This window comes from Trematomus bernacchii, unplaced genomic scaffold, assembly GCF_902827165.1.
Source record: "Trematomus bernacchii unplaced genomic scaffold, fTreBer1.1, whole genome shotgun sequence".
In the NCBI taxonomy this organism is placed as follows: Eukaryota; Metazoa; Chordata; class Actinopteri; order Perciformes; family Nototheniidae; genus Trematomus; species Trematomus bernacchii.
The window spans coordinates 16,988,774-17,277,131 of record NW_022987973.1 but is presented as its reverse complement, the minus strand read 5'-3'; the positions used below and the strand labels follow the sequence as shown (position 1 = coordinate 17,277,131).

The following is a 288,358-nucleotide window of genomic DNA, read 5'->3' as shown; positions in this document are numbered from 1 at the left end:
TTATGTTTGGGGATAAATGCAAATGATAGCTAAATACTTCAAGGCTAACATGCTCATTTTTTGCAGGTAAATGTAACATGCTCGCCATATTATTTTGGCGCATTAGCATTATAATATTTTTTACAATTAGCACTGAACACAGCTCGGTCTGATAGATATGCTATATTTGGTAAAAAAACAAATGATTGGACACATTTAAATGTATACCTGATGTTAGAAATACGAGAGAAAGTTAAAGGATCACCAGAATTGACTGTAATGGTGATATCCATAAATGTCAACTAATAGTGTCAAAGAAAATGTCAGGGGACCGGCAAAGGCTAGAATTATCACATAGGAACCATTACATTTGTAAATTATTTTAATGAATGTCAATCCATTCAATCTTTGTTGAGATATTTCAGTCTGAACTATAAGACACTGAGTGACTGACAGAGATCGGCACTGCTAGCATCAGGGTTTGGATGATGATAAGATAATTGATTTTCTTTTCTTTTTTTCAGCAGCATTTGAGAAGCAGAAGCATGTTGGGCTGTCATTGCAGTGCTCTGAACGATCAGTCCACATAAAAATCGATATAAAAGAGATACAATCACAAGAATGAATGTATTCGTGGTGGACATCGGTATTGTAGTTGTTAAGCCATGTTTGCATTTTATTAATCTGTTTCCAAAATGTAGGGGCTCAATAAGATTTAATAGCTCATTTCACAACTAATCTTCAAATTAGCTATTTTTACTCTCTGAAGAAAGTGTGTCTGTTTTTGTTCAAATCACTATGAGGTGTCATCAAAAGTTTGTAAAGCTGTGAATTTTTCGAAAAGAAAAAAGAACAGAAAGGAAAAAAACCTAATGAGAAAAAAAAGAAGATGAACCGAGTCCAGTGGCTGCAGTCTGCGGTAAGACACCCATCATCTTCATCCAAACATAATAAACACACATCTGTGTGAGCTGAACACAACTAGCACAAATACACACACTGCTAAACTGTAAAGTGCCAGTGGTTCATTACAAAAAAAATCACCTTGAAAATAATAACCAGCAGCAACAGTGATTGTTATCGTTGAGTTCAAATCATGTAAAGTTCAATTAAATGTATTAGTCATGTGATGATGTTGAACTGTACATGTGAACATTTCACTGTATGTCATTAGTTGTTATGAAGTCTGTGTATATGAGTGGGTAGTAGTGAGTTTACATTCCTGAGACGCTGCCCAAAACAAGAACACAAGCGCGTATCGCAGCTGAGCTAAAAGTGTCCAAACAACATTTGAATTTGTGGCGTATCGTCTGCTGTGTGTGAGTGCTGCAGAACGTGCCTGCAGGCGGAGGGCGTCACAGGCCCTGGTGGATCTGATAGTTATCAAAAGGCCTTCCTGTCTTTGAAATCTCCGCGCTGGTTGAATATCTACACACTGCTACAAAGTACTCTTATAATGGGCTTGAATATTACAGTTAAATGCAAACATAATAACATCGAGCGGTCACATTAAAGAGTCTGGAGAGAAATCAGAGAGTTTTTCCCCTTTTCTTTCAACTTTTTAAGATTTCAGTTTTATCAAGTTCATCTGCTTTATTTACAGGATCAGGGATCTCTGATTGAGGAAGCAACAAAGTGGTTTAGTTAGACATGTATTTCCTCTGACTGCAGGTCTACTTTACACATCCTTTAATGTCTCACTGAGGAGGATTGGGTTCGGTTCCATTTGTTTATCCGTTTGTTATGATCAAAATACCTTGTTTTCCAGATTTCAGTAAATTATGGAGACCAATCACATGTTTGTGTCTTTTAAAACATAAATGTTGTTTATCAATCGTTTAATCTGTTATAGCAACCAAAAATTTGAAAATGGGACACTATTAGAGTACACCGGTACACTTCAAACCAGGAAACCTCACATTTTCTCACCTGTTTTCAGTCTTTATGCTAAGTTGCAAAGATCTAATTTCATTCAGATTCTTCTCACTCCTGAGTCTGTTTTATGTTTTTATAGTGTCCCCATATCAAGGAAGTGCAAGCCAAAAGTAATGTCATCACATATTTTGTGTAAAGTAGAATAACTGCCACAAATAGCCTTCTGATAAAAGCAAATAACATATATTAAAGGTGACCTATCATGCAAAATGCACTTTTGTACGTCTTTTATACATGAATATGTGTCCCCGGTGTTCCAGGGAACTCACCAAGTGTCAGAAAACACAACCCTCTCTATTTTCCTCCATACCCAAATCTCTAAAAAAGGGGCTGCAACGGATCTGATAAAAACTGATCCAGATTTGAACACTGTCCTGACGTCAGGACGGTGGCGCTACGGCTATTGGGCCAACTCCACCAATCAGGAGGAGACAGTCACGGCCATTGCCGTTCGAAAGCGCTGGAGACGCTGTAGTACATATGCCAGGCCTGTAGGTGGTGCTGTTCTCACAGAATCTGCCCTTGCAAAAACAGAGCTAAAAAATGTCAATTTGAGCGAAATGAGGCATGGCTAAAATGCATGATCTGTTTGGTATTTTGAAAAAAAAAAAGTATAAATATGCCTTATATAGGTATGGTCCTACACTATATTATTCAAATATAGCATGATAGGCCCACTTTAAGAAAACGTTTTTTTAATTTGATAACATGTCTCAGAATTTGAAAAAGAGGTTTTAAATATATTTTAATTTGAGTCAATAATGTGCCAGCTAAATCAAATTGTTTACATGATATTCAACCTTTCAACTTTTGTTTCATTAGGATCGATTTGATGTTACAATGATTCTGTTCTTCACTAGGTTGGTATAAAAGCAATATAATATATCCATTAATATTAGATTCCAACTCTGCATAAAACAGTTTGTTGGTCTGCATTTTTTTCCAGTAACACTCTTTGACTTCTTGCCGCTTTACCAATAGTTTTGCCTCCTATCTTGTTGTTTTCGAAGAATACTGCAGCAAACAGCTTGTTTATCACAAAAGTATTTTTTCCTGTTTGTTGATGTTGCGCCATCTATGAAGGGCCTGATCGTGCACGAGTATAAACAAGGCTTCGCAGTTGCACGACTATCCACCATCCCCCCCGTTTAATTATCCTCTTTTCGATTCTCATTTGCATCATTATCTTGTTTCCCTTCTTTTCCAGCTTTCTGCCTTTTCCCACCCACTTCACTTCACGTCCCCCTGAGAAGCTGGCAGCAGTCCTCAAGATCCCACCAGCCTCTGCTAGCTGGGAATCTGCTGCCCTTTGGTTTAAATAGCATAACCCTCTGTGTCCCTTATTCCATACACAAACAGGAAGTGAAGACCTTATTGCTGAGGGAGGATGTTGCGAAAGTGTTTATTTTCATCAAGTTCACAGTTGCTTTGCGTTTCATACGACACCCCCTCTAAAATATGAAGAGATCAGCTGGTTTGGTGTGTTCGTTTAGTTCCTAGCCACTTAAAATGTCTCTAAGTAATTACTTTTGTATTTCTATTTCTCATGAATAGGGCTTTAGGAATGTTGTTGAGTAAAGTTTTTTTTGCATGTTTTTCCCATGTTGAGGAAAATCTCAGTGAAGTTTCTTTTTTATCTGCCAGTTTCACTTCATGAGAAAATGACTTAAATGGTCCCAGTGGGTCGTTTCTTCAGCATTTCCGCTATTTAGGAATGCTCAGAGTGGGAGTGTAATAGGAAACACTTTGATATTACGTTTGTTTCAACCAGTTCTAAGATCAGGAACAAGATCATCTGCTGCCTGTCGTTTCTCCAAGACTCAAAAATGATGTGTGAGAAAGAAGTAGAGATGCACAGACTGCCAGAAAAAAGTATTTGTTTTCTTATCTGAGATGCAAACAATATGTTAAACACAATATCACAGTAGTAGATCTGGCAAATCCTTTTGGAACATTTTTGAGCTCAGTTTTGTTTTCTGCTTTGTATGAAACAATAAACACAGTCACTGCTGGCACTGACTTTGTTGTCATTGCAGAAAACATAACAGCCCTGAGATCCAGGAGAGGTGGAGGCAATGAACTGGGGTTACTGTGCTCAACAAATAAAGGCAAACTACATCATGAATATATTATTGTTGTAATTCTTTAAGTTCTGACACAGCCAAGATCTTTTTATATTTGTATTCTATTATATGATTAATGTTGATGTCCAAAACACAAACACAGCTTGCTTCTACGGTTTACATTACAAGTGTCAGTGAGAAGCCTTCAGCCAGAGGCCTTTGCAGTAAAGCTGTGAACTATTTAGTCTTTTTTTTTTCAAAGTGTGGCCTGATAGATGTGATCAGTGGTGAACATCTGGACAAGGAGGTGATACAGAAAGAAAATGGTTTGCTCCTGCTGCTGTTCAGAGGTTATGACTCCTCCTCCAGCTGATAAAGGATGGGATAGTTGGGGTTTTTTGGTATCCAAAGCTCAAAAGCAGTTCATGAACGTTTTGTGATGTTTTCTTCTTCCATCACAAAGCAAAACCCAAATGGAACCAGCTGTCATTAAGATACAAAGCAGTTTTTGCCATCGTTTGCAGTCTTTAAGCTAAGCTAACCTAAGCTAATCACCTGCTAGCTTAAGCTAACAAACATGAGTGGTGTCGCTTTTCTTACCTAACTTTAGGCAAGAAAGTAAACAAACGTAGTTCCCAAAATGCCTATAAACAACAACCTTAACATTTGTCAACATATAAATAAAAAAATATCCCTTAAATGTTTTTAGCTAATTAGTTGGTTCTGAATGTCTCATTGCTCACATTAATAACATTTGTTGTGTTTCAGTAAACCAGCTCAGATAAACTCTAAGTAGCCTCCATGTTTAGCATCGAACAGCAGACAAAGCACCTGACCCACAAAGTTAGCTGTTGGTGAGGAAAACCAAACATTTTACAGCCGAGGAGCCAGATACCCTTCAGGAGTGAACAGAGACTGAGACCAAGCTAAAAGGTGAGTGAATATTGGACTTTTCGACAGGAGGCTAGAAACCTCCAGGTGAATGCTAATGTTGCCCCTAGCTGGATAGCTTACAGGAGTATATCATTTTCTAATGTATACTAGATGGATTATGTCTGTTTTTTCCCAGTCGCCAAAATACTACTTAAATGCCCAATTAGCCAATAAACAGGTAGAAAGCTATTGGTCATGGTTAAGGCTAGTTTGGCTATTGGTAATGTACGCGTTGAAACAATAGCTTAAATAAGGCTCAAAGGCTTGTGTTGTGAATCGAACAACCGTCTGTTTATGAAACAAGTTATTTTCAAATTTCTCCTTTTTGTTCACAATCAACCATTAAATATGTGAAAGTTCCTCCTTAATAACTGTGTCTACTACAACGAGCTGATGGAAAACGGCAGCTGTGAACTCCTTTTGGGTGCAGCTGCAACATGAAATAAAAGCCAAGCATTAAATTGTTATTAATGTCATCTGCTGGAACAACTGTCTCCAATCTGAAATTCCTCTAAACTCACTTAAGTGGAAATTCTCTTACATCTGTGACACAGATGGCGTTAAGATTTAAATATATATTTTTTACCAACAAAACAAAGAGGGCTGTGTTTGATGCATGTATCATCAGTGCAGTGTTCGATTGATTTCCAGCAGACGTTTCTCCGGCCTCCTTCTGTCCTTGTTGGCTCTCACAGCAGGTGTGACAATGTCTGACAAGTGTTAGAAAAAAAGGGCAACAGATAAAATGTCGCAACCAAATGGATAACTGGTGCTATCGCTTGCTAATAGGGTATTACAGATATTATTGGTTAAGACTATCTCAATAAAACCCTTCAGTTGACAGAACCAAATGTCATTCCCATCATGCTGTTTGGGCTGCAACTACATGTCCGTGATTATAATGTATTCGTGAAGAGGGCTATTTATTGGACAAAGTATTCACGAAACGTCACAAATGCCCCGCGCCTCCCTCGCTCAGTGTGTGGGTGGAAAAGCTACAAAGTTTCCTAGGACCTCCAAATGGATGTTTGGCTGTACCACAGAGGACACGCAGAACACAGGCTAAGTGCTTTAGCAGCGGGTGATGCTAACGCAGTAGGACAGGCTCAGTGTGGCGTGAAGCAGAAGAGTGCTGTGCGAGGTGACTTATGGGACAATGGGGCCGCTTTTCGCAAATAAAACATGAGGGCTTATCCAGAGCCTCTGAGCGCTACAGTCGCGGTTTCTGTCAGGTGTTTGCGGGAGGAAAGAGAGTGGGGGAAATCTGATTTAATGCTTCTGAACTGTTTGGATTATCTCGCGAATACAAAGAAGGCTAATTCAGTGAAACATATAGTTTTTTTGGTAATGCTCACAATCCTATTAACTCCTTAACATCCGGTTTTATTTTCTCTTAAGTAGCTTTAATGCTGTTAAAATCGTATTATATTATGCTTAAGCTTCTGATTGAAGCTAAAAACCTTTTTTCAAGGCCAAGACCAGAGCCACTTTCTAGCAGGTGACAGTGAGATATGAATGAAGGATTAAAAAGAACAAATCAATGGATTGGACATTGCTTTTGCACAGTAATATGTATTATTCTCAAAATGTAAATGCAAAACAACATAAGCAGATTGGTAGTTAGGAAAGCTTAAAACAAAAACAAAGTGAATTTAAAACATCTTGTTTTTGTTTTAAGATTTCCTCTGATCTTTGTCTTCTACTATTTATATTTTTTAAACACTAGAAAGTTTCACTTCATCCTGCCTCTAAACAATTTAAAATCAAGCAATCTCAGAAGGGGAAATCATTATTTGCCCATGGAAAGATTCAACCTTTGAAATGGGGTCACAAGGGACATTTTGTTTGCGTTAAGGGGTCGTAATCCAAAAATGCTGGGAGCCACTGACAAAGACTGTTATCTAATTTGGTTTAAAAAGTGCCTACAAAAGAAAATACATCTTCCTGGAATGACAATGTTCAGTCCTACCAACATCTTCAGTATTTTCATACTGGCAACGTAACCTTTTGAGACGTTGGAATAGTTGTGATGTAAAAGCAGAAGTACGTTTCTTCAATTAATAAGAAGCAGCAGCCATTTGAATCATATAAGTCCAGTGAGGTTCTGAAGAAATCCATTCAGTTTAAAAAAGAAACATCTCTTGATAATTTAAACTATAAAATTCTCAGCATTCAATTATGTAAAGGCTCTATGCCAACACTTAGGGAATAGGTCTGTGAATTTAGCTCCCAACTACGTCAAGCATTCCTTTAAATCCAACCGAAGAGACGTATGAATAAGATATTGTGTGCGCACCACATCTTCACAAAGCTATCTTTGGCTGTGAGGTGGCAGTGACATCTTTGGGCTTAAAAGGCTCAGAGCAACATTGACTTGTTTTTTGCTTTTTAACCCTTTGTGTAGCAATGGTCAAAGTTTTCCAACCACAGCATCTGAATTAAAGATTTGTGGGAAAAAGTAAAGAAAGAGGAAGGGAGAGAAAACACAAAGCACAACCTAGACATCAAAAACACGTTTTCTAAGGCTGCCAAGGATGGAAAAAGTGCTTTAAATTATAAATGTATTGATTTTATAAATAATAATTGCTATATTTATTAAATGCTTGAAAGAAAACCTACAATCTGCTTTACATTCAATTAAAAAACAATAAGCACATGGTTAATATAATATTGTGAAAAATTCAACAAGGATAAGCAAACAGCACTGAAATAATGAAATAGTGACCTGCAGGTCATTGCACAACTGGGGCCTTAGTTGGAATATATAAGAGATATCATTTTTCAAAATATGAATGTTAATTTCTAACATTCATATTTTGTTTTGGCATAAATAATCTGCTGATGTTTCAAGGAAGTCTTTCCTTAGGATCTCATGATATAAAAAAAACAAAAACATGTAGCAATCAGCCCGGACAATCTGTGTCTTCTTTAAGTGAATGTAAGACAAGTGAATGAATTTTACTGTAATAAGACCTGAATCGTGAGGCTCCTATGCATTAAAACCTCAGAGTACAGACTGTACAGACTAGTGATGAATACATTAATGAACACTCAGCAGCACAGTCAATATTTCATAGGCAGCAAGTGTTGCTACAATGACAAACAGAGCGTAATATATGTTGTTCCATAAAACAAATTCTCTAAAGTCAAGTGTACTGCAGCTGCTGACTGAAGCAGAAGCCAGATCTCTACAGACCTTTGTTCTGGATTACGAGATGTCGATCTGTATTTTACTTTTAATTTCATATTGTACCCTAAGGAGAAATGTGTCTTGCAGTCAGGTGAAATATAACACACAAAGACTTTAACATAACACATAACAACATACCAGAATCATACAAGAAAAATATTCACATAAAACAATGTTAATGATGACATGAAGCCTGGAGTGCATCCAGTCAACGGTTAAAACAACATCATCATCGTCACGGTCACACCCACATACCGGCCCTTACAGAGGCCTGTAGCGTCCCCTTATCCTTCAACATACACACAAATCAGTCATACAGAGCTCATTTTTTATTTAAATCTATTGATGATTTCCTACATTGAATGAGCGTCTGTCTCCTTAAATCATTTGGAGTTGTGTGTTATTTTAAAATGGTGAAAAAATCAATAATGGAAAGCCATTTGCCCATCATTTTATGTTGGGATGCAACTAATATTGATAAACATGCTGATTATTTCTCAAATTAATGAACTCACTAATCTATGAAATCGTTTTGTAAAGATTTGCTTTTTTGTCTGGATAACAGGCCATATTTAAAAGATATTACATTTTTAAAAGAAACAGAGAAGCAGTAAATATATTATTTTGAGAAGCCAGTAGATATTTGGCTTTTTAGTTATTTATTTAGCTTTTAAAATAAATACTTAAATTATTAATAAATTATCAAAGGAACAAGTAAGATTAATTCCCTGTAGTTAATGGATTAATTCAATTTGTTTTAGATCAACTGTTTATACACGTAGCCAATGCTTTGTCCTAATGTACATCTTATGCTGGTTCATTGAAATACTATGAGCTTAAAACTGTTTATTGTCTTCTATGTCCGCATTGCCTTTTTCTTTACATCTGTTTATATCTCCTCTCATGAAGTGATGAAATATCTATAGACAGCACATTCACCACCTGAGTTCAATACAGAAACACACTGGAAACACAGCACGGTTCCCCTATTTTTAGATCACAAGAAATACAGTGAGAAAACGTCGGTCCACAGGGCCCCCCCTCCTCGCCCTGCAGGCCTGATTGTGTTCCTATACAAAGTCAGGAAACTCTGTGGCCTCTGTAGCTGTTTTGTTGTGAGGAAACGCAATGCATGCTGGGCTCACGTCCAGGGCCGAGCCTTAATACACAACACGGACTCTTGTCCACCCACGCCACTCTTATCAGCCACATCATTAAAACATAAAGGCATGATTTATTATTATCATTTTTATCATTATTATTTAATTTAGGATTTTGCACAAATAAAGAGGTAATTATGTAAACAAGGCTCATCAGTTTATGTATTAATTGGCAAAAAAAAAACATCAAAACACAGTGTGTGTTTGTGATTAAATATTTTCTTCAGCATAAAAAAGGGTTAAATTACGACTCTCCTAAGATAGCTGTTTTACATTATAAAGCAAAAAACGAAATGTAAATAAAAAATGTTTTATCTCTGATATACTGGAACAGTGCAGTACTAGTGCACGATGTTAGACATAACTACACAACAACAATAAATCATAATCCTATATGTAAATGCATGTTTATTTATGAAGGCCAAAGGCCTTTAACCTGTAGTGAAATGTGTCACGTAAAAAAATAGATTTGAGTTGACTTAAAATACTCTTAAAATAGCCCTTACATTTGTGTTTATTAAGTGGGTTTTACCACAGATGTAAACAATAAAATACATTGAAATAAATTAAAGTTTTTGTCAGTGTGGTGCCATACTGTCACAGAAACAGTAGAAGATCCAGTAATATGAAACATTGTTTCTATATATTTAATTCTGGGGTAGACACCTATTATCAGTTTGTTTTTTTATTTTTTGGGGGGTGTTAAGTAAGTTGAAGGCGACAGATTCAAACAGAAAATGAAACAAAAAAAAGTTCCATTAATTAATAATAATGATAATATTGTATTACTTTAGGCCAATATAAATGTGATAAACTACCATTGGCTGCCCGGGTCCCATAGTAACGGTGATGCGGCGCGGAGGGGCCGGGTCTCCTGCAGCAGCTGAGGCGGATCTGCAGCCTGATTACGGCTCACAGCAGACTCCAACATAATTGATGACCTAATTGAAAAGCAGGAGGAGGAGGTGGATGATAGAGAGAGGGAGACAGGAGGAGAGAGAGACGCGCTCCAATGAGAAAAGTTTAGCCTACTTGTTCTTCCTCCGCACAATCCCACTGTTGAGGGCATTGATGTGAGCGCAGAGGCTTTCTGTTTTTTACGCGCACTTCTTTCCCACTATCTTTCACCCTCACACACGGAGCACAAAACCACCTTCTCACCTTTAGTTTAGCGCGTGTCTGTATTTCTTTTCTTTCCTTTTCCTACCTTTTATGAATGATTCTCTCTCGCAATACTTCTAAGATATCCTCGGATACTTCTCCGTCCTCGTCTGCACGACTTCACCTCGGCACATCTTCTCTCCCTAAGTTCAAAAGCCACCAGGACTTTCACTGCAGCTTCAGCCGCACTTGGGGGAAATATCACTCGACGAGGAAAGACTTGATACTGAGTGCAGCAGCAGTTGAAGCCTCCGCCGACATGAGTATCAAGGCTGACGCAGAGCCCAACAACAATGTTTCCATCGAAGAGGAGGTGAGTTTACACAAAGTTTAATATCTCCGCAGCTCCGGACTTTGGGGACCCTTTAGGGCACAGCTGTTACTTTTTCTTAGTTGTGTGTTGGCTGAAATTACAACTTTATCGTGGCTTTTCGCTCTTCTGTGTCATTTTGGAAGGAAGTAAGGCAGGCGCGATTTAAAGGGGCGAAACCACTTCCAGTGGAAGTTACCGCATTGTTTAATAATATCTGTTTTATAAATAATACAAACGTTATTTAAACTTGCCAATTCCTGTAACTTTTTGTGACGCATCTTCTTTTTTTACTGATTTATTTCACCAGGTGCGTAATGATTCGCCTATACAGCAAATGAATCAATTGGGCTCTTAACCCTTTATTTGTTTTCCTTTCTTTTATTGTTTTATTCAATACCCAATTTCACTTAAAAGTGTTTCTTTGTGTCAAAAAAGGTAGAGGATTTATGTTGCCTTAAAACGTGGGTTAATATTAAGGCCTATATTGTATTTTTTAAAACGCGCTTTAAATGGTTGACATCAGTCCGTCTGCATTTACAAAATATATACCTATGGACTCTCCTAATTTCCCAATGATGGCACTTTTTTTCTTTACTTTTCCTGAGCATCAGGTTTTTTTTTCAAGGGACATTTTTGTTTGCAAATAGAAGATGGTCACACCAATGCTGCAGGTTTCAATATATTTGAGAAGAGGTCATCATGAAACTGTAACCTTAAATAAATGTCACAACTGTTGCATTACATCTTTTTGGTAGGTCTAAATTAATACAAATGTCCTTTTTATTTTATTTTTATCTGAGTAATAATTGTTGAGATTGATCTAATTAATTGAACTCAAATGTTTTGTTTAACCGCTGCCACTCTTGAAGTCTGTGTGGCCATCTATGTTTCCTCTTTAATGACTCCTTATGGAGACACACTGAGGGGAGTGGAGGGCCTTTTGTTGGTCCTCCTTTGTTCCCATTATCTTACAACAAAGCCACATGTGGCCTCTTGACTGTTATTAGCCTAATGTCCTTTTGTATTTTGTCTCCTTGTAGTTAAGAGCAAAGATTAAACAAACGGGCCAGAAATGTATTTGGGACCCTAAAATGTTTGTTTAGAGACGTGGTAAATCAAGATAAAGAATCTTGTCAGTCATCAGTCGTCCTTTATTATTCCTAAATAAACCCCCTTGTAACTGATGCATTTCAGATGTTGTGAACAATACAGTACGTTTCAGGTTCATACACTCAGTCAATGAGAAGCTGATGGATGAATTAAAACATCTCCATTGAGTTTGTGTCCCGCTGAGCCGGCCTTCAGTCGCTGTGTGTGCTGAGCTGTAGAGGGCTGAGAATTGCTGCTGTGCGGCACCTGAAAAATGCCGGAGGGCGGGGGCCGCAGGTCAGAGGAAGGAAATGGTGTCACGCTGTGCACTGTTGTCCAGTGCTGTTCGTCTGGCAGCCCCATTGTAGTGAGGGCCTCCCCACCGGCTGGGAACTAATGGGCCCCGCACTACACTGTTTATTTCCCCGGCCACTCCGCACTGTACACTACATCAGTTCTCAATGTCTGTTCAGTGCCATTCCAGGGTTTCCTATCAGGATGAAGACCCTCTTAGGTTTATCCTTTTAGCTCGTAACATGCTTGAGGATCACAGGTTGGATTTAAAGACAATTGATAAGATCTGAGACATACTTAAAATCCTCTTAAAGGAGTGGTTCCCAATCTGTGGGTCAGAATCCAGCCAAGGGGTCACTTGATAAATCTAAGGGTCGAGAGATGGTTAAAAGAATAGTAAAAGGACAGGCTATGGAGCTGCTCGTCGCACATCTTGGAGGGAATTTTCCATCTTTTTTGAGGCTCAAACTTAAAGCATATCTATGATTGAGATTCTCGGCTGGGATTGCCTCCACACCGCTCTCGACTTGAAGAAGGCTGAACTGGTGGCTAGCAGCTAACAGTGCTAACGGCACAAACAAAGTCTCTGATAAGGCTAACTGTGTTGACCTGGGAGGGAACAGGAGGCCGTTCAAGTTTATGCCACAACTCCGCTTGTTTTATGTGCAGTGAAGAGCCGCGGCCATTAGCTAGACAGTTGGGCACACAAGGTGACATGCACAACATGCAAGCATAGTTGGCCAAGCTAAACAGGAAGTCTTAGTGGGAATATAGAGCAAGGTAAATGTATACGGGATTACAAAACATTAAAGAAATGTTGCATTGTTTTACTTTTCTTTTTTCATGTTCAGGCATTTAAAACGGTTTTATACTCAAACTGGTGTTGCAAAGCAAAATAAACCCATTGTTCTAAAAAAATATATATAAAAAACGAATTGTTAAAATACCTAGTTTTTATCAGGTCTTATGTATACAAAATAAAATATGCAGCCAACAAAAGCATAAGTCTAAGTAGGTTCTTGTTTTGAATGCAGTTACTTTCTAAAAAGTCAGTCTTAAAACATGTTTGGTTTATCCTTTTCCCAGAAATCATGCCATTAACATAGACTGCAAATTCATTTCCATTAACACATATCCATCCATAAGTGTTGGTTATTAATGGAGCTTTTTAATATATAAATTGCAGCTCACAGTTTAAAGTCTTTAGAGAATAAAGACACCAATAAAAGATACACAGAATATTAAGATGTTTTGCTTCCAGCTGACAAATGTACATTTTGCTTTTCTTTTTGCAGGTGCGAACACTGTTTGTCAGTGGCCTTCCAGTGGACATTAAACCACGGGAGCTTTACCTTCTCTTCAGACCCTTTAAGGTAAGTAACAACATGAGTTTTGTTCTGGGTGTTATACAGGTTGTGTAAGGGACATCTCAAGTACCTTACCCTTACAAGTAAAGCAAGGCTGATGTTTTTGAAGGGCTGGAGAGGATTTAGGAACGTTTTTTTTTTAAAAGGATTATCTGCACACGGAGAAGGAAAAGTTTAAACATTTGTTATTATTGAGGAGGCAACTGTTTTCCGTTGTGCAGGATATTCTTTTAAGACCACTTTTAATGATGCAGTTATATTACTGCCTGTTGCGCACACTGTAAAAAAAGTTAATCAGAGCTCCTTTTGAAATCAAACAAACCCCTCTGTTTATGGACGTCCAGATATTTGCATATATGGAAATGAGGCCACATCATTGTTTGTCCATTGCTCTGTTGTTGACTGGACTCCAGTTCCATAAACTCCCCTCCCACCCGTGTCCTAACTAACCAAATTGGAAGTGGTATCCCTCGCACATGGATGATCTTGTGGAATGTGTAAATGAGTAGCCCTTGCGATTGGCCAACAAACCCTCTCCGTGACCCAGCTTGCCCACCGTGTAGTGAAACTTTATTTATTTCCTCACGTAACATTCAGACATTGTGAAACCACTTAAATGTTTTGTTTACACAAGTTGTTGTAACACTCATTTACTTTTTGTCCTTTGCGTCTGTAGATGGCTAACATTGTGTGCAAATAGGGATACAGATTATACAAATTAAAACGCTTTAGTTTATTTTAGAGAGAAACCTTTCAATATTGCTTGTATTCTACCTCTTGTTTGTGTCTGGATAACTGAAGCTAAATCTGGTTTGGATTGTTTCTAAAGATTTATGACAGCCAGTGAAAGTTGTTTATCCATGGCTGTAAATCAGGATCAGGAGAGATCCCATTTATCAATACTCTGCTTACGCAACATTCCCCTTCATTTCTCAGGAATCTGTTCCTGTTTTGACCAACACTTGTGCTGTTTTTAACCTGGTTTAAAACCAGTGGATTTCTTTTACAATTCATGTCTAATCTATGGCTAAACTCCTTCATAAGAGAGAATCTCCCCTTAAAAAAAATGTTCTTAATTTCTTTTTTAGTTTTCATGATATTAAAATGGTATTTGCAGTCAAATAAATTAGTTTTGTATGAAATGTACTTGTTTCCATCCATTTGATCACATCAAATGTAAGTACAACACTATCACAAAAGGACCCGTGATGGTCTTCTGTTGAGCTCAAACTGACGGTGAATACAAGCAGGTTCCTCTTGATGTAGCGAGAAGTGTTCATGCCTGACTTCCTGCATGTGACTCCAGGGTGGATAATTGGCTATCTTTCTTCCCCGCAGGGTTATGAAGGGTCACTGATTAAGTTAACATCAAAACAGGTGAGAGGCCTTCCATCAGTAGAAGGAATTGCTTTAATGCTGTACTAAAATACTAAACAAATGTCCAGTCATGCTCTTTAACTTTAACATTACCTCAGGACTGTTTAGCTGATTTGTTTGATGCATGATTTATTTTCTATTATGTATATTAATATCTAATGTGACATTTGAAAAATGCAGGTTCTTGCATGTTAAGGTGCTCTTCTAATGATGTCAGCTCTCAGTGTGTTTCTTCCCTTTTTGCCTTCCAGCCTGTCGGGTTTGTTACCTTCGACAGTCGTTCTGGAGCTGAAGCTGCGAAAAATGCTCTGAATGTAAGCATAGCCCTGTTTTTATCCAATTCCTCTCTTGGTCTGTTGTATTTCACCCCTGTTTTTACATGTGTTGCTTTTGTCTTCGAGTTGTTTTCTAACCTTTGCTTGATTCTAGACAAAAACATTGGGAGCTTTAACAACTCCTTCCTACAAAAGATTTTCAAAAGTCAACCCATTTTGTCTTTTATAATTCAATGGCAGGGCCATTTTTGGAAAGAGGCCAGAATCCCGTAGACTTACGGTAGTTTACTTTGACCTTGATACACATCCCTTCTTAGTCTGGTATAGCTTTCCTCATTTTGCACATCACTGCTTTACTGTAATACTTGTTCCATAGACACATGTGTAGTGTTATTTGGACACATCTTCAGTAGTGTAACCTCTTATTTTGTCACTCAGTAGCCCACGTATCTGGCAATATCTAACACTTCTCTCTCATAGTTTCTTATGAGCATCACCAGCATCTTAGACACACCAGCAGTCTCACACACACAAACACAAACACCGAAAAAACTACTCACCTGCATGTGGGCACAACGCTTAGGGCACAAGAACACAAGCAGGGTTCAACCCCCTAAAAGGATTTACTCTCAAAAGTCCCGGCCCGTTTCCTCCTCTCCCTCTCCTCCTGGCTCCTCTTCAGACGCATGGGCTCTTGATTTTGTCAGGAGGAAAAAGAGATGCACTCATGTTGAAATACTTCAAGAGAGTATCCTTCAGCCTGCCCTTTTGTTCTCCTCTTTTATGACAAAACCTTTTAATGAACAGTTTAAGTTCAGAGAAAGCAGTCAGTTATTTTGACTATGCCACCGGAGGATAGAACAATGTGTAGCTCAAGGGAAGCTTGAAGGATACATCCCGAGTATTGAAACACGGCTTTAGGAAAGGAGGCCATGTGAGACTACAGAGTTTCAGCCCCTCAAACTCAGCCCACCTCCCTTACGATACTATGTCCCCCTCCTCCGTCTCTCCCCCAGGGTATCCGTTTTGACCCCGAAAGTCCCCAGACCCTGCGCTTAGAGTTTGCTAAAGCCAACACGAAGATGGCAAAGAGTAAGCTGATGGCCACACCGAACCCCACAAATATCCACCCTGCTCTAGGAGCACACTTCATTGCACGGGACCCATGTAAGTTGTACGGCTGCACCACTCTAGGCTCTCTCATCCACTCTCACCTTGGCAATGCCAGTATACTCAATTACCCTTTTTTAAAATCTGTCTCAGAATATTGTGGTATTAAAGACAAATGGGCAGAAATTAAAACAGTATCTTACTAATTAAGGACTAACTCACCACCACATGCATGTGTCATCTCGACTCTTAAGACGCCCGCTTTGCTTCTGTAACTTTTGAAAAACTCTCACAGGGACCCTTACCTAAAACAACGGTTCATTTTTTAGTATTGGACAGGTGATGGTTCATTAAAGTCTCAAGCTACATTCAGACCAGATTTCATAGTGGCAAAAAGCAGAACGCTTTATTACACTGTGCAAAGGGAGATCGGCAGGTCTATTAACTATTATCAAATTGATGTTGGCGTGCTCCACATAGAAACAATTTGGAAGCTAAAGAGTGCACCTCTTCAGGGTTGTTATCCTAGTGACAGGTCAAGTTATTACTACTAGATTTGTCGGTAATAAAGCTTAAAGTCCTATTTTGACAAAGTAACCAAACTTTTGCAGCAATGACACACTTTCATTCTTGTTTACATTTTTAGCTTCTGTTTTTATTGCTCACAAGATGCAAGCCTGTATGTTCAAGAGTAGGTCAGTCAGCTTTTGTTTGCTCCCGCCCTGTACTTCCTCAGATGATCTGACGGGAGCAGCACTGATCCCAGCATCTCCAGATGCCTGGACTCCTTACCCCCTGTACACCACGGAGATGGCCCCAGGTCTCCCTCATGCAGCCTTTAGTTACCCAGCGGCCGCTGCCGCTGCTGCAGCCCTCCACGCCCAGGTGAGGGACCAACCAGTGTGTGTTTCTCTTCTTCCTTCTTCCTCTAGTAGACGTTCAGGTCTCACAATACATCTCGTGTAGAACTGGGTACAACCCAAATCCTTCAACTTAAAATGAGATGTTTAAAGATGCACCCCTGCAAATTAAAACTTGACAGCATGGTGCTGTTAAAAGCAGATCTTCAGATTCTTGAAACCATACAGTTATCCTCTCAAGTATTACAGCACCAAGGATGGTCCTGCTGAATACAACCCAGATAGCAAGTCTTCAGATCACTGCTTTCTGCAAAACATGTGCACAGTCTAAATATCACAAAACCCTGAGTTATATAGTAATAAAAAGATTTGTCATTTAGAAATGGAAAACATCTTGACTGCCGTCCTGCTATCAGTGATGTGTTGTGTTGTGTATATTCTTTGATGTATGATAACCTTAGAATACCACACATTTGCTTTAAACCCCTCTTTGTGTTTAGTCATCTGGTTGTGTTTGGCCCAAACCTCAGACTTGGCGGGATGAATGTAGCCTTTAATGGAGCTTTGTTCATCACTGTCCCATCTGTGTGCGTCAGGATAAAACTGATGCTCACTTGTAAAATACCAATGTTTTGGTCTGCACTACAGTGTGGACCACTAAAGTAGGATTGTTTAAGAGAGGTACACATTTTACCTTAATGGAGATGGAGTTTAATACCTGATTTGCATTTAGAAAATCAATTCAAAACATTTGAAATTCATGATTTGGATCTGGTTTGCAAAATAAATGTTAAACATTGTATTAAAGGGTCATGCTGCTGAAAGTTAGAACATACAACATAGGTGTACAAAGTGTTTACTTTCCAAGATAATCGCAGTCTAAATGCAGCAAACTACAAAGCAGTGGGCAGGGCTTTTGGTAACAATAGCAATGGAAAATATTTCCCTTGTTGGGTCATTTAAAGTTCATTGTGATCTAACTTCCTGCAGCAATGTAAGAGCACAGGGGGAGTGCAACACTGCAAAGTAGGCAGCTATTACATGGACCATTTTGTCGGGCATAAGAGGCGGAGGAATGCGAGGTATTTGCTTAGAGAAATTGTCGGACCTGATGGCCTTCTCTGGAGGTGCCAACTTACTGTCCACGTTTCTTTTGGAACGCAAGCTGACTGTAGCCACACAAAGGGGAAAAGCCTTTTTAATTGCAATCTGGTGAAGGATCCCTGAATGCCCTGTTCTCTTTCCACTGACTCTTGGCTTTATTAGTTTGACTGTATGACACGGCAGTAAGTGTTTAGTAAATCTTAGTTTAGGAAATCTATTGTGGCCTGCGTCTTTTTTTAATTCAGTTTGTATAAATGTGAGGCCTCATTCTGCCACAGGTTTATTCATAGGTATGGAAAGGTACCAGCTCTTACCCCGTCGAAATGTTTAACACATGGAGAGGTTTGACGCTCCACATTTCCGTGCCTGTTAATTACTCAAGGACTATTGTCCTCAATGAGCAGCTACATGACCCCCATTCCCATGGCTTCTCTGACCAGGGCTTAAAGGGACAGTCTTTCTAAACCTACTGTTCAAAAGTAAAATTCAAAGTGTGTTTAATCTGCTGAATTGTAACACTGAAGCTTGGTTTGGTCTGCTGTACATAAATACGTTTGCGTTTTTTTTTCAGATGCGCTGGTACCCTACTCCCTCTGAGACTTCCCAGCCTGGATGGAAGTCCCGGCAGTTTTGTTAGATATTTAGTGAGTAACCTTTGAAACAATAGTGTTTTTTTAGTTTTCCCAACCCCCACCCACCATCTACCAACTGCTAACCCGATGTCGTTCAAACTGAAACCTGCATAATGAGACTTACACAATGTTTGACTGAAAACTACAGAATGAGTAAACATAAATTAAAATGACTAACAACTTTGGTGTTGGAGGGTATTGCCTTGTCAACAAATCCAACCCCGTCTTTTGGTGTGCAGCCCCTCAAGATGTAAAATGAATACGTATTTTAATTTGTAGTTATTGCGTATCTTATCAAACTTTACCCAAACGGGATTAAATTGTGCCTTTTTTTTATTGGGTAATATTATCAGTTATCCGAATTTGCAGAATAAACTACAGTGTTCATTCTAATGAAAGCACTTGTCACCCAATGCAACACTGACTCATTTTAACTGTTTTGGACAAGAGTTGAGCTCTGTCAGAGGAATAAGATTGCGCTTTAGATACATTGTTGATCCCCACTATCCTTTTTCTTCCAGGCCAATATTCCATAATTTTGTAATGCAGCTTTTTTTATTTGTATAACGTATTCCTCTATTAGATAGACCTCTGTTCAAAACCTGTTTGAGTTTCACTTGTTAATGTACATTCATTACCATAAAGCTTTAGTCAGCTTAGATTTTGAGTTAATTAAACATTTACCATCTTGTAGCCATGAAACACTTACCAGCACACTAAACATTTTAATAGCAATAGTATCAATCTGCTGCTTAAATGGATTCCCCCCAAAAAACACTATACTCCTGAGTAATCTTGGTTAATTCAATGGAAACAAATTGGCTTTAAGTAGAGTATCAAACAAACTAGCATTGTTGGTCTTTAAGTGTTTTTGTTTATGATGGATTTATTGATGTGGTTAGACTAAATCTTGTTTTCTGTTTCCTTCAGGCCTCTGGAAACCACACCTTTGTCCAGCTGAAGTGAGGTTTGCCGAGCTCTTCATTAATTTAATCAGGTTTATTTAATGGACAAGTGTGCATTACTATAAACAAACAGTATTTATATCTCCTCCCGATTATCTCTGGGGGGGGTTTGAGTTGAAACCATCTTGCTGTCGACAATCTGAGCTTATCCTTGGCAACTATGGCGGTACCATCTTAGCACTTCAAAAAAACAAAAACTCATGCAAAGCCTAGTCAAACTCGATGGATCATAATTGCTGAGGAAAATTAACTAATTGAAGTAATTGTTGTTAAGCTAGTCCTTCCACGGGTTACCGCTGCTCCTGGGAGGCTTAAAGCATTAAGAGTCATTGCATGTTAGTCCTTTTGGCATGAATTTAGAACGCAGAGTTCTGTGTAGCCTAATTTTCTTAGTGTTTGTGTTGCCGCTTTACCTTTTGGCCTAGACAGCTAAATGTTTTGTTTTCCTGTAGAACCTTGGTCTTACCTCTGTGAAAGCTAGGCTGTTGTGTAAATGGCTTGCATCGCATTGTGAATGCTTCCCTACGTTCTGACAACCCCAGTCCTTATGATCATATCAATGTCTCATTATTTGAGCAAAGGAAAGTACAAATGTTTCTGTACTTTTTTGCGTAATGTATATTTATGCATTTTTGTGCAACTAAAATAATGAACCTGTATAAGTTGGATGTTTAGTCGTCTCTTGTGTTTTTGGTGTTACTTTTTGATCCTATAATCCTGTTGACGTAGTTTTAAAGAGAAAAAAGTGCAATTTGTTTAAATGGGAATCTGTCAAAAATGGAAGTATTCTGAACGTGGCTTGTGCCATTCTGCTAAAGAGATTGCTGCAAAACGATCTTTCAGAATGTGAAACTGGACTACAAACGTAAAAGGTTGATTTTTCTTGGGGGCCATTTTGAAATGGAGAGCAGGAATAGTGATGAAGGAATTTAGTTTGTGGTTTAAAAAAAAACATGTTTGTCTTTGTATCTGCTGTGCATAAGATGTAAAAAATATTCCCATCTTATGAATAATAAAATAAGTGAATGCATTTCTCTCTGGACATCTGTCATTCATCAATGTGGCGAGTCAGCCAGCGGCCAATTGAAGTTAACTAACGCTCTGACACTGGACGCTATCTCCAAGAAGTGAATTCTGTGCACATCAGATGTTGACATCAATAATTCATGCCAACTTTTCATTTGTAATGCACCATTGCATTAGTGTCATTTTGCATCATGCTGACCTCCACACTCTGCCCTCATAAGCTGGTAAGGCGCTCTGCTCAACCAACCATGACGGCTCCTCTGGGACTCCTAAGTGACTGTCGTGTCCCCGGTACGACCAGCTGCCTAATCATAGTGGTGACAGTGCTGGTGGTTAACTGTAAACATTTGTCCATATTGTGCCAATTGAGTAACGGTATACACAGGACATAATACATGGTGACGGCTGCACTGAGTTGAAAGACATACTGTGAGTATAGACTGGAACTTTGGCATTGTACAATCTTTAATATAACTTAGATTTTGGAGGCACTTGATTTCTGTTATTAGATTTACTGACCATTTAATCAAGATTAAAAAACATTTCCTCATATCAATTTAATAATTTTGACCAAAACCTAAACTGTCAAACATTTGCCGTCAACTTAAATGTGATTATTTGCTGGTTTTGATTTATAAAACTGGACTGTATATATTTGTGTTTTGAATTAAGTAACAGACAAAAGTTTAAAGATCTCTTTCTAAACTCTGAGAAACTGGTCTTTTGGTCTATTTTAGAACATTTCCTCAAATAAATCAAATCTGTAAAAGAAATACAAATAAACGGGAACTTTAATGCATTAATGGAGATGAATTGATACATAAATTGTAGGCTGTTAAATCCCAAACTAACAGATGATTCTGGAGAAGCATACAATTCTCTCAAGAATCAGCCATTTGCCCTTTTGTAGAAAAACAGGTCAGTTAACTTTCACACAGAATATTTGGATTGACATTAAATCAATACTGAGTGCAAAGATGGTGATGCGAGCAAACCTTTCCTTTTCCTCTACGGCTTCCTCTGCAGACACAAGCTGTATGTTGGAATCTGATATTAATATATTATATTTACAATTCCTGTGATGTCTCTCTCTGGAAAATGCTAATGATCTACAAGAATGTTGCATGGTATTCAAAGCACAATATCAATGAATTTGATCTCTTCCTTACACAAAGGCGTTGCCAATAAACCAACAATTTAAGGGACAACATAAGTGTTAATGTTCTATGTAGAGACTCTTGCAATTCATTTTATCCTGTCATTTATGTAAGAAATTATTAAAATGGCTAAATCCCCCAGTCTATTAAAAACAGGAGACAAATATCAAAGAGGGACCATAAAATGTAATAACATTTTAAGCATTCATATTTTGTAGACTAAAAATACAGTAAACATTTGGTGCCCTTACTGTAGGTTTAATAGAAAATGTATGGGAGAGCATATTCTTTACACATCAATGTTCATAACCTCTTTTGTAAACCATATATTGGAGACACTCACAATTGTGCTTTGTCATTGTTGAAATAAAAAAACACTTTTGTGCCACAAGTGTATTTAGATTATGACAAATTGTGTTTGAAAACGGTTGAAAGGAACAGAAACATTTGGACCAGCAATAAAACAGCAACAAGCTCTATCAAAGAGGCCTAGAGATCTTTAAACGCGGGTCTTTATCGCCCTCTACTGGCCCAGAGTCCACATGACCAACATGAACTCTGCAGAGAGCAAGCTGGACCAACATGAACTCTGCAGAGAGCAAGCTGGCCCAACATGGGCCCTTTCTCATGTCATCAAATGTCCCATCCTCGACTCCTCGACTCCTCGGTCCTCCGGTAGTGACCCGGAAATGAATTTTAGCGCGCCATGTTGAAGGACATCTCATTTCTCGAAATGCACATCGAGGACCGAGCATCGAGCGTCGAGGAGGCTCTCTGGAGGAGCTATAACCGAGGATACACTGATGGGTCCTCCACGGTCCTCCACGGCTCCTTCGTGGATGCATTTCCGGCAACAGTGATGTTTCAAAGAGTCGAGACGCACGGCCGGACTTATCTCAGCCAATGACAGCTCTGCATGCATCCCCTGGATATTATTTTATTAACTGCTTTCATCGCGACGCGATGTTTACAGTGAGAACAGCTGTGAGGTCCGTGCAGAAAGCAGAGCAGTGTGTATAATATATATCATATCACTCAGTATAACAGGCCTACTCTCTTTATTTGCTTTAGTTTAGTAGATATCTACAAACAAAGTCGATATTTTTCTAAAACCATTTAGTGCTTCACATAATAAAATACACAACGGCTGTAGCCTGATTATATGCTTTAGGAGCTGTAGGTGCGTGTGTGTGGTGTGTAGGTGTGTGTGGTACAGTGTGTGCGTAGATGCAGCGGACAGACAGGTCTCAGTTGGTTTGGTGTCCTCTGCTTACTTGTAATACTTGTAAATAAAACTTTTGGCCCGTCATTTATTTCCCTCATTGTAGCGACCAGAGAGGGGGGGGGGGGGATATATCCAGTCTCTGATAGTGTTACGTTATTATGAGAGTGCTCTGTTTGATTCTGAAATTGTATATATTTATATAAATATATACGTGTGTGTGTCTGTGTGTCTGTGTGTATGTCCGCATCTGTAGCCTGTTATTGTCTCATTATACCGCACTGTGAATGAATTAAAAGTAAATATATAAGTCGTCATGAACACATCTGTCCATCAGACAGAGGGCTGCTGTGCCTCCTGTCATCATTAATGGACGTCTCTTTAAAATGACCGCTCAGAGGAGAGGAGTTCTCATTTCTCTAACCGCCTGCTGCTTCCCCTCCTCTCCTCGGTTCCCCTCCTCGGCTCCTCCGCTCGCATCTCCTGTGGGCGGGACTAAGTCTCGAGGATAGGAGTCGAGGAGGGGAGTCGAGGAGGAACATTTGAAGACATGTGAAAGGGCCATGGACTGGGTTAGTGAGTTGAGGAATAAATATAGAAGATATAGAGGAATCAGCTCTATGACGAGTGTACGGTCAGAAACAAAGTGGAACCACACTGTTAAACACTCTGGTTCAACTTTAAGTCATGGCATTGATGGAGTTGTACTCGAGTGAAGGTATGTAGTAAATTGCAGCTAAAAAATGTCAAGTAACTAAAGCTACAATAATCGATGAACAGTTCCTCGTACATTTGTGCGCATATGGGGAGTTGGTAGGACACCAGGAGACACTGAGGTGACCGTTGGGAACCGGCCGCTTGTGGGAACATTAGTTCTGGCAAGTTGTTCGCTGGAAATGACATGTTGCTAATCTTGCACCACTTCCTGTGTCCATTGTGTGTCGCTATAGGACACAAGTTTAAAAAACATCATGTTGCTCTCTATAGGATTTATAAAGACCATGGGTAAGAGGAGTAGGATTTGAGCAGAGATGGAAGAAGTACTCTTAAATATATATTAAAGGTCCCATGTCATGCTTTTCCAGTTATTACCCATCCCCTTGTGTGTTATGTAGCTTTTTATGCATGTAAACGGTTTGCAAAGTCACACACCCTCAAAGTACACCCTGTAGCGAGTAAAACTCTAACAAGTGAAAAGACCTGTCTATGCTGCCCCAGAACGCCTCGTTGGAGATTGGGGGTGCGGGTGCTAGTGGAGCCTTGCAGATGGGGGTGCTACAGCCCCCTCAGCAGCCCCCCCTTTCCGCGTCCATTCACGATGTCTCGCTGTCTCGCAGACCCCACGCAGCAACCAGGAAATGACACCAGCAGTAACCCAGCTCACGCTGTCCGCTCCTCGCAGCAGCGAGCCGTGCTACGTCCCGCCAACACGGCACCCAGACCCCACGCAGCATTCTCATCTGTTTGTCATTACTGGTGTCATTTTCTGGTTTCTAACGCCATTGTAACACATAATCACTGACGTTCAGCTGTAACGGTGGTGGACTCATCAGAACAGAGTGGGCGAGCTGACCAATCGAGCACAGTGGGCTCACAGGGAGGGGGTGGGCAGGAGCTCCAACAAGCCGTTTAGGACAGAGAGTGAATACTATACAGAGATGCTGTATAAGAAACCAATGTGAGTTTGGAAAATTGCACAATATAAATCTATTCTAGTATACCTCAACAATGGAATTATGATCAGTAGAAATGGCCATGTCATGGGACCTTTAAGTACAAGTAGAACTACCAGAGTGCAGGAATGCTCTGTTAGAAGTAACATTACTGCATTCAAAATCTTACTTAACCTACTTGGTAAAAATACAAGTATTGGCATTAAGACATACTTAAAGTACTAAAAGGGAAAGTATTAGAAATACATATTGGCCCATTTCAGAAATATACACTGAAATGGTATATTATTATGTGATGATTATAATTATTGATGTTTATCAAAGCTAGTTAAGGTGCAGCTATTTTTACTAAAGTTAAAATAGATTACAGTAAATGTAATTACTGACCCTAACCCTTTACTCCAGGTGTGACTAAAGTCTTATTTAAGTGTCAATTATATTTCATATCATTAATCCACATCTGCAAAGTAACTAAAGGTATAAAATAAATGTAGTTGAGTAAAAGTACACTATTGCCTCTGAATTGTAGTGGGGTAGAAGCAGGGCTGGCCCTAGACTTTTGGGGGCCCTAAGCGAGCTTTGGCTTGGGGGCCCCCCTCACTCTAGCGCGTTCTCACTACACGGAACCAACTTATGTCTTATGATGTTAGCATAAGCACATATTGTATAAATAAGCATGTAAACACCGTGGACCTAACATCCTCTAGGGGAGTCCTCACCTCCTCTAGGGGGGTCCGGGGGCATGCTCCCCCGCGAAGATTTTTTTTTAAATATTGAAGTTAAAAGCATCAATCTGGTGCACTTTGAGAGCAAAATTAAGAGATCTATGGATACATCCCTCAACATCCATTTGAAACAGAACTATAAACAGATTTTTCTTTATGGATATTTTACTAATCACTCCCCTTTCAAACTGTATTCTTGTTTTGTCATATAGTATTTCATAACTGTTTTTAATTTATTCTCTCTGGCTGTCCATCTCATAATGTTCACTTAGAAACTAGCTGTCAATAGGAATATCATTCAGAAGAATTATAATTTCATGCAAAAATCTGTCACAAAAAGAGGTTGCACATTTAAATTCAGGTGTTGTTATGGCAACGTCAGTGGCCAAACAGCCACATTTACTGCTGCAAATACGTTCAAACATGCTGTTGACACGTAAAGCAGTGGCAACTATGCCACCATTTCAGCTGACTTTTTTCTCAGAAATACTGTCACATAACATCCATATATTTCAGTGCTAGGTTGATGCTTAGCTAAGCTAACTATGAAACACTTTAACTGACAGGACTCAGGATCAACTGTGTACTGTAAGGTAGCTTCTAGCTTCATGTCGAACAGTAAGTCAACATTTCCCAGAGAGCTTTCTTTGAAATCACCAGGTAACGCTAAAAAACATTACATTTAGATTGTATGACAAAGTGTTTATTTAATATATCTGGCTAGCTATAGCTACTTGCTAACGGTTTAGCTTACCCCCGTCAACGTAGCTGTAATTTATGCTTTGCTTACATGTTCGCATAACTTGGAAGTTTACTGACATTTACATACCTTGTTTACCTGGCTCAAGTGGTGGCTCTGGGGTTGTTGTGTGAGCCACCTGTAACCCCCGGTTACTAAGACACTGAGAAATAACATTGACTAAAATGTCAACTTTATTTTAATGCTTAGCACTACATACACAAATAATATAAATTATTTGAAACTAAAATAGAAACAATATAGATACACAATATGCAATTTAGGACAACATGATTTAGACAATTCTTCATGAAAACATTTAAATGAGTGTGATTAGATAAATCCCCTGTCCATCTAAAGTGGTTGTAAAGCAAGGCTAAGCCAATCAAAGTTTAGACCCGCCCCGTGTCTGCTGTCTAACAGGAAGTGAGATGGCTGTTTATCCTTTTGGGATAATGACTCAGCAGCATTAGCTCTATAGATTTTAATTGTAGTTATTTTAACAACTTTTCACTTAGATTGACCGACTTTTCTACTTTTCCCCAAGAGCATTGCCTCTTATATGATACCCTTGGTGAGTTGCATGAGAAAATACGGATGTTAAATATGTATTTTAATGAAATTATCGATGCTAAATTAGCCGCGGCTAACCGTTGCTAACGCGTTAGCCTAGCGTGTATCCGTGTTGCTTTAATGTGTGCGGGGCGGAGGGATGTGAAGTCACTGCACCGCTCTATTGTCTGTGGTTTTGGCGGTGGTCTTCACGTTGCTTTGCCGCCAGTTGTGGCACATTGAAGGGGCATTGACCACAGCTTAGTCTGTTAATTGTTGTGGAATATGAGCAAAGTTGAGCTAACTGTGGCTGGTTATAGGTTGGCCGAAAATGAGTTTAGTACACTTTGTTAAAATAATAACATGTGTGACAGATGTGTTAAATAAGCTGACTGATAATTGTTGTATTTAGAATTGTTTGTTTAATAGGATTTTAGGAACATGTGCAGTGTATTTTGTTGATTTGATTAATATACAGAGAAGTGCTGTTTCAATTTGCATTTAAACCATTGTATAAGCATTCATTTGACTCTTGGCCTTGTTGTCAGGTCGGGTCTTTTTTTTGTGTGATGTGAAGGAGATTTTCTGGATTCTTTGACTGGAACGCTGCCCTCATCTCTGCTGGTGTACTGTGGCGAATTTCAGTCTGGCGAGCTACCCATCGACCTATCTAAAAGAAGAGAACTATTACAGTTACCCACCACGATAGTAGGACAAGAACTTGTGTATCTTTTCCTCTTCACAAGTTGAGAGCCAAGAACTGATTTGATTATTGATTGTGTGATACTATGTTGAATATGTTATAACTATATGTGTATAGAAGTAATGTGATAAGTTTTCTTTCATTTTATTTAAGAATCTGAAATAACATTTCAAATACAGAGTCCTGGTTCCCAAAATTAGAATATATAGCTTAGCTACTAAATTTAAATAAAACCATTAGTTTATATTAAATAGGGATAATTAAAACAGAAGTAACAACACTAAATGATACCAAAATAGTTATAAAATAAATAGGTACAAATAATTAAAACCAGGATACTCTCAAATTCAAGGTAACTGAATATATATATGTCTTTAAAATGTTTATCTGAAAGAAAGGGAATAAATATTATAGCTTTCTGTACCTTTTCCAAACAACGTCTGCTTTGTGTCTTTTCACCTTTGTTGCACAGTATCCATTTTCTCCTGAGCAACCTAGACTTCTGATGTGCTGGTCCACACACTGACATTTCTACATTTATATTAGAGAGGTTTGATCGAAACTGATTCGTATAAATAATTCTGTGCTCAGCATTCATATTTGGTGCATGTGTTACAGAAAAGTGGCGAGCTAGCCAGGATATATTTGGTTTATTGAGTGGTATTGGTGAGGACACAAACATATAAAAACTACCATGGAGTTTATTAAGGCGGCTAATATCAACATTCAGAACTCTATTATCATTAATGGGTCCCCTAATGTACAATCTGACAAAGAATTAGATAAACACCTTAAACAATATGGCTCTATTGCTAAAATGGTTAGCATTGATGCTCCTAATACAAAGTTTCATGAACATGTAATAGTAGTGTTAGCAGAGTAAGCATAACTTCATTGCTGTTTAGCATCCAAATAAGCGGAGGAGTAACGAAACATCAGAGACAGTGGCATTTCATTCAACGGGCCCTCCCATTGGAGGCGTGGCTTTATTTATACCCATCATTGACCTTTAACCTGTTACGCTATTGGCTTCCAGTCATGCACAACAAATAACACAAATTGGTATCATATTTACCTGAATGTTAACACCCCCACTTGATAACACATTTGTGGTCTTTTAACAAATAAAAACATTATAAGGTTCTCTACCTTACAGAAATTGTTACTCACCAAACATAAACTTTGCAAACTTAATCAACTTAAACTTTGGTGCAGGTTTTGTCATAACATCTGCCACCATCTGGTCTGTTGGACAATAAATCCTGCATGTTAAACCTTTCAAGTATTTTGTTCACATATTTCTTCTGTGACATCTTTACACATGAATCAGTTTGATCAAAATCAATGCCAAGGAAATGTTTTAGTTTCCCCAAGTCCTTCATCCTGAATTTAGCTGTGAGCATCTCTTTAACAACTTTCAATGCATTGTTATCACTAGCTGCAATGATTATATCATCAACCCATATTATCATTATCACTTTCCAGTTTTCAGTTTCTTTTGTGTAAACACAATGGTCAGCAGGGTTCTGTAGGAACTCATTTTCACTCAGATACTCATGTAGCATTTTGTTCCAATTTCTGCCTGACTGTTTAAGCCCATATAATGACTTTTCTAGCTTGTACACCAACTTTTCACCTTTACTAGATTTGACCTCAAAACCCTCTGGCTGGTCCATGTATATCTCACAGTCTATTGGTGCATGTAGGTAAGCAGTTTTAACATCCATTTGGTGTAAAATCAGATTTTCCTGTGCTGCTTTTTGCATTAACACTCTGATACTGGTGAGGTTAGCGGTAGGTGAAAATGTCTCATCATAGTTTTCACCCCTCTTCTGACTGTATCCCTTGGCTACATATCGTGCCTTGTATCTTTCGGATCCATCAACATTGGTTTTGATATCGTACACCCATTTACCCCCCACTGCTTTCTCATCTTGAGGTAAGTTGGTCAGGATAAATGTGTCATTCTCTTTTAGTGATTGCATTTCTTCATCCATTGCAATAACCCATTGTTTTGACTCAGATGAAGTTACAGCCTCCCTAAATGTTAAAGGGATATTGCACATTAATCTGTAACAATAGTCAATATTTGTCAGTAGCTGATCCTCACTTTCCTTACCACATACACTGTCACATAAGTAAGCTGGCTTCTTCCTCACTCTTGAAGGATAACGCCTAAGCTCACTCTTGTCTTCTGTCTCTGTTACAACAGGTATAGATACTGGACTTACGTTAGTATCACGTTTGTTTTTGCCAGATTTGTTCTGTACCTCAAAATCATCATCAGAGACGGTTTCTGTTTGTGTTTCTCTTTCTGAATTGGTCTTGGTCACAAACTTCACAAGTCTAGATTTTTGCACTTTTCCACTGTGAGGGAAATATACCATGTAGGCTGGACTATTTTTGTCATATCCAACAAAAATTCCCTCTTCACACCTTGAGTCCAGTTTCTTTTTGTCTTGCTTATAAGCATAGCACACTGACCCAAACTTGTGCATTCTGGAAAGGTTAGGCCGTCTACCTGTCAGCATAAAGTAAGGTGTCTGTTTTGTGCGGTTGTTAAAGCATCTATTCCTTACTACAGCTGCTGTCTGTACTGCATAGGTCCACATACTTTTTGGCATCTCATTTTCTATAAGCATGCACCTGGCCATGTCAAAAAGTGTGCGCCAATTCCTTTCAGCAGTGCCATTTTGATGTGGGGAATACGGTGCTGACTTTTCATGTCTAATCCTATTACTGCATAGTAATGCTTGGTAATGTTTCCCTGTGAACTCTGTGCCATTGTCTGACCTGATACATTTTACTTTCCCGTATGGGGCAGTATCGGCCAGAAATCTCTCTGTTGCTTGCACTGTGTCACTTTTGTTTTTAAGGAAATACACAAACACTGCACTGGAGTAATCATCTGTGAATGATAAAGCATACTTAAAGCCTTCTCTGGATTGCGGATCTATTGGTCCTGCTATATCTGTGTGCACCAACTCTAGAGCTGCTTTGGCTCTTACATCAGGCTCCCTGTTCCTGGTTTGGGTAAACTTCCCTTTAGTGCATACATCACAATGTGGAGGTTTGTTTACCTTACCCTTAACTGACATGCCATTAACAACATTCTGTAACTTCTGAATATCATCATAATTACAGTGTCCCAGGATCTCATGCCATGTCTGTAAATCATAACACCTGTTGCATTGGTCATCACATTCATCATTTACTGTGTTCAAGAAATAAAGTCTGTTCAATTCATAAATGTGAAATGTTGTACCGTCTTTGTGTTGCAGGACGTCTTTGCCCTGCTTGAAGGTTACCGTTGCTCCTTTGGTTGTAGCTGCTTTCACAGAAAAAATGTCTTGGGGGTACGATGGGATGTACAACGCCTTCTTCAGAGTTGTTTTGTGTCTTTTCCCCATGCTGTCCACCATAATAATAACAGCGTCCCCTCTTCCTTCTGCTACACCATTGCACTTGGTACCATCAGCTAATTCCACACAGTGGGACTCAGCCTGGAAGTCGTCATCAAACCTCTTGAACTTTGTTACATCCGTGACGATATGTGAAGTCGCCCCTGTGTCCACCATCAGTCCTCTCTCGGTGATGCTGCGTCCTGGCTGGACCTTGTTGTCCACGTCGTTGACTCGGAAAGCATACTCCTCGCCAGTCGTTTCATCCGAAGCTTTCCGCGCGTCGTCCTCCCGTCGCTGCTTCCGCCTGCAGGCTGCATCCCGATGCGTGTTGCTCTTACAATGACTGCACCACAGCTTACGTTGGCACGTTCCGGCCTTGTGTCCACTCAGGCCGCATCTATAACAAACAATGTCTGCACACTTGGTTCCTTTATCCCATGCTCTTGGTACAGAGGGTCGTCTCGCTCTCAACTGTTCCCGCGCCCTCATGACGTTGTCCTCTGGTGGCGGTGTGCGCATTCGCTCAGTATCCTCATAGCTGCGGAGCTTAGTCTTAAATTCAGCAAAACTTATTATCCTGTCAATTTGCGTGATGTGTATGGCGAATGGTTTAAATGATTCTGGCAGTCCCTTCAAAACCATTGCTACAAGAAGCCCATCACTTAATTTCTCCTCCGCGTTTCTCAAAGCGGTGATGGCGGTCTCTGCACGTATTATATACTCCGTCACACTTTCACTGCTTGACTTTAGGAGTGATGTCAGTTCAGTATATAGGCTGATAATACGTGGTTTACCTGTGCCTGCATAATAGTCTCTTAAAATCTTCAATGCCTGCCGACCATTATCCGCCGCCTCCCTCATTACAAGGGACAAACTTTTGTCATCAAGAAATTGGATAAGCTCTGCATAAGCCTCTTCATTTTTCCTTTCATCGTCCGCCTCTTCATCTTCCTCAATTATGTCCGTAGGACTCCTTAAAATAGTATTCTTCAGTCCCTGTAAGCGAAGATGGCCCAAGAATTTCGTCTCCCACAGTTCATAGTTCTTTTCATCCCCGTCAAACACTAACCGAGACCAGCGGGTACTGGAACCTGCGCCCAACCTGCTCATGGCGTTAGCTTAGCTTGCTAATCCACCACACGTGCTACGTTGCGACTTTCCATCGGTGGACAAACGCCGGAAATACTTATTTGGGTGTCTCTGGGCCCATAACCTGTTAGCAGAGTAAGCATAACTTCATTGCTGTTTAGCATCCAAATAAGCGGAGGAGTAACGAAACATCAGAGACAGTGGCATTTCATTCAACGGGCCCTCCCATTGGAGGCGTGGCTTTATTTATACCCATCATTGACCTTTAACCTGTTACGCTATTGGCTTCCAGTCATGCACAACAAATAACACAAATTGGTATCATATTTACCTGAATGTTAACAAGTAGAATACACTGATGACACAGCGATGCAGATACTTAAACCCCTGTTGCCAAGCACATTCCAGCCTGATGTTGAGACTTTGTACCACCCAAGAGCACTAGCGGATGTGTATGCTCCTGAAATAAGCAGCACCACTACTGAAACCTACCTGGAGCAGTTGCAGGCAGTTGCACAAGTAACTGGCAAGACACTTGAGGAACTCCTTGTAAAAGAACTTGCTAAACTCAAGGCAGCCAGCGGTGATGCTCCCACACTACAGAGAACTGATGAAGCTCTTGAGACGGATTCCACACAAAATGTTATCAGGCAAGTACATTCCTCGCCCGACAGTCATGACCGTCGCTGTGAGCACAAGCTTACTGCAACGCCCTTGGCCTTTGATGGTGAGGCAGCACGTCCTGCTATTGGAGTAAAGAACCCTTCCAGCCTCAGGATTGATGATGTTAACCCACCTGAAATACAGAGAGTTGTGGTGGAGCACATTGTAAGGAATGCAGAAGCATCTTATCCTGCTCACACGTCTAACAGACTCAGATCCTTCTCTGGGAAGTGTCCTTATCCCAGCAGTGAAGTGGATTACGACACTTGGAGAGCGAACCTTGAGCTCATTCTTAAAGACCCGGCCATATCTGATCTACACAGAGCAAGAAAGATACTTGAAAGCCTTCTATCTCCTGCAGCTGATATAGTGAAGCAGCTAGGCCCTCACGCTTCTCCAGCTGACTACTTGCAGCTGTTGGATTCTGCTTTCGGCACTGTTGATGACGGCGAGGAGCTTTTTGCAAAGTTCATGAATATGCTACAGGATGCCGGGGAGAATCCCTCCCACTACCTGAATAGGCTGCAGGTGATTCTAAGCCAGGCTGTGAAAAGAGGGGGTGTAGCACCTGCAGAACAGAATGAACACTTACTGAGGCAATTTTGCAGAGGTTGCTGGGACAGTGCTATGCTAACTGCTCTTCAGTTGGATCAGAGAAGACATAACCCACCATCTTTTCCAGAAGTTCTGTTGCTCCTGCGTACAGAAGAAGAGAGGCAGGCTGCAAAAGCAGTTCGGATGAGACAACATCTTGGAGCCCCAAGGCAACGAGTTGCAGCACATCTTCAATGTGCCTGCGCCTGTGAAGGAGATAATAACATGCCATCGCAGCAGCAGAATTCCACAGTGGACACGCTGTGTGACACCCAGAACTTGAAAAAACAAGTGGCAGGCCTTCAAAGTCAAGTAGCAAGCCTTAAACCACAGAACCGCCACAACCCCAGATCCCAGAGTAGTCCCTCCCAGCTTGATTCTCTTGTCCAAGATTTAAAGAAACACGTAGCAGAGCTACAGAGTCAGATATCAGCCCTACAAGCACAGACCCCTCCTTTCCCTACTGTTGTTGGAGCAAATTCACATCAGAGGGCAAATAACTCTTCGACCGCTACAGCCAGAATACAGCACGGAAGGCCACGTCCCTGGTATTGCTTCCGCTGTGGTGAGGATGGGCACATTGCACCAAATTGCAGTGAGGCGCCTAATCAAGCATTAGTTTCCGCCAAGAAGAATCAGTTGCAGGAAAGACAAGTTCTATGGGAAACCCAAGGCAGCTCTTCCAACATCCAGTTAAACTAGAATCAGCTTCGGTCACGGGACTGATGGGAGCTGGAGAACATCGACAACGTCCCCAGGGCAAGCAAAGAGCTAGCCTGAGGCAATCCTCTACTTATAACTGGGGTTACCTACCAAAAAGGTTAGTGGGAACCAGATGTACTGCTCAAGTTCTTATTGCAGGAGAGGAGTGCAGCTCTTTGTTGGACACAGGATCACAGGTCACTACCGTCACCCAGTCCTTCTATGAACAGAAGTTGGCCTCAAAGACTATTCACCCCTTAGACCAGGGGTTCCCAACCTTTATTGTGCCAAGGACCGGTAGATACATTAAAAAAAAATCGCGGACCGGTTGTCAATTTTAACTGATTTTAATATTTACTCACCACCAGCAGGTAGCAACAGAGGCTAATTGTATGTAACAGCCTGAACAAATACTAGAACAATATGCATCCAAAACATATTAACAAAGTTTAAAAAAGAACCGGTGTTGTTTTTTGGTTTTTCGGAAAACCAAAAACCGACGTTATTCAGTTTTTAAACCAAAACGGGAAAACAGATAAATCAACGTTTTGGTTTTGTTTGTATGATTTACGGATAATCCAGTGAATGCTGGGAAAATGTCGTTCATTCCGGTGCACTCCCGACAGCATTTAGCATCGAGATTAAGATTAAACTAATTTATTTTGGGAACAGCCGCATATATGCCGGTGTCGGACAGACACAAACACACCGAACACACAGAGCTGAGCTGAGCAGAGCACATACACACACACATCATGCGCCTTGGTGACTGACTGGACATCTCCTTCATAAAACTAATAAAAGGGGGAGTAATCGGGCAGTTCGATGTGTGTAGATGTGTGTGTGGTTAACACGTAGCAGCCTGCAGTCACTCTTAAACTGTTCTGATTAAGTTAAACACAGCGAAGGCGGTGCGTAAAAAGGCACAGCTCTTTACCGAGTATAGGCCTACGTCCCGCTGCCTCCTGATGCTGCAGCCATTTCATGAAGGAGGGTTTCCTTCTATAAAACAGCTGCGGGCAGCAGATCGTGAGAGTCCCGGACATTAATTCATAGATCAAGGCATACTGGTTTACTCTCCTGTTTTGCCAATCCAGTGCTTAAACAAATAGCTCTACACCCCTGGCCGACATGTCCTTAAAATGAAGTCCGAGTTTGAAATATATCTCAAATAATGTATGCACCACCATTTCCCCACATAAACATAACAGTCTGCAATCAAACGGTTGTCTCCTGTGCGCTCCTCTTCCTACTTGGCGCACCGGTAACATGCTCGTGCGCACAAGAGGCTGAGACCTTAGGCTGAGCCGCCGAATCCCTCGGAACATCATAAAAGCCATTTTCAACGGTTTTCTGGTGAAAGATTAACTAGCTACTGGATGAAATAATATGACTGGTGGCATAGGTGCGAAAATTAAACACTTTTTGAAAAAAATATTATGATAAAATATTTTTATATATTTATAATTCTGCAAATATTACGATAAACTCACAGCTATTTCGCGGCCCGGCAGTAACACCTCCGCGGCCCGGTACCGGTCCGCGGACCGGGGGTTGGGAACCCCTGCCTTAGACGACCTACTGGAAATTGAAGGCGCTAATGGCCAGACAGTCCCGTATAAAGGTTACATAGAGCTCAGTATAACCTTTCCAAAGAGCTTCCTTGGTTCAGATATTGAAGTACCTACCTTAGCCCTTGTGGTTCCAGATTGCCGTGCCATGACCTCATCACCAGTGTTGATTGGCACCAACACATTGGACGTAATGTACGAACAATACATTGAGACAAACCCTGCTCACCACCAACCATCTCCTTATGGCTATCGAGCAGTGCTGAAAACACTTGAACTAAGACAGAAGCAAGTACAAGACGGCAACCTGGGATCAGTGAGACTGGAAGGGAAATCGCCAGAAGTCATCCCCGCAGGACAAAGAGTTGTACTGGAAGGAGTGGTAAATATCCACAGTGCGCACACAGAGAAGTGGGCCTTAATGGAGCCTCCATCCTCAAGCTTCCTTCCAGGGGGCATAATGGTTACTTGTGGTTTACTCACCCTGCCAACCAGGGCGCCTTATAGAGTACCAGTAGTGCTAACCAATGAGACACAGCATGACATTCAGCTGCCACCAAGAAGTGTCTTGGCTGAGCTCAACGGCATACAGCAAGTGCTCCCTGAAATAGGAAAAACAAAGACTGGAGATCCTACAGCTCATCAGCTTGACCCATCCAAAGCTTCTCCAAAGACATTCAACTTCGCAGACTCCCCAATTCCTGCAGAATGGAGGGAGAGAATAGAGCAGAAGTTACAAGCTATGCCAGATGTGTTCTCACAGCATGACTTGGACTTGGGAAGGACAGACAAAGTGAAACACCACATCAACCTTCATGATGAGACCCCTGTCAAGCAAAGAGCTCGTCCCATTCATCCCAATGACATACAAGCTGTCCGCAGACACCTCCAAGAGCTGCTGGACGCAGGAATCATTTGAGAGTCTGAGTCTTCTTTTTCCTCTCCTATTGTAGTAGTCCGGAAAAAGAATGGTGACGTGCGGCTCTGCATCGATTACCGCCGATTAAACCTACAGACAGTAAAGGATGCCTATGCCTTGCCAAACTTGGAGGAGACCTTCAAAGCACTGCATGGATCTAAATGGTTCTCTGTGTTGGATCTCAAGTCGGGATATTACCAAATCAAAATGGATGAAAGAGACAAGGCAAAGACTGCTTTTGTGTGTCCGTTGGGATTCTGGGAATTCCAGCGAATGCCCCAAGGAATCACCAACGCACCAAGTACTTTCCAGAGATTAATGGAGAAATGTATGGGCGACATGAACCTCAAGGAGGCTATTGTCTTTCTAGATGACATCATTATATTTTCTGAGACTCTAGAGGAACACGAGATAAGATTACTGCGAGTCCTCAACCGTCTCAAAGAGTATGGCTTAAAGCTATCAGTGGAAAAGTGCAAGTTCTTTCAGTCATCAGTGAGGTACTTGGGGCACATCGTTTCCAGGGACGGTGTCAAAACAGATCCTGAAAAGATCAACGCCTTAAAGACCTGGCCAAGCCCGAAGAACCTGAAAGAACTGAGGTCATTCTTGGGGTTTTCAGGATACTATCGGCGATTTATCGAAGGTTATTCCAAGATAGTCAAACCATTAACAGATTTAACAGTTGGCTACCCACCTCTGCGAAAGACCAAGAGCCCAAAAGAGAAGAGCGTGGTTTATCGCAACCCGAAAGAACCTTTCAACGATCGTTGGACTCCTTCATGCAAGTTTGCTTTTGAGACAGTCATTGACAAGCTTACCACTGCCCCAGTATTGGGTTTCGCAAACCCCGTATTGCCTTACACCTTGCACACCGACGCCAGCACCACTGGCTTGGGAGCTGCACTTTACCAGGAACAGAATGGACAGATGCGACCAATTGCATTCGCCAGCAGAGGACTATCTCACAGCGAAGCTCGCTATCCTGCCCATAAGCTGGAGTTTTTAGCCCTTAAGTGGAGCGTGACAGAAAAATTCAGCGACTTTCTGTATGGAAATCAGTTCACCGTCGTCACTGACAGCAATCCACTAACCTACATACTCACTTTAGCGAAACTGGATGCTACCAGTTATCGATGGCTGTCTGCCCTGTCCACATTCTCATTCACACTTCAGTACCGTGCAGGGAAACAAAATCTGGATGCTGATGGTCTGTCAAGACGTCCTCATGGAGACCTGATTAATGATCTTGAATCTCAAAAGGAGCGTGAACGAATCCATCAGTTCACCTTACGTCATTCTCCTGATAGTGAAAATGTCACTGAAGTGGATCCAGAAGTAGTCCAAGCAATCTGTGAATGTCATCTACTTCGCCAAGATCCAGAAAACCAATCACTTGACCCTTGCATCACACTCGTCGAATCCCTTGCTATGTATGCAGACGTCATTCCTTCTATCTTTGAGCAAGAAGAACAGGCAGAGGGAACTCTAACTATCCAGCATTTGTCCAGGGAAGAGATAGAAGAAAAGCAGAGAGCTGACCCCAGTATCCGAGAAGTCATATTCCAATTAGAGACAGGGCTAACACCCCCACCTACTGCACGACAAGAGCTCCCTGAACTTCCGTTGCTGTTGAGAGAATTGCCTCGATTGGAGATAAAAGACGGAATCCTCTATCGAAGGAGGAAAGAAGAACAACACACCACATTCCAACTGGTCTTACCCAAAGAGCTCAGGACATCTGTCATGAAGAGTCTGCATGACGACATGGGTCACTTAGGAATAGAGCGAACTACAGATCTCCTGCGATCCCGGTTTTACTGGCCTAAAATGGCTGCTGAGGTGGAAGCAAAAGTGAAGACGTGTGACCGCTGCATTCGGAGAAAGACCCCACCTCAAAAGGCTGCGCAGCTGGTCAACATAAAAGTAACTCGTCCGTTGGAGTTGGTCTGTATGGACTTCCTCTCGATCGAACCTGACAGAAGCAACACAACCAATGTCCTGGTGATCACAGACCATTTCACAAAATATGCAGTTGCTATGCCCACACCCAACCAGAAAGCTGGTACCGTGGCCAAATGCCTCTGGGAGAACTTCATCATCCATTATGGTTTTCCAGAGCGCTTACACAGTGACCAAGGACCTGACTTTGAATCAAAGACAATTAAAGAGCTTTGTGAAGTGGCAGGGATTCAGAAAGTTCGGACAACTCCATACCATCCAAGAGGAAACCCAGTGGAAAGGTTCAATCGTACGCTTTTAAGCATGTTGGGAACCTTACAAGACAGAGACAAAGCACATTGGCGAGACTTCGTACGCCCATTGGTGCATGCCTACAATTGCACTAAGAACGATGTCACTGGGTTCAGCCCTTACGAGTTGATGTTCGGGAGGCAACCTAGGTTACCTATTGACTTGGCATTTGGTATCCCACTCTTTGAACGCAACCAAACATCTCACTCAGACTATGTACGGAACTTGAAGTCTCATCTGAAGGAGAGTTACCAACTCGCATCCAGCAATGCTGCTAAAAATGCTGCAAGGAACAAAGCCAGATTTGATCGACGCATCACAGAGTCTACACTTGAAGTTGGTGACCGTGTGCTGGTAAGAAGTGTTCGTCTTCGAGGGAAGCATAAACTTGCTGACAAGTGGGAACCTGCAATTCATGTGGTGACAAAGCGGGCCGGTGATCTTCCAGTGTACACAGTGAGACCCGAGAAACAAGATGGACCGCTGAGGACGTTACACAGAGATCTCTTATTGCCTTGCGGATTTCTCCCTGCAACAGAAGACAATGTAACCTCGCCGGAGCCAGTCTCGCGGAAAAGGACCCGGCAGAACACTTGCTTGAATCCTGCTGCACAAGATGCAGATGAAAACGTGAATCAAAATCAGTCAGATGAAGAAGTTCCTGTGAACTGGAATGTAAACTCTAAGTGTGTGGAAAGTGCTTGGCACTCATACCAAATCGAGCTGAAAGAGAATACCCATATGGAAGATGAAGGACTAGGCAGTCCTATTGGGATTATTCCAATTGAGTCCTCAGCTGAGCAAAACCCTCAAGCAACAGTAGCTGTCCCCCATCCTGGAGTCCTGATGGAGCAAGAGCAATCAGCCGAATCTGAGGTCGTCAAACCTGATTGTTCACTGAAAAGAGGCATCAGTCAAGTTGGAGAAAACACCATTGTGAATGACATAACTGAAGAAGAACCTGAAAGAGAAAACGTACCTGACGACGGAACAATGTCTGGAACTGCATCAGAAGGAACACAACCACCAGAGAATATTCAAAATGTCGTGGAGGATGCCATCCCAGTGCTCTCCAACATGTCTGCCAGCAATGACGACTCTCAGAAGCCAAAGACAAAAGCAACTATGCCTGAAATTGCTGAAGATAAAGATGAACAAGATGCTCTTCACAGACGTTCCAACAGACCCAGAACCATTCCAGATAGATTACACTACCCCCAATTAGGAAATCCACTAGTCTCCATTGTGCAGTCCCTTTTCCAAGGCTTAAGTGTAGCCTTCACAGACACACTACAAGGTCATGCTTATGAGGAAGTTCAAGCAGAAAATCCTCATTCGGCTGTGACCAGACAACCTGATAGGTGTTGCGGGACGTACACACCTTTAAGAGGGGAGTGTGTAACCCCCGGTTACTAAGACACTGAGAAATAACATTGACTAAAATGTCAACTTTATTTTAATGCTTAGCACTACATACACAAATAATATAAATTATTTGAAACTAAAATAGAAACAATATAGATACACAATATGCAATTTAGGACAACATGATTTAGACAATTCTTCATGAAAACATTTAAATGAGTGTGATTAGATAAATCCCCTGTCCATCTAAAGTGGTTGTAAAGCAAGGCTAAGCCAATCAAAGTTTAGACCCGCCCCGTGTCTGCTGTCTAACAGGAAGTGAGATGGCTGTTTATCCTTTTGGGATAATGACTCAGCAGCATTAGCTCTATAGATTTTAATTGTAGTTATTTTAACAACTTTTCACTTAGATTGACCGACTTTTCTACTTTTCCCCAAGAGCATTGCCTCTTATGATACCCTTGGTGAGTTGCATGAGAAAATACGGATGTTAAATATGTATTTTAATGAAATTATCGATGCTAAATTAGCCGCGGCTAACCGTTGCTAACGCGTTATGCTGTGTTCACACCGGACGCGATGCGACGTTTGGGGGCGGCGCGATTACATGTAAAGTCAATGCAGAGACGTGGACAGACGCGAATTCGCTCCGACGGTGCGCATGAAGCGGTGGACGCGGCGCGAATCACACGATTGAGGCGATTGAACGGTGCCGCGTTAAACGCGAGAGTTCAATTTTTTCAACTCGAGCGTCAAATTCACATGACGCGTTCTCGCGGAAGCCAATCAGCGGTGAGGATCTCAGCCGCCGTCACTGACGTTCAACCACACAACATCAGCCGTTAGCTGTTAGCAGTTAGCACACAGAGCTCACAGCTCCTCATATCCGTTCAGAAACTGGACAAAAGTTAAACAAGTACAAACCACAGACTGTCTGTGTCATGGTGAATACAGTCGCTGCTTTATTTATGTCTGTAGGCCGTTGTTATGAGTGTGGAATGAGCATATACAACGTTAGCTTAGCCTGGTTGACCCGATCTTCATTCAGAAAACAAGCATTTTAAAAGGTGTTTTGCCTGCCGTCTTGTCTGCAGACTTGTCAAAGCATTAATTCATGGTTGTTACTAACCGGTATCAGTATGTTGTTACTTCGGCATCATTTAGAAACGTGTATTACAATTTAATCACGGTAAAATATGTTCATTTGTTGTAGTTGTAGCTCCCGAGCCAGCGCGTCTTGTTTGAATGATGCGAGTAAACACAGCTGGCAGCCGCGGTGAACCTCCAGCGTTTAGAGCGATGCGATAGGAGCGATTAGAGCGAAGCGAATAGTCGCATCGCGTCCGGTGTGAACGCAGCATTAGCCTAGCGTGTATCCGTGTTGCTTTAATGTGTGCGGGGCGGAGGGATGTGAAGTCACTGCACCGCTCTATTGTCTGTGGTTTTGGCGGTGGTCTTCACGTTGCTTTGCCGACCTATCTAAAAGAAGAGAACTATTAGTTACCCACCACGATAGTAGGACAAGAACTTGTGTATCTTTTCCTCTTCACAAGTTGAGAGCCAAGAACTGATTTGATTATTGATTGTGTGATACTATGTTGAATATGTTATAACTATATGTGTATAGAAGTAATGTGATAAGTTTTCTTTCATTTTATTTAAGAATCTGAAATAACATTTCAAATACAGAGTCCTGGTTCCCAAAATTAGAATATATAGCTTAGCTACTAAATTTAAATAAAACCATTAGTTTATATTAAATAGGGATAATTAAAACAGAAGTAACAACACTAAATGATACCAAAATAGTTATAAAATAAATAGGTACAAATAATTAAAACCAGGATACTCTCAAATTCAAGGTAACTGAATATATATATGTCTTTAAAATGTTTATCTGAAAGAAAGGGAATAAATATTATAGCTTTCTGTACCTTTTCCAAACAACGTCTGCTTTGTGTCTTTTCACCTTTGTTGCACAGTATCCATTTTCTCCTGAGCAACCTAGACTTCTGATGTGCTGGTCCACACACTGAAATTTCTACATTTATATTAGAGAGGTTTGATCGAAACTGATTCGTATAAATAATTCTGTGCTCAGCATTCATATTTGGTGCATGTGTTACACACCACTTGAGAATTGTCGTCTTTTTTAAGAAAAAATGTGCTTATGTCCATCTTCAAAAACTCTGAGTCCGACTGACAGTTTATTTTAAACATTGTCACAGCTCACAGGATAGGTACCTGTCAGCCAATAAGACGGATGTTTATTTCCATTCAACTCTCTGGTTGGTCTGGTGTCTCGCCTCTGTTGCATTCACTGAACACGGGAAATGACAATCCTGCCGTCCTCTAGTGTCATGATGAGGTTCAGGTAAAACACGGTTAATGTATTATATTGACTCAATAATATAATACATGACTTTGAGTAGGCAATCTAGGCATATTAACACAATTAATTAAACATACTTATCACGGCGACGGTGGCTGCGGGGCCCTAAGCGGCCGCTTATGTCGCTTAATGGGTCGGGCCGGCTCTAGAAGTACAATTGCCATTGAGTACACTTTGATGAAATTACTTTGACTTAAAGGTGGGGTAGGTAATTCACTTCAGAAACACTTTTTGTTATATTCCATGGAATGCTCTTAACCTCTTAAAGCTCCCATGTCATGCTTTTCCGGTTATTACCCGTCCCCTTGTGTGTTATGAAGGTTTTTATGCATGTAAACGGTGTGCAGAGTCAAAACCCTCAAAGTACACCCTGTAGCGAGTAAAACTCTAACACAGAAAATACCTCCCCAAAACGCCTCGTTGGAGATACGTCACTGCCCATTTGATTCTTCCGGGTACCGCCTGATGTCATGCGGTACCCGGAACGAAATGGACCAATCCCGAAGAGCTATGGCCACACCAGCAGCGGCGTGTTCCTCCTCCAGAGGTTCGAAGAACCGGCATTTCACAGACGAAAGCTTCCAAAACATTGCCCAGTTTGAGGCCGGATATGCACAGCTTGTTTGGACCATTTGGAGCAGGGGAAGATCTGGGTATACAACCTGTAAGTTTGCATTGTTATTTGTGTATTTATCAAACAAGACTGTTTAAATGTGTAAACTGTGTTGGACTGCTAAGCCATTGACACAGTGCTAACTGTGCTAACTAAGTTGCTAGAGTTTCCATATATCAACTCTAATATCAGCAGATGGCCTTGCATACATGTATCTCATAGCAGGAGAATGTCTGCATTCACACACAAAATACCTATTGACAGTATACTCCGGGTGATTTGCCGTGCGGTCAGTCGCGAAACGTAATTACATTATAGCTGGCGTAGCGTGTATGCAACCGATCTAACACACGGAGCTAGAGCTAGATTTGGTCGGAAAAACATTTTTGTGATGCTACGTTGCTAGCGTTTAAATATATCAACTACAATGTCAGCAGATGGCCTTACATGTTTGTCATGGCAGGAGAATGTCTGCAGTCACACACACGGAATACTCATACAGTATAGTCCGGGTGATTTACCGTACATTGTGACAGTACATATACTGCATGTAGCTAACGAGGCTAGCTGTATGCTAGCGCAAAACAATGTATTCATGCAAGTTACATTGTATGGTAGCAGAATACCCGTATACGATTGCAATTATAAACACGTTATTGCTAGCCTAATATGAACCACTAGCTTTTGTTCATAGTAGTTTTATTACACTGCATTATAGTTGCCTTTCCTCCAAGCTAACGTTCATATCGTGTTCGCTACCAAGGTAAACAAAGCTAGGTTAGCATATTAGCAGGCAAGCTGTTCATTACACAACTACTACTAACGAATCTAAAACAACTAAGTTTCTCTAATATTTTGTGATTTGCATTTGATTTCGTCCAGCCAGATCCTGGCGGACAATCCATGACGGGGACGGGACTTCTACTACTGAGGCCTCGTGCTAAAAGGCACCGCACCGCACCGGCTGTGCGCAGGCAAGAGGAGGAGGAATGGATGATATACCGTGTGTATATATGTATATTTATGTTCATTTTGTACATTTCTAAAAATAAAGTTTAATGGAAATACTTAGTAGGCCTATCCTTTCTTCCCTGAATTCATATATTAGCAAACCATGATTTGATTTCTCATCAAACAGTAGTAGTTTATTACAGGTAAAAATAACTTACTCTTTGTTATGTCGGCTCGTAGGCCACAACGGAAAGGCAAGGAGACATACACGAGTTTACAAAACCACGGCACATTTATTGTGGTAAATGCAGAGATAGGTGGTCGAGGGGAGAGGGTCGCTCAGTTCGTCCTTCTGCAGCCGCTTTGGAGAGAGACTCCGGGCCGCTGGGATTAATAGCACCGGCTACGGAGGTGTCCGTGATCACGCTGATTACCCTCTTCAGCTCCACCCCACCGTAAGCCCTGCAACACACCTGCACAAAGGCCCTGGGGCCGTCACACTCTTCTATAACAACAGTTGTAGGTTCAGTTCGGTTAGTTAGTATAAAATATCAGCTGTACCATTACACTGATGTTCCCCGAAAAAAGCGGGCGGAGCCTCTCTGGTGATTGACTAATCAGAACAGAGTGGCCGAGCTGACCAATCGGAGCACACTAGGCTCACAGGGAGGGGGGGGCAAGAGCTCCAACGAGTCGTTTAGTGGAGAAAGTGAATACTGCTGAATACACATGCTTGACAGAGATGCTGTATGCGAAACCAATGTGAGTTTGGAAAATTGCACAGTATAAATCTATTTTAGTATACCTCAACAATGTAATTATGATCAGTGGAAATGGCCATGACATGGGCCCTTTAAGGACGACGGTCCCCCCAGTGGACCCCCCCCCCACCGTTTTTTTTTCGAGACTGTGTCTCAGGGCTTCTTAACATTTATGAAACTATTAATGTGTAGCACCAGATTAACGGGAAGAATCTCAGCTAACTGAAGATATGAAGCATTTTTACCAAAACAAAACACAAGGGTAATACCAAGCCTCTGAATTAGCACTAAGCGAAAAAATGCTAACGCACTTTAGCACAGAACTCAAGATAAAGATACCCTTATTACTCATCGTAGCTGCACATACAATATAGCCGATTAAAGCTGAGACTCCACAGATTATATAGGTCTAGTATCACTGAGCGATCCGAACTCGCCACAGGGGAAGCAAACACAGACATCACAACACGTACCTTTACGGAGCTTTTACGGGAGATCGTCTCACCGTAGCTGTCAATCTGATCAAAAGACGTGTTCAATGGCATTAAAACGAGAAAAAACGCGGCTGAATCGGTTGATCCATAGGTTAATAATGTATCTGTGGCTTTGAAAAAATTATTTATAATCCATAATTCCATTTTTATGTAAAAATCGGAGCAGAAAGGTTAGCTGCTAATGGTAGCCAACAGAGTGTATGCAGCTTCCGGTTTTGGCCACGTGTCACTCTCACTCCTTATTTGTTAATGTGTTGGTGTGTGTAGAACTTCCCCTCGATTCCATTGGCTCTAGCTGTTATAAAGACATTTCATTCATCAAAATCGACCAAGGGGGGCCAGAGATATGGAAAATCCACCCAAATGACCCCAGAAGTGGGTTTTTTTTTGCCAAATCTCTCTAAAAAGGTCAAATTTCACTTGTTTTGCATCAATCTTGATACAGGGTACTTATTATATGTTGTACTTTGGATTCCTAAAGCTTTTAGTCTACTAACCCATCATCCAAGGGCAGTTTTCACTATAAGTAAAAAAGAATTTTTGGACGGACACTATAATTTACAGTTTTTTACTATGTTCAATCTGAATTTTCTTTAAAATAAAAAACATCTATATTGATTGTGACTTTTCTACATCCAACTCACAGGTTTATCATTACTTTGAGAACAAAGATTATTAATTTAACCCTTTTAGAAGGGAAGATATGGTAATTTGTTCTGGGAATGTCATTTTCGAGCCTGAGACCTGAAAAACAGGCTCAGGGCTTAAGAGGTTAACATCCCGATAGCAATGAATATATTAAATGCTTTGACAATAAATACATTAAAAAAATGTCATCTGTGGAAGCCGTGGCGCTGTAAAAAGCACGACCAATTATTTTATTTGGCACGGCTAAAATAACTGGATGCTACCTGCCTGTCAGCCTTCCATCTCGTGCACAAACTTATCTCGTGCCCTCATTGGTCATGTGCGCGTCCGTGTGTGTTGGAGGAGGGGCTCTGTAAGGAAGTCTGATGGAAGGGGAAGATTTTTTTCGGCTGCGTACTTTCAAATTCTAGCGCACTCGAGCTGGTTTCTCCATTCTTACCTACCCTACCTTTAAGTAACATTTTGAATTCAGGGCTTTTACTTGTAAAGTAGTGTTAAAGAACATAGTATGGTACTTTTACTAAAGTAAATAATCTGAGTCCTTCCTCCAACACGGCTGTATTCCTAGCATAAGGCTGCATGCATTTCCACCACTAAATTGGTTTGATTTGTTTTCAATTGAGTGGATAAAAATAGTTAATGTTGGCTTGTGAAAATTCAGGCTACTGGTTCCTTACATATTCTCATCAGAGCTCGTCCTAAAACCTAAACCCAAAGGTCATCACTGATATGAAGTACAAATAGGTACTGTGAACGAATTTGAGCCTTATTGTGTTTATTCATTCATTTTTAATTGTTTTGTTTCCAAAAGCTCTTTTTGTGTTAATTTGATGAAAGTCATATTCCAGTTATATATATATATATATATAGGTCTTAATACTGCTACTCTTTTGCCAATAGTAAATGTTGCATTTCTATCTTCCATTGATCTATATACAAAGTGGCAATTGATTACAGCGGAAAGACCAAATGAAGAAGCCACACTCATTTAAAAATGTAACATTCGTTCATTGAAAAGCTGTAGGTGTTTTTTTACTGAGTTTACAGTGGTGATAAATCCTGTGCTGGTGCCGCTGACAAACATTGTCTTAAACATGTAAAATAATCAGATTTGATTACATTACTGACTTTGAGTAATAGGGCAGGCTGTTTTGAATAACCGAACAACTGAATGACTCTTATAACCAAATTTAAAAAAGGCTGTTATCTTGTGGTATGTTGAAGGACTGGGCCCATGCACCTCCACCATTATACCCCAGGCTCCATGTCATCAATCCTGCCTATAACACTAAATCCTGGCCAGGATCTATGAACCCCTATTGGTATTGGATTCCAGGACAGCCATTAAACCAGGTAAAAGCTTTAAAACATCATCTTCAACCAATTCAAAAATGTAACACAGACAATGTATACAGACAAAGTACAAGAAAACAAAATCAGTTTAAAAATTATTTCATATACACTCTTAAGCAGCTGGTGGTGGATTTCCGACGGCGCCAACACTCCCCCACACCAGTGAACATGCAGGGAGCGAGATTATGAAATCCTACAAGTACCTGGGGGTTCATCTGAACAATAAAATGGACTTGTCTAATCACTTTGCTGCTCTGTACAAGAAGGGACAGAGCAGACTCTATCTGCTGAGGAGACTGAGGTCTTTTGGGATGCAGGGGGCACTCCTTCAGACCTTCTATGACTCTGTGGTGGCATCAGCCATCTTCTTTGATGTGGCCTGCTGGGGCAGCAGCATCTCGGCTGCTGACAGGAAGAGACTGAACAGACTGGTTAAGAAGGCCAGCTCTGTCCTATACTCTGTCCTATTCTATAAACCATGGACTACATTTCTCTGTGTTGGAATTCGACAGACACTGCTATATTTTCAAAACTGTTACTGGTACTAGATGTGTATTTTGTAAATTGTATAATGTCTACTTCCAACCTCTCCACCATGGGCAAGACTAAAGAGCTGTCTAAGGACCTCAGGGACAAGATTGTAGACCTGCACAAATTGTTTACAAGACCATCAGAAAGCAGCTTGGTGAAAAGAAAATGGAGGTTGAAACATTATGCTTTGGGGGTGTTTCTCTGCTAAGGGGACAGGACCACTTCCTGCATCGAGAAGAGGATGTACGGGGACATGTACCGTGAAGATCTTGGCCTATAACCTCCTTCTCTCAGCCAGGACACTGAAAATGGATCATGGATGGGTCTTCCAGCACCACAATAAACCTTAACATATGGCCAAGGCAACACATGAGTGGCTAAAGAAGAAGCACATTTAGGTGATGGAGGGGCCTAGCCAGTCTCCGGACCTTAATCCAATAGGAAATCTGTGGAGGGAGCTGAAGCTTCGAGATGCCAAGCATTAGCCTCAAAACCTTCAGGATTTGGAGAGGGTCTTTAGAGAGGAGTGGACCAAAATCCTTCCTGAGATGTGCACAAACCTGGTGACCAAATACAAGAAGCATCTGACCTCTGCTGTCCAACAAGGGTTTCTCCAAGTACTAAGACATGTTTTGCAAGGGGATCAAATACTTATTTCCCACAGTTAAATACATTTTTATCTTTTATATAATGTCAATTTCTGGATTTTCTTTTTGATATTCTTACTCTCACTGTTAAAATAAACCAGTAATTTATTTGTAAGTGGGTACACTTACAAAATCTGCAAGGGATCAAATACTTATTTCCTCCACTATATTTGACTCTTCACTTGCTGTAACAAATGTGCATTTCCTCTCTGTGGGACGAATAAATGTATTCTGATAATTCCTCATACATACTCCTTTAAACCATTTTTTTTAAAGTTAAGACATTCAATGGTAACCTTGTTAACAGAAGTGGCAATAACAGAGTGATATTGACTTTTAGTCATTTATTTATTTATTATGCACTTTTTCCTGCAGGTGTGGCTTGATCTCGCATAGCATTTTGGGCAGAGGGTTTTAGAGGCATTCAGGTTGTCCATCATCTCCAATGCCCTGACGCTCCGTGGCATGGGAGACGTGATGGCGGCTTATAGCAGCACTGGTTGATTATACTGTTGGACAACATATACACAAGTTTCAATTCAACATACCAAGTTTTATTGACATATGCACAACAGCGTTGTTTAGGCAATGAAAATCCTAACCCTAAACCTGGGTCCTAGGCTTCTCCAATAATGCAACATACAATATACTCAAGACATAAAAAGATAAGTGAAAACACTTCACAGAGCTCAGGAGTTTTACAGCCTTATTGCCTGTGCGATAAACTTAAGCTGCACTCAATAAAGACATAATTAATAAAGTGTTGCTGTCAGAGAACATACCTGGGCACCAACACTGCACCTCGTCTGGGCTTTGGCTTACTAGCCTTCACCATCCTCTTGCTCACAGTCTTTCCTCTCCTGCTGAGCTCAGGCTCTTCCTGTTCAATAGGCCTTTTGCTCTGAAACCAAAAATGTTGATTACATTTCTTGAGTTTTAGAAAAACTAATCTATAATTGGCACAAAAGAGGATTAATTAAACACTTACTCTACAAACTTATCAGACAAATCCTTGTCCTGTTTTATTTTCTCCTGCATTACATGGGCATCAGATGTCCCAGGGAGCATAGAGTGACTCCTGTGGGTTTTCTATCATCCTTGCTGCAGGCTTCACCTATAGGTGCAGGCTGCTGTGCATTTATGGACAGTCCAGCCGTGGCAGCCGATAATTTGTCCAACGTGTCACTAGCAACCAGGGGACAATACTACAAAAAGTTTATATATAAGGTCATTTAACCTTAAAGAACTAAGCACAAAGTGAAAAGTCATCAAGTATTTGAAATGAATAAACACCGAAATGATCACTGTCATATTATATAATCACTTGTAGGTAAGTAAAACTAACAGAATGAAATATTAAACAGAAACTCACAAATCCACTTTGTAAACTTAGAAAACTAAACTAACATTAAAATCGACATGCTAACCTCCTGTTCAATTGATATTGTACATTTTGTTTTCTCAGTACACTAAATAAATAAGAATACATTTGAATAAAAACAAACTAGAAAAAAGAGACTTTGCATCTTTATTTCAACTTACTGGGTTGCCACTTGAAAGGTTGTGGTTACTGTGATTCATGTTTGTCAAAGAACCTGATCATTCAGATGAATAAAGGTTTTGAATGTTTATCCTGTCTCTCTCTCTCTCTGGTGTGGAAACTCAGATCGAATGACTGTAAATTCAGTTGGGTCTCCTACTGAACAACTGACACTTTGATTCTAGAACTGGTATGGTAAGACATGGATTGGAATACTGATGGGAACATTCCAAAACAGAACATGTTATTAAGCCTAAATTAGTGAAAACAATATAATAACAAATTAACACGTCAATAAACCAAAAAATAAAACTGCTTTGCCCTTTAGAGTTATCTGGCCAACATATTTATCATCACCTAGCTTTTTTTCATTAGCAATATCACTAACCATCTTCCAGTGGTGGAAAGTAACTATGGTACATTAACTCAAAAACTACATTGTTTCAACATAATTGTACTTTTCTTGAGTATATCAATTTTTTTCTAGTTTATACTTTTACGCTACTACATTTCTGAGGAAAATATGGTACTTTTTACTCTACTACATTTATATAACGCCGACAGTTACTATTTACTTTTTTTACATATAAAGAATACATGACATGATCCAGTACTGTAATACAAATGTTCCCAGTATTTTCTGAAGTCTCTAAAATAACTCCACACTGAGAAACTACAACATTATAAAGATATGACATGTATTTGTTGGCAGTACAAATATAAAATAATATTATATAGTAATAAAATATTCTAAGATGGGTCATACAGAAACATATAGGCTACTGTGGTTTAAAAACATTATCCAAATCAACTCAAATGTAAGTGGGTGACATAGAAAGCCACAGTAACCTAACAATTGTAACATAGGACATTTTTTAAGACCAACACTGATGGCCTTATTATTTTTGAGTTGTATCATGAATTTTATTGCATGCCTTTTTTTACCTGCTATGCCACTTTTGCTGTAACAATGTACATTTCCCTGCTGAGGGACTAATAAATAATTTCTGATTCTGATATCGCATAACCCTCTATCCTTTATGTAGTATTGATATTTCTTTATTTGTGTGCCCATGTTCTTTTATTCTTTGTCCTCACTGAACTGATACTGCTGCTGCATAGACTTTATTTCCCATGTGGATCAATAACTTTCCATCTCTCCGGGTTAAAATTACATAAGCTCTTGACTGATTGCATTCTCACAAAGCCTTTCTTATTAAGTTATACTTAGAAATCACAAATTGTTTAAATATTGTCAAATTTCTTTCGTGGTTAACACGTGATTATTATTTTGTGCGGTGTTCTTTTGATGTGGGTCACGTGAGCAGGCCACGAGACATTCATTCGCTGAGCACACGTTCAACAAATTGAGACTAATTAGCTGGCTAGCTGACTTCTTAAATATGACCTTTTATTGATGCTAGCGGTTATAATTTGGACATTTCTCACAGGCTGTTAGTCCACATCATGGCTTTTTCCCTGGTGAGTAAAACACTAAATATATTGGTGTATTGAGTTAGTCTAACGTTGACATTTGACCTTATGTGTGACATGAAACTACCACCGACGTATCTCTCTTCTAAACTCTTAATTCCTACCCAAAAGAACTCCCCAGAGCAGTCTAATAATAGTTGAAAAACCAGCCTCATATGTGCTAACCTTGAGCTAGACTTCTAGCTTTAATTAAGAAATAATTTCCCCTGTCTTTTGGTTTCTTTCCCTGCAGAGAAACGATCCCCGCAGGCCAGACAGCCCGGACTCGGAGTCTGCGGCCCTTTCGACCTGCAGCAACGCGGACATCTTTCGCAGGATGAACACCTTGCTGGGTAACGCTCTGGATTTCAGCGGTGTGTGCACCACACCTAACAACACCAGGGGAAAGCCAGACCTGCTGTGTGGTAAAGTCTGTTTAGTATTTTCCCACTCTGCAGCAGGTCGTCTTGGCTGCAAGAAGCAAGAAAACTATAAATGGTTAAACACAAGGTTTCAGAAAAAACTAAATCCAAGTTAAGTCCCTCCACTGAACATTACCCATTTGAATTCGAGCTCACATGGAAAGATGTCGTTTTATTAAAGTGTTTTCATGAATTTAAAGTGAGTGTTTTTGGTTAATGTTACACTTTTAAGGACCAAATGCGTTTTTAACACATTGCCATCAATACCATTTTGAGTAGAACATTTGTTTATTGTAGGTCCAAAGATAATCAACCAACTGCTCTTTTTGTTGTTGAAATATCACAATTTCCCAGAAGCCCCCCATGTGACATCTTGACGTTTCTGGTTCTGTCTTTACCAAACAGTCCATAAACCAGATGTCTGTATTTAAATTCTCAAACAATAAACACAAGCATTTGACCAGCTGAAAATTAAGATTTTTTTTTGACATTTCTTATAGACAAAGATCTTTCCGGAATTACATTTTCTGTTGAGACTTATTGGCAAAATGTTTTTGCTCTAGTAACCAGCATCCTATGTGTATATGTATGCATACTGAAATTAAAGATACGCAACCTATGTGATAGCTACTGAATTCCCCTGCTGCTGTTATGTGATATGCATTTTTGTTGTGGAGCCACATTTGGGCTAGAAACCATAAAATAAGATGGATATTTTTTTCATGTTAAAAGTTTCATCCTCACAGGAGTCCCCATCTTATCCAGAATGCCATCTGTTAGACCTCGTTCACCTTGTCATTATCATTCAGATGCCAGCAGCTGATTCGTGCTGCATCGCAGATCTGCAGCATTGCAGCACTTTGAAGTGTTTTAACCCCAGAAGTGAGATTGGCCAAGATTTTAGCTCGGCACAGTGTCTGCGTACTTTTTCTTGAAGTGGTCATTTGCTCAGGGCATTTCTGTAGTCTTGGTCCAGATAATGTAAAGATGTATATGCGGCTCGACATAAGATGCAGTATGACACTTGTGTGTGATAAGTTACAATTGATACAGAAGGGAATTGTTTGTTGCTGCAAATAGAGTTAAAATTATGTTGTGGCCTCTCTTCCCCCTCCACCCTTGCTCAGTGTTGCTGAATCAGGGCTGCAGCTGGATGCTATCCAGGCCTGGAGGGAGGAGCTGGCATTGCAAATTGCTCCGTCCTCATCATCTGATCAGTCAGCTGATTTTTGCCACAGCAAGGCTCTACATGCACAGTTCCTTTTAAAAATCAGGAAAATAAACTAGTGTGTGATTTTTAACAAGCTATCTATCTATTTTCTAATAACCAATTGAGCAGCATTAAGTGTGGCTTTTTTTATTTTAAACAAAGTCTGCTGAGTCATTTGCTCCCCTGCTGCCTTCCACCATGCTGCTGTAGCTCTGCCCCTCGCCTCGCCCTCCCTCCTCCTGCCTCTGTCCGCTCGCTCAGGAAGCGAGGCTAGACGGAGTTAGCTGTAACTGGTAGCAGTGGAGGCTCTCTTCCCACTCACTCAGAGATGTGCTGTGCGTACCAGAGAGCGGAGTACTTCTATCAACAAACCAATAGCTCCAGCAGGAATTTTTCATTACACAGTTGTTAGGCAAGGAAGCAGTGAGGTGGGGGGGACAGCTGATGTCATTAGCAGGGGTGTGTGAGTGCATCAGCAGCCATGTCACATGCTGCTAGGTGGGTCAGTGATGCGGACAGAGATGCATGGCAGTTGCACCGGGCACAGAGGCAGCAGGTTAGCTCCCCCGTCAGCCAGGGTAGGGGGAGATGTGGTCGTGTTCAGGGAAGTTTATTTTTAAACTAGATTTATTTTCACAGAAACTGTTTTGTGTGACTAGTTACTCCCTGCCCATTTATATGCATAGACTGAAACAGTTCTTTCAGCTGCCTAACAAATTCTCTCCTCTCTTCTCTAAATCTCTGACCTGGATCTTTGATCGAAAAGAGTCGGAGCTGGCTGCGGTGGGCAGCAGGAGGATGCTCTTCCCAAACTGTGGTGGAATTCCCGGCTCCCAGGACACGCCGACGTCCCGGGGCCCTCCGGGTGTCGCAGACCTGGGCCTGGGCCTCCAGTCCCTCCGGCTGTCTGGCTGGGACAGACCCTGGAGCAGCCAGGATACGGACGCACACAGTTCCCCCTCCCCGGTTCAGACCAGCTCACCCTCCAGTAAGTACCACTGTTCTTGTTTACCTCGATGGATAAAAGGAATGATGGCAAAACCAGCAAATATTTTTTTAAACAATCAATGTCAGAGGGAGGTTGGTGGTTTTCTGAAGAGTTTATAAGCTCTTTCCCTGACCCCATTTATCTTAGCATTACAGTAGATATTGTAACATCTGTGAGGTAGTGTGTCTTGACTTGTGTAGCCCTCATGTTTAGAAATATGTCGTGCATCATCATTACAGCAGTCTGTGTGTGGGAACAGACTGTAGCGTCAATAGGGAGGATGATGTGGCAGTTTTGCTTTGCTGCATCTCTAGCAATCCAGCAGGCAAACAAATACTCCAGTGGAGTTACTTTTTCTTTTCCTAAAACGTATTGGAAGAGATGTGTCTTGTAACAACAAGGTTGACTAATTTCTAAAATACGAAGTACCTGTTGATGACACTGATGATGGCAGGATGTTGTTTTTCATACACGATATACCAACCCCCCCAAGTTAGCTGCTTATCATTTGTACATGGGTGATGTAAATACTTATATCGGATGTTCACAGTTCTTAAATGAGTCGTCTTTGTGGAGATATTGCAGACTGTAAAGGTGCCCCACCTGCCCTGACCCATTTGTAGTGCTATAGTTTGATCGCTGCATGTCCATACCCACCCAGCATAACTTCATTTAGAGCTTTCTGAAAGTCTGACCGAGCTTTGACTGCGGCCTAAAGCTGAATAATACCCCTCAGTGCTGCCACATGTTTACTGATAAAGGCAATACACCTGACTCTCTGTGTTATGGGAGGAATAAAGCTGCTGGTTATAGTTCAGGAGCTAGCCTTTCTTTTTGAAAGGTGATGGATTAGTTGGCCTCCAGTTTGTAAAATGTGTAACTTCTGTGACAAGGTTGTGTTCCAGGTTTTAGTCAGCCAAGTTGCCAAATATCAAAAGTAAAACCGCTGTAAGCTTCGCCTCAACTGTGTTGCTGTTGGCAGCCAGCTTGTGCACCGGCACATTTTGGGAAATTAGAAACCTACATTATGTGACTTTGCCCCTGATTAGAAACCTGTTTTGCAACTTGATGAACAAAGATGCAAATGTTAGAAACTTGAATTTGCAATTTCTGCATGCCTCCTCACAAATCGATATTGCTCTGTAGATTCAGCACACACTTCAGTTTGCTCATCCTCTTGCAAAACAAACGACATCAAACAAGCTAAGCAGTAACCATGGCTACATGTACACAAATGGCTGAATCATCTTAAGAAGACTATTAATGGTGTTGTCCTTTTCCTCCAGTGCTGGGTATGCTGAACAGCCCCTTCAGCAGCCTCCTTGGGAAGCCCCCAGGCTACCTGCCCCCAGAGTCCATGAGCATGGCTGCTGACTTCCTGGAGAAGTTTCCCAGCATGGCTCGCATAGCAAACCGTCTGGACTCCAGCTCCTTTTTAGACTCTCGCTCCAACAGTCCTGAAGACTCTGAGACCAGCGGCTTCAGCTCTGGCTCAGACCACCTCTCTGAAATGCTGGTAATGATACTGGTTCTGTGATTCCTGTTTATTATTGGATTGTCCGGGGAGCTCAGTCATGGGGACATTTTGTTTTAAACATAGATTAACCCGCTGGTTTGACCTTAAGCCATAAATTATCAAACAGTTGGGTGGGCCTTTACTTAAAATGCGCTCCTTTCCTACCTCCCTGTAAAACCCTTTCTGGTTTTTATTAGCTTTTTGTTGTTTATTCAATTGCTACACTTGGTTTATCTATGATTAATTCATTCAAATGTACATTTCCAAAGCACTAAATCGTTTTTACAAGAGTTTCATTTACAGAACTATTTTATATACTTCCTCAGATAACTTTTTTTTTCTTCCATTGAGCTACACAATTAATCTCAACACTTTCTACAATGATGTTCCATATTGAAATCCAGTGGCTCTAAGGGCGCCTCATACAGTGGTATATATGGCCGTTGTCATTGGCCAGTCTTTAACTTTTTGTGCTAACTTTTTCTGAGAACATATGGTAATCATTCAAACTCTAAACACTGATCATATTTTAAGTATTTTGTCTTCAGTATAATAATCTGTACATGTCTTTTCTCCAGTCGACTCTGCGGATTTCCCCTCCTCTGCCTTATATGACATCAAGCATGCAGAAGGACCTGCTGCGGCTGGGCGGGCGTCTGGACCCCCAGGACTCCGGCTCCCCTCTGACTCCACCGCCCAGCGTCAGCCCCGCCTCCGGCATTTCCCGCCGCTGGCGTAGCAGCTCTCCCTGGCCTGGTACAGACATGCTGGACCACCAGCCTGATGATACGTTCAGCATTGAGAGGGAGGCCCGCCTGCACAGACAAGCTGCAGGTGAATCTGACTTCAGTCAAATGTTGTGGTCTCTAAAGCTCACTCATAATGCATAATGAATGTTATAAGAATAATTTAAAAAAATGTACCCCAGAATTTTTGCTTACCTTCTTTTCTTCTGGACGTTTCAGCTGTGAATGAGGCCACGTTCACCTGGAGCGGCCAGCTGCCTCCCAGGAACAACAAGGATCCTCTGTACTCCTGCAAGGTCTTCCTTGGTGGTGTGCCGTGGGACATCACAGAAGGTAACTGCTGCTTTATTGTAATTTGACTTATAATAGTGATGATTTTAAGTCTTACAGTGCAGTTCTAAAGGGGTTATGTATGTATATACTTGCATAATCCTGGTAGGGTAGGCTAAATATGCTAGATAAAACATAACCAGTAGAGTAAAAAAATCGCTTTTTGCTAACTTTGTGGCTCCTGGTGTGAGTCTTGAGTCTGAGTTGTTTTCTTTCTTTTACCTGTACTTCTGAGCACATCTGTGAGTGTACTTTCAGGTTTTGGCCTTCATCACTGATAGTCAATAAAAAAACCTAAAAAGTGTAACTTTTACATTCCAAAAGTGATGAACATTTTGGTTGGTAAAACTATCAAGGGAGTAAGGAATTTCTAATAAGAAAAAGATACATGTTGTAAAAATCATTTTCTTGTATTGAGGCTAGACCACATGACTTCTGTTAACTAAACATCCTTTTAACTTTGTTCACCAGTATTTTGGTGACACACTTAGAAAAATATCTAGTCATTCAACCATTGAAAAGTTGGAATCAAAAAGCGGAGAATGATGCAAATATACAGTTTTTGGTGCCCACCCTCCAATATGAATGAACTCGCACATTGAGCAGCTATCTTCTTACAGCCGGCCTGATCAACACCTTCAGCGGTTACGGCCCTCTGAGTGTGGAGTGGCCTGGTAAGGATGGAAAGCACCCTCGCTGTCCTCCCAAAGGTAATGTTGCTAAAGGTAACGACAGGCTGGTAGGCTATTTTTATTCCTTCATGGTGTCAGGGTGGCACAGTGGTGAGCACAAAGCATGTTGGTGAGTTTGGCTGGAGGTCTCTGCAGCTACACTGTATTAGTGATAATGGGAATTTAAATGTAGCATAGATGGATGAAGGTGACTAAACATGAGTATGCTTCATAATAAATTAGACCTGTAGTAACTGACAGCTTTTGAAAGCTTTTATTAGATTCTGTGATTGTTCACTAATCACCTATTCCTCTGTTGGTCAAACAAAATAATGTTTGAGGGTCTTTTTTAGGATTGATCTATTTATTTTTTCTGATGCAGGGTTCAAAACCAATGTCTTCATAATTTGAGATGTCTACCTGCTACATACATTTTCTTTTTGTATGGCTTATAGACAATTTAAGGAGAAATTACCTGCCTAGGCCGCAGCTCATGATTATTTTAACTATGGATCATTTGTTGAATACTTTTTGCTTAATAAAGGTTAAACTGAACTGAAAATGGATAGATGTATATTTAAACATACTCTATATCCTAAAGTTTTGTTTGTTATTTAGGGTATGTTTACTTGGTGTTTGAGAACGAGAAGTCTGTGCGGGCGCTGCTCCACGCCTGCTCCCAGGACCCCTTCCACCCCGAGGACAGCAGGGAGTACTACTTCAAGATGTCCAGCCGCAGGATGAGGTGCAAGGATGTGAGTAGTACAGTTCTCAGGAAATGTTCTTCCCCCCTAAAGTATATACTTCAGTCTTTTCATGGTACTTTTTACTTCCACTTAAACAGTGTATATAAGAGTATATCTGAAATTAGTTGATTAAAATATATATGTTTTTAAACACAAAGACAAACGTTTAATTGTTCCACCTTATCAATAATGACAAAATGATGAAGTTTGAACTACTGCTTCAGTATTGTTTACTTAGCACATTAATCGAGGAGGAAAATGAGTTCCAGTCAAACAATTAAACATGACCACCTACTACATGAATGCATAATTACAAAAGAAATGTAATGTAGTTACAGGGTGCATGTTCCTACACTAAAAGTAAATTTTCTTGATTAAAGTTACATTCTTTAACTTAAGCAATATGCAGGACTTAAACCTGTACCAGAGTGTTTTTGACACTGTGACGATGGTACCTTTCCTTTAGTCAATGTAGTAAATGTGGATCCTTCTTCCTCCAATGACTGCAACATGGAGTTGCCAATGTTCTTACGATATCCACACCCCGATCTCTTCTGCAAACTGCTGCTCAGCCATGCAATTAAATACTTACCCACTCCAAAATATTACAAATACAATTCCCCTTTTTATTGCCGAAGCACAATAAAGCTGATCAAATTAAACGATCCAACAGAAAACAAAATGGCATAATTTATAATCCATTAATTGTTCATAATAAACAAATAAAAAATAAAAAGCAAAACATTCCAGCAACTGACGAGGGAGCATTTGCTGCTTTTCTGATTTTAGACTTGGCTATAACAACAATTATACTTTGAATAATTGACGGTTTTGTCGTCCAGCTACACGGTAATGAGTATTTTCAGGTTATTTTTGTATGTATTTATATAGGATTGAATTTTCCATGAACAAAGTTGCAATGTTTGCAAGAACATTTGAATTGACAGTGTAGAATAAAAACATTAATTGGTATACAAACAGTCCAAAAGGTAAATAATTAATTAAACTCATCATTAGGAGAATTAGTTAGAGTGACTCGTGGGACTCATGTTCTGGTTTCAGGTGCAGGTGATCCCCTGGGTGATCTCTGACAGTAACTACGTGCGCTGCCCCGCCCAGCGTCTGGACCCCAGTAAGACGGTGTTTGTTGGGGCGCTGCACGGCATGCTGAACGCTGAGGCGCTGGCCAGCATCATGAACGACCTGTTCGGAGGAGTCATGTACGCTGGCATCGACACGGACAAGCACAAGTACCCCATAGGTGAGACTCCTGTGTGCCTGCAGTCTGAAGATCTCTGGTTAGCTTTTAATGACATACTAACTGGAATAACTTCAGTCCTTTGCACTGATTATAATGAAATAACTTCAGAAACAATTGGGAGCACTTACTGAGTCACATTCATAACCCTACATAGACAGGAAGCCAATTTAATGTTTTAATGGGTCGGGTCCTCAAGAGTTATGATTTTACATTTTTGGATCATTTACAGTTCTGACTATTGAGAAATCAGAGAAGGCCATGAAATGATTGTTTTTATAAATATGGTCTCTTTCAGGCTCTGGACGCGTCACTTTTAACAATCAGCGCAGTTACCTGAAGGCTGTGTGCGCAGCATTTGTAGAAATCAAAACCCCCAAGTTTACAAAGAAGGTAAGATACTTTCCAGCATGGTTTATAACTAATTTACGTGATATATCAAACTACCTGTCAGCATATAAAGACGTTTTAAATTAGCAACACTTTTACTGAGCTCATATTAAGGCATGTCTTACTGTAGTAAGAGATGTAAACTATGATTCGTTCCCCGCTGGTTATAATCCTTAATGTCCCTGCTGCTGTTGGGGAGAGTGACAGCCTTTGACTCGCTTGTAAAAAATAAGTACAAATACCTTATCAGTTGATTATCACTGCGTTGTCTCCCCCCCCCCCCCCCCCCATCAGGTCCAGATTGACCCGTACCTGGAGGACTCAATGTGTCAAGTTTGCCTTCGCCAACCCGGGCCTTTCTTCTGCAGAGACCAGGTCAGTGAAACTTATGAAAAGTAAAACATTTAACCCAATTCTGATAAACGTATTGATAAATTAAATGACTGTTCATTATAGGCTAGATTTTATTGTCATGGCAGTTGTAATTATTACAAATTTAAAAAATATTTGTAAGTTTACAATATCTGCAAAGAGGGATTGTTATTGCAATAGTGCTCTCCTTTTGGGTTTTACCTCAGATTAGAATGGACAGCATTTGTATTGATTGTGCATACTGTCTGACTTCAGTACAGCCATATTGCTGTTAGACGGGCGCCACGGGTTAACCTGTGAAATGTGATTTCTTCCCACAGGCCTGCTTCAAGTACTACTGCCGCTCTTGCTGGCACTGGCAGCACTCCATGGACATCCTGAGCAACCACCGGCCCCTGATGCGCAACCAGAAGAACCGGGACTCCAGCTAGAGCAGAGGAGCACACTCTGAAGGGGCCCCTCTGGAGGGGGGCGGCTGCCCGCCAAGGAGAGCACGTGTGCCAGGTGTCCCTCTGCACGAGGGCATCGCGGCACTCCACCAGGCACTGGGGATATCACTGTAGAAAATGTTCACTTTTGCACTTGCTACTTTTTTGCTGTTCAGTGGCACTATGCACAGTGTTGGGATGACAAGGGGCCCTTCACACATTTTCTCAGACCGGTGGCCAGACAGAAAGTTGGGAGTCAGCCTATGGTTAAGAAGTGGATGAAAATGCCCTTTTTTTTGGTTTTTTGTTTACTTGTGTTGCATAGTGAAGAGCATCACGCAAGTCTCATGCCGTTCATTGGCAAATGCCATACAGTGCCTTTAAATTTTTATTTTTCTTCCATGCTCGCTCCCACTCTCTCCTACCCCCAGTTGGCATCTGTTTTTCCTGTGCAAGCCAACTGGTGTTTCTTACTTTTGGGAGTTAAACGTTGGACTTCATTTAACCAGTCGCATTTCAGACATTTTTACGCAGTTTTTTACTAATTTGTACACACGGTTTTAAGTCATGACATGAACATTTTGAATAGAATTCTACCAGGCGGCCGTTTTGGGAAAATCCCCCTTTTTTGTTTTTCTCCTTTTTTTTTCTCATCAATTTTTCTTTTTAATTTGCCCTCCTAAACTTCAACTGAATGGGCACAAAATGTTGGAAGTAGAACTTTAACTTGCTTTGTTGGTCCCGTTATATTTAATGTATTTACCGATAGTACCTGATATGCTTCAACTGGGCAATCTATCATTTCTCAAGCACCTGATGGATCCTGTTGAGAGCAGAGTGAATGAACATTTGACTGTATGTAGTTTAATTTTTGCACTTTTTAATTTGCACGTGTGGAGAGGTGGCAGTGGTTTTTAATCACTTTTGTACATCAGCAGGGGGACTCGCCTATTTTAAAACAGCTGCTTGTTTCCTGTTGAATGTAAGAACTTCCACTTAGCTGATTGATAATACATTAAATCTATCCAGAGCTTGAGTAGACCAAGTAAATGATTCCACGCTTTCTTATCCCATTTTGCCTTCCTGTTCCAGTTGGACATAAATGCATAATAAGCTGTGTGCCAAAGACAAAGTGTCTTTTCTTTATCCATTAAGTTTGTCATGCTGAGCTTGTTGTCCCTTAGCCCAGCTGCTTTTTAGATTTTTGAAAGTCTACCTCATTGTGGTCTGCCAAGTTTGCTGCTACTAAGTTGTGGAGTATGTTCAGATTGGGCACAATAAAGGTGTTTAAGCATTACCTGCTGTGTCAGACTCTTCTCTTCTGGGTCATCTCTCTGGTCAAGTCATCACTGTCGGTTCTGTGAAATCTTAAAAAAAACAAGGTCCATGCATACAAATGAATCTCAAAAAGACAAGACTATATGCTAGATTATTTCTAAATGCTAATTTCAGTCACTGGGCAGGTGCCCATGACAACGTTGCAAGCATTGTACCTACAAAGCTTGTGACGCTGTCACATCAGCAACACGTCAACAGTCAGACGAGTTGTGCAAACTCATTTTATAGGAAACATTTGACACTTATGCTTACCACTCATTACGAATACTACAGTTCTTTTTCTTTCAGTCCGTGGCGTGTTTACTAAGCATTGGGTTTTAAATAAATTGCATTTTATCGTCTCTGTAGCTTTAACATTTTGATAAACCACTTATCTCATTTTACATACTGGGCTGAAATGGGCTAAACGCTAGATAACTCCGCCTGACTAAGTCTGGCTGCGAAATCACTGCATTCAACTTTTCTCACAATGCAACTTGTCTTGACCTTTAGACTTTCCCCGGCTGTCTCTACAAACTCCAGGCTTTCTTATTTGTTTTTGTCTTCAAAATGAGATTAAATGCTCATGGTATTCTCATAATATATATTGTGTGTGTGTGTATATATATATATATATATATATATATATAGCTTTTTTTTTTAAATTATATTTTCAACATATACTGACTACTTTTTAACACTATCACTCTTGAGCAAACAATGATTCTCCATGAATTTTCAACATACTGTGCAAATACTTTTCATATTTTTGACATGCTATGACTTATATTTTTTAATACAGTATACTTTGATTTTACGACCTACTTTAATATGACTGAATTTATATTTTGGACATACTATACTAATTACTCCTGAAATACTATGACTTGTCATATTTCCAACATAGAGATATTTTGGACATACTATGACTTTTTTTCATGACATTTTCAACAATTACTTTTTTCATGTCTTTCAACTATGACTTAATTTTCAAGATAACTGGACATTACATGCACTTTATTCATATTTTTCAACTCACTATGCTATGACCTTTTCACAATATTTTCGACATACTATACTATGAGGTTTTTTCATATAAGTATACAATAAATTATCTCATTGTCAAGATACTTTACAACACTTTTTTAATGACTATTTCCGCATACTATACCATGTTTCCTTTCATATTTTTCTAAAGACTATACTATGACTAATCTCTTTAACATAGTAAACTATGAGTTTTTGTTGATATTTCGCATAGACTATGACTTTTGTCATGTTTTTGACATACTGTAGTATACTTTGAATTATATATTTTTCAATTGACTATACTATGACTTTTTCGTGATATTTTTGAGATCCTGTAATATGAATTCATGAAATTTGACAAACTGACTTTTTTCATATTTTTTTAACATAGTAAACTATTACTTTTCACAATATTTTCGACTTACTATATATGTATTTTTTCCATGAGATTTCAGAGATACTATATATCATGTATTTTTTCATATTTTTCCAGTTACACTCACTGGCCATTTTATTAGGAACACCTGTTTAACCGCTCGTTAAGGCAAATATCTAATTAGCCAATCACATGGCAGCAACTCAATGCATTTAGGCATGTCGACATTGTCAAGACGACCTGGTGAAGTTCAAACGGAGCATCAGAATGGGGAAGAAAGGAGATTTAAGTGACTTTGAACGTGGCATGGTTGTTGGTGCCAGACGGGCTGATCTGAGTGTTTCACTAACTGCTGATCTACTGGGATTCTCACCCACAACCATCTCTAGGGTTTACAGAGAATGGTCCGAAAAAGGGAAAATATCCAGTGGGGGATATTTTCTTTGCACACTTTGGGCCCCTTAGTACCAATTGAGCATTATCTAAACGCCACAGCCTACCTGAGTATTGTTGCTGACCATGTCCATCCCTTTACAAATGGTTTCAGTGATGGCTACTTCCAGCAGGACAACGTGCCATGTCACAGAGCTCAGATGATCTCCAACTGGTTTCTTGAACATGACGATGAGTTCACTGAACTCACATGGCCACAGTCACCAGATCTAAATCCTATAGATCAGGGGTTCCCAACCTTTTTTCCCGAGAGCCCCCCCAAATTACTCCTGTTGGAAGTTGCGCCCCCCCCTCCACACAAGGGGGGGGGGGGGGGGGGGGGTGCAACAGACAAGGCAACAGCGGTAATTAGAGTTTATGAGTCTCAAAATGCTACAACTGCTGTCACAAACTGGATGAATGTGACATATTTTGTTAAAGGAGGATGAAAGCGTATTTAAGGAGCACTATTGGAGTGACTTTGATGGTTATTGGACTCAGGATGAATTCATTTGGATTCCCGCTGTATGAAGAAATTAATATTATGACTGCGCAAGTGTAAAAAATTCGCAAAGGGATTAAATTGTTTAAAACACATGCTCAAAGTAAGCCGGATTTTGCCGATGTGTTTATGTGGATTCAAAAGTCGTAAATAATCTACAAAATGGAGGAGACCGATCTGATCGGAGCAACTGTGACAAATAATCCAACTGAAACCGGCATGGACAATGACTATGTTTTAAAAATGCGCTTATCCAGACAAGCCCGGTTTGGACACCTTACGCGCAGAAGAAACATTTCTATTATATTATATTATTATTATTTATTATAGGCAAGGCAAGGCAAGTTTATTTATATAGCACCTTTCAACACAAGGCAATTCAAAGTGCTTTACAAAAATGGAAGACATTAAGAAAATGGCATTTAAAATCAGTCATTAAAAATAAAAGATAATAAAATAAACATTAAAAGAAAAAATACATGGATAAAAGTTACAGTGCAGTTTATAGAAAAAAGTATGCCTTTATTAGCTACTAACTAAAATTAATTAATCAATTATTTTGTATACGTTTATTGTAATGTATACAATCATGTATTGTGTAACAATTATATGTTAAAAAAAAAAAAAAAAAAAGGTAAAAAAAAGAGAAAAGAAAAGTCTAAATATGATATTAGGCCTCAAATCATCTGAGGCCTGGTGCACCCCCTGCGATTGTTGGCGCCCCCCAGGTTGGGAACCACTGCTATCGATCACCTTTGGGATGTGGAGGAACGGGAGATTCTCATCATGGATGTGAAGCCAACCAATCTGCAGCAACTGCGTGATGCTCTCATGTCAATCTGGACCATCTCTGATGAATGTTTCAGCATCTTGTTGAGTCTATGCCACGAAGAATGAAGGCAGCTCTGAAGGCAAAGGGGGTCCCTAATAAAATGGCCGGTGAGCAGTGTGCCGAATACGGGGGGGATCTGGGGGAGCTCGACCCCCCCCGATTAACACCTGAGCCCCCCTGAAAGCCTCTACAGCTAAATTTGAGGGGGGTCACAAATTATAATATTTATTCGTCACTTGCAATGGTCACTAAAATGTTTTTAAGCTTACTATGTCCAGTATTCATAATTCAAAACATTTACTCACCAATATCTACTATTTTGGCTGGCAAAAGCGGAGCCAGCCCTAAGCCCCCAGGAAGTGCGCCGGACTCTGAGGAAAATATTAGATGTGGCCAAACGGCGGTACTACACTTCCGTATCAGTCGCTGGGCCCGGAAATACTTTTTCCCATTGACTAACATTGGGAAAGAGACGTCTGTAAATCGTTTGATAATTTTTTTTAAACTAAATAAACTACCCAGTATGAACATTTGTTCAAGGGTCAGGACGATCGGTCCTCAGGTTGTAAAATGTGCTAATAACGTTATTCTGAGAGTTATTTTCCTCGGCATTATGAACGCGGATCTAACCCATGGGACCGCGCTGCCCGGCACGTTCATGTGACGTGTTCAGTACTTAATGCGTTTTACCTTTACCCATGGATGCACAATAAGAACGGATTATATGCTTATATGAATACTTTCTTATTATACATCCATGGCTGCGTGACGCAAACACAAATTCAACTCAACTGGTCAGGCCTCGGGACCCACTTTTTCCTTTGTCAATAAATCGCGACCCGAAATTTTGAAACACTCAAACGGACATTTTGACCGGAGAGATTTAGATTTGCCGGTCTTCAGCATATTTTACCGGTCATAGTCCGGTAATTACCGGCTAACGGGAACTCTGGATGCATCACTGCAGGCCTTTGCCCTAATGGCTAGGGAATTAGGACGAGTTGTGTCCTTATTGGTGCAGGCCGGTCGCCGGCTTTCTAGGCAGCCTCGTGCCTCAAGCCCAAGGGGCTCCGGAGGCCGGGGGGCTAGGCCCTGAAGTCCCGGGGCTGGTCGTCGGCTGATTTTCCCAGCAGCAGCTCAGCTACTAGGCTGCCTGTACTTCCAACCCTTGGGTGGTTTCCACCCTAACCCAGGGTTACGAATTGCAGTTCCGACGCCGGCCACTAGCCTTCGGCCGGGTCAAAATGACAGTTATCAGCGATTCGGCGAAGGCCTTAGCTCTGGCCCAAGAGTTGTCCGACCTCTTGGCCAAGGGCGCAATCGAGCCAGTAGACCCTCTGCTTCAGTCCGGGGGGTTCTACTCGGCGTACTTTCTTGTGAGTAAGAAAGTCGGCGGATTCCATCCAGTCTTGGACCTCAGAGGAATCAACAGATTCCTGAAGGTGCTGCCCTTCCATATGCTAACCACAGCAGACACCCTTCGTGTTGTCGCACAGGGGGAGTGGTTTGCAACCGTGGACTTGAGGGACGCCTACTTCCACGTGCCAATTGCATCCCACCACCGGAAGTTCTTGAGGTTTGCCTTTCAGTGCCGACACTATCAGTTCAGGGTGCTTCCCTTTGGTCTCTCCCTCTCTCCAAGGGTGTTCACCAGGGTCGTGGCGGGAGCTCTCGCACCCGTGCAGGTGCAGGGCGTGAAGGTCCTGCCGTATCTAGACGACTGGCTGGTCTGCGCGCCGCCCCGCCTCAAGTGGCCCAGGATACGGCGCGCCTCTTATCTCACGTAGCCCGGTTGGGCCTAACAGTAAACACCAGGAAGAGTTGCCTGGACCCTTCCCAACAGGTCACTTACCAGGGGATGGTCCTAGATTCAGTCGCCATGAGGGCCTACCTGACACCTCGTCGTGCCTCAGCCGTTGTGCCCTTAGGCCTGCTGTCGCTGCGCCCCATGCAGATGTGGCTGAACAGCCTTCACTTGGACGCCAAGTGGCACAGGCACAGGAGAGTCAGGGTGTCTCAGCGGTGCCTCCACTCTCTGTCCCGCTGGAGGGACAGGGCCTATCTTCTGATGGGCGTGCCCATGGGCTCCATCCCATCCCGCCGGGAGACTGTCACTGTGGATGCATGTCTCTCAGGGTGGGATGCAGTGTGGCGGGGCAGAACTGCTCAGGGTCAGTGGTCTGCCCAGGAAGGTGCACGCCATATCAACGTGCTAGAGCTTCGGGCTGTGCTGCTTGCACTCATGCACTTTTTACCCCAACTGGCGGGCAAGCATGTGCTCGTTCGTTCGACCATCAGGGAGGCACCAGGTCCGCACAGCTGCTCCGGGTTTCACAGAGCCTCTTGTCTTGGGCGTTCCCCCGCCTGGCCAGTCTGCGGGCAGTCTTTCTACCAGGAGACCAGAATCAGGTCACAGATTTCCTCTCTCGGCACAAGCCTCCCCCGGGGGAGTGGAGGCGTCGTCCGGAGGTGGTGGAGACAATTTGGAGCCTTTTCGGCAGGGCCGAGGTGGACCTCTTTGCCTCGGAAGAGTCGAGGCACTGCCCCCTCTGGTTCTCCTGGACAGAGGTGACCAGCCCGATGGGTCAGGACCATGGGCGTCACAGCCATTATATGAGGGTGGGACAAGTCCCTCCCACTTTTTTAAATGATTAGTTTAGACCCCCCCACTTTTACTATGCGGAAAGTCTGTGCATTTGTCTATCCACTCGCCACTCTCTGTAGAGCGCTGTGTCAGTGCTTCATTATCAAATCCATTCCACTTGCTTATTGTGAGAATGCCCAAATCAATGAAATTCCGTACCATGTTTTCACTGCTACTTTGTACCAAGGCAGATTCTCAGAGCCGTACACATGCTGCGTTTTTTGTGTAGCTGTGTCTTTAGTTGTAAAGTTATGCGCGCCAGTTTCCACGCTGCGAGGCTCCGGCGCTAACAGTTCACTAGCGTGCTCCACTAACACCCGGATATAAGGCGCTGTTATTAAAGAGTTGGAGGGAGAGTCCTCTCCTGTCAGACTGAGAGGCTGATAACTACAGCTCAGTGAGGTAAAGGACTCTCTGAGTGTTTAGATAGTTAACTTTAGTCTAAGTAGTGGGTCTCAAACGGTTTGGTAATCATTTATGTAAATAAGTATTTCCAAGGCACACCTTTATATGATCATTATAGTTATAAAAAACAAGAGAATAACAGGTATGAAATAATTCCAACTCATACCATAGGACAGTAACACAAAAATACAGTTTAAAAGGAGAGTGATTTGTAAAATATGAATAAAGAAAAAGTAAATCTGTTTACAATTCTGTTTCACATGGGTGTTGTTGAGAGATGTATCCATAGATTTGGTCCCTAATTTTGCTCTCAAAGTGCAGCAGATTGATGCATTTAACTTCAACATTTAACTTCCCGGGGGAGCATGCCCCCGGACCCCCCTAGAGGAGGTGAGTTCCACCACCCGCCCACACCCCCTGTCAAATTGTCCCACCCACATTGAGGATGCTTCCTACGCCGATGGTCAGGACACTCTGGTGCACGACTGGCCAGACAGTCTCCTGTATGCCTTCCCGCCACTGCCTCTGATACTACAGACGCTTCAGAGGGTCCTTTCTCAGGGGCACAGGCTCCTTCTGGTCGCCCCCCGCTGGCCGGGGAGAGTTTGGTTCCCACTGCTGCGCAGTCTCTGCTGCAGCCCACCATGGCGTCTCACCGACAGGAAGGACCTTCTGTCACAGCTCAGGGGTCAGATCTGGCATCCGGACCCTCACCGCCTTCAGCTCTGGGCTTGGCCTCTGCGGGGCCCAACTCGCTGTTGAGCGTTTTCACGGCATCTGTCAGGGAAACTATCCTGAATGCCAGAGCACCATCCACTCGAGCGCAGTATGAGTGCAAATGGAAGCTCTTCTCCCACTGGTGTTTGGGTAAGGCTGAAAATCCGGGGCATTGCTCTGTGGCCACCATTCTAGAGTTCCTGCAGTCCCTTCTGGATAGTGGATGTTCTCAGTCCACTTTGAAGGTCTATATGGCTGCTATCTTTTTATTTTTATTTTATATGTTTGTGTTATGTGTTATGTGTTATGTGTAACGTTGCTGCCTTCTTGGCCAGGTCAGCATTGAAAATGAGATTTTATCTCAATGTTTTTATCTGGTTAAATAAAGGTTAAATAAAAAAATAAAATCTCTGCCCGACATGTTAGAGTCGACGGCGCCACGTGGGGCTCCGGCTTGGGACCTGCCCCTAGTACTGGATGCCCTATCATCTCCTCCCTTCGAGCCCCTGGCCCAGGTGGGGCTTAAGTGGCTGTCCTTGAAGGCAGCATTTCTGCTTGCCATAACCTCAGGGAAGCGAGTTGGAGAGCTACATGCCCTCTCCGTGAGCGATACATGCCTGAGGTGGAACTCCGATGGCTCGGGTGTTGCCCTCTGGCCGAATGTGGCGTTCCTGCCCAAGGTGCTTCCACTACCCCACTCCAATCGGCCTATGCAGCTGGCACGCTTTAACATTCCACAGGAGAGCGGCACGCCTGAGTTGCTGTGCCCTGTGCGTGCCCTAAGGGCGTATATTGACGCTACGGCCTGTATACGGCGGTCAGAGCAGCTCTTCGTTTGCCATGGCGGCACTAGGAAGGGTCGTGCTCTCTCTAAATAGCGGTTGTCCCACTGGGTTGCCGATGCCATCTCGCATGCCTATGGGGCCAGTGGCCGCCCCCCGCCATCAGGGGTGAGATGCCACTCTACGAGGAGCATCTCAACATCCTGGGCTACCCTGAGAGGGGTGCCCCCTGGAGACCATCTGCGCCGCTGCTTTCGACTGCGTGCGCATAGCTCTCACTTCAATGGTAACGTGTGTGTGTATGTGGAACTTCCCCTTCGATTATATTGGCTCTAACGGTTAAAAAGAGGTGTCAACATACTTGCCAACCTTGAGACCTCAGAAAACGGGAGAAATTAAAAACCACCGCGCCGGAGCCTCGCAGCGGGGAAACTGACTTTTAAAGATGAAAAGAACATCTACACATGCTTGTAGTTGTAAGTGCAATGCCTTGCTGCCTGTAGCACCATCCTTGATGAGGACCAGGAAAGGAGTGAGCAGAGGGTAGAGTTGTCCATTCTTGTTCTGTGACTATCTTCCTCACCATGTTGAACACCCTCTCAGACTTTCAGTTGCGCGCGCTACTAAAGAGATGCACTACCATGGAAACCAAACAATAGTGTAGCTGTATTAAAGTCCTCAGTGGAAACAGTCGTGAGTAAATCTGATTTTGTCAGAAATCGGGAGAAATGCGGGAGAAATATGACCCCGGGAGGAAACCGGGAGAGGGCAGTGAAATCGGGAGTCTCCCGCGAAAATCGGGAGGGTTGGCAAGTATGGGTGTCAATCACCAAAATCGACCAATGGGTTCCAGAGAAATGGTAAATCCACCCAATGGCCCCAAAGGTGTTTTTTTGTTGTTGCTAAACCTCTCTAAAAAGGTAAAATGTCACTTGTTTTGCATCAATCTTGATACAGGGTACTTATTATATGTTATAGTTTGGATTCCTAAAGCTTTTAGTCTACTATCCCATCATTCAAGGGTGGTTTTCACTATAAGTAATGTTTCTTTTTTGGACGGACACAATCATTTACATGTTTTCACTATGTTCAATCTGAATTTACTTTACAATAAAACAATTATATATTGATTCAGACTTTTCTACATCCAACTCACAGGTTTATCATTACTTTGAGAAAAAAGATTATTAATGTCATTTTCGAGCCTGAGGCTTCTTTGGCGGAAAATGGCTGAATCCAGGCAGTAGGCCTACACATTTAAATGTAAGTATGTTCAGTGGCGTAGTAAATGTGCACATGACTTGTGTTTAAAGTTTATAGTCCGTTTGAGTTTTCCCCGTGTGAACGCAAACCGAACCTTCTGAACAATGAAACAATGTAACAAACTATCATCTGATGCGCACCAGAGAAGCAGACTATTAGGTTTGAATGAGACCTTAGAGCGTTTTGCACCTAAATAAATAATTAAAATGAGCCTTGTTTTGACTTTGCCTCTTTTGTTGATATTTGTGGTTTATGCTACAATGTGCACCAATATGTGTAAAAAAGGTTTGCAGACATCAAGTATGATATCTGAAAATAAATTGTATTATTGATTGGTGAGGGTGATTTTATGATTTTCTTATGGCTGCTTATCTTCCAGGACTTTTTCAAGGCTGCAAACAGGAGAACGTTTTATGTTAATTTAGTGGTTCTGTCCTGGAGAGATGATCATTTTACAAATGTACAGTTACTCAAGTACATCTTCAATCTTCGCAAATCAGTTATGAGTCTAACAAATCGCACTCAATTTAAGGCGGGGCCTCATATGACGCACACCTGCACACTTGCTAGCCTGTTCCATTATTCGTTCTCCGAATGCCAGGAAGGATTCTTGCCTAGCCTGAGCCTCTGAAGGACCTGACTCGGAAGACATGTCCTACCAAGGAAGCGTCCTCGACATTGAGAAACACCCAGGGTCTCATTCTCAAGAGAGACCTGTTTATACCCAGAATCAGCACTTTTGGAACAGGAAGAGAAATAGAGGGATATGAGGCATGGCTAGAATGGGTGATCCGTTTGGGTTAGGGTTTGACCAAAACACTTCAGACATGTTTTTTATATATCTGAGACCTATGCTATTGCCTAAAAATAGCATGATAGGTGATATTTTTAAAATAGAATACTATGACTTTTTAGTGAAATATTTGGCATAGGATGCTATGAATTCTGTCATGTTTTTGACATCGTATGAATTATCTTATATTTTTCAACTAGTATGACTTCTTCGACATCCTGTAATATGACTTTTCATGCCATTTTAAACATACACTGATTTTTTTCAACTTACTTATGCTATTACTTTTTTTATATTTTCAACATACTATACCATGACTTTATACACATTTTAAGATGCTATACCATATTTTCTTTCATATATTTCGACACTATCCTAGGACTCTACTATACTTACTTTTTGAAAGATATTTTTATGTCTGCAAACTACAACATTTTATGAAACTTGTAAACATAACATTTTACTTTTATGGCGAATCAAATTACTTGGATTAATGTTTACACACTCTATACATGCTAACTTAAGTACTAAAACCTTGGTTAAGCTAATATAGGGAAATAACCAATTGTATCTCAACATTACATTTGACTTCCCACAAAAGATATTCCAGCAAGACAGTTCATCCACACCGTCTCTTCCCAAATATAATATCCCTGTGTCGATCCAATTACTTTAATCATTTTGACACTGTTTTGCTGTAAGCATACTATCTGGCTCATGAAAAACATTTTCATTTTGCAGTTCATGCATCGTTTAGGAGATATTAATCACTCATTGCTTTAAAACAAAAAAAAGGACACATTTTAACAATTAAGTCTATTTATCACGAGGTTTATTCAACATGATTACATTCCTCGTGGAGTTTTGAAGTTCATTCCAATAGTTGGCTGAGTGACTTGAAGGTTGGAGAGGCCACCGAAATCCTGTAAGAGGATGAAAAAGAAATTCATGATTTGGGAATATGTATACATCACAACAGGGTTATTTATATGAGAAACACTTTATAATAAGGGAACACAACATATACTTAATTAATGCACGACTCATGTGGATTTGAATGGCTCACACTTAATAAATTGCCTATAAAAAGGTTATATTAATGTGCAGTTACTTCTTCAGTAACTGCTATTTATATAATATTTAAAAATTAAAAATCCTGTTGATAAAGAAACCTTGAGACAGTTGATCTAAAAGCTGTCTGCAGCATCCACAGAGTGAAGACATGTGTGCAGATTTAATTTTGCAATCTTGTTAAAAAGATTCTTAGCACAGTGATGTTCTCAGTTGGCAGGGAAAGCTTCAATTCTTTAAACACAGGTGCAGCTTTTAGCGATTCATTTCTTTGTTTATGTGTAGTATTTATGGCGGCTTAATGCCCAACCTTAAACACCTATCAGTAACGTAATAAGTTACACCTGTTCTAGTCGCCTATTCTTTCATGAGGGTTTTGCCCCTTTTTTTTTTATTTCTACAAATGTGTATGTGTTTTTATCTGAATGTAGTCATCTTTCTTTATTTACAAGCTCAGTACATAACTTGATTTGGTTTTAAAAGTCAAAATCTCTCTGGAATTTTAACAACATTGAGAAGCTGCAGAACAAAAAGCTTCTACCCGTCACGAAGAAAGCAGAACGATATGTTTCACACTTACCAGCATCTTGAGCATGTCCTTTGTGTCAGGATCCACCTCGATGAGCTCGTGGTCCAGAGCAGAAATCTAAAGGGCCGAATTAAAAAACAAATTAGCCACCAAATTGTGTCTTGTTTAACATGTTCAATTCAAGTTTTTGCAACTTACATGAAGTTAAAAAAGTGTTTAGACCAGCGGCCGGCAACCTTTTTGATATGAAGTGCCATTACAAAAAAATAGTTATCAGCGTGCCGACGATCGTGAATGATGAATGAACTGTCAACAGGAGGGCGGGGGAGCCTCGCTGCGGGGAAGCAGTGTGTTTCTGTCAGCGCAACTTACATGATGCCGAATTTAACAAACAAATTTAAATAATTGGTTTAAACGGCATAATAATAAGGACAATCGTCCGTTCTGTGATTCTCCAGAACACACATGTTATGATATTAGGGTCATGCCTAATATGGCGATGAGATCGCTGTCCCTTTAAGAGAGAGAGAGGGGTGTGGCGTGTGCATGTGTGGATGGTAGAGCGAGAGTGAGCGAGCGTGTGTCTGTTTCTGGAAGTGAAACGAGGCAGCAGAAAAACAGAGGTCTGTGATGTATTTTGTGAAAAAGAAGAACAGCTAAATAAATGCAACGGCCTCTCAAGAAGAGCTCGCCTCTCTCCAGTCATTTAAGCTAAAGTGGGTTATTGAACCTGAAGCTTGTTGCTTCTGCCCTGGGAGACGACAGAGAGTGGAGGCTGTGGCTCAGTGGATAGTGTGATGACTTCGAATCAGGGGATAGCAAGTTCGAGTCCCACTGCAGTCAGCATGTCGTTGTGTCTCTGGGCAAGACACTTCACCCCAAATTGCTCCTGTGGGGATTGTCCACAGTACTCAATGTATGCAAGTCGCTTTGGATAAAAGCGTCTAACAAATTACATGTCATCCCCCCTGTTTCCTCGACTACGGTCTGGGAGCCAACAGGAAAGTTCAACACACAGATAGCCAGTCCGCCCCTTTGTAGCATATTATTTAGATGAGAGATGAGCAGATCGCCACTGGGCTTTCAACTAAAGACACAGCCACGCAAAAACTGCGGCATTTGTACAGCTCCTTATGGGTACTGCAATTTGTGAAGTGCTTTCCTCTGTGGTGAAACGATCAGCACTGCATTACGGAGGAAAGCGGCAGAAAGTCGCCTGGAGTATAATGGCGCGTTTCCACTACAGCCCGCAGCCCGGTTTAAGAGGGCTGTGACGTCAGCGGCCCGTCTTTGGTTGCGTTTCCACTTGGCCTAGTACCGGCCGGCGGGTCCTAATTCACAGTTTTTCTGGCCTCATAAAATCGTGGGGCCAGGGCCAGAGACAACGAGGCTGAGTCGGGCTGAGTATGCTAAACTAGAGAGAGCGTCGCTGGCAAGGGGGCAACAACTACAACAAGATGGACATATTTGACCGTGATTTAATTGTAATACACGTTTCAAAATGATGCCGAAGTAACAACATACTGATACCGGTTAGTAAAAACCGTGAATTAATGCTTTGTCAAGTCTGCAGACAGACGGCAGGCGAAAAACCTTTTAAAATGCGTGTTTTCTAAATGGAGATTGGCTAAGCTAACGCAGTATATGCCCCGACCGTCCACACTCACAACAACGGCCTATACAGACATAAATAAAGTAGCGACTGTATTCACCATGACACAGGCAGTCTGTGGTTTGTACTTGTTTAACTTTTGTCTAGTTTCTGAACATATATGAGGAGCTGTGAGCTCTGAGTGCTAACAGCTAACGGCTGTGTTGTTTTTCTGGGGTCCTCTGAAGATCACGTCACGGCTCCGCCTACACTGCGTTACTATAGATACTGCCCCAGTTCCTAAACTGTAATGGAAATGCGCCATAAAGTGAGCCAGTCCCAACGAGGCCCAGCCATACCGAGCGGGGCCGAGCGAGGCCGTGTAGTGGAAACGCGACATAAGAGAGCTGGGCTGCGTTACGTGCATGGCTTCCTTCTGCAGGTAACGGGGAGACGCGCCCTGGCGGCGGTCTCGTTCAGGATCCGAAAATACAATTTAAATATTTTGCACACTTATTCCACTTATTCCTAGTGTGCCACTGGTTTACGGTGCCCCATGCCAATGGTGGCACGCGTGCCAGGGGTTGCCGACCCCTGGTTTAGACTGTCAGTAATACCAATCATTATCAATCTAACTACTTACAAAACCTGTACGATTTTTGCGAGTTTTCAAACCAAAACATTTTTATGTCCTATGAGCCTAGGGGTGGGCGTTAACTGAATGCACTTGATGTGGTACAGCTTGTTTACAGGGGATCACCCACCCCTGCAGGAAACACTCAGAAACCAAAAGAAACGGGGTCACAGACCTCTGGGACGTAGTTGTCTCTCCTCTCTCTCTCCTCCTCCTGCAGCTTGATGGAGATTCCTCTGACTGGACCGCGCTGGATGCGTTTCATCAGGTGAGTCACATACCTGAGAGACAGACAGGGGGTTATTATTATACTGATGGGAGAAACAACAGAAGACATTCATATTTAATGTCATACAATTCACCCTATCAAGTTAAAATATTAAATATAAGTTGGCTATAGATTACAACATGCCATTCTTTCCACTGTTTCATGTAAGTGTTACTTGATTAATTGCTTAGTTACAAAATATGGAAGAGAAAACAATCTGGCAATAATCAGGTTATCAATTAAACATATTTAAAAATGACCCTGCAATTTAAAAAAACTGATGAAGGTATTATGTTTGTTAACCTAAGAGATAGTGGTTAATTGGGCAACTGCTCTCAAATTCACAATAAAAGATTGTGAGTCACATTCCCCAAGACAAATAATATAATGGGAAAATGTTCCATGAGACACCACAATGGCCAACCCAGCATTCTGTAGCATCAATATAAATCATAGAAAATCAATCAACTCGGCAACAACAATCACATTGTGGCGTACCACAGTTTGAGTAGAGCAAAATCCCCAAATTGGATTAATTTAACTAAAGTGCTTTGCATTAAAAACCTAATAAGCATGAGCACAACTGACATCCAGCTGTCTCCAAAAAGTAAACGAAATGAAGGGTACTACAGTCTGCTCGATACAAAGGTGGGAGCTACATCAACATTTTTAATCAAAACACATAAACAACTGCAATACAATAATCCGATAGGGCAAAACCAGAGCCCAACTCTTCATTTTCTTCAGCACAAACACCAATTAAATATGGTTTCACATTGAAGACTCACAATTCCAAGAATAACTCTATTAAAGTGGGCGTGAAATGTTTAATTCAGATGAACCGCTGCAGGAAAGTACAGCAGTGAAATCCTCTGGAGGATCACACTGCCTGCTGACTCACTGAGAAATGTCTCTGCACTCACTTCTACCGACGACATATTAACAACAGCTCTGTGGGCCACAGCAAACACAACTTTGTCTAATTCTGACATACAAGGAGAGGCGTCTGCAAAGTGAGAGTATCCTCTGCAGAACACCCAGACTGCCATCAGTCAGTTTTTACATACTCACTGATCATATAAGAAACAAATCTGAACATGGAAAATGTGATATTTTAAAACGAGGTAATTTACAGGGCAGTTTACACAATTAGTTATCTACTAATTTAACCAGTAAATAAACACTAGACATCGAGCAGCTTTTAAAAACCATGAGCACAAGCATCAGTAGGAAGGATGTTGTAGACCAGGGTTGCGGTCAAAGAGTCCATTTAGCTTAGGAACCTTCCTAACGGAGTGAAATGACCCGGAAGTCCCTCAGTGGCAGCCATGATAAGTGCCGTTCGAATTCTCTAGATAATAGTAGGAGGTTTCAAACTTCGTTTATAACCTCCTTTAGCTTAGGAACCACTGGACCTTCCTTTAGGAAAGGAGAGGAGAAAATGCTGCCCCACAATGCCTTGCGGCCGCAGCATTTGCGTCACACAAAAGTCGGCCGTTCACGGAAACAACCGATTATGACCGAGAAATGATATCATGAAAGTTACGGTGCTTGTTAAGCATTTTAAAACGTATGTGGTAAGTAGCCAAAGTGCTTTGTTTTGAACGTTCATCAGTATTATAATCAAAAAGAGAAATATGAACGTTAGTTTTTACTGAAATGATCAAATAAAGTCAACATTTCACAGTCTTTACTGAACTGTGTGGGGTTTGTTCAACTTTTAAAAGATGTTTGAATGGTGATATACACAGTGATAGATGTTAAGGACTAACGTTTATAATAAATACATTTGTATTTATTTTAAGATCTTTTCATACAATCATACGTATTGGGATCATTTGTATTAATGTGGACCGGAGGGAGCGGGTGACGAGCATAAGTTTCACTTTCCTTTTTTATTTCAATTCCATACGTTCATAAAGCATAAAACAACAGCATCAGAGCACGGTGCAGAGTCTCTAGATGAGTTTACAGTACTCCCTCGTTCTTATTATACATCCATGTTGTAGTCCGCTGTATAGAAAACTGTAGTTTCCATAGTTTCCCCACAGCAGCAGACGCACATTTGTGACGTCCGCTGGCGCATCATAAACACGTCGGATAGTGAAAGTGCAGTCGGATTCTCTAGAGCCCTCTTCTCCGAAGTCCTTTTGAATTCTCCTATCCACTATTCCTTAACCCCGTGACGTTTCACACAGAGGTCAAGGGATAGACGTTAGGAGCTGATTTTTGGACTATTCGACCGCAACCCAGGGGTTTTCAAAGTGTGGGAAGGTGAGCCTCCCCTCAGAGAACATAACAGCCGTGCCCCCCCTCCCAATTATTATTGCTATTATTATTATTATTATTGTTGTTGTTGCTATAATGCAGGGGTATTCAATTACATTTCAAAGAGGTCCAGCAAGAGAACACGTTTCTCTCGTCTCTGTTTGAATCTATCGTGCTGACTCACTGACTGCACCGATTTGATTGGCTGAGTAGCGTCACCTCCTCAAAACATTAAACAACTTTTTTTTAAACTTTTTATCTTTTAAACATATTTAACATTTTCAACATCGTGGATAAATCCTTATATGCTCCCGGCAACACACTGAACGTCAACTTTGCCTCCTTATTACACTCACCCCTACTTTAGTGGGAACAATGAGTCTGCTTCTTTGATGCGCACAGGCGGATGATGCGGAGATGCAATGTAGACAGGAATAAACACATTTATCCGGTCAAAGATATCGGACAGATAGTCCAACATTGCAACCCAGTTCATGTCATCCATGTGCTTGACCAGTGGGGAGTTGATTTCTGCGAGGAAGTTCAAATCACACAAGCGAGTGAGGACCTTGCCCCGGGACAGCCACCGGACCTCAGAGTGCAGCAGCAGCTGTGGTGGAAGTGAGCGCTCATCTCATTGCAGAGGATGGAGAAGAGACGGGCATTCATGGCGCATACAGTTAGCTGACGTTAACTAGCTAGGTTTCACCGTTTCTCGTTATTTTTTTCTCACGCTGCGCCTCCCCTGAAGCTCTCTTGTTCCCCCCCGGGGAGGCACGCCTCACACTTTGAAAACTCCTGTTGTAGACAATCTAAAAAGGGACCAGCAGCTAGCAGGAGTGCATGTGTTTGTAGTATAAACTCATAAATAGCAGCACATTTAACTCACCCTGCTATCTTGTTGCGCAGAGGTTTGCTGGGGATGATGGCGATCTCCTCACACACCCTCTTGTTTGTGTGGAAGTCATTGCCCAGGCGTGTGTAGTATTTCTCGATGATGACCCTGGAAGCCTTCTTGACTGTCTTTGTCCTGACTCGCCCCTGAAGAGAAAACAGACGTTTAGAGTTCATACATCTGAGAAATACAGTAATAAAACATAGCAGATGGATGTATACAGTGCAGGGATACAACTTGTTGCATTGGAATGCATGGTAGTGATCACACTGGGAATATTTTTCAGCTATTTTAGAAATCAAAAAGCTCAACTCATGTCATGTCCCAACAAAGCAAAACTATTCCCAAAACACCTTTGGCAGGGATATATTGACTCATATTAGGCATATAGTTTCCTCACATTAAATCCCTTCAGAGGCACTGACACTCAGGGTGCTCTTTTTAATAAACTCACAATGTAAGTTTAAATCCGTTAAAAGCATATTATTAGTACTGAATATGAAGAAATTGCAACGCTTTGTTGACTTTGACAATATAAAAATAAATCTACATCACTGCTTTCTGACCAGAAAACCATGACTCCAACAAACCAAGATAAATGGTATATGGAAAGAGAGTTAAGAGCAGGAACATTTCCATCATACATATTAAATTATTGTAATAATTGTCCTGGATTTTGAATCCACTCCCGTTTTTATAGCAATAATTACATATATTTCTCTAACGAAACGGCTTTCCTCCGTTACTAGTTACAACAACGTCAAGTGGTATTTAAAGCCCAGAGAATAACATCATCTGAACAAAGGCGGAACTTTTACTAACACTAAATACTTCAGCACCAGTGATAGTAACCATAATATAAATAGTTGAGCATCGCTAATATTCTGGTCATGTTTATGACCGCTTGTCTGCCTGTCAGCTAGTAACTTGCGAACATTTAGCCCGTGTTTTCATATTTAATGCCAAAGAAGTGCATCCAAATCCAGCTTTTAGAAATAATAGTGCAGTTTGTGTGCAAAGTGATGCTTGTAACAGCTCTAAGAGCGGACAAATGGTGAGGATTGAAGAGGATTGTGAGGGCTGCTGAGGTGAAATGCTCTCTGTGTTACCCACCATGTTGACGGACCGGTGGAAGAGAGGCTCTGGATGTTCATACAGGAAGTTTATAGTTTCAGCCCGCCGCTCAGCACCACCGCGCGGCCAACAGCGACCACTAGCGGCGGGGGGTCAGCAGCGAACATACAACAAATACATATATATTAACCATATTAACACGTTTCCTTGTTACTTTGTCAATAACAGATATGAAGAAATGTCAGAATGAAAAGAAAATCTTTTGCCATAATTCTTATTTTACTTAAATAAATGAACACATGCAATGCAATATATGTAATCATATCATATTTATGGTGGTGGATGCTGTTATAATAGTGTGTATCCTATGACTTTTTCACAAGCTCAACTTTGGCTCTATTAACGTCACCTCTATGTCACATCACTTGAGAAAGTGCTGCTATCAGTTTCAGTACATCCTGGTCATGGTTACTGGATGTGCACAGCCTTGTCATTTTGAGTTTGATTGCTTTTGAGAAAATAAAGTGACATTTTAGTTTGCATATTTTATCTAATTATGTATGTTCCTTTGCCGCTGCGATCCCAGCATTCCTCTTAAGATCATCTTGGCTTTGAAAGAAAAATCTCGAATTTACTGAATGCAACTTGTCATAGTGACTTTTAATTTAGAGCCGTACAACATCTTACCATTGACACTGACAACTTATTTAGCTAACCTGTCCTGTTTCTTGTACACCTAACTATTAAGCAATTGTCTTCATTTACAGTCTAAACATAAGCATCTGAGCATTTGTTGTACACTTCAAGTTATTAACTGTCATATGTTATGTTGTTAAATTCCTGAAAATATGGAAGAGAAAACAATCTGGCAATAATCAGGTTATCAAATCAACATATTTAAAAATGACCCTGCAAATCACCTCCCCTCCCAAATGTATATTTCTGCACCCACCCACTGAATTCATTATGTGTATATTTGCAATTTCATTAAAGTCAGATTACCATATTTGGAGCAATTTAATACAAAATCATTTGACAAAAGACGTTCCCACAAGGTGGAGAGATCTTTTATTTGTACATAAAAAAGGGTGCAAACTGGAGTTTCCCTTTAGGTATGGAGGGAATAAAAAGTGATTTTATAGGATTCACGTGTGACACACATTCTTTTATATGAATCCAAGGAGAAAACTAAAAAACAAAAGGCATCTTAGTTAAAAAAGGACCTTTACCTTTCTGCAAATTAAAAGTATGAAACAATAAAAAGAAGAAATGTGGGTCCTTCATTCTTGAAGCCCTTAACAAACTCATTCAAATACATTTTGAAGTGACATTCATATTTCAACACAATAATATTTATTTACAGTTTTAAGATTTCTCTTAATCATAGCTCTGCAAGAAAAATGCTGAGGGGAGGATAAACTCTTGAAGCTGTACAATTTGATTTTCCACAGTCTGAGAGAAAAAAATAATCAAAGAATACGTGAATCCCAACAAAAAGAACAAAGAGTATAATTGTGAACTCTGTACAATTTACAATTTTCAAATAATCATCACAATATTGCAATAAATGTTACCCTAAACCTCTCCCTCAAAGAAAAATAATACAGTAAATCCAAGACAATCCTAAAGTACAGCAACAAGGAAAAAGTGCCAGAGAACCCATAAAGACCGAAGCCATTCATTCACACGTTGTCTGTCCATTGCGTTGATTTACACAGCAGAGCCATCAACACAAGTCCGATTGAAGTGAATACCAGAAATAATGAGAAATGAAATGGAATGTGCTGTGAGAAGACATAAATGTTATTTATATTACATGAGGACTGGAAGCCATAACGTCTCACTGACCCAACAGTATACGAGCCCGACAGGTGAGAAACTCAAGACAGTACGCTCGCTGTCGTCTCCAGGTAAGCCATGCAGATACAAAACACACAGTGTACTCCTATATCGCTCTGTACGAGGCCCAGAGAGAGAAAAGTAAATACATCAGAGTAATATTTCTATATCTACCATTTCAGCCAGGACCCACAGTTTAAGGAAGAAGCAGACGCTGCGAAGACGACCGGTCACAAATCCAACTCTGAAATAATAAACTTGGTCGACAAAATGCTGTTGGTTTCAACATTAAGAGAGAGAAACCAACAGAAGCTAATCATAAAACACGTTTTCCAACACTCTTTAACAACCGTTAAAACACTTCCTGGTACTGAATTGAGCCACGTTGCTCTGGGATTTTTCCAAATGACAGTGAACACGTCAAGGACACAAGGTGGAGTGCGATGGTCAAAAAAACATTTTCCTGGCACGGGCAAAATTGGCATGGGCCAGTAGTAGTCTCAGAATGGCACTCGGGGAATTCAGGGGGAACGTCGAAGGCTATTATAGTCTTGATATCCATCTCACTACACAGAAATACTTCCAACTTTTCACAGGTAGCTGGAGTGAAACAGTCCGGGTGTGCTGATGCCTTGTGGGGAGAGTCACAGGCAGCAGATGTTACATGTGTTGGAACAAATAAAGGATTTTAATGGATCGGAATACATTATGGTTAATATTTCACAGAAACAAAAGTGTGATTTTAACCTCCATCCAACTCCTCTGGGTAAAACATGAACCCAACACTGGCACAGGACTCCACAGTCTGACACCTGTCCAACACACTCACGAGGCACTAAAGACATCTCAAGGAGATGAATACCTGTCATTCAAATAGCCCATTTTCCCATCATTCCCCTCAAATCCCCTAAAAATGTATGGATTTACTATGAAAATGACCAAGAAAATGCAAAAAACAAACATAAAAGGTCCCGTAGATTTTCATATTCAAGTACTTTCAATAACACAATAACTTAGACCCCGGAGTAACTGACATATCAGGGCTGAGAATAAACCAAAAGCTATACAGTGTAAATACACGCAACAAGCAGGTTTACATACTGATTCATTGAGTCTGCAACATCTACAACATTGTATTTCCAAAGATGATGGAGCAGGTCCACAAAACACCAAATCTAGCACTCCGCTAGGATCAGACTCATATAGGACGTGTGTGAGAGAGTGTGTGTGTGTGTGTGTGCATGCGTGTGTGCAGAGAGGAAGTAGGAAGGTGTCATGGCACAACAAAGGAGTGGGTGGGGATAAAAGTCCATTGAAAGTGTATTCCCTGCACCCTATAAAGGAAAGCCTAGCACGCATAGGCAGCTACAATTAAAGTAATAAGCACGTTAAAGTTCAGTATTAAGAAGGCAGGGTCTCGTCAGGGAAAGCCGAGTCAACAAATGTAGTGCAGTCATGGTCTCAAGCTTTTTTTTTTAACCCTCTCTTTCCCCATGGCTATTTGGAATGAAAAAAAAATAATTGCATTCAACAAATTCACATTAGCAAGATATCAAATACAAAAATAAAACACCTATGTACGGTAATTCACTCTCTGTTAGGAGGATAGGCAAGGTGACATATCGAGGATATTGTTTCAAGGCAGTCCTCCATGACACTAAATAAAAAATAAAAATGGTATGGACATGTTATTTTATCGCCCCCGCTGACAGTGGAGAGGAACCGGGGGTTCAGCAGAGTCGCCCAAACTTAAAACATGGCTTTGCAGCACAGGGGTCTTCAGACTGGGGGCAGGGACGACTTAATACAGATTATTACACCAAACCTTCCATTTGGCATTGCTCTCCCTTGGGAATACATCCTACGTGTTGCAAGGGAATTAATTAACTACTCCGATACTAGTTGGCGAACTTTGGGCTTTACTATACAAGAGACCCCAAAAAGATGCACTCCAGGTCACACAACCATCATGCTGTACTCTTTCTCCACCTGGTGATGTGATGTGGACAGGTTGGTGGGGGGGGGGGGGGGGTTAAGGCATTGGACAGTAGCGTGGAGCGGCTGTGAATCGATCTCCAATGCACATCACGCCAGTTTCTCTTGTCACTCCAAAGCAACATCCCCCAGTGTCTTCCGGTGAGGAGTCAATTTTGACCATCACATTATTAAGATTAACAACATTTAAGACCCTCCCCCTCTAATCCACTTAGTTTTGGTCAAACTTTTTTCCTTTTTTTTTTTTAAAACATTGGTCTTAACTTCTAAATTGCAATTTCCTTCCCATGCGCATGACAGATTGTATAAATGCTCCAAAGTCATTTGCATTTCTGTCCATACATTCAGTGTGTATGTTTTTAGATTTAGTAAGAAAACAGGTGGCAACCAAGAGTTAAATAGCGTAAATAGCACATTGTTTTTATGCCCCGTGAACAAGTGTCAGGTCGCTGCTCGTTATCACAAAGCCGACAGGAGCAAGACGGCATGCGAGTCGAAAGAGACTGTAGTGTGTTTTTAGCGGCGTGGTTAAGGAGAGTGCTTTAACCAAGCAAGGTGAGCAGAAGTCCTTCTCAGAGACCACAGTGCAGGAGGCGTCTCTGGGCTTCTGTCCTCTCAGGCCCCGGGTCCCAGTGCCAAGGTTGACCTCTTTGGAGGAAAAAAAGTGCAGGGGCCAAATGGCTGACTGGTGCTCTTTCTGCCTGAAGATAGGCAGTTACACTCTTGGCTCCTTGTGTGTTCAGGTTTACATTCAGTCCCACGTCAGGAATGACCAAAAAGGGCATCGAGTCAAAAATGAGTTGGCAAACTAATGAGGAGCAAACCACTTTGAACTGGGACTTGACAGATGGAAAATGAAGACATGATTTTGTGGGACAAGCAAAGAAATGATAATATGCAACAGGCTGAAGGTGGCAACAGTCCACGGGAAGATCTGTCTCTGTCTTTGCAATACCATGGAAGAGAAACAGGAGCAAAAATCATCCAAAAATTAAATAAAAAGTAAAAAAGCTGGGTTTCTTTTAGGATGGGAGAAAAAATTATAATTTCTTCTGCAAAAAAAATAAAAAAAGGTTCCCCGTTTGGACGACTGGCCGGCAAAACATTCCAACAAATGTAGGAGGAAAAAAATAAAATAAGACTCCCATCAAAAGACACAAGCCCCTTGTCCATCTCAACAAACCATTTTTACCGGGCCCCTCCAGAGGACAATTCAATCAAGACCTTTCGGTTGTCTCCCCTTATTATTCTGAATGGGACCTTATTGATTTCTGAGATCACAATCAACTGAGCGGGACACAGAGCGTTTCAGGTCGGTGGTGGAGGATCATTTCTGCCTCGGCGTGTTCTTCTTCCGTTTTCGCTTGAAGAAGCAGCAGCACCTGCGGACAGAGACACATTAAACCCATATGGAGATGAGAGGGGCTTCAGATGAAGCACAAAGAAAGAACAAACACGAGCGGGCTGCTTAAATTACAGCGTTGAATATCACAAGAACTGAAATAGAGTCTTTCAAATCTGGACAGATGTGTTTTTGGGATCATAATAGTGAGAACTGCAGCTGGCAAAGAGTTTGATTAGAACAAATCAAAGACTGCAGCAGTGAAGAAAATATTTCTCCTATGTAAAATAAAATGGAGCAGTGCACACAAAGAGCACAAGGTGAGCCTCAACGGCCAATTAGAACATACAAAGACAAAAACAGCTGTTGATCAAGACATAGGACAGTGACTGGGAACTCTTCCATTAATTCATTAACAATAAATAATGGTGCACCATGCACAAGAGTTTAAAGACCTTAAATCTGGAGCCAAATGTTCTGTGAAAGAGCGATATCTGATCCCCTATAAATATAGCAGGGGCTCATGAAAAAGGTGATTTAGTAAACCTATATCAAAGTCACTTGTTGATTCCTTCTGCACTGAGGGGAGGTCACGTTGTAATATTCCTGCTCACTTGACAGCACTGTTTACAGTATTCTTCACTTATCTGTCACTTTACAGCACTGGGCAGAAAAGAGCACAGACTTGATAATAGAGTAGAGAGTGGCACTATTATTGTACCAGTGAGAGTCTGGTTACAATAGTTAAAATAACAACTCCACTGGACCCCAGCCTACACTGTCCACTCCCTGTCCCATGAGTCTGATGTGGCCGAGCAGAGAGGGACTCACCACAGGTTGAGCATTTTCACGCAGCTACAGAAGAAGAAAGAGGAAAGGGTGTAAAGAGAAAAGAAAGATAGATTAATACAGCAAGACCAAGATGATGGGACTGGGCACATGCCACACAAACATGCACACACACAGACACAGACCAACGGGACTCCAGTGGACACAGAGAGGGGACGTTGGAGAGGTTAAAGGAGAAAAGATCTCAGAAAAAGTGACAGAACGTCTGCTCTGCAGATTTCCTGCCTATGAGGATGTTAGAGGATAAAGATAAGTGGTGTAGTGTGTATGCTACATTTGCTAAATAATGTGTATTTACCAACCTTTTAAAAACGACTTTGTCTGCATCCTGAATACAAAAAAATCAATTGCCCTTATGATTTAATTATCTATTTATTTCCAGTGTCTTTTTTCTTGTGTTTCTCAATGTCAAATATCAAATGCCTCTTTCTGTCTCCAAAATGGTTGGTGGACATCAATGAAAGTAAGTGCTTTCAACCATTCATAATCAATCCATCAGTAATATAGTTTGATAACTATTGATGATGTTTATTTGGAAGCACAATTAAAAGTCTTAGCTGGTCTTTAGTCCATGACTTTAGTCACTGTATTGTCAATCTGCTGTCCAATCAACAGCAATCAACTATGTAAACAGGAAGTCACTGTGTCACCACAAGCTGTAAAACCTGTCAAAAATAACAGTTTTGGGAAGAGCCAATTTATATTAAACATAATTGCCATACATTTGTAAATATAGGAATAACTTTGCTTTATTTAGATATACTTATATGGAGAAAAGCGAGTTTTCAGAGTTACTACTTTAAACAAATGCTATTTTTTGTAGATTATAGAATCACCAAAACCCAAAGTATATCCAACCTGATCCAGCACTAATCCCAAGACAGCTACGCCATTGGCATTAATTCACTCTACAAACATTATAATAACTCAAAATGCAAATCCTTAATTAAACTGTATCAGATGCATGATTTGCATTAATAACTTCATGTTTTTGTATCGGACACTGTCAACAAACACGCTGTTAATAATATCAAACAACCGCATGAATGGAGACAACAGGAGGAAGGCCTGTCATCTGGGCAGAAACAGAACGAGTGCAGATTTAAGTGAATGAACCTGTGGGAAATTCATGAGAACACTTTTTTTTTTAAAACAGTGGCTTCGATGGACTCAGATGGCAAAGATCTTTACTATGTATTATAGTAACTCCAACAAAGCTTGACATTTTCCTTTTCATTTGAAATACATTTCTCTCATTTTAAATGGTTAACTGGCTCACTGATAATATATTATAAAGCACCATTTTCAGCATGTGTAATTGTGACTATTTCCATAGTTTTAATAGCCAAATCTCTGTATGGTAGATTTTCTCTCTTGCACGGTTTGTTTGTACTTTTAACAAACACAAATCTGCCTTACTGTATTATCAAACAGCCTCTAATACAAACGGTGCCTTTTCACCTTTATTATAAATATATTTTTGTCTCAGAGATGACTTTCTTGGATCAGCTCTTCACAGTTGTACCCCGTGCACAGTTGGCAGCCAGCCATGCTGAAGACTAGGAACCATAGCAGTTTAGCTTCCAGCTCTGAGTTTCTTTCCCTCCATGTTTGCCTCAAAAGTGACTGATACGATGGCATCATTAGCATAATCTTTGTACATGTGACTAAGTTGCCACATGGACAATCTGGTGTGACATCAACTGGCTGCTTCCACAATACGCTCACAGAATCAGCTTGCATGGATCATCACTGACACTGTTAGACATGATGATCAACAGTGGAGTGTTTCTTTGAGAAGGTCATGCTGCTAAAAAGGGAGTGGCTGCCAGTGTAGTCTGTGTTGGGCTGCTCAGGCGACGGGTATGAGAGGTTAAACATAATCAACATAGTCTGTCTTAATATCTAATTAAGGAAACAGCGAAGAAACAGGCAGCAGTCAAGATCAGAAACTCGCACAAGCAGACAGAAGATGAGAGGAGAAGGATAACAGCTGAGGGGTGGGGGCTGTCACAATTCAACAGCTTAGCAGAGAGTGGTGAGAGACAGAGAGGAAGAGCGGGAGAGAAAGGAAGAGGCAGATGGACATATTGGAGAGATGTGGCGAGCGTATGACACATACTTGGCCTCGTCGACCACTTCCACCTCTGCCTGAGCTGTGATGGGAGCGTTGGAATGAACCGTCAGGGGTTCGTCTGCATTCAGCTCCCCGTTGGTCGAGCTGACCACCTGTGGCACAGACGCGTGTTACTTCAAAAACTCTAAAGGATGTTCAGGCCAGAACCAACGAAGAACTCGTCCTGCTGTGATGGAGACTTCCTCTGGATAAACACTACATTTAATGTTACTTTACCAAATCACTTTTATTGTTTATTATTTTGTTTTTGAAATCCACTTTCCAGTCTGTATGCCAGTATAGAGGAAAACTGTAAAAGTATAAACCCTTTGCAAAATCAAAAATACATGGATGAAAGATATGACACCAAACTGCCACCAGCGGACAAACTACAGTATGCAAAGCTATTGGTGGTTTCACCTGTAGAAGAAATGCATAATAATTATTTCAAAAATGTGTGTCTTTTGTGCATAGGTGTGCTCAGTGTACGCCTTTGTGATTCTCAGCTATTTGAAACCATTCAATTCCATTCATGATGCAAAAAATGTACAAAAATCTTCTGCTGAAGGAAGGACATTAAATTAGAGTGAATTTCATTTAGCAGAAAAGCCAGACATCTACTGTAGCCTGCACTGTACACACCTATGCAGACAGAACTTGTTGAAGACAGTCTTTGGTAATGGCTATAAGGCAAAAATAACACCAGAATGTTCCTTAATGTTCAATGACCCTCTTCAACTAAAGAGCATGCACTAAGTGGGTTGAGCCGGGTCGCCCTGCCATGCAAAAGAGGGCTTCTTGATCTGCAAGGAATGTCCAAGCGCAATGACCTGAGATCAAAATGCCACTACCAGGCCTGCTGTTCAAAAAGCTTCATCACATTTTCACCATCTGGGGTGGGTGGCACCAGATGACATGCATATGGTGGAGCAGAAAAAAATAACATTTCCCAGCCAGGGCTAAAGGGGGAGAGGAGGGGGGAGTTTATGGTTGGAGATCTGTCTCACATGCCAGGCTAAAATACAAAATAAACATTGTGTCCTGTTATTAACTGTTGTACATCCGCTTGTTAATCAGATATGGTCAAAGTAATTAGAAATACCTCATTTCAATCGCTCTTATGGAATCGAGTCGACAGGGCAAGTTTATGTATTCTGTATGACCTGGAGAGTATGTCTGAATGTCAGTCATTAACTGCAATCTGCCATAATAATGCAGAATCACTTTTTGTAAATGTTTCGGTAAACTTAAAAATAACTTTTTCATATTTTCTCAAACTGTCACTATATCCTGACAGTATGGCGCTAGAGAGATAATGTGTGAAAATATTTTATATTTCTCTCTTTCCCCCCATTAATACTAACGGCATTTGCCATTCCACAGCTCCAAAGTCTCTGACAAAAGTAGCACACAACTATGAACCTAAACAGCGCTGATCAAATACAGAACCAGATACTACATTTCTTGTCTGAAGTGCTTTCATATTTTAACAAAAGATTAAACTTTTTTAATGAACTTTTTGAGCTGGCTGCCATGATATAAACAATTGAGCCGAAACCAATCACCGTCCACTGGAGCTTTGTTTAATCAAATGAGGTTCAATATGATTGACACAGCGTAACAGACTCCTCGGCTCGGATTGGTTACCAGATCATTGTTCTCATATACTACAACCAGGATAAAGTAACAGTTTCAGGATATAGTAAAATATTCATTTTTTTTTTTTAAACAAGTCACCATCTTCAGCGTTGAAAAGGTTCAACACATATATAAGTGATGCAGCAAAGTGTTGCTAGGACTTTGACTTATTTATTTTAGATTAGATTCTATGAGACAGATCTGACTCCACAGAGATCGGGTGGGGGGTGTGGTTGATCAGGTGAGGGGTGTATACCTGCACTGAGCCCCCGTGCCTGTCCGCTGCCAGGTGGGAGGTCAGGTAGGAGGAGTTTGCTTGGCGTGTGGGCTGCACCTCCCATGCTCCTCGTCGGTCTGAGGCTGCTGTCTGCTCAGGGGCGTCGGTGATGTGAGGGGAAGTGGCATTGGGGGTGCGATGGTAGAGGGTGGGGGTGGTGATGGAATAATTGCGTTAGGAAAGATGAATATTTGGGTGTGCGAGGCCAGGTACCATGCAAAGCAGCATGAGAAATGGAGAACAAAAAATGTAACAAAATAAAAGTGAATAAAACTCAAAGCAACGCTTCAGCCAAAGAATTGAACCAGAAACTAATGAGCTCAAAGCCAAACGAGGGTAAGCTCTTAAACTTAAGCCTATATCCTTTTATTTTGAATACAAACTAAACCTATATTATCATTTCTTTTATGAGAAAAGTTGTTTGACGAGTTGTAATCAAATACACACATTCGTGTTTACACATGTGCAAAGGGGAACTGCAGTCCCTTAGAAATGCTGTAATTATTGCAATGATATATATTTAAAAAAAGAAATGCTTTACACTCATAGAGTATTACATTCTTTACAACTCATATACTTTAATTGTATTTAGTGATAACGATAACTTCCTGATAACGGCGGAATCCTGAGTATATAAGCTTATGCTTTACAGTTCCCCTAATCGCAGGTTAGATTAAAGGTCACCCTGAAACTAACACTTTATGGACATCTTTTCAATAGGGGGATATGTATGGTTGTCATTCATACATGTATACAAGATGTGATTGAACCCTTGATTTCACTCCAAAAAAAGGCAAAAAGGCGGGTGTACCTGGTTTCTAATGGGTGGGTGCGGTGTGGGCCGGTCTCTGTGAGGATGGGTCTCTCTCGTCACAGCAGAGGCTCCCGAGTCTATGTGGGTAGACCCCACTGGTGTGGGCTGAGGGGAAATATCACCAGTTAAATCCTGTTCATTCATTCATAGTTTGTCCAAATTAAAACGTGTCAGTTGTTTATGTGCGTTACTTACTATCGGCCTGCCAACCCAGTCGTAGGTGTAATCAAAGGTGTATCCCTTCCTCTCAAACAGTTCGGTGAACAGAGTCCGCAGATATTCATAGTCCGGCTTTTCAAAGAAGTCCAACCGTCTCACATATCGCAGGTAGGTGGCCATCTCCTCTGAATTAAAAAATAGAAGAATGGTTTAACCTTTTATATGGATATTACAATCCTAATAGTGAGATGACATTTAAAAACATTTTATCTGGAAACGTCCAGTAGTAAAAGGTTAAATCAGAGGCTATGCGATCATTTTCAAGCTTTTCAGCATGATCCATAAGTAAATCACATCCATCGTCAGTGTACCTGGGAAGTTCTCACAGAGGACCTCGATGGGAGTGTTTCGTTTGGTGTCTCCAATCTTCTGGTATCGCTCTTTCAATGTGTCTGCCTGCAGCGCAATCAAAACAAGAAGAAATTTGAACAAATTCTGATGTCTGACGAGCATTAATCAGAATTATATGACAATTCCTAATATAGACTGCTTAAAATACATCTTAAATCATTACTGTACAGATTAGTGGATTACACAAAAGGGACAATTTGTTTATTTCCAATTCATACTATCACTTCTTATTTCTCTTTTGTTGCAGCAAAAACACTAATTTTATTTTTATATTTACATTGTCTCATTTACTCGATTTGGACTAAGACAAACTGCCTGAAAGCTGATTCTAAAATTGTTCATAACCAACTTCAATTAAAACAACATTGGTGCTCTGACGGTTGCAGACCAGATCACTTCAGCTCTCAGATGTGTAAATGCTTTTCTAAAAAGGATAATACTGATTTTGAAACACTTCCATGTACTTGGCATACCTTCAGTCCTTGCCATGGTAGGCTCCCACGAAGGAAATACATGAACATGTGGCCTAAGGCCTCCAGGTCATCTCGCCGGCTTTGCTCTATATCAATAGATTTGATAACATTTCACTGAGAAACTTCAAGAAATAACCACAAACCACATTGCATAATAAACATGTTAGACAACTACAGAATTAAAACTAAAACAAAGCTAGTCTTACCTTTGCCTAAATGTGTATTGATGGACATATATCGGGCAGTGCCAGTCAGGCTCTTATGCTCCCTGTATGGAATGTGTTTTTTGGTCTCGGGGTCGATGTACTCTTTGGCCAGACCAAAGTCAATGATGTGGATGATGTTTTCCTTTTTATTCCCTTGCCGTCCGATGAGAAAGTTTTCAGGTTTTACATCTCTATAGATGAGGTTTTTAGAGTGCACATACTCCATTCGAGAAATCTGATGGGAGAGAATACAGCAGTCAGCAAAATCAACATTTACAAAAATCAGATATAATCACAATCCAGGACACAAAGTCAGCAGAGCGGGAGGCAACAGGTCACAATCACTCAAAACTGACATTTCAATGAAAGTCCACTGCTGCGGTGTGTCAGTCTTATCAAGAACATAGTATTTCTTATCGAATCCATGTCTGCATTATTACACATTAATGGTGCATACCACCAATTCACTCATGAAGATCAGTTTATTAGTCATTGTTTTATACGCAGCCTGTAGTAAATGCCTCTGTGGTTTTGTCAGGGAGACTTGGAGACTAACAATGTATGACAGAAACATCAACTTTTAAAAAAGGCATGAGGGTATTCTCATTAGGCAATGTTTAATGAAAAATGCAATTGAGTTGCATTATGGGAAATCCAGAATTCAGTGTTTTACCCATACCCATAAAAACAAAAGACATACATTCTTGGTCTGTGCGACATCAATTTTTACTGTTAGTTTTTCTGTCTCTAAATAGTGTCTTTCTTTATGAAAGGTATATGGCAGGGCTATTCAATTGGCGGCCCGCGGGCCAAATCCGGCCCCGGGGCGATATTTACTGGCCCTTTGAGTATAATGTTAAAAAGTCATGAATTTTTTTTTTTTAAGATTTTTTTTTTTTTTTTGTGTCATAGTGCCTTTATTCCAGAGAGGGTGTTACATTGAGAGATAGAGGGGTAGACAATGCCTGAAAACTTCGACGGGCTCGGGTTTCGAACCCACCTACTATACTGTAGTGACAACTCCTGTCATTGATTGCATCTCTGCGTGAATGATTAGATAATTTCACCTAAATGAAATCAAATGAAACATGTAGGCCTACTGAGTTCTGAACTTGCCATTTAGATCTATAAAGGCCTTGGGGCTATGTTGTTTGATTGAATTAAACACAATATATGCACTCCACTATGCTGTTGTAGTATTTACTGTATCTGAAGCTCTTAAATATGATTGCTCATATTTCAAGCCATCTTTTTCCCGGCCCCTTGCTTTGGATCATTTTCATCAACCGGCCCCCATTCCAAACTAATTGAATAGCCCTGGTATATGGTAATGCCAGAGCAGCCCTTGGAAGACATAAAGACATGCTGAAAGACACGAACCTTATAACCAAAAACAAAACGGCCACAGAACAAATTATTTTTATGAAATCCCTGACGTTACAAAATTGTGAGCTGGGTCGAAAAATGATAATTTATCATGAATGTTTTACAATTAATCAATGAACGCTTTAGTCCATTAAATGTCTCAAAGGTGACAAATCATCTACAAAGTAGTCAATTAATTTATGCTGATTCACCAATGATTCATTTACTCACTGCTTGAGCACTTTGCTGCACAGCTCCAGCAGTGAGCCATTAAAGACCATTATGCAATAGGATCTTATGAGCCGGGCCAGGGCAGTACATCCTTCACCACCCTTCGTCAGATCAAGGTCATCTTCGAACTCGGCATACATTTTGATCTCAACTACAGTTCTGTAAAGTTTCATGACTGCATCTTGCAGGGTTGAGACGCCATGACAACATCTTCCTACAGACAGATTTATAAAACACATTACGAAGTACTAAAAGCTTATGTGGTAGTTCCCACAACAGAAGGTGTCTCCGGGAGCACATTTTGCCCTGGTGATACACACACAGACTCCCAAGATGAAAACAATACCAGCCTCACTGCCGTGGCTGGTAATTACTATCCCACAACAAAAGCCTCTCTTGATGTGGAGCCAGAATTTCAAGCCACTAGCTGAGATGTGAAACCTTCCTGCTAGGACTTCTAAAGCACAAGGCATCAAGATCAAAACAACGTGTTTGTAGATTTAAATCTTAACAAAGCGCTCAGAGCAGTTACCATCCATAAAAAAAGGAAATTGTGTAGGAGAACGGGCTCACAGCACTTAGGCCACGTTTACACAGAGACGAAAACGAAAACGAACCTTAGTCGATATCAAAAAAGTCTTCCATCCTCACGGAATCGGCTCAAGAAACGTGTCCGTCCACACGAGACCGCTCTACCCGCTGGAGGCGCTGTAGTACATATGCCGGGCCTGTAAGTGATGCTGTACTTCCGCCACAAAATACACCAAAAGCAGCGAATAAGACCTCCCGAGCATGGTTGCCATGGTTGCCCTTCTGTTTATTCTCCGCGTGGATTTAGCAACATGTAGTTCATGTAGTTCTCCATGTCCACTTGTTGCGGTAGAGGAGCTGTAGATTTTGCACTAACATCTGTAGCATGGTCAGTAGCGTCTGGAGCACGAAAGCAACCCTGTGATCTGCCATTGTTGTTGTTGTTGGTGAAACACATCAGCAATGACGCGGGTGACGCGGGGGTGAGCAGCAGAGGTGGGGAGAGGCGGGGCTATGGCTTCATCGTTATCAGGAAATGATCGTATTGGACGTACACACGGAGCCGTTTGGCCCCCCCAGAGCGTTTCGTCCGCAGATCTACCCACCATGGGAGACGTTATCGTTTGAGGGCTCCGTTTCCGCGGTTCCGTTACGGCCTCGTGTGGACGAACCGTCCATACGATAGCGAACTGTAGCGGATAACACCCGTTTCGTCTCCGTGTAAACGTGGCCTTATTGAGGGATTACTCAGTTCAGCCAAAAAATAAAGAGGAAGACCTACGTGATAAATACAGAGGAGAGATTGGCTGAGATGCAGGCTTTGTGTGCAGTTTTGTAGACTTCCTTACGAATTTGCAGGGGATATCTTCATTACAAGAGCACTGCAGATTTTATGCTGACAAAATGAAATGCTAGAGAATCTCAGATGTCTGAGGCGTCTAAAACTCTGAGTAAAGCCAGCCTCTATCAGACACAATTTGTGCTCCATCTTGAGCGTGAATTTTCTGAAGATAGTTGAGTAAGTGTAAGAGTTGAGTTTCATAGTCTTAATAAGTTAGTGTAAGCTATTTAAAACATCTTACTGTGTAACATCTTTGAACTCACCAGCTGAATAGCTATCATTAAGACAGTCTTCAGTGAAAAGGTCCGGTCACAAAGGTCAAACAGGTCCTCTAGACTGGGGCCCAGCAGCTCCAGAACCATGGCGTTGTATTTCCCACAGGGCCCAAAGTAGAACACCTGGGGCACGCCTTCAGCTGAAACACAAGGAGAAAGCCATTAGACTTCAAAGAGAGTGGACAGAGCTGTACTTGTACATTTGTCTTCACAAGCTTTTATAGTTCAATCATGAGTTTGCAAGTGATGCACTGTTGAAGAAAAAACCATTAAGTAGATGATATACACAATCATTTGTTGTTGTCAGTTGTATAAACTAGTGGGGACTCTGAGGGTTGAAAAGAGTTTATTATTCCAGTCTCTCTTGACTAATGATATTTCTAAGTTCAGTCCAGGGTGAACCATAAGGGGCCTCAGACGGGTCAGAGAGGAGGGGGGACGCCACAAGGTTACTGAGGATAGGGAGCAGAGAAAGCTGCTAGGTAAACATTAACCTTAGAGTGAAATGCAGCACAGTCAGTGCCTGCAAATAAAACTGTGTCACTCCTCTACTGCAGGCTGAAAACTAATCTTTTCACTCCCTCATATAACATTCTCCCAACTGAATTATATCCTCTCTGTTCTTCTCACTGTAATTGCTCTAAATCCCTTCCATCTGTCACCTTGACCTTAGATCTTTACAGTGCAGTGTGGGGTTGTGTGGTCAGTCTAATGCTATAATAATAATAATAATAATAAAAATAATAATAATAATAATTGGTCCTGGGCTCTGACCTATTACTCCTTTGTATTGGTCGTTTAATACTGGTGATCTGGAAATTAAATGTCCCTGTACAGTTACACTTCCAGATAAAGTGAGTGAGCTTTAAGCCTACAAGTATAATATAAAAGGGTGAAAAGGGTGTTGTTTTACCTTTTCTCTTATTCCTACAGTTTTTACATTTTTGATTATAAAAAGCACACAAAGGGCTTTCTGTCTTTCTGCTTTGTAGAGGCTCACCATCCAGCACACAGTGTGAAATTATGTGTATTATAATCTAATGATTTGTAGGATTTCAAGTTTTATGCACATCCAATTCCTTAACGTTAATAATAATTTGTAATTAGTGATATCTGTATTCTTTGTCGTTTTCATGACCACATCCTGAACTTTGTTTCAAAAACAGGAAATCAGGTCAAACTGTTAATTGCCTTATGGGGGAGCAGGATTTAAAGTTTGCCCCTGCTTATTGCTGAGTCCCATTAAAGTGGGCGCTTCAATCATACAGACCTTGTTTTATCAGACTGCTTAAACTCAGCTCAGTCCTTGAAAATATTATAATTGCATGAAAGTTAGAAGAAGGGACTTCCTGATTGCTTTTCATGTCCCTGTTCCTCAAGCCATTCTTTTAATATTGAGTATCAGCAGATTTCGAAATGAAAATAACTAATTGAGAGATAAAGCTAGTGCTACCTTGAGATCTGCACTATCTGGGTGCCATTTAGTTAGGGTTTGTTCTTGTGCTGATTTTTATCATTGATATTACCCTTAAGAAATGTCACATTAGACTAATTGAATATTCACCTTCGGTTGGAAATTGTGTAAAGGAAGTGCTCAAGAAACATGACCTTAATTGCTCGATTGTCGATGAGCCTGCCCTTGAACACATTTGGTCGAAAATAAATGACCATCAGAAACCGGCCAAAAGTCTTGACCCCTTGCAGCTTTCAACTTCTAACAGTCTGTGGTGGCTTGAACCCTGAGATCGCTGCTTTTAATACTAGAGTTAATACATTTTGTTTCCAACTAACACATTTACTTTATCTCAGTCTCTATTTCTTCAAACTTGATGATTTCTTTCTTCTGCAGATATACCTTTGCAACTTTTGGACAGCCTGCCATCTCACAATATATTGGTTTTATAATCAGTTCATTTATTTTTTGTGTGCCCAATGAAGGAGAAATTGTGTGCCACAATGAAGGGGACATTTCATTTCCTTGTTATTTTGTTGAGTAGTTGAAGCAAAGAATAAAACTCAGAAAGTGAATTCTTAACCCGTTTGAATGCGTTAAAGTATGTATCTTTATATATTAATGCTCCTGAGGGCATTCCACCCACAAGCTGGGTAATAGTTAATACACTGCAGTATAAACAGTGGCGTGAATGCTGTCAGCTAGCATATGGGCACGTAGGAGGCATGCTGTGCTCCATCTTGTGTTTCTGGACACCATTATGCAGTTCTGTGGGTTGCTAATTGTACCACAGGAATGAGTGCCTTGAAACCCCGGATGACTGTGGGAGGCCTGAAAATGTGGCAGATTGGAGATGTGCTGTAAGTAAGTTGGTTCAATTGAAAACAAGGTTGGTCAAGCTTTTAACTAGCAAAGGGTGTCCAGGGATCACCCAACAACTGTTCTGAAAATACATCTCATCTTTAATTGTACAAGAAGACTTGGAGCTACCACTTTTGTAGGGATCACTTTTGACTTTCATCTATTTACTATATATAATATTATAATATAAATAATGGGAGGAATTCCTATTTAGTATAGTGTAGTTCTGACTTTGTCTTTAAGACATTTCTACAGTGTAATATAAAAGTATTTCATAAGTCACAGCAGCAGGTCTCTGATTAGAAAATAATAAAACATCAGAAAATCCCTGCAACAAAGGTTTTACGTGGGCTTTCACAAATGTATCAGTTCTGTCAGCTGTTGAATAAAAAAAGTCTATCTCGTAGGATAGAAGAAAGATTTTTAATGCATTACTGTAATCCGATCGAGGCACTGGCTTTAGTCCTTTACAACAAAAAGGGGAACAAGTTGAATGTGCGATGAATGAATATGACTATTTTGGTTTTAAGCCCAACTGAATGGCACTAGCTCAAATCTCCCATGACTGTGTGCTTTTTTTCACCCAGCTGTCAATGACTATAACTTCATCTAGACTCCACGAAAACAGACCTGACCTTCAATCAGGGTATATGCAGGAATCCTGAAGTCAAATGCAAGACCTTTTAAGAGCTTTTTTAAGACCCTTTCCATACATTTTAAGACCTCATCGCCACTTGGAGTTTTAACCGGTTACCTTGGCGACACACTTTACCTCACATTTACTATATACAGTATTGATTGTCCTTCCTCCTTATCTTCCAACCATTTGGACGCAAACTTGCATTTCCCCATAACGATGTTGTTTAACAACCGGCGTAAACGGACCTCCGCGCGCTATCAAGCAGTGAGCGTGCGATGTCCTGTTCAGATGACGTCTGAACAGGATGCCATAAATAAACTACACAGAATCACACTACACACCTACGCAATGATTACATTCAGGCAGACTGTAGAATACAACCTCTTTGGACAATTTATATACTTATTGAAAAGAAGCTACAAAATGTAATACCTTGGAAAATGTTTTTTAATACTTTTTAATAGCCTTAATTTTCGCTAAATTGATTTATCAACTTTTAATACTTTTTAAGACCTCGCGGACACCCTGTCAATGTTTTATTGTGACTGTCTGGTGGTAGTAGTTCTGTTATCAATATTTAACCAACCAAGTTAAGTTTAAGCATAAACTTATTTATATTTGATTCCTTCATGAAAGTAGGCACCATCAAATGCCTTTAAAACAACAACAACAACAACACAAATGATACTGGGATTACTGTGTAGAGCCTGTCTTTGTGGAGTTTGCATGTTCTCCTCGTGCCTGTGTGGGTTTCCTCCCACAGTCCAAAGAAATGCAGGTTAGGTGAATTCGTGACTCTAAATTAAACTGTAGGTGTGAATTAGTTTTTCTTTATATATATATATAAATATATATATATATATATATATATATATAATGTGCATACTAGTATGTGTGTCAGTCTAGCAATAGTTTAGAGATAGCTGAATAGATGGATTTTTGCAATGTAGATTTATGACAGGTATGTGAATACATGTGTGTATTAAAGAAGTAGTATAAGGAGACAGACGAGATCTTCATGGTTCTGAGATGGCTCTTCAGAAAGCTTCAACTTTTGAGGATTTGAGCCGGCTTTCTGACATACGTATTTGCTGGCACGCTTACATTTTCTGGCTGCTTTGCAAAACTGCACTGCATAACTGTGACCACAAGTAGCTGTCAGGCCTTTAAACAAAAACAAATCAACATTTTTAATGAAAAAGCTACTCTAATGTGCAATCCTTTATAACATGTAGAAAGACTACTACAGTACACGGCTGGTTTGTCTTTGATTTTCAAATGCTCACTGGGATTTTTTAAAGATATACAGAATACATTTCTTGAGTGCTCATAAATCACTGGCCGCGTTGCAAAGGTGAATTATTACATTACCTTACACAGTATTCATCTAGATAAAGTTGAATTATTAAATGTCACATTGCTAAAAACAAATTCATACTGTATTTATTTACATCCCTGTTTCTGCAGTTGTTATAATCTTTAAGATACATTTCTTAACATATTTTCTGAAAAACAGTGCCATGAGAGAAGTTCTATTCTTAACAATTATTGATGTGCTGCTGGCCTTTTCTTTACATGTCTGCAAAATCTAGTACGCCTTGTCACTGTGGGAAATGTTTACTCTTTGGGATTGCAATGGTCACAGAGCTGGTGTAGTGTTTCATCATGACCAGCTCTGACTGCCAATTCTTTTCACAGCTCAATAGTGGCCGCCCACCCTTGAACAAAACCCTCTTGATCTTCAAAACCATCTTGTGTCCTCGGCTAAATAAGGCCTCAGTCTGTGAGCTTGTAAAACCAAAGTAGCTTGAAGCTGTTATTGACTGCAATGATAAATATCATATCATCATATCTGGAAGGAAAATCCTAATTCCTAATTGAATCGTCCTCATTAAAACCAGTGACAGTTGGTTATGCACTGGATACGACACCTGATTGAACATCTGAGTCGAACCACATTTATTCATAAAGCCCCTGTCGCACAGACACTGGGACAACCACATTGGCTGGGAGGAATGTGGCACAACACACAGCCAAGAAGAAATGAGGTCACATCATCCCATCTGGAGGCGAGGACAGAGGCAGGTTAGTACTAAGAGAGGCAGACCCACTCTCTAAATATTTAATGAGTTTCCGCACAGTTGGCCTTTTCCAGCCCTTGCCTTTGCAAAACAATAGCCATTATATTCCCAGTCTGGTTATCATATAAATGCGTGTAGCGATCCAAAAAGAACATCAAGGACCATAAATCACAAAAATGTGCCTTTTATCTTCCATGCCAAAATGTGACTGACCATCCCTAAACTGTATCACTGTGATTAAACAATGTTCTTTAGAAATTCACAAGCAACATGATCATCAATCACTAGCACCACTCTAGGTGTATCCAAGTGACAATCAGGGCAATGCTTACATTATTATTTAACCACTTCACCAGAAGAGCAACGCAAAACTATTACAAAAAAATGTCTATTGTTCCATGGTTTCTAGCGTTCACACCCATTTCCTCTTGTACCATGTGAAAAAAGTTTCCCCTAATTTATTTCTCCCTTGTATTCATTTCATCCTCACAAGGTTCCTGTCAGTAACAGTGATGCATCATCAGACCTTGACTAATCTTTTATGACAAACTGATAAACTCTCAGGGGAGCAATGTTAAGGGAAGACAAGTCTATGGAGCAGCTTGTATTGTATTGTTTTTCATTCTGAACACAGAATAACAAACCGTTGAGGGCACGGCTCCAACAAAATAACAATATATCTGTAAAAAGACAAGCAGTTATGTCAGTGTTTGTACTGTAATTGTAGACATCACTACTCGACCCCATTTCCACATCAGACAGTGCAGGGGAACAACTGTTGCAATGACCGTTATGTTTGAAAAAAACATAAAACCTTAGAACAATGATTAAAATAAATATGTAATGGATTTCAGGATTTACCGTTACAGATAAAGCCTCAAGATCTAAATGTTTATATTTTAGACATTCAGGTTGAAGTTGTTTTGGCATGACTAATCGAACCAAAACCAATAAAGAGCACCGAATACAGACTGGTATTGCACTAAAATGGAAATAACAGGCATTGATATTAGCTAAAGTGACCACGAATATATTAGGCAACTGATATCTGCAACATTTTATGGCATGCATATTAAATATAATATGTTGATGTCATGTGTATTAGTGTCAACCTTTGACCACATCATTTAGCCTCATGCAATGACAGCAGTTTGAAGTCATCAGTTCCCGGATGTTTTAACAAGACGAAGGCTAATCACATAAGTGAATTCCTTTGCTACACGCAGCAAAGTGACACCATACTGTATAGGCCTGCTTCAGACTCAAATCAATATACTGAGATGGGTCAAATGACTATGTGTAATGTGAAAGGGCTCATTCTTAGTGACGAAACTTCAGAGAATCATTAAATGCTGGTTAAATATTCATGTTGCTCTAGATTTCCACCACTTACCAGGCTAAAAGATCATTGTGATCTAGTAGCTGGTATAATATAAAAATCCACTTGCCATTTGGCTGGGAGACAGAAAATGTCAGCACCTAACTGCACATGATGGAAATGCAAATTGGAATGTGCAATAGAGACATCTAGGTCTTAGATTAGTCCCTCTGGTTCCATAGTTCATGGAACCTTTTGTCAAAATGGACAAAGTTACCAACTAGCTAGATAAATCCATCGAGAGTTGGGGATGACCAAAAAACCGAGCTACATGGAGAGTGACGCACCAGGTGTCGATGAATGAATGATAATGTTGCTGTGTAACTGCTGAATGTGTAAATAAGCAACTGTTTGCTCACAAGTTTGCCAATCGTCAACCTAATACAGTATTAATATGTCAGTGTAAAAACATTGATTTGCCTATATTTTAAATGTAGTTGTTCATTATGTACATATAAACATGTTCCAACACATGAAGACTGGACCCATGCAGACCCAAGCTGAGTCCACAAATAATTCAAAAGATGTTTACGTTATCTTCAGCACACATGTGTCTGCGGTCGACAGCACACCACTAATATACAGCCCTGGAAATGATTGACCTTCTCAAATAGTGTGCAATTCTTTCTGCTATATAACAATAAGGAAGTGTTTCAGTGAATCATCAGCTGCTGCATCTGTTTGGTGTATGAATAAGACTCTTTATGTCACCATCTTTCATAATGAACTGCAAGGTAACTGTTCAACATGATCTAAGCACATTGGCATCGATGCACTCATGTACACAAAGTCCTGGAGATTAAAATAAATTGCTGACGCAGCTTAATATCAATACGTAACCTGAGCGGAGTAAGCACATGTTTTGGAAATGATGTAATCTTCTTGATCTGCTGATCTTCCAAAACAGTCAAATCATTGCCATACAGCCACACCAAAACACCAGGAGGGGTTGGAAAGATTATCCGTGACCTTACCTGTAGTTCCCAGTGTTTTGTAGAACCGGTACTCTAGATGCAACTGTGGTGCCCTCGACTTCACTGGTTCCTGCACACATTCAAACCAGTACCAGGTTAATGAAAATAACCTTTAAAACTGGATTAAAACAATGACAAAACTGAAACAGAAAACAACATAGAATTCCTTTAAGAAGGGAGTGAAATTGTTTTGATGACTGATCTTTCACTTGATGGCTCATGAATTTAGGATGTACCAGGACAACTCTCTCGCCATGTAACACTAGCAGGTCTGCCAAACTAACTGGCACTAGCAGCACAAACATTGTCATGAATGCTGATTTGGGTGTCAGTTTTTCACAAGGGTCACCAGCCACTCTTTCTTCAACTAAAACTTCAAATATGTAAATAATCTGATTAACGATTAAAACTGTCAAATCAGTAATGTGTAAAAGGAGATGGCGGACTCCTCCACTATGCGAGTCACCCTAAAGAAAACTACCGTCAGTCTCCATTTTGCATGTTTTGGCCAAGCTTCTTCTAAACTCAAGTCTTTCTCCAAAGTTAAACACCACCAAAACATCCCATTTAGTCTGGTAAATATAATATTAAATACATACAATATTTTTTAATAATAATCTATTGAAAGATACCATTCAAAGTCACCTAGAAAAATGACTTGCCCCACCCAATTCTAAAACGTATCTCTAGTTCACTTATGCTGTAAAAAACATTCTCCAATATATAAAAGCACTGCATATGTGTCTGCTATTTGAGCAACTGGAAACTGTTTGACGTAGTAAACTAAATACTAGTGTATATACTGTTTTCACCACCCTCTGGTGAACAATAAATGCATGAGTCATGGTTTTTAGTCCAGCAGCCATGAGGAAGACAGACATCCTTAAGCATCTCATTCACATTTCTATCAAAGACCAAAATAGTCCAGTAAAACACCACTGACCTACCAGAGCAAAGCCTCAGATTTTCTGATAATCAACCCAAAGTGGCAATAGGTTAACCAAGTGCTTCATTATGCATCTATGAAACTGAATTTACTCTATCATTTTGCAAAGGAAAGAAAAGTGTGCACTTACCAGTTTAATAGCTACATACTCGTTGGTGTAGAGATTTTTACCTGAAATAAAAAGGAGAGATGGCTTAGAAGGCTTGATGGCTTTTAAAAATGAAGTACACCACTTACAGCTTTACAACTGCGTCAGCAGGGAATAAGCAACTCTGCAGGTGATTGTGTCTGGGTGACTGACGATTTTTGTGAGGTCTATATTACAGAAAATTGTCTAATTGTGTTCCTTTTTTTTTAAATTAAAAAAAGTGTGAATATACTCACTTTCCATGCAATTATACTTACAAATCTGAAAGTTCCATTTTTATCTAACTGTTTTAAGCGGTTTTGCTTAAATATATGGTCATTTTAGGAATTTCTTGCATTGTAGTGAGAGATGTATTTAGTCTACCCTGATTCATATAAATGGAGTTTGTTGAATACAAGATTTAGATTCAACTTACCAAGCTTCAATTCCCCAAAGTTTCCACAGCCGATCTTCTTGCCCACACGAAAGTTTGGCCCCACCATGAGAACTCCGGACGAGCTGGAGGAGCCGGATGGTCGGGACGAGTGTCCGCTGCGGCTTCCCTGGGAAACTTTAGTGCTCCTGGCGGGCCGCTCGCCATATTTATCTCTCTGTTGATCCATGGTGTGAGCAGCACAGGTCAGCAGGAGCCCGGAGTGATGTAGAAAAAGGCCTCCTGGGCCGGGCCCTCCACAGCCACAGCCCGGTCACTGGCAGTGCCTGGGTGGCACAGTGACTCTCATGAGACAAAACCTGGCACAGCTGACCGACACTCCTCCTGTCCTCACCTGGTCACCTCACAGTTGTTAGGACAGGCTGATCTCTGGCCTCAACATCTGTCACAGGAAGGAGAAGGTGAAAGACCTGGAAGGCACAACATGGGACAGAGAGAAGATATTAGCTCTCCACACACAGCACATGGAACATGGTAGTGTGGATCTAAGTGTTGTCTCCCATGTTAATCTGATAAAATCCTGAAAAAGAAAATTGGATTGAAGAACACATCATTTAGGCTGATCTTTTAGTGAGCTGAACAACTATCATAAGCATAACAATAGTAACCATACAATGACATCCCTAAAACTAGCAGCACATTGAAAACGCTGGCATTGCAAACATCAATTTAAAGTAGTTTCACACAGACACATTTTATCCAAATTGAGTTAACAAAAAACCTGCATCATTCCTGCCTTAACAATACAGTTAAATAAACCTGGAATTGAATCGGGCTTCAATGTTCAATAATAGTCAAATAAAGAGCTGTGCTCATCTCAGCAGAGTTCAGCCAGGGGGCAAATCCTGCAGTGCACAGACGAGTGAGGCACGGAGGGATGTAACACTGGCTAGACGTTAGATTTAAAAAATTGGGAAAAGGTTCCAGTTGCTCTTCTGAACTCTTACACAAGGTTTCAGTGTAAAATGTATATATTGGTAAGGAACAACAATGGAGTGACAAGTAATACTAAAGCTTTCCTAAGACATATTTAGAAAATGTTTTCCTTCATTTAACTTATCCCTAACATTGCAAGTTTAATTTATATTTGAAGGTCATGAGTCATATAATCTCTTACTGCAAGTACACAGGTCTAAATGAGGACAGCACTGGCTTACTGTAACACTGCTGCTGAGCTAAAGAGATAGTCATCCCAGTGGTCACAGAAAACACCAGTAAACAGTCTGAACATCAACACAAACCTTAAGTCATAGTTTGTGAGGATCATGAAGGCATCTTCACCACCCACAGCTAGAGCCTGGCAGACACTGTCAGCTGGGATTATTATGTAAATAATTATATAAAGCTACGACTGCTTAACTTGATGGACACTGGTCGGCTTTCGCCAAGCGCTCAAATCATTTGGAGTTAAACCAACCCCCTTTCTACCACTGACAAGAACCCTGCAGATATTAAATGATGTGACCATAAAACATTAGGCTGTTTATGATTTAGGAATCACTAAGAAAAAATATGTATGATGTTTATCAACTGCAGGCCTTTGGGGTCTCAATGCTGTCCGTAAACCAGGAGGAATTCCGGTTTCACACATTATTTACCCAAAGAAATGCATTTAAAAGTCTAATGTTTACCATTGAAAACAAAACCTTTTTCTTCTTTCAATAAAAAAGCCACTAATGATTTCATGACAATGCTGTAATTCCCGAACTTGGAAAGGCTGTTGCTGAAGTATTTGTGTGTGGGCTTCCGGATGAGTCATGCTCAGTATTGCCTGCACACATCTCAGCATCAAAGACAGCTAGTTTGCTCTCAAGGGCAACCGAGCACTGTTGCTATTACATAAAACCAGGAACAGAACAACACGGCTATAAAACAGGTCTGCAGCTACGACAAAAAGTGAGCTGTAACAATTTCCATTGTGCAAATAATCATTTGTGGGCCACGCTGGTCCGGTGTTTGGATTAGCTCAGCTCCTGATTGAAGACTAACTTTACACACAAACCCTGTTGGAGCAGGATTATAAACACACACTTACTGACGCTGCTGTTCAGCTTGGAGCCCACACCTTGTACAGATGCTAAACACAGCTTTTAACTTCCAATGTATACCAAGTTGTTATTACAATAATACGAGTGTAATGTGTCATTCTATTTGGGTGTGGGTATTTGTTTTTCAGAAGAGAGGCATGATTGATTCAAACTGCTCAGCAGACATTGTAGAGTCACGTTGTTGCTCATTAGTTATTTCCACTCATGTGCTTTTGTGTCTAAATAAAGAGAGATTTCCACATTTCCATTATAATTATACTAACATCTAGCATACACTTAAATCTTGTTTTGGGACACGAGGGTAGTTTTGAAGCAGCTAATGCAACACACAAGGCTGACATCAGGCCAGATTTACTCTGGTTCATTTGGGGCAAATTAAAAGCAAGCTTAACTTTAAAAAGTGTTTCCTTGTAAAATTGGAAAAGGTATGAGAATTATGACATTATAACCACATTACTAAACGGATGGTACAGTTTTTCTGCCTGTTTTATGCATTTGAAATACGAGTAGGACCACATCCACATTGTATTCTCAGACATGTTCAGACATGCCTAACCTGAGGATTAGGATGGGATAAAATGAGGACAAGAACTTAATTCAAACTATATAAGGCAAAACAATTCCAACCTTTAATTACAAGGAACAAATTCAGGCAACCCACTACATTTCCTGTGTTTTCTACAAATGGCTTCTTCAGTTTTGCAACATGGGGAATCCCCAGCCTCTATCCATGCGGAGGCGCAGTGTCTCATGATAAATGAGAATATGTTTGAGAATACACACCTTTTGGCATGCTTTAAAAAAGGGAATTTAGTTCTTCAGAAGGGGAACACATGAAACGATTTTACAAATTCAAATCCTATAACAGAGTGATCCTAATATTAACCCTTTGTTTGCCCTTCTTGTTCAACAAGACAGCATGCATAGCAGACAAATATCCAATTATATATTGGTTTTGTCAGACTTGCTTGAAATGTGTTCTGCAAATACTGCATTTTGCTATTATACAGTTACAGTACAGTACAAATGTGTACCGGTACATACATGCCTACAACTGTTTAAAGTCACTAATAACATCCCTATCAATAAACACATCCCTACTCATCCAGAAAAAAATAGAGCATGTTGGAGAAAAGATCAACGTTTTTTGGTGTTTGCTCAGTATTTTAAATGTCATATTCAATTTTCAAATTGGAAACTTCAGTTGTGTTTTTGCTTTAATAGAGATAAGTGTTAAATAGGTCTGCCTGTTTAGTGGTATACAGTTCCAATGGCACAGCCTGATGTTTGATATAGTGCTCATTTTCATAAAGACATTTTAGTTGACTCTGGCTTGGCCTGCATGCACTCTAAAAAAATAGTTTATGTTTAAATGAAATCCTGTAACGAAGGTGTTGGGTATTATTTTTTTCGAAATACTGTTTCAAAGCATACACATAAACAAAACTGTTAAGTTTCTGATCACTGGCATCAAGCCGAAGCAGCAAGGCTGACTGACCAAACGTGTCAAAATAGTTTCTCTAATGATCCAGATAATTAGAAACTAAACATTTAGAGAGTTCAGGGAGGTTGATGTAATTGGTTAATAGCTTGTTATAAAATTCAGCAATATTTACTTGTATATTTTATTCAGTAACACAATATGGTGGCATTGAAAGTGTTATAAAGACCTTGATTATAGAACACAAATGAGCCTACCAAAATATCTGGAAAAGCTAAATGCTTCTAGCTGAATACCATCAATTGAAATGACTAATCTGTTGACATTTTTGTTTCAATAATATAAAAAGGCACTGAGTAGAGTGATTAACCTTCAGTGGAAAGATCAGCCTGAGAGGGGGGCTGCCAATACTGAAGACCCCTACTGTGGCAGTGCCAGCTTACAGATGCCTCTCTCCCCTTTCAGCCAGCTCTTATCACCCATAGCTGGTGGTTATTTAGATTATCCAAGGTTTTCCTTGTCCATAAATTCATAGAAAACAAATACAATTTCCGCTGTTGTACGCACCACATACATGATTGCATTTTACTACCGTAGATTTTGTCTATGAATCTTACAAATGAAATATTATCAGATTATATCTTCGATTTTGTAAGGACAACTCATAGCTTGCTTCACTGAGGTAGTCTACTAGTATTAATATACTCCACACATTGTGAAGGACGAGCCATTGTCTACATCTTTGTCAAATCAATACCTGCAATAATATACTACCCGCAAAATCTGAAATGATTTAAACATGTTCAAAATAGACAAATGTTTTTAAACTAACTCACTAACGCTGCTACTATTATTATTTCAATACGGATATACCTAAGTTATACCCTGTGAAGAGTATGTTTTTTCATTTTAAAAGTTATATTTCATCATGTCATTTTAGATAAATGCAACACAGAAACTTCTTTATTATACCAGCCCTTCATTCAGTCAGACTCTTTTAAAGTGTGCCAACAATCATTTATCATGGATCCACAAAGCTCTACTTTGGACTAACGCCCAGCTAGTAACATATATATATCTCAATATAATGACTTCAAAAGGGGTTTACACTGCTCTCTTAAAGCACTGTGTTATTTAGCTGAATATGACCCCAACCATTTATTTTACCACATGAAGGGTAACTGAATACTCCAATGATTCAGTAATTAGCCACGTATGCAGGTGAGCAAGGAACATTTACATTGAAGGGTAGTGTATCTATTCATGTTAGTGTATGTTCCCAAGGTCCTTGTTTTAAAAGATTGATGAAGGATACCCTCAGTTCAAATTGCAAATGAGCAAAAATAGATGGATATTTGGATGGATATAGGCATTACAATCGTTGGAAATACCTTCAACCACAGAGAAGACATTAATAAACATTGTTTTTAGGGTTTTTAGTTTGAGGGTGTAGATGCTAAGAAGTAAAACATCAGTATGCTATAAACTGTGGTTAATTTCAACATATTAACCCAGTGAAATACACACTGAACATTTGTCCTATGAAAAACATTGCTGTGAATATAAAACCCTTCGAAAGGTTTCCTTAATATATCAAATTAGGAGGAATTTTAGATGGGGAAACATAGGACCATAAGACATACACTCATGTTTGACCACGAACATATTGGGAGGTACAATTTAACATCTGCACCACATCAAAATACCATCCACCAGACAGCTTACTGATAGGTTACAAAGCTGAGGAGGGGCCTTGGTTAATTAACTGTATAATCTGTGCCAGCCTGTCTTTACATCTGTTACCTTGCACTAAGAAGCAATGGTAACACTTTGTATGTGAGGAAGTGTTTTGCAGAGGCAGCTGAGGCTAATACAAAGATGATCGATCCCCTGTAAGTGGGCCCTCAAATCAAAACAAGGATGCGAGTTGGCAGTTGTACGTCTCATGGACAAAGCCTGACATTAGTGATGGTCACATCGATTAACTAACCGTTGCCCAGTTAGCTCTCCAGCTGCATGCCAAAAGAAAACCTGCACAAAGCTAGCGTTAACCAAACATCACATAGCCACAGTGCCTGCTTTGGTTAAACAATATTTTCATATTTTTAAAGAAATATCCTCATTATAATAATAATATTGGGTTAATGGAAACCAAATAAATGCTTGTTGTGAACGCCTTAGCTACCACGTACTGACGGCTAGGTGACAGCTGGACCGAGCGCAACAAGGAAATTAGCTCAGTTAGCAACGAAAATATTAGCTAACAACCAAAAGCTTAATATCAAATGTAGCTCCCCCCAAACAAAAACAGCGGGCTCACCTTCGCTGTTATAAATCCAGACGAGGACACGGCTTCTGTATATGTCACGCCTGAAGTGTGCAGAGCTGTCCGGAGCTTTATGTAAAGATTTCTCGGTGTTGTGACTGATGTTTCAGGCTAACAGCGGACTGTCGTTAGCGGCTCTCTCTTCGCTGCTCGTGAAAGGTTCGAGTACACCGGATGTACAAAAACGGCACCGCCCGCTTCAGCACGCACATGTCCGGGTCAGGAGTGGACTGATACAAGTCTGCTTAGTTATGATATATATTAGCCTACAGGATTTCCCCTACAAGATCCTGATAGGAAAACTTTGTCTATAAAGCACATTCTGAATTAATATTCCTTCAAAGGTCAAAGAAACTAATTTACTTTTGTTTTTCCCTGTTTTTGTTTTCCTTTTGGAAGCCAGAGGATTCATATTAGCTAACTGCATACCTGTGTTTTGGCAATAGTAGGCCACATGACAACAAGATCAAGTGCTTAAAAGGAAAAAAAGAAAACAGGGGAATTGTTTAATTTCATTTTCCTTCATACTTGATCAAATGGATCACGTAAAGAAATAAAGATGGAATTATAAGAATGGAAGTCTGAAGAAATTCACTTTTACTTGTATTGTTTTACCAGACATTTCTCCCATTTCAATTGTGGAAATTGGAGTTCATGTTTAACAACACACAATGTAGAACAAATTAATTTACATGTGTTTATGTTGAATGGCTTTTTGTTAAATATATATATATATATATATATATTCATGCATAACCAATATACATTACATATTTCCTGTTTTAGCGCAATCCCAATACGTTTTAGCAATTACTGCATTTTGTCACCATCAAGAAATGTACACTCCAAAAAGTTTCTACATACTGGGTGTCAATGGAATTGTAAATGTTATTTTTTTGCAAGAGGGTCTTTTCTGTTTCATAATTCCTCCATGCTACTTATGAAAAGGGAAATCCCACCAACAACACGAAAACATGAAACAACTGCCCAAAGCTTAACCAATCAGATTTATTTTGTACATCTACCTGTTTAATATTTCCAGGAAAATGTGTGTTCTAATGCAAAGTGGTTACAAAAATAAAGCACATTCTTACGTAAAGATGACATGAAAAAGAAACTACGCTTACAAATGCTGAATAAGAAAATAAGGACAATATCACTTGAATGTCTGTGCTTTTCTGTCATTGTTAAACCAAATGTATCAAAAAGATGTATGGTTAATAATAATATCTGACAGTAATTGTACGATTCAATTAAAGTACTGTACATGTATACATAGATGTCAATAGTCATTTACAGGCAGTAGACAATCTCTGCAACAGGTCCAGATGAGTTACTTTGGAGTGCTTTAAACTGGTGTGGAAGAAATCGATTAATCAACATGTTGTACATCATAGTAGAAAATACCAACAAAGCATTTTTGCATTATCTCAACCTTCACCCACTGTTACTTCTTTGTCATTTTGTAGCAACTCAGATTTTTTTTAATTCTATGCTCTAATATGTATTATGTGATACACTAACAATGTGCCAATATTCTTGGTAAATGACCTCGGTCATCAATAGTGGTATTTCATTTAAAAAACAGTTTTTCCAACTGTACAATGCATTGTAGTGCATCAAAACGTTATCCAACATGCATTCATAAACATAAGCTGTTATAGACTGGAATGACTTAAATACGTCTATCTTCTAATGTAAACTATAGACAATGTTACTATAGGGCAGTACCTCAGTGTCAACACCGGATTAAGCAAGAAACATAAATATATACTACGGCCAGGTTAATCTCCTGCTTTATACCATCTTTCAGTCAAGAACATAAACAAGGAATTATGCCAAAGAAATGTTGTGTAAATGCGGCAGCTTATTATATAAAAGACCTGTACAAGATAAGAGAATACACTATGGTTAAAAAGAAAAGAAATGGATGGAAGATTCTTGTGTTCGAAATTGTCCTCTCAGTTTGTGGTCAAGAGGTAAAGTGTTCAAAAAAGGCAGTTGGGGTCTTTTAAAAGGTCTCCCTCTTCGTTAAGCTATTGCCTCCGCCTCAGGCAGGAACGCCTCCCAAAACTTTACAATCTGGAATACAATATGGAAAAGAAGAATGAAAAGCCAGTTAAAATGTGTATTGAACACTCAATAGCTTTCAATAATACTAATTATAACAAGTATTTTAAAGTAGTAGTAATAACAATGATAATTGTAATGGTGACAACTTTGATGTGTTTTAGTTAAAGGAACACTTAAATAGACATGAATAAAATAAAGAGCACCGAGTAATGTTTACGTGATAAATAAAATACATGATATAGTTAAATGTTTACCCGTTGTTGAGACTGCAGCATTGCATCCAGATATTTCATTATCTGGCTCTTGAAGTCCTTGGCTTTTTCTTTCTGAAAAGAAAAGTTTCATATCTTAAGCTCCTTGACAATTGAAAACCCAGTTTCCAGCAGAACTATACTACTATTACTATTACAACTATACTATATTGTTGAGGCACTAGTTTTAATAATGTGCTTAATGATAGCCCTGATAAAGGCCTCTAGCTGAAACATGTCTCCTGATAGAGCTGTTCGTTAAGGGCCAATGGCCTACTTTGTTTTTGTAACTATTATAAAAACAAACATACCTCAAACCTGAGAACCTCCTTGCGTACAGTCATGCCAATCCTGTCAAAATCTTTCTCGTACTGAGTAACCCTAGACTCCCACTGAGAACAAACATAAGGAGAAAACAAGTATTAATATATTAATATTTTCAAGTATGCAATATTTACAACAACGCTGATATTATTATAACACATGATTCACTTTTGAAACAGTAAACAAATACATACAATTATAATGCCTACAGACGCCGATAAGACAGGGTGTCTTTATTTAAAAACTAAAATACGTACAATTTACACATTTTCCCTATTAATTTTCTTGGTTGACCAATTCATTAATCATTATTTTCTGTCTTTAAAATCTCAAGAAATAATGATTACATCAGCTTAACAGTTATGATAGGGTCTCATATTCCTTTCAGGTCAAATACTATGATCTTTAGCCTTATGATTTAGCATTTAAACCATTGTGAAAGGACTCAATACCGAGGGCCGGTGTTGGTGTAAAGCCTGAGGCGGGGTTCAGTGCCCCAGCAGCACTCTGTGTCTGTTACCTCAGTGATCTCTTCTTTGGCCTGCTGCAGTTTGTCTGGCTTGTTGGCCCACAGCAGCTTGGCCTCAGACTCTCTCTTCTTCTGGAGTGTGCTCTGAGACTCCTGCCATCGCTGCCACGCCCGCACACGATGGTCAAAACACCCCTGTGGACACCCAACACTTTATCATGACACTCACCAAACAGACAACAAGTAGCGGTACTTGTGGGTTATCTGTCGCAAGTTTTTTTTAGACTCTCTAAATACGCACTTTTTTTTTTTTTTTCAGACTCTCTAAAACCCTAACCCCTAGGATTAATGTTTGTTATTTTGAGAAATTAAAAAGTTCATGTGGAGGAGCCAGCTACCCGCTATAAAAAAGTGGCGACAGATAACCCACAAGTACCCAAGTAGCACTCTGTTGAAAATACTTCAAACTCACAGAGATGATTTTCATATCAGGCATTACAAACTGACACTTTTTCCTATTTTAATCCTGGGATTAGGAACTACTACTATACTACTCAGGCTTTCCTGCTACTGAAGAATCTCTATTTTATATTCCAAGTCCTGTAAAACTATTATTCTGCAGCTGTGAGATTACGCGCATAGCACCCATCAGGCGGATGTAGTCGGCCAGCAGTTCAGCAAAGATGAAGAAGTCGCTGGCTGCCTGCTCCTGATGCAGCTGCTCCATCTTGTCCTCCACCTCTGCCAGCTGGGACAGGGCCCGGGACAGGGCCGTGTTGTCCTCAGAGTTTCCCAGCATGGCCATACTTTTGGCAAATACTGCCGTGCTCCCACACAGCTCTGGGTTTGAAAAAGAAAAATATTCAGTCCGCCTGTTTCACCATTAAAGACCTGACAGCTGAACTGTACTGTTTCCTGAATTGAAACTGTTTGATAAAATAGACAAATGAAGAAAGACGGATGTAGCTCACCCTTCCTGTGGTTGACCAGGGAGTCGACCACGGCCTGCAGCTTCCTCAACTGCTGCTCCTCGTTTTCCATCTCCTGGAACTTGTCCTCAAACCACTGAGAAACACAGCCAAAATATCCCAATCAAACAACCTCATCATGTCTAGAATGGCAGGTTTGTCTGCCCTGCTATAATTTCAAGTTAAGCCATTGCAACAGCACAATAGTTTGTGAATATTGAGTACAATTCCAATACTATGGTAGAAAAATAAAATGCATGCACAACAGTCTCCTGAAAACACTCGGCCCAGGGTCCCCTTACAGTGTCAGACTCATTCATCTTGATGGTCATCTTGTTGACAGCATCCGATGCCTTATTGATCATTTTGAGGAAGCCAGCTCCACTCAGAGCCTGGGTGCTCACTGCTCTGGGTAACTGAAAACAAACACAGACAGGACTCCAAAGTCATTATCCAGCTAATTGCAACCCTACAGTCTATGATTTCAATATCAAATCTGTTTAGAACTTAAAGCACCTACCTCCTCTCTCTCCAAGAACTCACGGACATCAGGGTCCTGTAGTAACGATGGGTGAGACACTACTCTCTGAAGATATCTACAAAGGACAGTAGAAGATAAAGTGAGTAAGAAGTAGTGGTGACCTAAAACTCACACAAAAACATGTTTAAAAAAATGCCTAATATGATTATGATTTATTAAGCAACATCAATCATGCTTGACTTTTGCTTTAAACAAATAAATACATCAACATAAATTCACTGAAAAGCGTACATTTTAAGAGAAAGCTCTTGAGAATTACCCTAAAAAAACTCCAGTAGTTAACATATGTAGTATATGTACACAGAATGTAATTGAATACATCAGCATCATTTTCACTGATAACAGATCCAGCTCTCTGAGTATGGGTGCATCACTGTAATAACGTCACTGTATGAAACGTGTGGATCCTTGCCTCTCCAGAGCGCCTCTTCTTCTCTCCACAAACTCTACAGATGACGGGTCGTCCATTCCCACCTTCACTTTGGTCATTCCTGTTGGTCAAACCACAGTCACCAAAAGGCACAACAAAGTGCGCAAAACACAGACAAAAAATAAAGAAAAACAGGACCCACCTACGACACTTTTCTCGGGTGGTGGTGGAATAATGAAGCCATGGAGCGACTGTTTGACGGACAGCTTCTCGTAAAGACCCAGGAAGTCACTAAAGCGCCTTCTCACAGAGAAGGTTTTATTCCTGAACATGGCCAAGGACGTCTGAACAAAGAGATAGGGACACAAAACGAAATACTTAGAAACACAAGTGTACATTTTGTCACATTAGCATGTTCAAATAAAAGCTGTACTACAGACCCTGGTGGATACTTTGTAGGCCACATAAGCACCCATTCCATCTCCTAGAGGGAAAGAAAACATTGGAGATGAGAAAGAATTTTGATACAGGCTGAAATTAATATGCATTTTAAAGTTGCTCAACTGAGCTTTAACCATACAAATGTAACTATTAAGTGTCAGGGTTATCAACATCTGAATAAACTACAAGTTGCAGATAGCTGTATCATAGTTGAAAGTAGTATTAGGGGAAAAAAAAGACACTGACCAACTTTCTCAGGGTTTGTGACCGCAACATCCACATCAAAACTGTCCTCTGCCTCGTCCTCCTCCATCTGCATTTAGAAAAACACAACTGGCTGTAACATACAGGTGACTTGGTGATGTAACAGTAGTTATTACAGACCATTGCATGCCTGCACCCGTGACCCCTACCTGCTCCAAGGAGGTGGGCTGCAGGGCCGCAGGGCTCGTAGTGAACGAGGAGGCTGGACGAAGGCCAGAGGAAGAGGAGGGCTCCTTCGGGGCAGAGCCTCCGGGCGTGTTCAGCTCCACATGCGCCTCTGAGGAAAGTAAATAATCAATGTATGCTTTTCTTAATCAAAAAAGTAATGAACAGAGATAACTAAGGTGTATTTCAGATAGAGTACAACATTATGTCATACAATAGCACTACATCGGACAAAAGGCTAGTGAATGTGCACATTTTTTAAGCCACTAAATAGAGTGATTTTTCGGCTGGTGAGTGATGCAAATTCAATATTCACTCAAATATTTTACCAACATTTACCAAGTGCTCATTTTGTACTTTGATCACACCTTATTATCCATGGTCGCCTTACTCTGACTTTAATAATAATAATACATGTCATTTATATAGGGCTTTTCTTTGTGCTAAAAGTGCAAGCAAGTAAAGAAGAAAAATAACAACAGGACCACATCAAGTCTAAAATTAAACTTTACTTATACTTAATAGGTTTTCTCTTGTGAGGCATTACTGGTGTCTGGGTTGGTGGTGTATCACTGTGTTTTGGGGGGTGAGTTCTTGTGCATTTTCTTTACTTCGTGTTAATCTTGCTTGTATTTTTTTGTGTATTGTGTTTTCCTTTGTTGCTGTTAAAATTTGATGTATAGCAAAATTAGTAAACAAATTAAATTGCCTCGTCTATTCTTTCATCAGATAGTTCTGTTTAAATCTCAATTTTGCTGGTTATTTAGCTTTAAACTTACTGTGTTTTGCTTTGGAAATGTGTTTCGTGCAGCTGCTTGTATTATTCCTAACTGGGTCTTGAGTGTGGGAATGGATCAGTCAGGGGAATCGAAAAGTTATTTTCACTGGAGCCTATTATTATAGCTAAGTTCGACCAAATCAATTCTCAATGTGAGTTTTGGGAGTGTTTGTACTACACAGACAGTTAGACCTGTAGTATAGTAACACAGACGCAGCAGAAGCAATAAAAACCTGACAATTAGAACCAAGTTAAGGGTCAAGCAAAAAAAACACTAGATTCTAAATGTTCTCAACTCAAAAACATCTTTCATTAGACTTTAGTTGTAGCATAAACTGAGATAATTAAATCAGATTAGTTTGATTTGTGACACGTTAACTTAACTTGAAAGCAGAGTACATAAAAAAAATGTCTCCTAACCAGCAAACAGGTCGTTGTCATCATCTGAGTGAACTCCGTTGGATTTGGCTGTCGTGCTGCCGGCCTCCTCCTCGCCAAACAGATCTGGGGTCTGTTCATTGACATTATCAGGCTGAGAAACTCCTCGACTCACAGCTACAGGGACACTCTGCAGGGAGGAAGGACACCACTTAGAGATCAGCATCAGAAACAGCAGTGGGCAGAAATAAACTAAGTACATCTACTCAAGCAGAGGTTGTTGCAATTTACTTTAGTCTTTTTGTTATGCCAATTTATTCCTCAACTCCACTACATTTCAAAGGAAATATCTTACGTTTAACTCTACTACATTTGTCTCATAGCTCTATTACATAGTTCATTTATAAAATAGCTTACAAAATATACGAAGAGAATTTGTATGCAATTCCCACTATTTTAATTTTTACAAAGCAAACAATAAATCAATTAATTGAATACAATGATTATTACTTGCAGCCCAATAAAAAATGTAAAAAATGAAGTCCACCTAAACCACAAAGTTAAAATCCTACGCATAAATGCTTATAATGCAATTATATAATAAATAATATCACGTACTATTACAATTGCCATTGTTAAGGAGGCCTAATTGTACTTGCTACATTAGCTGTACATTTAAAGGTGGGGTATGTCATTTATTTCAGAAACACTTTTTGTTATATTCCATGGAATGCTCTTAACATCCGATAGCAATGAATATATTAAATGCTTTGACAATAAATACATACAAAAATGTAATCTGTGGAAGCAGAGGCGCTGTAAAAAGCACGACCAATCATTTTAGCCGGCCCGGCTAAAATAACTGGATGGCCTACCTGCCTGTCAGCCTTCCATCTGTGCACAAACTTATCTCGTGCCCTCATTGGTCATGTGCGCTTTCGTGTGTGTTGGAGGAGGGGCTCTGTAAGGAAGTGGCAGATTTTTTCCGGTTGTGTATTTTCAAATTCTAGCGCACTCGAGCTGGTTTCTCCAAAATTACATACCCCACCTTTAAGTGGTAATACTTTTTACTAAGTAGGCTACTGAGTAAGATTTTAAATTCATAACTTTTGTTTTCATTGGAGTACCGAACGGATCTGAGTATTTACACCAGCCCTGGTAAATAGCACACAAACAAAAGTGGCATAATGAGAGTGCTAGCTGGGTTAACAGTCAGTTGTCTGAGGATCATTATAATGGTAAACAGACACAGATAAGGAAACTTGAACATGAGCTGATGAATAACACATCAAAACACGAGCATCTTTTAACCCTTCTCTTGCGTTTCGGGTCAAAAGTGACCGAATGACTTTTGTTTTAATCATAAATATTGTGTTTTTCATCCAAATGCCTCAATACCTTATGTCATCTTCCACACTAGGCCTCTGAACATATACACTTGATGATCACCACTTGCATTGAATTTTGAGTGATTTATTCAACAGTGAAACACCCTTGATGTTTTCGGTCAGAATTGACCGCCATAGAAAATGAATGGGTATGAGTGTATTATGTTCATCCTGCAGATGACACCCACACACACACCCACACCCACACACACACACACACAGGTCCGGACCATGACATGAAACACTGGCTTGCTTGTATCAAATCAATACATCCCATACATCATTGGAACGGGAAGAATCTCAGCTACAACACTAACTAAAGCATTTCCATCTCCAGTAAACACAGCCTACAGGGCAAGCATTTGTATAATATACAGTAATGTAAAATAAGCACTATCTTTGAACTTACTGCCAAAAATAATATGAAATTCACCCCTGGTGTCATTCTGTCTGTCATCCCTTGATTCTACTTGCTTTGACTGTTCAAATGAGATGTCAACCATCAAAATTGGATAAGGGGTTCCAGAGATATCACTGTGCAAAACACACCGGTCAATTTTGACCGAAAATAGCATGGGAAGGGGGGTATGACCTAACGCAAGAGAAGGGTTAAATCAACACTTGTGTGGGAAAGGCTTAAAGAAGGCCAGAATCAACCATTAACTTAGTAATGACTAATCAAAAGTGTTAAATGTGTGCTAAAAACTAACTTCGGCTAACTTTATGAACCAATATAGCTGTTTTGTGAACACAGAGTCTGACCTAATTCCCCGCCTCTGACAGGTTAGCTCTCAGTTATGTTGTCTGCCGTGAATGCAGGTCAGATCAGATGAAGCGGCAGGGTCCCTGCCTCGCTCACTTTAACGCTTATAATACTGATAATAATACATACAAATGAGATGTAAACTCACGTTATTAACAAATATGTCTTCTCCCTCGTCGCTGTCCCCATCTGCCATGTCAGGCGTTGCGGCTCCCGGCTCCTCCGTGGCAGGGAGAGGAGGAGGAATCCGATCTGAGCTGGCCGCCATATTCCGTGTTGTGAGAGTGACCGGAAGTGAAAGCAGAGATGAAACTCCTGCGGCGACACCTGGCGGTTACCAGGCAACACGGCAGCTCATAGACGCTGTTCCGGGTTAATTCCAGCACTTTTACTTCAAAGAATAGTATTTTTATATATATATTATATATATATCACAACTTTTAGTCCAATTTGAGAAAGTTTACACCTTCCGTATATACAGAAAGAGTGTTATATTAATGGAAATCGCATTTACGTTCTAGTCGTCCCCATGTATGGGGACGACTAGAACAAATATATATTTTAAACCACTTCCTTAAAAATAATGAATTGTGCTACTTTTAAAGCAAGCAACGATGTTTTCAAATCTGTAATAAAAAAGGTCCGCTAAAACGGTCAGTGTATGTTTTGGTCATTGGATTTTCTTTTCACAAATGGAAATTCAAAAACAAAAAACGACTGGATATTTGATTTTCGTTTTCAAATTGAAAAACCAAAATTGAAATAGAAGGCGTTTTTCTTTATCACGGTCAAAAAGGGATTTACTAAACTTAAAAAACGGGATGATTTTCATTTTCTACTTCTCAAAACAAAAAATAAAATCACTAGAAAACAGAAACAAAAAAAAAAGCCGTTTTATCATATTCTGCTACCGGAAGTTGTCTTTCAAAATAAGAGCGCAGATGAGGACGGTCAATCCGTGTATCTACGGTCCATTTGTTTTCACAACGAAAACGGCCAAGACACATATTGAGCCCAGAAAATGAATGTTATTAAGGGCTGTAAATATAATAGGCCTATGTCTAAAATGGACAACATTGTTAGGAGATTTCAACTATACAGCGATTCTGCACTGCGGTCAGCTCAGCCGTCTCTCGAGTTTGTTATAATTTCTTCTGCCATTAATTCTTCGTGAGATCGATCCTGTTGGACTCAGTAGGCTAGTAGTGAAACTACTCCCACAAGTACGATGAAGTATTTACTGTGTACTTTTTGAGTAATCCTCTGTCAATGTCCCCTCCTGAGAACAAGAATGCATGTTTCTCTGCTATTTTGAATCAGCGTTAAAACACCTTTCTTCATGAGACTGATATTGTTGGACAGAGTATTTTAAGAGGATATGGTAGACATGATATCAGCAATACTTCCAGTCAGTAGTCCGGCAGCAGCATTTTTACCCCTTGGAAAGTCTTGCCCGCTATTTAAATTGACTTTGATTGAAGTTAATAACAATATTGATATTATATAGATATATAGATATAGCATATTTGATGCAGTCTTTCTGAACACTTTTAAAATAAAATACTGCAAATTAAGAATATTTGTAATGTTCTGCACAGATAGTGCCTTAACTTGAATTTGAAAACACGTGGCAGCTTTATTAATACAGCAGATGAAAAGATTTGTGGAAGGATACATTCTTCATGGGCTTCAATGGCTCTCTAGTAAAGGGTGTTTTATGGTTGCTTGTATTATCCTCAGATAGTGGTTTGTTTAAATAACTAGTGACATTTTAATAAATATTGCAAAAAAGGGCTCCAAAAAAGGCATATATCCTGGCCGGCTTAGCCAGTGTGTATTTTTTCAAGCACCACAAGATTCATAGTTTATAAAGTACAATTCTGGGCCATTGATTGTGTCATTTCTCCAAACTCATACAGTAAAAATTGTTGTTTTTTAAGCCTTAAAATGGTGCAGGAAAAGGACTTTACATTGTATTATACTTAAAGACAGGACTATTCAGTTAAGAGAAGAGAAAAATGGAAAGAAAACTGTTATAATGGGTGATGTAACATTAATGACAGACATAATATGAGGTCCTTGGCACACATTTTGTGATCATGGGGCATCACCCTTACAGCATCAGGACAATATCATATGGAGTCAGACACTGGAAGTGTGCTGGAGGCGTTGACTGGGACTGATGGAAGGATGAGGCTGATGAGACTGAAGAATCTGCGAGGAACGAATTAGCGGCTGAGAAATAGTTATATATTAAAAGACAGCAGCATCATAAGAGGGCAACCAGAGTGACAGAGTGTGTTACTTTGCTGAAGGATATTACTACTAACAATACATTGAAGTAATTTTACTGTGTACTTTTTGAGAAATCCTCTGTCAAAGTCCCCTGCTGAGAACAAAATCAAGCCACTTCTGCTAAGTTTGATGAGGGAATTATTTTTTGTTGCCATTAGTTCTTCGTGAGATTGATCCTGTTGGACTCAGTACTACTGAAACTACCCCCACAAGTAGCTACTATGAAGTACTTACTGTGTACTTTTCCAGTAATCCTCTGTCAATGTCCCCTCCCGAGTACAAGAATGCATGTTTTTCTTTTAATAAGCGTTAAAAAACATTTCTTCCTGAGACTGATATTGTTGGACAGAGTATTTTAAGAGGATGGTAGACATGATATCAGCAATACTTCCAGTCAGTACTCCGGCAGCAGCATTTTTACACCTTGGAACTTCTTTAGAGACTGGCCTGGATAGGCTACTATGGAGGGGACTCTGACAGAGGATTACTCACAAAGTACACAGTAAAAGTACTTCATTTCATTTCTGGTAGTGGAGCACCCATAAGGTTGAGATTGTCTACCTGCACATGCATGTTTATACCACAAGGGGGCAGATCACCTGATGGTTCATCATTGTTTTATGCTGGAGATGAACAGAAGAAGTGTGTCTGTGTGTTGTGCTTTGAGATCGTTTGAGATGCTGACATCTTGCACATGTGCCTTGTGGAAGTTAATAAATGAACGTTTTCTACACCTATAATACCCTTGCGGTCTGAGTGGTGTAACAGTAGCAGTCAAATTAGTACAGAGTCCAACAGTGTCAGTTTTATTAAGAACTTGTGGACAAAAATATTTGTATCACTCATTGAATATAACAGGGGAAAAAATGAAGAGCAGCTGATTTGAAAAATCAAACTCGAGAGACGGCTGAGGTGACCATGGTGCCAGAAAGCCACAAGTGGGACAGAGCTCTGTACTACTTGTGGCACAAACATACTCTAGAGTTTTTTACCAAAGGTTCTTAATAAAACTGACACTGTTGGACTCGGTACTAGTTTGACTGCTACCAGAAATGAAATTAAGTACTTTTACTGTGTACTTTTTGAGTAATCCTCTGTCAGAGTCCCCTCCATAGTAGCCTACATAATGTATGTTTATCTGCTCTCTTTGATGAGTGATACAAATACAAATTTACCATTAGTTCTTAATGAAATTGATACTGTTTGACTTTGTATTAGTTAGCCTACTACTACAATACATTGAAGTAATTTTACTCTTTACTTTTTGAGAAATCCTCTGTCAAAGTCCCCTGCTGAGAACAAAATCAAGCCACTTCTGCTCTAGAGTATGTTTGTGTGGGACAATGTGGCCCGTGGGAACTGTCAACGGGGGGTGGAGAGACACTATGGACGCTCGTGAACTGTCAGCGTACACTGTGAACCTCTGTCGCCTGTCAGCGCAACTTACATGATGCCGTTTATAACCATAGACTGTATAAAGTTTAAAACATATAATAATAATAAAGGGCGGTGCCGGCCGTCAGCGAACCGAGCCGGCCTTTCTCCGCATCTGATTCATGTCATAAATCAGATTTTAGAAAAGCGTTTTAGCCAATCAAAATGAAATATGCGGGACATCTACATCTACCAGACGGCTGAGTTGACCGCAGTGCAGAATCGCTGTATAGTTCAAATCTCCTAACAATGTTGTCCATTTTAGAAATAGGCCTATTATATTTACAGCCCTTAATAACATTCATTTTCTGGGCTCAAAGTGTGTCTTGGCCGTTTTCATTGTGATCGCTAAATTCCCCTTGTTTATAATAATCACAGTTCCTTCATGAGGATACTGTAGTGATTCAAAGTGTGATTTTAGCATAGCCTACGAGTGCTTTTGTTTTGAAATCACTTCCGTGAGTTTCGTCTGCGCTCTTATTTTGTAAGGTAACTTCCGGTAGCAGAATATGAAAAAACGGTAGTTTTTTTGTTTCTGTTTTCTAGTGATTATATTTTTTGTTTTGAGAAGTAGAAAATGAAAATCATCCCGTTTTTTAAGTTTAGTAAATTCCTTTTTGACCGTGATAAAGAAAAACGCCTTGTATTTCAATTTTGTTTTTTCAATTTGAAAACGAAAATCAAATATCCAGTCGTTTTTTGTTTTTGAATTTCCATTTGTGAAAAGAAAATCCAATGACCAAAACATACACTGACCTAAAACGCTATCGAAGCAGTTCCTGCCGTTGCTACGTAGTTCAAACAGTAACAACGGACTATTTTAGTTAGTTAGCAGTTTAACATCCCACATTTCTAAGCAGATTTTTTTTTAAATAATTATGTATTTTATAATTATTGTTGGACATTTAATTTAATTGACTGATAATGTTTGCATCATTTCAATCATATCATTTAATCCTGGTCAACCATGCACATCCCTTAGAAACTGTCCTAAAAGAAATGCCAACAAGTTTGCCATTATTAAAGTTATTGTTGGCTTCATGGCATATGAAATATGAAATCAAACTTACAGGCTCTATTTATAGAAATGTAGTTATGATTCATATAGTGCACTTTTTCCTTATTTTATAACAACTGACCAGGAAAATACCTCTGACTCACCCTGCACACCTCAGATTTGTTCAGAGATTCAAATTAATAAAGGGAAGCTGCTTTGTTTACCTCTTAAAGTTTTGGGCCCAGAGGATTGCTGTTTTACTGTAACACAGCATTTATATAAAATACAAAACAGTCAAATGTAAATGTAAGAATGAGGAAAATCCAAATGTTTAAACCAAAGAGAACACAGTATATTATGTGAGTTATTCTATTAATTGACATGACCTCCATTCACAGACTTCAGTCAGTTTCTCTGCAACTTACCTTAAGTGACAGGGACAGTTGGGAGAACTTATCTGTATCTACACAGACTGGCTCACATTTTGTCTGCAGAATTAAAAAGTTGGAAAGGGTCCATTAAATGCAGTGGTGCCAGTTGTTGATTAATCTGCAACAGTGAGTTCATGATGGTGGTGAAACTGTATGAGCTGTGGATAAAACCTTCATATTTGCCTTATTGATATAGATGTCACAGTGTAGTGAGGTGAAGTCATAACAGTCTTAAACTTTTCCTTCTCACGACATGTAGTCTGCCATGATTTCTGTACAGCAGCAGACTGCTGTCATGTCAGACTTTATATCAATCTTACAATCAGGGTAGATAAATAAGGACTCCTCTCAAATTGAGGGTTATTTTCAGCCATCCTTGATAAACAATAAAAACACTAAAGCCCCCTTCTGTAACCTCAAACTCTCACATGACACAACAATATGCCAAGTCTATGAATAGCAGAACAGACTCATTTTCACCCTTCAGGAACACTTTCAGCAATCTGTTTACTTAAACTTAGTTGTCCATGGCACTTTCATTTCATATGAAGCAACACTTCATTAAAAAGCTGCAACAACTTGAAACTTGTTATTAATAATTATTAGCCAAATGATAAAGGAGTCAGTTACACCAGCCCCTCAGCACAAAGCCACTTTTTATCCAGTCTCACATGATGAGAAAACCTAAGCTGGAAAACTTATGAAATAAATACTAGTTATCAAAACTTTACCTTAATGCGGCTGCACATACAGTATAAACCTATACGAAGACTTTGGGAATTTATCCAGATGGCACCTTGAATGGTAACCAGATATAATGTGTGTGAATGCTGGCTTGTTTGGTAAAGCATTTTGTGTGGTTGCTAAGAATAGAAAAGCACATTATAAGTGCATTTACCATCATGTTTGATGAAAAGAAGACAAGTAGAAACATTTACTTTGTTAGTATTCATAATAGTTTGTATACACAATGTATAGGAGCACCAATAAAAAAACATATTTTTTTCCAAACCTTTTTTTCAACGTTTTTTTAAAAAGCCACAGATTTTTTTTCGACAGAAAGCAAAGAAAGCTCTGTACATGAACAAGCAACAACATAATTCCTCTTCATGAGCTGGAAAGTAAACAACTCGGCTGCTCAAATTCATTTTCATCTCTGAAGCAAAAATAATAAAAAAAACATTTAAAAAAACAAGACCAGCTGCCTGCTGCTTACCTAGGACACTACGTTACACAAACAGCTTTTTGATATTTAAAACACAAGATATGTATAAGAAATGTACTTTTCAAAAATTGTGAAAAAGTGCAATACAGGTTCAACTGTTTACAACTCAATAGATTATTTCCCAAATGGAGTCCGGTCCTTTTTCTTCCCCGTTTGTTTTCAATCATTTTTTCCCCAAAACGTGTTCCTCGTTTGTATCCATAGTTAAAATCTCTTACAGATATATTGACATTCATGACGATGTACATTTATGAGAAACATGGTATTCACAAAAGTAGAGCAAATGACTATGATTGCAAATGACAAATTCTTTGGGTAGAGGGTAATGAAAAACTAGTTTATCAGATTTGTGTATAGAACAAGCTTCTTTTTTTTTCATACAAAAACTACCATGTAAAAAAAAAATCCGGGAGTCCTATTTAAAAGGCCAACATCTTTGCATCTTGTAAGATTTGTTAAAGAACCAGGGCATTTGATGAAGAACAGCAGGAAAAGAAACAGCAAACACACGTTGCTGTGGGAAAACGCACACATGGTTGAGCAGTACGGACACCTAAAACCAAATATTGGTTTTTGGGAACGACACACGCTTTTGATCACTTCTCATACAAAAGATAACTGGTCTGTTGCAGGTGATTGATTGATTGATTAATGGGTGATTTCTTCTTTTTGCAGGGGTGGGGGTCAGCGCCCTGAGTCCTACTGTAGGTACCCCTGACCTGAGAGGGGATACTGTCCCACAGAACTACATAGAAACGCAGCACACCTCCGAGCGACATCTGCAAAAGCCAAGACGTCTCCAACATACAAACAGGTTGGTAAGGCTTTTAAAATGGAGCTCCCACATCAAACAAAAGACTGAGAAATAAAAGGTTTTTAATGTACATAGGGGACAACACTATGCCAGAGAAGAATGTACTGTAAAACACATCCGGCTTCTCTCCCCTTTTGATATGAAAACTGAGCTTCAGGACTCACTCTTAATCCCACCTTTCATCCAAAATAATAATAATGAAACAATGGGAAACATCAAAAGAATGAGGCAGTTTAAAAAAAACACAACATATGTACATGTTTATAAGGATATGTGTGTAAAAAAACAATACAATAACATAGAAAATAATAAAAAGTCATGGCACAATATATGACACAAGGGGATAAAAACAGAAATAAAATGACAAGGTTTATGAATGTAGGCTTGTAAAGGGGGAGGGGGGGCTGATATCCAATGTTCACTTCACTGAAACGGCCCAATAGATATACAAAATGCACAAAGAAAACACTAATCAAACAAACACTGTGTGTAGACTGCGCTGCATGAGCACCAACATCAAAACCAGCATATTTTTGGACTTTCTCCTTTTGACTTGACATTGAAACCATTGTCTCATCTTGAGCAAACGTTCGCCACAAAAAACCTTACGTACATATTTTTGCTGAGGAAAAAATTCACAATCTTCCGGTTGAAAGCGACCAATGTTTTAAAGTTCATTGTCTCTGAGAATGGTTCTTCATAAAAGATGAAGCGCGTCACTTTGTCTTCCCTCTCATGGCAATCTCCTTCCTGAGACTGAGCAAGGTAAGCCGAAAAAAGTTTCAGTCTGGAGTTTGTTTGTTTGTTTCTGCAAGGGGACGTGAGAGTTTGTTTTGGGCACAATAAGCTATTTTGTGTCCACCAGCATCTGGCTCCCAAGGTTCCTGTTTGGGTGTGTTTGTTTGACTTTAGAGTGTGTGTCTTTCCGTGTGTACGTGTGGATGACAGAGAAAGTGTGTGTGTAGGTGTGTGTGCGTGCTCATGGCGCTGTGGTGATGGCGTTGAGGTCCTTCATGAGACCCTCGAGGTGGGCCATCTCCTCGGTCAGCTCGTCGGGCTCGTAGCTCTGAGGGAGAGGAACAGGGTTACTGCGGGGGGCGGGGGAGGGGCAGGGTGCGAGGGAGGCAAGCACCTGGAGGCAGGAAGGGAGGAAGGGAGGAGAAGAGAGGAAAGGAGAGGAGGAGAGGGTCAGTCAGGGATCTTTCAGAGGATGGGGGGGTTGTATGGGTGGGATGAGGCGAGCTGGGGGATGGGTCAATGGGATTGAAGCGTCGTAAATGGCAGAAACAAAAAGAGGCAGCAGACAAAAGCAAAACATTCAAAAGAGACGCCAGCAGATGTTCAACAGCCAATCATGGATTAGGAGGCGGAGGAATAAATAAATGGTAATAAATAAAGTCATTCCAGTTATGGGGCATGTTAAGATTAGTTGTTAGAATTTAAATAAATTGATCAAAAGGCAGGCGACAACAGCATAACAAAATGGTGAGATTGAAGTTGGAAAGAAAAAAAAGAGAGAAAGAACAAACAGAAAATGTGGTTAAAACCAATGTCCAGTGGAAGTAACCTTATAATCCAGTGCCCAAAGAAAAAACATGGATTTGGAAGGAATGTGTGATAGGTATACTTTTAAAAGACAAGACTAAATAGTTACCAACCATTAGGCCTGGCAATAAGACAGTCTGCATTTCTAAAAGCTGCCAGAGTAGGGCGCTATACTCACGCTGTCGACATCTTCCAGCATCTTGCTGGTCTCTGGTACGTCAGGGGCGTTGGGCACGGTGACGATCATCGGAGTTCGTGTCCTTCCTAGTGTTCCAATAGAGGCTGTTTTAACAACATGGGGGTGAGTAGGAATCCCTGAATGTGACAAACACGTGCACAACAGTCAGTGAAGGCAACAAATGACAGTAAATCTAAAAAAGTGCTCTTCGAAGTGTAAAAAAACCGATAGCCTTAGGCGCGTACTTTTCCCCGTACTTTTCCCCGTACTTTTCCCCGTACTTTTCCCGTTTAGTTCCGTTTAGTTCCGTTTAGTTCCGTTTAGTTCCGTTTAGTTCCGTTTAGTTCCGTTTAGTTCCGTTTAGTTCCGTTAGTGCCTGGAATTTTGCGTTCACACCAAAAAGAGTACTTAGTTCTGCTAGAGAGGTGGTACTATCCTGGGGAGAAAAAAGTACCAATTTCGATTGGCTGGGCGAATTGCAAACCACGCCCCGTAAAACTCTGAAAAGTTTTGTGAAGCCGCCATCGTATTTGCTGGCATTAGCATTAGCATTAGCCCCGCGCACCAACGGAGAGAGAATAACTTATGGCAACACAAAATAAAACATGGGAGCGGTGGAGTGATGAGGAGGTGTCGGCGTTCTGGCGATTTACTCTGAAGGCTTCAGTAGAAGCTGCTGGGAGTCCCAGCAGCTTCTACTGAAGCCAGTCCCCAACTCCGGGGACTTCCGGCCGGGAACTTCGGGTGGCAGTATACGCCGTGAAGTGGTTTGCGGCCTGCCAGTAAACCCAAAGCAGAAGAAGAAGAAGTGACGTCAGCGGCTCATTTGCGTAATCTTCCCTCAGGGAACTTATTCCGGTGTGAACGCGATCTGTACTAAGTGCCCTGGGGTAATAAGTGCTGGCACTAAGTGCGGCAAAGTACTTGGTGTGAAAGCGGCTCTTGAGTCACTTTCTTCATGTGTCTGTCAAAATAACATGCTATGTGAATACGTTTTGAATGTGTCTTCAAAGTTTTATAGAGCAGATTCATTTTGTCAAAAAAATGTTGTGAAAAATGCCATAACACAAAAATGTTGCAATAGGTGAGGATTTCTTCATTATGGTGAACACACACACACTGAATTTTGTATCACATACACAATCCTGATGCAGGAAATATTCAAGTCGGTTACTGAGGCAAGTAGCGATTTCCAAATATTAACTATTTACTTTTTTAAGTAAGTAAAAAATAAGTTAACATAACCTTTAATTGTAAGAGAAACATTTATGTGACAAAACATAACAGTTAAGAATCGAAATGTAATGTCAAGCAAGTTCTCGATTGTTGTAATGCAGGTGAAAATATAAATAAAGAACTGTTGATTATCTGTTAATTTAATTCAATAATCTGTATCTAATGAATAATAATCACATGCTGCAACTTTTGGATTTCTTTTAGATCCCTGGTGTGTGTGTTAAATATGAGTGTGTTTGCTCACCGGCCTGAGCGTGAAGCTGTGGGCTGGGCAGGGCGGACGACTCGTACGACGGATGGCTGCCGGCTGGGATGGCAGGCACGGCGAAGCTCTTGAGGGGGTGGGCGTGGGCGTGGGGGTGTGCCGAGCGGAGGGGGGGGCAGGTTGCTGGAGTAGCTGGGCTCTTCCTCGGTGGTGGAGGAACCGTGGTAACTGCCCTCAGGGTCCACCATGATCTCCGAGGGGCAGGAGACCTGGGAGGAGGCGGTTGCTGGGGGGAGGGGCTCTGAACTGGGGGTGTTCCTCACCGACTCTGGAGGGGGGCCGAGGGGTTCAGAGAGAAATCATGAGCAGATGTTCACAGGCTCACAACTTTTTACATTCACAGGGAACGATAACCAGCTTCATACTGTCACTTTCCAGTTAGCTAGAGAACTAATGCACTGCGTTAGAGAAAATGATAAGTCTTATATCAACTTTGTACTGATTGTGTTTTCTATTTTGTTATTTTCTACATAATTGAACAAATCATTCAAGAGAATATTCTTAATAAATCTGCTACTCAATTAAGTCTTTTTATAGCAAAAAATTCCAAAATAACTTGATCTCAGCTTCTCCAATGTGAATATGAACTATTACTAGGGAAATTGTGATGGGTATTATTCAGTTATTCTGGACATTATACAGACTATATAGTTGACTGAAAAAATAACACAAATGTTCAGTTGAAGCCCTGCAATGCAAACAGTCAACAATAATCCATATGTTTTGTAAATGGAACAGCCGAGACAGTCGAGCTCTCAGCTGTCACTGTAACTGAAAAACAGACTAAAAAGTCTGACATGCGTCAATTTGGAAAAAGTAGAAGTTAGTAAAAGAGAGCATATTGAAACTTTTTCAGCAGGCAGGAAGTTCAGAAAAGAGGTTAGTAACAAAACCTTTGCAAACTAAAACATGAACGCAGCATGTGAATGAATAAGAACATGATTATTAAATGAATGAATATGACCAGTGTCCCTCTCTGTATGTCTCCTACTGTCCAGCAGGTGGCAGTGTCTCACCTGTAGAGTCCACCCTCTCTAGATGGGAGATGGGGGTGGCACAGGCGTGCGGGCGAGGGTGCCCGCCGCCCTGGTGGTACATGTAGCTGCGTGTCGGCGACGCCAGGCTGCCCATGTGATAATGGTGGTGATGGTTATCAAGGGAATGGATGGGATGAGCACTAATCACAGCTGTGAATGGAAATGGACATGGATACAAACACACACAAGACAAGATGTTTAACAAGCTGTAAAAATGATGAATGGCATGGAAATAATGCTGGTGAGATACACACACATGCAGCTGTAATAAACACACTTGAATATTCTCTTTGTCAAAAAAATTCAGGATGGAAGACAAGCAGAAAAATAAATGATAATGATTATTTTCTAGGTAGCATGACATGGAAAGATAGATAGATTTGGAGATCTGTATTACGTTGTGCTCTAATCAACACGTTTTATGCTAAAACTTTCCAGATCGACTGCTGTCTGTTCATTATGAATGACTTATCACTCTCTCACACACTCACACACACTTACGCTGAGGCGGCTGTGAGTCAAAAGGCATCATCATTTTAGGCCTCATCCCTCGTCGGCCTGCTAGTGTAGACATGCTGTCCTCTGATTCGTGGCCTAAAAGGTACGGTGGAAACCAGCCAATCAGAACGATTTTTTTGGTGAATGATCCGGGTTTTTGATCTCTAAATCTCACACACAGCACATGAACTAGTTACATTGAGTGGATTCACTGTACTGTGGAAGTTGTGATCATAACAATGGACATTATGTATGAAAAGCATGAAATGTGTTGCATGATAACCACAGAAAAAAACACCAGCAAGCACAAGTGTTGACTTGTGAAACAAAAACACCATCCCACTTTCTCCATCCTCCTGCAGTCATCCCCCTGGAAACAAACTTGGGGGTGTTAGCACATTTCCTGCCTTAAAACCAAACTGTTTTCTTAGTCAAGCCCCCAGAATCGACTTTCCTGTCTGCCCGCCAAACTCAAGAAGTTTGCTCAGGATTATTATGCATGTAATTCAAGCAGCAACGGTGACATTTCAATTTGATCCTTTCCCATAACATTTAAGTTAAATTCTTCCCCCCCTCGGCGAGACTGACCGCGGTAGGAGTTTCGCCGCTGCTGGAGGTGGGGGTTGTTCTCTAGGCTGCTGTCAGCCGGCGTGATGTCCTGCGAGGTGCGGGGGATGGGCGTTTCCGTCATGACTGGGTTGGGATCCGGCGACTTGTCCATGGGTTTGAGTTCCAGCCTCTCGTGGTGAATCCAAAGATCAGGGGGCTTCAGGTCTTTGGAGTTTCCCTTGTATTTGTGTGAGCCGTTTGAGGATTTTGAGGCAGCCCGCTTTCTGCAGAAAGAAAACACAGACGTATCAGTGAGAGACTCATCTCAGTTATAGAGAGAAGTACAAGCGAAAAGGGACACATGTGGGGAGCTGTAGATTAGTAACCAGAGTTGGAAGATGTATTTCAGAACTGTGGAACATGAAAAAAGGACAAGAAAAAGTAAAAGTGTGACTGAGTTTCTTACTTTTTCTGGTGGGACGTGGTGCGCCGTGTGCACAGGAAGGCCCCGACCACCACCACGATGATGGTGAAGGCTCCCACTGAGATGATGATGACGATAACCAGGATGTGACCTTCACTGTTGCCTCCAACCCCTGATTTACCTCAAGAGGAGAAAGACCGGATTAGACTAGTTCTTGGATGCCAAAATAATATTGTACATCCACTAGTGTTTGACTAATAGCATCATAGCTGAACAGGATTGTTAAAGAAGGCAGCTGAGAAGAAAACCTTACCAACTGGATTTCCATCGCGATCTGGGTTTCCTGGGTGGCCCTGCTTGGGTGGCAGATTTGAGGCTGATTAAAAATGGAAAAGATATGTTTTAGTGAAACTCCCTCAAGTGTTTTTATGGCTTCTTAGACTGTCATATTTATCCCTGAGATGCATTATATTCTGACATTTTTTACAAGCACAAATAGATTTAGCTGGTCATGCAGCCAACATTTTCATCAGCCAAGAAGAAGGTAATCTCCAGAAAGAGAGATACACAAGGTGCAGAGTCAGCAGTGGAAGATAAAGTGTGAAGGGGGAATTTACCTTGGTCATTAGCCATTTTGTCAGAGGACTCAGCTTAACAGGCCAAAGGAGAGCAGGGAGGGAGAGACAATAAAAAGCAAAAAACAGGTTAGCGAAAAAGAGCAGATTTGGAGACAGGAATAAAGCAAGAGATTAGAGTTGTGAGGAGGAGGAAAGAGGCAAATCTAGAAGAATTTAAACCAACAGCAAGAGTGTACTACTGACACAGCCAAGAAGATATTAAAAGCAAAGCATCTAAATGAAGAAGATTATAAAAAGTGTCCTACACACAGTACAATAACACATACTGATTTTCAGTAAAAAGAAAATACCAAACATCCAAAAAATAGGTGTATGCGGCAACACCAAATGAAACCTGAAATGTACTCAGAGGTTAGTGTGAATTTGCTGACCATTAGTGGCAGTAATTTAGTCATCCCCAAGCAATCAACAAGGCATGGGAAACATCCCTGTGTCCGCTCTCAAGACACTTTCTCACAAACAACTTAATCAGGAGGAGAAGTGTTCACTAGAAACTCATTTTAAGCCAGGACCTGATCTGGCAAGGCACTGCCGGTCATTAACATATCAACAAAACACATTCCCGGTGGAATACTTTGTAATGTGAAACTTGTATCATGTTGCTTCACATCATGAACTACGAACAGAATAGTAAATACCACCAAAAATGTATGATTCTGTCTTTGAGTGTTAAAAACTGCAGTGATTAGGTGTCTGATAAGCCTTCAAACTCATGTATCTGTTTCTCAAACTGAACTTCCAGGTCTTCATTCACTTGTCCTTAACGTGTTCCTATATTTTCCTAACTTACTCTTTGGAGTTCGGAATTGTACAGCCTCAGACATGGGGCCCATGCCCTTTGAGTTTCGGGCCTGGATCTTGAAGTAGTAAGTGGTGTCCAGCGTCAGCTCCTGGATCTGGTGGGTCAGGCGGTTGCCAACCACTGGTTCGATAACCCAGTCATGGACCTCAGCGTTGACATCTGTACTGTAGTAGATGATGTAGCCTACAACAGGGAGGGTCAGGAAGAAAGACAATTCCATTAAGATACAGAGGCTTTAACGCTGAGCAAAGCAAGATCAACTACAATGCTTTTGTGCTATGTCCTCCAAGTATTGTGTCATATTATCACTCTTTATTGGGTTTATTTATCTCACTGAATCTCTTTTTGATAAAATATGTTTAAGACTGACGAGATCTGACCTCTCCTGCATGACAACAAGTAAAACAAATATTCCTTGGGACTTTGTACACGTTAATGATAAAACTTGAGTCTATATCTATCCGAGACCATAAAATACGTAACACACGAGACTTGGATACTGACCAGTGATCTTCCCGTTGGCCTCGGAGGGAGGCTGCCAGTTGACGATTATGGTGCGAGGTTTGTTCTCCTTGCTCACCACGGTAACGTCTTTCGGGGAGGAGCTGGGAACTGTTTAGTGGTGGAGTGATTGAGACAGGTCATTTATTGTTGATAAAAAACATGACATACTGTAATGCTCCATCTTTAACAACATATTTCTCTCATTAATTATGTTTCTATACGTCATGAATTAACTCATATATATGACATGTATGTATATTGGATGTCTAATGTTTAGCTTAGCAAATATCTTTTGGATACTGTGTGTGCATTTTATGAGTTTATGTGATTTCTGTGTCTGTGTGCGTATCGTGTAAGAGGCTCTACTGAAGTGTCAACCTAATTGTTATGACTTGTTGTTTTCACATGTCAGTGCACAATGACCTTGTAGATAATATTTATTTGCACAATTGTGAATCAAACCCCTGGCTGGACAGAAATAAGAACTGGCTGTTCTCCTCACTTCTTCGGAAAAACAAAACATAATGTTTCACTTCGTTTTTTAAAGTCCAACAAATCTCAATCCAATAGCCGGATAAACACGCCGATTCCAAGAAAATTAGCCTTTGTTTTTAATGTGCTGTTTATTTTCAGGCCACTATTAGCTCAGCAGTAACAATTTACAATGAAGTATGGACTCTGACACTTTAGTATTTGCTGTGTGTATATTGTAAATACAGAATAGCCAATTTAACAGTAATATAGTAACTAAAGGGAGATGGCAATCATTCACTGTCATCCCTCCGATGTTGTTTCAAGCTAAATGTAATTGAATCAGGAAAAGTATAATGAACCAAAACAAAATGCTTTTTGCTCTACAAGCTTGACCCCATAAAGACTCAGGTCTTGGTTGGCTCCTCAGGCTGATATACCCGGCCATGATGCTGCAAATCAAGAGAAACATGAAAATAAACATGTTTTGTTAACACAACATTTTTATATTAATTCTTATGGTTATAATTATCATTAATTTCTGATTCGTCCATTGGCGTATTGTGCGAGAAAGCAGGGTTAGTCCAAAGGGCTCTTAGTGAACAGAAGAGCAATACTTAAATTATATTCGCCAACCACCAATTTGCTGCAGGTTTCCTCAATTTCACTTGCGGTTAATGTGAAATCTATTGATAAATACCTTCCATATTAACTCGATTAAACTATACTGTACAGTGACCGTTTGGTTTTCCGCAGGTCTGTCCTCTCCTTCCCTTCGGTCTGTAAAAAGTGAAACATTACTTCCAGCCAGCCAGGGGCTCGTTACATTGGAGCATGTCTTTGTGGATGTGTACATTTGGTGTGTTTCTGCACAATTATTCACGAGTGTTTGTTTGCTCCTACTGGTTTCAAAGGTGGTGCCCTGAGCAGTCATGCTCCACGTGCTGGTGCGGCGCCCTTTGGTCACCATGACGGAGAACTCGTACAGCGTGTTTGGCTTCAGACCCGTCACCATGTGGTTCAGGCTGGTGGTGTTGGCCATCTGGAAACACACAGGCAAACACACACAATAAACAATAATTCAGTTTGTTTGATTGTAGATTACATTCACTAAACACAGATGAGGGATTCAGAAGTATTTTTGTCAGCACAGGAAAAATAATAGTCGAACACTTTTACTTGAAGAAATTATTAAAATTTGTATTTCACTATAAAAACAACTGACATATATTCTTCCCTCAATTAACCAAGGAATTCATTGTTCCTATAACTCTGGATGTTGTGCAGAGTTTATTACACTCACTGACCACTGAGGGGAACCAGAAGCTTTTACATTCTGTAATGCTCAGTCATGTTTGGTGTGAAACATGATGGCACACAAAGACAAGTGTAGCCATTGTGAAAAAGCTTTACACTGCAGATTAGCATAACATCAAGTTACAAAACACAAGGGGTCTATTTCAAATGTCTACGGCATCACAAACTTGAAATCAGTCAGCAAGTCGAAAATAAACGTGGGTTATGTAACCAGTCATCTTGATGCGTGTTGTCCTGAGCTGGCAGGCTTGCTGTGGTTTGTCGCTCGCTAACAGCCCTATCGCTAACGTTGCGTGCTATCACAAAAGTGCAGTTCTCCAGCGGGGGATGTCACACAGAGGGCAGTGGGATAGGAAAAGATAAATGTTCTTAAGAAACATGCTGCCCGTTTGAGAGCAGTTGTCTTTTCAATAATGTACAAGCTTGTCTGGCTAGACTCGCATCAGAGTAGAGGACATGATGAACATTACGGCTTCACTGTTGGTTAGACTGGTCTCAAGGTTTACGTGCACAAGTACAACATGTAGATTTCGGAGATAGGAATCCTCTGATTAATAAAATACACCAGAATAGACTTGTTAGAAGATGGAATTTGGTTATCGGGACAGAAACATAATGAGCCTGTGAAACTCTTTAATTACTGTCACAGGCGGAGAATCAAACCAATTTGAGCAAGAAGGCAGCAAAACCTGACTGCTGAGTCTGTGTGTGTGTGTGTCTGGTGTATATGTGTGTGTGTGTCTGGTGTATATGTGTGTGTGTCTGGTGTATATGTGTGTGTGTTTCTGAGTTGGTTAGATGGAGAATGCACTGTCAGATCTACAGACTCTGTTCCTAGTTCTTAGATTCTCTTGTCCTTGTTGAATAATTTATCAGTCAACGTAGGCCTTTATCAGAGCTCTGCTAGGTCACATGTTTGCATACATACATGCAGCCATAAAAAAACACACATACAGACATTATTTTTGCCATTATTGGAAAGTTGGGAGGGAAGAGGTGTATAGAAAACAACATGCACAACATTTTCTGTTGAATACCTAACAAAGAAGCTGCTTAAGAGCCTTTGCTGTGATAAACGATATCACTGCACTTGCTGTAACCACTGTTCATATGGATGATGCCAAATCAACCAGGACAGTGATCTTACAGGATATTACTGACAATCAATCAATTATCAATTGCAGCCCTACAACTCTAGAGTCACTAAAAAGAGACTTAAACATAATAAACTATAATAATAAGTTATTGAGTTAACCGAGTTGTCAGACACATTTAACGCGAATGGAGAGCAATGAGAATTGTATTCAGCCTACAACTTTATGAAGACAAACGCCTTTACACTTAATGCTGAGGGAGATTTTCTCAGTTGAAACAGACTGCTTCTCTTTATAGTGCTTCCAAAGCCGGATGAAAATAGATTATTGCTTGGTTACAAACATCGGCATTATGCTGCCGCTGTGCTTGGGAGCTGCTGTGGGAATACTTTATTATATATCATGGTATGACATTGCTTTTCATTTTCAGCACATCAATACATCTCTCTGGTAAGTGTAGACGCAGCGGGAGGCACAAAGTCCCACAGCACTAAAATACACAGAAATCGTACTGTATTAAATGAAGGCGCATTTTTAGAGTTTGATCAAACCGAGATGATTAAAGTTTTACTTCAATGAATTTTACTCTATCGTAAATAAGTTACTTGAGCTTTAAAGTGCTGAGCTAAACCAGAAAAAATGAGAAAATTAAACTGGGGCTTCAATTTACGAGAAAATCTTTCTCAATTAGATTGACAATAAGAATTTGAGGAAAAGGTTTTTTGAAATCAATGATTTTAGGTAATCTACACACATTAAACCAGGAACATGAAGCTCTTACCTTCACTTTAGTGTTGGCAGGGATGTTGGTCTTCCAGCGGACGGTGTAGAAGCGGTTATCTGTGATCTTTTGGTTCTTGGGCAGCGAGTTGTCGGCCCAGGTCACCTTGATGGTGTCGTGGCTCAGCACGGAGGACTGAACACCCACAGGCGGCATCATGGGAGAGGGGTCTGGGACTGGGGTGTATGGAGCATGATAGTTGATAGACATGTCAACATCGGGGTCTATGGGGTCTGCATGTTATGGCAGGAAACCCGCATGCATGCACACAAATTAAAATGACCAACATTAAAACATAAAGGAAAAGGCGTGGCGGATCGGACAGTGGAGTCAAAAAAGGATGCAGGGAGGAACGAACAGAAGAAAATATGGTTAATGAGTTTAAATAAAGAGGGAGGGAGAAAACAGATAAGTGGAACAAGGATGGGATTGGGAATGATGAAGAGAAAGAGAGAGAAGATTCTATTAGACACAGACCTCTACAATAAGACAAATCTACAGAGCTGGTGCTTTAAAGAAACTACTATACAGTATTTTTCTATCAAGAGCTACTATATACTACAGAGAGAGAATGGAAAACTCTATTCATAAGAAAAGATTGCAGCAAATGGAAAACTAGGCAGAAAGCAGATAACCACAATCCTACAGCCAACATTTTCAAGCTCACATATTTAAGTGTTAACACACTCTTTTCAGAGAAAGGAGGTACTGGCATGTGTTTTGACGTGTTTACATCGTGGACCTGTTCCCAACATTTGAATGCAAAGTGGATAAACAGACGGACTCAGGGTTTACTGGAAAATGTTCTTCTTTGCAGAGTAACATCTAAAAGGCTGCATCGTGTCCTTGAAAACTGTAGAAAGAACGCAGAGGCTTTAAGTGAGGAAGCCTGCAGGCAGAGAGGAGGGTCACGGTCAAGTGGTGGTTTCATGTGTGTCTGTGCTTCAGATTTGAGCCTTTTGGCAAACTCTGGCACAACTACAAAACATTTATTAATGTGCGGTTTCCTTGTTAAATAAGCCAATCAATTAAATGAATACCACAGGCTTTTTGTATTATATTTGTGGGGATTCAAGGACACAGAATAGTTTTATAATCATTCTCATGTATTGATTCCAGTTGTATCAAAACGGGTAAATGTCAATACTTTCTCAGTCACCCATGATGACACTCCTCCTTGACCAGTGGTTGGTCCTCTCCTCTCTGCCTCGCTCCATTTGACACCTCTTTGCACAGAGCTGCCCTCATTACATTCCCCAGTCAGAGTCAGAGTGTGTGTGCATGATGAACACCCAGCATTCATGTGGTTATGGAGAGACACTGCGGTTTTTGGAGTGGCATGCAAGCTGCATTTCTTTACCCAGCTTTGAGGAGTACAGTCTCCAGTGTTAACCAGTAGAGCAGGGTGCAGGAAAGAGTTGCCCTGGTAACATTATGTTACAGGTCCGGATGCAATTCCTAATTTCCTGCTCCTAAGTTAAGGCGCCATGTTATAACATATTCAACCCAGCACTCTTTCAACCTAAGTTCACCAAGTTTCTCCTTTTTTTTCAAAAGTTAAAGTGCTATGTAGGTCAGCTTGTCTTTTTAATACCGACTTGAACAAACTGGCAGGAAGGGAACGCGCCCCAGACGATTCAGCAGCAGCAGACGATGGTTGTGGGCTTTGGTTCTGCTTTGAGAGGAAACGTTTGGATCTGACGAAGGGTTGCCAAGAATACCACAGGGGGTCTGCGAGTGTGTGTGAGGAAGAGAGGGCTTCATACAGAGAAGGGTACAGTGTGACAGTATGTGGGTGTGCGCGCACTTAAGACTGCCACCCCCCCTCGAAGCATGTTGACGGGATTCATGTCATCCAGCATCCCACCCCTCCCCGCACGGCGGTGCAATGGTGCTGCTGCAGAGACGAACTGCAGTGATCAAGGCTTCATGGGGGGGGCGGGGGTGGGGGGGGGGGGGCGGCAGGATGGGAGAGGAGGCAGGTGCAGCCCACATTCGGGGGACACCCCAGGGAGCATGGGCTGGTTGTCTTCTGACAGTGTCACATAAACTCTGTGAACTCCACTAACATGCAGTCTAACTGGCTGTGTTTTCTCGCTTTAAGATCATTTGTCAGGCACTCTGCAGAGAGACTTAACTTCCTCTTCTAATTGTGAGCTGGGTTGTGAGCTGAGGCTTAAAGAATTACAGAGTCTCGGGCTGGCAGCCAAACTCGATTCCCCATATTATTTGCCCGATGCGACAAAGCTGTTTCATTATAACAATAAATCCAATTACCTTATTTAGGTTGATATTCATTTTTCATGCAAATCTAAAACAGTGACAAATCGTTTTGTAGCTATTTTGTAATTAAGATGTGTTTAGCCAAACTTTTTCTGATTGAAAAATAAACTTGTAAAGGCTCTTTTGTAGACATTAATAGTGACTCTAAATATAATAGTAGTTCTGCCATTGCTTGTTACTTACTTACACCTACGCCACTAAGTTTGGCTCTACTAAAAAGTATGTAAAATGCCTGTTTAGACTGATTAAGTTGGTGAGCTATAATCCAGTGTGGGTTATTTATTATAACTCCTTATAGTTGTATAACATATTTGTGAATGTATGTTGATCTGTTGCCTCTCATATATATCTTACCTGGGAGTTTTGAAGTTGAGTATATACATTTGTTAAAGCTGCCAATGAATTATCCTTTTTGGGAAAAATAAAGTTGTGTAAAACCTGAAGAGGTTCTCCAATAATATTTCTTTATTCCATTCTTTGTTGTTGGATATGTGCTCCTTCAATATATTGGAACATTATTCCCTGACAACCGGGGACATCTGGTAATATAAGGGCAACATTTCAGGGCCTTGACATTTTGATTAAAAAGAGACTCAAGTAAACGGGGAGTCATTAAGGAGAGAATTAATTAGAGCAGGGACAGCCAGATGACCCGTTATCTCCTTGGTAACTTGGAGTCGAGACAAATTCAGCCTGATAATGATCTCAGATTAGAGAGAGCGGAGATAACTGTCAGACCAAGACAAAAGCCATACAGTGAGAGTATATCCCATAATATTTAATGTAACGTCCGTTGTGTATGAGCAAAAGAGGACAGTTAACAGGATTTAGGATGCTACCATTTGCAGTGTACCGAATGATAAGAGATCTAAGGTCGGCATGGAGATGTGTGGTCCTACCTGACTGCGGTCTGGTGATGGCGCTCTCGTACACCGGGATCCCCTCACCCACGTTATTGTAAGCCTTCAGGGTGATGACATAGTGGGAGCTGGGGACTGAGAGAGTGATAGAGAGAGGTTAAGAAAGAGCATGGTGAGAGACACAGGAAGAGCGAGATAAATGATGTGTCCGGCCATCTAATCAAGCCCAACCTCTCGAGACCCTCCACTGATAATTGCGATATTGGCCAGAATGAGTGTTTGGACACAATCCTCCTCTTACTGTGATTGTAATAAGGGCTTCAATTATGCATACATAGATATTCTGCAACACTTTTCCTCCTAAATCTCTCCATTTAATATGATTATTATTATCTAACTCTGACCCTTTCTGAAGCTTAGATTACTGGAGTATTAATTGTATATTATTGAGTTTGACCTACATAATGGGTATGGTAGAAACAAAGAAATAACTATGGAGCAAAATGTGTGTGTTACTGTCCAACGAAGCAAAATCACTACCTATTGCTGATATAAGAAATAGCAAAACATTGATTTCTTGAGTTCTATTAGTAGATAATGTATTCCAACTCCTCCAAAATTCCATATATACTGGTAACATGTATGCATATATACATCAGTTTCTCAAAGGTTGGACTGATCCTATGCAGAGAAATGTCTCTTATGCAACAGTAGGAACCAGCAGAATATTTTACTAAGGTAGACCTTTCATTTTATGTTTCCTTTTCTTTTGATGACAGCAATAATTAATACCACCAAAACAATTTGGTTTGATTTCAATAATTTTGACCCCTAATTATCGTGTCCCCATTAGGCCAATCTGCATAATTAACGGCTGAGGCGTGTGGTGGAGAAGATCTCATTAATTCTGTAAATGCTCTCTATGAGGCACGGATGAGCTGCTTCACATTGCTTGTGTGTCTTGTGAGGGTTTTCTCATTTGTTATTAAAATGTCACAAAACTAGTTAGTTCTATTTCTAAGTAGGACAATCACAGTAATGTTTCTAAATGTTGACATTTTAGTTTATGACGCATTTGTCCCCACGCTCTCATTACTATCTGAAACAGAGCTATTTGACAAATCAGCTGAGATTTTTCAATGTCATGATGTTGTGTGACAAATTAATATTTCAGTAAAAACAGAACACAAGCATTACGGCAATGTTTGAATGAAGATGCACAACATGTTCTTACAGAGGTTCTCGATAGTGTAGTAGCGCTGCTTATAGTCCACTTTGATGGTCTGGGCATGGGGACTACCGATGCCATAGCCGATGGTGTAGCCCCTCACCACAATGTCCTGGTTCTCTGGAGGCGTCCAGCTCACCACGATGCTGTTGACCAGCGGCCGGACGTGGAGAGAGCTGGGCTGGTCGGGTACACGGGATTCTAGCAAAGGAAATACATTAAATAATAACTTATAAGTATTTTTTTACAATTTCAGAGAGAAAAATGGGTAATTAAATGCTGAAAAAGGTTGGAAACATAAAACCTAGTTTAGTCTGTACATATTGAGTAAAGCAGATGATTTTTACCATCCAGGTCGCTCTCAAACGTCTCAGTTGTGGTCCACTCGGTGGCCGGCCCCGTGCCGTTCACAGTAATGGCCGACACCCGAAAGGAGTACTCAGTCCCACGCTCCAAACCTGGACAGGAAACACAAGCCGGTCAGATTCAGAGTGTTTAGACTGAGCTGTGGCTGATCTGAATTTCAAGCAGCAACAAAACTCTTTCTTTAAATCTTCTCTCTCCCTCTAAAACCTGATTTTATTTCATAATTTACCGCTGCTGTCAACTTGGCTGCTAATTTGGGGTTTCAAGTTGCAGACACAATACATTTGTGGAAAGAAACACATATTTTAAACAGATGTCCTATTCCTCTGCACTCTTTAAGGAGAAATCTATAAGCTAGCCTGGGGAAGGATTAAGTGAGGGTTTCGGTGCAATTCATTTTCTTTTCAAGTCGATATCAAAGGAGTGATTGAGATTTATTTTTTTACCTTTGATTATATGCTTTGGTGGATAAAGATTTATTTACCATTAAGAAAAGTAAAAGAGAAAAGTGTGTAAAAGAAGCCAGCACAGAAAAGTAACACAGAAATCTTTTGTAGTTTGGAGTTTTGTTAATATTTTAAAGCTACGTCTCCTTCAGTTGATTCACTGCTGGGTGCCAGCTTTAAAATGCACAAAAGAGAGGAGAGCCTGCTGACAAATGATGTGTTACTTTTTTAATTTGCTGTAAAAATTGTCATCATCGCTACATGCTAATCCTGCCGCCTTTTCTTTTTTGTACCCACTATTCTGGGCCGCCCTTGGGGGGTTGCTTCTGAAGACTGCCTAACTATCCATGCCTCCAAGGCTACAACATCTTCTTCTAAACGCTTTTGAACCAACAAACACCCCACTGTTTCCCCCCCCTAGAATCTTCCCCAAAATCTACTTTTAAGTGTATATTCTCTTTGATGCAGCACACAGCTTGACGTCAGGCCACTTGAAAGTTGCTGAGACAACATCTAATATTAATCACCAGTGCAGCGTGTCTCTGGTGATGTTTTTGTGGTAGCAGCGGGTAACGTTACGGTATAGTAAGACATGAGACCCGCTCAAAGTGTTCAGATGAAATGCAGATAAACAAACACAATTACAGACAGACCGACTCCAAACATCAACTCAGACATGTCTTGAATCTGAAGATCAAGATTTTAAATATTGTAGCATGTCAGAACTAATTGACATACATGCAGCAGAGGTCAAATGGAGTGTGATAGCATAAGGGTTTTGATGTAGGACCTGTATGTAGGATCAAATGGGAAATGGTGGATGTGTGGAGCTGTGTTCTTAGTAAAGAACACAAACCCTCAGTCCTATCATTATTCCTATGACCCTGATCACACCCAGCATCAAACACACACTCAGTGGACAAGTGGACAGCTGTAAATACAAGTGTGGACACAGATAACCCCAGATATGAGCAGCAAAGGACACATTGTTAACTAGGACACATTTAAAATGCATTTATATGATATGTGTGAACTGCTCTCCATCTCTGAACAAACATGTAAAGTGCTTGTTGTAACGGGAGCTGACTAGCTTCAATAAAAAATACAGTTATAAATGCAACACATTCACCGCAACTTGCCAAGCTGTTAAACGAGAATTGAGTCAATCAAAAAAAGTTAAAACAACAAATAAAAAATGTTGTGAACATGTGAGGGCGATGCTACAGCAGGTAGAGTTTCATTTTGACGTCAGCAACTATAGTTGAGCCAAGCCAGTGTCTATTACCGTCAATGATCTTGTTCAGCTGGGTGCCTCCGGTGGTCTCGGCTGCTTCACTCCTACGGGAACCTTTCCGGTATCTGATCTTGTAGCCGGTGATCTCCCCATTCTGGTCACTAAGGGGTGGGGGGTTCCACCGAAGCATGATGCCCTGAAGGAGGACAAAAAGTGAAGGTGGATTAAACTTAAACCTGCATATGTGGAAATGTCTGGTTTTGAGCCTGCAGCTGTGAAGGTGACCTCATTGTTTAGCATCACACCTTCCCACACACACTTTGGCACAGACATTTGTTTAAACGTAACTCTGCAGGTTTACTGTTCTGTTGGCCAGAAACACAAGGTCTCACCCGCCCTCTCCCCTCTCCTCCTGACTGTGGTGCAAATGGGAGGGCCGTGCTAAAACAAACATCCCTCTGAGCAAGGGTGACGCAGTGCAGATTGACGCATTGGGAAGGAATAAACACATGAATAATAGAGGGAGGTGTCCTGATGAGTGGGGTGTGCATGTGTAACTGTCGTCAGGTTAACCCTGCAGAGAGGCAGAGAGAGGAACGCAGGCTGGCGAGCAAACGCTACACTGTTGAGGGATTCATGAATCGGAGCTTTTGTGTGTGTATTTAAAAGAGATAGGTGGGGGGTAGCCCTGTGTGGGAGAAGAGTTAATTAACACTTTCTCACTGTCACACTGATGCACAAAAGCCTGAATACATGTGGAGGGCACACACACAGGAGTTCCTCCACAGCCAAGTCAAGGGAATTGAGCAAATTAAATGTGTGTTAAGTGTGTTCAATTATTCCACTTTTGTTCTTACACTTTCAGTCCCAACTCCTCATCTCCCCCTTGTTCTCCATAGTCATGGAAACCTTTTTTAATTGACTTCTGGAAAATTCACAGGGAAAAGGTGCAAAAGAAGATCATAAAGACAATGTTCTCGGAGTTGCCTTGCAGGGTAAAGATGTGCCGTTCAGCTTGACAAGGCCCAAAGAGGAGGCTGAATAAATAATAAATGTTAATTTGTTTTTTTTCCCCTTGGTTCCATTTGGCTGGGCGTATCGAAAAAGCTAATTGCATAAATGATTTGCATCTATATACTCGCTCCAGGATTGTTGACTTAATGACTGTTTACATTCAGAATTAAACACAATGACAACAAAGAGAAAATATTAGATAACTAATTTCAATAATGCTTGGGAATAAATGATGCCAGATGTTTGTTTTGCAGCTTTGAAGGGGTTTGTCTGTGTGTAATTGGGAGGGGACAGCTGGATGTACACTAGCCATTCAGAAATACAATCCCTATCGTTCCCACAGAGCGGCTCTTTCTCATTTTTACTCTTAACATTAGCATGAGGGTTTTCTCTCCATTCATCTCAGCTGAGTATCCCTCAGCATGGGTGGCCGGTTCTTGCTCAAGCTGGAAGTGTGTGATAGGATTCTCTACCAGTTTCCTTTTCTAGTTTCAACGGCAGTTTTCTGTAATTCTGGTTCTGCATTGAAGGGCTAAAAGCGCTGGCTGCTGCTTTTGTAGTCAATGCATGCAGCTCACAGTTTTCAGCATCTCCTTCACTTCTGTTTGTACTTGCTGTCTCATGTCATGAGTGAGAAACTCTTTAAAAATCAAATGTAATCCATCATTCAAGTGCAAATATACAACAGGCCTGCAGCTCTCTGTCTGAAGATCAAATGGTTGAAGAGACCTCCAGCTGAGGTCAGTTTCCGGTCTCAATCAAGAGCTGTGAAGCCTGAACACTACTCTCCCAAGACATCTATTACCTAAAAACATGCTAACCAACAGGTTGAAATGGCTATCACTACGTTAGCTTTGCACATAGCATCACATTTAGCATAGATTTGTCGGTCAAAAGCCACCAAAACATACATTTTAACTGGGAAATTGGTTTCAGAAAAACATTTAGTCTAAACTCCCCAATTATTATCTTACGTTGACTGCATCTCCCGGGCTAATATTGTTCGGATCCATTTAGATTTGACTGTAGGCTTCTCTGCCAGATACTGTACAAAGGGAGAGTGATCCAGAGGATAAAACCTTCTGACAGGCGGCTCTCCTGCCGATGAGAGGATCGATGAGGGTTCACACTCCCTCTTAACCAGCTGGGGCAACAGGCCTGTGACGCGGCTGATCACACAGAGAAACAACGGTGTGCTGGCCTTCAGGCTACGTTCTGTATTTGTTCAACTGTTTGTGTTCAACTGTTTGTGTGTGTGGATTTTGTGAAGCGGCTGCATACACCGTGGACCGAAGCTCAGTCAAGCTGCAGGCAGTTTAGGTGCATTTTTATGTTGGCATCTGAGGGAGTCTGTACAACATGCGTGAAAGCTTCTAAGACGTCAATAAGAGAAGGGAAAAATCTAGACTGGTTACACGTCATGCAAACTGTTTCTTACCTTTGAGTTCTGAACCTCCAGGGTGAGGTTTTGAGGAGGAGCACTGGGTACTGTGAAACAAAAGAAGGGTGAGTATTTTAATTAGCAGGTCATTAACACAAATTCTATTTTTAAATAAGCTGCTTGTCTTTGCCTTATGTGACAGTAAAACAGATACCGTAGGTTGAGTGTTGCTCTGAAAAAAAGCATTCCATTTGAAAGCATCAACTTCGATTCATCATGTTTTCCAAAATTGACAGACTAAAGGATTAATTGATTCATGTAGAACATTATTTGCAGGTTAATTGCTTATAAACTAATTGGTTAATCACAGCTCTAATCTACTGAAAATGAACAGTTCACTGTAAAGATGTATCTAGCTGGATATACATTTACAGCATACTGCAGATGACTCAAATGTATAGCCATCCATAACATTTTACACACAGACAAGGATGTTAACATCAATCAGGACATGTCATAAACCAAAGGCTAGAGGCTCTCTTCATTAAGATACTGACCATCAGACAGCGTGCGAACGGCCACATCGTCAGTGGAGACCCCCGGCCCGTGCTTGTTGTTGGCCACCACACGGAAACTGTACTCTGTGTTCTTCTTCAGGCCTGTCATGGTGTAGGACTGAATGTCAACGTCAACGTCCTGAAAGAAAAGGAGGGAGGAAAGAGAAGAAAGTTTGTTTGAATATACTAAAAATATAACATAATTTATAAATATGAATTAATACAAATATATCTTCTTAGGTGACTGTGCTAAATAGAACAAATTAAGTAAAGTGTTGCAAATAAAGACAAAACCACACATTCATTTCACTAGTTCTATACCAACAACATTTTCGGAATTGTGTAATTTTAGCTTTCAAGTTTGATATTGGCACAAACATGAGTAAATAATACCAGTTCCAATAGTTTTAAAAGCCTAGGATGTGGCAAAGCTACAAATGTGTTGCCTGTGTTCATCATTTCATGACACCAATATCTCAGTGTGTGATTCTGTGTATATAAATAACATCCAAGACAGAGAAACAACTTATGCTCTGTGTGATCAAAACTCTGTGCTTCACAAATTGGGGAAGCTGGCACCAGTTACTTCAAGCCAATTTACATTCGTCTCTCCGCTTGTGACACTTGGAGTAGAAAGGCGGAGACCTAGTGGAAATCGAATCTTGCTTCTGAAGCGCTTCAATCACAACCTCTGACCTCGAGGCATATGATCGCTTGTGACCACTTCACCCTGGAAGAGGCATCACAGGTTGTCCCTGACTTACCCCTGTCCTTTAATATTTCATCTCCTTTCAGCACTGTATCTTTCTATCTTCGTCTGTGCTCCGTCCCATTCCTTCACCTCTTTCTTTCCACCCCTCTCTTAATCTCTTGCCTTTTTCACCTCATCTCTGGCTCTCTTCTCGAGGGAACTGAAGCATCATTACTCAGTACGCTGGATGACGTTTCATCCATTATCATATTAAAGGCTTTTTAATGCCTCACTGGCTTGCACACCGCTACTGCTGGGGCTGACTCGATATCTAAGCAGCTGAATTCCACTCCTGTGACGGAGTTAGACCTGCAGAGAACAACTCGGTGAATCATATTTCCTTTTTTTTTGCACAATACGCGTTTTGTGTGAGATGCTTAAAAAGCAGTACAAAGAGTCTTTAAGCTAATGATTAGGAACGCCTTACCTCATCACAATTTACATTAGGCTAGGAAGTGAAATTCTTTTTATCTAATGAACCCCGCAAAAGCAAGCAGCAGCTACAGGAAGTACCTCTCCTCTTACAAGGTACAAGAAATGAGACAATGATGTTCACTGAAACTATCCAACTTTTAACAATATGAAATCAATAAATAGAAGGAAAAACACAAGGAAAAAATGTAATGCAGGAAATACTACACCCGTTTAAAGTCCTTTAAAAAAGAATATATCTGAAATTATATCTAGATTTTACATGTTTTATCTGATTTCTGGATTATTTTTATTTATATATTTTTTTCATCAAGCCTTTTATTGTCTTGTTTCTACATCTATTGTTCTGTGTGCAGCACTTTGTAACTACTCTTTGAAAAGTGTAAAAAAAAAGGTTGTCTCAGATCCCTTTCTGCTATCACACATTACAGCCGAGTGAGTGAAGACAATTTCCTACCTGTTCGTTGTCAAAGCTTTTGTCTGTGTAGAACACCTTGTAGGTGAGCATCTCTCCGTTGCCAGTGATGGGTTTGTCCCAGCTCAGAGAGACGGAGGTGGGCGTGTTGGACACCGCCTGCAGGTTCGGAGCAGGACCGGGCACTTGAACTGAAGCAGGAGAGCAGAGATTAGAACACAATCAAACATGACAATTGTGATTTGTTTTATCTTGAGCCCTCTCCATTTTTCTTATGCATGTTTATGCATCTGGAGCTCAATTTAGCATGTCCATTTTTTGCTGCCAGAAACACATTCTTGGCTCCTCTAAAGCCTCATTCCCCTGTGTGAGCTAGAGCTGAGACCAAGACGGCTCCGAGGAGAGCGATTCCCTCCGGACTGAGCTGACAGCCATGTAGATTTTCTTGTTATTCCCATGACAAACAAACTGAAGGTGCGCCTCAACAAAAACATCAATGTGCATCTCGCATTACACCAACATTTGCCTCAGGCTTATATTCAGTATGCTAGACTGTTTATCTAACTGCGTGTAGTTATTCAAAATAAGGGGCAGGATTAGACCGAGATTGAGTTATAACTTGTCTGTGTATCAGTTATATGTCTCGTGAAATAAATAGAAAAGGGCAGATATGTAAATCTTGTTGAGCAATGTGGTTTAACATCTTAAAGTAGAGGCTTTAAACTTGGCACTGTGTTAATTTTGCGGCGAAGATTATATCTTTTAAACTTTTTAAAGGATCTGACATCTTCAAAAAACTAATGAGAACACAAACATTAATGTCTCAGATTTCTTTACTTCCACTTAGATTAGGGGAGTGTGAATTAAACTACTCGGCTATTATTCCTACACTGTTCGCCTGAAGCAAATCTAAACACTTTTAAATGATAGCAGTTAGCACTTTAACATCCAAGCAAACATCTTATTTCATTTCCAGTTTGCTGGCAGATAGAGCTAACATAAAAAATGTATCTATCACGTCCCAAAAAGGTTGTGACATGCTGCTACCACCAAGAAGTACCTAAAATGTGAGAAACATACAGATATGATGGTCAAAATCAAACAAGATATAAAACATGTAAGAGTTAATTTGGCTAGTTTAAAAGGTAAAAAGTCATCTTTGTTTTTCAGTAGTTTAATTGTCCTAACCCAATAATAATGTCTGGTAAGGAGGATGGGAATCAACCTCGTAAGCAGCTGGTTCCAGTACTGCAGAGAAACTCAGAGAGCATATGGACAGTGGTGTCATTTCCTGTTGTCTTTGTACTGTTCCAAATTAGATTTTAAATTAAACATTGACTATAAGGTTAAAGTCACACAGAAAGAGATATGTGTCCATCTGATATTGAAGGCAGAAGCTCCCCTTTGTGTGGGTTTGAGTGTGAGTCTGTGTCTGTGTGTGTGTATCAAGTTTCTGTGGAGAGGTGACACGGTGCAGCTGCAGAGATGTGTGCACACACCTGGCACTCAGGTGCAGGTCAAGAGTTTAAGCTCCCATTCGTAGCATGTTCTCACACTAAAAGTGCACGCACACGACAGAGATATACTGCCCAGGTACAGCCCGCCCTCACTGCTATCCCCACGGGTGTCTAGGCATTAACGTGGTGCAGTGTGTGTGTGTGTGTGTGTGTGTGTGTGTATCTGTGTGTCGATCTGTCCGCCCTCCAACCAAGGACACAGGTAGAGTAACGGCGGCTGACCTACAAAGTGACAGTGACTGAGCTGCGGCTGAGCCCAGAGGTGGGGGACGTCCACCCTGACAGTGTGCTGGGAAACCCCCTTTACAGCACTTTTAAATGTGGGTGAAACAGCAGCAGCCATGGGAAGGATTACACACCCAGATACAAAGAGAAAAGAAGAACCACTTCGCCCCCTCTCTCCTCAAGAACTCATGTGTGTCCTCCACTTTAAACATCCTAATGAGCTTCTGTACAGCATCTCTGTGCAGACCGGCAGAGGAAAGTGTTTCAGATAAAAGACTGGAATACTAATTTCAAACATTCCCTGCTCAGGTAGGCCTGGTTCAAAGCAACACACACACAGGGATTATAGTAAATGTTGGGGCATACATATGAAGGGGCTTATGAAAAGGCTGTATTCCTCTGGTGTGGGTGGTCTGCCTTAACACACAACACCAAACAGCCTCTAATATGTGACTGCCCGTGTGTGTGTGCGGTGTTGCTGTATGTGAGTGAATATTTGTTTGTGTGAATGTTTATTTGCACATTTGTGAGCTTCTTTTGAGTGCATCCTGTTTGCATCAGTGTGCCAGTGTGAGCATGTTCCCAACCAACTGGCTGGAGTTTCCCTTTATGTTTATGTTTCCTGTTTACCGAACACATATAAATGACCGTGTGTGTGTATCTTTACCTTCAGCCTGGGTGGCCACTTTGAGCGCTGCAGAGCTCTCTCCCTGCCCGTTGCTGTTATGGGCCACAACCCTGAAGCGATATTTGGAGTCTGGCATGAGGTTCTGGATGGTGACCTGCATCTCCCCGGGGCGGCTGGTATTCACTACCCGCTCCCTGATGGACACACACACACACACGTGCACAGCAGCAGAACATTTTTAACTCTTGTGAATTCATACATTTAAGAGTGTAAAAAACAAATGTTAAGTTTACAAATGAATAGTGTTGGGTACTAAATGAATGATATAATCTTTGACTGTATTTAAAAGCAAATCCTCAGACTTGGAAAACAGAAAACAGCTAATGTTTGATAAATGACTAATTATTCTGTCCATTAACTAATCAATCAAGTAATTGAATAATGATGAGCATATTAGCACTCATCTGCCTCTACAGCAGAAACCATTTGTTTGTTTGAGGCAAATGGCACATGTGGTTAGTGTAAACATTATTTGTACCCTCCATGTATCCGGATAGATACTTATATATGCATTTACATCTGTAACTGTAGCTCAGAGTAAACACTTCTTATGTATTAGGCCACTTCTGAGAATGACCATTTCATAGGGAAAACATAAAACGTAGCCAAAATGCTGAAGAGTAATTGTGGAAAATCCTCTCAGCTTCTTTCATGTCCTCCTGAATCATACACAGTAAATCCTCTCCACAAGACGCTGGGGGAAATTATCACAGAGCTGCTTAAACAAAGTGTTTGGACTGAATTGTTTTGTTTATACTTGAATGTAAAAAAAAAGGTAATCCTTTGAGGAAGGAAGGTTGTTTTTAATTAATTAACATTTACTGCTATGATAAGTGCTTTAATTAGGCATTTCCAGAGTGGTCTGGTATGCATGGTGCCCTGCCGACTGCAGCAGTAATGTGTGTATTAGTACCCTCCTGGCAGTACTACAGTTTAGTGTGTGTACTACCTGCTGGTGCCCTCCTGGCTGTAGAACACAGAGTAGGTTAACTCGTCTCCGTGAGGTTCGGCTGGCGGGCGCCAGGTCAGCTTGATGAAGCGAGTGGAGACCAGCGAAGCCACGACGTCTCGAGGGGCGGAGGGGGAGGGCCCCGCTGGACCGGCTACACCTCCGGAGCCTGGCGTTACATGGTCAGTAGTGTTAGGAGTCAGTGAGGGGGGGGGGAAAGAGGGCAGGGCTACATCTTTGGGTTTGGAGGAGGAGGGTGGAGGGAGGTTTGGGTGCAGCGAGACAGGGAGGGGCAGGAGACAGTGGCAGTGTGGGAGAGGGTGAGAGAAAAGTCACGCAGAGGCGCCCGAAAAGGAACAGGTCGAGGAGAGGAAAGGGGTTGGAATGGAAATGACAGTGAAACGAAAGAAAGGAAGGAAACAAAAAAAGAAGAAAAAACAAAATAACAACAACGTAACAAAAACTGCCTTTTGGCGTGACAAGGAACCACAGAAATAAAACACTTCTACTACACTCACACAGCTGACAAATAAAGCACAATACAAGGGGGACTACACATGCAGATCTACACACAGCTCTCTAATGTAAGGGTAGTGCGAGCAGAACATAGCGTTAAACATTTAATTCTAAAAAGACGGCTTTTCCGCCAATCATTTGTGATTAAAAATGATTGGTTAGCAGTTTTGGGTAGCATTTAAAACTAAAAACTGGCATACACAGGTAGAGTTTGTATGAATGGGACAAATACACCTTCCAAATGCACACAAGAAAACCATATGTTCAGGGAATTAAACATATTTTTTCAGACACAGTAAAACAACTCAAGTCTAACAATAAAGTTTATTCTGAAGTCTAAATTCTCTCAACTAACACCCCAGATGATATTTTTTATACACTTTTTCCACCACATTCCACAGGCTAGCCACAGAAATGTTTGTGATTTCATTTGGTGGTTGTTTTATTTTGGAGGAACAATCTGCGGTCAGACTGAGCCAGATCTGCTTTCCATTTGCCTGGCAAGTGGGCGAAACGAAAGCATACGGAAAGAATGTCAGTCTGTATGACATTTCCATTTGTTGCGGGTCAAGAAAATTGACAGGAGGGCAAGGCTAAAATACAGAAAAGGAGCAGGAAAAGTGCAGTGTGCAAACGGTGTATTATTATTGGTGAAATTGTTTTGAAAAGCAAAGTGACCGCTGGCCTATTTGTCTGTCGTTGCATGTGAGCTAACCACTAACCCAGCACTCAATATTTGTTTACATTTCAAACTCCCAGTTCACTGACTTCTGTGATTGGAGTGATATGAAGCATTTGCTGCTATTTTGGTCCACGTACACTTTTTCCCTTGCCATTGCGCACACACTGTGATCAATAACGCAAACCTCTGAAGGAGTGTTTACTTTTATATTAATGTCACAGTGTTCATTTCTATATAAGTTTACATGTGTGTGTGTTTGTTTTCAAGCGCAGTCTTTGGCAAATGACACCTTTTGAGTTGTGTTGGCTCCGTACTTCAGCACCTTGTATTTTAAATCAAACAATGATTTATGAGGTAAAGGTGCTGACTATAATATTTCATTTCAGATTATTTGACACAAACCTAAAACAAAATCAATTCCTCTTTTATGAGGTTTGGTTGCAAAGTCGATGTCTGGCAGAGGCTACAGCAGATATGAGCACACTCAATATCTCCAGGCCGCCTTCAGTCAGGTTTTTGGCAAGCAGGAATCAGATGGATTGATTCAGGTGACTGATGGCCAGTCGAGATTATTCCACAGGTTGGCAAACACTTTTAATGCCTAGTCTGTATTTTTTGTAGGAAAAGGTTGGGCGATTAATGTTCATAAAGGGATAGGACTAGTCACCCAACAACCTTAAAGTTGGACGTCAACACTCAAAGCTACTGATTCATAACAAATCCAGTTAGCTGGAATCGAGCCAAAAACTGAGGAAAACATATAATTGCCCTAATACTCTTTGACTGCCGTGTAAATTACCAGATGCTGAACCATTATCACACACACACACACACACACACACACACACACACACACACACACACACACACCACACACACACACACACACACACACACACACACACACACACACACACACACACACACACACACACACACACACACACACACACACACACACACACACACACACACACACACACACACACACACACACTTCTGGTGTCCTATCATGAGGCCATCACTACATGACAATAAGCCGCTTTGGAGGATAAACAAAGAGCTTGAGGCCTGTTTGTTGTTGAGGAAGCACTTTCCTGCATAACTAAATTGTGAAGGGAACACAATCCCAGGAACGTATTGGATTATAAGTGGCGAGAATACACAGCAGATACTGTCACAAATTACTATTGGAGACTAATTTCCAGACAAAATAAACACATAAAACACGTTAAAACACTATCAAAACAAACAAAGTGAAACACTAAATGTAATGTTGGGAATGGTTTACACAGAAAGGAAATAAGGGTGAAAGATCAAGAAAATAAATACAGTATCTAAAATGCAGTCAAAATATTTGAAGAAATCCTGCTGCTAAACTGAGGAATAGCAGACCAAAACACAGACGTTGAAATGACTGACTGACTGACTTTCTTACCAACTTAATAACACAATAAAGGCATGTGATATTATAGTTTGTAGTTGCAGCTGCAGAATAATGCATTTAGACCTCCATGTAAAACATTTCTTATCTTTGTGGTCAGTAAAAAGATGAGATAAAACACATAGGAAATCAGCTTGGCACCTCTAAAGTTAAGGTTCCTTGAAATTGCTACTATACTATACAAGAAGGACGGGATCCCATGTGTGCAAATGGAGTTTATTTTAGTTTAGCGTATTCTGGAGTAGAGCCACCGCTTGTTGACTGAGACAAAGGAATGAAGGCATGACAGAAGTGGAGCCAAGCTTTCAGACATGTATGTGCAGACACATTTAGAAAGAAAAGCTCCACTTTGGCTTTGTTCCTAAAGGCGTACAGAACTGTAATACAGGAGGAATTTGAGTGAAAAGCAAATATAAAGTGGGGCTGTGGAAGAAAAAGGTTTCACAGTTGGGTAAAGCAGTAAGGAATACAGCAGTTCAGTAAAAAAATTGCCTGAAATCAGTGCCAGGTCAGACGTAGAAATATAGTATAGCCTGATGAGACATGCATTGTGGGATAGGCAAAGGGTCATTAGATGTAGTTTCTATCTTTATACACCTTGTCAGCTGTAGGTAATTGACATGCGGGGCAGTTTTCGGTGTCCTTCTGACAATCTGTCTTGTACTTGCATGCCTAAAACTGTTACTGTAAGAAGGCGTCAGCCTCCCACTGCCTCTGCCAAGCTCTTTTCATAGCTGATTAATAGTGCCATTAGTCTCTGTGCCAGAGGTAATGAATGGCTGGCATTAAGGCTTAACGAGGAAGGTTACTCTAGATCTGCATAATAAATCTGGGAAACCAATACGCAAAACAGTCAAGACAAAGACATAGCAAAGCATTCATCTTAATATTCACCGGAAGCAAGAGCCCTTTCTGAAATTTAAATAATTGGAGTAGCACTAAAGTTCTGATTAAAGCCTCATAACTTTTATCTTGTGCTGCTAACTCCAGCAATCCTTTGCTGTGCTCCCCAGAGAGTTTAGCTAAGCAGTTTTTTCATCATCTGGTCTGAGTGTAAAGATAAGAGAGCCTACCTCAGTGGCTGAGACTATACACCTCCACCAAGAGAGCAGAAATCTATTGAATGCAGATATCTGCCAGGAGCACCCACAGCACTGTAACTACAGATATCCTTTTTCAGAGGGAATTCAGCAGGCCATGCCAGGCTCTTGCTAAATGGATTTCCTCAGAACTAGTTTCCATGCCCTAATGTGGTTCAGTAATGATGACTGCATAGGAGACAGATCCTGCACAATGCTAATGGTCCATTACTGAGTCACCACTTTTATCTGCCTTAGAAAATAATAAAGGAAGAATGAACAATGTACTCCAAAAGCCTGGACAGAGCCCTCAGAAAACCAACAAAAAAGCTGGCTGTCGATTAAGTCTCTTTCTGCTTCATGCGAACATGCCACAGTCGCACGAGGAGAAAATGTGGGGAGCATATCTCTGGGCGTGCGGTTGAAATACATCAAAGGTGATTTCTTCTGAAGAAACACAAAACAGCATAGAGGCATTCTTTTTTTTAAATGTATAGGTAATGTAAGCATTGACACTTCTCACGTAAATGTGGTGGAAATCAGCTGCCTTCTCAGAACAACTGCTGACAACCATAGATGCACTCCCTCTACAATCTTGTTATTCTCGCTCTCTTCCTAGATAAGAATGGAAAGATGAGCAAGCCTGACAGCTCATGACATTTGAGCGGCTCCTTAACGCGCCGACAAAAGAAACTGAGTCAGAAAAAGAAGACAAATGTTTCAAGTGGAGACAGAGAGATGTGAAGAGAGAGATGGTGGAGTGAGAGAAAGAGGCTGACCTGACTCTTGAGTTTCTTGTCGGAAACAATAATAAGCTACATTTTGGCCACCATTTTCAACACTGACAAAGTACTTAAGCAATACTACAATCAATAAACAAACCTTTATATAAACAATAAAAAGCAATACATGAATCCACAAGGGGAGATAATAACACCCTGCTAATTTCACCATAGCATAATGCGTTGTCAGGTGAGAGATTTGACTTTCGGACCTTTCCATCACCTTATCGCTGGAGGGGGCTGAGATAGAGTATCAGATAGGGGGAGCATATCAGTTACTGCACACGCTCTCTCGCTAAGATAATCAGAGGCAGTCGGGATTAAAGTCCAACACGAACCTCACAAAGGCTAAAACTGACAATGAAAGAAAAAGAAAATCTTTGAGTCACAGACTGTTTCTCCAAAGAAGTGAAACAGGATCCCTCCACATTCCTCCGTATCACTTTCTAGGGCACATTCACCATCATCGAAAAAATGTTTGAAATCTGTAATGTTCCCCAGGCGAGAAATAAGCTTTTATTAATTAAAAGAAATACATGGCAATCCCAAAAATGAATGTTCTCCTCATTAGGTCTTGAGTGGTTGAAATATTTTTCTGGAACACCTTATCTGTGATGAAGATGCTGGTGGTGGGGCCAGAGGGGACACATCAAAGTCAGACAAATTAGAAGAAATTACTTTGATGGATCGGCACTGGTAAGGTCATGTACAGAATATTGAAAAATGGGACATTAAGCTTTTGATGTTACCGCCAGTTAATGCTGCTGCAAAAGTGTGGAGATCAACATTCTGATTATAAAAAAAGACTATCTCAGCTTCTCTGCCTGAACGAGCACACGCCATGAACGCGGTTATAAAAGGTTTGGAGTGGGTCACAGATGTGTTTACGTCTCCACACTCCCTAAACACTCCTGTGGTGGCAGAGACAAAGTGTGGAGAGAGAGAGAGAGAGAGAGGACCCATCTGATAGATCTGGGCCTCCTGGATGCCATGTGGTGACGCAGCAAATGCTTTAGTAGGATGGAGGGGGTTGTTTGTACTTCCAAGGATGGTCCATCCATCTATCAGGCGGCTAAAACCTCTGAAAGCCTGTGTGTGTTCTCGTTTATCGACTAGGAAAGCTGTCTCTTTGAAACCCTGCAGTGATTTCCTCTTAAATGCCAGAGTCTGTTCAATGTTACATATATCTTGCTCTTCATATCCAAAATCAACATTCTCTAATTCCCTGTGGGCCTACAGAAACAAGAAAAAGGCATTTGTATGGGCTATATTTTTGGACGGGATGATGGTATGGCTGTGTTTGCATTCACTCTTGGCCCTCTAGCTATTTACTTTCTGGTAACTTTGTTTTAATAAAAAAAAGTGACAATTCCTGCTGTGGGTTCTCAAAATGAACATACAGTAGAGCAGAGGGGTTTTAAATGTGTGGGAATGTGTAAAATCAACGGAAAAAACCTTAGAGGATCCACAGATCTCGTAGGGGAAAACTAACGTCCCTATTTGGAAATGATGGCAGTAATTGAATGGGGTCGGAAGATGAATAATTAATCATCCGCTGTGTTTACATCCAGCGTCCCTTCACGATCAAACACATGTACACACTTGATCCGTGGGCCACTGGTGAGTTCATTTGGGTGTGATTGCTTTGTTTCCCTGAACGCCTTGCTTTAACACGCACACACTCGCAGAAACATGCAACATCATGAGGACAACAGCTGCTTGCCCAGACTCTGTATGCAAATGAGGATGTGTGACTATGGTATACAATGTAACCCCCCCCCCCCCCTTTCCTTTCCACTTTGACAATTCTGAATCACATGCTCCAAATGCTGGGCGTCTTGGGCTCTCCTTTCAAGCAGATCAAAACAGCCAGTGATGCTGCACGTCTCCTGAGGACTGGGCCACCAATGCCCAGGACTGGAAACAAGATTTTTTTTTTCTTCTGCACCGCCTGCCTTTGTGTCTTATTACCTTGGAGGAACACAAACACACTTCAACCTTTTCCAGGGGAACACAGCCAGCATGGAATGAAGTAATTGATTTTAGAGAAAGCCCTGTGATTGTGTGTATACATGCACTTGCCACATTTTGTGTATAAAGTGAGTGGAGCTGAACAAGCAGCAAAAGGGCTGAAAAGGTCAAATAGTATGTTTGCAGAAGTGGGGGCAGCTGCACCACCCATGGGAGACTTGATAACAAACAGGCCAGCTAATCAGACTCCTACCAATAAAGCAGTCTCCCTGGGTTCGACCCACTGAGAAGCGGCTATCACACGGCGCGAGCAGGCAGTGGGATGCCCACGTCCCGCTGTGATGTTACTCACTGGTCTACTTTTAGCTTATGGAAACTAGGAGGCTCATGGAGACAAGGGGAGGGGCGGCTGCCAACAGTAAAGATAAAAGCTCCAGCTTTGGTGGCGCCGCTCACAGGGGTCAGCTGCCTGCAGCTAAGGGAAGGGTGTGAAGGGAAAGTGATGTTTTTGTGCCATGTGGTACTTCCAATTACTGCACCCAGAGGAGTGTCCACGTCCAAAAACATCACAACGGCATCCTGGATGAGTGTGTGTTGGAGGTGGTTGCTGTTATATTGTAGAAAGGGCACGTGTTATTAGTGGGGTGTGTGAAACAGACTGTCAGGGAAAGGCAGATCCCTCACACATACGTACGCAGTACAAAACTGGTGTTGATAACAAGTGTGACCTTCACAAAAACAGCACTGACGCAGGCACTAAAGGCTACGTTTGAACCTTTTTTTACTTTCCTTTGAAAAACAAGAGCAAAATAGGCACCCATAACATTTGCAGTTAGCACTTAGGCGACAGACCATTAATAAATAAGGCTAAGCCTTTCACCACGGTCGAGTAAATACAACCCATAGAAAAGTTCAGCCAGAGCTGTGAGTCTGGACACACACACACACACACACACACACACACACACACACACACACACACACACACACACACACACACACACACACACACACACACACACACACACACACACACACACACACACACACACACACACACACACACACACACACACACACACACACACACACACACACACACACACACACACACACACACACACACACACACACACACACACACACACACACACACACACACACACACACACACACGTCGAATAAACTGCAATTTGGTGATGGCTGATTTCAGCTCTTCACAATCAATTAAGGCTACAATCCCTTTGATCAGCGTCCTACAGCCCCCAGTGGGGAACACACTCACTAATCACTATCCATGCACACTAAATAGATTCTGTGTTTGTATTTCAGTTAAGACACTGCATGCACATTTCTGGACTTTATCCTCCAATTTGAATTTCAATATATTTTGCTATGAGGCAAATTCCATTTAGTGGAATATATTCACATTTACATATAATTAATATTCTCCACCAACTGCTACTGATTAGTTTGTTTTATTCCTCTTTGATTACTACAAGCTTTTGTAAATATAACTACAATGTTCTAAATAAAACAACATTATCATATTTGTTCCAAATCAACCTTATCGCACCAATAGCAAATAATACTCAAGACTGTCAGTTAAGATAAGATGCTTAGTGTTATAATAGCACTCGCCGTGCATAACAGCACCCGCTGCTAAAATGTTGCCGTTAAAGAAAAGGTAATTTTTGCGTTAAGAGTTTTTTTTTTTTTTATGGAAAAGGATTAGTGGAGCTAGTTTTTATTAGATGCAATTTTATCCCCCAGTTGCACTTTACTAGTTTACAGAAGCCTTTCGCTTTTAGACTCCTTATCTCTGTTTCTGCTGCATCACGCTTAAAGGGATGTTCATAATATAAATGTTGACTTTTGGAAATTGCAATTTTGAAAATAAACACAAACTGCAGCTCGAAAAAAATGACCATAAAGCTAAATTAACACCGCAGGATGCAGCCACGTATTCCTGTCAGTCATTTTATACACCCCCAAACTGTGTGTATGCAGTCACTGGTATATGACCGAGATGCAGTACGGAACAAAGCCAGTCAAGGCTGGAGAGAGCGGCCTTGACATAATGATTGCCGGTTTGAACGAACAATGGAAAACTATTTAATAAAATCATTAATTGAATATGATTAATTTGTGCCCCTGTGACGTCATCACCAAGGGAATCACAATACCGTAAAAGAAAAATAAACATACGTGTGTGCATCCCAGTAGCACATGACATGTTGTCTAACTGTCACTTTGTGGTACTGGTGCCTGCTGTATGTAACCTTATGACGCAGCAGAGATGGAGCGACACATTCACATGCTCACAACATTACCCATTCACTCCTGCTGGCCCCGCCATGACCGTGCGAGCAGATGATGGAGCACACCGTATTCCCCGAAGTGGGCCTGAGCTTTTATTCAGTGTGGGTAGAGTCTGGCTGGAGGGAAGGGGTCTTTTAGCAGCCTATTCTCACTTCTTGATTTGAACAGGGAATAGCAGTGGCGCTCAGATTTAGCGGGACCATTCCCTTTCGGTGGCTTGTCTGTCTCAAATGTGTTCAGGGGCTGTTTTTTTTTTTAGCTGCTCTGCCATCCCAAACTGTTTCTTTGTCTTTCAATCCTGATCTAGTTACATATTATATTATATGGAATAATAATAAAATGGAATCCTTTTCCCGAAACCAGCAAGGGGCGCTGCTACAGTAAAGCCCTCTGACAGCAGTACGGGGGCAGAAGAGGCCTCCTTTAAAGTATCTTTCTCTATTTTTACTTTTGATATTAGATGGGAAAAACATCCACATGTATTTCTACATAAAACCCTTCTTCTTGAGAGTCTGCACACAGCGACAACAATAGATTTATGTGGCTGTGCTCTTGTCTCTCATGTGTACCAGTGGTCCATGAGGAAATAATTACTGCTTGTGTTGAAACAGTTCCAATATTTCAGTGCCTGTTTGTTTTGCTAATTTGCTGCAGATCTCAGTTCTGTTAAGTAATGCATCTCTCTTAAGGTTTCGAAAAACATTTTGAACATCATATGGAAGCATCGTTTATGTAGATTTTCGTAATATAGTTATTAGACTGACAAAGATGACTTCATGTTTATTCAATTAGTTTCTCTTCACAGGCAAGGTAAACTTCCACTTCATTTGGTTTGTTTATACGTTGTAAATCTAAATTAAGCTTGTGTGGGTTTTCTTGACTCTTGGATCCTTTCTGAAGGTATAATCTTTTTAAAAAGGTGTTAACTTTCTCAGCCCAGATCAAAGGGAATGCGAGTCACAGCGTGTCTCTCTTTTTGGTTGCTAATGGCAGCGCCAAGTTATCTTTACATGCTGTCGGAGTCTCTTGGTCTTCGTGTCATTTCACAGGGAGGTCTAGTGCCTGCTGTAATTAATTGATTCACTAATGAAGCTACGGTATGTTCGATGCTCTAAATAACCCTTCCAGTATCTGCTTGTGCCTGTCACTTTGTCAAGCTGCAGCGTTGGGGACAGCACACATGTCAGTGGTTTATCATGCCAGCCCTCCTGATGCCTGGACTCATAAATACACAGAGTGATGGAGGGAGACACAGCGAGCACTCAGGCAGTGATGAGGCATCTCCATCTCTCAGTGGGGGTCTAGTACCTCTGATGGGAGGGGAGGACAGGGCTCTTCTGTTAGCTGCCACAGGTCTGAGAGGGGAGGGGTGGGACTAATGGTACCATGGCTGCATAAAGGGGGAGATAAAGGGAGAGGAGAAAGGTAGAAATTCAAAAGCAGGGGGAAACCGAAGCGAAAAAAAGAGATGAAAGACAAGGAGAGATTGAGGAGCATCGTTTTCCTGTTCAAGCTGTGGATTCAGCAAAAGCTTAGATACATGCATTTGCATCTGAAATACTGTCATCTCCACCTGAATTAAAGCTGAAGATACAAGCCTATGGAATAAAGAAGCTGAAATGATGTAGTAGCATTGCACAGCAGTAAGCATCCAATGATGTTTATTTGAATTGTGTTATCTTTTACCTCGAAGTTGGCTAAGTACTGAGTATAACGCCTCCCTCTCATTCATCTCAATGAAATTGACTCTCCACAGTGGTGGCTAAAGCAGCATGAGAGTGCAGAGCTTGTACATCCAAACAAGCTTTCAGGCTCTCCAGTGAAGTATTTGGCTTGGGCTCTAGGAGGCAAATGTCAAAACATTATTCATGTGTGCTGTGGGAACGAAGAGGAGAAGAGAGAAGAGATGGAGGGACAAACTCACACAAAGGAGGATTTCCATATTAAAGCCAGCACAGTGTATGAAAGGAGAAGAAGTAAGTATTCAGATGCAAATGGAAGTGCATCTCTTGCATTTATGCAAACATAAAAAAGCAAGAAACATGCACTTAAGGGCAACGTGAAAAGTGAGTGCATCCACTTCTCTTTTGTTTGCCAATGTTAAATGCAGATCTACATTTTTCATATTAAGCTTTCACTGTAGGTGCTTGAATTTTAAACAAGCCGATTTTGTAGAGTGGGTATGTAGGGTATGGAGTTCCCAGGTTCATGTGTAGCCTTGGGTTTGTTATTGTTCAAAATGAAAAAAACATAATGCTGAAAAACAAGCAGTTGCTTTCTGCTTCTGAATGAAAAGCCTAAAATGTAAATGCTAAATGCAGATCTCCACAATCAATAACGCCAACTATCCTAAAAGTAAATATTTGCCTTAGCTCTGGATCTTAAAGAACTACACAGAGAAAGAAACCTCACAGCAAATATTAGGCATAGATTTGAGTTTTCCATCTTATCAAACTTCAAACACAGCCTTACTCTTTGTACTGCATGTGAAAAGATGACAATCATATAAACAAGTGCTTTGTCTAGGCGTGCTCTACTTCAAAGTTTTAAAGCGTGACCCATTTCCTCTCCAAGCTGTAATTGCCTCCTACTACTGTATCACGCATAAACGCTTCACATAATCATGTGCCTGGAAAAGGCTACAAATTGTTGATGCACGCTGTCTATCCTGCAGATGACACGTGACCATAATCCCTTAAATAGCATATCCTCCGCAGCTGACTAACCTTCCTCATGATCTTTTAGACAATAAGGTCTACATGTTGACAGCAAATTAAACTGCCAGCTAGGAATCATCATGATAGCCATTAGTGGATGTATTAATAGTTTAGTTAAGCAAGCAAGGGCCAATGTGCTGGGATAAAATCATTGTGTACACATTTGATCAATAAAAGTTGTTAGTGAGAACATTTCCTGATTGTCTTTATTGATTCCAACTCCTGCTTATATGGGTTTGATGTGATACAATGAACTAAGATAAACTCAAAATGTCTATATATATATATATATATATATATATATAACATTTGAGAAATGATTAAGCGTTTGTCAGTGTGGAAAGTCATACCACATTGATTCATGGTTTTCTTTGTCTTGGGCAAAGCCTGAACAGAAACTAGTATAACTACGCAAACTTCCAGCACATCTAAAATATGGCGTCTGTATGTGGCAGTTTCCCATTAGGAGGCGCTTTCTTGTCCTGCATAATTATGTCCACTTTTGGAATTGTGCTCCCATTTACCCACATCTGATTGAAACTAGTTGACCCTTATAGCACATGGCTGTGGAATGTCCAGGAAAATTGTTCTCGGCTGCAATCTGTATTCCTATTCCTGACCTCCACTCGCTCCAAAAATCTGTTTATCTGAAGATTGCTGAAGCAAAATTCAAATAAAGCTTTCTTTTCTTTTCTGACAATGGAATATGAAATTGGCATCTATAGTACTGGAGTCCAAAGCCACAGTTATTGATACAAAGCAAATACTGTATCACTATAAATAACTGAAGAAAGTGTACACATGCCAACAGCTGACCTTTTTCCATTCCAAACATCCACAAGTGGGAATCATCAGCGGAGCCACATTTAACTGCAGCTGGCAGTGTCAAGATGCAAAGATTAGGCCCACTAATGAATATTAGCCAACATGCAGCCGCTGGGTGTTTAGATGCAGTTCACCCCCATTGATTTCCCTGTTGGGTGAAGACAACTTTATCCCTGTGGCAAGTCCCTGGCTTATCTACCCCCCCCCGACTGCAAGGCAGCCGGCAGACAGACGGGGTGATTTCTGGCCATGTTTCAGGAGGATTTGAGTCTGGCAGGTGTGAGCGGGATACCTGAGGTGTAACACACAGGGGCAGCAGAGGGCAGGAGCAGTATGTTTGTGGGTTAAGAAGTGGACAAAGATGTCCAGCTGTGAGGGGGGGGAACCGTATAGGGGGAATATTCAGGATGGCCCAATTAACACAAAGCCCAGACTATCACAGAGAGCAGGTGGCTGTGAGAGACAAGGAGAGATAAAGTGAGAGGAAGTGTGGAGAAAGGTGGCAGATGGCTGTAGAATTGGATGTGTACAAAGAAGAAATAGAGAAGAATACAGAGGAGCGACTCTAAGGAGAGACACAACTCTGCTAGATCTTAAAGAGATTCATTTCAACCTCACATCACAAAGGCATATCCACAAAACACTAAGAGCTGTAGAAAATAAGAAGACTTCAAACGTGTTCTCATTGATTCACCGTTGCACCTCTGAGAGAGGAAATTACTTTGACACAGTGGCGCTTGCATTTGTGGAGAATGCAGCAGTGGATGTGTCTGTACAAGCTCAAAACGTCAATAATTTACAGGAAGAATAAACAGCAGCTCTGCGACTCCTGTTATTTTGTGGATCTATCATCCGAGACGCAGATGATGACTAGATAATAAACTGATGAATAAACAGGAGACTGGAAAACTTTCTGCTGCTAAATGTCTTTCTATTAGTGCTACTGTGACAAAGAAAGAGGTACACACTCAGAAATGGTTCCCTGTAATATTTAAGTATTAAACAGGGATTCATTTTTTCAAAGCCCCACTCTGGGCAGAACCTGTGTACAAGGCCAGCTGCCGCAGTAATTCCTCCCATTTATCTTCAGGTCAAAAAAAAAAGGGAAAAAAAGGAAAAGACTCGGGGCCATGTAAAGTGGCAGAACCTTATCAATGGTGTCAAACACAAACACACAATGAGCTGCAGGTCATCATTATTACTGACTTAGGCCTAGGCTCCACGGGGACGAAAACGGGTTGAATCCGCATATTTCTCATGCGTATAGCCCTTTTAAGCTCGACGACGCCGTAACGGAAAGGTAGAAACGGACCCCGCAAACGACAACGGGTCCAAAGGTGGATAGATCTGGGAACGGAGCGCTCTGGGGGGTCCAACGGGGCCGTGGGGTCGCCTATACGGTCATCCGTTTCTGATAATGACGACGCAATAGCCCCGCCTCTCCCCGCCTCTGCTGCTCACCCCCGCAAAAGTACACTGCACACTGAATTCAGATTATTTATCTTTATCTCGATATGGACATAAACGAGAGTGAAGTCTAATCTGACAGGACGGAGACACGCAGCTCCTGCCGCTGTGATGCAGCGGGAGCAAAACACACACTTCAAGTCAGATCATCACCCTTAGCTATTTTAATTACCTCTCAAACTACCTAAACTAGTTATAAATATGTTCATTTTTACTGTCGGGTTTACTTACTGGATCAGCTGCTGCATGAGACAGACACTGACGCTGTCAGAAGAGAGGAAAAAGAGACAGGCTCCGTGTATTTTATTATTATATATCATTATATCGTCGTTATTCATTTGTTTTAAAGCTCAATAAATAACAAAGAAGACCTTTGACCGGCACTTTTATAATTTTGTCTGGAAGATTTCAACTTTAACACACGTTGACCGGCGAAAAACTCTGCCCGGTTCCCTCGGCCCCCACCGCGGAGAATAAACAGAAGTGCAGCCATGACAACCATTCTTCTTCGCTGCTTTTGTGGAGGAAGTTGCTGCTTTTGTGGAGGAAGTTACAGCGCCACGTACAGGTTCGGCATATGTACTGCAGCTTTTCCAGCGGTTGGATGTAAATGGAGCCGTCTTGTGGAGCTTGACACAATCCGGTGTATATTGCGTGTGGACGGAAGGTTTTTGGCGATTGCGTTTGCGTTACTCCGATGCGTTTTGCCGTATGGGTTCCCGTGGAGGCGGGGCCTTACTGTCCTCCAATCAGAGGGGGTGACACAGCTGGGGGGGGGCACCGGTTGGACACTGCTATGCTAATCCATTAGCAACCTGCTTCAAGTGAGGCGGAGTTCACGCTTGATCACATTTCGTCTTCCTCAACAAAATGGGAGAGTCTGAGTCAACACTTAAATTGTGTTTATGAAGAAAAATGTGCTGCATCGGGATGTTTTTCCTTTATTCCCCCCCGCCGTGTTATTATTTTTCCCACTTGTTTTATGAGATTATGCTTTTTAGTGAAAATGTGTCTAAGTCATCATCTTACATTTCTTGTTGCTTTCCTTGTATGTGTAGAGAGGTTTTCCCTAGCCCTGTGGGTTGGACTGTGATCATTATGACTGTGCAAATGATCTCTAATTTAAGTTGCCCTACATTTCCCCCAATGATCAGCCGCAATGAGAGAAAATGACCTCATAAATGAGGATGTTACATTTATTTTCAACATTTGCTATTATTTCGGCACCTCGAGCCACTGTCCTTGGTGTCTGCTTGTGTTGTTCTCAGTCTGCACTCAGCAGCTCCACTCTGGGAATTAGCGTTCAACCTGTTATTTTGGCTTTGAAGGGAAAAGTACAGCAAGAGAGAAAATGCTGCAGCTATCCAGGCACTCTCACTTTGCACTACAGTAGTTCATGTTTGGACACACCTCGGCCAATGTTGCATCAAAGCATGCACGTTGTGTGAGGCTTCCTAAAGTCTTACTCACAACATTTCTGTAGCACTAGATGTGGAATGGACTAGAACGTTTGCCCCAGATATAATTTGGTTCCCTGTAAGTCACCTCTGGCTTAACAAGGTCCCAGTGGTTCATTTCACTGTTCACTACACACTCCTTCACAGATGTGCACTGCCTCTAGCCTCCAGCTAGGTGTTTATAAATAAGGCAAACTGTACAGAAGAGCCACTCTACAAGCCTGTGTTGAAAGAGTATTATTGCTGACATAGATAGACGTATCTAGAATCTTGGCAATTTAACAAGACTAACACAATGCTCACTTTGTTAGCATTAAACAACACCAGCTCCCATAAAAATGACTCCTAGGAGGTGAGGTTATCAAAAGCTAAGAAATAATGAGACATCATTGTGGTAAGTATGAGCTTGTTTCATCACAATGCTTTTGATTAATTGTGTGTTTTGTCATTTTTTTTCAATTAGGAATGAATTTTCTTTTGTTGACTGATTAAATGATATGCCAACTAGTGAGTGTGTGGCGTACCGTGATCCAAGATGATGAGCTGAGCGCTGGACTGGATGTTTCCTGCATCGTTTTCCGCAAGGCACTGATAGAAACCCTCATCTGACTTCACCAGACCCAGGACCTGCAGGTTGTGCTCCTTCTGCAGAACAGGAGGAGAAGAAATAGAGAAAAAGATAAGAAGATTAAAGTTGGTTAGTTACAACTAGCATTTTTAAACCTTCGTCATCATAACACTGTGATGATGCTAAATCATGCAAAGCCTGCAGGAAAGGGAGAAAGCTGCATCTCTAGTGCCAAATGTACTTACAATTATTTTGAAGTAGTCGCTGGGGATGACAGCATCTCCATTCTTGACCCATTTGACAGTGGGAGCGGGGACCCCTGAAACCTCACAGTCAAAGATGATGTCCATGGACTCGTAGGCGTAAACGTTGTCTGGCCGCTTGACAAACTGGGGAGGAACTGTGGAATCCAGATGAGAGAGGGAAGTTGCAAAAATGAAATAACATTGCATTCATTGTGATGGAATTAGCAGTATAAGGAACAGAGTGATTAAGAGGGACTGCAGAACATTTGTAGCAGTCCTCTTTTTGTATGAACATCAGAAACCAATTTGTTAAAACCAACCAGACACATGAAACTCCGTCACTCTGGTCTCTGCCAGTAAATGAAGAAAACCCAAGTGATGCCATGGCTCCCCCTTCAACTGGCAAATTGCCATTCAAGGGAGGATGGCAAGAACAACAAACAGTATCATCTGAAAAACAACTTATCAAATTATATTCTGTACCCTTCACACAACTGCAACCTTTTTCGCCAGATGGCAGCACTTGGAATATTTGTTTAAAAAGGATCAAAAACCTCTGATCTTATATATTGAATAAAAACAGCTACTTGGGTAACAGCACTGTGTGATAGCATGCTACACTGGCTACGCCGAGCACTTGCAGATCTCCCCTAGTCCTGGTAATGAGGGCCACAAAGGAGTTATTTGATCTGCTGGGGTGATACAGCGCCTCATCAATCTGTCCTGGAACAAGGTCACTGGGAGCGCAGGGCCCAGGCCTCTTCCTCTCTCTATAATTGGACTGCATGTGTATGTGAGGAGAGACAGAGTAAGACAGACTGTGCTGTGTGTGTGTGTGTGTGTGTGTGTGTGTGTGTGTGTGTGTGTGTGTGTGTGTGTGTGTGTGTGTGTGTGTGTGTGTGTGTGTGTGTGTGTGTGTGTGTGTGTGTGTGTGTGTGTGTGTGTGTGTGTGTGTGTGTGTGTGTGTGTGTGTGTGTGTGTGTGTGTGTGGTTGCCTTTGCTGCCTCTGTGCATTCTCAGATAAGCGGCAACCTCGCTGACCACAGTTAAATGACTGCATTGTTGGTGTGTCGAGCGTTGCCAACAGCCTCCTGGGCCCTGTGATAGCTAGTTATTAGCATCTATTTTGTGGCCATTTGCATGGGCTTATTGGATATTAGTAGTGTCAGGTGGATAGGGTCGTTTTCTGGCTCTATTTAGCAGAGAAGCAGGTATTGAGGTCAAGTCGCCCTCATATGCTTGATGTAGCTGTGGCTAATTTACACTGACATGAAATTGCTCGTTAAAAGATGAACGTGTATCACTGTTACCAACAAAAAGAAAATGAAGACTCTCAAATAATAGATATGCTTACATTTTCAATACATCCATAAACAGTGTAGCTACAGGACAGAGAGGGGCACTATGAAATGTGTGTGTTTTCCTGACCTTAAAATGCACTTTGCCCATCTGTTTTCTATTTTCTTGCCCAACAGAGAGCAACAGTGGGAGGAGAGGCACAACTCGCAGAAGTCGGCACAATGTCACAACATGTTTTTTTTGTATCCTCATCGGAAAAGTGGGGGCAGCATCTGCCTGTGTCCTCACTCTTTTCACCAACACCTGGTGTTTTTTTGTATTCAATTTTCTATTTTCTGTGTCTTTGTATTTAGAAATAATGTACAACAAATTGAAATCGGTGGTATTGCCTACTTTAACTTCATGGATATAGTCCCTGACCATGACTCAACTGTTAACTATTTGCAACAAGTGGCTTTGTGATATTATACTAGATTTCCATATGCTCCATTTTTTAAGTAGAGCTTGCATGTCACTTAGATTTCACAATGCATTATTGAAATACAAGTTCAACAAAAGACTTTCAATATGAAATGCAATTCACTTTACTTCACTAGGGGTATCAAAGGGCTAAGTTTATCTTCAGGTTTGGTGCTTCAAAAAACATTACAAAGTTACAGTATTAAAACAAAAGTGCCGTATGGTATCATTCTCTTATCTGCACATTTTCCAGATGCCAGTTTTCGAACCACAAAATGTTTCAAAGACACTGGCTAGTCCACAGAATATCGAAACGGCCCCATCTCCTTATTTAATGAGCGTCTAGACTTTTCTCTGAGCCACTGTGGCAAATATTGACAACTGAGACAGGGATGGAAATGAGGATGGTGATGCTTGCGGACTGGATCCCTGTATGATTGTCAGGACAGCCATCCCCCTGTGTCATTATTGTGTGTGATCGTGTGTGTGTGTATGTACCAAAGTTCCCTGCAGCGGGAAGTGGAGCTGTTAATAATGTGTTTCACAGTGTGGTGTCCCCTGGATATTCGCCTCTAGTTACTGTGCAGGTGGATTCCTTGGTTAACTTTTGTGTGTCAGGAACACAGCTTTAAGGTATCAGTAAGTCAGCGTGTTTGTGTGTGTGTGTGTGTGTGTGTATGTTGAGCCATGTGTGAGTATGAATAATTTGAGTATTGTCTGGATCGTCACATTATTACTGGTGCTATATGCTGTATATAAATGTCTTTGCTTCCTTCCCTGCCGGCAATATGTACATGGATGGATTTAGCTATGTATGGCAGTTTGTATTAGAAGTGTGTAAGTGCCTGCTTATGTATGAGAGCATATGTTTCCTTACCTCCATGCTGTTACAATCTGTGCAAGGATATAGGTATAGTATAGTGTATGTGCATGTCAGTGTGTTTTTGTAAGTGTGTGTGTGGGGAGAGACCCCTAGTGGGTTTTGCTGGTGACGGGTTCTGATGGTGGCTGGTACCCCGCGGTTCTCTTTATCTCTCCTCCTCTCTCTTTCCGTTTCACCACAGCCCCTACTCTTAATCTTCCTTTAACTCCCCGTTTATCTCTCCATCTTTAGCCTCCCCCCTTCTCTCCATTTGAGCAGACATGCACCATTTTCTCTAAATGGTGTTCAGACATTTGGAACCTATTGGACTGAGCAATGAGTAGGAATGCCTAAATATACCAATAAGGTTTAAACAGTGGGGGTGGGGGAGCTTTCAGGACTCAGCGGACCATGACGTGTGTGAAAGTATGTGTGTGTGTGTGTGTGTTTAGAGGAGAGACGCTCATTGCAACCAGCCCAATGACCTTCCTTAATTGGCGTTTTAAAGCATAAAACATGCATATGTAAATGTGGAGTTAGTCACAGTCACCAAAAGATGAAGAAGAGTGCTACCAAGGCCAGCTGTTGGTTAATCAGAACAGCGGTGGTGTTTTTGATTAGCAGGCTCCTGTATTAATTGGAGATAAAGAACTACGATGTGCATGACTACCATCAGCATGGGAGTTGACATAAACATGGCAACAAAGGCGAAGTAAAGGTAGTTATATGCTCAACAAAATGTTGAACAAAAATCCAGGTTTCAACAGAAAAGGCTTGACTTAAAATGTAATTTTACTTAAAATGATCATACAGTAAGTAATATTCAAAATGTAAAGGAGTTATTATACAATTAAATCCTGAATAGAAATTGCAAAGGAAATGGTGTTTGCATAATAATACATGTTGCCTCTGAAAGGGGGTGAAGAGGGTTTTTTGGCAGATAGTATTTAAAGATAATTTAAAGACAGAGCATTGGAAAACACTTCCAGCTGAGCTTTAAAAAGGCAGAGAGTTGATGATGGTCATCATGTTTATAATTATAAAGAATTGTTACAACACTAAATGAATGTGTTCTTGTAAATGTCTCTCAATAATTCTTAGTGTGCATGAAACCATGCAAAGGTTTTCATATATATTCATCTTTTTAGAGTTTGGCGATTGTTCTACGTGTACAAGAAATCCATCTCTTCTAATTAAGAAGTTATTGTTTATTTTTTAATATCTGGAATTCCAGTAACCTAACGAAGTGCACGTCTTCCAGTTCAAAGACACACGGACACACATTCTCAAAAGCTGGAATGTGTCCAATAAATATTGATCTCCAATGAACGACAGACACAGAAAACAAAACAACGACATTTCTAAAACATGGGATAAAACATCAAGAACATTGTGAGAGAAGGGAGAATGGCTGAAAGAACTACAATCCCAGCTCTTTGGGGATGGTATTATCTCTTTAGCCTGTAGCTTAATAAGAGAAGCTTTGATACAGACTCACACCGACTCCAGTGAACTGTTAAAAGACGGCCACATAAAGGTCACATGGGTGTCTCACTGTGAGCTTGTTAAAACAAAAGCCCATAGGATTCCTAAAGGGATTCTGGGGAGATGCTTTACTCAGATCTTCACCGGTAGCCAGGAATATACTGAATGGAGATACGCTGAGGGGAAGAAAGCCCAGCCTTCATCTCATACTACATCCAGATAACAAAAGTGAAATGTCAAATTCAGAGAGCAGAATAAAGCAGCTGTTAAAATGTTACACTTATGCTACAGCAGTGATCTAATAAGGCCTAATGTAAGACTGTTGAAGCTGAACAATCAAAAATACAAAAGACATTTTCCAACTGTGTTAGCTTGGCTGTTGTCCAGTTAGCTTTATTAAGTCAAACAAAAGCTCTTAGGCAGTCCGGGTTTACTCTGAGGGCAAGCAGAACTCGGACTGTGCTAATTACCCGTCCTGTTCCTCCAAAGATAACAGCCTTACTCTTAATCCTGGCCAAAACAAACAGCTTCAGCAGAAAGGCAAGAAAGATGCTTTGTGTTGGCTTTTCTAGTTATTGTTGAGAGCATAAAGTCCTGTTAGAGTCAGAGTCATAGAGAGGGAGTTCAAAGCAGAGGCCCTAGATTCTCCCTGAAATGCTGAAACCGCTTGTTGATGGTTTGGTTACAGCTAAGAGGAGTTCATGGCACTTCCTTTGTGCAGTGCTTTCTTTTCAGATCAATCTCAGTAGAGTTGAGCTATAAAACAGACTTTTATTACTCAACATGCTTTTGGAAGTATACTGAAAACCTGGCAAACCAAAAAACACAACACAAATGTCCATTCACTTGTATTGCATACTGAATATTTTACTTTAAAATGTGGTATTAATGTAATTTATTTAAGAGTCTACCTAGCAATTTGGAGGATTAAATACTGGATGTGTTTTGTGTAAACTTATTTATTGCAATGGGAATTTTTTTGTTAAAAGAAAACGTCTTTATTAATAAAAATAACATCATACTCATGCTGTCAAAACGTTTTTAATTAAATATGAGAAGTTTTTGGAGGACTAACTTCAGTATTGCATAAGAAGAAGCAAGTATGTTGATACAACAGTTAAGGATTTAGAAATAGGTCAATGGAAAAGTTATCTTAGTGACCCACAAAGGTGTTTCAACCTAACAGGAAGTCCCAAACCAATTGGTCTCACTTTCCTGAGAAGTAACACTATAGACTATCAGTTAATAAATACATTTAACAATTTGACCAGCAGAGCAATGCCTTTCAGGAGCTGCTTCAGCAGATACAGAAACATGGGAAAGACAATCACATAGCTGAAGTCGAACACACACGGTACATTTTGCATGTACTGTTATGAGAACGATATCACACGAAAAGCGTACACAGGATCTGACAGCGACCCCTCACACACCTCTCACCCCAGTGGTTGAGCTAACACCCTCTATGAAAAAAGGGAAAATGTGTGTGTGTGTGTGCCTGGGGGTGTTGATCCTTATCAGATTAGTGTTCTTATAATAGCTAGATGGAAAATTTCCTTTTTGTTTCAGCCAGAATATATCTGCTCTGTGACGGCACAGTGGGGTGCAGCAACATGGTGTTCCCAACTAAAAGCAGACCAAAAATGCCAACAAATCTTATCAGATTTCTTCCAGGCATTATTTTCTCAACAACTATTTCTGTCACTAGTTGGCAAAAAGAGTCTTTGAGCATGGTTCAGGGAAAGAAATACTATAGCACTTTCAACACATGCTTTGACATTAAGTCACATGTTGCTTTTTTCTCCGTCGATCAATGTGAGCTGCCTGTGTAGATGTACAATGTCTTACGTTTCTCTTGCTACAGAACAGTGAAGAAGAAAGTGGAACTTGGAGCTGAAATTTCAAATATGCAGTTTATTTTTGGTACTGTCTATTTTTACTCATTGCTATAACAAGGCAAAACGACTCCTCCTGTGTGTGGTTATAAATCCTAACTTTTACAGGGGGCAGGGACTTCCTGAGCGCTGCATATGGAAAGAAGAATTAAGTTGATGACACGATAGCAAGCTGTGATTGATGAGGGCCACTGGCTTGGAGCCCTATAAAAATGACACACACACACACACACACACACACACACACACACACACACACACACACACACACACACACACACACACACACACACACACACACACACACACACACACACACACACACACACACACACACACACACACACACACACACACACACACACACACACACACACACACACACAACACACACACACACACACACACACACACACACACACACACACACACACACACACACACACACACACACACACACACACCACACACCACACACACACACACACCACACACACACACACACACACACACACACACACACACACACACACACACACACACACACACGTCTGGGTGGTGCCCCTGTCGAACAAGACCATAATCAAAAGCTGCTGTCTCTTTTTCCTCATGTATCCTTTTCCAGGGTGAAAAGTCACAGCGAAGTCACACTGAACAGAAAACACTCTCACAAACATACAGTAATCACACAATCCTGGATACGATGTTGATGGAGTTAACTGCAGTGTTTCCCCTATATACAAATAGTGGCGGCGGAGCGCCGCTGCTGAAATATGCGCACCGCTGCTAGGGGGCGCCAGCCAGGTACCCAAAAAAAAAGAAATAAAATAAATATATATTTTTTTAAGTAAATGTAACACCCTTTTCACCCCGGTTACACTTTTTATTTGCCCTGTACGATGGGCGCTGTAAGTGATGAAAGTGGGGGATGTTGGCTTATCAGGCGCCCCGCAGCTCACAGCCAAAGTGCAAGCCATTTTGACGTATATTACCTATGTCAATACGTTTCTGTTTTTGTAGTGTATTTGTCTTTTGTAGAGATTTTTCAATTATTCTTTATATATAAAATCTCGCCTAGGGCAGCAAATTGGCTAGAACCGGCCCTGGTACTAGGCCTCAAGAGCCTTTCTTGTGCTGGCAGACACATAGAAACAAATTGGCGGGGCGCACTTCGCACACACTAAAAGATTCCACGCGCTCCACGCTCACATTATGCTGGGCCCACGTGCCTTAGCACCGCTGCTATGACTCCATCCTAGGGGAAACACTGAACTGTAACTGTCAACACTTTAGATTAAAGTCTGACAGTCTTCAAATCTACCTGCCTGGAATTTTTCTGCAGTCTAAGAAAAAGTTTAGCTTCAATGGTAATGCCAGATTGTGCTTGTGTTTACACAAAGACAGCCTCTAGTCCTCTTTATCTCACTGGCACTGTGATCACATTTAATAAAACTGATATGGAACACGCTGCTCTGGTATACCTCTTGCTTATGTTTGACAGACGCTGACTATCTCTCCTGGAGCTGTTTATACATCCTTTCACATTGCAACATATTCATGTTTGTTCAGTTGGTTTTTTAATAAAAGATTTGCAGCTGAACATTTACTATTATTGTAGCATAAAGACGGACAGCTATTCAATAAATCTACAATTTTCTGCCGGCAAGCTCTGCTCATGTGAAGTAAAACAACTGCATTAATTAGGTGTATAAGATTCTGATAAGTAGGGTTCACTGCTAAGGGACCATAAAACTGATTCCCCTGAAGCGTTAATGCCTTGGTCATTTTAAAAAAAAACGGTTTCCACCTTGTACATTGCAGGTAGAGACTTTCATAAAAAAAATACTAATGATATATTTTGAGAGATGTATTATTATTTTTCAGAAATGTACTACTGTAACTGTGTGTCTTTGGTTGGGCTTTGTGTCCCTGTAACTTTAACAGCATGGAATGTATTGTCTCTTTCTCACAGATAGTACACATTGTACAAGATTCCAAAGCTTATTTATTGAAAATAAAAAAGAACAAACATATTCTCGAGGGGAAATAGCAACCAAGGACACTTAACTGAAAAGCCACTAAGGCAGGTCCATTGGTTGAAGAATGGTTGAATCTGGAAACCAATGCACGTGTAGTGAATGCATACAGGTGTATAGAGTGATTGACCTTGTGTGGCTTCATTATGTATGCTGGTTGTGTGATAGTGCACACACACACCTGCTGCAGCCCTGTGCATGGCTCTCTCCACAGATGAGCACCAGCTGCATCACAAACCCCCAAGCTATCTCCAGGCGAAGCCTAACAATGTTTTACCATATCAAATCCCCGGCCACCTCTCTGCATCTTTCCCCAAGCACAAACTGTGCAGTGTCTATGAAAAGCCAGTGGCCAAACACACAATTGCTCCTTGTTCCTGCTGCAGAAGAGGCCCCTACAGTGTTGTTATAGCCGTCAATCATGGGGAATATAGTGTTGATGTTATGTCATTTTATGAGCGGAACTGTTTCCTCAAGGAATCAATTGACCTTTCAAGTGTCATTTCGGTTGTCAAGGGAGCAAATCAATGCCACAATCTGGTTTCTTCATGAATCTGGATGGAGCAAATGCAATTAGGCCTTAGAGTCTACAGCATAGGATTTAATCAAACCGGTTTATTGCATTACAATGACTGATGTCTTTCAACAATATTCAAAGAGTGCTGATCAATCCTCTACAGTCTTGTCCCATTGGAGGTGGAGGCTGGCAGGGTCGGGTCAGAGACATGAGGGATTTCAGCGGGAATTCGATGGACAGACTTGAAATCTGAAAACGAGTGAAGTCCGATGTCCTCCTGTGACCTAATCCCATTTCCCATTACTGTCTCCTTTAATCACAGTGAGCAACGGGAAATGATGAAAGGGTAGTGGAGGGGTGATGGTGGGATGAAGGGATTTGGGGGGAAAAGAGATGGAGTCATAGCACGATGTGGCTGCGTGTGAAATGCAATGAACCCAGGAATGAGCCTCAGGGTGTTTCCCCCAGTCTAAAGTTATTTCACAGCAAATCCTGTTGTCTTGCCTCACCTGTGAAAAGCACACATGACATGTTTGTGTTCATGTCTATTTCTCTCAACAACGCAAAGTCTGACAACAGTAATTACAACGCAATTACTGTGGGTGTGTCTCCTATGTGAGAGTGGTTTTACGTTCATCCACAGATTTTTCCACAGATGGTTCTCCTTTCTGTCACTCTCATACAGATTGAGAATATGGCGTGCTCGATTCATTGTGTTGTCAAAGCTGGATTTTTACATTGTTCACTCATTGTTACCATATGAGGCATGGATGGATTTCAACACTTGGGAAGGGGAGAAAAAAATGTTTCAGAGGAGATTGGTTGCTGAGTGAAAATTAGTTCTTTAGATTTATGTTATGATTATTTCCAGTGCTGGTCACTTGCATTGACATTTACAGAGCAGGATATAGTATGGTATCACTGGACGAAACATTGATTCTAGTTGCTTTTCTTGAGATTTGACACGCATTATTTATTCATTTTGTATTTCACACCATGACACAAGTACTGAGCTTATATGGGAATTTTAGACCAGTCGTGGAAAAATGAAGTCTTTGCTATCGAAGTTGGACTTTAAAGAGAAAGATTGGTCAGCGTTCACTTGGGAAATGGCAGCTGCTGCTTGTGTAAGTGTGATAATTAATGCTCATAAAAAAATATGTCTCAAAACGAATATGTCTCGAATTTTTATTTGCTCATCTACACTGAATTTCGAGTGATACATACTACAGCATCAGCAGTCTAGTACCTTCAAAGGATACTAAGCGTCAGACACACATTTACCAAAACACAATATAACCTCTTTTGCAGAGGTGAACTATTTCTGTTCACCATGTTGTCTGGTATCTCAAGTTTCTCACGTTCTTTTTTGTCTCTTCTAAAATCTTATACTTGTCTTTCTATGTGCAGCTCAAATGTTTTTGTTGTTGCTTTGTGTAGTGGAGTTATGGGCAACGGCAGATTTGAACAGGTAATAGCACACCACACATGCTACATATGCAAACTTATGCTGAATATTTCACTCACTGTCAACGCTTTGATATTTTTAGTGTGCAGCATATCCCAACAGTTACCTGCTTGTGCACATTTATATAGTTTGCGAGCAAGAAACACACCTTGTCCATTTCATTTCAAACTAAGTGGTTTTGTTTCAGGTCTGGGAAGTGTCCTTTAGTCGTCTAATAAGCTGATTTCCAAACTTAATCAGATGGAATGAGTCTGTTTGCAGCTCTCAAGCACGGCACTCTCCTTATTAGTTAATACATCCTCTCTTGGCACTCGTATAAAGTCCAATCTCTATCTTAATAAGAGTCAGTACGGTCTCCTTGTTTCACATTTTCTTAAAAACATAGAGCCACGGGAAGATTGGCTGAGCTTTTTCAGATAAATAGATAATTTGTTTTTTTCTGTTCTTCTGTTACGATTTTGCGCCAGAAGGCAGACAATGCTGATGGTACCTTGTATGGTGAGTTGGGCCTGGGCTTCAATGGTTGCGTTGGCATTGTCCGCCATGCAGGTGTAAATGCCGGCATCCTCCTCTGTGAGATTGAAGATCTGAATACTGCCTCCTCCCAGCAGCTCCACACGACCCTCACTGCGGACAGAAAAGAAAAGAAAGATGTGAGAAAGAAAATCAGCCAAATGTGACTGAACAAGATTTTCCTCCTGATTCCTTTATATAAATAGCATTAAGGACATTTGGGGCTGTGCCACTGTCAGCATCACATGCAGGAGACCTCAGGCCTCAACATTTTTTTCTTCTTAACCAGACTTGTGAATTATGTAAAAAGCCATTACATTTCCATGAAGCATATTCCCTCCCCGCTCATTTAGATCACTGAGAGAGAAAGGTTGCATTCTCTGGAGCTCCTTGTTAACCTACTGGCCTGAGGTTGACTCCACATCTGTCACACTTTACCAACTCCGGTTATGAATAAAAGATCCTAAAAGTTGAGTCAACAGCCCAGAAAAAGGCCATTTACAACCTTTCTTAACAATTATGATTCATGGACAGCTCAAGAATTCTTTAATCTTGCGGCATAAATGACTACTTTTAAAGAATACAAGCACAAAATCATACAGATCATACAGCTGTGCAGCCACACTACAGAGCTCTTACAACGCCTTAACAAATGTTTTCCTTCTCTTTCATCAGCTGTTAATTAACCGGGGTGACACTCATCTATAAAATAACAATACAGAGATCTAATATCAAGGAGATTCGACTTTTCAAACTGATGCGCATCCACAGCAATATTATCGTTTATTGAAAGTTCACAACCTCTAAATGTTGTGTTTTCCTTTCCTTCATACAGGCTTGAAATCTTCACTCCGTGTTGTCCCTCAGTGAAATCATTATGTAAATGTACCTTTTCGTCTATAGAAGATGTATTGACAACTTGCAACCCACGGTGGCTAGCCCACTGAAAACTGAATATCAAGTGTTTCACTGTAACATCAAATCCATGTTTCCATCAGGCATTTCAATTCCTAAATATTTATTCTAAACTATTTACGCCTAATCCAAATATATAACCGCATATTTGTTTGTTTAGCCTCTTTTTGAACCAGTGAACCTCCTCCATCTTAAACAGTCCCAACTTTCATTTTCCCAATAGGCCCAGGGGGAGCAGTCTGTGGCCGAACTGAGGCTTGACTCAACAACCACTGAAGCAGGGGAGTAGGAGGGGGCTGAGATGAAAGAAAAAACAAATAAATAGCCAACAGAAAGCTCTGCATTCAGAAAGAGACAAACGGAAAGGTGGAACAAGACACTAATTCAAAAAGGGAAGGTAAGATGCAGCAAAGTAGAGGGAAGTTCAGTGTTTTCTGGGCAGAGCAAGATTACTGCAGACTCGAGTGCATTGAGGAAAACAACACTAAGCAGCAGGTTGAGTAAGTACTGATCCATCTGCTGGCTATCCATGTATTTCACATAAACTCCTGCATCTCTCTCTCTGACTGGTGCTGTGTTTGGCAGCATTGGCCTTTGAGACCATCTGCCTGTCTGTCTGTGCTGAGTGGAGCGTTGTAGTGGCCCTCGACCTACTGTCACAAAAATGGCATCTCTGTTTCACTCATATTGTGGAGATAAAATAGACTATTAACCTCCGCATGAACCGTAATCACATAAAAGTATAGTTGGATAGCACTTCAGTTAACCGTTAGAGAGACTTAGTGTCTTACACAAGTGAAACGTTTGGTTTAAAAGGAGAAACGCTCTGAAAAATGATAAGTGTTGGAGATTTACATGCAATTACTGATCCCTGCTTTGCACAGCGTTTGTACATGTTCTCACTGACAGGCAGCAGTAGTGTCTAGCACAACTATTTCATAAAATCCTGTGTTTCCAGCAGCTTACAAGAACATAAGGTTTAATCTGCTTTTGACCCTTAAGGCGGTTATGAAAGGTTAATGCCTGGTTGTCATATTTCACAATGGCTGTGGAAGTTGTCACCTCTTTCTACTCCAGTCAAGTAAGATTAATACTGTATAGATTCTATATAATTCATGGCAAACATGTAATTACTGTAAAGAAGAGCTTACCCATTTATTGGAAATCTGAGTCGAGTACGACCGTATGTTTAATTCAGGCCATGAGCAGGTCAAAAATGACATGTTGACCCAGTAAGACTGACAGGAAACACAAGTCAAACTCAGTTTAGTGAGTCTCAAACAGCTATTAAACAGCACACTGGGCCAATTCTGACAGCAGTAGATTGAATAATAAAGAACAACCCACATAAAATATATTGCACTCAGCAGGAAGTCTGACAGAAAATGCCCTGGGTCTTCAAGGTGGGGGAAAAATATGTAGCATAGGTCAGCAGCTGCCTTTTCTTTCGCTTTTAAGACGGCGGAACATAACAGAACATTGTACATTGACTATTTCCCTGTGCACATTAGAGAGCTAGCGGATTCTGCTGAAAGGCTCCACATGTCGAATCCTTGCTGAATGAGAATTTCCTTTTAAAAGACATTTCTGAGTTCCTAGTGCCAAGCATTCCTGCAGTTTGCTTTACCAGGACAACTAGTCAGACTCTTGGCCTATAGTGCCGCATGCGCCATAAAGGGCATTGACAGCTTCTCTTACTTGAAAGAGGAACACACAGTTAATATCAAACCACCAGGCAATTTCTCATTCTGCTTTAGAGAAAGTCAATCTAACAGCAGCAGCTAAAAGTGCTCGGTTGAACAAAGAACGCGTTACTCTTTATAGACCATGAGGGAGGGAGGCAAAGTAAATTGGTTTGAGCTGAACGGGCTCTAGACAACTTGTGCTATTGTGGAGGAGCACTTGTGGTAATTTAAACAAAGACAAGGTGTCTGCTGTAAGGAATAGGATATGAAGGATATCTCCTGCATTAGCTCCAGGTCCTCGGTGAGAGATGTGAGGCTCTAATTACATCCGTATTCACCTACAACAGGCTGTTAAATTAGCTCACCAATGCCACTGCCATTTTGTAACGAGATAAAAAGTGACAGATGCACACACGTACACTCAAATCGTACACGCAATGTGAAAATGACAGTGTGAATGTGTCAAGCCAAGAGGCGCATTGTTCCTAATTGGCCTTGCTCTTTCAGGTTTTGTGTCAATGTTGTTACTAATTCCATTTCTAGCAGCTACAACTTTCCAAATTGTAGTGGTGTGCGAACTTGACATATAATGTTCAGTTACACATACGCAGTCAAATGTGGTTAAATATGTAGACTGCGACTTTCCTTATTACATAAAACTATTCTCTCAGTTTCAAATAGTCGGAAAGGACAGCATCCTCCTTCCTAGCTGGTGAGGAATAGATGTTGAGAGTTTGCAGTCAACATGCAGGCCGAGGCCTCTGACACAATCTTGTCCCCGTTCTGCCATTGAGTTCTGAAAGCAGCGGCAGCCACAGAGACTTCAGAGAAGGGATTTTGGGACCAAGAGAACATTTGGTATGTGTGAGTGGTGACTCAGCCTTCCGTAACACAGAGTCAGTACACCTGGGCGAGGGAAAGGCTTCAGATCACTAAAGTGTGGGGATGTGTGTGTATGTGGGTGGGTGGATGAAAGCAGTGCAGTATGCTGTCACTGAGCATTCAGTGGTACTGTGACAGTGGCTGGGCATGGGTCATCTCCAGCGCATGGCAGGTGGAGTCACAATTGTCACAACAAAAAGGGGATCGACTTTTAATGGATAGCAAGGCATCTCTTTCCTTCTCTGTTTTGTTGCTCATTCCTTTCCTCCCTTCTCTCTTTGTCTATAAACCCCTCCACTGTCGTGGAATTTAAAATGTAACTTCTCCCTGTTGACAACAACATATTAATAACAGCTCCATGAACTTGAATTATGTTTTTACAACCGAGGAGGACTCCAAAAAACTAGTACTACTTCAAAAAATCTATGGGGAACACACTTGAGCGACTAAGGATAGAAGGAATAAATTAGACTATCTAAGGAAATAAATTACTGAAGAAAAAAGCGCAAATCGATGTGATCAACAACCTGGTGCAAACAGCACAGACACAAGTGACTCAACCATGAAACATATTGGTATTCCTCTGGCTTGTAATGGAAAGCCGCAGGGCCCTTGAGACAATATCAGCTCTTGCATACCTGACTTTATTGTTTGTTTTTCTTTTACCTAACCAAAGTCCCCAAAAGTAATCAGAATCGTTTGATTAGCAGGATGAAGCCTGCCGCCAATAACTTGCGTAATATACTTTGAGATGGCTCTGGTGGGCCCTTGGGGCGCCTGCAGACATGTAAACCCTGTGTCCCGCGCCGGGTCACGTTTATACAACTCCAGCAGATTAAATGTCTGCTGATCGGCCTCAGGAAGGAGAGTTGTTTTATTCTGTGAAAGACAATGTGCAGGTGCAGGCTTCAGCGATTAAAGACTCATTGTCTATTTCAAAAAAGGATGCCACACCGTTTTAGCTTTTACAAGTAATTACAGTATGACTAAAGAAGATTTTTCTTGGTACCTATTGTGGAATTATCAAAAAAAAATCAGCAAACAGTAGATTTACCCAATGGCCAACATCCAGTGTAATCCTCTTATCCTCAATTGTCACATGGAAATAAAGAAGACAATATGACAAGAACCCACAAAACAACAATAGATGGTATGACAGGAAACAGGCTTTGAAGAGAGCCAGTGTGTGTTTGTGATGTTTCAGAGACTGAGAGACACTGTAAAGAAGAGCTCCTCTGCCAGAATACCTTGTTGCTTGTCTTGTTTTCTCAGCCCTACTCACCAGGAAAAATGTGTCCATTACCTTAACCCACTGTGCAGCTGCCATCTGTTACATGAGCAGTGTTGAAGAAAAGTCCATTCCTAAGCAGATTCAGCCTCCTGTGTGTGCTCACATGCATGCCCACCTCACTCAATGCGGCAAACATGTGGAGCAGACCAGTTTCTATCAAACTCACATAGATCCTAACCCTTCCTTGGACAGCTCAGCCACAGATTATACCTTTACAAAAGGTTTAAATGTTCGGTTTGACACAGTCTAGTATTGATGGAGCCAGATTTTGTACTGCATTGTATTATATAAGTAGGAGTTTCTAATGTTATGCCCACAACATTAGCATGCAGGGGGGATAACAAATTAGAGACACATTTCATTATCATGTGATCCAGTAGACCCCTAAGGGAAAACAAACGAAAAACAAACACAATTGAAGAAACATGTATATATATATATTTATATATATGCCAAGATGTTGTACAGGATTCAATTAATAGAACGGCCAGGCAGTTTTACTTTCATTATCATACATCTTTTCCTCTACATTATTAGGATTGGAAGAAAATGATGTATTCTGTGGTATGGTATGTGTTTTTTACTGACATCCCAACAGCGACTATGAACTGTGTATCATTTCGCTATTGCAGGATGAGTTACAGCTCAGCATGTGTCGGACATTTGCCATCAACCTCACTAATAGTCACTCTGAAGAAAGGATCTAGTGAAATCATAGGCCATTAACGTTGATAGGTTGTATCTCTGACGGGCTGAACGGTTCAGATGCTCTCTCCATGTCTTTTTATGTCACTGGCCATTTGAAATCCACATGTAAAGAGCAGAAGGGTGCAGAATGTCCTCAACTTAAATTGAAAACTAAACTGAGAGTTACAAAACTAAAAGCAAGCAGCTGATGCTGAACTGCACTCAAAAGGATGAGGAGAACTCAAAAGTACGGACAATCATGGATGATTGCATCTGAAGGACTCTTATCTTGGAAGAAATGTTTAAATGGCTGAGGCATTTGGTCGGCTATGCTGCCTTTTAAAGATTAGAAAAACACTTTTTTCTGTGTGTGCATGCAGCATTGCCAGCTAACACAATCCTCAAACCGCTTTTAAAGTACCATTGGTTTTAAATGTATTGTGATCTATTAAGAAATTCTACTGCAAAATGTTCTTTGTAAATTGGTAATATCATTGCACAATACAGTTATAATCCTTAAGCCCATTATAACGTATTGCCTTGTTTTTTACAGAAAGGCAGTTTTTGCCTCTACCAGTGATACATGAGACATTTTAAAACAACTCTGAGACTGTATTAGCAGTAACAAAACATACCTTATGTACTCTAAAATAAAGATCACTTAATATAAACTAAAGTAGGAACTTAACACATATGCCCAAGACCAATTGTAAGTAGAGTTATGGAAAATAAATAGTTTCTGAAAGGATAAGCAACATATTTTTAAAAGTAAATCTTGTTCGCTGATATACAGTTTTCCTAATAGGTAAAACTATAAGAGCTTAGAATTGAAACTCGGCTACATTTTGCGCTCTTACTGTGAAACATATATAGACTAGCATGTACAATAGGGTTAAAGCCATGTTCATACCTTCATGTGGTTCCCATGGTAGCCCACTGAGAAAAACACTTCCCATGGCCAGAAGTGTTCCTACAGTATGTGTGTGTATCTAGCATTGTGTGTGTGTGTGTGTGTGTGTGTGTGTGTGTGTATATGTATTAGTTTTGCATAAGGTGATTTGTGTGTGTGTGTTTGTATGGAAGACATATGTGAGAGAAGGTTACACTGCAGTTCAATAATAGTCCAATTGCAAACAAATTCTCTACCCCGTGCATCTCTCTCTATACACAAGTAAATGCAATATACACAATCATATTTAAATGAAGGCTACAAGACAAGGAGACGGATGGCTTGGAGGCTTCGGAAGGAAGTTGATTTACATGCTCTGTCAATTCGCTGTTGCTGGCGGACATGCATAATTCATCCATTTTATTGACTGCTGGGGAATTCTATTAGGGGATGGTTCTTAGGAGCGATACTCCCAAGAACAAAAGATGACTGCCCTTTTCATGAGTGTCATCAGGACCATGTGTGAGGAGTCCAAAGGAATGCTTCTCTGTGCCCGCTGGCTCCTGCTATCGATGACACACAGGGCATTTGGCTAAGAATGCGTTTTCAACATGTTGACTGAAGAGCTTCAAGTGTTGCATATACTGTCACGGTGCTGCTGAGCTTAATCAAAAATAAATGGAGAGCTTGGTGTCCTTGGCAATAGACTTGCTCAGAGGCCAAATGAATAGGAGGCTAGGATCGGGTGAATACATAAACAGCATGTCACAGCAGAATAAGCCAAAGTGTAAATTGATATCGCAATATCAATCTTTCATTCGAGATACGGTGGAGAGATACCTCAGCTGAATAATTTCACACAAGAGAGCATAATAGATCGTGTGAGCAGCATCCCCTACATCTCTACTAAAAACTATACTTACCTACACTAAACAGTCATTAGACAACCAACATCTAATTGGTCACACTGACAATGAGACAAACACATTGCTGTTATCAGACTATACAATATCAACCAGCTAGTGGTCTGACTGGACAAACACAGGGCATCCTTATTGCCAGTTTAATTGTTGTGTGTACATTTAAGGTAATTTACGTTTAATCTAGGAAAACATTGCATAGGATGCATCTTGATTTCCCCCCAAAAAAGACTAGGATGTCAGCGTTGTTATGACCTCTTTTAGGAAGATCCACACAAATAATTAAAAACAATTTGGTGCAAAGAAAAATAAGAAATGTGTTTTTGAACCTGTAACCATCACCATCTGCACACCATATGTATGCACCCTCCTTTCTAGGGACGATGGTTCTGGATTTACTTTCAATCATATATGTTTACATACATGAACAATTGTTTGTAGTGGTGTAAGATGGAAAAGGGAAGTCTCCTTCTCTATCACCTAAATGTATGAGAAGGACTGCTAGCTGATGATGCCTAGTCTTACCATTGCAAAAGACAAAAACAGTGTGTAGTATAATCCCATCATGACGGGCTTTAAAGAGACATAGACAGCACTTTATAAGAAATAAATCAACTATTCCGCAATTGAGAGTTAGACAACCACCTGTTCTAAATTTCCATTTCAGGTTATTGCTCTGTCCCCATCTGTCATCACAGACATCAAAGAGTTTGAAGTCTTACATGGCAATATAGACAGGTGATACACAAAAAACAACCTATGTCTGTCTTCTGGAAGGTTATGAAAAATGTACTAATGAGACTCTTCAAAAGACTTATAAGACTCATAAAGGAAATATCTTATATGGCACATTTTGAAAGGACTTTTGAAGGATTTAAAAGTGTCCTAAAGTACTTCTGAGGAGTCAGTCAGAAAGAGGAAGGACTGTAAAGGTATCAGAGAGGAGGACACGTAGACATCCAAGTATCAGCATGGTCTAAACCCATGGTACTCAGTTCAATGTTGCCCTTCTTCTGCAGCTAAAAATAAAACAGGCTTCCAGCAATCATGAACAGAGAGAGAGAGAGAGACAGAAGAAAACCAGAGACATGACCAAGTTGAAGCACCAGCGGCAGAAGCTCAATGTGATAATCCCCGCTGTCAGTGAGTCACCCTGCCTTCAATTGGTAGCTTTGACACATCTATATAAACTTTCATCTTATGTCTACAGCTTTGCGTCGCCACTTTCAAGGCCCTGTTTGTGCTCTGCACCAAAGACCAATTAGGCACTCTTTGCAGATTTGCCTTTCTCTCTCCCCTAGACTGTATGCCACACAGATTTTTAATTGACAGAAGCTCTTATATCTCTCATGTAATGCCTGAGAGGGACAGGAGACTCTCAAGGAGAAAAGAGAAAGTTCCACGGCTATTCTTTTTAATTGTCAATGTCGTATTAAAATCAAAAGAACAGCGGCGGTAATGTATTCGCCACACAATCCATTTCTGCTCTGGAGGCAGGAGCATGGAGGTCCACTTCAATATCTCAAAGAATTCCTTAGCTTTTCAGAGTACGCTTGTTAATTGCCAGTGGAGGTACCCTGAAGGGGCGTGTATGCACGGTGAATAGCGTTTTGTAATTAATACAAGGAAGATTAGTAAGCACCTTTTAGCCTAGACATTTAACTTGAGATGTAGTGCTGGGCTTGAAACTAAAGGTTGGGAGAAGTTATGCTAGCTCACACCCCACAGGACCATTGTGGTTGCCAATGTGGTGACCTTACATTTCATTTCACTGAAGGTAGAAATCCCATAGTGTGGCTGGATTTAGATGAATGAGCCTTATTTCAGCTCTTTTCTGTCGACCCCACAAGTTGCAAAGTTATTATTCTCCGGGACCGGTACACAGAGTTTAGGTCAACAAAGTGCTTTCTTAATTGGTGAGAATCAAACTTCCCAAGCCCATGGCAACTCTCTCTGGGGGATTTAAGCTGCTCCGCTCGTGCTAATGAGAGCCAGAGAAGTGAGCGCACAGGCGCTGTGACACTCTCTCTCTCTCTGCTTTTAATTTGTGAACTTCCCCTCAGCTGGCTACCCTGCAGCCTGGTCTCCCAGCTGAAGGGGCTCCGTTGGCACATCCGGGCTCCTCTGAGGCTTCTGAGTAGCAGTGGCAGAAAAGCATTAACACCTTGGGGAGCAGGCGCCAGCACTAACAGGTTAGCTTGTGGAGACCAGGGGCCCCGGGTACAAAGGAGCAGCACATTATGGTCTGTGTTGCTTTAAAAAAAAAGGTAGGAACGTGTGAGAGCCAGGGAACACAGCTGTGGCTATCTTTTTAGCTAACTATTTAAATGTGAAAGCTAAATGTGATTTTGAAGGTTGGTTTGAATAACATCAGAGTTATGCCCCCAAAAAACCTGTAGCATTTTTAAACGTCACCTATTATGCAAAATCCACTTTCTCGTATCTTTTATACATAAATATGTGTCCCCTCTGCGTTAAGAGATTCTGAGAGTATCAGGAAAAAAGATTCTCTCTTTTTGTCCTGATTCATTTGGATAAAAACCTGTCTGAAAATGAGCTGATCAGATTTTGGCCACCTTATCACCTGAATCTCCTCCTACAGGGCTGAAACAGAGGGGTTTATGGGATGCTACAATGCATGATCTGTTTGGTATTTGGAGCCAAAAACTTCAGACATGTTTTGTATATATCTGAGACCTATAATATATTGATGAAAAACAGTATAATAGGGGACCTTTAAGGCTTCTTTAATTCTTCAGATGATGAATACGGATTTCATGCTCGTACCTTTCTTCCAGCAACTTGTCTCCAAACATCCAGCGAATGTGTGGCGCAGGGTAACCCATGACGCCGCAGGGCAGCAGCACGCTGGCCCCCACCACCTTAGAGACCGCTGCAGGCTGCACCAGGAACTCCAGCTTCCTCTCTTCTCCAGTTTCTAAAATGGTGAAAAAAAAATGTCAGGGTTAAGGCTGAGGATCAGGTTGGGGTGAGTAAATGAAGCAGAGTAGAAGCCTTCTACATGACGGGTGTCATCTGTCTTATAAACTTCAGAGGATCTCCAGTCCGTCCTGACACCCAAACCAGGACCGGTCAGATGAATAATGTCCATGTTGACGTGTGAGACAGCCGAGCTCGCAGCTCTTTAGGACTTCAAAGTGATCCCATATAATTGCAGCTGCAACTAACTGCATCCAGCAATAACCACGGGGTATGTGTGGGTATACGTTTGACCACAGCACATACAGATGAGTTCAGCACTATCAAATTATCTTAAATCATAATTCTCTAAAGCTTAAACCAAGATTTAAGTTCAGAAACAGAAATGTATAAAATATTCTTCTCCAAGCCCATCTCCTACTCTAAACGTCTCCCCCGCAAACGCCCAAGTTACTTTATTCTTAAGCTGATTTGTTGCGACTTAAAAGAAAACCAAAAAACCATAAATGTATTTATGTCGCTCTAACATCTGCCAGCATGCATCCAAACAAAATGTCTTTCAATTTCCTCACACAGCTTTACGAGTTTTCCGTCGGAATGCATCCAGCCTTTTGCCACTCAACAACACATCCATGCAGGAGTCATCCAGAGATAAAGACCCCCACTGGGGTCTTGTTGTAGTCTGATTTATGACCTCTAATATCTTCTGTGTGCTGCCAGGAGCCTGGTGCTTAACAACTCAGTAAATAAAACTTGTAGAGGCTGGAGACGAGACACTGCCACAATGGAATTCAGCCCCCTTTTGAGCTGCAACTGAGTTACTGTGGCATTACTGATAACCCCACTGGGAGCCGTACCCCTCCTTTTGGCATTCACCCTTCTCTCATTACAGTTGGGCAGATTTATTCACGCTAAAGGTAGGGAGAAACCCAAAGCTGACAGGTAAATGATGCACCTAATTGTATTTTAATAATAACGAGTGCTCTACAACTTCAATTCAAGGTTTGAAGGTTTCAAAGGATTTATTGTCATGTTTCAATTCAATTCAAGGCTTTATTGTCATGTGCACATTAGCTACGGTGTAGATATGTCAATGAAAAACTTAAGTCCCAGGCTCCTTCAATAGTGCAACATGAATATATATAGGACATAAAACAAATAAAACAGATATAATAGTGCAAGAGAATGTTTTGAGATGTGCAAGTAAATACAAATAAAATAGAAATAGTGCAAGAAGAGTCTATATACAAGTAGATGGAATACGATAGATAGATAAATAATTTGCAAGACGCAAACAGATGAATGTTTATGGATGTTCTTTAAAAAGTTCCGGTGTTTAATAGTCGAATGGCCTGTGGGATGAAACTGTCTCAGAGTCTGGTGGTTTTAGTCCAGATGCTGAGTTACCGCCTGCCAGACGGCAGCAGACAGAACAGTTTGTTGCTGGGGTGATGCACAGTAGCTACGGTGTAGTTATGGAAATGAAAATGACATAGCAAGGTAAATGCGTAAGAAGTAAATATATATACATGTAAAATAGAATAAGATGAGCTAAAAACAGAATGTAAAATTGTATTTACTGTAGATGTGTTTAAGCTATTCTACACCTAGCAATACAAACTCACTTCTCTCCATTGTCACAGGACAACATTTCTAAACTGTATCAGGTCAAATTACCTGGCACTACTTGGAGCTGGGCCTCGTCGCTGGACTTCGACGACCCCACATTTTCCACCATGCAGCGGTACAGGCCGGCGTCTGCCTCCGAAGCGTTGCTGATCACCAGGGCTCCGCTGGGCAGCTGGACCAGCCTTGAGCTCATCTCCAGCGGCAGGCGGTCCTTCTCCCACCTGGTGAAGGGTATCAGATCTGAGTTGACCTCACACGCCATCACCTGGTTGTTCCCTAGATGCACAGTGGTCGGAGTTGGCTGGCTGGCGAACCGCGGCATCCCTGCAAGACAGCGAAGAGACACAGATGTAAAACCAGCACTTACTTCCAATGTCAGGAGAATAGCAAATCTTTTTTAAACATGTCAGAGGTGTTTTAGGTGTTTAAAGGTCCTGAAAAGGTGATTTCAGTATCTCAGCATCAGCATCTTAGTAAGAGCAAAGGAATTTTTGCATTTAAAGAAAGCCTTACTAAGTCGACTGATCTGGGACCTTTGACACAGCAGCGAGGGAAATTAGACAAACTTGGAGTGTCTGTTTTAAACTATCACAAGATCTAATCTTCAGATCTGCGAAACATAACAGAGGACTGGAAGCAGCATGTTGCAATCCATTTCCAGGATAGATCTTAGGGGCCAGAATATGCAACCCACACCCAACCCCGACCTCTGGTATCTAATGCACACACACAACCTCCCACACACAGTTGCACAGCACAAACACTTATCTGCGATGTTAATGTGCCACGCAGAGCAGGAGACACAGAGCACTAATTAAAAAAGGCTGGATCCACAGGCTGTTTGTGCTGCTGTACCCAGACTTTCATCTCAACGCAAAATAATTATTTCCTGCGTTTGAAACCATTGATCTGAAACCAACACTCGCGGGCCACGTTCAAAACAATCGCAAACAATGGCTTCAATTAAATACAAATTACAATGTGTGAACTGCAAATGGTATTCTTGGCTTTATTAGTGAAGAAGGAAGAGTTGTGTTTAAAAAAAGTAGGAAGGCCACTCCGTCCACAATGAAAAGAGCATCATGTTGTGTTATTACCATATAGGGCCTCTGGAGCTTTTGGGCAGACTGAAGTTGTCTCCTTGGTAATGTGTGTGTATAAATGAGAGAGAAATGAGTGGGTACCAAAGTGAGACTATGGAGGATGGGGAAAATAGGGTTTTTAATGTTTGTTTATCTATTCATGAGTGCAAGTTTTTCTGCTGTAACTGTGTTGTTACGCAGGAAGTGATGCTGAGTGATGATTTGTCGTCTCTGCCCTCTCTCACCTACAGACAGCCATTTTAAATCCCCTGCCAAGAATGGCTCCATGGTAAATCACACTTTAAGATAAGGCCCCAACAGCTATAGACTCTCGTCTGGCCCGGGCCAATGCACACATCTTTTCTGAGAATATCTCCACACAATAGTTTGGCTAATATGGGTTTAGCTGATTCCAGTACTGATACTTTTGTATCAGAGCTGCCAATCCCCGACTGTAAAATCATACAAGGGTAGAAAAAAAAGCCTGAGCTGAATCATTTAGATTACTGAGCTCCCCAGCTAATCAAATACTTGTTATTTGTATGATTAGCAGCTGTAGTGCAGGGTGAGTAATCAGTCTCGCCAATTTAAGGAGGAATTCTGGGATATATATCAGGCTTTGAATAGAAATTCATTAAGAAAAACACTGTTTAAAAAAATAAAATAAAATGCACGTTTTGTAGATTATGCTCACACATCGTCTTTATGTGCGAGAAGGAGATTCCTTATCTTTCACAGAAATTAATTATATTTTCTTGATGATATTCACGACTTCTGTGAGTGCAAAACCATATATAGTTTTGTGTATACGTCTCCCTCAACTTTGATAGTAAGGGTGCTCAGATGTTAAGGAGGGACGTATTAATGTACTTCATTTATTAATAGGTGGACATTACAGGGTGGCTCATATTAAATAAAGGATGGAGTATACGATGATTAGCTGAAGTCTTTAAGGTTTGTACTGTTGTGATCTTTCGTGAGGTATTTTTGCGTGCTAGCTGATATGTTTGTCTAGTCCTACCCAACAAACATTGACAGACAAAGAAATAGATTATCTTACACTGCGTCCACAAAGCACAATGAACACTTTGTAGGGGTAAGCTCTAAACAAACTGACATTTAACCTAGCTTTAACTGAAACGTAAAACTTCAGGAGGTGCTCCGTCTCATGGAACAATAACATTGCAAAGGATAAGGTTGAGGACCATGAATTAATGTGCTCAAGATCCAATAGCGAGATAAAACTATGAGTTTGTGTAACATCTTGTGACTTCACATTCTGCCCAAAGAGGACAATGGAAAAACTGGGAGTAATCAGCAGACATGAAAAGCCAATTTCGTTCCACATAGAGTGATCATTTGCAGAGAGGAGAGAAACATCTTCAGGTGTTGCGAGCACTTTCTGTCTAAGCTTGCAGTGACTCCTGCTCTCAATCGACTAATCCTTTGTTCCTGCAGGCCCCTCACATCCCATCAGGCTGAGTTCATCAGTTTGCGGTGTCTTAAGGATGTGTGTGTGTGTGTACCAGAGTTCCCGTTAGAATAATTATTTGCCGGTCAACATGTCTGTTACAGTTTAAATCTTCCGGACAAAATTAGAAAAGTGCCGGTCAAAGGTCTTCTATGTTATTTATTGAGCTTTGAAACAAATTGATATGATTCGATATTAAACAAACTAATTATAGTAGATTAACTACATTATTCAAAAGTGTACAGTAATTTACAATAACACGGGAATAATAAACGGAGCGCTCTCCCCCTCTCCTGACAACACGCCAGTATCATGCAGCTCGCGGATCCATTAATGAGTGACCCGACAGTAAAACTAAACATATCTATAACTAGTTTAGGTAGTTTGAGAGGTAATTAAAATAGCTATGTGTGATATTCTAACCTGAAGTGTGTGTTTTGTTCCGCTCACCGCTGCAGGTGATCATGCAGAGATGCGTGTCGACTCGTCAGCAGCAGCTGATCTCTCCCGTCAGATTAGACTTTACTCGCGTTTATGTCCATATCGATCAGATCTAGCTAGTTCTAGCTAATGATATGACTACCTGATTATTAAAAGACACCTAAACAATAAGCGTCGCTATGCAACCGGGTGAGGCCACAAAGTATAGCGCAGCATTATGCATTTGTTTACATGCCCACCGGAACCCCGAGGCATTACCAACAGATCAACGCACAATCAACCCATACAGGACATCTCTTTCTCCACATTAAGTGTAGACATTATAATTGACTATTCTTGTCTGTCACATACTCTTTTGTCTGTCACATACTATTCTTGTTTGTCACATAAGTGGCGCAACTGATGCGGTATTGCGGGAAATAATTTTGACCGGAGAGATTTAGATTTGCCGGTCTTCAGCATATTTTACCGGTCATAGTCCGGTAATTGCCGGCTAACGGGAACTCTGGTGTGTGCGTGTGTGTGTGAAGGTGTGTGTGTGTGTGTGTGTGGATCATAATTCACAAAGGCATGAAGTGAATGCATGTTATGATGTTTGAATATGTGTGGGTGTTTGTTAAGTGTACATACACATTGAGCGTGGGTTAAGGCAGTGCATTGTAGATTGGGAAATGGTGGGTGTCCAAGCCAACACTATCGATTCCAATTAATCACAATTCTCCATTTAAATCGACCTGATGGGAGCTTCATTTTCCACACCCTTGCTCAGCACCACGTATTGAACAGGAGTGCTGTTCTGCCAATCTCAACACTTATTACCAGAGTGTGAAGAGGCCAAATGATTGCAGGAGAGCAATAATGTCTCAGTGGTCAGCGCACAAGAATGGCTAACGGTAGCAGTTTCTTTGTTCATTTCAAAAAGCATAAATGAGAGGAAAAGGTGACTCATTGTATTGTGCATGCAAAGAACATTTTGGTGATTGGAGGTTAACATTTATGGCACCATGCCTCCTTTGTGAGTAGTGGTTTATTAGTTTCACCAAACCCTACATCATCTGCATGGCTTTGCCAGCAGAGCTTATAATCGTATGAATGCTAATGAATAAATGTGTCCATCACTGGATGGAGATTAGCAGAAAGGAATTGTGCCGCAGAGAGCTAGGTACAGGCGTTACGACTGTCTGCTACGCCTCAGACTTCACATGCACGTGCCCTTAAATCACACAGTTGGGTTTCTACTATTCTTAATTCAAATCAGGTATAGAATAACAATGAGCAGCTTAATGTAATATGCAGAGGGCTTTAAGGATCTCCCTCTAGATTCTTCTTAATTAGTAACTGGCTGCAGAATGGCTGCCTTCACCTTGGATCAGAAATACAACAGTGCTCTATGTTACACATTTTCAAGCAGTCAGTTTAAGTAATTCAAGAAAACATTGAAACTGGCACACATGTTTGAGCTGCCCTGAGGGCTATACCTCCTTATATGGTTCTAGCCAGAAAAAGTGATGTGTTTAGATTGGCAACATAAACTAAACCATCCTCCACGGTGAGAATGTGGAGTGTTACGAGAAAAAGGACAAATAACGTTTTCACTTTCATCACCCAATTTTATCCAACAGCCGCTTCCCCCCACATTTAGTTCACCTCTGCCCCATAACATCTAATCTGTTTGTACCAACAGATAATATGAATTACCCTAATTGACTAATCAGGACTGATAACACTGATTTATTTTACAAAAGAATGTTTTATCGTCATAGTTTAATGTATAAATACTATTTATGTAAATATGTATTGTAACAGTAGATTATGATTCAGAGGCATGACAACAATATCCATGCATAACACAACAGTCCAAACCAATTGATCTCCGAAATGACGACTGTAATCACAAAGAGAAGATAACAAATTAAATGCTGAAGGCCTGATGCTAAAGACCGTCTATATGGAAATTCTTCAAATGCATATCTTTGCCTTGACAAAAAAAAAACAATAGCTACAATTTCAAATCCTCTTTAAAAGACATTAACAACATTAAGGAGTAACGACTGTACGAGTACTGCATACAGGATTTATGGGAAACTGGCTAAACCCTGTATGATGCAACTTACTCAACACAGAGCCAATTATTTTCCTTGTACTATTCTGGACTGACCAGACACTTGGGCTGTTTTCCAGCTGTGCATAATGCCCCCTGCTGGCACATCAAACAATCATTTGAAAATCCACAGTGAAAAACATAAAGACCAATAAACAGGAGTTATTGGAGATGTGTCTGGCACATCTACAATAGAGCGTGGTAGCAGAACAATGGGAGATTAGCAGCACATGTTTGGTGAGGGTATTCTCTACAGATTTGACATTCATTTTCAAATCATGAACAATAAGAAGGAAGTGATCAATGATGGCAGAACCAGTTGACCAGAATGCAACACAGACACTACTGGGACTCTCATTTCACCAGGCAATTGTTTCCACTACTTCTCTTTCTTTCTGCCTCTCTGAACTCAAACAGTTCACACACATTCTCTGGGGATTGGTGAAAGGCATTCGTGGTAATGCCGGATGTCAATACTTGAAATTGAAGTACACAAATCAGGATAAAGGAAATAGGAAATTGGGTACACAAAAAAGTCAATCAAACCACTTCATGTCCAAATAATTCCTATACATGCACTGACAGTTACACATGTATATTCACTAGTTTATGACCATGTACCAATCACCTTCCCTTTCAACATCGTCTTCCCTCATGAACCCATCGACAGAACAATCATAGCCCTATTGTTGGTGTTGTTATGAATTTCAATATCAGACGGAGAAAAATCTAATTTGCTGAGTCAAAAAAGACCAATTTCAGGCAATGAAGTGTTAGATCAAGCCCAGGAAGAAGAGTACACTATACAAAGTGTGAAGACATCCAATCAATGTCAATGATAATCTCAGACTCCGTGTGAATGGAGAGGTGTCGGGGGAATCAAGCAGTCCAGAAAAGGCAATAATGTGTATTAGAGATATTGTCTTCAGAAGTGTGAGCTAGGTCGAGGTCTAAAATGTATTTCCCTGCTGTATTTTCAATACATGCTTTATTCAGTTCAGAGCCTCTTTATGTTCGTGCTGCACTGCAAGTAGTAATTAATTCCATAATTAAAGGTTTCAGGGCTTCGAGGGATGATATTTTCTAAGGGCTTCCTCCATTAAAATAAATACTGCTGTTCAGCCTACACACTATAGGTTATATTCTAACATTTAAAACCGTAAAGTATTCACGGAACTTAAATATTTTCCCTCTCAGATGATTTCAAATGTAGAAACACTGAATTTTTACAAACTGTATGATTCATCGTGGGGTTATTGTATTTACTTGAACAGGTGTATGTTTTAAATAGCTAAATCAGTTTAATTCGAAAATACAGATTTTTTCAGATATGAGGATTACATGTGATATGTTTCTTCAGAAATGTTCTTTTGCTAGATTAAAGCTTGAAAAAAACTAGACATTCATTTATTTGAGTGTTATGCATCCAATTTCAGGGTTTATTTTTTACTTTAAGATTGGATTAAAAAAATCAGTGGAGCGCTTCCTTCTGGTGTACTGGGGAGCACTGCTGGGCCAACATGTTCAGAGGATTTAGCACAGGAGAAACATCTCCCACTGGTATAGCATTGGTTATGTGCGGGCAAGTTCATGTGCGGAGGCAACACCATGGAAACTCACAGGCAGTAAACAACAATTAGTTACATAAGAGACAGATGCTTATACCGCTCATCTGCACTCTCCGTTATCAAACGTCAATTGAATTGCATTGCAAGACCCACTTTATCACATTCCCTCCAAACAACATTGTTCAGCCCCCGATATCACTCTTAATAAAAGGCACTTCAGGAGTTATGGCTCACAGAAAAAGAGATTATTCTATCTCTCTAATGCAGCCTACAGCATTGTGAAATTCAGCTTTAAGGGTTGCTGCTTCAGTTTTGTTTTTAAGTGGCTGTGCATGTTGCATGAAAACCACAGCATGAATTCTTTAAATCTTTCGCTTGCTTTTTTTATTGGGTTAAAATGGGGAATGTGATCATAAACGAGGCTGATTGATGTGTCTCACAATGAAAACCTCAAAACAGGGTTTGCATGGCATTATATGGGAAGATATCAAAGATACATAGCAAGTTTATGAGCGACTGTGGGTGTTGATCTAGAAAAGAAAATATATATACACACTTAAAAGTTTGAATTGTGCAATCTACTAGGAGAATATGAAAAACATTTTTATGGCTTTTTTTTATCGACAAAGTCAAGACAAGTGAGGGAAACGTAAACTTTGAAGGTCCTTTCAGTTTGTGAAAACATGTTTGCTCGCTCCACGGTAAAAGGTAACGGCAACCTTCATCCTGTCAGGGGCTGACAGGTGGGAGGTCTTCCAGGATTGACAAGAATGGAAACAAGATGAATTAATGACTCTGTGTTGGAATCTAATATAGAAGTCACTGAGGCACTTCATCATGCATGAAGCCTGACAAGCCTGACTTACTGAGGAAATGATGAAATGCGCAGTCTGGCAGTGTCATCACAACATATTTGTCTTTTTCACCAACAGGGAGGGGAGACAGGCAGTGAGTGCCATAACAGAAATGATGTTAGACCATAAAACTGTTCTACATCTTGACTAATCAAATATGTTCAGTCTTCATGTAATCCAAACAGCTGTCTGTGAACATACAATTATAACAATTGGTGTAGTTTACAACTGAGCTAAAAATAATTCCTATGATCCTTTGGCACACTGAAACGTGTGATGAACATCAGAGGGAAGACATGACGTGAGAAGGTATCAGTTCTTTTGAACTCTATGATACACGTGCAGAACAATGGCAACCACAAAAGCATACACACTTCTACTGACAAACTGCTGCTGTTGTGCACACATCAGAAGGACAGACAGAAGATGGATGGGTGGCGTTCCGCAGGAGTCGGCCTCAGACAGGGATCTTATTTTATCTACTGGGCTGTAAAAATGTCTCTCGGGTGCAAGAAATGACAGAAAGAGACCTTGTAGACCTTGTAACCAGTCAGTGCCTACAGTAAAACCCTTAGAACACCACTGCTGTCCCAGAATGACAACAGCCTATTGTTAACTTCCCCATATGACAACCTCAAGACGAAGGTGGCAGGAGGCAGTCGGAAATACAAAGTAATTTCTTTGTTGACAACAGAGATGCCAAAAGAATCCTGTAGGAGTAGTAGCAGTGCATTTACTTCAATGATCCCAACAGACACCTTTAAGTATGTTGTGCTAACTCTGCCTGGCTTAACATCTCTGATAGCTTTTAGTTGGGTTGGGATATTTTTAACTGCTAAACCACTCTGGGTGCCAGATGTTGCAAAGAACGCCCTTATAAACATTTATGACTATCAGAGGATGGGCCCCAGGGCGCAGCTGCTGTTTAGAGTACAACTGAGGCGAGGGGACGTCACCTTCGCCTGATGACTACATTTCGCACTCACCACAGACGCTTTATTTTAACAGCAACGCTCAGAAAGATAGGCAATGCAACATGCACCTTAGAGAACAGTTAATCAAACAAAGCTAACCTGCAGAACAAGTGTTACAAGTTTCTTAAAATTCTTGTCTACTGCATATGTTAGTAAAACTCCAACAATGAAATCACACACAATCAATTGTCTGGATGGGAAATGACACGTCAGGATGAAGCACAGTTGGCATTCTGACAGCTCCTGATTGCCTGTTGTGGGAACAGACAGGAGATACAGGACGGATGGATAGATGCTGATGAATGGAGAAGGACATGTGACAGAGCTAGGTCAGTGGTTACCATGGGAACATCAATGAAAGGAAATCGAGTTTCCCCTTTAAAAAAACGTATAATTTCACAACTGAGACTTTGGACAAATGATATGACATATATATTTATATCATGTCAACCACTGATATCATGTGTTCAAGTAACGTGTATTGAAGCATTTCCACTGTAGTTGATTCCAATAGAAAACGATGTAATTTGTGTGATAAACTATATATTTTTTTCACAATGAAACAGTATTTTTATAGTATAATGTGGATAGCTGTCCTTAATGATAGCGCTGCTAAATCCACAAAACTTTCAAATGATATACACATGGTTATCATAAATGTCTAAAGACGATTTGTTTTATAGCAGAAAACATTAAACTTTTGGATTTTTATTCAAGGAATACTTGAGATTGATGGGGACACAGGCTTGGGCCATAATGGACAAAAAACTATAGTAAATACAAAACCTTGAAAGATAAATTGTAATTTATTACTGAAAATGGAAAACACATTGATAAGGTATGTATGTATGTTCATGACTGCAGGCAGCCATATAGACTGATTTCATAATCATTTCTCTCGTCTAAAGAGTTTTCTCCATTCATTTCTGGTGTCAGCAGCTACAACTGAAAGTGAGCATTAGGTTATGGAGACATTGCTCACATCCTGGTTATGTTATCTATTATTCATGACTGTTTGGCAGAACTCCAAAAGTCAAAACTACACTCAGTATAGTATTTTCATCATTTACGGGTCAAAAGCTCAATTCTCCTCAGCTTTTTGCTTTTTAAATCTCACAGCAGATGAGTGATGTTGCAGCTCTATAGCTCGCACACATTTACTGTATCATATATTCTTACAGGTAAATCTTTTTTTTATATTCGGTTAAGAAACTTCTTGATAAAATCTGTGCCACAGGTCCATATCGCCGACACTGCTTAGTATTTACAAAAAAACCTTAATGGAGCTACATCTATCACGTATGTATAATACCAGCTAAATAAAAATAAAAACGTGAAATGCAAAATGGAGGATATTTTTTTTCCCTCTGACAGACAAAAACTGTCAATAATCGTTACGAGCCATCTGGCCAGAAACCACCACCCCCCCCGCAGCAGGGGTCATTTGTCAGCCTCTGAGACATTGCTGTGCACGGCCCTGCAGATAATATATATTTTCTGTGCTTTTTTTTATTTAATTATTTTCAAATAATAGGTGACTGTGTTATAAGGGTGCTAGGAACCAATTTATTTTTGGGTCCAATTTTAGAAAATTGTGCTTATCACAGATTCAAGCTCAAGGTGATGTCCTTTACTATAAAGTAGGACAAAGAAAAACAACATATCATCCCGTTTGAGAAGATGGAAACAGGTCATGTTTATTTGTTTCGTGGTTTGTTTGAAAATGAAATCAATTATCAAAGTAATTGCTGCTTCATTTTCTGTTAGTGTTTGTGTACATGTTGGCCGTATTTTACTTGACCCTTATGTTGTGAGTCAGCATGTGAGTGTTTGACCTCCCCTCTCAGGGTATCACATGTCTCTCGTGCTTCCCCTGGGTGTTTCACCTGTTCACACTCAGACCTCCAGCCAAGCTAACTCCCCACAGAACCCGGGAGAAAACGAGCCCTTTTTCATTACAGGTAATTGAGTTGTAGCTGAAACAATACTGATTGCATTAGGGCCCTTAATCATGTTAAGGTGTCTTATTTTATCACTGGGAATTTAGCTCATTCTTGGCCCATTTTGAAGCTAACCTTCTGCAGAGGTCGTTGCCACGGGAGACTGAGGCTGCTCCCATTACCCGAGCGCAGATAAATGTGTTGGCACTCCGACCGTACATCCCTTTGCTCTTTCTGTCTCACCTCCCCCTTTCCCCTCGCTCCCTTATCAGAGAACGAGGGGAGGAGGTGAGAGGTAAGAGAGGATGCAGAGAGAAGCTCAACAGAGGAGTCACGTGGGGAATTATGAGGGCGATGTCAATCAAAGAGCAGCGAGCACTGGGTCGTCCTCGTATCTTTCATCAAGTGCTTGTTTCCTTAAGACCCCAGAAACGACCCCCTCCTCTGGAATGAAGGGCCCCTCCACCCTCGACTAGCTCAACAGGCCATCCAGATAAAGGAGCCTAACACACCCCTGTCCTGCTGTTGATGGACACGAGCTGAAGGAATAACCTCTCCATATTGCCCTCTCCTTCACTCCCTCCCTCCCTACAGCACCATCCACCAGTCCTTCCAATTTCTTCAGCCTTTTCTCTGCCGCTCTCTCTTCCTCGTTTCTCCAAGTCGCATTCATCCGGTTTGCATTCCCATCACCCCCTCCCCTTACCTCTCCATCTTCTCACCACACATTTCAGTGGGGAGCGCTATTGTTTGCTAGAGAGGGGCATGCTGCTGCTGGTTCTTATCTGGGGGCTGTTGGCGGCGGCACATCTGTAGATGCTATCGGCGGCCCTGTTGCTCTGTTTATCCTCAAGCCTTGCAAGGGCTGAGATTTGGGGAAATGAGGTGGATGGATGGAGCCAGAAGAAAATGGAGCATCTTTCTTAGAAGGAATGATGAAGGAAGGGGCAGGGAGGGGAGATTCTTGAAAGGCAATGAAGACAAGTAAGGCCAAGACTATGTAATGTCCAGAGAGAATGTAGGACCCCGGTATTCAGTTTGAATGATTGTACCCTCAAAAGGATATCAATAAATACAAAAACTGACCTGCGGTATTTCATCAGTGCACGATGAAAGAGCACCCTGTTTTTCACAGAACTCTCCTCTTTTGCATTGATGTATGAGAGCTAAATGTGTCAAACCCTACATAGAAGCACTGAGCAGACGCATTGTTCACCATCATTTAGTACTTATCTTTAAAAACAGTGTGTGGGTGTGTACTTCAAATTATACCCTGACGAAGCTAAGGTAGAACAAAAAACATTTTTTTCCTGCATCAGTGAGATTAAAAGTGTGCCATGTTAAAGGGGACTGGTGCACACACATTGGCACATTAGGGAAGACGGTTTGTAACGCATATCATTGTGAAGTATCTGCAGCTGCTATTGGGAAAATATCAGCATGGGTTTTGTGGTGTCGTTGATAATGAAATGCGCTGCAGACACAATGAGGCGAGCTCAGGCAGTCAACCAAGCGACACAAAGCAGCAGCTTGACTCCTGAACTTGAAGGGAATTGTCTCTCAAAGCGTAGAGGCGGGCTGCTGACAGTCTATCCTGAGATGGATGGGTGTATCTTACTAGAAGAGCAAATAGGAACTATGCCTGCATTTATGTGGGGATGTATACATGTGTACGAGTGTGGGACTGGCAGTTTGGGAGCAGCAGATGTTTCTGAAGACACAGATTCAATGCAGGGTGATGATGTCACTCCACAGCGCCAGGGGGCATTCATCATCGTTTACCTCGTTGGGAGGTGTAGAGGTGAGGCTAATGAATGTCGATAGCATCCCCCTATAATACACTAATAAGAAAGCACTACTTTTTACAGTTTGAATGTGGTGTCAACATCAGGGTGACGGATTCAAGTTTAATGAGGATAATAGAAAATAGACTTTGACAACTTGGGTGACGGATTGAGGAGTTTCATCAAGTCTGAGGAACTGAAATTGAAGACGAATAAAAAGTCAAAAAATCTAATTAAATGCAGTATCATGTTATCATGTGGGATAATTAAAAGGCTTCCTGTAAAACGTACATTTATAACGTGTGGGGCTGTAGAAGATGCACTAGCTCAGTCTGTAGGGATTTGGCTCACTGCTCCTAATAATAGGATCGGGTTAAATGCAAAGTATACATTTCCCTGTGTGTGCTGTGCTGTGGACGATCAAAAGTTGATTCCATTTCCGATTGCCTGTCAAGAGCTAAAAGATCAGAAACCTGTTGACTTTTTTTTCTCCCTCTTTTCCAAATTCATGTAAACAACTTTCAGAGATGCTCCAGTGAGCCTCAATAACAGGACAAGCAGAGCCGCTCATACATTTCAACAAGAGATCTGACATGATGAAGGAACAATCTTTCAACAAAACACAGTTTCAAAGTTCATTAGCCGTGTCTGGAAAGATGCAGATGGCATGTATAACACAGATTCAATTATGGCATCAAACAAAGACATCAAATACTCTGAATTGTACATATTAAAAAGACTGCAAGGGGGCAGTGTTTGTATTTGATTTAGGATCATACAGCAGCATTTGTACTTTCGGCCTAATATTTACACACAACAGTAACAGGTAGACTGTTTATTTAATTAAATGTGCAATTATGAAGTGGGTATTTTCACTGAGGGCAATCGTGTCTTTTCTCCGAATATCGCACAGAGGAATACAAAGCAGAGGTATTGAAATGATCATATCAAATATAGTGAGGAAGACAAACAACGATGAAGGCAATCTAAGCAATCACTCAACCCTAATGAAAAGGATGCAACAGATCTCTAGAACACCTGGACTGTCTGACAGAGTGGCATCAGCAATTACTCAAGTCCATCTGCAGTGCATTGCCTTCAAACGCAGCAGATGCTATGCCAAATGCCTCTGAACAAAACCAACCTCTGTTGAGTCTTAATTGTGTATATGTTAGCATTTGTTTGACTAAATATTGTGTTTCCAACATGGAAATTAAACATCAAAAGCCCAAAAATGAGATGTGTGTTGCTGCCTGTGTAATTCATATTTCAGCCGATACAAATTGGAAGCACAATCCCCTTTGCCTCAGGAAAGATTTAACACGTACAGTATATCGCCAGCATCAAAGACATGTGCTTTGATGCAATAGCTGAATCCGATCTTGCTTTGTGTTCCCGGGTTCCATGAACTGAGACCCGAGTGTCAAAACGCAGCGCTGAGGTGCAGGGAAGCTGAAAGGTGAGGTAGAGGGAGAATAAAAGTGTTGACAGTGTGTAGAATAAAAAAAACATGCAGTTGGAGTGCTACTTTGACTCGACTGTCCGTGTGTTTCTGTGTGTACCTGTGTGTACGAGGGGGGGTGTGTGTGTGCACGTGTGTGAATAAACAATAAGGGAGATACTCATCACTGACCTTGGAGCCCAAGTAACTCTACAGCTTGGAGAAACAAAAGACACACACACACACACACACACACACACACACACACACACACACACACACACACACACACACACACACACACACACACACACACACACCAACACACACACACACACCACAATCACACACACACACACACAACACACACCCACACACACACCACACACACACACACACACACACACACACACACACACACACCACACACACACCACACCACACACACCACACACACACACCAACACACACACACACACACACACACACACACACACACACACACACACACACACACACACACACACACACACACACACACACACACACACACAACCACACCACACACACACACACACACACACACACACACACACACACACACACACACACACACACACACACACACACACACACACACACACACACACACACACACACACACACACACACACACACACACACACACACACACACACACACACACACAACTCTGAAATACTGAGGAAGAGGAGAGTGTTCTCGGTCTGTTGCTCTTTCGTCTTCCACAGGTTATCCTCACCTCCCAGCAGCATCCTTTTTTTCCGCTTTATTTGTCTTGTCTTGGGATCAAAGTCATGGTAGATTGTTCTCAACTAAATGTGTCTAAGACTTGCTCCCATTTCCCTGTATTTTTCATCCAATTACATTGATTGCTGGTTTTATTCATTGTTGTATTATTTTCATAGTTAGTTTTATCGACTGTTGCACGCAAGCCAAATTGCACCACAGGGACATTAAAGTTTTACTCCGCTCTATGATAGAGGCTGCAGTCAGGTATACAAAAGGAAATTTCACAAAACCGCACATCAACACTAACAGTGGGGAGCCTCCATGAATACTGCAAGTCTTTATAAGTATGTAATCATTAATCGAGCTTCATCAGACTCAGCGCAGTGAGAGAAACGCCTCTGTGAAATCATGTATGCACCCACACACCACCCTGAACGACACCTCCACAGCATGCAACCAATGAGTGTGACGGTGCCGATGGTGTGGAGATGAGAGGTCTGAACACCCTCACTAGGGAACATACAGAAGGTTCAGGAGAGCTCATTCAGGCAGGATCTGCCCATTCACACTCATGAACACCTTCAGAGGTTCTATACGTTTCCTGTATAGCTGCATCGCTCATTGAAACATCCCTTTCCTGCTTTCCATCTCCCTTGTTTATCACACACTCTCCTTTTTTCACACTTCGCTCTTGCTCACACAAGTCTTGCCTGCATCACACATGTCATGCCCTTGCACATTAACACAAAGGCTGTGTTCCAGCAGGCTTGAACAGGCTCCTACAGCTCCCCAAACAATCTTTATTCCAGATAAAAAAACATGTACGCTTCCCCATTCATTGACAGCTTTTTCATCCCTGTTGTTCTGCACAATGCATAGGAATACTTGGCAAGCAACAGCCATCTCTGCTGAACCTTTTAAACCCCCTTTTTTCTACTTCTCTGAGTGGCACTGAGTGAGGAATGCAAACTGTCTCTGGCTAAAAGCAACACAATAAATGCAAATGAACTTGCCATTAAGGTTTGTCAAGAAAAATGCTTTTCCCTCAATTAAAGCCATTAGTTTGTCACTAAAGAAAACACATCAATGAATCTATCATAATCAAAGGAAATGAGGAACGGAAATGTGGTTATTTTTTCTATTTCCACCAGCATAAAGAAGCATTCTGTAAGTGGAATCCAGTCGGCTGGAAGACAGGGCATAGGATTTGAACTGAGAGAAAGCGGAGAGAAATTCTTTTTGGAGGTGTCACCTCTCACACCTTCAGCGAGCCTATCAGTTAGAGCTCCACTCTGCTACGATAATACCATTAGAGCTTATGGAAACCTGCTCAGATGGTGCAAAAAAGTTAATCCATAAATAACGTTGGTCTCTGAAGCATAAGAAACCAACATGCTCACCAACTGAGCACTTCGCACTTTGGTTTCTTCACTCCATCTGTGCCCGAGGCACAGTGTTCTTTCAGTGCAGAATATGCAATGAAACCCTCACAGTTGCACCATAATTTTTTGGATCATCAGCACGAGTAAAATATGCATTTCAGACATATTTTATTTACATGTAGAGTTGCAAAATAAAATGTGTTTTCTGTCACCGTTAAATCACACAATTTAGTAAAGATTTTCAAAGGATATGCCACAAAAATATGTATCGATTGTCATTATCTAGTGACGAAAACAGGAGGACTTAAGGTAAAAGGTGATCATAAGAACAACCATATCAGAAGGATGCTTGCTTCTATTATCTGTAAAATATTTGTGTCAGGACAAGTAGCCTTGAATGTCAAATCTCAAGGCTAGCTGGATCGAATCAACCTGCAATAAAAACTTTCAGCCTCACTTTTTCTGCATACTCCATGTGTCTGATAAGCACAGAGGTGCGTTTGAAAGATTTCCCCGCGGCATGGGGGAGCCATAGAAAAAAAACACCTGAGACTCACATCTCTTTCAGGGTTCAAAAGCTCTATGAAGACCAATTTAGCTTTGAAACATGGGGACGATTTAATATGAAAACCAAAAACTGCCTCATGCATGCTCACTCGGACGGGCATTTGGAGATGAAAGAGCTTTGCGGATGAGCACACTGGTCTGAAAGTGCCTCAGTGTCTCTATCTGTAGAACCCCAACGAAGGAGACATGGACACTGAATGTCAATGGAGGGAGCGGAGGATAAACAAAATGCTCTGAAATGCCGTCTAGCCTCTTTTTAATTCAGATTCAGAGAAACGGCAAAAGTGATGGATTGTTGCCCTTAAAAACTTGTGACTGCTTTGAATGAGGCACTCCCCAGGTAGTGAACAGCCCTGCACAGAGCAGCTATTTATTGGGTAAAGTGAGGCCATGCACATCCAACTCATATCCTCAGGGTAGGACTGAGTAATACACCTTGGTTTTTGGAATTAAAAAGCCTCTTTATTGTAATTGACATACCCTAATGTTGGACGTTTACCGTGGAATACTTTCCAGAAATATTTTACTCTACCCAGGGGCCAAGGCACTTCTCGCTGTAATTTGTCTGACTCAGAAAGGGTGTGTGTATATTCTCCTGTGTTTGGTGTTATTATTTCCTCCTTGTTTAAACAGCGTTAAGAATGAATTGTTATAGTATATTCAAGGTAAAATGAAGTGTAATGCCATCTTTCTTATGCTGACCCGAGGTAGCTGTTGCTTGCAACCATTTATGGGGCGAAGCCGGCGAGCTAGTTCAGGCAGTCAACTCGAGCACTTATGCTGCATTCATACATAACGCCCCTTGCCACTCTACAACCCACCAAACAGAGTCTCCTTAATATGCCGCTCTATTTAACCTGCCAGATCTCTCTCCATGCACTGCTTGCTGCTGCTATTGCTGCAGCTACCTCTACGTCGCTGCTGCTTGCCTGCCCCACCACCACCCCAGCTTCCACCTGTAGGCTCGGGGGGTTAGTTATTTAATCATCACTCATCGTGCTATGTATATCTGTGGAGTGATGATGCCCGAGCCTAGTTGCCAAACTCAACTATATGCTGCTTCTAATAAACATGTTAAAGAAACACGTGAGTTGTCTGACTGAACTGATAATATAGTGTGCACTTGTTTGGTATAACATTAGTGCACTGCTCCATCTGCTGTATTCCCCTCTGCACTCTGTTTAATCAGACTCAATTACTACAACCAAACGAAACAAGGAGGGAAAAAACTAGATTGGCAAGGGCTACTGGAAAAATATAGTCTCAGTTACTGCCATTCCTGAACGTTTCACCGCTTACACAAAAACCCAAACTTTCCATCAGCTCAAAAATGTAAAATTGCAAAACCAACATTTCAGAATTAAAAATGGTGGAAGTAAATTGTTTGGTTAGATCTGCAGTGGAAACTACTCTTCACCAGGTCATCTGTCCCAGCCTTATGTTCTTTTTGAAAGGAGAGCTACTCATTTAGAGAACATTACATTCCAGTTTCCTGCCAAAACTCAACTACACAAGCAGAAGGACTTGCATGCAACTGTGCTCATGACTGTGAATAACAAGAACCAGGAGATGGACTGCAGATAGGAAAGCTCATGAAAAAAAATTAAGGTTTATTGAAGTTTAAGTATTGCAAGTTGCATACGATGATGAATCTGGTTTCTTATCCAGCATTCATGATTGTTAATTCCACTTGAGTGGTGTAAAGGAAATCTTTCTGATGTGCTATTTAACACGATAAACACCACATTTGCTTAAATTAGCGCTTCGTTTAAAGGGGACCTATCATGCAAAATGCACTTTTGTACGTCTTTTATACATGAATATGTGTCCCCGGTGTTCCAGGGAACTCACCAAGTGTCAGAAAACACAACCCTCTCTCTTTTCCTCCATACCCAAATCTCTAAAAAAGGGGCTGCAACGGATCTGATACAAACTGATCCAGATTTGAACACTGTCCTGACGTCAGGACAGTGGCGCTACGGCTATTGGGCCAACTCTCCACCTATCAGGAGGAGACAGCCACGGCCGTTCGAAAGCGCTGGAGATGCTGTAGTACATATGCCAGGCCAGTAGATGGTGCTGTTGCTCACAGAATCAACCCTTGCAAAAACAGAGCTAAAAAATGTCAAATTGAGCAAAATGAGGCATGGCTAAAATGCATGATCTGTTTGGTATTTTGAAGAAAAAAAAAGTATAAATATGCCTTATATAGGTATGGTCCTACACTATATTATTATAATATAGCATGATAGGTCCACTTTAAGTGAAATCTGGGTTATGTCAAGTTCATTCTCAGGAGGCTTTGACATATATTTGAAGTAAATCCCACATACAACTGAAGCAGTTGTAGGGCTATTCAAAATGGTATCAGACCCCAAAATGATGCTAGTCACGAACAAGTAGATAATTTTGAGCAGATGGAATCAAGGCATCTATAAAAGACAAAACACTTGAGCTGATTAACATGTCACGCTAGCAGCCAGATTCTCACTGACGGCATTATTCTATCCTTCGGGTCCGAACTGAAAATGAGAGCATTTAAAAGGGGAATCTCTGAGGTGGTGAAGGCCTTGAGCAGTGCACAATCATCATTGTAGTGTAAATGTCTTACACATATGGGGAGATGCACTGTGTACAGTTAAGAATGGAAGTTCAGGGAGCGGGACATTTGAGGTGCTGGATGGAGAGCTCTGGGCTCAAACACATGAGTAGAGTGAGTTGGGGAAGTCATTATGCTCGAGTTTATCTTCATCTGCTGACAGCAGCAGTCAATTATCACTTCCATTAGAACACAGTAATTGCACCGGCCAAAGCATAGTCTAGAACATTTCTGAAAATGGTCAGAGTTCAATTGGACAGTATGCTTTAATTTGACATTTTAAATACAGAGTGTTGTGAAGAAATGTCCCAAGGCATTTGGATTTTGCTCTGAGCAGTGGTACATTATGTGGCACAAACAAACTCCATCTGCATCTGAACGCCTCTGAGTACATGTTGGCACTGCATATAACAGTTGTAAATAATTAATGTTATGAGGAATTAGTCTACTTCCTGTCTGTATCCTGTAACCAGGGACATTATTAATAAAGCTGTATAGCTGGAACCTGTCCTGGCACACCAAGAGGCACCCTGGGTAAAAACCTGTGTTTGCAGTTGGTGTGAATTTATCGACACAGGAAGTCTGTCCTGCGACTGCAACCCTGCTCACAACAAGATTTACAACAGTGCTACTGCTATTTATGCACAAATTGGCAATATATTTAACTATCACAAAAAGTAAAGATAAAAGCATATGATTTTGGAGCCTTTATTATAACCTCTCAAAATGTGCTCAAATAAACCAAAGCACAAAACCTATTGTCGACCAAAGGGAATCTCCAGTGTAAAAAAGAAATTGCTGAGCCCATTTTCAAAAGGAGATTTGAACAAAAACATAAAATTAGGTATATCAATTGATGATTCAGCAGTAACTGGGTTAGTTGAAGTGTTATGGGGGTTATATTAGCATGTAACAAAAGGCAGATAACAAACAACCTCGCATTAGTGCTCAACTTTGAATTTAAAATCTGAATAAAGCTCATGATGAAAGCTGACATGTCACATACAGTAGAGGCATTCTAGAAACATACAAAGGCAGTTTAACGCCTGGGTGTACATTCCTTAGCACACACACACAAAACCCACACACACCAGGCTCTGAGGTGTCTGGAAGGTAGAGATAGGGCTGTCTCCATCAGCCTCTCCTCCTACCCAGAGGACCTAATCAGTCAGTGAATACACGTCAAATGGAGGCTGTCATCTACCTCCAGCCCAACTGACTCCCTGTTGACACTCTTCTCCTGCCGCTATCCTCCAGAGGAAAAAAAATATGGATCCTCCCCCATAGCTACATCCTCAACCAAGATTTCCCACATCATATTTACTCGGCCGAGTCCCGTTCCTCGGTCTCCTTCACAGCCTCAACTCAGCTTAAATACATCCTTTCTCTCTCCTGTTTAAACAGTGTTTTACTTATTTTACTTTTTCATTACATATGCTCCAAGGGGAACTGAACGTTTTCATTTTTCAACTCAACATATGATTAATGCACCTCTGTAGAAGTCTCTCCTCTGTGCTTTATCTACAGCCTTCCCGCCTTCTTGCGTCAGTCTCTCCTTATGGTTGCTAGAGACAGATGGAAATCAGGGTAATGAAACAACACTGCGACCCTGACCCTGCTAACCGGTCAGAGCCATTCGTCATGGCAACAACCTCGGCTCTTTGTAGCAAAGCAGCACATAATTGGTCCTAAAGGGGAATCGCCTACACCTGGAAATGCCACACTGACATGGGTTAGGCTAAGGGAATGCCTGCACTAAGATGCATACATCTTTCAAATGCCGTTCACATACAGCACGATCTATGATGGCGTTTTGAGGCTGTTTCGACAAAGTTTTCTGTCTCCTCTGAAATGCCAATTTAACATGATTTCCCTGTTACAAGAGGCAATCAATAAAGGTGTGTATTACGTCAATCACTTGGTAGCATGTGGGTCAGACAACTAGGTTAATTCACCAGGTGTCAGCCAGTTAGACATCCTTTAAATCTTATATGAAATAGTATCATCACTTATTTGTGTTATAAGACAGTGTTAAATCATATTTCCAAACTACTAATGTGTTGAGATTAATTGGAGGGAAAGTGTTCTATTGAAGCGTAGTTTTTGTTTAAAATGTCAACTTTTTGTAGCTGGCAATTGAAAACATGACAGGAAAATATATAAATATATATCCTTTTTTATAATTTTGCTAGCTTAGAGTGGGCAGACCGACTCATGTGCACACAATAAGAAACAAAAGATTACATTTTTAAGAGGAAAACAATGACATGGTTGGTTTATTTATTTTCTGGGGGTCCCTTTGAGAATGAGGGCGATATTTTTTGTTGTTTTTGAGATTTATTACTGTTTGTTTGCCATTTTGAAGCTTTATGACTCGGGTGCAGCCACTGTGGAACTGCAAAATGGGTGAGTGTGTGTGTGAGTGCAAGAGTGCGCGTGCGTGCGTGTGCGTGTGTGTGTGTTTGTTAGAGCAGCAGAGAGGTGGGCTGAGAGGATAATAAAGAAAAATACAGGGCTGATAGTGAAGAAGGTAAAACATAGAGGACAGGTTGATTCAGTGAGAAGGAGGATAAAAGAGAGAAGCACAAAGGAGAAAGAGTGAGAAATGAAGGGGAAGAGTGTCAGTGTTCTTTGTGTGAACAGATAAGAAGGATGAATGCATGCAGGTCAGTGAGTGGTGGTCAGACATCATCTGATTGGGCTTTATCTCTGTTGGAACCAGATCAGCCTTTGAGATAACACTTTTGTTGTTTGCCCTTGTCTCCGTGTGTGTGTGTGTCACTGTGTGTTTGTTTTAATCAGGGGGAGTTTAGTACATTGACACAAGGTGACATGGACTACTGTAAGTGCACAAAAGAAAACTGGTTATTGACAGACATCTGGTTGAGGCATATAACCTTAGGATAAGATCATACGCACTCCGATCACAAGAAATTAATATTGACATGCAGATTGTCCCCTACGACATTTAAAACTCAATACTGGCTGAAACGAGTTATAATAATAATAAGTAAATAACAATAATAACTGTTGAGCTGTGGAAAGAGACCTTATTTACGAATTAACTTGAATTATTTTTATAATTTAAGTCAGAAAATACTGACTTACATTTTTTTTTATTTAAGTCAGTATTTTTTATCTTCAGTTAAATTGCTGAGGATAAAAAGACACAGCTACAATGATCTCTTTCAAAGTGCTAAAATGCATGTTTAAGCCCGAAAGACATACTATAAAAGGCCAATAGCAGTTTACATAGCTGTGTCCCTCTTAACTCCATAAACAGATAAGGATAATCAGATTGCTTGCTTACATCAAAAGAAATCCTTTAAATGCAATAAAGGGACAGTAAACAAGTCGGTGAGTGTAACCCTCTGATTCTCAATATTAAACTTGAATTAACTAAGGAAGGAATCAAGACACTATATAAGTAGGAAGCTGAATCTTGCACTGAGTATTGGACGAAACACATATCAGAAACACCTTTTAATATAATAAAATAGTCGATAGCGCCACAGAGTGTAGCACCTCTTTATACAGTCAAGATAAAAAGAGCGAGTCTAATGGCGCGTTTCCACTACACGGCCTCGCTCTGCCCCGCTCGGTATGGCTGGGCCTCGTTAGGACTGGCTCACTTTATGGCGCATTTCCATTACAGTTTAGGAACTGGGGTAGTATCTATAGTAACGCAGTGTAGGCGGAGCCGTGACGTGATCTTCAGAGAAACCCCAGAAAAACAACACAGCCGTTAGCTGTTAGCACTCAGAGCTCACAGCTCCTCATATATGTTCAGAAACTAGACAAAAGTAAAACAAGTACAAACCACAGACTGCCTGTGTCATGGCGAATACAGTCGCTGCTTTATTTATGTCTGTATAGGCCGTTGTTGTGAGTGTGGACGGTCGGGGCATATACTGCGTTAGCTTAGCCAATCTCCATTTAGAAAACAAGCATTTTAAAAGGTTTTTCGCCTGCCGTCTGTCTGCAGACTTGTCAAAGCATTAATTCATGGTTTTTACTAACCGGTATCAGTATGTTGTTACTTCGGCATCATTTTGAAACGTGTATTACAATTAAATCACGGTCAAATATGTCCATCTTGTTGTAGTTGTAGCCCCCTTGCCAGCGACGCTCTCTCTAGTTTAGCATACTCAGCCCGACTCAGCCTCGTTGTCTCTGGCCCTAGACCCACGATTTTATGAGGCCAGAAAAACTGTGAATTAGGACCCGCCGGCCGGTACTAGGCCAAGTGGAAACGCAACCAAAGACGGGCCGCTGACGTCACAGCCCTCTTAAACCGTGCTCCGCGCTGTAGTGGAAACGCGCCATAAAGTCCACCTCAAAGGACTAAAGAGTGACTGTGCTTTGAAAGACTCATTGTTCTGTAGATGTTTAAAGTTGCTGTATTCAGACTAAAGTGAAAACTGTGAAGCGCATATTGTACTACACATGTTTTGGTGAGTCACCTCAGTGCATGTGGACCATAATGAGGTTATATTCCAACTGAATGACTCTATCCATGTTTGTTTGACATTCATAAAATAGTTGTAAAAACATAGTTGACGTTTTGTTATTCACAATATGTTAAGATGCCAACATAATTAACCCACAGTATGTCCTACAAAGTGTCCCTGACAATACCACAAAGGGCTACCCGAGCAATAGTGACGCAATTATCCTTTGCCCCCCCTCCCAAACAAAAAACAGATTAAAATACATCAAAAAAGGGATTAAAGAATCTGCCGACACCCTTAAACCCTTCAAAGGGTGTCCAACTCTATCAAAGGATGAGCATGCTCAAATGTGAGGCGACACACATGACACGTGAAGAGTGTCACTTTATAATTTCTACTTCTGTGAGGAGGGAGAAATTAGATTTCAGCGAAACACGATATGAGAGCAAAGCGATGAGGGGTCTGGGTTATCTATAAATACCACAGATGCCTATAGGTGAGAACGAAGGAGGGGGGGGGGGCGGACAGGAGCAGAAACAGAGAAAAATTAAGACTGAAATCTGATACACTCGAATAGTCTCATCTATATACTTAGAGGTCAGAAAGGCAAACAAAGAGACTGCAAGATAGAGTGTGAGAGACAGAGAAGGGGCTAAATTAATTCCTTCTCTCATTTGGGGGTTTCCCTGTTAAGCGGGGGTGAGATGGGGTTCACCTCCAGCAGTTCCTAAGGGGCGGGGGTTCAAAGCGTGCGGGTGGGAGGAGGGACAGCTCTGTTGGGGAACAGCAGACAGTAAAGATGGGATTTCTCATTTCTCTTGCTATAATTGTTCTTCCCCCCCCCCCCTTTTTTTTCTCTTACAGATACTCAAACTGAATACATACACCCCCCCCCCCCCCCCTCCTCTTTCTTAGAAGAAGAAGAATTGGTGGGATGAAACCCTCTTTAATGGTCACACAAATGTCACTGTGTGTGCCGTGTGCTCTGCATGTGTTCTGAGTCTGCTTGTGTTTCCACAGTATCTGACTGTGCACACACAGGATCAAACACACAGAGGCAGACTGGATGACAAAGCCAGAGCAAAGAGGAAACACAAGGCAGAGAGAGACTTCAAAGCTGGGCAATTTAGAGAATAAAACATGTCCTAACAACCACAATACCCTATTTTAATTAATGCATACGGTAATCACCACCGAGAGAGGAAGAGAAAGCTGTTTACATGATGTTATAATGTAGTGTCCTTAGGCTGGTTTATACGGGATGTAGTTATGTGGCACATTTCTTACATGTTGATCTTTCTTACACCTACTAGGAGTTTGTGTTAACATGTATCCTACTATCCTAGTCAATGGCTCTCACATCCCCCACAAACACATCGTGTGCATATTTTAACACCGTCAAATAAGGAACATGCAGAGAGCAGTGGCGAGGTGGGGCTGCGGGGCTGAGCGCTGTGGCGATGTGTGGAAGTGCTCCTCCAGAAGAATGAGCCGCACGTCTCCTAGCAATCAATCTCAGATATTACCCCGGCATTTGTCAGATATGCTCCCTGCCACGCCAGCCATCCGAGACTCATTCCGTCATTACATCTGAGAGGTCACGCCCACTCCGCCCCCGCCTGCACCATCGTTCCCGGGTCTGACGGCGGCTTAATGGCCTTCTCTCTCGACACCGCAATTAACCTTTTTATTGGCCACCTGCCAGCCAGCTGAAGATACATCAGCTGTTGTGCATGTGTGTGTAAGTAGAGCCATAAATGCAATAGCTTTATTGTGTTCAACACTTGTGCGCGTATGAATGTGCACAAAGCCATAATGTTAATGAATTTCCATGTGAAAAGTACGTGTGTGTGTGTGTAATAGCTGACACATTTCACTTGCTCTCCTATTCAAGCAGAAATTGATTGAATCTAAAAATCCTATCGTGGTTGACCCAGCCAGATCCAGGTGGCTGTGAGCAGTCTTATAGCAGAACTCGTCTTGGCACACAATCTAAAAACGTTCCCTTAGCATCATACATCGATGCAGCAGTGATATTAATGAAGCGCCGGGATGGATTGTGTTCAGTTCAGCTGAAAAGCCTTGGAGATGCACACGGATATACGAACACACAAACGTTTTTTTCTTTTGTGTGCGTAGACAGTGAATAGTCTACCTTTTGTCAAGGAAAGTCGGTTTTAAGAGATCACGTAGCACATGCTGCTAAACAAATGACGGAAAATATCTTATCAATCACTCGGATGGTAATAAACTGCCTCATTAACTTCTTAACCTATGAGAAGAAACAGAATCACAGTCAGACATTGTCTTCACACAGGCACTCAGTATCCGAGAGCCTTACACTGTACTATCCCATTGTCAACAAGAGGCCTCTCTTTAGCTACTTAAAATCTGGCAGAGCACTGCTGAGCAGAAAGCACACAGTAAGTGCATTCTGTGGCTCCTCCAGCTGCAAATTGAATTTCAGGCACAAAACACCTAATAATCCCACGTCACTTGCTGTTCCCAAACTGAACAAGGTCACATTGTAGGACTAGTAATGGGGGGGGGGGGAAACCAACCCTTTTACAAGCATTTATCCAGTAGAGCAATGCATTCATGCTCCAGCAAGGTGAAGGATTTTATGGTAGAGAAAGTACTGAGGAATTCAAGGACAAAAAACAATCGTCAAGACAAAGAAAATCCTTTTCACACCTACAGATGTTGTGTGGGTGTATATTTTTTAACATAACGTGTAGTAGAAAACATGTCAAAGGAATGTTGGAGAAATACATCTTTATATCACAAAAAGTCTCACATCGTTATCACATCAGCCGTGGAGGTTAAGTTTTCGGCTCGTTTTGTGTCCGTTTGTCCTTCAGCAGGATTAGAAAAAAAACGGATTTACATATAACTTGGTTGAATTGTGACGCATAGGCCAAGGAACAACCAATTAAAATGTAAGAGTGGATCCTCACAAGACTGATTATTATAAGGCATCTTTGCATGCTCATTTCAGCGATGGTGCTGTATTCATGTGGGGTCGGAAAAATTGGGAAAATGAGTTCCAAGCTGTGTAAACAATGCATTCTCTACATGATCTGAGCTATAAAATACAACACATATTCTTTGCTCATGATAACACAATTGGGAGGGAAAGAAATGGCCCAGCTAGGGAAATGAGACCATCGAGGAACATTCCCAATTGATGACAAATATAGGATTTGTAAAAACAATTAACAACAAACTACTTAAGTTTAACGGTGGTGTTCAAGTTGTACACAATACATTTGTAACACCGGGTCAATCTGGCAGCCCTTACCTGCTACTGAGAGACGGGCCGTCTGGCTGGAAATGGACCCGAGGTTGTCGATGGTGGCAACACACTGATAGGTGCCCTCGTCAGGCTTATTGTGCTTATTATGGGTGACGTGGGTGAAGAGCAGCGAGCCATCGGGAAGTATGTTTCTTCTCTCGTCTGAAATCAGGCTCATGAAGGTTCCGTCTTTCTTCCACTCTATGCGTGCTGGCGTGGCTGCGTCGCTGTGGGCCGAGCAGTTGAGCAGTGCCGAGTTTCCCCGGATGGCCAGAGTGTCCTGGGGCTCCACCGTGAACCAGAAGGGGCTGAAGGGCTGCGCTGCTGAACCTGGAGGGACACAGGGGAGAAGAGAGTTATGAGCTGGGTGCTCTTCACTGACACCAGGTTATGTTTTAGAACAAGACCGCTTGGGCCAGAGTAGCAATAAGTCTGAGGAAATCTAGTTGATGTCAAACAACAGCTAATGCAAGTGATTTTATTTCAATACTGCAACCTAAAAGCTTCAGCATGAGGTGTTGTACTACTACATAAAACTGAACCATGTCTGTGTAAATGCTGTAACATACACATGTGTTATGCAGTGGAAGATTTAAGAAGAAGCTGTAAAATAGTGACAATCACTTTGAAAAACATTGGACTACTACTGAAGCTACTTTCTGAGTTCAAGTACACAGCAGGTCACAGCAAAACCACAACTTCTCGGACACCATTGACTTTGAACAATTTAAAACCCCCTCACACAAAATGTGCCAGTGGATAAAGTGAAAGGGCACCACAGGACTCCAAGTGGCCCACACACTCAATGAAATGTTTTAGAGCAAAACATATTTTTGCTCATTCTATCTTTTCACCCACTGTGCTTCATTCGATCCAAGAAGCTCCAAGAGGCTTATCATTATGAAACCACAAACCCCGCTGGAATTGGACGAGAGGAACTGACAAATTTAACCCAGTCTAGCCTCCCTGGCAAGTTAATATCACGTCTTGCTTTATTATAAGTAGACAGTGCAGCAAAGGAGTAAACACTTTGGAATGCGGTTGCCATTTCCTTCCTGGAGCATAAATGGTAACATCGCACTGACATGGATAGTGCCAAAGTCAGTAAGTAAGTGCAATTGCTTTGCATTTGTCCTCATCCATTATTCAAGCGCTCCCAACCTAAAAGTCACACAGTGGTATTGTTTAGATAAATAACACCAATTATCAGTTCTGCAGGGATGGAGAAGGGCTAGAAAAAATAATTAAGAGGGTATGAAGGTATTTTAATAATGCAGGGAATGTTGTGAAATGAGTGGCTGAATGTTAAATGCAGTTTAAAATATGCCTGCTCTCTTCCAAGGAAATGGCACGTCTCCAGGGAGACCAGAAAGATAGGAAGACAGAAAAGAGAGATGCTATGTCAATGGTTCAGCTATTTTACTACTAGGAGGTAATTTCTCTACCTTGCGCCACTAAGTCCCTAGTGTGAGATCCGAAGAGAGAAGCAATTTAATACATGGTCCATTACGGTGGCAATACGGCTGCTTGTCTTCAGTGTTCTTAGTTCTCTTGAAAGCACAAACAATTACAGCAAAACTCTGCAGAAAATCACTGAATTGAATAGGTATTTTCCACTTTCACATTAGGGAATAGAGCCAAGACAACATAGCATTCCAACTATGATATGCAATAGTCTTTACACTAACTCTAAGATGGAGAAGACTAGAATAGAGAAAGGGAAAAGATTGTCCTTCTTAATGGACAGTATCAGACCTTTGTAACACTGATTAGAAAGGTCCATTCATCTGAGAAAAAACTAGAAGCGTATCTCTTTCTTAGCTGCTTTTAAATCAGTTAATATGTCAAGTTTCAAATCAGACTGTACTGCAAGTAATGTAGCTTCGGGCTAAGAGCATGTAAAGCAACATTTCAACAAACCAAACATTATTAGATCTGCAAATCCAAAGACTTTACAAGTGCTCAATCATACAATATTTTATTTTGAAAATCCCTTCAGGCAGAAGTGGATGTGAATAAAAAAAAATGTTGGAAAAAAGATATGCCTCGCTTAAACCAGAATAACACATTTGCAAGTGTCACTATTAGCAGCAAGAGTATTTTTCTTTTGCTGATTTCAGGAAATCGATAAATTCAGCACGGCCTAGTGTACATATTGGTCAGAATGTGACCACCAGATAAATGCATTACACTGGTAGTGTACATGACAGATGGAGAGAGACCAAAGTGGGGTAGCAGTGGGGAGATTTGTCACTCCTACAGACCAGAGGCACCATGCTTAATCATCTCTGCTTTACGCTGCTGGAACACAGTGGGTGTGTGGGTTGGGCAGAGCTTCCAGGCTCCAGTCTGGCTCCTTTCCAGTCAAAAGACCATCTTCAGCCACTCTCTATCAGAGGAGAGAACTGAAGGGGCTTGAGGGTCCTGCGGCATCCTATCAGAGCCAAAACAGCCGCCTTCAGCAGCTTTTTATCCCCGTCATAGGAGCAGTAGGGAAGGGCTTAGCTTAGCGATACTGTCAAACAAAATGGCGAACCATCTGTTTTCAGATGCGGACACAACATCCACTGTCAGCAGAGCAGGGCAGTGAAGAGACATGAAGATGGGACCAGGGGGTATGTGTGTGTGTGTGTGTGTGTGTGTGTGTGTGTGTGTGTGTGTGTGTGTGTGTGTGTGTGTGTGTGTGTGTGTGTGTGTGTGTGTGTGCGTGTGCGTGTGCGTGTGGGGCTGATGGCTATTTAGGGGCTTGTTTGTGCTCAATTACACAAACAACTCTTTTCACATAATAGATCCTGGATTGACCTTTAATACCAGAGTACCAGTTAAACACACATACTGACAAGAGAGTTGAAACCACGATACCCCTGGTAGTGGTCAAAGTCCAATAACATAGGAACGTGCCTGACACTAAACAAATATTTTGATGAAAAGGGAAATCAGGTGCTAAAAATATTTCATTTTGATCCAGCATTTTCTTTGCATTTTGTAGCATGTAGAGGAATTATCAAGTAATGCCTCCCAAAACATATCCATCCATTAAAGCTATCCCGGTTTCAAGGTGCAAGAATCAGCAACATTTTTTCATTTCATTTCTTTCTCTCTTGATCTTTTTCTTTAAAACGATCTCAAATTATTGTTATAAAATTAGGCTTGATGTACTGTATGTAAAGATTCAAATTCCCCCTGTTTATTTGGTTGATTAAGAATAACAGCACTGCGCAAATATCAACTCAGGCCTCTGAACTTCAACCATCAGCGATTGCACTAAAGGAAGAAGCTGGAAACCCATGTCAGTGGTTAAATTAAAAAGGTTAACAAGCCCAAACTGTCATTTCAGTATGAGTGTGAGGAAGACAAGCAGGCAAGCTAAATGAGCCGGATAAGGCCAACATATCAGTGAGAAACAAGGATATCCATCAGCAGCGTTTGATTGAAAACAAACTCACTACAATAGTCAAATATGTCACCAACTCAGACTTTGGCAAGCTTCAACTTTAAGATCAAAGCCGAGGAAAAGTTTATTTTTGGCAACTAACAAGGTTGTGAGTGAATAGAAAAAAACGCTTCAGAACAAGCTACGTTCTCTTGATGTATTTCCAAGTGTTCAGTAATAGAAAACTCAGAGTGTATGTTCTTATACATCATTAAAGTGCAAGGGAACATATCTAACCAAATCTTGCTGAAACAATGTAATGAAAAGAAGTAGAAGAAGTGATTTGTAAAACAGGGAATTGTTGTCTCTTCTACAGAAACTTTTTGGTCTCATAATAGACTCATCAACTTATGCACAGGTGTAGATGACTGCAGGTTACGCAAAGTACACCTTAACATATTCATTTAAGGTGTTTTAGGCGGTTGCAATGGAGAACGCACACATCTTTATGCAGGGATATAAGATAATTAAAACACTGCAGGCTTTTAACAGCACAGCTGCAGAGTTAAAGAAAGAAAGGGGGTGTCAGAAACCACATTACAGTGTGGCGTCTAATGTATTCAGACCCAGCAGTGTGGGAGACCCCGTTTGTCTTTGAGAAATAGAAAGCACCACACCGGGCAAGCAGTGAGAACGAGGTAGAGGCGAGCAAGGGGCTAGAAAATGAGGTTGTCTGCTTGATAAGTACGGGCCGTTACCTCTGTCCCAAATCCACTTTGCTCAGCAGTCATAAAAGGTTTCGGAGCCCAGCTTAAGGTGGTGCCATGATATGCTGCCTTGCTCTGTCTCGCACAGTTTCTCCTCTGCTCTCAAAATGAGAGAGACAGAATGGAGACGCGGTGTTTGTGCTGTATTTCCTATCCTGAGCCAACATTTCTTTTAGATGTTACAAGCAGTCGTGCGAGGTAATGTTTTCACAGAACGCGAGTAAGGTAGTGTTGCTTGTTGGCTTACAACCATTCTGTCACAAGTAAACTTGAAAAAAAACGGCTAACAACATGGATACGTGTATTTGTTCTGAACCACCCTATATCCAGTTCAAACTCTTGCACAAATATACACAGTCAGTCTCTAGTAATATCCTAGAAAAGGCAGTAAAAAGGAGTGTTCTCCACACAAAGACCCCCTGTTCTCTCCTTTTCTAACCTTGGCTCAGCAGGAAGCCTCCTCCCTCATTGACCCACCGCCTGAGAGCAGCCATATTGACTACCCTCCTTATTGAGCCGCTTGTGAGACAGAGCAGACTCTCACTCTCAAGACCAGTCACATTTTCAACAACAGAGCCCCTTCTGTGGCTTAGACTTAGGGACAAGGAAATCCTTCGAAGTAAACACACTTGAAGGGCATTTTGCAACCATTGGAAAATGGCAATAGACTTTGAAAGCTACATTGTATTAAATATATTCGTATTATCAGTTAGAAATACACACTGTATTTCCTCTGTATAATGTGTCACTGGATTTCTGATCTTTTCAAAACTTTATAAGGGAGACAACCAACCGACTATAAAATCATTAACAGCACAATGAAGATAAATGGAAACCTTCAACGCAAGTAAAGATAAAAGGGCGGGGGGTGATACTTTGTAATAAACCAGAGCACTTCATTCACTGAGCTGCTGCTTCTCGGTTATTTTCCATCCCCACTGTTTGTCCTTCCAACCTCGGCGTCAGGGTCGCTTTAATGACACTAATGGAAACGTTTGTCTACTTTTTCCTCTCCTTCATCTTTATACCTTGATTCTGTCCCTGCAGAATCCTTCATCTTCCCATCTCACCAAACCCCCATCCAAAGCCCATCAGTCACCAAGAAACACCTCAGGGAAATAAGAATGATCTTGAGAGCAAGTGTGCAGGGACTATGTGTCTTTAATAGAACTGCAGCTAACTTTCTTTATTTGAGGCATGTATCTATTTGTGGAAAAATGAGAAAAGGTGATTAAACAGCGGTATCCTTGAGGTTGAGTGGCATGTCAAGGCGGCTAGCATACTGCTTTTAAATTTGTTCAAACTGACACTTGGGCACTTGACTTGAAATTGAAGTCAAGATTTGAGTATAGAATAGAAAGAAATGAAGATGTCATTACCAGGTTAAGAGAAGAAAGGAAAAAGGTGCCTATTCATCGAGATGGATTAGGCCCCGCTCACACGGGACCGTTTGCGTTTATGCACAGTATGCGTATTCAAAAAAGTCTTCCGTTCACATGCATTTGTTTCATTTAACGTGTCTGTTCAAACGAGGCCGCTGGAAACGCTGTAGTACATATGCTGGGACTGTAAGTGGCGCTGTAACTTCCGCCAAAATACACCAAAAGCCGCGAAGAAGAGCAACCTGAGCAGCCCCCTGCAATGTTGCCATGGCTACCCTTCTGTTTAAGCCCCGAAACTGAAACTGAAACTGAAAGAAACCGAATCTGTGGATATTGCATCGACCAGAAGCACGTCTCTGTGGAGAAGACGGCTCAGAAAGAGAGATATTCTCTACAAACACCGGGTGAGATCGCACCTTTGTCAATATAATGGATCAATGCATGAAATCTGACTCTGTTTATTTTGTTTAAGGAGTATATTGGGCGTTAACAATTCTGGTTTGCCTTTTATAATATTATTTCATTCAAGAACCCCTTGTGCGTTTAATTAACACAGCTATTTTTGATAGTTGCTACAGCAGAGAGGTGGGGCTATTGCAATTTTTTCAGGAAATATTCGTATAGAGGTGATTACACGGACTCGGTTGACCCCCCAGAGCGTTTCGTTTGCAAATCTATCCACCTTGGGACCCGTTATTGTTTGTGGGGTCAGTTTCTATCGGCCTCGTGTAAATAATAGGGCTATACGCACGCGAAACTATGCAGATACAAGCAGTTTTCTCCTCGTGTAAACGGCGCCTTAGTGTCTTCAATACTACAAATACATGAATCTCTTTAAATGAGTCTTGAGAAATATAAGGCCCCATTTACACGGGAACGCAAACGAAATGCAAACGAACCGAATTCGATATCAAAAGTCTTCCGTTCACACGGATACGGCTCAATAAACGTGTCCCTTCACACAAGACCGATCGACCCGCTGGAGACGCTGTAGTACATATGCCGGGCCTGTAAGTGGCGCTGTACTTCCGTCACAAAATACACCAAAAGCAGCGAAGAAGACCCCCGAGCATGGTTGCCTGGTTGCCCTTCTGTTTATTCTCCACGGTGGATTTAGCAACATGTAGTTCATGTAGTTCTCCATGTCCACTTGTTGCTGATGGTTGTGGTAGAGGAGCTGTAGATGTTGCACTAACATCTGTAGCATGGTCAGTAGCAGTAGCAGTAGCTACTGACAGTAGCTACTGACCATGCTACAGCAGTGAGCGGCAGAGGTGGGGAGAGGCGGGGCTATGGCTTCATCGTTATCAGGAAAAGGATAGTATAGGACGTACACACGGAGCCGCTTGGCCCCCCCCGGAGCGTTCCGTCCGCAGATCTATCCACCTTGGGATTCGTTTCCGCGGTTCCGTTACGGCCTCGTGTGAACGAGGGCTATACGAAAGAGAAAAGTAGCGGATACAACCCGTTTCGTTCCCGTGTAAACAGCACCTAAGATGTGAAAAAAAAACAGGCTGGAAGGATAAACATTAAAGGAAAACTCAAGGCAGAGAGTCACAGAGGCAAACTGAAGTACAGGAAGGGTTGGATGACAGAAGAATGATTGGTTTTGCACTCCTCCTCAGATTTGTAACACAGTTTTGTCAGAGTTAGTGTGGCTAGTCACGTATTTCTTTAAAAGTTGATGCCAGGAACAATGTCTGACATGCATGATGGGGAAGCTATGATCATGGATACCACAACCCACAGATTCTGGTATTCTCAGCGTCCCCCACAGCAGTCGATGAAATGAATGGTTGGGGCCAAGCAATAAAGAGTTGGAAAAAATGATTGGGGTGCCTAGCGCACACTGGTTGTCCTGCGCTGGCACTGACTCAACTGGCAGATTAAAAAAGGGAAAGGATCACATTTTTTCAGCTTGCAGTTCTCTGTCATACTGTCTGCCCGTTGCCATTGTCAAACTCTGGAGGCCTGGAGAAAACATGACAGGGTCACATGCTGGACTGGGTCATTCAACGCTATCAGCTTTGGTTTCAATGGTTACTGCCAGAAAATGTCATTCTAATATAAATGTCAGTCTCTCTTTAATCAGATGAAGAAACAGATCCTACTCAAATGATTGGTTGGTTAATAGGATGAGCAAATGCTTTGAGTGCAATAGGCCGGCAAAATATAAAAATTCAAACAACCATGTCCAATGTATGCAATGTTCAATGTGTTCTCATTCTGACCATTAGGGCATGGCACTCTCACCATTTAGTGATTGAGTCATGAAATGGTATAAGAGTAAATACTGAGTACTGAATCCCTTCTTTCCCATAACAACCCACCCAAACTGAACCCCATTTCCTGTTTGAAGTGAGAGGCTCAAGCTCAACACAAGACCACCTCGGACACAGAGCTCTTGCTGCAGATCTTAAGTTAAAAACTAGCCCAAATAAACCAGTACATTTGATGAAAAGATAAGATATCCAAATCTTTTTTACCATTTTAAAAAAGGGTCAAAATTCACAGTCTGAGGAACAGTTTGTCTTGTGACATTTTCCTGACTAAAGCTTAGTCACTTAAACTTAACAAATTACAATTCCCCTTTTATGTCGTTTGAAAAGCATTTTGAATAGCGAGCGAAACAATGGCTTGCCTGAAAAGCAGGGGAATTAGCCTTCCGATGATGAATGATTCATGCTGTGCAGTCATTAGCGTGGCATTACATTTTCATCACTGTTAACACAAACTACATTTGGAACCCATGTTTCTGAAATATGCAGATTTGTTATCCTCTGCCATGGCAGTACATGTGAGCAGGATATAAAGTGCATGCAATCTAAATGTTTTCTTAATTATGGACTCGGTGACTTTACAAAAACGAACTACTCTCATTAAACTTGATTCTACTGCACATCATTATTAAGCTGAGCCTGGCTACTGTATATACTCAACATTAAAACTGAAATGGCTAAAGTATTATCCTTGCATACATGATACTTGCTAGATGGGAAAAATATTAGTACTACCTAGCAAACTACCATTTATACCTAATGTATTAATAAAAGTGTTATCAAATAGCCCTTTGAACACATAGAAATGTGTCAAAGGATTATACTTTTCATGGGAGAAGACTAACACTAGCAAGTATGGCAGAATATAACTACACACCAGGGTAAATAGCACTTGTAGTCTGAAATTCAGAGTTTCCAACAGATGAGTGTGTGTGAGGGAGATGCAGAGATCAGGAGGGATTGGCTAGAGGGGGGAAGCCTCTCACCTCCCATGGCTGTGATAATTAACCAGCACTGATTGAGACTTGAATTCCCCCTCTTATCAGCCTCCCCACAGGCCCACGCTGAAAGATTGGCCCACTGAGACGACAGCAACACAGACGAGCATACTGTGAGAGCTGGTTTAGAGATGGCAAGTGGGTACAGTGTGTGGGAACGTCAAAAACACTGCCTCATGGACAAATAATAGGAAAGCAAAATAGCAAAAAACAGCATGGTTTTTGGGCTAAATGGGTACCTACAGAGCAGTAAGACTAAAGGTTATAACCATCACTTAATGTCAGGATTTGAAATTGGGCTAACCTTTTCTGGTTGTCGGAGGAAGCCTACTAAAACCGCAGTGGCAGTAGATGCCATTATCTGCTGTTTTCGAGTACGATGCTCTTTAAATCAAACTCAAGAAAACTTTCTTTTTTTTTTGTCAGCTCTAAAAGCCTAGACATGTTCAGACTAGTGCTGCATGGTGTGTTCAATGAATACAGAGCTAGTATGTGATATATCAGAAGCAAACATTTAAATAAATGATCTAATAGCACTGATATATTGTAGCACTGCTCAAAATCACTCTAGATCCTGTGATTCTATAGGTTTTTAGTTAGCTCTGCCACGCATGAGTTATCTGATAAGATTGTAAAATCAACAAGCGGTAGGCAAACATGGCCAGGAAGCAGTCGACATACTGGGCAGATGGAGCCCAGTTCCTTCTTTCTCCATGAACAACAACAGATGAGATAGTCATCTTAACGCAGGAAAGCGCATTCATCTTGCCACCCACCAACTCTACACAATCCCCACGAACCCTGATGCTAAAGAAAACCATGTGGCTGTAATGAGATATTCTATAGATTTTTTAATGAAACACAATATTGCATTCTCTTGCCTCTGGTTTATTTTTGCTATCACACTCGCTCACACAAACACATACACAGAGAGAGAAAAGAAAATCAATATGATCCAGTATGGCTTGCAAAGTCAAACACCCAGCAATTTATCAGTATTGGATTTCAAAGTCTAGGTCTTAGGCCTACTTTGTCCTTGACTGCTGTCATTTTGTTGTAATCACAAGAGAAAATAATTGAAAGGGGGTTTTGTACAGTACCATTTTCCTCACAGGGAGGTAACAGTTAAGTATAGCATCTGGTGTGAAGGACCGCAGATGAAAGTGCAGTGCAGATCGGACAAGTCTGTGAGAGGTCACAGAGCAGCTCAGTTGATCACAGTCTCTGGCAACGGCTCCTTTGAGCGCTCAAGTGTGGCCAATCTGCCTCGGATAAACTTGCTGCCAATTACCAGCCCCAGACACAAAACATTTCAAACTATCTCAATTTCCCCCCCTTGTTATGATAAGCATCTGCATGCAAACACTGTTAATCACAACAAGAATGAAGCTGAATCACCCCCTTTCAAATTCCCAAACAACATTAACAGGCTATTACACTGGCCAATTATTGTCCTATCGGGTTAAATGAGATAATTCACCACTGAAAATAATAAAGGGGTCATGGAGTTTCTTTCTGTACAATATTCCCACCATTCTGTCTTTAACCTAGGACTATACTTTTAAAAACAGATAAGCAGTATATATACTGAATATATACAGGACTTCCCGTCCTTTTTTCTTCTTAGAGTGAGTTGTTTGTGGCTTCAAAGTGTTCAGTGAAGAGGTGCTGTTAGCGGGCTGCTGATAAAAGAGCAGCTAGTTGCTGCATGTTCCAGCGATTTAGAGGAAACCATTTAACACTGGAACATGGGAGAGATCAAAGCCTTCAAGCCAACTCTGGGAGGGAGACTCAATTACTATTTATTTTTACGTTAAACCGGATGTTAAAAGAGAAACTTTAAATAACTCTGGACAAAATATCAAGGGCAACATGGAGAGAACGCTATGTGAAGACAGTGCTGTAATATGTGTCGAGTTAAGTGTGGTTACAGAGGTTAAGTGTTTGCAGCAGGGGCATAGTTATAGATAACAAAATGAAGAGACTGTGTGAGACATAAAGGGAGGGCTCTTAGATATTATTACTGCAGTGTACAAGACTGTCAAGCTCCCTTTGAAGTGATGAAAGCATCTTTTTTTTTGGAGCACTTTATTTGTAACAAGAGTGCACTTGCATCACCTTCCAATTCCAGCCTGCAGACACAGGCCAATTCCCTGGTCCGTCCACAGATATTTATATTTCAAGCAGAAATACCTTTAAAGCATGGCAAACAAATAACTAAGCAAAAGTCGGCTTCACCAGATAACAAAGACCAAAGGACATCCCCTGCATTTCTCATATTTGTTTTCAATTTAGAGTTTCAATCCCAACAACTCTTTTTCTGTTCAGGTTTCCTGTCAATTTACAAAACATGACCAGGCAGAGAAAGCTATTCAAAATCAATTTAGGGGGTAGAAGAAGAACATGTTTTACAAACTCCAAATGCAGGTTTGAATGACCAAGCTGGTCCGACCACAGAACCGACCAAGAGTACCAATATTGGTTATTAACTAAGATAACATGTAGAGTTAAGCTTGCATAGCATAATGATTTGTATGCATGTATTTGTGAAGATGTTATCTGTTCATCATCCTCTTTCCTTCTTTCTCTCTCAGTCCTTCCCTCAGGCCTAAACCAGTCTCCAAGGGTGTAGCTACAACAAGAGCTTAAAGAATGTGTTGGCACTGGTGGCATGAATGAGAGGTGAAATATGGCACAGATATCACCCAATACAAAGCATTGCATCACCAAACATCCTCACAAATCTGCATTCTTGGTCACAGAGGCTTATTTTTGAAATAAATACACACCCATTTTGCACTGTAGCACAAACATGCCTTGTTTTTTTCCTGCCCAGCAGAGGCTGAACACTGGTTACAGAGTGAGCTTATCTGTCAGTCCTGTCAGCTCGGACAGCAGGCGCTGCCCAGGCTGCTGTGGATGCTAATGTGGATCATATTGCAGGTGAGGAAGAGGCGCGGTGATGTGGATACAAGACAGAGTGATGGCTTTTATGTTGTGCAGTCAAGACATCAGCAGAAAGATCCAGCAGGACAGAACAAGGTTAATATCACTGTGTTTGGGTGTGCATCTCAAAGAGAGAAAAAAGGTGTGTATTTGTTTAAAAAGACAAGTATGGCTTTGTGACCTCAATCAGTTTTGGCTTGGATAAGAGTAGTTCGAAAAGGACGCAGTGACTCAATCACGACGGGTATAATTTCTGACTGACAATCATTTTTCCAAATGACAAAATGTTTCTTATGACAGGATATTAAAAGATAAAACACGTAGTTACAAAGATGGCTACTGCTCTACATTTTTTTTAATGTTTTTAGTTTTCTTTGTATTGTTTCTGTTCTGATTCTATGTAAAGCGTCTTTGAGCATTATGAAAAGCGCTATAAAAATCCCATGTATTATTATTATTACATGTGTGACCTTAAGATAATGTTTGCAGAAATACATTTGTGTTTGGAAACTTCTAAATGAAAGCAACGGAGAGAAATAATCAGTTTCCTCGGTGGAGGCCAATTTGTCTGCTGCAATTACACCGTATTATCAGAATCAATTTGGCAGCTGACAAAACAGTGTTATTGCTGGTGCATCTCAGCATCATCGAGTTAGATAGATGAATCCCATTTCCTGTACACTGACGGATGGTATCTTAGCTCCATTGTGTGCTGTCATTATGTGCACGTGCATCTGAGTGTGAGTGTGTGTGTGTAACCGCCACAAAGCAAGAGATTTAGCCCATCAAAAGGGCTTCCCCCCCTTCACCCTCCCACCTTTCTGTCTGCATGTGTCTGTCCCTCTCACAATAAAAACACAGGAAGCAGAGACCATGTGTACTTGACACAGATATGTCCTGTGGCAGATTTGATCAGAGCGCAGCTGAAAGTCCCTCTTATGCGTCAGCCAAGGTATGTAAACACTCCGAACATGTGTGCAAGTGTTTACAGTATATGATAAACAGACCAAATCTCCTCCATGGTAATCTGGTCGCCATTTCAGAATAAAACGGCAATACCAATGAGGCTGGGGTGAAGTTTCATCACTATTGGTTTAAAAGTGGCAGTCAAATCGGCTTACTGGCCTATATATTAGGCTCTCTTATCAACCTTATCAGTGAGGCATGTATCAAAGGACCATCAATAAAAGATGAGAGGATTATGTATCTAATATGCTACGTGTAGCTTATGCGGTATAGCGGTCATAAATAATTCACTGGAAAGGTATTAGATAGAGGCCTGTGTATCGCTGAAGCAACACTTTTTCTGTCATGTTGAGGCTCTCTTGACAGTCTTCTCCCTAATGAAAATCGCACACCGTTATCAGTTGTGAAAACTTTACCGAGAACAGACTTTGAAGTTATGATGAATTGTTTGTATTCGGCATGAGATATTGACCGGCTCTCGCAAACTACAACACATCTTTCCCCAAACAACTGTGTTTCTCAATGATTTCTTCCCTGCAATCCTGATGTATAATGAGGTATGTTTCTGCGAGTGTGTGTGTGTGTGTGTGTGTGTGTGTGTGTGTGTGTGTGTGTGTGTCCGCGTCTCAGTCGAGCCAAGCTGTTGAGTAAATAAGCTGAGTGGCAGCAACTGATGAGCAGTAATGATTTGTGTGCAGTGCAGTCTTTCCCCCTGAGGGTTTCATGCACACTCAACTACCCACCTTAACACCACGCTGAGGCGGGAGCTGCAACCAGAGGGGCCCATATAATCCTCAACACAGGAATCAGGCCCTGTCAATGTGTATGTGTGTGTTTTTAGTGGAACATGCAGCAGACCCCCATGAATGTATGAATATACAAGTAGCTGCTGTCCCCTGTCACCTGTGTTTTTTTCTGTGTGTGCGTGTTCATGTGTGTGTGTGTGTGTGTGTGTGGCAGAGGTTACCTACAGAACACATCTACTGGGGCCAATATGTTAGCATCAATGACAAGCACTAAAATATATTAATTGTAAATGTAATAATGTTAAATCTAGGGTAAAGTTAATCTCCAGTTGTATGCCAAACAGTAAAAGCAAACAGAGAGTCTATTTACATCCAGACTGCAACCACTTCCAGACTTATCTTTCCTGATCAAACAATTTGCTGGGGGAAGCAATCCTACCAAACGTGAGACACTAATCTCTAGGAAAACAAAAGTCACTACTACTGCTAATAGTCACTACAAATAGTTTTCATATTTAATAGCCAGAGTGCGTCTCACATGGTTCCCTTGTCCGCTCCATCACATCTGAGTGTTTGTTTAAATTATTGATGTTGCCCTCGCCAGCTGCAGGTTAGCCAAAAGGCAGGGCGGTAGTATGTAGTGCGCAGAGGCCACTCCAGCCCTTGTTTACATGCTTGTGGGGATTGTGATTGAGTGTTCACCTGCTAATCGCCCACAGTGATGTCAGTTATGCTGACATGGTTGCCTATGGATTTACATGTATACTCAAAACATTTAATGTACATACGTGTCCTGTATACAAACAAAATACAGGCGTAAATCCCCATGTGGGATGAGCCCAAGTGGATTGGAAATTCATGGCAGTGGCTTGCTAAGGTTCTGTGATTAAACCAAGCACTGCGGGAAAGCAGAGACCAGCTGTGGTGCAGTGATACAAGGGGCCGTCTGCCCACTGGAATTAGCTCAGAACATAAAGCATATTTATCTTCACAGGCAGGTTAAAGCTCCACTATGCGCAGCAGGTTTAGGCTACTCAGACAAAAGTAAACGTAGAGGACAATGGTTTAGGAAAAATGTCTGCCTTCTATCTAATATTATAGAACTGCATGGAACTCATCTTGTGATGGTTAAAGCGGCAAATACAAAAATAAAAATTGAAGAAACTCAACAGCAATGTCTCTTTCCAGGACGCATGACCCGGTTACTCAAGATAATCCATAGACATTGTTGCAAATAGTTTCCCGTAATAGTTTTTTTCTACATTCCAACATCTAAAATGTCCTATGGGCTGATCACTGATCTTCAGGTAGGATTATGTTGCGGAGGATAAATTGACACAGGGAATATAAATAGTTGGGAATGGGTCATTAAGTTGTGACAAGAGTTTTGCGTCACCTTTCCTGTGCAGGCGAGAGCTCTATGTAGCTCACAAAAAAACCTTCAATGTCGGGGCAATGGAAAAGGGATTTTAATGGCTTCATTTAACTCTTGACAGGACTCTGGGATGACTCTAACTCTGCCTTTGATGGGTGGTGGTGATCCAGGGGGCACCTTTGTTCAAGCGCTTACGCTCTGGCACTTTAGAGAAAAGTGAAACTATGAAAGTAATTTGGTAAAGCCGCGCGTGTGTGAGTTGCATGTGAGTGTTGTAAGATGGGGAGTGCGAGGGGAACGGGGACTACTTTTATCCACATCCATTTGGTTTCCTGTCATGAGCACAGACAGCACAAAAGGCTAACAGAGGACCCGCTCTGATGGGGGATTATGGTAATGGGAACCTAGGCAAAACAGAGTGAAGCTAACGATTGTTACTGTTACTCTGCACACTAAATACATTACAACAGCATGCAATAAAAAAAAGACAAACATTCACCAACATAACCTGAAGGCATGAAGTTCTTGTTTTGAGTTTCCTACTCTTTTCAATTGCCTTACAGCTTGCTACATTTCCAGTCATATGAACCTGTTTGTACATGCCTCTGGGACGGGTAATTAGCTCTGACGCTCAATCTATTTTAGGGACTAGCCAAAGCGCTGGCAACAGTGCACCATCACTGCTTAATACTGTACATGAAAGGCCTGAATGAATGATGAATCCATCCATTAACATGGGGCTTCTGGAGTGTTGCAAGACGCCCAGGCTCCGTTTTCTCCTTTTCTTTCAGCGTTGGTGGGGAGGGAGGAGGAGCGGCTGTCGTGCTGAAAGGCAGGGGTGATAATTGGTCCTGGCTCTTTTGATGTGCAGACAACGCCATAATCCGTCCTAATCATATTAAAAGGAGCCCTGCTTGGCCAGCAAGGGCCATCCAGCTATAGCCAATATATAGGTAATACTCCTTGGCTTCAGTCTGAACAATCGTAACAAGCAACAAGCTGTCCCTCTAATTGGCTGTGATTAAGGAAATTGCCCTCTTTTCTGTCTCTTTGTTACTTTTAATGTCCACATTACCCACATGTGTATTGTATTCATGTCTGACATCATCATACTGCTAACCTGTAGCATTTATTCTTTGAATTTTGGAAGAAAGGGCAATCAAATGAAGGGCATCAACCCTAAAAAGGTGAAAGGCTTGATGAAAAGGTTCAAAAGAGTTTCTGACAGCCTGTCCCGTCAGCAGGAGGACAAAGGACGGACAGGAGAATGAGGCAGGCTGGGACCATGTGTCCACACCCTGGGGGCGCAGCCAATGATCTCACTGGCCCTCTGAGGCCAAAATGGCATTTCCTGCCTGCACCCTGGAGCGAGGCACTGGGCACAGCAAAGGATGTGTGGCGAACATATGGCAGTATTATTTTCTGTTTAGCATACAAGAGATTTTCATATTGATTTTCACAGCAGTCCAATTTTACAAATTAGTTGTTCGTCCCATTTTCTGGGAGCAAATTACCACTTGCAATTATGTTTCATCAGCTCACAAGGGGGAGAAACATCTAACAAGTAGTTAGTAGACATGTCATGTAAATGATTGTGGACACCTGGAAGGGATTTAGACTTCAAACACTGCTTTATCAGCTGTTTGAAAACTGGAACAGCACAAGAAATCAACTTTGTAATGCTTGTCTTTCAAAATATGGTCGTAAATTATGTCCAAATTGGGTACTGAAACTGTGCTTCTGTGAGGAATACTACTTACTGTGCTCAGGCACACTGGTGTTAATCCCTCAGCAGCCCTAACATGGCCCTTAACAGTAAAGCATGCAAAGCACCGGAGACAAACACACACACTGCAGACAGTTCATTCTTAAAGTGAGAAATTATTGCAGTACATACGCTGTCTTACACTAGCAACAAGCAAAGTCTACTTTTCCTCTATGCTCTCTACTCTGAGACACACGGTCTTTCTAAACCACAGACTTCATGTCTCTTGACATCTTCTTTCCAGCAGCAATATCCACCAACAAACATTTACACTGTCGGTGTGGCAACTGTCTGTTAGAGTCTGATGCAACATGTGCAAAGAGATGCTCTCCGTCTCTCTCTGATCCCAAGCAGGCTAACATGTAACAAGCGGTGTGTTGTGAGTGTTCAAGGGTTTATTGTGTGATTAAGCTTCATACTCCAATCAGCATCACAACAGAGCTGCCACAAATGGTCCTTTTGCTTTATCTGAAGGGATACAAAAAACATTTACATTTTAGATTTTCCAGAGACATTTTCCATGAAAAATAAACAACACATCTCGTTTAGTAACTGTTTTTAAATCCTTTGATGCCCATAAATGCACCAGAGTATTGTTTGGCTCTTATTCTGCCAGTGAGAGCTTTGTTAACCGCCTCACTATTGTACAATAAATCTTTGTTAGGTTGTTGATATGTCATGTACAAGAGGTTGCGATGTTTTGGATTCAGTTGACATCTGTTAGATGTCCTATTTATTTACATTACGTTTTAAAAAGAAAATGCTAATCTTTCATTCACAGTAAATCCGTTTGCCTGAAAAACAACATCCGAATCCATACATGGTCTCATTTGTGTTAATGCCATTGTGGGAAATACATGTATAATGATAATGAGGATTTATAATATAATAGTATTAATGATGAGATTTAAATTAATTTACCAACAACATTTTAATTACATATAGATTAGCTTTTGTTTCGCATGGGCGTTGTTGGTCCCTTATAAATCAGCGACGGCACCCACTGTGTAGTGATGCCCGATGTAATCTTCCAATCACACAGGCCCTGTTTGGAAGTGTGTGTGCAGCTCAGAGGAGGGGGTGTGTGTGTGTGTGTGTGTGTGTGTGTGTGTGTGTGGGAGTGGTGGACCGCCATTGTTGTGGGAATCAAATAGTGTTGCCATGGAGACCCTCTGGCAGTAGCAGCCTCTTTGCAGTAACCAGAGAGTAAAGACCCCTAGGGACCCCATCAACTCCCTCCCTCCACCCCACTAGCCTCCGGCACGTTTGCGGAGGGGTCGCCGGGATCCAACTGGGGTTTTTTGGCATTTGTGCTGGGGGTGTCCTTTGAACGGCCATGCACAAGTAACCAAAAGACCCTAAAAAAAAAACAGAGTTTCAATTTTCCTCTTTGAGTTTGCTTTCAAACAGTAGCGTCCAACACAATGAGCCAAAACAAGAGCTGGAGCCTGTTGATAGACATTTGGAGAGCTAGAGGACCAAGAGGGAGGGGAGGGGGGAGGAGGAGCCACACTCTCTATGTTTGAGCGCAAAATAACTAGCTCCATGCACGCACACGCACACGCACACGCACACACACACACACACCAGTCTCACACCAACCCCCTCCTCAGCCTAACACAGGTGGGTATTGTCTGCAGCGTGGGGCGCTCCTGGCAGCCTTCCAGCTCGGCTCAGTGGCCGGGCTGGTCCCGCTTCAGTCGACTGGCTGCGCAGGTCCACCATTGCAGGCTAAACGCCGCCTCCATCAGCAGCTTTTAACTGTTTCCTTCCCATTAGTGCTTCTTTGTGAAGACTTTTCAGCTGGACTTGAACATTTCAGGTCAGAAGGATAAAGGGAATCTCATGTTGATACAATGTCTTTGAACATGTTAACTGTAATTTTATTAAATGGACCCTCAGTGAAATAAAAAATAAATTGTAGATGATATTAAGCTTTTCCTTCAAGACAAACTGGTTACCTGCTCTCCAAGGATTGCTGCTGGATCTCTGGATTCAGCAGACCGCAGAAAGAACTCGTCAATGTGCTTTTGTTCCCATGTGGCAATGTCAGGTCAGTGAAAAAAGGAGGCCAATGTTCAGCAAAGAGTGAATTTAGGAGAAGTGACACAAAAAAAAGAATCCCTGATTAACTAATTTGACGATCCAAGCCTTTTTATCCAATAGAAAATGTTCATAAAATAATATGATAACAAAAAAAAGCTAGTTTAAATAGAATGCATGAATCTAATATTATACAAATATTTGGGAAAAGTATTTTCTAGAAATGTATTTTTCAACCATTCATGAGGTTTCAGACACACGGATACACATATGACTATGCTAACAAGCATTATAACACAAAAAGTGTTCTGTCTGCTTGCTACAGCACAATCTCCTAATTGCACACCTCCCTTGTCATTTGAAGGAAGTGAGTGGAAAGCTGTTGGTGTGATATTTGTTTGAGGCTGTATATTCTTTTAATGGTCACTTCAAAGAAAAAAAGTCTGCATTTGCTTTTGCAAAAAAAAACTAAAAATTACACTATTACATATCAGCCTGTAAAATGATACAGACATAACGATCCATTTTTAAATAACTTCAAATATGGAGCATGTAAAAATGCTTTTCAAACATCACACAGATCTCAGCAAATAAACTCAAAGAATTCAGGAAAATATATATGGGTCTCAAAGGACCAGACCACTGATTTATTCGTGAACTCAAAGACCTGCAAGCTGTAGCTCAGGAGCCGCAGGCTTTTCGTACAGAGGTTATTGATGGAGGAATTGATTTGCCGTCAAATTTAAACGTAAAAGCCAGTCAGACCATCATTTCAGATCAATCAACAGGGCTAAATGTCAGTCCATATTGTGTAGTGGTATGTGGCCAACATGGAAATGACACAAACGGCTACATGCATGTTAAATACATTTCAGTCTGAATAACTGATGGCATTTAACAATGTTTTTCTTTGGATAATGTGTTGGACTCCCACCTAAAAGCAAATAACTTTTAGTTCATGTTGTTCAATATGCGCTGAAAATGATCCCTGGAGGATGAGTCTGAAGTGTTAGGAGTTATATTCATGACATTCATCGGGGGAGTAGTGCGACAAGTAGATGGAAAAGCTTGTTCTTCCCTCAACTCTTCCAAAAAAAAAGAAAGGAAAGAAAAAAACTCTGGAGGGCATTTGAAGAGGGTTTTTTTTCTCAACTTTAATTACAGGCCTGTTGTCAGACAGATCTCTTTCCAAGAGCTATAAATTGGAGGGAGGTGGTTGGAATAGAGACTGAGAAACTCTTTCCCAGTCTCCAAGTCTTTTTCACTTTTCACCTCGCAACAAGCCAAAGCACGCAGAAAGCCATACATATGTACACATTTCTCACATTTGAAGAACAGAAGCAACGCAACAGATGTGATATAAAGCAAACATGGGAGCTACTGCTTCACTCTAAGGGTTCAAATTGGCTCGGCAACAAGCTCAGCTAACAAAAGCCACCGCAAGCTCTCGACTGAGCTCATCTCAAACATTCACCCACACAACTAGATACTCTGACAATCAACATTAATTAGAACACATTATATCTTTTAGTAGCTCAGAACACAATGGCCAACTACGAGTATTACATTGGCATAAAACAGCCAGATCTCATTCTGTCTATGAAGCCAAACAAACACTCTTTGTCATTCAGTATGACACGACTCTGATCAAGATAAATGTCCTGAATCCTGTGCTATATTGGCAGCCCCATGGGACCCTCCTCTGTTCCCCTTAAATAAAGCTGAAAAAATGTATAACAAATTGCCACATGTTGCAATTTTATGTGTCCAAAATGTATGGTTGAACAACAGAGTCAGGTCGCATTCACACCAGCCTTGTATAGTCCGGTTGAATCGAACCCTGGTGCGTTTAGCCGCTTGGTGCGGTTCGTTTGGGTCGGTGTGAACACAGTCCGAGACCTCTTAAGTGAACTAAACAACCGGACTCTGGTCCGCTAAAATAGGTGGTCTCGGACCGCTTGCTAGTGAACTCTGGAGCGGTTCATCGCTGGTGTGAACGCAGTCCGCACCAAAACATAGGAAGCATAGTATTTACGTGTCAAAAGAACGCGGGTGTCTTCAAAATCGTTAGCGAAAGAGTGAAGCAGAATGAAGTGTTGAACAGTGTTGTGTAAAGTAAAAACAACTATCAAACTAAAAACTATACAAAAAAGTCAGAGCCACCTGCCGTCGGTGAAACCCCCTCCTTACTGCAGAACGTCTCTCATTATATGTGTTATAATGTTTTGTATCGCACGTTGTTTGATTATATAATCATATGCGCCGTTGCTGTTGATATGCTCTCCAGATTAACAACAGCATGAAAATAACCTGCCGATGCTCCATGGCGGAGGCTCCGGTAGAAATTGCCGGGATTTGCGTTTGTACCCCCTTAATGTCTGACCAATTGTTGAACAGCATTTCCGAGCACATGACTTGTGTTTAAAGTTTATAGTCCGTTTGAATTTTGCCTGTGTGAACGCAAACCGAACCTTCTGAAAAATGAAACAATGTAACAAACTGTCGTCTGGTGCGCACCAGAGAAGCGGACTATTAGGTGTGAATGTGACCTCAGTGTGTGCGTGTGAGTCTATTTTCAATTACCCAGTCTGGTTTAACCTGTTCAACCCGGAGGCTCCATGCGCGTCACTCTCACTCCTCAATGGTAACGTGTGTGTGTATGTGGAACTTTCCCTTCGATTCTATTGGCTCTAACGGTTCAAAAGAGGTGTCAATCACCAAAATCGACCAATGGGTTCCAGAGAAACGGCAAATCCACCCAAATGTGTTTTTTTTTTTTTCCTTCTAAATTTCTCTAAAAAGGTCAAATTTCACTTGTTTTGCATCAATCTTGATACAGGGTACTTATTATATTTTATAGTTTGGATTGCTAAAGCTTTTAGTCTACTATCCCATCATTCAAGGGTGGTTTTCACTATAAGTAATGTTTTTTTTTTGGACGGACACTATAATTTAATTTGTTTTACCATGTTCAATCTGAATTTACTTTAAAATAAAAACATTTACATTGATTCTGACTTTTCTACATCCAACTCACAGGTTTATCATTGCTTTGAGAAAAAAGATTATTAATTTACCCCTTTTAGAAGTGAAGTTATAGTCATTTGTTCTGGGAATGTCATTTTCGAGCCTGAGACCTGAAAAACAGGCTCAGGGCTTAACAGGTTAATGATTCAATTTATTACATGTGTCCAGTGACCTCCTATGTGTATACATTTGACTGATATATGGTTTATATGGAGGGGCAGCTTTAATGGGAAAGGAGAGCATACATCTCATAGAAGTCATGTATTAGACAACTTACAAGAAGAAAATACAAAACTGAAATTACATTAGGGGCGCAACATCAAGAAAAACCTGTCAACAGAAATCCTGATCACATTGAAAAAATGTTTTTCCAATTGTTGGTGAGCAGTGAAGAAAATCAGCAGCATGTTTAATCTCATTAAAGATCTTCTGATACTGCTGTCAAAATGTCAACATGGCAGAGGTACTGTTCAATGGTTTACATGCAAAATTATGGCAAATATCTGCTAGGATGGTAGGGGGCCTTTTGGTGTCCATCAGATGATTATGGAGGAAACAGCATGCCACAGTTCATCCCCTGAATTCACCGTCTGCCATAGCAAAAGGTCCCAAACCACCAAGCTGCCAGCCTGTTTCTACGCATGCATGACGATGGGTGACACTAAAAGCCAAAGGCCCTGTCACACCATTACAGCCATTGTCTGGAAGATTAGACCAAGTTAACTTGAAAGTCTGCACAACCTACAGTAATATGTCAGTGTGTATAAACTTGGGGAAACAAAGAGGGTTTTTTACGTTGAGAGAATGCAGAAATGTCTTTGCATACATATTTGTTATGCGTTTTATCTTATGAACATCAATGTTACCCACAAAATAACATTGTACTTGTGGTGGTAGCTGACCAGTGGGTTTAGTGTCCGACTCACTCAGCCGAGTTAACTTAAATGCATCAATTTTTGACATATATATGCAGTGATGCTTATGATACTAACCATTAGGATCTAGGGATGCTCCGATCGCCAATTTTGGGGCCAATCGCCGGAATCAGTATCGGCCAATACCGATCGCCGATCCGATCGAGTGGGTGGGGGCTATGGGGATCTTCCATTTAAAGTGATGTTTAAAACTCAGTTAAAGGGGCTCATTCACTGGCGCTTCCACAAACAACAACCAACAACCAACATAATTATTACATTCAAATGAAGTACATTATTCAAGTTAACATTAACTTTGGATAATAACACGGGAGAAATAACGGGAGCCTCTCTCTTTTCCTCTCTCCCTCTCCTGACAGCCTGTCAGTATCCGTCTCATGCAGCTCACTGATCCAGTAATGAGTGACCCGACAGTGAAGAATAAATATATTTATAACTAGTTTAGCTTGTTCCAGAGGTAGATAAAATAGCTAAGTGTGTTAGGTCTAACTTAAAGTGTGTGTTTTGCTCCGCTCACCGGTCCGTCACAGCGGGTGGAGCTGCAGGATTTCTGCTTCACACACATACGGCTATTTTATTCTCATTTTCGGACACCTTAAAATACTGCCAGACTGGTGAAGCCATTTTGGCGAGCTTGTTTTGCAGTGCACAGAGAAAAGTGTCATGTATTTTACGTCATGTGATCAGCTCTCACGATCGGCCTTTATAGAGAGCACTGATCGATCGGCAGAGAGTGAATTTCGGCCGATATCGATCGACGGCCGATCGATCGGAGCATCCCTAGTAAGATCCATATTGATTTCAGGAATTTGACCAAAGGTATTTTTGTGTCTGGTCAAATGTTTTATGCAGAGGTGAACTGAGAGGGGGGGCCTCCCACAGACTGGTCCGTTGTCAATGCATTTGTTAGAGAAAGGGAGAGAGTGGTTGAGCAAATCAATGAGCTCTACAAGGATATACAATTTTACCCTTTTTAAATAGTATGAAAATAAAAAATCAATATATGGCGGTCAATGTTGATATTGTGGCAGGCTGCCACAAATAAATCAAATAAAATGTATGGGAAACGCTGAACACTCAAATGCAAAGTGCCTGCCTTGAAACATTTTACATTCATGCTTCAAACATTGTGCTTCTATGGCGTTTTGCCTAACCTGCTACAATTTTTCCATTTGTGTCACCCACTACTTCATATGAAGAAGCCATCAAAAAAGCCAATAGCCTACTTGAACAACATGTTTGCCTGCAGCTAGTGTGATGAACACGTAAAGATGGTGACAAGCCCTTTACTTTACCATCAACTACCAAGGCTTACAAAGCTCTTCCTGGATCTCCACATCCTCAATACTATAAGGGAAGCAGTGGCCCATCCACGTCTCATGTTGTAACAGTGTGGAAAGCACCCAGTGTCCCTGTGTCTCCCCTCTTTTCCACCAACAGACTAGTGTGATATCCCATTTTGGCACGACACCTTTGACACGCCGTGCTGTTCCCTGCCGTGAAATCTGTTTGTCTGCCGGATTTACCAGCTAAGAATGTCCCACAGTGCATACACATGTGTCACATCCCTTCCCCCCCAAAACCTTCTTTTGTGGCTTGGGGTCCCCTATTCCCCATGCATGATCATTTGCATCTCATTATTCGATCTAAAAAAAAAAAAAATGTGTATGGTGGCAGCATGAATAGTGTGCTAGTCTAATTTCTGTGTCCAAAAGAGTCACGTCTGAAAGCGAATTGCACATAGCCTTGTGTGTACAGGCAACTCTACCTGTGTCAATGAGGGTTAAAGCACCTGCTGCGCCATTGATTACAATATCCAACAGCGGCTCAGCGGGGTATAATCAAGAGCGGTGGAGGATGGGTGTGCTGGTGGTCTTTCCTCGCTTCAGCCAAGACCTAATCTCTTTTTTTCAAAATCTTTTACCTGGGTGTGTGCTTTGTCTTTCCATAGCTTGAATGCTCTCTTTGAAAACTGTCTGTCTGACAGAGAGGCAACATTATGCATACAAACACAGACATGTAGGCATTCAGACATAAAACTACGTGTGCTGAATTCAGAACACAGGCAGAGACAGACATAGCCATGTACAAACCATGCAATAATCACAGCATGAATAAATGGTGGGCTCTGTAACACAGGAACATATGTTCAGTGGCTTTACATCCTTGACAGTATTCCAAACAAGGTCACTATATGAAACATTTGCAGGCACCCTCTCCACCCAATGATCAATCAAAAAGATGGTGTGAGACAGGGATATTAGGGAGCATGTGTAGAACATGTAGAACAGGGTATAAGAACGCCATGTGTCTAATAACCAGTTTTACCAAAGTGAGTTGGGTAAAGCATGGCAGGCATTGTGCATTGTGTATGCCACAAGGGAGCCGTCCTGGCATCGGCATGTTGCATGCCTGTTACAAGCCAGACAATGAGAAAAGGCAGAATGGCGTGTGGGGGAGATAATCCACCCTACACACAAATAACGCAGCCTCTCTGGCTTCCGGGGCCTTCCTTTTGTTGACAGGGGCCACAATGTCGCTCAATATTCGACCTGACAAGCACAGCAAATCACCGCGACGGAGCCCAGTGTCAAGAGGAAGTGAGTTTGTTTGCTTATTGAGCTGGAGCAAGCAAGGTGGGAGGGAATGGGAGAAAAGGAATGAGTTAGAAGCTAGTACACTAGAAATGAAAAGGCTAGCAGATATTTGGAATAAGACAGAGCGGAATAAATCTACTAGCAGAAAACCAAACAAAGAAGATTAGGGATAGTGCAGGAAGGATTGTTCTGTAACTCAGTGGGTAGTTGGAGATCAAGAGAATCACAAGGGTTATCAAATCTCCTCCATGAGGTGGCGATGATCTGAAGAAGAGCTGTGAGGAAAAGACAGCTCCTGGAGAGGCCTGCCAATACCCAGGGAGATGCCTCCGACGCTGTTTGTACAAGCTGTCTGTGTGCGAGTGGGTGTATTTGTGCTTAAGAACAGGGATCATGGATGTCTTTGTCCCTGCGCGGTCGGAAGCTCTTCATTTCATTTCCTGTGATGTTAAAACCAAAATCTCTTTAGATTCTCTAGCACCCTCACCTGTAAGGAGGGGAACAAGGATGGAGCTGCCGAATGGAGGAGTCTCCTGGGCTGAGAAGTCCATAATCTCTTTTGGGGAAATTCTTTGTCTCCACCCGTCACACATAGCTGTCAATTAAAGTCCCAGAGGGAAGGAGGGGGTTGCAAAACCCAATGGGACCCTTTAACACTCACAGCGAGGAGGGTAATCACTTTACAAGGTAGTGAAGACGTCCAAATGCCCATGATAGAGCACTAATGACTGATCCTGGTCATAATCCTTTTCTGCTTACAATAATTGTTATGGTGTAGTGCCATCAAGAAAAGATGAGAATCAATAAGAGCAGAGTGACGTTATCCCAGATGAGCTGGCTGGATTCTGCAGGCTGCTGCTGACTGTCTGTCTGTTATGGCACCCCCTTACACAGTCAATTAAACAGATTCATTAACCAGCCGATATGTCTCGTTCAGAATCAATTTGGCCCTTATCTCTCTGTGCCTATTTCAAGCAAAATAAAACCGGCATGTAAAAAAAAAAGCTGACACTAATCACACATAAATAAATGGCTTGCATTAAGTGGACATTTCATGGTCTATGTCAAACCGTTAATTTTCTCATTTCCCAGGCTGTTATCAGTCATTATTAAGTAGCAGGAAACTCTTAGACCGCACCTGAAGAGCCTGAATGTCGCAGTGGTCCGTTTGCCATGATTTAATGATATATGTCATCATGTTAAAAAGAGCATACTTATCACCAAAAATGAAAATTATTTATTTTTGACAAGACCATATCAATAATTCTACTGTCAACAAGATTTGAGAGGGATTAAATGACGTTGGATAAATAGTAACACGTGGGCTTGCTTAACAAGGACTTCTGTTGAGTATTAACTTATTTGAAGCTTGGGTAGGAAACATTGGAGAAGAAAGAGTAAGCCAGAATTTCTGAATTATTATGTGGCCAACTGTTTTTCTATGAAAGTAGCTAGTAGCAATAGCTCTACGAGTCGTTTAATAAAACGATAAGGTTGCTATGTTGGTAACAGCCCGTTCATTCAGGCCTCCCTCCAAAGCCAATCCCCATAAAGTAGGGAGGTAGATAGGCATGTTGACTTATAACAGCCTTTGGAAAGACATGTTTATTTTTTTATTTTAGAGAATTATATTTATTGATTGAATTATTTCTGAAATATATTAACCAACCTTGCTTTAAATTCCCTACTAGGTAAACAAAATAAAGGTAGCACAGTTATAACACAATTCATTATTTCAAGGTAAAGAACACCATCTCTTACCACCCTCTAGCCTTCACTCTTTCCTCTGTAAGCATTTTTAAACTTGGCAGCAAAGACTGTGATGATGGAGGCTTTCCAGGCAGTAATGCGATGGTGGGAGACACTTTCAATTTGATAAGCATTTATCACCCCTCGTATCCTCTGCTCTTTCTACGCACATTCATTCGGGAAGCCACACTGAATGGGAAAGTACACAAATGGCTAGTGACGTTTTCCAAGACTAAAACAGAATCCACAAATGCAATCACTAGACCTGTGAAGGTTAAAAGGATAATGTTCTAATGCAATAAAACCCAGATTTGTAGCGTAACATTACAGTAACTGTGATTGGGCACCAGAGCAATCTGTTTAGCCGATATTACCTTGTCAAGGCTTAGAACAATCCTTTTTGAGGATTATCTCAAGGCCTGTGGAATAGCATTAATCTGGACTACAGGGCAGTGTCTGGGTTGGAGAGAAACAGCCATTGCCATTTCCCTGAACTCCACACACTGGCCTTCAGAGCAGACTGTTTGGGTTGTGCTGCCATCAGGATAGAAAAGCCACCGTCCAGCCAACCCTGTGACACTACATATGGCCAGACAACAGAACACACTACTGGCCTACATGCGAGCCAGTTCTGAGCAAGTCAACTGAGCCAACGTGCTTGGGTTCTTGTTTCCCTTTGAATAGTAACAGGGTCACCTCAATAGCCCCAATGCCACCAGCATCCTATATTTAACCTGCTGCTAGCCGGTGGCCAATAACATTAATATAACTCTGTTGAAAGCCGATTTGCTCAGGTGACAGACTGATACTCTGAGGGGCAGTGAGATTTTGGTGTGACATCAAGGTGACTTACTGTCGTCCAGGGGGGTTTAGGAAAAGGCTGAGTTTACTACAAAGAGTGGACATAGTTGAAATACAGGCATTGCTCAAAAACGTGGTGCATCAAATTCTTGCCGGCCAATCTAACCTTCCGTTGTCCACCACTTCTTACCCATTATCAGTGCCATTGCCTGCTCAGGCTTAAATATAAAAAGCTAAGCTGAAAGGGTTCTTTAAAGGGCATATTTAACTACGTAAGAGGCTCATCTGCTTGGGATTTACAGCATTTGTGGCCCCACTGGTGTGTTTCTTGGAAAGGGATAAGAGCAGACTGATGCAGAGAAATAGAGATTAAAAGTTTCTCGAACATTTTCAGACGAAAGCTTTTAACAAACTTGCTTCGCTTAGAGATCAAAAGGGGATAGTCTCAAGTAGAAGATATATGGTGTATTTTGCCACACACACACACACACACACACACACACACACACACACACACACACACACACACACACCACACACACACACACACACACACACCACACAACACACACACACACACACACACACACACACACACACACACACAACACACAACACACACCACACACACACACACACACACACACACATCACACAACACACACACACACACACACACACACACACACACACACACACACACACACACACACACACACCACACACACACACACACACACACACACACACACACACACACACACACACACACACGCACAGGAGGCCCTCCACTGTGCCAGGATAGCCTTTCCTCTTACACACACTGAATGCTTAACAACACTAATGTCCTCCATTATTATTGCTGTAAACATCAACCTACATCCTGCTAGCCATATAAACATCACGCCATTATCTTCTCCTATGACAGAGACAATAGTGCACAAGAGGGGAGCAAGGATCGAGCATCCTCTTTTCTGGCAGCCTATTACAAGGGACTGTTTGGAGCTTGATGATGAATAAATCATTTCAATATGGCTTTGGTGGAAGGGGCAATTAGACGCTGCAGCTTGAGGCTAATCAAATCCAAGACTCCCTCTCTTTCCTTGGCATCCATTAGAATGGGTGGAGGACCGAGGGTAAAGATGAGTCGCTAAACATTAGTGGCCTCTGCCTTCCTGCAGCCACAATGCAAGCCAGTTCCTCCTGCTGCTTGTTTACAGCACCGCTGTGGTGCGAGTAACCCTGCAGTGCGGGTGTGTTATTGGAGTAGCATCCATTCAAGCCTCAGACATAACAAGAGAACACTGTTGTTAGCACAAAGAGCTAGGCCAGAGAGTAGGGAGGATCTTAAGCAAACAATGGTTACCGTAACAGGATAAAAACATTAGCTTCAAGGCTCGGTAGTCAGTACAGAAATCACAACAAAACATCTGTTTAATTAGCCAATGGACGCATTGCAATGATGATTCATCAGAGAACACCTGTCAAGTCTAATCAAAATTAAACTCAGTAGCTTTAAATAAAAAAGACAACATAAAGTGTCCAGTAAGAGAGTCAGAAGGTACTCACTTGCACTGAACAAAAAAATATGACAAGAATAATATCAAAGAGGTAGTTAAAAAAGATTTAGAGGTAGATCAGCAGTTAATATGTAAGATATGCAAAAACTATAGCTGGTATTATATGACTTGGTACAATTGGCTTCCCACACAGGGGAGATAGTTGATTTAAAAATATAAAATAAAAGTTTGCAGTAGAAGAATGCCAACTCTTACCAACTACTTACGTGACTTTGCAAGTGACTACAAGAATAAGAAGCTCCTGGCAAGACAGTGATAGAATAATGCCAGGAACAGATGCATCCATAGGTACAAACGAAAACTCCCTATAGGGCACAGACAGGCATGATGACGCATACATGCACTGCCGACAGAAAATGCAGTTTCAGTCTCTACCTTCCTTCTCCATCAATCATTTCTATTCCCTCACACAATCTCACATCTCCCTGAAGTAAAACAAAAAATCTAACTAGCTAAAATGAAAAGTGTCTGTCAGTGTTTGCCAACTTACACCAGTGTGCCGCCGGCTGGTGTTGATTTCCCACTCGAGTCAAAGCTTCCACAATGCCCACTTACTGTCTCCTCCACTGTCTGCCTCTCTCCGTCTCTCGGCCCTCAGATAACTGTGAGGGTTGGCGCTCATGCCGGCTCAGTAAGCAGAGGGGAGGCGATTGGCATTAATAATCCCCAGCATCATCAATAAATCAGGGAGCCAGTACTTTGAGAGTGCAGGTGATGGTCCGTGCACAATCTCCCAGATCAACCTAATTCAGCATGCTTTGAACGATGGAGTGGAAGAAGAGGGGAGAGGAGAGAGAAAGTGCAGGTCTTTGGAGGGGTGGGCAGTTGGATGTTGAGTAATCAAGGGCAAGACAGAGGTACTGTATAAATAGGAGGACACAAGATCAATGGAAGAGTGAGAAAATACCTTTAAGTTGGCTAGTTGAGGACTGATGGAGTCCACTGGTAAACAATTTCAATTTTTCATATAAAGTGAATTGTGTGTTTGTGTGCAGTATAAGTGGTCTGTGTATGTCTGTGTGTATTATCCTTACTACACAACCCCCCACCAACACCCACACTACCACCACCAGCCCCTCCACCCTAACATACACACACTCATTCTGAATTCCTAAGCAGGGGAGTCTGCCTGCCCTGCACCAAGGGAGTGAATTATTTATCATAGCCCCTTTGCAGCGTGTCAGCGGCTCCGCAGGATGAAATGATATTTATGGAGCCCCCTGGGCAAGGGTTGGAAGGACAGAGAGGCAGATAGAATTAGGGGTGAAGGTGCTAGAACACACATGTATATATATGTAGCACAGAGAAGGTGACTGATTGTGAAGGAGAATGATTGAGTTGGACGGATGAGAGGAGAAAAGATGAACCAGAGATAGAAGTGAGAGGCAAATGTATGCTTTAAAGTGTCAAATGTTGATCTGGATGGCATATCAATTTGGGTTCTTAATAAATGATGGCCTGTCTTTAAGAAGCTGAAGAAGAATTGATGAACTTTCATCACAGAAAATATGTCAGGTGTCAGCTGGCTAGAAAAACGCCAATCTATGTGGCATAATAAGGTATGTGAAATAAGCAGCATGTGAGTTTGACTTGACTGCAAGTCAACGTTTTAGGGTTTTATGAGCAGACCATTGCATGCCAGAAGGCTAGGCTGTATGCGACATGCATGTCAATAAACTAAACATGTCTGTCCCTAGATATCGACCTTAGTAAAACTGGGTTTGACAAAATAAAAGACCTATAAAAGACAGCATGGTTTGGGAGATCTGTGCCCTGATATTGGTGTGCATTGCTTTTAAAGCCATGTTTCATTGAGCCATATTTATCGTAATTATTATGCAATATTTGCATGACATTTTGGCCTTATCCCAATATTGTGATACCAATTTTCATCAAAGCGCACATTCCTAAAAGTGAAGTAGTTTGTTTTACACACACACACACAAGTTGAAGACTTGGGGGAAAGTCATGCAACAGAAGTTCTTGGTTTGATTCACACACTAGGGGTCTCAGGAAATATGTTAGAGCCTGAGCCGAATACACCAGCAGGACACCCCGCAATGTATCATTTCCAGTATGATGCAGGGATAATTTAAACATCATTGTAAATTGTGAACCAAACTCAAACCTATAAGCTATCAGCACAAGATACCCAACCCACACAGCTCACTTAAAACCACAGAATGCACCGCAAGCACATTTTATTTGCAGGGGGACAAAGGAAGTAAAGGAAAGTAAACAGTAACATATTATGCAAGACTGGGAAAAACCGACTCACTAAGGCTGATGGGGAAGAAAAGATAAACAGAATTGCAGTGGAGCATCAATTAATTACTCCAAAACAATAACAAAATCAGCACTATTTGGAAGGTAAACTATGGAAGTTTGAGTTACCTCAGAGTTTGTGCCTTTCTGCCCCAAGCACATCACTTTCTCCACGAGTCAGAAAGTCATAACAAGACCACTTGGGTTTCAAAATGGAGTCAGGTTACTTTCACCGCAGCCTGCTGTGGCAGAGATCATTGTGGCGAGAGGGGGAGAGAGAGCGAGAGAGACAGGCGAGGGGGAGCAGCAGGAGGGAAATCGGTATCAGGCATGGCGGCTGGCCCACAAGCAGCTCCCTCCGAAGAGAATGAGCTGGTGGGTCCAGTAAACGGCTTTACAGCTGGTCCCTGCGTAACCCAGGGGCCGCAGCAACACTTCTGTTGATGAGAAGGTCGAAAATATATCAATTCAACAAATGGAGATGTTTGAGGATTTCCACACTTGCCAGCTCGCATTTCTCTCACCTCGTTTCTCTTTGGCATGCACTTTCTTATCACTTAATAACCCCCTTGGTTCTCTTTTCTTATTCCTCCCCTGTTCTTCCTCACCGTGCCTGTCTGCATCACTATCCATCACCCCTCCCCTCTCTTCCCTCCCTGTCTGCTGGCAGATTGGCTGCACAGACCGAAACGTGCTCCCAGTGACTCGTAAGGAGGGGTTAAAGGTCACATTATCGCACTGGGGATTGACTTCCATCATTACGATGTAAATGGATGTCTGTGAGAAAGGATAGAATTGGCATCTGTGTGTCAATTTATGTGTGTGTGTCAGCATGCACATGTGTTGGTGGTGACTTCCATCCGTGAGGGTAAGACGCCATGGCATTGCAACGGCAGTGGCATTCATTTAATGACTAAATTAATTGAAGGTCTGACACCAGCGGGTGCTGATAAGCTGCTCTTTCGCTCTGTGTATATATACTGTATGTGCGTTTTAGTGTGTGTGCTCCTGTGTGTGTGTGTGTGTGTGTTGGTGGGATGCATTAGCCCAGCCCAGGAGAGGATGGTTCCTAGGTGATAATACTCTCCATTGCCTTTGATAGCATGGAAGGCAGAGAGAGAGAGGGGGGGGGGCAGGAAAGGTAAGGCAAAGGGAGAAAGAGAGATAAATAAGAGGTGCATCGGGGGAGAGAGAGAGAGTGTGTGGGGGGGGGATTAAGAGAGTGAGACACAGTGTGTACATGCATGCCTGTGAGAGGCTGAGCACTGATAGCGCCTGTGGGATGAGACGGAGGGTGACAGACATGCTAGAATTCTCTGCCATGCCACAAGGAATAATGCAACCCTCAGCAGGAATGTCTGGAATAACAACAACCAATGCTTGTATCACTAACTGCTCCAACTGTAAGTAGGCAATGGACTGCAGAGTCAGATGGGTAAAGGCCCTGACACACCAGGCAGTCACCAGAGAACTCGCCGACACCCAACACCGACAGTTCCATCGACGAGTTCTCCTGCGTCTTGGCCGTGTGTCGCACTGGAACACACCGCAAAGACTTCAGCCGAGCACGTACGAACTGCGCATGCGTGAGTGGCAATAACTCTCCTTACCAGCAGGCGGCGGTAGTGTGTATTCGTCATTCAAAATAGGCAACAACCGGAAGACAGAGAAGAAGAACAGACTGATATAAACAAACAAATAGCGTGTGCGTTCCATTTTCACTCTCGTCCATCGAAAACATGTTTTAGAATATAAAAATACATGAATGATGAAATGAGCACAGAAAGTGCAGACATACTATAAAATCACAGTTAATAGACCTGCATCTGATGATCGCAGTGTTCTGGCGGGTGTGTAGTTTATTGAGTCAGCAATGTAATAATGGCCACTTCTTGCTAAATTTACGATGAGATGAAAAACCGGACTTGACCAAACAAATCACGGAGCTCTCAGCAGAGGACAGCCGGGGACGCTCCCGCCGATATCAGAGATGTCCCTGCTATGTGTGGGAGGTAAGAGAGGACATTTAAGGGCTATGTTTGATGTCTTTAATCACCTGCTGGTGTTTAGCTGCTGTCCTGTGCCTTCTTAAATCGTTTGTTTACGTCCCTCACTTCCGTTTCGCTTCTCATTTGCTAGCTGAACAGCTGATCAGAGTGGTTTCTTGGCCCGAGAGCTTGTGTCCGACACCCGGTCGATTCAACATGTTGAATCGGCCGGGTGTCGACCGTGAAAGGCCAAATAAGGCGTGTCACGGCCGAGGGTTCGGGACACACCAAATTGACTTTGGGCGACAAGGAACCCGTTGTCGCCAAACAACGCAAGACGGCCGATATCGGCCAGGTGTGTAGGGGCCTTAACAATGAAAGAAGAGCGAGGCCTACATCCTATATAATGTGGTTAATGTAGAGGGTGTGGGTATAAGACTAAAATATCAATATAAAATAAAATCTAAGCTGAATACTATTCTATATTATACTAAACTATAATACTATATAAATTACGGAAACACCACTGGTCTGATTTTCTAGAGAGCAACATGGGCCAAGAAAAGAACCCATTAAGTTTAAGAGCAGAAACTTATCACAGTAAAGAGACACATATTTTATTTGGCTCATGTTAACGAGATAGAGCATGGTTTTCTCAGAGGTCTGAGCTCTCATGGTGCCCTTCTAGTTCTGAATGAAATGACTGCTCTTTAACATATTTATTCATCCTACTTTATCCATATCAAACTGCAAGTCAAAAGGTCCTTAATCTCAGCTGAAGCTTTATTTAGGCTTTTATATAGTTTAAATCATCATCATGGCATTAACAATTTGACTGAACTAAACACGGACACGTTTTGATCTGATTTCTAAAAGCATTGCTGATGCAAACATATCTTTTGTAGCATTTGAAAGCATGATTTGTTAATCAGTTATTGTTTAGGGTAAGTTCTAAAGATAAACCCTCCATTTGCTTTCAGATTTCACTTTTAGCTACAATCAATGTTGCAAGAAACCAACCTTCTACGGTAAAAATGCAGAAAATAAAACAAGACCATAAAATTCAAGCTAAATGCAGCAGTAGCTACATTTTAGGCGACAAGAATAACCTAGGAGAGAACCCAAAGTTCATAAACCAGCATACCTGTTAACATAATTACCATCCATCCTGTCAAAATTGTAGTGAAAGCCAAGCCATAACTCCTCACAATGTGTTCTATATGACAGCATTGAATACCTACAATACCTTAAATATACTGTATAAACCACAGAGCGTTCAGGGGCAGGCTTCATTTCCATTGTGATCCAATTTGTTAGGTGAGAATAAAAAAGATGTGTTCAAATGTCCCATAGAAATCACTGTACTTGAAAAATACTATGCAATTAAACACTGCTGTTATCACATCCCTACCTTTGCCTGCATGTCAAACTGGCAAGATTCCTCTTAATCTGCCCAGTGTGTCTATGAGATAAAGGTGTGGAGTCAGTGTGTGTGGGTTGTGAGTCCAGAGGGAACACACACGGCATGTTTGGAGAGCAGCACTGGCCCTTACTGAATGGTGTGGCAACAGTCTTTGTCTCTGTGCCTCCGATTGTTCTGTGTTGTGTGTTTGCGCCATGTTATTGTCTATGCCCATCAGCAGGTTTTAACATGGGCATCTGTGTGCTGTTGGTTTGCATTTTTATTTGCCCACAGAATTGCTTTTGTGTCTGAGTGTATGCATATTTGGTTGTGCAGCAAGGAGAGGAGCTCTCTGCTTGAGGAGGCTAGAGGGGGGAAGACGGGTGGTTTGGTCCGCCGGGCACAAAGCTGCTGTTGCAGCTGATTGGCTGTCTGGATCACCAACTGACTGAAAATCCCCTAAAAGGCAAGCAGACCTAAGATTTGATTACAAACCCAATATCGTGAGCTTAATTTTTGCAATGTGAACATCACTCGATCACTCGATTAGACAAGTGATTATAACAGTGCTGCCTGACAGCCACCAGTCGAAGGTGTCGAATATGGATGTGAGGCGTGCTTTTGAGGATGTCTCTGTCCTTTAAAAACAGAATACTGACTTGTGTATGCAAATGAAGTACTATTATTTCCTTGCACACAACCCGCCCCATTCGTCCCGACCATGAATCACTTTCACATTCATCTACTATCCCCCCCTTAATGTGCAACCTTAAAGCTTTTCACAGCACCGTGTCACCATTTCAACCATAACAGAAACCACCTCAACTCCCTTCTCCAGTCCTCAGACAGATCATTCTTACCGCTGTGACATTTGCTCTCAGAGTGAGCCCTGTGTCTGTTTTTCTCCGGGCCCTGATTTTGAGCCAGTGGGATGATCATTAATTACCAAGGAATGGGCTGCTAATGGTTGCATGTGCCGCTCTCCAGCCCCCGACCCCCACCCCACGCTCCATGTCCTGGGTCTCCATGGCGACCTGTAGCTGAGGTGCTAGGGGCCTTTTACTAGGAGGAGGATGAGGTATAATGATTGGAAGGCGGGCCTGACCCCTATGCTTCCTGTGCCACTTGACTAGGCATAGTGCCTATTAATGGACAATTTATGTGGCACCTCACAATAGCTCTGATTTACTAACCAGTTCAGGAGGGGCTGAATGGAGATCTTGCCAGAACAACTCGGGTTAAAGAAACGCTTGAGTGTTTTGAGGCGTTTAAATTACTGCGCAGGAATAATAAAGTAATAGAAAAGATAATAATAATAATACGTTACTGCACAGGAGTCCATATTGTGCTACTGCTGCCTGACCAGTGCATTTTACAGAAAATCCAGGGACCAGGATTTTCCTTAAAGAGAAGTGATTAAACATCCCATGTCTTTGTGCAACATGACATTGAAGGAGAACCTGTTGGCCACTTGCATTATCCAACTGATATGCAACAGTGGACAATGTTTACATGTTGGTTTTATCTAACATTTACCCACTGACAGAGGAGGGACTTTTCCTCTCCTTATCTCATCACTTAAAACAAATACAATGAATGTGCTCAGCTGCCTGAAAAAAAGAAATGATGAGTGTGGCCTGTATCCCATGACAACGTCTGGCAGCATATGGCACACAACAAATTCAATATGAATGTAAATGAACCTCAAATCAAAATGATGGGAAGATGGGAGAAAGAAAGAAAAAAGAAAAAGCACATGCAGTGTTCTGAGTGGGTTTGAGATGTTTAATTTTCAGCCGTCTAAACAATTCAAAATGCTACTGAAGCCGCCACCCACTCCTGTTTTGTTAGCAAACTGCAGAGGGAGAGTGTCTGCTGCTAGATAGCAAGCTGACATTCACTACAGTGATTTCTAAGCTGGTTTGAACTCAGCAAGGCCACTTGATGCTAGGAGATTGAAATCCCTTGTTTCTATGTTCTCTCCTCTTGAGAGGGTTTTGTCATCCTTGTGTTCAAGGTCAAACATCTCCAGCACACCTCCGCAGCTAGCTGATATTGCAGTTTTATTTACACACATATCGCAATGGCTGCCTGGGTGTGGGGCTTTCATATAAAGCCTGCTCTTCCCTGAGCAAGGCATTTTCCAAGTGATGATGGAAGGTATCCCAGCTCTGAGATTATCATTCTATGCTAGACTAATCATTCCCTTTATTTCATTTACACACCATCTTAACAGCACATCAGCCACTGGTCTCCCATCTCAGGCCCAATGGTCTTTTAGCCATATTAATGAGCATTGTAGGGGATCAATAGAACGACAGGAAGACAGATTGCCTCAGGTGGAGAGGGGAGGATGCTCCCGTGAGGAAAAGGAAAACAAATTCCGATGGGCAATTCTCCAAATTTCTAAAGCCTGAAATGTAGAATTGAGCCGTCCCTTATAGATACTATCTCTTTACGTTAGTGAGCCGGATAATGTTTCGCCTCCCAAACGGCTCTTCATGTTACCACAGTTTATAAACGGAGCCTCAGTTTCGCCATTGCGAGGCTCCGGCGCTCGAGGCTCCGGCGCTCGCAGCTCCAGCGCTCGCAGTTCACGCGCGTGCTCCACTAGCAACCCCCCACCCCCTCCTGCTCATCGCGCCCAAATCGCGCACGTTCCGTGTTGTCCTGTGGCAGGCACCGCCGATGTCGGGGAAACGATCTTCAATACTCCGAAAAGAATCCCACCAGACTCCTTTGCCCTTCACCTTTTTCCTTTTCGTCATTTCAAGCGATAAAAACTCTCGATCTTCTCTCGAATTATACATTTTTTGGGGCGCCCTCCGCTCGAGTTCAGGGCTTTCCGAGCTGCATAAGGGCGTCAAATGACGGCAAGACGCCTGGCGGAAACGCTGCCCCCAACTTAGGGCTGCTCAATTAATCGTATTTTAAATCGTGATTACGATTATGGCTTGCAACGATTACGAAAACAACGTAATCGAAATAAAACGATTATTTTTTTATTATTACCTTTCTTTTTTTAAATAATTTTTTTTTTTTTTGGTTTTTCAGTTGAATTATACTTCAAGTTCAGGGTAATCAACTGTTAAAAACATACTGTTCACATGTTTTTTCTCCAATAAATTGATGTTTTCAAAGTAAATGGATAATCGTTTTTAATAATCGTGATATCAATTATTGACCCAGATAATCGAGATTATGATTTTTGCCATAATCGAGCAGCCCTACCCCAACTGCAGTGTCATCCAGGGACGCGGGAAGTCAGTCAGAGTTGGGGGGGGTGCTAGTGGAGCCCAGCATCCTCTGCATGCCGGTAACTCAGTTCTTCATTCTTCACAGGCCCTTTTGTTAATCTAAAATATACATGGATGGTTGGTCACCAGTGCTTTTCTGTGGACATGAAAAAAGTTAAATCCATTTTTCAATATCAATCGAGCAGTTGTTTGTTCATAGCACCGGATAGTGCAGAGAGGTTTGAACATATGGTTAGCAGAGTGTGAGACCGCTGACTGAACCAGAGGCCATTAGGCCACAATTATTTTGCTTTCTGCAAGTCATCACATAATCTGGAGTGATGTCGCACTACTCGGCAACACTACACCATGTGGTGCTTTAAACTACATTAACGATCTCACAAATACAGCCGAGGACATGTACTGAACAGTTATAGCAGATAGGGATAATCCCATAGAAGTGGACAGGGAATATGATTTCTGCTCTATGAGTGGTGTGAACCTGTCCTTAATCTGTCAAGTGGGAGTCTTACCACCCTCCACTGCCCTTTAATATTGATTTTTTTTGTTATTGTCTTCTGGTTTGAACTTGACAATCTCTGACAGGGGGATCCAACCAGGACTGGTTTCTGGTGTTATTGGCCTGATGGGATTGCTGGTGTCTTTGAAAGGAAATATACTGCCCTCCACAGAAACACTAAACACACAACGTGACTGATGGACAAGAGACAACATGTTTTGCTTTATAAATGCATCCACTATTTCATAAAGACATGATTCACCTTGGCATCAAATGTCCTGTCATTGGAGTAAACAAGGAAACACACACAACAGGTCACCTATCTATTGCTGAGCCATGACAAAATAATCATATACTCAAAATGAAGTATATTGCTTGTATTGTACACATTGCTGCTCACGCCTTTTGACTTTAAATACAAAGTGTTTTTGCAGTCTTTTAGTGTCTACCATAAATTGAAATAATGAGGCAGAGTCAATCTCCAGACAAGAGGATTTTTGGAGGCAAGTAGTGACTCCAATGAGATTAACAGTACAGCAGGGAACTGTACATCTAGGACCCACTTTCTTACGTATACATTTCATTTATCAGGGTGAAAGGATTAGAAGGGCATTAGTGTCTTTCAAATGCCAAATGCACTGTATTTAAGATATTATCCCACCATCAGCAAGCCCATACACGTGATTAGAGGCATCACATGTATTTGCACTTTGGAAACGGCTATACAACGTGGTAAATATTGTGCTATGTAATCCATTAAATCCAACGCGGGTCTTGGGCATTCATACTTTCCAACTAGCGCTTATAGGACTCTTGAATATTGTTTATCCATATAAAATGTAATAGATGGCTAAAGTTGTACTAATGAACATAATAGATGATTATGTTGATTTACACTAGATTGGTTTGCAATTGTGTGCACTTATTTTATTTTTTGTTTTGTTTCCTTAGCTTTTAGGTATATATGTTTGCATCGTTACAATGTAGGCTGCCTGAGTACGGAAATGTAAAGGGTGAACCTTCAGAAGCGTGTGTTTAGGGAATGTTATCTTGCATAAAATGAAGGATTGATGCAATACTGAAGCGACAATCAAGATAATATTAATATCAGGCATATTCCCACTGTGCATGCAGAAGAGTGTCAGCAACAGCTTCTATGCACTACATTTTACTCTCAATATTCTTCCGTATGAATTTGTCATTCATCTGTCATTGTCTGTAGCTTTTTGTCAAGAGAAAAAAACAGGCTAATGTCCTCATTGAAACCCAGATAACAACAACCGCTACAAAACGGGGAAATCAAACACACTGAACTATTCAACAATGTTCTTTTGCAGGCAGGTGGATGTGTCTGCCTGATGATGACTGTTTGGGTGCTGCAGGCTGTGTGGCCAGCGCCATGATGATGTATGCACACCTGCCATGGCTCCTGGCGAGCAGTCTCCAAGCTGAAACAGTGGGGGGAAGGGGGAAAAGGGAAGGACAGGACAGGATGGAGGTAGGGAAGAGGGGGACAGGGAGAGAGGGGTAGACTCCTTGAGGGGCAATGCTGGGGGGGGAAGGGAACAGAAAGCTAAAGAGCCAGAGAGCTGTATCCATTATTAATGGTAGTTTGGTGTATGGAGAAAGAGATCTAATGTGGCCGCCAAGGTTGTAGTGCGTGTGTAATCGACAAAGACATATTCTCTCACTGCGCCTCTTAAGGCTTTCCCATTCGGCTCCGCACAACATCCTCCCACTGTTTCACAAAAACAATAAATGTATTGGCCAGAGATTATCCTCACACAACAGGTTGCACTAAAGAGCCTAACAAAAATCTATGATTCAAGTGTGTGAATATGTTTCCAGTCTTATAAACAGCTAAGTTAAATACTTAGTCGGAATTTGAACATTTCACACACTTAAAATTAAATATAGTCACCGTTGCCAATTTTTCTTGTGGGGGCAATAAAAACAGTTATTGTCAAATATTTTCACACTGAGCACATTCTTCAAGATATAAACTGCTAATGAGCGTACGTGGCAAAAATGTCCAAAGCATTTTTTTTCAAGGAATATTTCTCAGTTTGGCCATTCCCACTGTCCAAGACCATGTTTATCAGTCAGATCCTTTTGGACTCGTCCTCTACCACAGGCTTTCATGGGTTTTCATCTTTATTGTAACATTTCTGCCTCAATGCCTGGTAAAAAGAGAAGGATGGTGCGAGCAATGGGAATCAGGAAAAGGAGAACGGTCTTTAATAAAGGACATGATGTACCTTAGGGTACTTTGGAACCCACTGAACCACAACTATACAGCCCCGTATGGATATAAATTAAACTCTAAAGCTACTTAAAACTAATGTCTGGGATTGCAGGTACATGGAAAGAAGCCCTTTGGCCCAATTCCAGCTGAGGCGCGCCAAATAACTCTAATACAATTACGCACATGGAGGTGTTGGGGGGTTGACAGAGAATGATGAAGCCGACATCAAACGCAGTGTTGATAAATGGAAAGCAGGGAGCGTCTGACCAGAGGAGGAGGAGTCGGAGGGGGGAGGGCGTTGGAAGGCGAAGGAGGGTGAGGCGGTTATTGATTGTACTGCCTGTGTTCTCGTCGTGCGGAGGATGACGAGGGGAGGGAGGACGATGTGTGAAGAATGGCGGCAGGGTTCGCCCCGCGGGCAGCAGTTAAAGCCTTGTGCCCCATGAGAACACGCCAAACTAGCCTCCAATGTGCAGCCCATTGGTCACACTGAATATTTGATTGACACACACAACCAGTTACTACTACTAACACCCTAACCGACCCATCCCCCTCAAATAAACACAACAATGCAGCCAGGGCTGATTGAAATTCAAAAGCCAGCCTTGACGCCACAGGCACAGACAGAGATGGGCAGAAGGGGGGGTGGCAGTTGTTGCTCACTAGGGTCTCATAAAAGACAGATGCTAAATCACTTAGCCCACCCCTAAATTAGTTGCTTGTGAATCTACTGGGACTACTAAAAGTCTTTGGGTATAATGTGAGTGTGTAGCATCTGTATGTGAAGTATACCATATCACTATATGGACTACAACAAAGAGAAGCTGGCCTCACTGGAGAATATTTTGTCACATGCTACAATGCAAAAAAGTCACTGCAAAATGGCATCACATATTTTCAGAGACAGGAAATGGAAGGAAATGCATAACCAAACATACAGTAGCATCAGTCGAAAATGCTCCGATCTGAAGGGCTACCCCACCTAAAATCCATTTATTGGAAATGACTACAAGAGCAGCTGGTGACTGACGATACCATGTGTGCATCTCATTTTCTCTGAGGAAGGATTTGCCGCAGGATTTATCACCACCTCTGATCTCATTTCCTTTTCATATGCTAGTAAATCCCAGGTAAGGGAGACATTTCGGATGATACAGGGAGAGTGGTCAGCCAACTCAGATTAGACTCCTGGAATTAATCTGGTAAAATCCTCAATGCTAACCTGCTTAGTTGTCTCTTAATCTAGGGGTAAACCAGATATCAATTACACTAAGCACAAAATGTGGGCCAGAAAACCCCTGATCCCTTACCGAACAATTAAACTAGCAAATCAATCTTGAAACTAGTTGATTTGTTGTGCAAAATTGGTATATATTAATTAAAAGCATAGCAGATACTGCTAATACAGAAAATGGCTCAAAGGAAAGGTGCAACATCAACACACTAATCCACACAATTGAATGTTGTCCAATGAGAAGAATGATTGGTAGTAGTAAACTAAATCCCTTCTACAATACCAATCTTCTCTGAATGCAGGTCAACTCGCTTATGACCTAAACTCAAGGCCAAAACAACTTTCCCCTGGAGGGTTTCTCATGTTACAACTTAAGAAACGCTGTCTGACTGAGTCACACCTGCATTCCACAGAGGGAAAATGACGATGTTACAGCCAGGTGAGGTGAGCAAATAGTAAACACGTTGATATGGAGGACTGCAATTGTATTCACACAAAACATACGAACAGCACGTACATTCTTTTATGTCCTAATTTTTTCCATCAGACGCTCACATACATGTAATATGAGTTTCATTTAAGTAATGCAATTGTGCATTTTGAAGCCATGGATTCATGCTGTGAGCTCGAATTTCACACAACTGGGTCACTAGGGACATTGCCAAAAAAAGCCACAGAAATGTAACATTATGCAATGAAATAGTGCCTCTGACTGTTTTTGTACCACACCTACTGTGTTTTAAACAAAACGAGAGAAGAGTGATTTTATCGCACAACCTTGTTTGGACAATTAGGAACACAATGAGCATCCTGCACGCTCCTGTATGAGCACAGTTCATTTCCTGCCTTTATTGTTACAAGTGCTGGGCTCATTCAAAAGTGGATGAAATGGGGGAGGCCCAGACTCTATTTACTCAGCAGGGAGAGACACAAGTCCCTGGCTTCCTAATGGCTTCCTGCATTTCACACAATTGTTTCCCCTCAGGAAGTCTTATCGATGCAAACTGCCGCCACATTTACCAAAAAACGGCTAAAACGTCTAACCTTTTCTTGTTTTCTAATCAAAAGTTGTGTTCAATGGCATGGCAGGGTGGTTTTCACTATAAGTATTGTTTGTTTTTTTTGGACGGACACTATCATTTACATTTTTTGATTCTGACTTTTTTTACATCCAACTCACAGGTTTATCATTGCTTTGAGAAAAAAAGATTATTAATTTACCCCTTTTAGAAGTGAAGATATGGTCATTTGTTCTGGGAATGTCATTTTCGAGCCTGGGGCCTGAAAAACAGCTCAAGTGGTTGATAAGACTCTTAATAGAGATGCTGGGTTAGCAAATCCTTTTTTACTTTTGTGGGACACAAGCTATTTCCCCTACTTTTAGCCACTGTCATGAGCTGCATCAAAGCACCATCTCTAAAGAAATGAAATTGTTAATAATAGTCCTTTCAGATCATTTGAATGGCATGGTAAATCAAATGAACCTATGAGCACAGGATGATCGTGGAACACAATCCAACTGTAGTTTTGTATAAAATGTCCCAAACACAGGGTAATATGGTTTCTTAATTAATGCCAAGAACCCTTCACATCTTCAGCACCAGTTATATTTCTGACGTTACATACAAAAAGGGGTTAACACAGTTCTGCAGCATGCACATGAACCGCAGGTATGTGTGGGACTAGCAGAAACACAGCCCCTAAAATCCACACTCAACCTCCGTCTAGCATGCAAGGAATGTTCTCCGAGTGCTTCACTATCAGCGTCGAGCCAGGAGGGGCTATCCTCGCCGCTGCTTTGAAGTCTGTGTGGGAGAAAGGCAAAATGTGAAAGGAGCAGTAATAGTGAGCTAGAGCCAAGAGGATAGGTATTGCGAGGTCAGCCAATTTCTTTCTCATTAGAAATTAATTACTGACGTGGCCAGAGCGGGGGCCAAGCCACGGCATTGCTAGGCATCCCATACATTGCCCCACGGGGAGCAGTTGAACCCCTGACCCCCCCTACCACTGTCGTTTGGGGCCAAAAAGGGTGCGTGACATGGCCCTGGCCCAGAGACACTGCCCCGCCAGGCTGGGAATGCAGTGGCACCGTGTGGGGATTGGGAGAGGGACAAAGAACGGGAAGAGAGGCTCCACTGATTCAGGGCTCATTGGGTTAGAGAGCTTCATTATTAAGTCCCCTGTCAGTCTGCAACACAAAGCACCCCACAGGCTAGCAGTGGCTAATAAAAGCACCAACCTTTATAACTCAAGACCACTTCTGACATCTTCCTTTGAGGGGAAATAAAAGTGTGCAACTCGGTCCCTGGCTTAATAAAATAATTCACATCTACAGCTGAATGAATGTTTCTTCACGCTAAACATGGCCCGGATGAAAAGTGTTTAAACCAAGTTGAATTAATGTGCTTTCACACCTGCTTAATTAGATAATGTTGGGTGAATTTTTATTTTGAGTCGCTACACTTCACTACAATATTCTACGGCATATGGCACAAACAGACTGCAGGACATATTTATGGATACTGCTCTCCGTGTGTGCGTGTGTCCGTGTACTGTATGTGTGTGTGTTTGAGTGAACTTGTTCAGCAGGTGTGCTGAAAGCTTGACTGACATGCTTATGCACTCAGGACTAATTTAAACCACTCCAGGTAAATGAAGTATGAAAGCAGAAAGAGCATTTTGCTTTTTTCTCCAACCGGTAATTCAAGCACTTTGAATGTTAGAGCGAAAAGGTTACACAGGAAGAACTCACTGTCCGTCCTTAGAAAAAATACATAAATCACATTATGAATGTTGTTTGGGCTGCAAAAAACTATTATTTTCAGTCAATGATCTATTTTAAATGAATGCATAATTAGTTCACAGAGCCAAACGTGGCTTCTTCAGATCTCAGTTTGTTTTGACCAAAAGACCAAATACACATTATATTGTTTAATTATGCATGAAAAGCAAAGCCGACCCAATGGTTATTACACAGCACCACTGCCTGTTGTTCATGTTGAGAGGCTTATGTTTGACAGCCCAGTGTTTCTGTATTATTAATGAAAAGAATACTTGCGCTCAATCTGGTGTCCACCAAAAGAACATGATAATTTCACTGGCTGTCCACTCATCAATCCAATGTAAGCATTTATTTATGGGTGAAGGTCAAAGATATTAATTCTGTGCATCCACATAATCTGATTATGACACTCATGCATCCACACTGCACCAACTGTCAACTTTGCATTCACCATTTGGTGAGATTGATTACTGACAACCATTAGCCAACAACAATTGATTATCCATGTTTTATTTGTGTAGTTATTTATCAAACAAAAGAGAGCGAGTGCTAAAAAATTGAATTTGCTCTCAAATGTGAGAATTTGCTCTCAAATGTGAGAATTTGCTGCGTTTGTTTGGTCAAACGAAACATGCAGATTAAAGAGGTTTTCATTAGGTGTAAGGCTCTTGGGAAATTCTGACTTTATGGATGAAATAGTTAATCAACAAATCAAAGAGAAATAATAGATAAATCAGTTAACAATAATGATAGTTATAGATGAGCCCATATTAGTGGAAAGGCAAGCACTTAATTCAAATCAGGATTGGAAGAAAACAACCAATTAATGTGTGCCCATAAATGTCATGAACCTAGCGTGATTGAAAAGGAGGTAATAAATGCACAGACAAGTTTAGCTGTAGTCATTAATGTTCATCTCCCTGTGTTCTTGATGGGACACCTCATTAAGAAGCTGTTTGTAGCAGCTGGCTTGCTATCCCACCCCATTACTGCCCCACCATGCCAAAACCTCTGCCATTGGCCCTCCCACCCCATCCCCCACTGCAAACACGTCCCTCGTGTCTCATATGACATCTGTGTCTCGAGGTCCTGTGATGGAATGCTGCTTGCCTGCTATTCCTCCGCAGGTGCTCCCTGCTGGCTGCCATCCACTCTGCAGCCATGCTCGTGCTGTGGCTGAGTGACCTGTCACAGGCGGAGTAGGAGGAGTCGGGGGGGAACCAGTGGAGTCGAGGTTCAAGGGACAATGGTTAAGGAATCAGAGGGAATTGATGCAGCTGCTTTCCATCACTGCCCCTTGTGTACACTTCAAGCTGGATGGAAATCCTCACCTCTAGGAGCTTATCCTTCACTCCGAGCCCATCCTCCTCTTCCTCCTCCATGTCAGACAGAGGACGGTCGTGTCTGTATTTAGCTCAAGAGACCCCCGTCCCAGATGCTGCTCTTGGTTTCAATAGGACTTCATTCAGCAACAACTGAAGCACAGCTGTAGTGTACGTCTTGGTTTGGCATGGTGCCAAAGAAGGTGAACAAGATTCATTGTTCACCTTGTTGTTATTCCAAGGATTTCATCAGCCTTGCATATAAGAGAAAATATCTGACATCATGTAATAAAGGTAATATTGTGCAATCTTCCCATGTGCTGTGTAAGCCTGTCGGTAACATAACTTGATTCTCCTCACTATCTTTAGTTTCATATCACAGCCTAAACTTGTCTTTTATCAGATTCTATAAAAAAGGTACTAGCGGAGATTATCATCTTCCCAAAAGGTCAAGGACTTGAATCCACATAAGGAAGGACCCTCAAAACGGAGGCAAGGGAGGGAGGTCTCATGTTATTGCTTTAATCACAGTTATCCAGGTGCATGGCAGCAAGAATAGTCCCATCAAAACATCCCGCCTTGAACGCGTCCACTTTTGCAAACGCGCACCAGCAAATGTCCTCCAAATGAAATCCAGACACCTATCAAACCCAACAAGATTAATTTTCACTTCGGATTTCTCCCAAAAAAAATCATCGTCTGCCCAACTGCATTTAAATAGTTTTTCGCTACTGTGAATTTATTTATTATTAATTTAAAAACTAAAATGCGGGTCTTTGTGAACATAAATCAGAACCAATGAGGAACCACAGAGGAGCTATTTGTAATGATATTGTAATAAAAAAGAAGCCCCAACAACACCTTAGTTAAGTCATGACATTTTCCTCAACAGAAAAAATGTATTCACTTCAGTTGGACATTAAATCAAATTCCAAGAAGCAATTTGCATCACATATAGCCAAGCTTAATTATATTTTGTATTAAAGCAAAAAAGAAAAGCCATCATCTTTCAAGTAACTGCCACTGAGGGGCACGTTTATTCAACTGTGAAAGGCAAAAGAAAGCAGAATCAAAAGAAACTAACCATTCCATTACATCATGGCAAAGTATTAAAAAAGGCATAAAGCCGTAATTTCACCATTTCAGCTGTCACTCTTGACCTCTGTTCGCTTGACATGAGCTCAGAGCTGAGGAGGGACTGGCTCCAATAACATGGTTAGCAGTCACAGCAGCTAGTGGAGCCCCCTGCCAAAGGGGAGCTCCCAGCGGCACAAAGGAGCCTCTATCCGATGCTGAACTTTTCAAAGAATCGTTTCAGCTTGGATTTAGCAGCAGAAACATCAGTTAATAAGAGGACATTTTTTTCCAGGGGTCACCATAGCAGCAGGTGAAATCAAAATAAATCCTGGCTCCAAGAGGAACTGGGACACGAGATGATATAAACAAGACAAGAACAGAGCCTTTGCTGGTCTTAGCACTAAACCCTAAAGTGTTTAAACTTAAAGGTCCCATGACATGCTTTTCGGGTTATTACCTGTCCCCTTGTGTGTTATGTAGCTTTTCCTGCATGTAAACGGTCTGCAGAGTCAGAAGCCCTCAAAGTACACCCTGTAGCGAGTAAAACTCTAACACAGAAAAGACCTGTCTGTGCTGCCCCAGAACGCCTCGTTGGAGATTTTTCATTTTCCATTTTATTCTTCCTGGGTATGGTGACGTGACCATACCCAAATGGACCAATCCGCGGACTTCCTCACACACACTCAATCTTTTCTCAGCTGCAGCTCCACGGATTTCTCAGCGTGAGATGGCGGGGCGAGGCTGTGTGTGAGCACACACACAGACTCACAGCCAGGCTGCGGGTGTGTGTGTGTGCTCGGGCTGGTTTCGGGCTGGGTTTCGCTGTGTCTCGCTGTCTCGCATACCCCACGCACAACCAGGAAACCACAAGTAAGCCAGCTCACACTGTCCCCTCCTCGCAGCAGCGAGCCTCGCAACGTCCCGCCAACACGGCACCCAGACCCCACGCAGCATTCTCCTCTGTTTGTCATTACTTGTGTCATTTTCTGGTTGCTAACGCCATTGTAACACATAATCACTGATGTTCCGCTGTAACGGTGGTGGACTCATCAGAACAGAGTGGGCGAGCTGACCAATCAGAGCACACTGGGCTGACAGGGAGGGGGGGGGGGCAGGAGCTCCAACAAGCCGTTTAGGACAGAGAGTGAATACACATACTATACAGAGATGCTGTATGAGAAACCAATGTGAGTTTGGAAAATTGCACAATATAAATCTATTCTAGTCAACAATGGAATTATGATCCGTAGAAATGGCCATGGGACCTTTAATGTCTGAGACTTTTCGGCCCAGAAGACTGCAGTGCTTAGCATGCTTAGATGATGCCATGGAAAAGTACTGTGTAGGACAAAAAATGACACTGTCTTCTATTCTTGCTGAAGCCTAAACACACAACGCCTACTTTGCTTGAAAGCTAAGTAATTTCTATGGATTTTCACTAGATAAAGTGGTTTGTGCATGTAAAACAGACGAAGAAAAAGGAGAAAGTACAGAAACTTCAAACAGAATTGCTCTGGCACTACTCACTAAAGTAGCAGCAGCTTATTATCTTTTGAACGACACTATATAGAAATGTTGGTTGAAGTTGAGCAGTTTTATTGGATTGGTTTATGTGTGCCATCTAGGCAAGTTGTGTAAAAAGATCTCAACAAGGCTTGCCAGTGTCTGTATTTTCCAATGGGAAACATGAGGGTTTAAGTTATGTGAATCTTGTAAAATCTTTTCCTGAGTCGATTTAGAAATCAAAGTTATTTTACAAACCATCACCACACTGCTACCAACCTCAAATCACGTCTGTGTGCAGTTGTATTTGTGTCTTAAACTAAATAAAGATAATTGAAATAAAAGGAAAATGGCCTTAAATAATATACGAGGTTAACTGTGCCAACGCTTTGTTTCTCAAAATATATGCACACCGCATGATAATGGGTCAATGACACCAAGGTTGCAAGCTGCTATACAGAATAAAATCAAGGCTAAATCAAAATGGTCTAATTTCTCCCCATCTTCTCAGTGAAAGTACGTTTTTTTTCTTTTTGATGAAGGAGATTGAATCCAAGAAGGGAAACTCTCTGAACTTTGTTGATAAAACAGCTGTTCAACCCCAGATGGGTGGCATACGCCTATACAAATACCCACCCAAACAAACACACACACAACCCACCACGTCTAAAGCTGCCAAGAGCCACAGGCCAGGCACAAGACGATGGCAGCCAGCTCGATTGAGCAGTGCTCACAATCCTCCCTCTGTGACTGACTGCCCCCACACCCTTTCAGCACATGAAAAGTCCCTTTGACTGAATGAAGGCTGAGAGGCTCTGCGTGTTCATGGCTGATTGATACTTTATGAGTGAACGTAAGATCTATCCCACAAACACATATCGGTAAAACTATAGCATGGGTAAGATTATGAGTAAAGAGTAGATGACTGTATGAGGTTAGAAACAACAACAGAAGTTGTAAGTATAGTTAGGGGACATACGATCCATAAATACACCCCTGTATTGGGAATAACAAGATTCAAATTGCTCTAGCCACACTGGATATTTATAATGAACATAACTCATTATATTGGAGAACTTGCATTGATTCTTTGTTTTTTCCCGCACTCTCTTTGAAGCACTAGCTACTTAACAACTGCACTACACCATGAGGTACATTATGGAGAAGACGTTCAGGTTAATTCATCACACCCTGGACGTCTTCCAAGAAGATGACAGAGAATAAATTCATGTCTGATAGCTGCAGGATGTTGGAACTCCAGCAGGTAAAGTGCAATTAAATGAAGGTTATTAATTCAAGAAGAATATGAGTCTCTCTTAATTTACGACAAGGGCTGTTGCCAGGAAAGAAACCAGCGGCCACACAAAAACATACATTATGCTCAATATATTTAAGGTTCTTGAGAGTAAACAACTGATTGGGCAACGAGTTGCCAAAACGAATAAAGAAAAGGGAATGTCAACTACTCCAATCTGTTCTTTGTAGGGGTGCTTGATTATGGCAAAAATCATAATCCCGATTATTTTTGGTCAATATTGATATCACGATTATTAAATACGATTATTACATGGCTTAGTTGAATACTCGATTCTGATTGGTCAATTCAGAACACGTGACACGTTGTTAATCCAGAACAGACAGACCGCTGTCAAGGACTTGACCGTTGTTAAGGACGCTCACATCTGCAGAAAGAAGTTTGGTCGATTTAACTGTATACAGTTTGGCCCAAAAGCAAACTGCTGTTTGCTTTTCAAACCGACAAGAGGGACAAGAAACCAGCGGAGAAGTAACGGGGCAGAAACCCTCCTTTTTATGCAACGGTCCAGACAGACATCAAACGGCAAAACATATTCAGTTGCCAGTTACTTTGGCATTAGGGCAGGGATATCTAGATACTTTCCAAGGTTTGACATAATGAATTGTGCTACTTTTAAAGCAAGCAACGATGTTTTCAAATCTGTAATCAAAAAGGTCCGCAAAAACGCTATCGAAGCAGCTCCTGCCGTTGCTACGTAGTTCAAACGGTAACAACAGACTATTTTTCTTAGCGGATGCATGTCATTTTAAAGAAATAATAGCGTACTATTTTTTAAATCAATAAAAACATTTTCTAAATCTATAAAAGCATTTCAATTAATATTGGGAGTCATATTGTTACTTTGTTGAGAATGTGGCCTTGTAATAAGCGGGATAATGTGCAGCGACTTGGTCATTATGGGGAAAAGAACACCCGACAGGCTGATCAGAATCCCGACGCGACCCATAATGACCGCCTCGCTGCACATTATCCCTTACTTATTCATTGACTTTGAAAACATCCATTTATTGAACTTTAAACAAATTAATAATAATAATTTGAACAGTATGTTTTTAACAGTTGATTACCGTGAACTTTAAGTATAATTCAATTGAAAAAGCAATAAAAAATGTAAATTTAAAAAAAGGTATACATTTATATCTACATTTAAATAAATAATATCAAAGTAATAAATACCAATAAAGATCAACAAATATTTTGGAGCGCACTTCCACAACCTACTAAACATATATAAATATGATAACTAATGTCACTCACAACTAGGGATGGGAATTTGAAAGCAAATGTATATTCGAATATTCGACCCCCAAAAAAACGGTTAACCGATTAACCGAAATGTACATGTCCTATAAAAAAAAAAAATGTGGGAAAAGATTTTACAAAAAAATTAATTAATTAATTTTGAAAAATAAATAAATACTTGTTCAAATAAATAAAGTATAAAATAAGTATAGAAACCAAGTCGAATTTGTCAAATGTATTGAACTGGTGATCACAGTTTGAACAGTTGACAGCTATAGGCCTACAGCTTTCATGCTTAAAACATAACTTGGTTTTCTGATGGATTTGGACATAAACGCGAGTGAAGTATAACCGGACGCGAGAGAGAGAGATCAGCACCTGCAGCTCTGCCCGCTGTGAGGGACCGGTGAGCGGAGCTAAACACACCTTTAGACCTAACACATTTAGCTATGGCACTGTCGTATACATTGAATTATTCCATTTGATAATATGTAATCAACTTAGGCATCCCACCCAAAAAAATATATAAAAAAAAAGAAAATAAATTACAATAAAGATATTCATAACTCATATTCGAATACCTGAATAATTTAGAATATTCTAATATTCGATTAATCGTTCCCATCCCTACTCACAACCTGTAATGTTTAATTATACTGCTACACGCAGTACTCTTATTTTGTTAACCCATTATCCGGAAACCGGAAGTATCTAAGAGGCTCCGGCTTGACGAGGTTAGTAAAAGTTGACTGTACGCTAGAGACCGGAGAATAAAGACACGGCAACTGCTTCCCTTGTAACTAGGGGTGTAACGGTATACGTATTCATACCGAAATTATTCGGTATGGGCCCTTCGGTTCGGTACACGTGTGTACCGAACGAATATAACGTTAAACGTAAAAAATTGAGAACGTGAACAACTTTTTGGAAGTAATCGCAGGTGCTGCGTCGCAAAATTCAGTGTAATTTGCTCACATTGGGTTCAACGCGTCATAAAGCCACCAAGTAATTTCATTGGACGAGAGGCATACTATGAGAGCTGGTCACAGGGATGCGTTCAAATTTAGTCAGTAATTTCAGGAACTGGCGAAATCAGATAAAGTTGAGCTCGAAAATCCTCCAGCATCATTGAAGTCTCTGGTTTGGGAACATTTTGGTTTCGCAGTTACGTACAAGGATGACGGACAAACACAGGTGGACCGAACCAAAGCTGTTTGTCGGCATTGTTCAACTAACATTGGTTACGCGACTGGCAATACATCAAACTTGCACACTCATTTGAAAAGGCATCACCGAACGTGAATATCACCGGTACCAAAAGAAAAATGACTGAAGTGCAAACCCAACTCCCACTAGCATTTAAGCCTCCACCACTCGCAAAAAGTTCAGACCGAGCCAAAGCTATTACAAACGCCAAATATCCTTATGTTGCCATGTTAGCAAAGCACTACCTGGCTGTATCTGCTACCTCTGTCCCTAGCGAGAGGGTGTTCTCCACAGCAGGAGACATTGTTAGTGCCAGCAGATCTGCCCTTTCGGCAAGCAATGTGGACAAGTTCATCTTTCTTTAAATAAACATGAAAATACAATGACAAGCCTAATGTCAAGCTGGCTGCTTAGGGGAGTACTAGTACAGTACAGTTCAAGTACAGATTATTTCAGATCATCGAAATGCTGCACCTTAATGTTTATTTTATTATATTTTTGATTTATTTGACTGAATACATTATTCACAGTTTAATAATAATTAAAAAAAAAAAAAAAAAAATATGTGATGTTTTGTGATCATTTTTTCTGCTGTACCGAAAACGTACCGAACCGTGACCTAAAAACCGAGGTACGTACCGAACCGAAATGTTTGTGAACCGTTAAACCCCTACTTGTAACGTGTTTATATGGATTTATTAAACAGACTGCAAGTCACAACCTTTACAGTCTATGGTCACAGCACAACCTGGCCGAGAGGGCTTTTAGGGAGGGGCGAAAGCGCATGCACGGGCAGGATGTATAACGCAAGACAAATTGAGAGCATCATTGCGAAAGGGAATGCAGCAAAATAATCGTTTTATTTCGATTACGCTGTTTTCGTAATCGTTGCAAGCCAAAATCGTAATCGAGATTAAACAACGATTAATTGCACAGCCCTAGTTCTTTGTGTAGTTTACCCCCATAAAATAAACCCAGAGCTGAATATATGTCTTTCTTAATGCTCCTGCTCTCTATTTAAGTTATTACACTTAATAGAAAGGTCAAGTTACCAGAAATTGGTCAATTAGACCTTGATGCAGTAATACAATTTTACAAGATTTAAAAATGAAAATTGAAACATTCAAAAATCTTGATCTTATTTTAATATGAAATGTCTGTAATTTGCCCCACTGTAAAAACAGTTCAGCGTATAACAGAGCCTTGCACTCATTAGCTCAGGCTCATCTGACAAGCACAGCTTGCATGTGTCATAATCCTATGCAGCTGCCACTACCGACAGGAGACACCACGACAGGAGCTCGGCAGAACCAAAATAGCAAAAGTTTGAGAAAAATGTTCAGGAAAAAAAGTCCTCACTGTCCTGCTGTGCTTGTACAATGATTCCTTTTGCAAAGCCACAAAGCCCATTCCTTCGAGGCCTTGCTTGAATGTCAGGGGGGAAATTATTATTTGCTTGCAGTAAAATTCTTACATTTAACTTCAATGCCCTCACTGCCATTTGCTGGCGTCATGCTGCAGTTATAGAGAATTTGCACTGAAACACGCTAGTTTGACTGCTACAGTTGTTTTTCTGCATGCAGTTAAATACTAAACAATGCCAAGCTTCAGTTAACAAATCGGTTATATATATTTTTATCTGATTTCAAGGTAAAAAAGATGTTCAAAGCACAACCTGTTACTGCACTCATTGAAATTCTGCTACACATCCAAAATAAAGATGAAAAATTATTGTTTATATTAGGGATGCTCCGATCGCCAATTTTGGGGCCGATCGCCGGAATCAGCCTATCGCCGATCCGATCGAGTGGGCGGGGCCTATGGGGATCTTCCATTTAAAGTGATGTTTAAAACTCAGTTAATGGGGCTCATTCAATGGCGCTTCCACAAACAACAACCAACATAATTATTACATTCAAATGAAGTACATTATTCAAGTTTACATTAACTTTGGATAATAACACGGGAGAAATGAGGGGAAGCGCTCTCTTTTCCTCTCCCCCTCTCCTGACAGCCTGTCAGTATCTCGTGCAGCTCACTGATCCAGTAATGAGTGACCCGACCGTGAAGAATAAATATATTTATAACTAGTTTAGCTTGTTCCAGAGGTAGATAAAATAGCTAAGTGTGTTAGGTCTCACTCTTGTGTGTTTTGCTCTGCTCACCGGTCCGTCACAGCGGTGGAGCTGCAGGATTTCTGCTTCACACATGTTGCATACCGCTATTTTATTGTCATTTTCGGACACTTAAAATACTGCCAGACTGGCGAAGCCATTTTGGCGAGCTTGTTTTGCCGCGCACAGAGAAAGGTGTCATGTATTTTACGTCATAATTTTACATTATGCGATCCGCTCTCGCGATCGGCATTTTTAGAGAGCTCCAATCGATCGGCAGAGAGTGAGTATCGGTCAATATCGATCGGCGGCCGATCGATCGGAGCATCACTAGTTTATATTATATTGTTACATTTAAAACAAAAAATGTTTCGACACAGCCTTAACCCCAAGAGCATGACCCTACACAACACACAACACAACTGCAAGATTATAACAATGTTTGAGTAAATCGCCTTATAGCTGAAGCCAAGAAAAAAAACAAGCTCTTATTGACATGTAGCCATGATTTCAGTGTATGTTTTACGCTCTGCTCTCACTGCTGCTATGTGCGTCAGCTCCATGGAAACTAAAAAAGACTGCTCTCCCAGTGGTCATTAAGCCTGAGCATCATTCAATCACAGCAGAACAGGGAAGCCTGGAGGACACAGCAGCACCACTGTGAATTAGAAATGTCATATTTTGTTCTATTTTTACAAAGAAAGCTAAAGGAGCTGTGGAAATCTGTTATGCAAACATGTTTCTAGCTACGTGTCCAGTAAAAGATAACAATATTGTTGAAGCAACGTCCCTCAGGTTACCATAAAGTCTCAAAGGACTCATCACGCAAGGCAGTATGGACAGCTTTATGGCCTCTTGGCACTATTCAACTTTTTCTTACTCCTCCAAAGTGTTTTTCAGCTTTTTTTGTTTTGACATGAAAGGGCCAGCAGACACAAAGAAGACATGCAGCAGCCGGATTGGAAAGGTGCAGCGTCTGACATATTTTTAGTCACAGCAGGAACACATCTGAGGCTGAGAGAAGTTCGGCTTTTAAGAGGAGCACACTTGATGTGAGCCGCTTTTCGTGAACTGACCAATCATATCACCAAATATGCTGGCTTTCAAAGTACAGAGAAAGCTGATGGTTCAGAACATCACATAGAGCCTTCCTCTTTTTTCCACTACATTCAATCAAAGGATTTTCCTGTGTCCGGGGAGCAGGGTTCCCTCGGGAAAATAGATTAAAAGAACTGTTGTGTAAAAAAACTAAAATAACAGCCTCTATTCTCTGCCAGGACAAACTTTATGGAATTGGTGGACCAGGAACTGATGCTTCAAGGCGTTTTAACATTTTAAAATTGCATAGCTGGTTAATACGAAATGTCAATGTACCTTAAACCCAGTGTTTGAATGGCAGAGGAGTTTGTTTCCAACATCCCTAAATAGAAAGAAACCTTTGTTTTCTGTTCTTCTTTTTTACACCTGTGTAGACACATTTACCATACACACAAAAACCCAACAAACATGTAGGGATGGGCAATACGGTTTGAATTAATGTCAAAATATTAATATTTATGCCAATATCAGCATGTAGGAAAATGTGGTAAATTGCATTGGTGTAAGAACCTACTAAAAACACAAAGATATGAGCCCTCAAAGCCAGTAGTGCTAAAATGTTATGTGTTGGAAAATGAATTAATTTCAATGCAGTAAAAAGATGGATGGTTTTACAGGTGCTTCACAAAATAAAACAACACTATAGTTAAAGCCTTAAATCCCGGAAAACTTCACGATATTTAGGAAGGAAAAAAACATTAAAAAAACATTAAAATGAATATAGGCAACACAGCCCTAAGAAAGCTTTTTAAAGCCTCTGAATGTGTAGCAGAATCAGAGGCTTGTATACAGGCTGCAGTGGAGGGACAAGAAAAGCTGACTTCAGTCGTGTTTCGCTGCACCACACAAAAAGAAGTAGCTCTGACCAGTGGCGAGCCGGCAGGGCCCTCTAGGCCCTCTCTGAGGGCCTAAGATATTCTACAAAATAATATTTAAAAACTAATTTATTTATTTTTAAATATTTATTTTGTTATATTTTTCATTAGTTTTACCAAAATAACTTGATTTAATTGTATTTAAAATAACATTTCCAAAGAAATAAATCCTTCAAATCTGCCTATTCACTTTCTGTTTGAATGTGAAGGGTTAAATGAAAGAAGCTCGTCTCTGCGAGTTACTGTGAAGACGGGAGAGCTTGGTGGTCCTGCTGTAAATTCACAGAGGGCCCGCTATAGTAACTCAACGAGAGAGTAATGTCAAATGACAGTACAATTGACCAATCATATCTTCCCTCTAAATGGGTGGGTTTTATTATCGCGGACTTTATGACAAGTTCCGCCGCTGTGAAAATGTTCTTGTTTCCATAGCAACAACAACTTCCTGTCAACAGCGTAAACCCGCCATCAAAATAAAAGCATGCCAAATTACACTTAAGACATACAACTGCAACGAAAGTAACAAACACAATGCAATATCCTTTTCAATTTCAAAGAACACAAATTGGGTTGTATACAGGTGTTGTTTTGTGTGGTAGAGGTAGGGCTGCTCAATTAATCGTATATTAATCGCGATTTTGGCTTGCAACGATTATGAAAACAACATAATTGAAATAAAACGATTATTCTTTTTTTAATTAATTAATTAATTTAATTAATTTAATTGGTTTTTCAGTTGAATTATACTTAAAGTTCAGGGTAATCAACTGTTAAAAACATACTGTTCACATTTTTTATTTTTCAATAAATAGATGTTTTCAAAGTAAATGGATTATCGTTTTTAATAATCGTGATATCAATTATTGACCCAAATAATCAAGATTATGATTTTTGCCATAATCGAGCAGCCCTAGGTAGAGGGTCGCTTTCATTGATGCGTTTTGCACCCCGGGCCGTTGTTTTGATATTCCGCTGAAGTATAGGCTGTGACGTAATAACTCTTTTTTTTGTTTTGTTCAAGGGAAGGGGTGGGGGTCTGAGGGCCTAGGTATAAAAGTCACGGCTCGCCACTGGCTCTGACAGAGGCAATTTCATCTTCAGGGAAGCAGCAGAAGCCATAGACTTGTCCATGATCCGCTCTGGGTTTTAGACCATGACCCTTGGCTTCTCTCTACACAAAACAACCATCCCTTCACTATCACAAGCAGCCAGCCAGCTAAACCCAGTGTATGCCTGAAATACACAAGGGGCTAACAATAGCAATGAAAGGAAACCGTTTTAAAAAGCATGCTGAACAGCAATCAATAAACATATTGAAAAATATCTGGAAGAAATGTATGGAGTGTGGGGGAGATTTCATGTAGATTAAAACTCATGCAATAAACCTTTAAACTAACAGCTGAGGCGTGTTTGATACATTTAGAAATGGGATCAAACCTTGTAGGTTTCAAGGCGTGCAGTATTTCCATGGTGCAAACGATGATGCCTTACCGTAGTTTGAATGCACTACGTCTCCATAAATCCTGCAGTTCAGCCTACACTGTAGAGATTGCTCTAAATTACAGCAATATGTGGGCAAATCAACAAAGTGGAGTCCCTTGTTACATGAAATAACAGCCAATAGCCCTATCATTATGCTACGACATCAGCTAAAAGCTAAAAGCCGATGATTTCCCTGACCCTCAATCACCAAAAGGATGCAACAGCACGTCATGACATCTATTCAAAGGATCTTGATTGCTCTGCCAATTGCATGTGATAAACTGCTGTGACAGTTAGGGGTACATAATCATAATTTTTTCAATAATTGCCTTCGTTTTCAGCACCACATAACATTTGCACAAACAAGTGATCTGCTGACCTTTCTACACCACCTCTTACACGAGGACACAGAAGCAAGAAACCTAGCCTCCATATCAGTGTCCATTGCAAATCAGTAGCACATCCTGATAGGATGGTTTCATTAGTGAAACAAATTAATCAAACACTTGGTGTGCAATTATCCGTCTCTTGGTGGATGGAGGTCATTAGGACTTTATGAGTGATTGTAGCCCATAAATAAAGTAAACAGCATATTCCATACAGCAGACAGCAGGTGACTCTGCATGACTCCCTTTCTCAACTTATCACAAGATGATGTGTACATGTGGAAAAGATGAAGGTATGATTGAGCAGAAGATGAAATTCCTTTCATTAATTAAAGTGGCGAGAAGAGAAACATTTTACTACACTGCATACACGTTACACTGTGAAAAAAAGGTGATAATTGATTTATTCCAGATGCATAAGATCCATAGTTAGGCCTTCATATATATATATATATATATATATATATATATATATATATATATATATATATATATATATATATATATATATATATATATATATATATATATATATATATATATATATATATATATATATATATATATATATATATATATATATATATATATATATATATATATATATATATATATATATATATATATTACCCACAAACTGGGACATAGGACCACCAGGGCTTTCCAAACAAAACAACACTAAGGTGGTAAATGACGTTCTTAGCAGTAGAGTCCACAGAGAAGAACTTAAATGCGCCAAAGAAAACGACAGTTGTTTCTCTAAGTCGGGTTGCATCTGAGGTGGTCTGTGAGGATAAAACCCTGGTGACGAGTGTTCAGTAAGAGCAGATAGGGTTGCCAAATGTTTACACATTTCAGCAAGTTATTTGCATTGTCTGCTGGGAGACAATCAGCACACTATTCCCTCCCAGCAGGATTACAAAGATAAGATAGAGCCTAAATGGATTTTACACTCCTCTAACAATGACTTCTCTACAAAAGCCAAACTTTATGAGCCATTATTTAAAAGTGCTGACAACTTCTAGGAGCTAATAAGGAGGAAGAGGTAAAATGATATAGCAGCTGTTTGGCTAAACTTGTACAGGTTAGTGCAAAGTAAAATAAAAAGTAAGACTACCAATTACATATATGAGATTGATATCTCTAACTGAGGGCTGCCAACTTTGAGAAAGATAAGTTCTGGCCACAGCCAGTGCCTCGGAGAAATGTGTTTTGAATAAACAGATATTTCCAGAGAAGGGGACCCCACAATTAGTAATTTGAGACTCTCTGCGTGTGGGTCCCAGTCCAATTCTCTGGAATCAATCAAAGCTCCCAAAGGAACTCCCAGGTCCCCTTAATCTCCTGGTTTTATTACTTTCCAGACAGTCAGCCTGTTTCACCCTACCCCCATCTCTCTCTTTTGTAGTGATCTCCGGCAAAGCCAAGGAGGGGCTTTTTTCCTCTCTCTCACTCTTTCTCCCTCTCTATCTATCTCCCCTTCCACTACTGCAAAGCGCTTTTCATGCAGGAGAGGGTCTTTCATCAGGCTCCACACGCAAGAGAGCCCAGCAGCTAGCACAGGCCTGTCACTCCAAGGCCTGTCTTCAATGCACATTCATTCTTTTTAAAATAAACAACAAGCTTTCAAAAGGCACATGGACACACACACACACACACACAACTGTTTTGCATATCACGAGAATGATGGAAAAAACTGGGCCAAGTAGCAAAAAAAGTGAGTTATATTTACAATTTTCCAGACCACACACTGTTGTGTTTGATGAAGTCTAACAGTTTAAATTATAAAGATGTGACTTAGTCACGATGGGGTATGTGATATGAGCTGTAGCTGTGCACTCCAATGCCTGCTGGAAAGACATTTTCTTTTCATTGCTGGCCAATTTATCTCAGGCACTCCTGCCATGGTCCTTACAACATATCGTGGTGAGTTAGACTGAAACATACAGACTCAAAATCAATACCTCTAATATCAAGAATGAACCTCTAATATCAAGAAATAATGTATAATATCGGTGAAATATCTTACTACAGAATATCACCAGGTGAAATAAGGCAGAGACTGCAGTGCAGTGATCTCACTTCAAAACAATTAACAGGAGCAAATTAATTGGGGTCTGTTTATCCATCAGCTAAACATGTATTGACGCCCAGGTAATGAGATGTCTGTTGGACTGATGATGCTAGCAGCTTATTACCTGACAGTGAGCTCTAATGACTAATGGATTTTTTTTAAGATTCAAGTTCCTGCCATCACCATTTAAACACAGGTAGATGCAAAACCTTAATTCAACAAACAAAACGTGTTGTGTAGCCTTTTAAATACAAATGCAACACAATGTACATAAATGTGCCCAATACATGTTTGTGAAACAACTAAACAGCATGTGTAGGAATCATTTGAATGACAAACAAACCAATCAGAAGATCTGCCTCAACAGCCTGTATGAAAAGACAAAAGGACGGAGTGGAAAAAGCGTGTTGCTTTACTTCTTTAAACAGGGATGGCCTTAGAGTAAATAGTGTGTAGGCTATGCTATGGAAAAGTAGCCTACTTTTAAAGTTGTGTAAATGGTGAAGGAGTAGCTGACCTAAACACAGCAAAATTAGCTACCTAGCTCTACGTCTGGTTTTCACAGCCAGCAGCATTCCGTGTGTTTCTTTTTGTACAACTCGTGATGCAAGCTCGTAAGTTTCTTTAATCGAGGCGTTAAGAAGCAGACATCTACAGAAGAATAACAGTGTATTTAAGACATTTACCTTTGTCGACATGCTTTGCCGCGGTGGTCTCCGTGTAGAGAAAGGTGAGACAGAGGAGAGAGAGGAGCGACAGAGCTCCCCGCTCGGCCATCACTTTTCACGAATAAATCTTTGCAGGCTTCAGGAACCTCGGAGAAGCTTCAAAAAAACGAAATCCTTAAAATCCCCGGCCACCTCCTTCAAATGCACAAGCGGAAAAAAGTTCAAAGTCCTAAAATGTGTATAAACATCCGGAGCCAGGTACTTTTAAAAGTGGCCGGATGAAACATGTAGCTGGAAAGAGAGAGCCGCAGGTTAGAGAGACTGTTTTCTCAACTTGGTCGAGGCAGAGGTCGGTGAAAAAACACTGAAATCAATCCATTGCTACGGAGGCGCAGCGCAAGGACGAAACGTTTTGTGGGCGACTGAGCACCAACGCGCCGACTTCACTACTCCAATATATGTCAAGCGCCGAAAAGACTAGAATTAGCTGGTGGTGAAAAAGATAGGATCCAACCAGAAGGAGAAATCTCCGCCGCGGCCACCTCACTGCTCACGGTCGGGACGTAAGAGAGCAGCGTGTTGAAGGGCTGGATCTCCACCGGCTCCCCGGAAAACAGGGTGTGGAGTCACACGGAAGTTTGGATCCTGTGTGTGCTCAGGCAAAAAACAAAATATGGTGTGGGATTTCATTCAAAAACAAGTACTCAGCTTCACACAGCTTCGCTAAAAGTATGCGCAAATTCAACATATTTCACATCATTAATAACAAGTGAGTTAAATAACATTTTAACACACAACACAGCTTTTTTCATATTTTTCTCACTGTTGTTTTTCAAAAATAATGACCTAAACTAACAACATTAAAATGTGTTCACTAGTCTTTTCATTATACAATATCATTTGTTGTATTGTAGCATATTTGGCTATGTATTCTTCTTTCTATGTCTTTGTATGCACCACATTATACCACAGCAAATTCCTCGTATGTGTAAACCTACCTGGTAATATAACAATTCTGATTCTGATATTCTTTATGTTTTAAAGTGTACCTAATTAGCTGCTAATGCTCAAAGCTAGCATTAACTATATATATTTATGTGTATAAACCCTTAGTCTACCCTTCTTCTGAAAACATTTCCAGATCATCAAAATACTCTTGTACGCATTTAAATTACTAATAATCTGACTTGACAATAAATAAGTTTCACAACCTATGTTCACATACTGTAATAAGGCTTAAATAACTCCAAGATGGCGGCCAAGAGAGATCATTACTTTCATTATTCGGCTATGAATGATGAAATAAATTATGAAATCACAAGACATTAATCATTTTTTAAAACATATTTAAACAAACTAAACATTTTGGGTAGTAGTAGCCACTATAAGACAAGCAAGTGAAAAGTTACGTAATCTTTTTTGTTTCTGAAAAAAAGACAGCGATTGGCTTAGCTAGCCTAGGCTATGTATATTTAAGGGAACATGTATTTGTATGAAAAGTTACAGTCTATGACTTTAATGTTGTTAATCATAAATGTCAAACTTCAAAACAAAACTCAAATGTAAAAGTTTAGATACTGGCACAGTCGCCTAGGCTATAGGGAGAAACTCCAAGAACAAGCTAACTGGCTGCCGAGAGAAACAGAAGTAAGTTGAACTGTTAAGAAATATTTGTTCTTGTCTGCAATCAAAGATTAATTATGATTAGGACTGTGATGTGTATACCAATTCCCTTTCCTAAAAACAGCGTAGGGTAAAGGGACAGTTGTTTGCTAACAGCTTAGTGATAGCCTTCCTTTACAAGCTAATGCTAAAGACTTGAAGCCGTAAAGTTTTCAGGCCCCTATGGTCAAACAATGCAAATTGTATTGGTGCAACTTTAATCTCTTTACATTTTTGCCAAGAAACTATGGAGTCTTAACATGCATGGACTGAGATTCAGCTAAAAGACAGTAAACCATGATCTTAAATCATGCAACAAGAGTCCTCTATTTTCAGAGATTGCGAGTTTAATATCAGTTAATCTAGTGAACCAAAATCTGGTACTGCATACTCCTGTGAATAAAAAACTAGATTTAGAACAGCTAGGGATGCAGAGATACTTCCCTGCTCATTGCAGCTGTCTTAATAGTTTATACATAGCCCAACTAATAGGGAAATGTGTTCCTGTGTCTTCACATAAATCCAAGGCGTAGAGGCCAACATCTGTAATTTGAGTCTAAAAGATGATGTCACATGGTGGCTGGAAATCAGGAGATAGGATTAAGTCCCTTAAATTAGATCAAGTTGCTTAAAACAATCTGGGAGTTGGTGTATATTATCATAAAATGGGGGATGAAGGCGAGGATGAAGTCAATATCCTTGTTTTTTTTAGAATAGGGAATTGAAAGAGTATTCAACCCGGGAGAAAAATTTGACATTTATATCCTTACACATTTTGAAGAAGGCTGTGTGTGTCTTGGTAAAAGAAGTGAATGCTTGTTTGTACTTAAAAAGAGCATGATTATGAAAGCAAATAATTATAGTGTTGTATTCTCCTTCAGTTTGTGACTAGGCTTAAGGGAGAAGGATAACAGGAACGATTGCCTATTTGGAAAAAAAATTCTACCACTGCTGTATCACCCAATAAAACAATGTATTTCACTCAGAGACATGGAACAGCTCCCCCTTCTGGTTTAAGAAAAACCATGACAAATTAATCAAGAAAATGTCCCCCCATGGGCATGATAGTTCCTCTTTTTGTTTGGTTTCTCTGTGGCTTTCTTTGACCTTTTTTCATTTGAACTGTCAAACATACAGTTTTCACTCTCAATTTATGATACTTTCTTTCAGCTTCACTGATTGCATGGTGTGCCTCAAGGCACACCTCTTGGGCCAACCATTTGTTTCCCTCTATTATACATCTGTCATATTATTTCTTAGCTGTTTTTATACTGTTACACATATAGCCATATCTTTTGGGATGAGATGATTCCTCCAGTGAATTTTGATTATTACTCTTAAGTTGCTTTCAAGGACAAGATATCTGAGAAATTATTCAACTCAGTTCATACAAAGTTGGTGTCCTTGCCATTGGCCCTGAACTCATCTCAAGGAAACCAGGACACACAGCACCACGTAGTTCAGAACTGGGGAGGAGAACGCATGATTCAATGTGTCATCCATGTATGTCATGCTTCAAAGTGGGCAGTAGGGGGCAAACAAGCGAATTCTCAGTAAGTAAATTCAAGATAAAACAAAACATTACATTATTCATAAACTAATTTAGTATTAACTGCATGCAAGTCAGTAAACTTTTGGATTCACAATTTCAATGCTGAGGAACATAACTGGTTCAGTCAGGGGTTTACCCTTTTAAGAACATCTCATCTTCTGATGATGTTACACTAATACCTAAAAATAAGTATGTGTTGTACAAATAAAAGCAAATCATGTACTAGTGAAACATTTAGCAGATCTTTACAATATTGTGTTGTACAGCACGATTGCACGGAATAAGTCACTGTAGAGTTTCTCTATGTTGCATAAATGCATGAGATTCAGATAATAGCACATTGAAAATATACAGAAAAGACAGCATACAGTGCAGTCTGACAGAGTATCATGGTTTTGGCTTGTAGCTATAGGTTTACATGACCCTCCATTATAATGTAATGGCCAACATTTGTTCTTCTACAAGACATAACCCCAGTTCGCTGATATGAAACCATAGCATTTATTTCAACACTACATGAAACCCCACCACAGCTTTTTACAATATGCTCTGCTCTTTTTAATGAAGCAATATATTCCGCAGCAGACCTGCCTGTTGAAGTCAGTTCACATCCACGAGCCAATTATATTATCTACATCCAACCAGCTGGGCTCAAACTTGCTTCTAATTCTTTAACAGTTTTTTTTTTTCCCCACAGCTTGTTGCTCTGTATTCCCGGAAAATATTTCTTCCAGATTAAAGAACAAGGTCATACCAAATCTCACATCTCCAACATTATAGAGATTCACATCATGAATCAAGTAATGGCAACCGTGCAGTTGAGGAAATGGCCATTAGATTACTGCACGGAAACGAGAGTGGATTAACTTGCACTTGAAGCAGCTGTTAAGCGTAATATTTCAAACGTTTCAAAATATTTTCAACGCTTTTATAAGCAGCAACCATATGTACAGTGTAATACATTCAGACATCATAAGGTTGCATGACTGTGTGCGTTGTGTGAGTATGTTGTTGCCATTAGTTGAGTGTGTGGAAAAAGGAAAAAGTGCAGCCTGTACTAATTTAGGGGGAATGTACTTAAACACTACATACATATAGTGTACATCTCTTTTAACTATTTTATATAATGACTAATTAGATGTCATATTATTGATTCATTAAACCCCTGTCTTAAAATGTACCACTCAATATCCAATAATATCACCAAATCAGCTATTCTGTTCTAATGACTGGTGTGGATTATCAATACTGGCAATGAGTTCAATGTGATCCTGATGCTGATCCTGATTTTATTTAGACCCAGATTAAGAAGCACAACGCTCATCCGGATGAACTGTCCTTATCATGGCATTTGGTGCATCTTGAGGATTATTTTCACTCGGAATAAAATAGCACCGAATCCACTGAACACAAAAGTGCAGAGCGGAGTTAAATTACAATTACAATGCTTGAATTACAATGTTCAATTATGTAACCATTACTTCAATTTTACTGTTTTGGTAAACCCATAGAAGGTGGCTGTGGTGACTTAATGTGCGTCTTCCTGTGTGTTGTTATGGTCTGTGTCTATGGCTGTGTATTTGAATGTAACACTATGTTTAAATCATATTGGCCCCAAGTAAAAGGATGACATTTCAATCCTGAGCCAGCACAGATATTTCCTCTTATCTGGCACCATTTTTACTGGCATGCATGGATGTGTATTTGTGTGACAGTTATTCGCCCACAGAGACAAACAGCTGCTGTGTACCTGGCCCAAACCCGGGGCTAAAGATGGCAGCACTGCAGCACATGGCCTCCCAGAGCATTCTCACCTGCCTCTACTCAACACACAACTTGCTTGAGCAGGAAGCAGCCGGTGTGTGCTCAGAGACCCCCGACATACATGTGCTTGCCTGGGCACATTTTCAGAGCCTGGCACAGCACACCTCACACATGTCAGCACTTTCTTTGCCTGTCTCCACTCTTTTCCTGGATGCTGGTAATCATTGTTCTAATTGCCTCCCAGTGTGCTGCTGAAATATTGCAGCTCACAACCTGCTGAAATCAGTGGCTTGATTGACGTTAGAAGTCATGGAAGGTGCAAGGATGGAAAGATGAATGACCTCAAAAACTGGGATCTATGACAGTCAGAGCTCTTATTAGTTCAGGTAATGGTGTGGATTTTGTTATTACCTATAAATCCACACTACTGACCACTGTCTGGAAGTTTGCTCTCAATGGAGCGGATTTAATGTCAAATTCTCTCGAAGGGTATTGGACTCTAAGTTTGAATTATAGCCTATGAAATGGGTGAAGCAGGAAATTGAGATAATTTGATCAACAAAGGTCTGCTAAGTGTTTTGGGGTCATATACGAGTTTTCCAGTAAAATGCCTTTGTTGGCCTGTAACCAGATTATAAACCGGTGCTAAAATGTTGTTTTCATAGACTGTGGGAAGTGGAAATAAAGAAAAGGGAGAAAAAAATGTGCAACTAAACAACAAAGAAAAAACTAAAAGATACAAAAAGCTTACAATTAAAGTAAGAGCATGATGAAACAGAATAAGTAATACAAAAAGTGAATATGGAACATGGAATATGGATATCATTAATGATGAAATATGAGAAAAAGAGCTTTAATCAGATTTGATTTAGTTACTGATAGGATAACTTGCATACCTTTTGATCAGATGACATAAATTGTGCAAATGTGCTCACCATATGGGAGAGAGACAAATAAAGTAAAACTATATAAACACTTAGGTAACCTAATCACAAGTAGAAACCAGGCAAATAATGTGGGTCATATTAAGTGAAGTGCAGCAATGTTAGAGGTCTGGCAATCATCACCTTGATATATGAGTTTTAAAAGCCACATGAGCGCCAAAGAGGCCAAGTTCTTGTGACCGAAGTGCAGGTGCACCTCTGAAAAACTTCAAAATTATTTCTTCTGTCAAGGGGAACAGTCAGCCGTGACAAGGGTGTATTTTACCCACAGACTTTGGAACACGAATTGTAAATATGCAGTAGAGGAAAGAGGAAGAGTGAGGAAAATGTTGACAGTCAATGTAGCCCACCCTGTTTGCAATGTTGATGTTCTTACATCAAAGTTGTTTCTCATGAGAAGCTTACATTATATCTATCTCCTGCAGGTCTTTTGGGACCACACAAACTACATATATTATGCAGTATGTAGTATTAAACTTGTTCAATAGATATGGTTGATGGAATGATGCAGCTTTGATACATCCTACATACCTGATTGTATGCTTGTCTACAAGCACATCAAACACTTAAATAAACCCCTCCAATATGTGCAGATTTATTTTTCTGCTTTCTTTTGTGATGTTTTTTTCTCATTAGTTGGTTGAGTCTGTTTTAGCAGACTAAAGACAAAGAGTGTGTCAGTGTGATAGTTTTTGTTTCTGGGCTTTTATCTCTCCAGGAAAGACACACCACTCTTCTTTTTAAAGGTTAGTCAGTGACAATAGCGTACAGGTGGCTTCAAATGTCAATGCTTTCTAATGAAGGGTGTAGAAATTCAAATCAAAGCCATTATGCCGAGCAGCTCTTGGTTGGCTAAACCTCTTCACCCTGCTACAGTTCACAGGCACAATCCTGTCTTTATGCTTATTTCACAGGCAGGCGTGAGTGATTTTATCTTCGGTTCATTTGCTGAATATGAACACTTTCTGCACTCCAGAGTCATACGTGTACATTCAAGCGCAAGACTTGAAAGAGAAAAAGGCATTTACAGGGAGATATTAGATTGAAGGGAGGTGCAATTTGTCAAAACTGGCATTTCAATTGAATTTGACAGTGGAAAATAATGTGGTCTCAAGAGTTCTCTGCCCATCTTCCTCTCCTCTCTGTTAGACTCCATCTTGTGAACGCAGAGCCTTCGTAACATCACAGCAGGAGCTCGCTGCTTGGCTACCAAACGGAGCGACGTAAACACGGGCTTCAAAACGGGCTTCAAAACGAATACTCGATGCTGTGTGGACTTTGCCATGGTACCCCTCTTTGAGTTATATCCTATGATATATTTTAAAGAGGGCAACTGTAGAGGCACATTCATCTTTTTCTCATTTTCTAGCGTAAATATTTGTTGGAAACCTACAGTTTAATTTAAGTTCTGAATATGCTGCCCTACTTTTGACAGCGAGGAGTGAAGTCTGTAAAGATGATGAGACATACAACCCTCCACAATTCACTGTGTTGTACAGAACCCGATATATTTGGCCTGCCCATGTTGACACCCTCTTGTCTCCAGATGGAGTTGGTACGTTTTTATCCTGCTGCCCTGAATGGATGGCTTTCTATCGCTCGTAATGAGCACCATAGAGATGAGGTGAAGTCACTTAAGGGGCTGTCTGGGCAACACATGCAGCCTTCCCAAGATGTACGACCGCAAGCTGCCTTCCCCCTGGCTCACCTCCCACCCCCACCCCTCCAGACCCAGCTCTTGTGGTTAAGGGCCTCCTTCCTGCCAGAGGAGGTCGACTGTTGTTGTTGGAATTGCCATGGCCACTTAAAGAGGCTCTCTCAATCAACAGGGACTGCAACTCCTTAAATGGGGCTCGGGGATCAAAATACAAAACAAGGAGCAGCACCTAATCTTGCATGCTCCACACTGTCTCAGTGCAGAAAGGCTTTCAATTTGAACTGGCAAATAGTGAGGTTTCCTAAGAGTTTCATTTTGGTAGTAGGTGGCCAATTTTGCTAACATATTTTCCGTGCTTAACCCCCTTTTTCCAGCCTAAGCAGAAACTGGTGGCCACATAGGTGTAGTGTACTGTATAATGATGGATGATCATATGGCTCCATGTGGTCAGCGGGCTTTAGGCACAATGTAACGAGTTTATGCTACAGCAGTGCTGCCCAGACTGACAATGAAATGGAGAGTGCCATATTGCAATAATGGGAAAAAGGGAGAGGGAGAGGGAAAATAAGAGAGGGAGGGAGGAGATATATATACAGCACTCCAACAGGGAAGCAAAATACTGCAATCTGTTCTGGCAGAACAGATTGAAACGATTACAGTGAGGGGAATATTCAGTTTTAGGATTTTTCTCCCCCTTCTCTCCACCTCATCTGTCATGAAGTGCATGAATGCTCTGACCAGAGTGAAAAACGACAGCCTGCCAAATACTGCCTTGATGTTTGTAGCATCTTGGATCATTTTTGTTTTTTATGAATTACATGTGTGAAGACGGCAAAGACTGAGGATAAGATTAGAAGAAAAAAATTGAAAAAAAGATTAGAAAAAAAACAATCAAGAGAGAAAACAGCTGTTGAGATTACTTCCAGAAATCATTTCCTCTAATATTGTCACTCTCTAATGTAATGAGACAACCGATTTATTGTAAAGCAGAAATAATATGGATCAGCTAACAACCCTTAAGAGCAACAATCAACAGACATGAAGGTTATTTTAAAAGATACCTTAAAAACAATTACTTACAAAAGCATAACGTTTCCACAAAATGCTATAATGGCAGCCAACATACAGTATATACATATACATACATTGCCCCTTGGCTACCCTATTGTCCATATATTACATTTTGTTCGTCTGAAATGTAAGATCCACTGAGGGGGGTTTATTATAATAAATAAAAACCGTATTACATATCTATTTTAGTGATTTGTTTTCATTTTCTTTTCATTAATAATGTTGTTTGTATACTCGTTTAGTTTCCCTTTTGTGAGAGTCTTTGGGCTGTAAAAAAATGAAATGTAGATTAAAAGAAAGATGTGGGTGATTCAACTATAATGTAACTGTGTTCCCACATTCAGTCATCTTTATCTTTGTAGGACTTTTATCACATAAAGGTAGACAAGATTTGATCATACAACATGTTTAGTTTTGTACATATTTTGACCTTTATGTGTGGGTCCCCACACTGGCTGTTAAAAGGCACCCTGGGAAACGTGGTTAAAGCAAAATTAGAAGAGGTGGTTTGAGGTTAGGTGGGTATACACTAAAAAAGGAACTCCTAAAATACACTGGACCTGAAAACCCAATGATGATTTGATGCATCTGGGATGCACCCATCTCTTATGACATACTTTACTGGCTTTTTTCCCTAGAAATGCATAAAAGTGAAAATATTTTCAACGGTTCCAATACTTATCAATGTGACACTTGGGTTAGACATCCCCAGGCGCACCCAGCCATTTGGCCCTGCCATGGTATTTTAGAAGGAGATTCATCTGTAGCGAGGCCTCGCTGTGTGATCCCCACCAGGCTTTCCAAGGGTATACTTTTCTTAAAGTTAAAACGATCCCTCCTATCAGTCATATATTCCATTTAAACACCAAAACGAATGCTAAACCTGATTAACTTCTCGTTTTCTTGCCCTTATAGAGGCAACTTAAAGACATAATTTTTACCTCACAATATGGCGATATTTGA

The 288,358-nt window shown here is 41.0% G+C and overlaps 6 protein-coding genes across 12 annotated transcripts; 2 read left to right on the top strand and 4 right to left on the bottom strand.

The window, feature by feature from the left end:
* Positions 1–10,230: 10,230 nt before the first annotated feature.
* Positions 10,231–20,837, top strand: LOC117471424 (RNA-binding protein with multiple splicing 2-like). Of its 2 annotated transcripts, none has more exons than XM_034116418.1 (8): positions 10,231–10,734; positions 13,413–13,490; positions 14,823–14,861; positions 15,086–15,175; positions 16,153–16,303; positions 16,983–17,131; positions 18,782–18,854; positions 19,773–20,837. In XM_034116418.1, the coding sequence occupies exons 1-7, from the start codon at positions 10,477–10,479 to the stop codon at positions 18,845–18,847; spliced, it is 831 nt and encodes a 276-aa protein (XP_033972309.1). In that variant the 5' UTR covers positions 10,231–10,476; the 3' UTR covers positions 18,848–18,854; positions 19,773–20,837. The 2 variants fall into 2 exon arrangements, with proteins under 2 accessions (XP_033972309.1, XP_033972311.1); XM_034116420.1 differs by having other exon boundaries at positions 10,234–10,734; positions 15,113–15,175.
* Positions 20,838–51,484: 30,647 nt separating this feature from the next.
* On the top strand, positions 51,485–61,941 carry cpeb1b (cytoplasmic polyadenylation element binding protein 1b). 4 transcript variants are annotated; one of them, XM_034115967.1, is made up of 12 exons: positions 51,485–51,576; positions 51,821–51,920; positions 53,966–54,187; positions 55,474–55,703; positions 56,282–56,537; positions 56,669–56,782; positions 57,400–57,504; positions 58,069–58,205; positions 59,259–59,457; positions 59,753–59,847; positions 60,139–60,219; positions 60,537–61,941. In XM_034115967.1, exons 1-12 carry the CDS (start codon positions 51,562–51,564, stop codon positions 60,645–60,647), a joined length of 1,665 nt encoding a protein of 554 aa, XP_033971858.1. In that variant the 5' UTR covers positions 51,485–51,561; the 3' UTR covers positions 60,648–61,941. The 4 variants fall into 4 exon arrangements, with proteins under 4 accessions (XP_033971858.1, XP_033971857.1, XP_033971856.1 ...); XM_034115966.1 differs by having other exon boundaries at positions 51,821–51,941; XM_034115965.1 differs by having other exon boundaries at positions 51,821–51,992; positions 57,400–57,489.
* A 10,610-nt stretch (positions 61,942–72,551) lies between these two features.
* LOC117471164 (40S ribosomal protein S17-like) lies at positions 72,552–80,210 on the bottom strand. Its single transcript, XM_034115962.1, has 5 exons — positions 80,106–80,210; positions 78,987–79,138; positions 75,737–75,842; positions 73,388–73,453; positions 72,552–72,659 (listed from the first exon to the last, which is right to left on the bottom strand). Exons 1-5 carry the CDS (start codon positions 80,106–80,108, stop codon positions 72,582–72,584), a joined length of 405 nt encoding a protein of 134 aa, XP_033971853.1. The 5' UTR covers positions 80,109–80,210; the 3' UTR covers positions 72,552–72,581.
* A 907-nt stretch (positions 80,211–81,117) lies between these two features.
* On the bottom strand, positions 81,118–110,317 carry csnk1g1 (casein kinase 1, gamma 1). 3 transcript variants are annotated; one of them, XM_034115959.1, is made up of 13 exons: positions 110,152–110,317; positions 104,325–104,752; positions 103,892–103,932; positions 102,816–102,885; positions 95,417–95,568; positions 92,186–92,420; positions 91,980–92,065; positions 91,467–91,551; positions 91,132–91,280; positions 90,934–91,041; positions 90,102–90,212; positions 88,214–88,320; positions 81,118–85,282 (listed from the first exon to the last, which is right to left on the bottom strand). In XM_034115959.1, exons 2-13 carry the CDS (start codon positions 104,509–104,511, stop codon positions 85,228–85,230), a joined length of 1,386 nt encoding a protein of 461 aa, XP_033971850.1. In that variant the 5' UTR covers positions 104,512–104,752; positions 110,152–110,317; the 3' UTR covers positions 81,118–85,227. The 3 variants fall into 3 exon arrangements, with proteins under 3 accessions (XP_033971850.1, XP_033971851.1, XP_033971852.1); XM_034115960.1 differs by lacking the exon at positions 90,102–90,212; XM_034115961.1 differs by lacking the exons at positions 88,214–88,320; positions 90,102–90,212.
* Positions 110,318–111,144: 827 nt separating this feature from the next.
* LOC117471695 (sorting nexin-1-like) lies at positions 111,145–119,635 on the bottom strand. Its single transcript, XM_034116876.1, has 15 exons — positions 119,479–119,635; positions 117,222–117,369; positions 116,008–116,135; positions 115,841–115,907; positions 115,594–115,637; positions 115,356–115,497; positions 115,196–115,274; positions 114,763–114,838; positions 114,545–114,658; positions 114,246–114,339; positions 113,909–114,114; positions 113,326–113,469; positions 112,793–112,873; positions 112,485–112,556; positions 111,145–112,239 (listed from the first exon to the last, which is right to left on the bottom strand). The coding sequence occupies exons 1-15, from the start codon at positions 119,596–119,598 to the stop codon at positions 112,189–112,191; spliced, it is 1,566 nt and encodes a 521-aa protein (XP_033972767.1). The 5' UTR covers positions 119,599–119,635; the 3' UTR covers positions 111,145–112,188.
* A 6,400-nt stretch (positions 119,636–126,035) lies between these two features.
* neo1a (neogenin 1a) lies at positions 126,036–278,854 on the bottom strand. The gene is given in 29 exon segments (XM_034116507.1): positions 126,036–127,592; positions 128,250–128,386; positions 129,730–129,856; positions 129,858–130,018; positions 130,767–130,937; positions 131,289–131,381; positions 131,874–132,118; positions 132,301–132,439; positions 132,572–132,634; positions 133,687–133,881; positions 134,203–134,310; positions 135,577–135,715; positions 137,866–138,098; positions 141,048–141,143; positions 142,243–142,437; positions 142,584–142,694; positions 144,334–144,478; positions 146,735–146,784; positions 147,235–147,373; positions 148,875–149,023; positions 151,242–151,396; positions 152,212–152,446; positions 167,998–168,118; positions 168,287–168,441; positions 178,798–178,934; positions 188,877–189,027; positions 190,707–190,982; positions 217,386–217,709; positions 278,764–278,854. Coding segments are annotated over 29 exon segments (4,428 nt in total). The 3' UTR covers positions 126,036–127,505.
* Positions 278,855–288,358: the final 9,504 nt, after the last annotated feature.

What these genes read in the sequence shown, in the direction of transcription:
- LOC117471695 (XM_034116876.1), bottom strand. Translation starts at nt 119,598, where the DNA reads ATGGCGGCCAGCTCAGATCGGATTCCTCCTCCTCTCCCTGCCACGGAG. An exon ending in TGACAACGACCTGTTTGCTG is followed by an intron (nt 116,136 to 117,221) that starts GTTAGGAGACAT and finishes TACTTTCCTCAG; the next exon opens with AGGCGCATGTGGAGCTGAAC. An exon ending in CCTACAAAGTATCCACCAGG is followed by an intron (nt 115,498 to 115,593) that starts GTCTGTAGTACA and finishes CTCTTTGTTCAG; the next exon opens with ACGTCCTTGGCCATGTTCAG.
- cpeb1b (XM_034115964.1), top strand. An exon ending in AAAGCCAGACCTGCTGTGTG is followed by an intron (nt 51,993 to 53,965) that starts GTAAAGTCTGTT and finishes TTGATCGAAAAG; the next exon opens with AGTCGGAGCTGGCTGCGGTG. An exon ending in CTTTCTTCTGCAGAGACCAG is followed by an intron (nt 60,220 to 60,536) that starts GTCAGTGAAACT and finishes TTCTTCCCACAG; the next exon opens with GCCTGCTTCAAGTACTACTG.
- LOC117471164 (XM_034115962.1), bottom strand. An exon ending in GAGACAACTACGTCCCAGAG is followed by an intron (nt 73,454 to 75,736) that starts GTCTGTGACCCC and finishes TCGGCCCTTTAG; the next exon opens with ATTTCTGCTCTGGACCACGA. An exon ending in AGGACATGCTCAAGATGCTG is followed by an intron (nt 72,660 to 73,387) that starts GTAAGTGTGAAA and finishes ATCCTCTTACAG; the next exon opens with GATTTCGGTGGCCTCTCCAA.
- csnk1g1 (XM_034115959.1), bottom strand. Translation starts at nt 104,511, where the DNA reads ATGGATCAACAGAGAGATAAATATGGCGAGCGGCCCGCCAGGAGCACT. An exon ending in CAATACACATTTAGGCAAAG is followed by an intron (nt 92,066 to 92,185) that starts GTAAGACTAGCT and finishes CTATTGATATAG; the next exon opens with AGCAAAGCCGGCGAGATGAC. An exon ending in CCTCTGTGAGAACTTCCCAG is followed by an intron (nt 91,281 to 91,466) that starts GTACACTGACGA and finishes TTTTTAATTCAG; the next exon opens with AGGAGATGGCCACCTACCTG.
- LOC117471424 (XM_034116418.1), top strand. Translation starts at nt 10,477, where the DNA reads ATGATTCTCTCTCGCAATACTTCTAAGATATCCTCGGATACTTCTCCG. An exon ending in TTAAGTTAACATCAAAACAG is followed by an intron (nt 14,862 to 15,085) that starts GTGAGAGGCCTT and finishes GTCAGCTCTCAG; the next exon opens with TGTGTTTCTTCCCTTTTTGC. An exon ending in CTTCATTGCACGGGACCCAT is followed by an intron (nt 16,304 to 16,982) that starts GTAAGTTGTACG and finishes GTACTTCCTCAG; the next exon opens with ATGATCTGACGGGAGCAGCA.